This window comes from Antennarius striatus, chromosome 5 (genome assembly GCF_040054535.1).
Source record: "Antennarius striatus isolate MH-2024 chromosome 5, ASM4005453v1, whole genome shotgun sequence".
NCBI lineage: Eukaryota > Metazoa > Chordata > Actinopteri > Lophiiformes > Antennariidae > Antennarius > Antennarius striatus.
Window position 1 is genome coordinate 19,310,827 of NC_090780.1, and position 285,803 is coordinate 19,596,629.

The window sequence follows — 285,803 nt, forward strand, 5'->3', positions numbered from 1 at the left end:
CTGTACTGTGTTTAACAATCCCTTGTAGATATAACATGTGAATGTAACACACGAACAAACACACACACGCACACGCACACACACACACACACACACACACACACACACACACACACACTATGACCTACATTGTTAAAATAACAAGCCATCCCCACCAATAACAAAAATTGAAGGCGTCACTCCTTCTTGTGGAGACCAATCCCTGTCTGTATCCATGGTGAAAATAAATAAATAAATAAATAAATAAAATTTGAAAAGAAATAAATAAACAAACAAATTTCTATCACGCAACTAAGAAACGCTGGGAGGATTCGGGTTTTTCCGGACGGTGTCGGAAACGGAGCGAAGAGCCGCACAAGGCGCGACAAACGCATCAAAACGGGTCCTGGTTTGCAGATTTGAGAGTGTTTACATTTATAAACGAGTGAGAAATAAAGTGGCTCGCCGCTCAAATGGACACCGCTGATCAAGTGAGTAGAGCATCAAATAATAAGATCATGCAGACTCAAACGTGAGTTATTATCTTTTAAAACTGGCCAGTGTGTCAATTAATTGGGGATTTAGGTGAGAAAGCTTTCATCCTTCCTCTGTTCTCCTGCAGCTTGCGTCTGTTGGAACGTTTCAAGTGTTAAAATTACCTCTGGGATTCATTCGTGTTTTGGAATGGGTGAGTTTAATTAAACTTTATTTGTTAATGCAACTTATGTAATGTAAATAAAGCAATGAGATATGTACATAACATTTGGAACGTAATGCGCCGTGTGTTGCTATGAGTGAACATCTGGTTTTGACCACATAATTCTTATCTTTTGTGCAACTTAAAGTCATCTGTTGGTTTTGAGTGCCTGAATACTGTTTGCACCACAGTGAACCACAATCCGCCTCGGCTATCATTTATTTTAGTGTGACTGAAAGGTTTAAGTCTGTAGGTCTAAAAATCGACGTGAGAACTATTTGACAGGGGTAGCTGCTGCATTGCTTTTTAATGCGTATTTTGGATGCGTTATGCCCAGAGTGCGTTTCCCGGAGGTCCGCAAAAAATGCCCCATTTTACTTCAAGTGCAATGATGTGGGAGTCAACAACAGCGTGATGTCCTACCGCTGTGTGAATCAATGCTGTCGTACCTCTCAGTCTGGACATGTTTGAAGCCTCTCAAGCCTAAAGGCGCAAAGAGATAAGTGATTTTCTTTGATGTGAGTTTGGAGAAATGATTGGGATATTCAGCTCCCGCACAAATATCACATGAGGGTCTTTATATGTGTGTGTGAGGTGGTCTTTTGCCACCAATTGTGCAGAGAATTCTCAATGGAGAGCACTGCTGCTCCATAGAAATAATCATAATAATTTTTTTTTTTAAAAGAACAACAACAACTGCAACACACACACACTCACAAAGGTGTGAGCTTCGCTTTCAACAGAAACACGAGACTTCAGTTGAAATAGGGCAGATGTCAATCAGCGAGGTGAGTTCCGGATGGAATCCCTCTGGGGTGTTTGTGTGTGCCCAAATTCACTGTGATGTTTGGGAGCCGGAGCCAAATAAGAAGCAGATGATCCAAATCACCATCTGCATGATGAAGATAACGCTCTGCAATAGCTCCCGATGTTTGTCTCATTGATGATCGTTCTCTGTCTCTCGTCTGTCCGTCTCTGTCTGTCTCTTTCTCTCTCTCTCTGTTTGTGCACAAGAGAGTTTGAGGGCAACATGTGAGCATGACTGCACACTGTCCTGTAACATCCCACTACATCACCTTCATGGCACTTTTAGAAAAGTGACCTTTTCCTTGCTGTTTCCAGTGGGCTTGTAAAAAATGCAAACAATTCAAATTGAGATCCAAGTATTCTGATTTATTCTGCAGCACCAACAGTAGTGGGAATGGTCTGGACTGTTTTTCTGGGACGCCAGAGAGGGGAAACATTTTCATTAGTGCTCACATTTTCTGACTCCGTAAAGCGATGGAACGTATTTGTATTCGATATTTTTTTATTACAATTTATGTGATCCCCCCATCCATCCATACATCCATCCATCCATCCATGTCTCGTCTACAGCCACTTATCTGCCTTGCAGGTCACGGGTCTGCTCGAGCCCATCTCAGCTGGCTACAGGCAAGAGGTGGGGTACACCCCAGATGAGATGCCAGCTCATCGTGGGGCCACACAGGAGACAAACAACCACACATGCTCACGCTCACATCTACGAACAATTTGGTGTCACCTAAGATGCTTGTTTTTGACGTGGGAGGAAGCAGGGAACCTGGAGTGAAGGCAAGCAGACACAGGGAGAACGCACAAACTCAGCACAGAAACAGATCAAACCTGAAACCTACCTGGTGTGGGGCAACAGCGCCATCATGGAGCCCTTAACCCAAATTAAATGTTGTTGAGTTTTAGTTTAGTTTCGTTTTTATTCATATGCCAACGTTTGGCTCTGTTCTAATTTGACTCCTTTTCGATATGGTTGACGCAACTCACATGGAAGCCGATACAGGTTTATTTATTGTAATGTGACAATGACTTATGACAAGAGTCTCTGACAGAAGTTCAATACAGAAGATGTCTTCATTGTTCCACAAAAATTTCAAAAGAAATTTGAGTGGTTTTATTGACAAATACTTTTACACAGGAATCAGATTTGCTTGCATGGAAAGCAAAAAAAAAAAAAAATCTACAGTTATGAAAGAATGCACAAAATATATTGCTTTTGAAAAGAATATTCAACCAAAGAGTGTGTTCCTGGTGGGCGACGGTAGACAGGAAGAGGCTGTTGTTGTTGTGGTGTGAGTTTCTGGTCCTAATGAACTGCAGTTTTCTGTTTGTGTCCGGGGTGAGAGAGGTTGACTGCTTCAGAGTCCTGGGGGTGCATAGACCCTAAACCACTGATGTAATGCAGTTTACTATTAAAAGATTTTTTTATCATCCACTCTCAGTTGAGCTCCTCAGTCAAACTGTAACCACTGACATCAGCGGCCTTCGTGTTCAGGCTGCTGTTGTGCATGTGACATCTTCATTACTGTTCCCTTGTAATGCAGGTTGGTTCAGGACCACTTCACTCAAGAATCTGTCAATTAATGTGAATCTTCAGACAAATAAAAACCAGATTTGTGCAAAAATGTGTGCTGAAACTTGCAGTGTGAATGTCACTGACATTGTGTAGTTCTGCAGCTGATCAATGGTGAACCTTCCCAGAACTGGCTTACGTTCTAAAATTTCCTTCCAAAAGGTGAGATCATATTTGTCAGGTGCTCCTTGTCTGTGCAAATCCAGACTGCAGGTGAGACCATCATTGAGGCAGTCCAGCAGATGTCTCTCTCCACAAGCTTCATACATTCTTAATGTCTATAAACAGGCTTGCCAGACAAGAATATTGATACAGGATAAAAGATGATAACAGTGTGTGGAACTGTGACTTTTTTCAACTGTTAATTCATTTGGCGCTGCAATCACTCATCACCATGAAAACAATGTCAGCCAATGTATTTGACAACCATGCTTCATAATCAGAAGCCTTGCAGTACATTTCTGCTCACATTATTTCACTGGTAGAAACACGTCTGGCAGTTTGGTTTGTTTACACGCCCTCAGGCTACAGAGGCTGTGGTTTAGGCAGCAATTGACATTTATGTTGCTAATGATAGTGAAACCTTGACTGTATGGCTGACTGGTCACGTGGACAGAGAGAAGGTTGTTTAAAGGTTGTTTTGGACTGGGTAGTAGTTAGAAGTCTTCTGCATCTTCACTCAGTACTGGGTCTGCAAGAAGTTAAGGCAAATTCATAATCAGCCATGTGTGCATCCGATTCTAGAGGATGGTTTTAGAGCTGTGTGTGTGTATGTGTGTGTGTGTGTGTGTGTGTGTTAATGCAGGCTCTTGGCCTTTTTGGCACACTGTCAGTGGCTGGCATATTCTGCTCCAAACAGCTGTAAGGTCTCCTCCACTCCACCATTGACCAACTCATGCAGAAGCTGTCCTTTGAGATGTGCCCTGACTCTTCACTGCATGTGTTGGAATGTGTATGCGTGCGTGTGTGTGTGTGTGTGTGTGTGTGTGTGTGTGTGTGTGTGTTTTTATGAGTGTGTATAGAGGGGTTGAGAGAAAGATGGAGAGAAAAAGAAAAAAAAATTGCACGGCTGATTGAGCACATAATGCAAATGATATACATGCTTTTTATGCACTAGTGCATTGTTGCACCATCACACAGGCCAATTTTAGAATCACTGTATCAAGTCAGTGGCTTCCTGGACCGCAGCAAATCTCTGGCTGATGAGTCACAAAGAATGAGTCCATCAGTAATTTATGAGTAACGGTCCTCCTCTCATCCAAAACCCAGGAGTGACCCACTGTCCAGTGATGTCACCCTCACTACTTTACTGTACACCAGTTCAGTTGCTTCAGGGGGTCAGAACATGTCAGCGTATGTTTGAGGACGTGCAAACAAAACTGTACCACAAAAGAAGGATGTTTATCAAGATAGTTTAATTTCTTGCTTGCACCTGACTAGAGAATTCATGTATTACAATTTATAACATATATATTGAACAGCACGGTGGTGCATTGGGTAGCTCTCACAGCAAGGATTGGGTTCAAATCCTCGGTACTTTTCTGGGTGCTGTCTCTATGTTGTCACTGTGTTTGTGTAAGTGAATTGGTGACTCTACAATGATGTGAGTGAAACTGATGTGGTTCCGGAGTCAGCTGGGGTTGGCTCTTACCTCCTCCTCCTTGAACAGATCCACTTCAAATTGTAATGTGTTCTTTCATACAGCATCTACAAGCCAAGTAGATATCCTCAGCAAAAGTGGGCCAGTTTCAAGTAGATATTTTCGATTGATTTTGGGAGTGCAAGTATGAAATCAAATATTTTTCTTAATGCAGAGAACTTTTGCATTGTATAGAATTTGTACCTTCAGAGTGGTACCCACCAGAAACCAAGCAAAATGAAAAGAATTTTGTTTCAGTGAAACTAAGTGGGATGGACCAGTTTTACTCTGTGGTTCTGCAAATACAAGAAACATGTATAAAAACACAACTAATTTCATGAAGTCAAAAAGAATCATTTGCTGGAAAATGCAGTTTGGGATTCTTCTCATACTTTCCATCTTTCCCTTTCTCTATTTCTCTATTTGTCTTTTTATTTGTCACATTTGGTATTATTTCTACATTGGCCTTTTACATTGATATTGACTCATAGTGTAGACTCTGGAAATGTGTGCAGTGACACAAATGCACCAAAGGAATGCAAATGAAAGGAGGGCAATGCAGACAGATTGGCGACAGCTGCTGACATATCACAAGAGACTTGTCCAGGTCAAAGATTTTATTCAGTAATGAAATTACCCTTTGACAGCAGGTCTCAAAGCAGCAAACATCCTGTTGTCATGACATCTGATAACACTTCAATTAGATTCAGTTAACACCTAAAAAATAAAAAAGTATTAAAACAGTTTATTCATATGTTTGTGACCTAAAATAACCTACACATCCATCTCCTGTGATCTTACCCTACTTTTTACAACAATCACTCCTCCATTCTGCATAGTGTGTACTGAATGTAGGTCTATTGTCCTGTTTAACTGCAGGGCCACCAATGTTGTTGTATGATGCGTCCACTTGTACCAGGTTGAGGCTGATGGCATTCACATTCAGTGTTTTGATTATTTGCTTTCTCTGCATAAAGCTCATCTGTAGTTCTGGAAGGGAGTCACAGCTGTCTGAATGTGTGACAGTGTTTTTTTAAGTGAACTACAATCTTCCCGCGGGGGTGCAAAATCACAAAAATAATAATTTTGCATGTTTTTTAAAGGCAGAATGAGTAGGTTGAGTTCCTGAAAAAAGGATTGATGGAACAAACATCACTTTTGACGTGTGGCCATGTGTCTATTAGTGATGTAATTTTGGGCAGAGAAAACAAAATTACATCAAAATTGTTTGTTTTGTAATAATATAAGAAGAAGAAAATAGGAAGAAGGATATGTGATGTGTGTTGCTTGTGGGTTGTGGTTGCCAATAAGCTCCTGCAGCCACCAGGTCAGAGTTGGACCTCTGTCTCTCTCCCTCAACCCTGAGACGATGATCCACCATCTGTGACTCAGGCAAGTGAAAGGTTAGTCTGTCTTCTCATGTAAGTGGACAACGATACTTGAACAAGACATCCCACGCACACAATACATGAACAGCACAGATGAGAAATACAATACGCATAGAGAAATACAAAGGGCTCAGATTTGCACCAAATTTATATTTCAGGACTTGCTGAGTTAAAATGACATAAAATGAAGGTTAATTTTTTTTTTAAATTTTCCTTAGGAAATTAATTAATTTAAAGCCACTGCGTATTTGATCTTTTTCCATACATGCCACATCAAATGATTTGAATTTCAATGAAAAATTGGATGGATGAATGCATGGATGGATGGATGGATGGATGGATGAATGGATGGATGGATGGATGGATGGATGGATGGATGGATGGACGGACGGACGGATGGATGCAAAGAGTGGAACTGACTAAAAACTTTGTGTGACTTCCTCAGTCACAGCTACCCAATAAAGGTTTTTAGTAAACCTTTTAGTAAATAAACAGTTTAAATACAGTGAACTGGTCCTGAACTTGCGCCTATAATATTTCATTTTTGGGGGGAAAACCCAGGAACTGACTTTGTATTATTTGCTCCATTCTTAGATTCTTGGAATGATATTCCCTACTCACATGTAGCCAGTAAATCCAGCACCATGTACAAATGCAGACACACACATTCATGTACACACAGTGTGTTGTCTTATATTTACAATTCGATGTCCCTTGCTACATAAGTGCACTGACTGTCCCCACAAGGCATAGGAGATGGTTTGTAGCTCCATCAGCTGAATAAGTAGCTTGGAAACCCCACAGAGCAAAGAGGAGCACCAAAAAGAGACAGTGTTACGCAAATAAATAGAGATTCTCTGCCTGCCTGTGGTCAGCCAAGCTTACAGAGAGGGGGTGGGGGGGCAGATAGATAGAGGGAGAGATTAATCTGGCCTGTGCAGGGCATCAAGTACTCCCTCTGCAGAAAATGATCAGCGCCAGCAAAGCCAGCAACCGTATTTGTTCTGCATTGATGCAAAAATTAGATAGCTTTATGTATAAAGGCTTGCTGAAGATATTTTGTGCCACCTTGTAGTCAGTATGCAGTCAGAGTTCAGCTGTGACAGTAAGAACGTCATCAACCTATTATAATCGTCTTTTCTTTCATGCATACATTCTGTCCTACCGAAATGTGAAGTATCGCAAACATCCAGGGAAAGCAACAAATGAAATGATCATTTACATTTTTAAGTGAACTGAAAACAAACAGCGGTATGTCGGGTAGGGTGTTGTTCATTCACTGTCTTCTGTCTCTTATCTCCCTTTGTTTTATTCATTCTTTTGTTTATGCTTAACAAGTTGGCGTGGAACTGCTCATGTTTGCACACTAGTGGACCACAGCAGTGACAGCAAGTGAGACTGTGTGTGTGTGCGTGCGTGTGTGTGTGTCTGCATTTGTGCATCATTGTGGACTGTGGAGATAATGCTTTTGCCTGACTGGAGACGGTGAGATATTTTTACTCTGGGTTCACATGCACACACACACACACACACACACACACACACACACGCACACACACATTGCATGCTCACATCGAAATTCAATACTTAGATAAGCAAACACATGCACAAACACTAAGGCACACGTATAGCCATGCTCACATAAACATGAATGTATAAATGAATAGAAATGCTGCACGAATACACATACATGAATATGCATGTTAAGTGTAAAACATGTGCCTAGAACCCAAAGTTGGTGCCCAGGCTGCAGAGACACGCTACAGGAATTAAGATCATGAAATGAACCAAAGCAGAACAGAAACAACAATAATTAAACAATGAAATTTATTTGACTTGCTTGAGTTTGTTTTGAATAAAACTTGGAATTTGGAGTTTTGGCTCACATGTACACAGTTTTAGTGCAAACATCACACCTGACATTTTTCATCAAAAGCCTCTTTAAGAAATGAAAGGTTAATTAGAAATGGACACAGGAAACATTTGACAGTTATAACAACAAGTCTACTTGTTACTTTCTAAATTAAAATTGCTTTTTTTGGCTCGCTCCTACAGTTTCCACTAGTATGCACGTTGTGTAGCTGCTGTGAGTCTGCAGACAGACCTACTGTTAGTGTCGGTCAGTAAACTTTCAATCACTGACACTAGACTAAAGACAAATGAATCCATTGTTAAGGGTCGACTTGCACTGATTTATAAATAACCTTCGACAGTTGTCAAAATCACTTCAGTTTCCAGCTGTGCGGAAGATGTGTGTTAGCGGTCATTATTACACCAAGTCACTGGATGTGATGCTGACGCACTTCCTGTTGAGACTGAAGGACCAAGATAGCAACAGAGGCAAGATGGGTGGTAGACCTGACAATCCCTTCCTCGCGTCTCCATGCGGCCTTGAAATAAACTGATGCACGGATTGATGAAGAGCTGATTGATAACAGTGTGTTTTCAGGTACAGGACAGATGGGATCGAATCAAAATGACAGTAAAGTATTTCACATCCCTTTTGTAACCCTAACCCTAACACCTGACAAATGTTGTCAGTTTGCATTCATTTAAACTTATTTCTTCTACCCAGACAAGTAAAACCTACTCAACAGTCCCTCTCAGTCAGAAGGGGGAAGGGGCTGAACATCTGAAGTGATTTCTGCCTGAGGATTCAATGATTTTCCTCCACTTGGATAGAGCATTTGGACGATTGTGAGTGTGTGTGTGTGTGTGTGTGTGTGTGTGTGTGCGTGCGTGCGTGCGTGCGTGCGTGTGTGTGTGTGTGACATCTGTGAGTTTGCAAAAAAATGTCAAGCACTGCTCATCAGTGAATGCATTTTTTAATTTCGTGTGAAATGTCCCTTAACGTGATCTTCACCTCTCCACCCGACGCCGCCTCCATCGCTTCCTCCGTCATTCGTATTGTGTCCTCTCCTTTAAGCAGCTTCTCTATTTTCTCCTATCATCCCTTTTATTTGTTTCTTTGTTTTTATTGTATTAACGCGCCACTCCATCCCTCTTTGGCCCACTTCACTTTTCTAATTGTCTCATCATCTGGTAAATCTCTACACCATACCATGTTTGCTTTCCGTGTGTTCACAATAAAGCCAGTGTGTGTTGAACAGTAGCTCTGATTGCTGGCTGTATACCCTGAAGCTTGTGGATCAGTTTCATAATCCCTAACCAGCCTCCACTCTTCCACAGTGTACATTCACATTTTGCACTTGTGGCCCTGCTGGAGCTACTCTTTATTCCACTCACAGAGAAACCTTGTCATTTCAGCCACATCAACTTCCATACATACACAACTTCACCATGTTTTTCGCGTTTTAAAGTCAAACTGAACATATAACATTAAATTTAAAAGAATATTACGGTCTTTACATTTGTACTGTGGTACCTATTGCCATATAGGTCGATGAAGAGGAGGATGAGCAGGAAGGTGCTTCAGAGATTTGTTTGCTCTGCTGATGGTTTAACATTCCTGCACCATGGCTTCTCTTTCTTCCTGTCTCTGTATGTTGCCCCCCCACCCCCACCCCCTCGTCTCTCTCTTTTCTCTCTCTCTCTCCCTTATCTCTTGTTTCCCTAAGGAGCCCAGCTGGGAGAAGCAGATAAACACATGGGGGCACAGGGCTTAGCACCCACCCTCCTTCCACAATGCTACGCTCTCCTGTTCAAAGGCCCCAGCCTGAAATGAGAAGGGCTAAACCCAACCCGAAAATCATAGGGAGGGGAGGCAGCTGCTGTAGAGAGAGAGAGAGAAAGGGGGGGGGGGTTAGGGGAGAGATGTTCATTTGTGGACGTCTCTGATAATTAAGAGGAAGTATTTATTCTTTTGCTCTTCTGGTCACTCTTTTCTCTTTACCATTTGTTTGTTCGGATAAGCACATTTGACAGGACGTTTAGCGAATCTGTGTGTTTCCAGACGTATGAGCACATCATGTGGGCTCAAAGCCAACCAAAGCTAAAGGAGGTAAATCACTCCTGTTGAGGGGGTTCCCTGCAGAGGTTCCGCTTATTGTACGTCATGACAGACAGGTAAGTAGCGTTCAGCTTCCAACTGAGACCTGAAGTTGGAGGTGGAACAAATGGAATTATGAGGCCTCTCGGTTAATCCAACAGCATTTGGCCTCGATCTGGGTCGACCTAACCTGCCAAACTGAGCTCAGTCTTTTGTAGCTCAGATAAGCCTTACAAAGCATCACCTAGTATTGTGTTGCAATGCCCTCACTAATAAGTCAATCAGTTAGGAAGACGAAGGAAGACAAGCCCTATAGAGTAATGTATGTCGTACTGCCACACATAAGGCCACGATGAAGCTATGGTGTATTTGCGGTGTTATATTGTGTACATTTTTCCATTGTGATCTTTTGATACTTGATCGCAGAGGAAGTGACCATTTTTAAACGACTGATGTATACAACTAGTATTAGTGTAGAATTGTGAGGACTGTGTTGTCATGGCATTGTGGTGGATATGCTGACCGAGTGCAAGTTCTGACATGCACAAAGACCATACCATTGAGAAGAATAAGACACAGCAGGCTCAAGGGTCTCACACTCACTGTCCTGCCTCCTCCATACTCAATCACTGTCAATGCAAAAGTGCAACAAACACAGTAATCTCTGTGGACTTCAAAAACATGCTTGCAGACTTTGTTAGAATATGTGGCTTGGAGGACTGAATGATTTTTGAAATTGCTGAAGCTTACCAAATATCGCCCTCCAGAGGCTGAGGGGTGTCCAAACTAAAGAGGCGTCTCCCCAGCTACTGGCAAGCTGCTCACCCAGCTGCCTGTGATATGGGCGAGGGGAGGCTCATGCTAACCAGGCGTCAGCTCTGATTATGGTGATTACAGCTGTGAGAACTCTCGAGGCTATCAAAGCTCTATATGGAAAACAGAGCCGAGAGACAGAGCGAGTATAATAAATGGAGAGGTTGTGTTGTGTTAGAGGGTTGGATGTATGTTGATTATAACTTGTGGCCTGTTTTTGTTTCTGATGCTTGCTTTTGTTCCAGGACGTCAGTTCTAACTCTTATTTCATTGAATCCTGTTGACCAGGTTTTGTCTGCCTTTTCAGCAGTGGAGTCAAGGTCATTTGAGTTTTTATTTAGTCTTATATCACTCACCTGGCCTCACCAGTCTCATTATTATTGACTGGATTGCTTTATACAGACAGTTACTGCATGAATCAAAAGAGTATATTTCTTGGAAAAACACCTTGAAAGAGGACGAAAGAGGAGGACGAAGAGCTGAAAATGTGAAAATCTGGGGTATGACTTTCCTCCTGTAGAGAAACTTCACATCACAAATCAGCTTTGTGTTCATTCTTGTACAGCCTTTGATTCAACTAACTGCCCCTGTTGTATTTACAAAGTAATTTAGACTTATACTGTATATAGAATACTTACTGCATACAGGTTGTTGTGGGTTCACCATAGTGAGGGCTATCGTAGCCTTTAGCTCAAAATACTTGCATCCATCAATTTAATGTAGGCCTACTTCAATCAGTATTGTTGTTGCCAGTCATTTGTAATCACTCTCAGATGACAATGATCACCGATCACAATGTGGTGTCCTTATGCTCTGAGTAGCCTGGCAGTGATTTTAACCATAACAGCAGGAGGGGATGTGTTCTGCTTGTGGTCAGTGCTCCGGTCAGTTTGTGAGAAGCTAAGTGATGGTCTGTTCATCCTTAGGCATTTCCTGTCATCCCTTCTGTTTGTGCCCTGCAGCACACTGTGGTCTGATTGGCCTTTACAAAAATTATTTAGGATGATTATTGGCTGATAACTGGATATGGGTATGATTGATCAGCAGGTCATGAAACTACATTTTTTAAATGATATTTAACTCAAGTCACACAATAACAGACACAGAACTAGTCAGCATTTTGTCAGTGTTACCAACCACTTACACAAAAATCTATGATATTCCTCTTCTTCTTTTCGTTTTGACTTGTCCTGTTGTCATTTGCACAATAAACACTTTTTTAAGGGTCGCCACAGCACAGTGTGCCATCTTTTTCCATGTCAGCCTGTCTTCTGCCTCCTCCTCTCTAACACCAGCTGCCCTCATGTCTTCTCTCACTACATCCGTCCACCTTCTCCTTGTTCTTCCTCTTGCCTGATAGCTCCATCCCAACACCCTTTTACCAATATACTCATGATCTGTCCTGTGGCCATGTCCGTTTCCACAGATCTGTTTCCACTTGGATCTGTTCCTTCACCTCCTTACCACACTCACAATTGCTCCTGACCCCAAAAATTTGAAGTCCACAAAGCCTCACTCTTCCTACTCCACTCCTTTCATTTTTGTACAAATATTCTATTTTACTTTAGTTAGTCCTCATTCCTCTCCTCTTCAACACATGCCGCTACCTGTCTAAATGTTTCTCCACCTGCTGCAGTGAAATTAGTGAAATCAGGGACCACTGGTCAATTGCCAAAGTTAGGTTTATTCAACCTGGGAAACCCAATGGTATCACAGGTACTGTATGTATATTGGACAACTGGTTCTGACTCTGTCTTGTGCGTGTACATGTAAACGTACTCATCATGTGCCAGTTTCCACAATGGGAATCTAATTTTTTTTTTCATCATTTTCTTATTTTATGCAGCTCTTTGCCATTTTTGCATTTGCAACATGTGGCGGCTACTCCGGGCAGCTACGTGTCAGCGTCGACTGCATGGAGAAGGCCAGCAGCAACCTCAGCATCGGCATTGACTTTGGGTATCCTTTCAGGTGAGTGTGCTTCATTCATCATCTCATGGTTATGGCAGGATGCTGATGCTAATGCTTGTGCTGGTGCATGATGGTACCATCCCTATTGGGACAAATGAATCATCTTTTTGCTAAATAGTTCATCATTTTTAACAAATATATACAGGCAGAAGCGGATAAATTGAATGAATGAATGAAAGAAAATATGCCATAGACATTATTTTAAGTTTCATTATATTCTCTGTGTGTAACAGGTTGCACCAGGTGTCTTTTGAAGCGCCTGTATGTGAGGGCATCAGGAGGGAGTCTGTGTTCCTCACTGGAGACTATTCTTCCTCGGCAGAGTTCTTTGTCACTATTGCGGTCTTTGCCTTCCTGTATTCCCTCTTTGCCACGGTTGTGTACATCTTCTTTCAGAACAAGTACCGTGAAAACAGCCGAGGACCGCTCATTGTAAGTAGAGTGAATTCTGTCGTTCAGCCACTGCTCAAGCAGTGTTAACGTAATGTTGTGGTGTCTTTACTTTTTACTTCCTGTCCTCTCCCTGCATGTGCCACCAGGACTTTGTGGTGACAGTCGTGTTCTCCTTCATGTGGTTGGTCAGTTCCTCTGCTTGGGCCAAAGCTCTGTCTGATGTGAAAGTGGCCACTGATCCAGATGAAGTACAGCTCCTCATTTCTGCCTGTAAAGTCCAGACCAACAAGTGTGGCTCGGTGCATGGACCACGCTGGTCCGGACTCAACACCTCAGTGGTGGGTACAACCCTAAAACGCTAGGAAGAGATAAATGTGCTGCAGACAAAATTCATCTGAAGAAAATATTGAACTCACTGGTTGATCCTGATTGTAATGTGGCCTTGTAATCTGTATGCACCCCCCACAAGACTGCATGCAATTCTGTCATCTGAGCCCAGTCCAAGGCATAAAACCAGTTACATTTCCAGTTGATCGGTAACCACTGAAAGCAGAAGAATGGACATGTGAAGTGGTGAAAAATGGAAACAGATTATATTTTTAAAATAAGGCAAAATGGAAGTATATTGAAATTTTTGAATTTGAGCATGAACAGGAAACAGGAAATTAAAAAGATCATTTTGTGCATTGCTGTTCATTATTACTTTGTCTCTTCTTTCTCCTCAGGTTTTTGGGTACCTCAACTTTGTTCTGTGGGCCGGAAACATCTGGTTTGTCTTTAAGGAGACCATTTGGCACAAAGGTGCTTCAAAATTGGCGGGAGCGTCATCTGAGAAACAAACCAGCACATTTAGCCAGCAGCCATACAATCAGGGTAGCTTTGACCAGTCAGGGAGCTACAATACCCAGGGAACCCTCAGTCAGCCATCTGAGTACAGCCAGGTGGGGGGGCCCATTTCCTACTCCAATCAAATGTAGCCGATGCTTCTTGCTTTCTGATTGGCACATCTGCATATCAAATTAGGGCAGTGAGTGGGTGGTTTGAGGAAGAGGAAAGGATTAATGTTCCTCCTCAACTCAGTTAATCATTAGTTTGTGCAAAAAAATATATATAATATGAAATGGCATAGGTGTCAAAGTACACCAATTGTAGATATAATTATTGGATATAGTCTTTTACTCTCTCAGAGATGTTGTTTGCTGAATGTTGTATTTCTTGATGTTTGAAAATCAGAAGTGACACTTTATCCCTGTGCTCCGTTATTGACTGCTGAGACTGGGTGTCTTTTTCAAGCTGGTTTGCACAGCAGAAGAAATAAGTTATTTGTAAAAATTTCAAATTCCTATTATGGTGAAAATGCATGATGTTGTGTGTGTGCTACTGAGCTTTGTAAAATTATAAGACAACAAAATTCATTTTATCTCTTGACAAAAGCTGACACAGCCCGGACTCCTCCATGAAATAGTATTCGGATTGGATTTACTATGTTTATTTTTTATTCTAACAGGAACTGCAATATATTTTGATAATGGCTGTTTTCAATTTATATACAAACTCAAAAAATAAGGAAGTGATATGTCTGTGACATATTTATTGGTATTAAGCATTCCATCTCATGCTTAAAACGTCTTAAAACAGCAATAACTGTGTACTACAGAATTCACTACTTGGGGTATGTGCAAGAAAGCATACCATATGCAACCAATACAACTTGTTTTGTTTTTTTTACTGAAAGTTTTCCACTTCTAGTTGCTTTAAGAAAGCTATTACAGTTTTACTTTAATCACTAAAGAGGAGTGGCTCTTCTATCCGCATATTACTGTGACTGTTTTCTATGCTATCCTTACCACAAAAGTTCATCACTGCAAAGTTACAATACATGAGTAGTTTGATAGGTCACTCATCTGTATAAAACTAATGCTGAACTCATGTAAAGCTGTAGGGATCAAGTAATATTCCTCGGTTGCTGTTTGTTTACATTAATATGACTTGTGCAACCCTGTTTCTTGAGCTCCTACGCATGTGGCTTGCATCCGTGTCGTAAAGCAGATTGATCATCCTTGTGGCTGTAATAGTCTGACATTCATGATAAATGTTTTATGGGTCCATATGATGGCACTTTGTTCATTATTGTGGATATTTTACAGCCATTCTTGCTAAATAAAGCACAGATTTGACCATAAATTATTGGTTTTTGTGTATCTGTTCACATCTGTTTAACTGATCTGTGTAAAAATTTGTATAAAAGTATGCAAGCTGGAAAAATCATTTAATGGTTGACTCCTGACCTGTTGTATTGGTTTCCATGGAAACAGAGGTAGGAATATTTGTCTAAAAACAAGAATGTCCGATTATGTGCTGCAACCTTCACCAGCCCCCATTGGCAGAGTTACTGACGTTACATAGACATCAGTGCAGTGACGTTTTTTCCCTTGCTCCCTGTTTTCTGTATGCTCATTGTGGTATGCAGATATGCAGATTAGCGTGTGCTATCGCCCGACGATGGTTGGGGGAGCGCACCTGTTCGCTCTTTTGATTGGCTGCGCCAAGGCCTTATATGAGGATCGAAGACGACAGTCGTTTGGTGGCAGTAGGGTGTCAGGCAGCAGATTCTCATCCTCTCCATCTTCCAACCAGCCACATGCCGTTTTGTATGAACTACTGAGTCTGGGTTGAGAACTAGGGTTGGACTACCAGTTTATTTGGTGATTCTTTTCTCCTGTTTAATTTAGTTTGGGAGGTTAGAGCCTGTCATTTGTTTTTTCTGTTATGTTAATTATCATTCTTTTACAGAAAGGATCGTTTTGTTTGTTACTTTGGCATTAGTCCAACCTGAAGTGAGATCAACATGTTTTTTGATATTTCTTCTTCTTTTCCTTTTAGGCTTTTTCCCTTCAGGGGTCGCCACAGCGAATCAGTTGCCTCCATCTAACCCTGTCTTCTGCATCCTCTTCTCTCAAACTAACTACCTTCATGTCCTCTTTCACTACATCCATAAACCTCCTGTTTGGTCTTCCTCTAGGCCTCCTGCCTGGCAGTTCAAAACTCACTGGCAGTTCAAAACTCTGTATTTTTTTATCTTTAGTTTTTGTAAATAAAAACTCTGATTTTCCCTATATACTTCAACAATTCTTCCTGGTGGCTCCTTCTTGGGACTTGGGGAAGATAGGGCCTTTCCGTGTTATGGCTCAAGCACTCCTAGACTGGGCGACGCTCTCAGGCCCCGTCCACACGGTGACGGATTTTTTTAAAAATGCGACTTTTTAAAAACTCATCAAAAACGATTTGCATTCACGCGACACCGCTTTCAAAAAAAATCTCCGTCCACACGTAAACGCACCAGTGCGTTCAATCAATCGGTGAATCAATTGGTGAATCAATCGATGATTCAATCGGTGTCAATCGATGATTCAATTGGTGAATCAATGGATGTCGGTCGCGAAAGCAAGGGCTCTGAGAGCCGGCTCTTTGAAGTGAACGACGGGAACCGGCTCCTCTATGCCTCGGTTTCTGCACTTAGTGCGCTCACTGCGCTGAGCAGAGGAGGGAGGGGCAGTCTTCATTTTTTAGTTTTAGTTTATTTATTGTTGCACTGAAGAGTAAATATTTTTAATTTATATTTTTTGTGTTGCATGTTTTTAAGGGATTCTGTGTTGCTTGACTTTATCTTTTGAGAAATACTGATCATTTCCAGTAAAAGGATGAACAACTCAGTCAAATAATAATAATTACAATGATGAGAATTAATGGTTGGTGACCGCTGATCTAGGGGTAACGTGTAGTGATGTCGTTTGCGAAAGTAATGGCTCTGAGAGCCGGCTCTTTGAAATGAACAACAGGAACCGGCTCATCTGTGCCTCGCTGTCTGCGCTTAGTGCACTCACGTTTTTAAGGGACTCTATCTTGCTTGACTTTAACTACGGATGTTTGTAAATCTAATTATGAACCTCACCACACGTCACTGCATCAGTGTTAGTATCAGAGTCACTTTATGTAATAAATCATGTAGAAACACAGGGAACCTGAGGCAAATCAATAAAAACCAATTAAAGTCCTGGTCATTTTTTACTAGTGATCACAGTAATAGTGCACCTAGCAGAAAGCAGAAATAAAATAAGGACATCTTGTAGCAGCAATGCTAAAAGTGCCACAAAAACTGAACATCTAGAGATAGTTTCCCAGATACTATATGATGTAAAGCTACTATAGTAACACTACAGGTGCTAGCAATTATCCCTGGGAAACCTACTCCAAGCATGGACGTTTTGTGTATCAGTATTCATCCAAAGGTTTTAAACACAAATGGTTCAGAGCACAATGCTGGAACGTTATGAGTCGTCCGTGAATTTATACATTAATTTCAATTGGCCTATTAAATTTATTGTCATTATATTCACTTAATGCCAAAGAATGCTTTTAAAATTTTAAAAAATGATCCACAATCTGCACCTGTTGCCTGAATCTCCTCAACATGTCAATAACGCCTTTTTATTTTTTTTATTTTTTTTTACAGAAAAAGCACTCCTATTAAAAAATCGTCTAAATCCTTTGTCAATATTTCGTGATATTTCTCGGATAAACAAACTATAGGGTGAAACTGGTGAACATGGAAGCTGAGTCTGAAAAAAAAGACGCTCGTACTCTGAACGACCAGCAGAGGGCGACAGCGGTTTTGTTGTTTTGTTTTTTTCCTTCCGGTGTGCTTTAAAAAAAAAAAAAGCACGGAAACGGTTCACAACAAGGAAGTCAAACAGTCGCATGGAGACAGGGTCCGGGGAGAATGTCTCTACAACACCTAAACAAGTTCATCTGTGAGCGGCTGACGGCGGCGGCTGTGGACATTTTTGGGGCGGTGCAGAAAGCGTTGACAGAGTACCAGGAGGAGGTGACCCGAACCCAGAAGGAGATCGATCACCTCCGGACACTGATCAGTCCTGCAGTCAGTCAATATCGATCAGGTGATTCAACACGTGGGCTCAGATTCACAGTTTATTTCTAAGTAGAACAGAACACTGTTTATTTTACGGAGCCTCTTTGGGGACATGGAGAGAGAAAAATTAAGCTCCAAAGTTTTGCAGGATCTCGTAAAGCTACAGGTGTGTATATATATATATATATATATATATATATATATATATATATATATATATATATATATATATATATATATAATTTTGAGAGATCTCGCAAAGATGGACCTTTATTTTCTTTCTCTCCATGTCCCCTGGGGGCTCCGTATCAGATGATTAGTTGTAGATCTATATTGTATCTATACTCATCCAATTGACCACATCGTTGCTAAGGTAACCCACCTGTCTAAAAAAGTGTTTTTATGTTATTAAGATTGGCCTATACTGGCCACAGAATGACGTCGTCCAGTCCATGAAGAGAAGGAGGCTTACAGTTGTGATCAATGCTTATAGGGAACAAACCTTATTGATTGTGTGGAAACCAAACAACATTTTAGATTATATTTAAATCTCCACTTTTACACTCCTTTTGGTCAGCAGCTCAGCAGCTCACTGCTCGCTGCTGTGATAAGGGAGTTTCTTCTGGGTGCTGCCATGCAGAGGAACGTGTCCCACATGATAGCCAGGACCACGTCAGCGTCCTGCTTATTAAAGAGGAGGATAACCAGGGGGATGACTGGCCGGGAGCGTCCAGTGTTCGGAGCGATGAGACCATCTCTCCTCAGTCTATGAAACCAGAAGGTCGGGAGACGCCCTCACAGCTGTGCATTATGTCTGGCCTCGAACAGGCGGCAAATCTCACAGCAAGACTTAATGTGGATGACTTAAAATCCACGTCAACCAAGGAGGCTGAGTTGCAGGAAACCCTTACAGGTGAGGAGAGGAGTAGATGAGGCCACACCAACAATTGAACTTGGCTATCAATAGATATTTTATTATTTCACTTTAAATGTTTGTCTGATTTTTTTTTAATTGCACCTAAAGCTTGTTATTTATTGAAAACTGATCAAAGGTTGTAAATAATATATATTTGCTTTTTTTTTTTTTTTTTTTTTTACACTCTGTCTTGCTAGAGAGGGTGGAGAATCCTCGGTATAAAGATGAGCCTGATGAGAATCAACAGGCTGAACAAAACTGGAGCCCCGGTCAGGAGGACAGGGGTCAGAATCTCTCTCAGATGAAAGTGGAAAATTCAATATGTCTGGGAAGGAAAAACAACCGTGAAGATCATTTTAAGCCGGAGAGAAACGTTCATTCCTTAATTCTGACCAATCAAAGGCTTTTTAAGGCAAGTAGGAAAACGATGGATGCTGGAGGAGATGGCTGCTATCCATCTGGACTGACTTTAGTCTCTGAGAGTGCTAAGGCTGTAATAAAAACAGCAAGAAGGACTCCAAAGAAAAGTCAAAACTCCAACTTGTGTATCTCCAGAAGGGACAACATCAGAGTAGCAGTGAGAAGATACAATTGTCCGGTCTGTGCAAAACGTTTTAAAAAGTCCAGTCACTTGAAAGATCACATGAGGATCCACACAGGCGAGAAGCCCTACCGGTGTGAGCAGTGTGGCTTGAACTTCAGGCAGAAGGGTGCTTTGACTTTTCACAGGAGAATCCACACAGGGGAGCGGCCGTTCCAGTGCTCCGACTGTGGCCGGAGCTTCCGTCGGAAAGGTGACTTGGAGACTCACGAAGTGACGCACAAATTGGAAAGACCGTATATGTGCAGGTTGTGTGGGAAAGGCTTCAAAAGGAAGAGCATCTTAAGCGCACATCTGAAGACTCACGCAGATTACACAAAACCACTGTGAGCTTTTCAAACAAAACTCTGACTCTTTATTTTTATTCAATCTTGGATTGCCAAGATGGCAAAAAACGGTGATGATCAGGGTGAGTGTATTTTTTTCCTAATATGTATATAAGCAGCTCTGTGGTGCACTGGTGTCACCCCCAAAGTGTACCCTACCTCACCACCGCAGTCTTTATTCAATGTCAGAGGGAGAAATGTCAACATAACAAACAAAACAAACTCTAAATTATCTTTTAACTTCCCAAGTATGAAAAAATAGCGAACCTACCTCCTATACCAATGTAAACAGGAAAAATCAGGTTAGGATAAAAAGACTCCTCCCACTACATACAGCTCTAATTGTATAACTTATTATTCACTTTCTTTTCCAAAGTTTACATTTATTTAGCAGACAAACTGGCTGCCTCTCATTTGTGCAAGTAAATCAAAAAGATTTAAAGGTTAGATCTTTGCATACACATCTATATAATATTACAGAAGTACATTTTGAAACACTGAGTAAATGCAAACATATTTGCAATTTGATTTAAATTGACATAGATGGAGGTTTTCATGTTTATTTTAAGTGAAGCATGAAGATGCTTTTACATGAAACAGATCATGTGACTGTAGGTTGTCCTCGAGGGCGACTGGTCGGCAGACGAGGCTCCACAGAGGATAGTTCCACAGTAGTAGTATTTACTAAGTGGTACAAGCATTAAAGGAATTGAGTAAATTTTCTATTTGTGAACCAATAAATATTTGATATCGACAATGAGAGAGTGTTGTGTTGTGCTTAAATTGACAATACACCCAGATTCACCTGCAAATTAAGCAGCTATGTCTGTTTGTTACTCTCTGCTGTTGTCAACTTTATTCTGGTTACAGCATGGCCACCAGAGGTCGCCCTAGTACAGGATTTGAGCGAGTAGCACTGAAAGACAAATTGAAGAAACAGGTGTTGATTGTTTTCCCTTACCGACAACAACACACAGTTCACACATTTTAAGTAAGCATCTGTTTCCAGGGAGCAAATGATCTCTAATGTGTTGGGATGCGCTCCTGTTGATCTTCATGACGTCACTGGTATGCTCTGTTTAAAAGTATTATTACAAAACAGACATGCAAACGCATGAGCTCATTGTTTAGTGTTGGCTCTTTACTAAAAAGGTCACATGATGCCGTTGAACTATTGGTTTAGGTTGACTTCATTGCCTTGACATCCACTAAATACAGAAAAAATGCTGATTGATTTTAACTTTTAATGCATGTAAATAAAACTGGGTTGAAAAAGATTGTGTATGCAGCAAACAAATGATTTATATCACATCCATTCTGACAGTAATTGCTGTACTTATTCAAGAAAAAGAAAATGAAGGCATACGTATACGAAGGCATATTATTATCTAAAACCAATGTTGTAAACATCCATAAACAAGTTAGTTTATCAAAAACAAGGTTTGGACCCATCATAGATGCAGCGCGCCTTGCAGATGTTGGGCAGAGGACAGATAATATCACTTTCCCATGAGGGACATATGCTTCGGACAATGGTGTACCCAACAGCTCTCCAGCTTGAGACAGAAGAAGCAAAGAACACACAATTTATTGTGTCAATTTTCATGACAAGAGTGTTGCTTTGCAAAGCTCCGAGGGTTCACATCAGCAGTGGTCAAATGTCTCTGCGGCTGTAAGGCATCATGTGAGCTTCTAAAGAACAACATGGTCATGTGCTGTTTGCACGCTGTTTGTCCTCATGTGAGGCAGTAGGTGGTCCTGCTGCCCTTCCTCACATCATGAGCAAACATCTTTCAGCTTTGAAATCGATTGGATGTCATGAAAGCAACACAGGAGGAGGACCACTGTTAAAGTCAATGCAATAAGCAGGTAGCATCTGGTCCTTAAATGTAACAACACACTGGGGTGTATCTAAAGCTATTTATGGTGTATTCACACAGTTCACTCAGCTGTGAAAATGTAACTTATAGAAAAAAGAATGTTAAGTATAAATTTGAACAAAAAAACCAACAGAATTGATAAAATTGAGCGTTTATTTCCTATGAATTTACAGGATCAGCGATCATATCTGCATGTTTTTTTTTCACGTCCTTCTTTTTTTGTTTGTCTATGAACAGATACTTTTTGCTTGAGTGTTTTGTTTTGTTTTTTGTTTTTTTACCTGGTCCACCACTTCTTTTAAAACTACAATCTGTTTTTAAAGAGATCACATAAAGTTCTGTGGTACATCTCAACATGCCTCATCACTGATATGACCAAATTGCGCTGCCGATTCAGTGGTCTTGGTCAGTTCCTTATATGTCCTTACTACAGCTTCATTTCTACGCATGGTAATCTCAGTCTTTATGAAATAAAATGCTTTCATGTGAAATGCTTTCGACTAAATCGAGTCTAAAATGCATTGAAAATCTAAAGTGATAATTTGCCTTTGTTTTAATAGTTGCTGATGCTTTTTAAAGGTTATTGTCACCTCATCAGTTGCAGGGAAAATTGGACAGAACATCTCAGAGATATGCGAGGTGCAGTAAAATAAAGATTGAACAATACTTAAATAAACACATATAAACACAGAGTATCTTTCTGACCATGCGCCCACGGTCAGGTCAGGTAGACCCATCAGGCCGTGGGCTGCGGCAATGAACAGTCTTGTGGTTTCTGTTCTGATAGGCTGCAGAGAGCAGATCCTAACATTAAGTGTGAAGTTGTCATGTAAGGAGAACATCAGTTTCCTTGACTACCTCCTAAGAGATGATACTGCCGAACCCCGGTTTGGAACCAGTAATAATCGAACTCTCACAATTTCACAAGGAATCCAGACACTTCCACCCCACCCACTTCCAATTGAACGGATCGATCTAAATGTAATGTTATTATTAATTTTTTTTTAAAAAAGTCAAACTACTGATTTAATCTAAAGTTTGTGGCGATGGTCGGATTATTATTTATTTATTTGTACTAGTTTTATGCCTTACGGGCTTCATCCCACGTAGATGACCTTTTTTTCCCATCCTGCAGGGGTCCGCAGCACCTCCCTCCAACGCGGAGGAAAACCCACGCAAAGTTTTCCTGCAGCGCGCTGGCAGCCTTTCAACCAGTGCGTCCACGCCACAGAATAACCCGCGGGGATTAGCGCAATGTGAACGCTTCCAGGGGTGTAGGTGCTCGGTGCCCACTGAGGGCACCCACACTGACCGTGGATGTACCCACTTGAAGCAGGAACGTGGGGTTTCTCATCAGGAAGTGGAGTTTGATTTTTGGGCTACCATGTCAACAGTAACAAGAAAAAGTTAAAATTAACACCACCCACTCACCGTGTTATTGGCTGCGCGCTAAGTCACAGTCTGTTCAACACTGGCCACAATAAATAATCATCAACGTGTTTTTTTTTATTGTTTATTGTGTGGTTGAAGAGGATTTGTTCTTGAGATGCAGAGGGGAGCTTGTTGTCACGTGGTCTGGGTGGACAGAGATGCACATTGTAGTCATGCAGTTCATCTCAGCCTTTATCAGAAGTCAAATTCCTCATGAGGAAAAATGGTAGGGGTATCAGCTCCACCCGAGGATTTATAGCCCACTAAAGCCCAGGAAGCCGCAGCCTCAGGCGCTTTGTGTTGTTTATTTAGTGTTTGTCAAAACCTCTGGCATTTAACAAGCTCACAGCAGACGCTTCCATCACCACACACACATGCATGAGCACACACAAAGGCAGCAAATACGGACCTCAGTATTTCACATTTATTGATATAATTCAAGGTTTCATGGCAATACATTCACATGAAAACAACATCATGAAGAAAGCCTGTAAAGATAGCATGTTCTCAGTGTACATAAAGTACATGTTCATCTTTCTCATGTGTTTACATTCAACGATGCATCAATTGCATGTAGTGTGAGTGTGTGTGTGTGTGTGTGTGTGAGAGAGAGAGAGAAATGACATGGCCTTTGCATGGAGTCCCACTGTGAGTACAGCATCAGAGCAGTGAACACACAAGTCTGTGGAACAATGGCAGCTTTCACTGGTCCCATAGATAATCCCACTGATGTGTCCGTGGGAGAGGGTCAGACACTCGGTTTCTAAGTGGAACACTCCTAAAAGTCAGCCTACAGTATAATCACACACACACACACACACACACACACACACACACACACACACACACACACACACACACACACACACACACACACACACACACACACACACACACACACACACACACACACACACACCGAGAGACGTAAAGTGTAGATTTCCCATGTCATCAATTTAAATCCGTCATTATTTACAGAATATACATGATCTTTATTTCAAAAGAGAACCAAAATCCCATACGGAACCACAGGGACACCTTAGATATAAAGAAATTCAAAATAAAAACTTTGTAATTAATACTTTTTTTTTTTAAAATGAGGCTGTAGTTTTTCCTGAAAATGTGTGAGATTGTTGATTAACTCCACAGTTATTAGCTTATGTCACCCATGTTCGTTTGATTGCATATGTCACAGGGTGGTCAAAAGGGGAAGAATTTATGTGTAGGTGTTGAATTTGAGCTGAGCGAGAATTGACCGTGTTTTTTTCTACTTTTCTCAGGATTATTATTTAATTTGAAGAAGGTCTGGGTAGAGTCACAACATCTGGGCATCATCACTATAGCTGCAATACCACAATAATTAATGATTACAGCTGTCATTGTCACAAAATGAATTATTTTTAACTTTATGGAGCTGTTTCAGTTACATCTGCTCTCATGTCTAGATGGTGACGACACCGGCCAGTTAGCTTATCTTTGCACAAAGAGCTGAAATAAAAGGGATAGCTAGCCTGGCAACAACATGTTACCCTTCTCCTAGAGGTAAAATATATGAAAAAAAACCCCCAACATTTTACACCACTTTATACAATCCCAGGGAGAAAAAGCAGCATTTATAGAAAGGAACTTTATAATATTCTAAAAAAAAACATTGTAACCATGTTTATGTTTAAAATTAAATTAAATTAAATATTTCTCACCAGCTTTTATCATTCTTTGACTAAACCCGGACACGTTCTCACCTTGACTTCACATTTGTGTCGTGTCACATAAATAATAAATCAATTACCACTGAAGTTAAGAAAACATAGCATATCTTCAGGTCAAATGTTCAAAATAGATCTTAGGTGAGACGGTATTAAATAAGTCCATTAGTTTTATGAGTTTTTATCTGTTCACGTGTTTCAAAACTCTTTCGAAGCTGCCTTGGAGCGTTGGAGTTGCACAGTTCATCTGCTGGATGAACACATTCTTTGGAGGAGGAAGGTAAGCACCACTGAAGCAATGCGTTGAACTCCAAAGGTAAACCAACTGTATGACTTTACAGATTGGAAGTTATATACAATTATGTACAATGGTGTGGTGATTATTCCGCGGTTTCCTTCAGCTACAGATGCTGTGTGCACCACAGCAACAACAGCTTCCTGCTCCTGCTCCCGCCGCCGCCTGAGGTGAATGTTGGCCGTGTTTGGCCTCGGTTTGTTCTGTTGATTACATTAAAATATCTCCCTGGGGTGGAAATATGTTTTGTTTTTTTACATTTCTTAGGCTAGCTTCATGCACTAGTGAGTTTCATAATGGAACACACCTGTGACTGTACTCTGCTTTTAATTAGACTAAGCCCATCCGTGTCAGTCTCACAGGACCTCTGCAAGGCAGCGGTCAGTACCCTCACTTGCCTCCAGTCTCACTTGTCGGGTAGTTTTTCTGTTCTCCACCCAGGAGTTGTGTATGACTGTGCCCCCTGGTGATGGGTCCACCTGAAGCAGGGACACAACTCTCTTTTTAACCTTGGCACGGAGGGCTCGTCGCAACTTCTGTCGGGTAAAAGCGTATAGCAGAGGGTGGGTGACGGTGGTGCCATAAGCCAGGGCTAAGAACCAAAGGCGTGAGCTGACGAGGGCATCACTGGGGCCTACGCTCAGGATGAGCATGTTGGTCACCGAGAGTGGAGCCCAACAACCGAGGAAGGTGGTGATAATAATGAGGGACATCCTGAACACCCGCCTCTGTCTCTCTCGTCTATCCCGGTGTCGTCGAACGGCCCGCCTCAAGGCAATGATGGCCGACACAGAGGCCTGGACGCCCATGGTGGTCGGTATGTGAGTCGCAGCGCCCCTGTCAGGTGTGACAAGCGGGGCAGAGGAGGACATGGCAGGAGGAGAGGCAGCTGTTGGAGTTGGGGAGGGAGAAGGGATGAGGGGAGGGTGGCTGTGCTGTTTGGTACCATCTGCGGTGCACTGCTCCCTGCCTGCCTCCCAGCCATCGTTCATTCGAATGCTTGCCTTCTTTTTTTTCTGTTTCTTATGGAGTCCCCTGCAAGAGGGGCCCCTGAACCGCTGACTCTTCTTCATGTGAGAGCCGATGCGGATGTTCAAAGCCCTCAGTATTCTGGAGTAGGTGAACAGCATGACGGCCACGGTGGCAAAGAAAATGGGTACTTGCAGGAGGAGATGGTAATACATGCGCACGCCTGTGTGGTAGCCCTGCCCTCCAACACACAGCAGTGTCCGGTTATGCCAAGCTGGAACCGCTGCTGCACCGGTGTCACGCGGTGACATCGACGATGGAGTACCCTGCCCTCTCTTCTCAGTTTCCGCACCGCTGTACCACTGAACCTCCAAGAACGGGATAAAAAACACAGCTATCGAGGCAACCCACACCGCAGTCAGTAGCCCAGATGCTCTCCGTGTTGTCAGCAGTCTGTTCGCTGGTCGAACTGAGATGTCGTATCGGTCCAAGCTGATAACCAGGATGTTGATGGCTGTAGCTATGCTGGCGAAGGTGACCGAGGCCTCATGGAAGCAGCAAAGCAGCGCCAGGTTTGGTCCTGGAGGCAGCAGCACCACCACCAGAGTGAGGGGCAGGCAGAGAACACAGACCACTACGTCCAGGACATGCAAATTGACAGTCACCATGTTGCTCACTGAGTCCACCAAATTGGATTGAGAGCAGTAGAGGACCAACACTGTCAGGTTGCTGCTAAAACCTAACACCAGCTCCAGCATGAGGAACGCAGTGAGCGGCACCTGGAAACCCAGTGAGTATGGCATGTACCAGGACACGGGGCTGCTGGACGAACCTCCTCCTCCTCCCTGTTCCTGAAGGAGTCCCATTCCCTCCAAGCTGGCGACGGTCCCAACCAAGTCAGTGGTGTGTGGGCCCGAGGTGTAGCTGTCAGTCTCCATGACGACCTCTCAGCTCTCGTATATTGCATCTGCCACACAGTTGATGAGCTCCCAGGATGCACCAGGCTGAGCCTCCATGATGCAGGGATGAAAAACAGCTTGGTGACAGCGCTGGGGAGACAGAAGCACAATCCAGACAGGTGAGAAATTAAGTCTGGCGACGAAGATCAAAGGACATTTTTCGCTCTCATAGCATGTCAGACAACTCAACATAACATTTATCTGTCTCATCGAGCTATATGAATATATCTACCAATATATATGTCAACCCCAGCATCTGCAGAGAGGACAGGTACGGCATCATGCATCTATCCAGCCCTTAATCTGTTTATGTTTAAAATCTCTGAGTGCAATATTGGCTCAGCTATCGTCTGGGAAGAAGAAGAGTGGAGAGCCACAGGTGGCTGTGATGGTCTAGCATTTAAGTGTACTGGAGCGCAAGATAATGGGCAAATTGGAACAGCTGAGACAAAAAAAAACCAACACATTCAGCAACTTTCCCAAAATGGGTTCTGATCTCTACTCCCTCTTTAGTAACACACCGATTTCTTTAGAGCATCTCTAATGCTCCACTGGACTCTCGTAGTGGTATATTTAGTGAGTGTTGGCATGTTATGGCTGGACCAACAATTAATCACTTAAAGAGTGAATTTCCTACAATTATACAAAAGAAAGACTTCACATTTCACATTAAGAATCGCTTGATAATATAATTTTTCGTTCACTTGTTCGTTTTCCGTAATATCTTATCCTGTTTGGTTTAACAAAGGAGCTCAAGCACATCCCAGCTGACTTTGGGGTGGAAGACTGGGTCCACCCTGCGCAAGTCGCCAGTTAATCAGGGGGCCACATAGAAAGACAAGCCACCATTCTCACTCACATTCACACCTACAGTCAGTTTAGCTTCACCAGTCGTCCTGTATTGTATGGTCTCTGGTGGCGGAAAAAGAAACCGGAGAACTTGGCTGAGCCCCAGCATCACCAGGATGAGCAGGACCAAGTCCAATCCATGGAGGCCGTATTTTGCAACCCACAGGACCAAATCCCCACATTCATATTTAGAGGTGTGAGTACTTTTCACCAGATTTCAAGATATTTGATGTAAAAGACTTCAGCGCCCACAGTCCTCTGTGTCTTGCAATTTTTGGTATTTTTGTATGGATAGAAATAGATGGTGTTTGGCCATTATTCTGAGATTTATTTTTACTGAATGATCTCAGACTTAACAAAAAAAACAAGTACGTTGCAGCACTGCCTAAGAGACAAAGTGCCTCACAAATGGAGATTAGCGGTTCAGTTTAAAGCTACATCTTTCACATATGTAAAAAGAATCTGGGATTAAGCAAAACATCTAGTGACAAATGGAGGGTGTGGATGGGTAAATCCCTGCAGCTGCTTAGCTTGACTCACGTCGAAGGTTTCCAGTTGTGCAGATGAAGAGAGGACAGTTTAAGAGCAGCAGATTTTGTACAAGATGTTTGAAAAATGACATGCATCACCTGTGATAGACATGTCAGAGGAAAGTAGGAAAAAAGGGCAAGCCAGCAGTCGTGGTAAACAAGGCGTCCCAGGGACCTTTTTTTAGGCTTACATCAGCCACCGGCTACCTGCTGCTTGTTTCCGGCTTACTGCCATTCCTCAATGGACCAATTTAGTCCCAAAAGACTTGGCTCATGATTGCCAGAGTGAAAAGATGTACAATGGAAAGGCTAGATGCTCAGAAGGTGGACAGGTATTGCCACTCTCCAAATTGCACAGGAAAAGCAATTTTATTGTGGAATGGCACTGCAGCTGATAGAGAATGGAGCCCTAGATGATACATATGTTCTTATGTCGACTCATATTAATGGTTTTGTAGTGCCGAGATGGAATCTTTTCCATCTTTTAAAGGTGAATTTTTTTGTGACTGCAATAAGGTTATATTTTCAAATTTTTCGGTCTTTTTAAAGGCTGAATTGCAAAGGACAATCCTGTGAAACAGAAGTGTGAAAAATCAATCAATACGACCCCCCTATGACACCTAGTTCCTCGTGTTCTAATCTGAGGCTTGTCACACTTCTCTTATGTTCTTTATCCACTCACAGATTGTAACGTTTCCCCATATTGAACAACTTGAATCTGTTGATTTAGTGTAGTTTCAAAACTGTAAGGCATATAGTGCAATAACATAACAATGAAGACTTTTGTTTGTTTTAATTTATTTACACTCCCAGAATTGTGGTTTTGCACGAGCAGAAAGCATGAAATACAGCAGGGTCACGTGTGATGGTTTACATGCACTGTGAAACCTTTTGCTGTAAATTTACGATGGTTAAATGTGTGATTCAGTGCTGCTGCTACATACACCACCGCCTCAGATGCAGAACACGACACACACTCCATTTCACCTTGGTCACATATGGGATGTTGAGGCGCAAGAGGCAGCAGGACGACTCCTCACAGCTGTGAGTCAGAGGCAGGCAAGTGTGAAGCCAAGAGAATTTCTTTAGGTTTCTTAATTAAGTCGTCTGTGTGTGGAAGATACACACCAGGGACTCCAGGTGACTCAGTGGGAGATCATGTTCTGATGTTGGAGAAGGCAATAACGTCCTTTGACCCCCGACATACGAGAGCCAGGAAAATGTCTCATCAAAGTGATACATTTAATCAGCGGTAATAGTATCTCAGCAACACGCTGTCCCCGTCCCATCATACAACGTAAGGAAGTCAAAACTGGGAGCGAGGACTATTCATCTTGCAGGTTATGAATAACCCACGAATGTTTGGTAGTAAAACAAATAATAATAATAAAATCAAAGTTTGTAGTTTTGATGCACAGCCTTGCTAACAAAGTGGGTTGGTTCATTAAATACACCAAGGTTGCAGGAATCCCAAAGGGAATACGAGCTTGTTCATGCAAATGAACAAGTTAAACCTAGATTCTAATTTTCCTGCTTGAATCATTATCTCACGGCCGTCTGTGAGCCTGATATTAACTAAATGCTCCAGCAAAGAGTTTGTCATCTTAGCTTAATATAAAGATTGAAAATGCTGTAAAACAAGTACCTCTTGAGATTTACTATCGATTACACAACTAGGATATAATGCCATGCTTTTTAACCGGTGGGTGAATTTTCTAACCTGTGGAACATCAACCCTGACAAACACTTACAGAACCTATATATGCTAAACCTATCATGTCTGGGCAGAGCTTGACATTTAATAATAAAATGATGTTATTCCGACATACCCAATCATAGCCGATGTCTGATTTTCTCGCAGTGCAAAATGCAAAGCCACACGCCATATGCAAATTTATTCATCTAATTCTGCACAGCACTTGACATCGCAGCTGGGTCCTAATCCAAATCCTTTGTTTTTGAATCCACCCGGAGGAGTGTCTCTGTCTTGTTTGATCTCATTTTGCTCAATTTGCAGGTTGTCTAATAGGTTATTTCTAATTCCACTTTCTGTATGTGGATGAGTGCGGGGGGGGGGGGTTTGTGTGTGTGATGTTGTTAAATGTCAGTGTTCTCCAGGATAATGGAGATGAGATTTAAAACTTTTCAGCAATACAGAAAATAAATATGAAATATAACGTTTCGCTAACAGACTCAAAAAGTAAGGTCTACTCAGTAATTATTCTAGAATTTCTATTCACATTTCTATTCAATTTCTATTCAATATCCTCATGGGGAACGCCAATTTAAAAAGTTACTCAACACTATATTGATTTTTTTTCACCAAAACAGCCAGACTTGAATACAACAATTTAAGCCTGCTCCCTGAGGGATATGGGGTGAGGAGGAAAGTGATAATGGGTATTGCAAAAAACAAAATGAAAAAATCAATGCAGGTTCAAGGAAAGTACAACAAAAATCACTTTATAACAAAATAAACTAGGACACCAAAGACCGAGCTGATAACATAATGGAATCCTTTTAATTTTTTATACTTAACAGAGCATCAAGACTTCAACAAGGAGGTTAATTCACAAACTGGTACCACACTCCCAAAGCTACCATTTTCCCCTCACACAGATCTAAATGATGCTCCGCAACCTTTTCCCTTCTCACTTAAGAAGCGACAGAATATGCTGTAAGAGAATGTGTGGCATATATAATTGAACAGCTACGGTCACGTGAACATTTCCCAGAAGCAGTAGCACAAAGATTAAAAAGATGAATGGCAGTCAAGACGATCTTGCTATTCCCACGAGAGGAGCTGATGTAACAGGTTGTCAAAATGACATATGGTAAGAAGACAGGGTAGCAGAATAAAACGACACGAATAGTACCACAGAATATATTTTAATGCAGGGAATATGGTAGTAAATTACAGTTCTACAAGTTACAGCATAAAAAGACCACAACTGAAGTCCAGGTTTTGTATTCTTTTGAAACAGGGTGGGTAGACAGGTAAACTTGGGAGAATTTTTATGGGTGTCTCAAAAAAACATTTACTGTAACTATGAATCTTAGCTCTGAGTTGGAGACTGATTATTGAATGGATGACATTAGTGGCTGAAAGTGGATCAAACCTGCATGCGCCAATTTTTTTTCTTCTGTTTTTTTATAGTGAAAAAAGAAGATAGGGAAAGAAGCCTGCCTTATTCAGATCTCTCCCGGTGTGATGTTTGTGTTAGGACTGAGACTCAGGAGGAGAGCTGGTCCTGGAAGTCCTGAAGGAATAAACAAGATTCCGCTCTGATCCGTATGCATTTACCAGCCGCTGAGGAGCTGACAGCTCATTTTTTTTAAACTAAAAAGTGAATTTATCTTCAATCTTGTTTCTGGACCTGTCTGCAGCAGTGAGCCACAGCATAATGTACTGTAATTAGTGACTCTTCTTCCTTGTTGATTGCTGACTGGGGAGGAAGTGTTAATGAACATGCAGAGAGAGAAGAGGGGAAAAAGAACAGACTGGAGGGAAATAAGCAGAGTCTCCAGTGAGCGATGAGTTTAGCTGGGGCCTGAAACGAGTACAAACAACGACACACACACACACATGACCTGTGTCTGTCGTTTCTTAGCTTACGGCTAACAGGCACTAAGGTTTTCTGGGTGTTTTGGGCAGATAAATACAAATGATCTCTCGGTCAAACTTGTTCATAACACAAAATCAAAATTCCTTTCGCTGCTCTCTGAATAAAGGAAGATACAGTTTACATTGTTTGGTTAAGCATGACATTAATCACTAACATGTTATTGGAATTGTTTCCCAGATTTTGAAATCTTGCAGGCCACAGAAAACCAAAAACACAATATAAAAATTATTTTCCTATCCTGGAAGAAATCATGATTTGCTCTTAATATATGCAAACAAGAACTTTTTTGTTTGTTTTGTTTACATTACTGTTAAATAGGAGCATAATATTCCCTCAGAGATGTGATCTAACGGGGTTAAAAATGCATATTTCACTTCCTCAAAGTAGTGCAGTACATGTTAAAAACACAAATGGCCAATTAGTAAGACAGTAGTACTGATTGCAGCTTTCTCAAGAACCTCTCCAAATTACCTCACAGTCACGATCGACTGCTTAGGGTTGTCGCAATGTTAAAATTAAAAGCCAAATTAGCTGAAGCCTCATTAGAAGATAACAGCTAAAGGAGAGAGTGGTGCGGTTTATATTCTAACAATTGTTTTTTTGTTTTTTGATGATCCGATGAATCTAAAGACGGCTATTCGTGAGTTTAGTAATAAACGGTTATAACATTAACGTAACCTCAATAAATATCACAGTTTGCTGTGCTGAAACCTCATTGAAATCTTATCATCAATGTATCATCACTGTATTATAATTTCAGAAATAACCTAATATATTAAGCCTTTATCTTCTCTCGATAAAAAGTATTTACTTACATTATCACCACACAGTGTCACAGTGTCTCATTTATTTGTGCTCAGTACAATAGATAGAAAATATAAAACAAAAGACTAATAAAATTAGAAGAAACCTGGTGATACTTAACATTTCATCAGCAGCACTTCTCAAATCACTTTGAGCACGTAAGTCAGAAATACGTCATCAGCGTTGATAATTCTAGTTGTGTAACACCAATGTAGGAACACAACCTTAAAACTTCTGTCTTGTACTCACTTAAAAAGCTACAAAGTACTCTGGGAGGCTTTTACTTGAAGTGTACGCACACTGCAGCGATAAGACATTCCAATTAACGGCTCTTACGGAGCAACACACTGTTGTGTCTCTGTCTAGAATACTCCCACACTTCAGATGATTGTGAACATGGCTTTTATGCTCCAGCTTATCCATATTCTGACCAGGTGCAGCCATTTCTGCTCTCAGACTAAACACATTTAATAGACTCAGTAGCGTCACATGAGATGATTTACAACATGTGAAGTTGAGAAAAACTCAACTGTTATAGTTTTAAGTCACAAATTAGTTTTGAAATTGCTTTATAGTACAGTAAGATCAAACAAAACAGGTACACGTATGAAGGATTCATGTAGGAAGACTAACAAGTACCCAGGAGTACTTTGGGGTACTCGAATTCTGTGTATAAAATGCTGAACATGTTCAAAACATAAGTTTAGTATTGTCATACTAACATTTGCTCATGAGCCCAAAACTATATTAAATAAGTATCATTAAGATACTATCAAACAGGTATGCATAACCATTTACATAACACAAGTGTAGACATGAATTTCTACAATCCATCAAATCTAATCAGACTCCACTGAAAGATACGGTACGACTGACGCAAAACGAAATTCCACTATCAGTACTGTCACTAAAAACAGAAAATCAGCAAATAGTTACAATCCTGTAATCTTGTATCGCTGTCATGCATTTTGCATCTTTAAGAGAAAATAGCTGGTGTTACATCATTGACATTGCTTTACTAGATCCGTCACAACAAATTAGCCCAACCAAATCTCTTTACAATGGAAATGTATTCCTAACTCTTGAAATAATGAGTTACGAAAAAAATTTCTCTAACAGTGGCTCCAAATCTGCCTTTTATCTAGTTGTAACTACAGTAGACGGACGCAGATTTGGCAGATTTCTGACATTCCTTTGAATGACTGAATCTTCATGCTCTTTATATCGGTGCTAGAGTCTCTGTCCTCCAGTGCTGTACTGTGACCCAATACATACTACCCCCCCTCCCCCCCTCAATGTATAATCTAATCTCCCACAAAAGAAAAAACAGCAGTCAGACCTGGGAGTCTCAGAATGAGGACAGAAAGACTGGAGTCACCATCAGAACACAGACCATCTATACTCTACTCCTCTATACACTAACCACCAGCATGTGTGTGTGTGTGTGTGTGTGCGCACGAGTGTAAATAGACTTCCCATCGAGACATCAAGCTGTAATTTGAGCTCTCTTATCAGTCACCACACCGTGATGGAGACGAAATGTCATGTCAAAGCAAAATACTCAGGCTATGGATCATTCCCAGCCCAGCTGGGCTGGGAGAGCCAGACAAACACATCTATCTACATTAGTACACAAACCAACACTCACATGGTTGTACAACAGGACACCTGCTGAGTCTGAGTGGTCTATCTAGATGAATACAGGGAGAATCACAGTTTTATCAAAAAGCAGCACTTTAGTTTCAGGTTAATTTCTCTTCCAGAACATGAAATGTAAAACAAATATGAAATACACAAAATGACAACACTGTGCTATAACAAGTCAACTGTTGAGACACGACTTTGACCTTTAAATATGCTGACTTTAACATGAGTGCATTTTGCAGCAATGTTATTATATACCCTACTCTAATGTACATTTCCACACATTCCCGTTGTACAAGTTGATCAGTGACAGACACAACAACATACAGAATGTTCACAGTACCTGTGCTTGTGTAAATAGATAGATAGAAACACTACCAGCTATATTCAGTGAGACGCATTCCCTGGAAATAACCCTGGAAATTCATTAAACATCTTGCAAGTCGGAGTGAGAAAATTTCCATTAGACTAAATAGGTGCCACCTTTGGTTCAAGGCTGTAGTTCTAAACAACACATCAATGGTATCAATGGGATAAACGTGAAATGATGCATGAATGGATAATGATGTAGGTGTCTGCCTCAAGAAAATATGTCATTTAAAACAAATATGCTTTTCTACTCAGGTTGTCTCTCACCTCACTCTATGTAACAGCCGCCTGCGCAACAGGTCTTCATTCGTGACATAAACGGTGCTATGAAAACAAAGAATAAAAGAATACATTAAAAAAGTAGAACTGGGTTAATTAGCAGAGGAAATTTATTCTTACCAGAAAAACCTCTGTCAAATTCGATTGCATAGCATTAAGTGGCGTTATGTTGCAAGCTATTTTATTTTTGCTCTTAGTCAGCAGGGAATTGTTTGTAGGGGAGACCGGAACGACAAATTAGGCTGAGATAGTAACAGATTATTAAAGGTCCACTAGCAAAACCAGTGGGAGAGAAATAGACTGAATTGCATTTATTATCAACTAGTTTGTTTTGCGTCCTTTGTGAATGCCCCATCTCCACAGCTGAATCCTGTTTCAACAGTGAATTAGTGTTCGGAGGGGTGTGTCAGCAAAGATAGCTAACGTTAATCCACAAAACTGCCTTTTCAAAATAAAGGCTGGCTGGCAAAATAACCACGCTGGCTACTTCCATGTCTCCATGATACACGACACCAGACATAAACTAAATGCCTTCCATGCATCCAGTGACATCCTGTGATCCATTTAGTGTCAGGATTAGACTTGTTGTCTTACAAACTTAAAACCTCTGTTAACCACACCCAGGTTGTGTGTAACCTTTGGGCGTGTCCAGCCGCGTTGAGTGTGAATAAAAAAGGGTTCAAGCCTGAGATTTAACAAGACTTGCAAAACAGTGAGATTGACGACATTTGCAAGACGTAATTTTGTTGTTTTGTGAATACAAATGTAAAGTGTGTTTAAACAAGTACATCACCAGCATGGCTGTGAATGCGATAGTGTAAAGAAACATGCAGAAAGTATTTCTATACAAGATTTCACATGGATTTCTTTAGTTGCGATTGGTATTTGAAGAAGTCCACACTGTGTCCAGATACTGTCTCAACAGTTAAGACTCATTCTGATTGGTTTATTGACTCTCCGTCTGTTTCTTTCTTCTTTTTTTACAGCTCTTAATTACAGCTGTTGTTAAAGTTACATGTTTCTGTCCGAGGCACTACAAACATAATTTTTAAGCTCATTTTGGAAAGGTTCACTGCATGAAATATGGAAAAATATGCCAAGAGAGTGTTCAGGGAAAATATGACAGAGGATAAGATCAAGCAAATACACTTCATGAGATTCTTTCTTGACGTGCGTTTATCTTTTAATAGCATCCTAAGAGAAATCTGAGAGATAATTTACACTTAAGTGAGTGACTGTATTGCCAGCACATCCACTACAAAGACACACGTTTCAAATAGAAGATGAGCAATTCAGGTTTGAGCAAAGTATCTAGGGCCTTTGTGTTGTCCTGTTACGTGAATTATTTATTGCTGAGAAAAAATACAGACCTGAAATAGCCAGTCATTGGAAACCGAAGCTTTGTAAAGAAGCAGAGAAAAGAGGGGAAACGACAGCGACCAGAGAGAAGGTGTGTGCTGATAATGATGTTGAACAAAAAAGCCGTTTGATCAAAAATGACAGTGAGTTAACTACAGAATGAGACAATTGTAAGACAGTTTCTACATCTGTGGGTTAGCAGGTGGCAGCAAGACACCTGTGATGATGTATTGACACAGTCTGACAGAGACAGTCCTCACATGGATGGTAGGATCTGGCTTCCCTCCTTCGTGCTCACAATCAAAGCCTTCCACAGCACAACATGGGGATGGTGTGGCGAAGACGCAGCTCAGACCCAAACGCTTTCATCAAGACTTCTCCCTTTTTCTCTTTGCTTTCTTCCACCTCCACACTCTCGCATCCAACTACTCCTCCTATCACCTGCTATGCCTCACAAGATTCAGTTTTACGTAATTGTCACTCTGCAAATCTCTTTTTTTCCCCATTTTGTTCTTCAGCATGAACATGTTGCCAGCAATGAAAGTCCCTGTATGATGTGGAATGTGGATTGTATGGTGGAATACGTCTGAGTGATTTAGATTTATAAGTACAGGTTGTTCTTAAAGGCTGGATATGACCGCAAATTGTTCCATTTGATAAAACAGGTAATACTTTTTGCCTCCCTAGCTTGTCTAATCCTAAAAGGTCAACAAAAACACTAACTCCGGCACACATCACATATGTGACACAACTCACAGATTTATCTGGAACCTGTTTTCTAGTGAATTTGTGTTGTGTAAAAACACAATAAAAAAAAGAGTATTTAAAAAAAAAGGATCACATGGTGATAAACCATACCAGTGTAAAACTGAAAGTGATCCTTAAAATGCAACCGCAAAGAGCAAAGAAATACATTACATAATCAATTTATAAAACAATAGAGAGAAAGATATTCTAGATTCATATCCAAAAATTTTGCTCATTCATTTGCTCATATCACAATGGCTACAGATAGTGATTGACTTTATTATAACAAACACACCTACACATATCAGTCTTAAAAGTATACATCTAAATTATCTATCCAGCCATAAACTACGGATATGACATGACTTAAATGTCACTAATAAAACCCAAATGGCACTTCCATGATGGGAAGCTGAGGTTTTTTATTTAAATGCAATCTTATTTTTCCTATTTGAAGACAAACAAAACATGGCAGGCGCACAACATCCACACTGACAACCACGCTTTGATGCATGAGATGTTTCCAACGGACTGCAGAGAGAACTCCCACAGGAGCGTGGGAGAAATACACAGCCTCAGAGCTCGTAACTGTGTCAAGCACCGACTCCCACATGCAGCTCGTTTGTTTTGGGTTTTTGTTTTTTTTTTTTCTTATAAAACCCGGATTCTTCTTCTAAATCGATATTTCCAAGCAGCACATACATCGGTGCGCGTCACTGCACGGACGGAATGCGAGCACCCATCCCCATGTCAGGATAAACGTATCAAAAGTTAAATAATAATGATTTTAACATTAAAAAAAAACATTTAAAACACAACGTTTCCTTTTCCAATAATGTCGTTACGCATCCACGCGAAGGGTTACAATTGGATGGGAAAAACACACCGCGCAAAAGTTCGACTAAGGCATTTACAAAGTTAAACGAGCGTTTTGAATTTGCGCAATTGAAGGACATTTTCCTGTAAAACAACAAGAAAAGAAAAGCCGGTCTGGATTGATGGAGGTCACCTACACGCCAACTGATTTCCAAGCGGCTGCATAATCCTACACTAAAATGTTTTGATCCGATAAATGTCGCGTAAATAATGAGAGTTAGCACAGATGGGGAAAAAAAAAAAAACAACAACACGTTTTCTTTGGAGACAACAAGCTTACCGTTTGGGTCAGAGATGCGCGCTCAGCCATTCATGTCCGCAACCTGCGCGTTCCTGGATGCGTCTCCCGCCGTGGAGCAGCGCACGCAGCGGCGGGACGGACAGAGACGGACGGACGGACGGCTTCACCGTCCGCGGGCTGGGACCGCAGGAAGAGGGAGGTGCTAGATCTGCAAGCAAAGTCATTCACGCCAAAGGGTTTGCAAATTTTGCCAGAACTCTAAAGCGACCTTATGGTGCTAGTTTATATTCAAATAAGCTTCAAAATCATTTTCGGATGATACCCTGATTTCTAAGGTCTTGTCCATAATGCATCCCGAACACTTTGTCTTGCACTGGACGGATTTGATCATCCCATCAGTGGCAATTCAAAATTCTGTGGAACCAGAGATGGGGGGAGGGGGGGTTAATAAACTTCAGGCTTCAAAACTTTTTTCTTTTTTTTTTCAGATTTAGACACCCAGGCTCCTGACGTCATCCAGAGTTAATTCAGTGTCAGTTCCTCTTCTTTTTAAAAAAAAAAAAAAAAAAAAAAGTATAAGTTGTACATGTCTTTGAAAACCTGTTGACACTGCTACATTGCCAGTGGGAGTAGCTGCATACGTCACGCAAATCATGCAACAGCCCCTCAAAGATGCTGTTGTGTGTTTACACCAAGAATGACGTCTAACCCAGCAGTTTTGGGATCAAGCTGTGTTTTGTAATTAATGGACTGACAAGGCCATAAATACATAAGTAAGTGAGTGAGTGAGTGAGTTAGTAAATAAGTAAATAAATATAAATACATAAATATACCTTTGCTATGTCTTGACTGTTGATCTGACCCTCTAAACAGGTGATGAGGAGCTCCAAGATGTTTCCCGTCTCCCTAATTTTAATTCCTTGGTTGTTGGTTGTTTTCCTCATTACTGTTTGCTGCTACCTGGTACCGGCTGCTGGAATGTGCTGTGTGTGATCTACAAAACATAAGACTGGATTTAAAATGAAGCCAGTGTCATTCAGCAAGTAACACAGATGAAGAAAACCAACTGAAAATGACTTTAAATTGGGAAAACAGCGGAAGGACTGGGATCCTTGCCATCCAAGCACAGGAGGTATAGGACAGAAAGTCTCATGTAGAGATTGCAAAAAACAAAAAAAAAACCCCATTGGATTAAGAAAGCAGATAGATAACCAGACTGTAGCTGTTCACCTGTGCGTGATGCAAGTGCCTGAAAAATATTAAAAACAACGCATTTAAATTGTGGAAAATTCTGGGGAAAAAAGATAAAACACAGGAAATATTGTTCATCACTATTTTTATTGAAGTGTAAAATTCTCGTATGCTCTATGAGGGGAAGAATAATGCCTCATAGATAGACAGACAGACAGACAGACAGACAGACAGATAAATATTTTAAATACTTCATTGATTCAAGGGAAATTCCGTTATCATCTGCTTACAATAAATAAATAAGTGCATACAACAGTTGCACAATAACAACAGACCAAAGAAAAACACAGCAAAAACGATTGCACTTTAGGGACAAGACTAAGTAGACATATAATTTATATTTGATATGAAAGTACCAGGAAAAGCAGCAGAAGCAGAAAGTATAAAAACCAGAATGTAAACTGAGAGTGTGGGTAAGGCACATCCATCACCATCACCACCACCATCATCATCATCATCATCATCATCATCATCATCATCATCATCATCATCATCATCATCATCATCCATCACAGGTGTTTGACACGTACACCAGAGTATCGTCGCCCTTCTCCCCCCGAGAATCATTGTACCCCCCCTGATGGCACGGGTCACAGGAGGTCTGAGTCTCTCTGTGGAGGAGCTCAGTGACAGCAGTGCTGCTGAAGGTGCTCCTCTGCTGGGGTGGCTGGTGTTCCCTCTGAACTTCCAGACAGTCCAGGCTCTGACCAATCACAGAACCAGCCCTCCGGATGAGTCCATCCAGGTGGTCAGTGTCACTTTTCCTGGCACCACCACGCCAACACAGAATGGCGTATGACAGCATACATCTTGACGTGACCTCTTGCTAACTGAAGAAAACAATTGATGATCAGAAAGTAATAATTAATGACAGTGGATTTGAACCTCATGGTGTCTTTTTAATGCCATGGAGGTTCTGACATTATTAGAAAACATTTTAAGTAGACTCGTTTGTACACGTTGGCTTGTTGCCAGTTTAGACTGATACCGGTTTCTGACTAAAATTCATTACACTAGGAAATGCCATTTAGGATCACCGGTACTGTGAACCACCACGATTGCGGTGAAAACACAAGATGGGCAGCAGGAACCTCATGACTCATTCCATTGCAGACAAAGAAATGTCACAATGACCTGTCTTCATTTTTATTGATGTTTGCATGTGTGTGTGTTATGAGAATTTGTCCTTTTATTAGATGTAACTGATGAAATGCCAAAGGAAAATTATTGTTTGGGGTGTTTATGGTTCACGTAAATATAGATTGACACGAGGGCCACATAGAGACGGTATTTCCTCCCTGGACTTACATGAAAACTCTTTGTTAATAAGTCAGGCATAAATATCAAAATTTTGAAAATAAGACAATTCACATCCTTCCTGATATGCATGTACAATTTGTCATGGAAAATGCAGTTTATAAGATGTGCTGAATAGGTATGAGTTGTTGCCATGGAAATAAAGGGGGTTTTTTTTACAAGGCAAAAGACATCACTAGAGTGACGTATTCACAATTTGCTGTTTTTAAAATTCTGAGGCATTCAACAGTAAAATATATATATTTCATCCAAATTAGTAAAATGGATGTTAAAAATGCGAAAATAATCCATTTTTATATTTTTGCTGAAACATACAGTATCACGAAAATTTACATTTTTTTAGTTATGCCCAACAAATGTTTATAGACAGAACAGTAGCTATCACTGTATAGAAGGAGAGGACGAAGAAGAAGCAGTAGTAGTACAATGTATTGATCATCTTGGGGATATTGTTATTTTATACATACCCTTCCTTACATTATATTCCAGCGCGATAAGGACGACTACCTCTAACCGCGGTCTCTTCTCCTTTTGGTCAAACATAAAATCAGGAGGAATAGGAGAAGAAGCCGTTAGATGAAACAATCCTACTGCTGACCTACTGGCTCTAGCATCCTTCAGGAGCTATCAGACGACCAATTTGGATCAAATCTGTCTGCATATGTTTGCTGCTTCCTTCCAGAGAAGATGGTAAAAGTAGTACATCTGCCACCAGCTGAAGCCTCGTCTCTCTTCACAGTGTAATGGTTTGCTTCCGTCCCCGCTCCCAAGCAGCTGCTTGATCTTCCTTCATTCTTTTCCTCTGGTTTTCTATTGCAGATTACTTGACAGCGCAGGCCAGGGGGCAATTAAGGAAGTGTGGGGGAGACAGCTGGACCTGTTGCCAATTAACCGAGAACCCACACACACACACACATATGTAATAATGGCCAACACTGCACATCTCAAACCACTTGTAGTTTGTTGAACTATTGAACATAGACTTAAAAGGACTTTCTGAAACGGGAAAGTTAAATATTTGTTTTATTTATTAATCACCAGAGGAAAATGTTACACAGTGGGTAGGTCAACTAATCAGAGCTAGAGTAAAAAATTTAAAAAAATAAAAATTACCGATATGAATTCTGACAGACTGGATTTTAATTAAACCGCTCGGCGTCAAGTCACTTCATTTGAACCCAAGAATGGCAAAGAAGCTGCATTCCATCAATACGTCTGTTGCTCGCTGAGATTTTATTCCTCATAACTATCCAACCTTTCTTCCTCTGTGGTGCCGAGCTGATCAGACGTCCAGGAGACGCTGTTGACTCCCAGAACTAAGGCTAGTACTATTTCAAGTGTTCTGCATGAAATTTAACTGGTTTAAACTGGTACAATGGACCAGAAAGGATGGAAGTCTACCCAACCATGACAAGTGAGTCAAAGTGCTTGTGTGGCTTTGGTATTTCGGATCATGTAACAGAGAAAAGGACTGTGACAAGAAACCCTGTAACATGTCTATCAACTGCACAGGAATCTGACATCTGGATTATTATATCCTAAATCTAAGTGTAAATGTGATCTAGTCCCTTATGAGTACGATATCTTTCCCAGCAGCATGTTTTGTAGCTGCCTGACCCGGCTTTCCTGTGGAAGCATCAGGCTCTTCTCCACTTGCTCCTCTTCCTCCAGCAGATGCTCAATGTAGCAGGAGGAGCCCAGCAGGATGTGTCCTGTGGCCTGCATGGAGAAAATGGTCCATCGCAGAGCCTCCCTTGGAAGCAAAGCACAGAGATGTGGTAGTCAGTCACAAATAATAAGGAAGTATGAGAGGAACCGTGAGGACAATAGGGTATTAATATGAATTAGAATATTACGTGTCAAGTCTGGCTTAACCCTCTTAAGATGAAGTGGACAAAAGTGATAGACCAACATCAGCTGAGGAGAAAATGAGTAACGGAATATTTACAACAGAAACCTTCTCAAATCCAGCGCATCTCATAAAACTAGCAGGACAATGGCCTGATGCACCGCGAGTGCCGAAACCCCATATCTGAAAAGTCTACAAAATTTAATCCTCTCACAGAAGCTCTGTGCCAAAGCTGAAAACCGGCAGATCTCAGCAGCGATGACATAACGCCTTCCAAAACTAATCTCAATAAATCTATCTTTGTTTTTTTCTCAATTTGGAGCATTTAAACACAGGTAAACAGACAAAAAATATGAATTTATATTTTGTCAGGGATTGTGTGCAGACTTATGTAACTGGTGTTAGAGTAGGAAAATCAATAACCTAATTGGTGGGTGAATGTATTACAGAGGTGATGATCTGCTTGGTAATTTATTGAGTAAAATGTCATTCAGATGCCTGAATTTGATATCTGAATGGTTTAGTCTATTAAAAAGAATATAAACAGTGTCTCACAGTCACCATAAAAATGCTCTGACATGATGTAAAATATTATGCAACGGTTCTAATATCAGAAGCTTTCAGGTGTTTTTCAGGCTCTTACTTCAGCATCCTTTTGGCAGCGTAACAGCGCAGGTCATAGGACACAGAGTAAACACCATACAGGGTTGCTTTCACATTCAGGCAGCCAATGAAATCCTCAGGGTTGTTCTTGTAGAGGTCTAAAGTCAGCTTGGCCACATCTGTCCGCTGCTGCGCCATGCACACACTAAGTTCGTCTCTGGAGGGGCTAATCTGCGAGGCAACCGGATGACAAACATAAGTTGGACCAAAAGGGTGTAGAACCATTTCACTGGTGCAACTGCAGCAGCCAAACTGGGCCAAATGAGATCACCCAGCTCCACCAGGAGACAGCTGAGTAACAGACTGATGGTGCTCCTGCCCAAGAGGATGTGTGAGGAGAATGACAATGAAGAAAGGTCATTCTGAGGTCACGAAAGTAAATATTTAGTGGTGGGTGAGTTTATACAAAATCTCTGGATGCATCAATTTCTATAGAAATTAATTGTGTGCTGCTTGACACCATTCTACTGTGATGGCAACTGTCTCTGATTAAAATTCAATGTAGATCCTTTGATTTTTCTCTACAAATGAAGACAGAAGAAACTAATCTCTGGTGTTCACCCTGCTTTCTACCGGTGAACAATAACTGACACATTATTCCTCTTCTCAGGGTGAAGGATCAAATATTTGCCGATTAAAATTCAATGAATAGTCAGCAGATTATTCCCATTTTCAGACTCTTGTTGCATCCATATTCATGGCCGCTGCATTAAAGAAGGAGATATTTTCCTGTCTGCTCCATCGTTACATCAAAGAATCACTGGCAGAATAATTTCTGAATCTAGGACGCTGACCAGGCTGTGTATTTTGACAAAGGGAGTTTAAGATCAACACTGTCACCTAGTGGTTGATTTGTGAAGGGTCAGACAATGTCATACCGGATGAGGGGTCCACTTCTGACCCTTTTCCAGGACCATGAAGACAGTATTTTCAGGCAGCGTCTGGAAGAATTCCTCCACATCCACCACTGTGCCATCTTCATCCAGCACCAGGGCGCTGACACACGGCACACTCAATGAGTCGCTGACCTGAGAGTGCACATACACCCAACATTACTGATCAGGAAATGACTTAGATATGCTCCATTTCACCTAGATGGAACATTATCACACTCAGATACACCTCATTCTCATTAACTTTTGCCAGCGTGAGCATAAAAATATGCGCAATCCTCACAGATGGTGAAGGAAGAAGTGAGACAGAGGCTTGTCTGTCTGTGGTCACTTTAATCACTTTAGTCTTGATGTCACAGTCTGATTTTTATCCACCCTCAGCTGTGCCACAATTCCTCTTCACATCCTCCTCTTACCTTGTTAATCAAGTCACCAAGTGCGTCTGCCATGATACCCTTCTTCACACTGCGGTCAGCGTTTGTGACTCTGAAGGGCCTCGGTCGAGGAGCTCGACCGGACAGAAGCTGCTGGGTCATGGACGCACTGGCTGTTACGCATCTGAAAGATGACATGACGCAGGACATTGGTTGTCGAGTGGCAGCGTGGAGGACCAGAATCTGACTCACACGGCGGAACTCTTACTTGGAGAGGGAGGCCGGCGTCAGGAGGTTGAGTGACTTCAGAGCGTAATCCATTTGAGAGCACCTCCACCAGCAGCTGGAAGAAAGCATTTAAGACTCCATCAGTAGCAAGGAGTTATATCACAGGTTTCTCTAACTTCTTATATTTGAATAAATCCACCAATAAACAAACTCTTGGATATTGATATCGGCTGTTGTACTGACCGTTTGTAGATTTTGTGGCTGTTGCACTCTTGAAGTCGCTGTTACTGTTTTCACCACCAAACAACTTTGATAATGTACACCCACTGTCTGTGTTGCTGCTTCTTGCACCACGTGATCAGTGAACTTTGTGCTGATGACTGGTGCAAGTTGGAAACCTGATTGTGCAATTCTTCACCGACACTCACACTGACCTTCCACTCAGAAAGTCCAAGATCCAAGTTTGTTTCGTACAGACAATCATGAGTTGAACTCAGAGTTCAGGTGTCACATTACAACTTATGGATATCACATTTGTTATGTTTTCCCCTTTTGGATAATGCAAAAATAAATCTGTTTTGCTGTTGTTAAAATTTCAAATTCCCATTAGATTAAATGCGGGCATTTAATTTTTTAGTATTTAAAGTATGAAATATATGTACAGTACAGTCCCTAAATGAGGTCATCAATCAATGTTCACCATATGTCCTCCCACACATTGGTGCGTCAGCACATGCAGACAAGCAGGATCCAGACGGCTGAGTGTTATCACCACGTTTTACACAACAGAAGGTAGAGGTAGTGATATTGCCTAAGCGCATAGCATTTAAAACTTGGGTATTTAAGTGAATTTAATGTGACAGAGGCCTTGCCCAGGTAGAATTTTAGATATGCAGTTTTTACAAGATGAGGTAGAGATGCAATTATTATGATGTACAAGAGCCAAAAAGCTTATTTAGTCAAAACCACCTAAACTTATATTAACGTTTTCATTGATGTTCCTTGAATGGTTTAACAAGTATATGTCTCCTGAAATAATAGTCACTCTCTGGATTCTCACCATGTTAAAAACAGTGCAAAAATCCAGATTTACTCCAAAATCCATTGCTTCCATTTCAAATGTTCCATGTTTCCTCTTTATTTTATGGAAATATGTGAAGCATTTTATGCATAATTGGGAAAAAACACCTAAATATGACAAATGTTTATAAAGGCATTATGTTTCTACCCCTTAAAAAACATATAATGGGTTCTTTCTTGCTACATGTTAATTTAAAAATCAGACAGGAAGTTCAAACATAACGGAACAAATTCAACCAATGAGGAGGATTTCTACAGGAAACAGGAAACACACAGAACAGTGGGCCCACAAACCCTGTTACATCCACAATTACAAGAACATTATGTTTCCCACTAAAAGTGAACACCACCTGATCAAAGGATGTTAAAAAAACCGTCCAGTGTAACCAAATGTTGAGCAGCAAAGCGTTTGGACTGACTTCTCCCTGTGTCTCTGCTGTAAACTCGCCTTCACTTCAGCTCCATCTTTAACACCTTCGTCACAAGTCAGACATTTTGGCTCCTTGTTCTTCTTCCGTTTTCATCGTCTCTCATCTAAATAAAATACTATCAGACGAAAACGTGTGCATCGTTTACATTCTAAGTGATAAATATGCCTTTAATAAATAGAATAAAATGACCAAGTTTAATTTCATAGAGTAACAATGACGCCACCATGTGGGGACACGACCAACTGCAGTTTGGACCCAACAGGTGAGAAAAACTGTTTTAGAATTACTAAAACACTGGAACTATTAGTAAGGTTATGAAATTGATGACAAATTAAATCCCATTGTGTTTCTTTAAACACTAGCTGTTAGAGAAATTGAGTCATTTAAATTGTGAAAAAATGTAATATAGTAGAGTCCAAACATATAGTTGAATAAAAAATTTTTTATAGAATTTGAATAAAACATTGGAAATAACTCGGAAACAAGTTTTCCTGTTTTTTTTTTTAATGCAAATTTGCATTTTCAGTGGCATCTCAGGCTGGAATGCAGTTGTCAAGGAGAATATGTGAAACTACTTCAAACCCAAACAGAAGGCTAAATAAAGACTGTGGTTTGTCACTGCGCTGTTACATAAAACAGATTAGCCTCCAGTTACATGTTTTTGTGATAACTGTGATACGTACTTCTCTTTCCAGAGGTCCACAGCTGCATTGTGGGAAACAAGGGGAAGACAAGGCCTTACAAGTGGATTTTGAATATGTAGCATGAATTCCTGTGTTTAGTTTGCGTGATTCTGTGATTGCCATACAAAGGAAACTGTTCAGCCGCAAAACATAATTGTTACAATATTTTCCTGACAATGTTGGCATCTTTATGAACATATGCTAGCTAGTTAACAAAAAAATACTAATATCTGAACAGCTGGAGAGCATTTGTGACTCATGATTAATCTTAATTATCAGCCTTATTGCCTTTAAACTGTGACAGAACTGAAGTTTCTGCAGCTTGTAGTGCATTTCGCGTCATGATTGTCGTAAAACAGAACAAACACATACGCAAATCGGATTAGCAGTTTATTTTACTCTGCTGCCTCACATTTCATGCTCATTGCAGGAGAGCAGATGAATCATACGTCAGATGTTAGTCTAATGTAGAGGAGATAATGCATCAGACTCTAACTAGTTATGGCCTTTTATCAACCATATCAACGATCTGCCTATGTGTTTGTGTACTGAAAGGGTCTCCTTTTCTTTTCAGGGGTCAATATCCTGCCTATGTTATTGTCCTGTTATCACACATCAAACCTTGCTTTGGTGACGCAGGCTTCTTCTACTCAGACGCATTCATTTGTGCTTTATGGGTTGCTGATGCTTGAAATCTTGTATCATCACTAAGCTTCATAATACTGCAGAATGAAATTAATTACACTTGGAGAAACACGAGTATCTTATTGGATTTAATTGAACATTTTCTTTGACTTCAATAATAGACATGCAGATACAGGACACAGATTTCAGAACCTTATCACAGTTTCTGACCCATGGATGAAGAACCTTCCAGACAAAAGATCAATTTGCAATTTTGCATTTCTGTTTTACGTTATTCTGTGTAATTACATTTGTTACTCCATTGAATTGAAGAGTTTGAGTGTAATCATTTGAAACAGCTGTAAAAATAAAGCATTTCTAAACTCTAAGGGACAGATGATGAACACAATGGTTGTTTTCATCTGAATTAACATTATTCCTAAGCAGGTGCAAGTGCTACAATGTAAGAGGAGAACCCCTCTTTGAGCTTTTGTCCATTGGAGCCCTGAGGGCCCCCAGGGGTCTTGACTCCTATTTCCTCTTGCCTATTCGTGCCATCAGTTCTGCATTGGCTGCTGCTTTGGTCCTCATGTCCTGGTTCTTTGCCAGGTCTATGAGGACACTGAGGATGCTGGTGGGAACATCGAGGGACAGGGCGAAACGGGATCCATGCTGGCCTCTTTTTGGCACCTGCGCTCGCCGTAGGACAGTGTGATACTCCGATTTGAGTAACGAGTTCAACGCACCAGTTCGCTTTAGTATGTCGATAACCATTACGTTTCTTTGTGCTTCTTCATCAAGTTTAGCCAGGGCAGGACTGGACCTCTGGCTCTGGACACACCAAGGCAGCAGCAGAGCCAGGAAGAAACACAAACGCACACTTCTCATGGTGGTGAGTGTCTGCTGGGAGAGAAATACACATTACCCAATGGGTTTAAATTATCTAAATGGGAATGGTCATCTCGGAATGCATCCGCAATTTTTTTCTTTGCAATAATAGGACAGAAGAAACCATAATCAGTCATTCAGTCCCTCTGTTGTCATGAATTAATGAAAAATACGAGACAGAGAAAATATATGGTTCATTGCAGCAGTGAAATTAAAATCAAATCATTTTGTACATTGAATGTAATATCAATCACCTGGAGCATTCAAGTATAATTTACATTTAAGGAGCTCCTGCCAATGCAAAAGATATTTTAGAAACTTTTTCTACACATAATTATCTACAAGATTTTGCCAACTCTTCCTAGAAATAATCAAAATAATCAAACAATGTTGTCTAACACCTGTCTGAAAACCCTGGACAATAATCAAGTGCCATAAACACCCCAGTCATACTTACTCTGTCACCACTGCAAGTAGTTGGTAACTTGACAAAAGGCACACTACCTCTGGCTGACAGCAGGCTTCAAATCTCTCGTCTTTGACGCTTAAATATCCTGTGATGGCGTATCAACCGTATCCCACGCAGCTACCAGAGGAGCGACCTTTGCAGCATGCAGTTAAATGTTGAACTGGACTTGTGCCTCCTCTTACAAGACTTCGTCTTCATCCACGTCAGTCCTCCCCTCTCTGTCTCTTGCATCTCTATTCCCCATCACCCTCCCCTCATTTCATCTCATTTCCTCTACGCTCATTGCCGTCCTCCTCATTCTAAAAATAACACCATGGTAATCACAATAGTTTGCCTTTGAATTGGATGGTTGCTCTAGTCTGCAGGCAAAACAGGACTAATAACCACAAAAAGTGAAGAACTATTTGCTAACAATGTATTAGGAGTGCTGTTTCAATCACCCATGCAGACTGTGTGACCAGAGTAGTTCCATGACTAACGAGACATTGATGAGACCGTCAGCAAAGGGGAAATAGTTGTGGCTAACTTAGACCATTCCAGACCAAAACAGCAAAGGCAAGGGCAGTTCTTCATGAACGAGCAGGTCCACATTCTTCCTCATTACTGCAATAGTGATCAAGATCCACACCAAAACCAACCACCATATCTGTATTAACAACACTGCCCTAGAAGAGGTAGAAGCTTTACCTACCTAGGCAATGTGGTGGACACAACCGGAGGTACCGATGCTGACATAGGCAGCAGAATTAACAAGGTTAAAGTGGTGTTTAACATGCTCAGAAAGATCTGGAGCTCAAAGAACATCTCCATCAACACCAGATTGCATATCTTTAACTCTAATGTGAAACAGGTCCCTGTGACCCGCTACGGCGGATACAGTGGCGGTACATGAAAATGAATGAATGAATGAATGAATGAATGAATGAATGAATGAATGAATGAATGAATGAATGAATGAATGAATGAATGAAACAGGTGATGCTGTTTGGATCAGAGATATGGAATACCATTAAACTCACAACGCAAAGGATGCTAACTTTTATCAACCCGTGCCTAAGAAGAATCCTTCACATCTGGTGGAAAGACAAAGTAACCAATGGGACCTGTGGAAAAGAACAAACCAGGATCCCATTGGCATACAAATCCGAAAGAGAAAGTGAAGTTGGATCAGCCATACCCTCAGAAAACCTGCAACAAACATTGCCCTCTGAAATGGAACCCCCGAGAGAAAAGGAGTTGAGGTTGCCCCAGGAACAGTTGGAGAAGAAGTGTTGAAGCAGAAATGGCAGAGAGTGGGCTCAATCTTGGGAGACTTTGAAAGGACAGCTACAAACTGAGTGAAATGGAGAGCGTTTGTCAACGGCCTTTGCACCCTAGAGGAGCAAAGGGCTTAAGTTAGTAAGTCACTGCAATAGTGAGGAAATTATACAGAGAGCAACCCAACTAAATGTGGTGGCATCAGTTAGAGTTTAGGGAAGCAATTGTTTGTTTGTTTTTAAATTGTTTTTACGTGTTCCTTGATTACTGAAATAGAGTAAAAGGGACTGCAAATTTGTTCTGTGGCTTGGAAGCAGCGTTATCCAATAATCATTATGGGCTCTTTCAATGTCATTTACTTCAATAAGATTTTGAGTAGTGACAGCGATCACAGCTATCTACACCTCTTGTGTGGCATCTTGTGTTTCCATGTGCTGGACAGCGTCTATTACTATTGATAAAGAGAACTAACTGTATGGGTATGTAATCTTTCTATTTACAGAACACAGTGGAGGGGAATGGTAGAAAGATGAGCAATCATAACAAAAAGGTCTCTGGAGAACAACAAAGAGTAAAAGGCTGCCAGGCACAAGAGATAGGGTCTACCTTGTTTCCTGAATCACCTCCGGTCCAGCCCATCAAGGAATAATCCTCATCTGAATAATGAATATTACTAGCAGCCTGTTTACAATAGTTGTTCCCTCGAGGGCCCTCAAGACAATGAGTCATCTCAGTTAAATTCAGATAAACAAACACAGGTCACACAGATGTCATCAAGATCAAATAAAGATATCCGGGGTTGTATACCAGTACCATAATAATCTCACATAAAGCATGACGCAGGACCACATATGACTCTTAAGATGATGTCATCTCTTTGATTCAAGATACAACATGTTCATCACAACAGGTCCTGTTTTTTCATCCTACTGATGTGGATGCTTGATTCAAGAAACTCAGTCAGAGCATCTCAACACAATTACTGTAATAAGTGGCATTAATCTGATTGGTCTGCACACTGAGGTTTGCAATACAGCTCAATTGTAATTCTAATTAATCACGTAGAAATTATTTGTATACTGTACTTTAAGAACAAATAGCATGTGACTCAGTAGGTGACTGTCAGGGAAATTCTTCCCGCTAATTCTTGAAGAACGTCCAGTTGCTAATTCTCTGAAGAATTACGGATGATAGATCATTTATGTTTGGTACATATACAATAATAATACAAAAACACAGTACACTTCTGACAATACTCTGACAAATATAACAGCATCTGATCTGATACACTGTAGCCATTCAAACCCATCCCAACAACAGATTTTCAATGCATTGTCAATGCATTGAAACTTGCTGTATAAGCAACCCTCCACCGATAAAATACATTTGTAAACACACTTTCTTCCCCCATAGGCGCACTGTTCCCCATAACTTTAGCACAAACTTTTTCTCACATGACTCACGTGCATAAAACAGAGACTACTCATTCAATTCAATATATACGGTAATTAGAATACAACTGAGATGCACCTGAACATAAAACCAAATTAAGGTTATTATTGTGCTTACATGATGGATTTTCTTAAACCTGTGTTTGTTTGGTCATTTTCACTAGCCTGTCAGATCACCCATTGACCACTAAAACTGTGTCACCTGCTGAATGGAGCGCTTGGGTGCCAAACGTCATCAGTCACGTGGTTTCTCCACGTTTGAAGCAGGATCTGGAGCAGTGCTTCACATGGGAACATTAAAAAAAACTTTTAGTGATGGGACAGTTGTGAAGAAGTGCTTAAACGCTGTTTTTGAGACATTAACTTAGGGAAAACAAAGATGAGGTGTGAAAAAATCAATCAAATCCCGATGTACACTTCAACAGCAACCAGAAAATCAGAAATATCAACAGCTTGATGCAGCTTTTCAGAGAGCACCATGCATATCTGCGGCCATTGATGAGTCTACAGATGTTACTGGTAATGTCCAGCTTTTGTGTGTGTCAGGTCCCTTCACAAAGACAAGGAGCTCTTTGCTGGGTGTAAACACCACTAACACACACAAGAGGAGAGGACATGTATGCAGCAATAACATGCTGACAAAGAGGGGCATAGATCTGAAGCGGGTGGTCTCTGTCACCACAGATGACAGAGACCACCACCATCTCTTTTTCCACCACCTTGTCACGGTGGGATAAGAGAGGGAGGCTGTGCCAAATAGTGGGAGCTTTCCAAAACTGTCAAGGTGTGCTCTGTGCGCACCTTGTGTACAAGTATGCACAAGTGATTTACTGGCAGGCCATATCCCTCTTTCTCTCATGTTTACATTTTTCCCCTGAAAGAGCCAGTTTTTATTTATGCTTTCTGAAGATATTAATGTTTTTTTACTTGAAGTGTAGGCCTTCAGTTCTTTGGGCCGGGATGTCTTTAATTTACGAGAAAAAAGATTATTCAGCTGTTTTTGCACTTTATTTTTGATTGTGAGGTTTGTGTGTTCTTCAATCTAACATAAAGGCTTGAAATTTATTTGCCTGGTTCTACTTTTATTTATGGTGAGGTAAAAGAGAGAGCTGTGCACTCACTTTAACATATCCTGCATTGAAAATTGATAATAAATGATAATGTGGACATAGGGGCCGGCTATAAGACACAAACTCGACTTGGGTTCGGACCCTTTACTAAGAGGAAATTTTTATAACCAGACCTCCATGACTTTTAATTGAATACCCCTGAACTAGAGTGTGCTCTCAATTTCCCTTCAGGGATCATAGAAGAAAAAAAATCAAATGAAGTGCATCCTTGCATCTAAGATTACACAGAACTACAACAGGAAACATTGACTGCTGATTGAGGATAGACAATAACCTCTCATTAAACACAAGGGCCTCATGTATTTCCCATCATAGAATAAAAATGACCTTAGTTCATGTGTACCTTAAGTTAGAGAAAACATTTGAACAAAGTAATGAAAATGGGAATGTCCCTTAAAAAGTAAAATTAAGAAAAAGTGGGGAATGAGAAATGTCTATTATTTGAAATTTCATTGAATTCTGTCAATCCTTCTTTTCAGATGTGGATAGACCATTCCAACCATCACAGAAACTACAGATAAGCGGCTGAAGATTAATGAGGATGAATACAAATTTAAACACCTCTAAAATTTTCTCATTTAGACAATTAACAGTATTAATTTGAAACAAAATTGGTAGAAATCTACTGAGGCGTGGAAAATTCCCATCTAAACACGAAAGTGAGACAAACACAGGATCTGTGTCTTACAGTTCTTTATTTCAATCAGGATGAGGACTTCTATTATGTACAATAGAGGACAAAAACAAATTATAAATATACTCTTGATTTTTATTTGCTTTTATTCAGCACTGGCTCTATCCTGTCCAAAAGAGGATGTTTTCTTTTTTTTTCCACCTGCCCTCTTCTCGCTTGTACCCGATGGTGAGGATGAGCTGTGTATAATGAAGTGGCAACAGATTTATCATTTCAACAGACTTGATTCCTTCTTTACAGCTAAACATGAGTACTGGGTGGATTAAACAAAGCAGCCAGAAAAAAGAAAGATACTGGATGGATGCCTGTGCTGTTGAGTAAATGTGAGGACAGACCCATTTCTTGTAATCATACTGACATGAAACAGCAGCAATAACATGCCCTAAATCAGAATATGTCTAGTGAGCCGCCATGTAAAACAGCAGCACACCAGCTGAATAAGACCTAATATCAGTTATATCAGAGATAAGACCTATTTAATCTGCTATTTCATCTCAAAATGACTGCTCTGAAAAAAACATCTGTCTTTAGGTGTTTGTGGTCAAAGGTAAGGATCAAACATGGAACGCTTCCAGCAACACATTCTAAATTAAAACCTCAGCCAGTACATGGCACTGCGCAGTCTGTTGTAGTCAGGGAGCTGTTCAATGGGACCTGTTGGACAGATGCAGGAAGAATAGATTAGAGAAAATGACTTCTACTAGGCCAGGACCAAAACCACAAAAAATAAAACAAAAAAAAACCTACCGACAGCTGCCACAGCAGGACACTTGTCATACAAATATTTGGAGCACACATCATGCACCATCTTGGGAGTCACAGCCTGAAAGGAGGGATTGAGGTACGTCAGAACAAACTCAAAGGCTTCGGAGTTTTAGCAGCCCAGCTTTCCACAATTCATCTCTGTATGTTCATCTGTATAAACAGTCTAGAGCAGAATTCTTTGAGTGAACTCACATTGATTCGAGCGTCCCACTCTGACAGAGGAATACGCCGGCCGTAGCTCAGGATGTGTCTGCCTATGTCATCACAAATTGGTGTTGTTCCTGAAAGAATCACGTGAAAACAAAAGTTTCATTTCAGTCACTATCTTATGTGGTCCTCAATGTAATTGAAATACAAAAATGGATTAGAATAATGTGGTTTATATGAACACAACATATGTGTGTAATAACAGACATGTACCATTGAGCTGGCCACACAGGCTGGCCTTGAGAATATTCTTGCCCCTGGTTACATCGCTCTCTGTGACTGTAGTACACAGGTTCATCCTGCCACGAGCAGAAAGAGGAGGAAATTAGATGACAAAACACACTCGCTCGCTCGCGCACGCACGCGCGCACACACACACACACGTCCAATAACTAAAGATGACATAATACTGCATATGTGTCCCTGTCCTGGAGCAGTTACTGACCAGGCATTCTGGGACCAGTGCATCATGTCTTCAATGTTGTTCCCGTCAGTCACGAAGTGGATGCCCAAAAGGCCAGTGTCACTGTAGGAGGAGTGAAAGGCCTGGAAGCTGTGGCACAGGTTCTCCTCTGCTGCCCGGCGAGCCAGGGGGCTGCTTAGATTCTACAGGACAGAATGGATGCTGATTGTCTTAAGGTCACAATGAAGGCCATGTCACTATTACGCCAACACTTGTAATGGAGTAAGGCTAACCTGCTACAAGAGCATAACAATAAAGCAACACTATATACTAAAAAAATATGATAAACTACAATCTCTTTTTTCACTATTGTTTTCAAAATTTCAATTTAATTTCTTCTTTTTCTTTTCAGGAACACAAACTCCAAGACTAAACCTATTTCGGTAGGTGCTTGCTATGTATTTCAGGTCTTGTTCCTCCCGACAGGTCCAGGGTCAGGTGTAAGATCTCTGACACAGGTTTTCAGTTGAGGTTGCTAATCTACCCCTCAGTAATTACCAAGTCTTGAACTACCACAACTGGGCAAAACTCTGCTAACAGTGAAACTGCAAATACAAACTGACATTAAAAGACACTGGTTGCACCTTTTCCATCATTGGCTATTTTTATTTCACATTTCACCAACCTTTCCACCACCATAGGTGAGGTCAAAGCTGCCGATGATGGAGTTGGCTACCATGAGTGGAACAATGTCTGGACTGGAAACACTAGCACCCTCTACTGCAATGGCAATGTGTGCCAGAGGTAAATCATCGTCACGCACACAGACCTGAAGACAGGCAGAAAAAGACAAGAACAAAAAATTGTTTATCATATGGGTGAAAATAATTTGTTATGTGGGAGATACACTGGATAGTTAATGCTGCTTTGCCTCCAGCACCAAAAACTCTTGTTTATTATATACTTCTGATAAGTGGATGATGCTCTCACAACCTATGCCACAACCCCCAAAGGTGCAGTACTGAACCATACAGCTTTAATTGTGCTCTATCACAACATGGACCCTGGTTTTTATGTTGGAGATAAGAAAAAAAACTTCTGCAGTAGAATTAGACATCATGTTGATAAAAAGCTGACAAAACAAAGAAAAATACACCTATAAAATATTCTCAGAACAACTCACCTCACTGCCTGTAAATCTGCAAGGTGGCAGCAAGGGGACAGCATCTCCCTCATACTCATTAGACAAGCCAGCGAAGTGAGTGTGGGCCAAACTGACCAGCTCCTCGTGGTTCACACCTACAAAGGCAACATGTCAAATTTAACCCAAGACAGTCTAGAAAAAGTAGAACAGGTAACCAGTGTGTCTCCTCAGTATGATGGGGCCTACCTCCAGCAGCAGCCAGCACCATACGGGTAGCTTTGTAGTGGCTGCTGATGTATTCCACCAGGTCCTGGCGAGTCAGAGTCCTGTGACAGTTAGACTGAATTAATAACTTAAACGGTGGATCGGATAATGATGTGTTATTACACCAATGTGACATCAGTTTCATTAAAACAATTATGCAATTGTAACTAAAATATTTTAATGTGTATGAGCATGCACTTCCTCCTGCCTGGCATTGTCGGAGGGTCCCAGGACACTGTGTCCCAGAGATGTGCCCTGGAAGGCTGTGGCATGCAGCAGATCCAGGCAGACATCCTGGAGGTTGCCCTGGACTTCCTCCAGCTCACGCAGCACCACATGCCTCTGCTGCTCAATCTCTGCCTCATTCAGAGAGCAGCTGTGCACCACCTCTGACAGCAACTCCACAGCTAGCAACACAACAGGAACAGGTACAGATTGTCTATCAGATATGTTAACATATTAATGACTTAGATTCATCTCATAGATAGATCTGTCTTTACTAATCCATTGGAGGATATGCCTTTGTCAACGCAACTTGCATACATAAATTACAGCCGACTAACACAGGTATATGCAGATGTGAGTATTTGTAATAATATAAGTGCATACACATACAGTACATACATATGAAATGGGTCTTTTTTTCACAACACAGTTCCTTAAAACTGATGTTAATTTAAGATATTTAGGAGAGTCATTAGTTTCTACTGGTTGTAAAAAGGTCATTTTACCTTTGGGGACATCTTTGGCCAGGGTCTTCATGTAGTATGCGGTATGCTCCCTGGAGGTGTATGCACTCAGGTGAGCACCCATAGATTCCACTTGTTCCTCCAGGGCTGTCTGAGGATGCTTCTTGGTTCCCTGAGGGGGGGTTAAGAGGAAATAAACAGCAGAAATTGTGTAATGGAATGGTTTACCTCACAGGGGTTAAGGGCATTGGAGAATTGTGTAAACACATTTGGTTCAAATATAGGTTTTTTTAGTTACACCACAGTAAATGAATAACTACCAATTCCAAATACCTTAAACCTTCTTTGATTTAATGTTTTAATTTAAGTTTATTACTTTCTTCCATGTGTTCCTACAGTATTGTGCCATCCTGTTTTATATTCAAGTTTATTTCTTAGACCTCAAGGATACATGCAGACTGAATCACATCTTTTAGTTGTTAAGAGGAAAACACATTAAATCTAGTCATGTCTACCTTGAAAGCCATGTGCTCCAGAAGGAAACTTGCTCCATTGTTCTTGTCACTCTCATGGCGACTGCCAGCACCAATCCACACTCCAACCTAGGAAAGAAAATACCTAAAACTAAAAGTATCTGCTTGAACTAAAAATAATTTATCACTGGATGAGAATGAAATGACAATTCTGTTGAACAATAACACAATGGTTTATAAACAGACCCTCTATTAATGTGCTCTTACAGTGCATGTGGCATGTCCGGTATCCTCAGATGCAATCCTCAATCCATTTTCCAGGGAAGAGAGACGAGTTTCTGGGGCTCCCGCCAGGCTCTGGGCATAGCTGACTGAGGCCTGTCCACGTCTCAGAGACAGCAGGATGGGCTACAGAAACACCAACAAAAAGTAGAACACACATTAAAAATTGTAGAAAAAAAGGATGTTCTCTTCAAGACATGCAAATAATAGAAAAATTATCAAGTGATGGTCGAGCAATGAGCAGCCATGAAGCAGCACCCTAAGAACAGTTTGCGGGGTTCAGTGCCTTGCTGAAAGACACCTCAGCAGTGCTCAATGGGTGAACTGCCACCTCTGCAGTTACCACTCCATATACTCCGATCCCCAAGACAAGTCCTTGTGCACCAAACTACTGCCACTAATTGTCAGCAATTTCCATTTTTAGATCATAACATCTCATTCATGGCATACTTCAAAGTTATATTTTTAATAGTTTTACATTTTTACACAGATTATATATACACATACAATTTAAGATGGTGCCTGATTATAACAAATGCATACAGATCACGGTGTGTGTTTATTCAAGGGTTTTTACGTTTTTCCAGCCTTGTTTCACGCGTTATCATAAATGATTTGTCTATATGAGGTTGTGATAGTCATAAAGCACACATCATGACAATGGTACTGCAAGTAAAACCTCAACTGAAAAATATTTTCTTGGCAATATCAAAGTAAATCTTCACTACCATGATTGCATTGTTTACTTCAGATCTGCCACTTCAATACCATTTAAATCTTTTTAACTATTTCAATTATTTAGAAACATGTTTATTACAAGTAGAGTCGTCAATAAATCTGTTTCCTCATGGCGGTGGATCTGGATCCACTTTTCATCGACATAAATCTTCATACCTTTCGCAGTGAAATGCATGAAATCCATTGAAGTGCTTCTGAGTCTATCATCTCAGCGACACATTAACGGAAGCACCATGTCATAACATACCTTAATGTCTCCCCACACGCAAAGATCATGCTTGATAGTGCAGCATAACAACTTGTACATGACAATGGAATCATACTCATACACGCTTCTTGTCGTCCCGCTGAAGGAAACGACCTGCATTCGAACCGATGATTGTCAAAATCACAGGATTGTCGGCGTCTTTCAAAAAGGAACCGGGCTAGCGCTGCTAGCTTAAAGTCCTAGCTGGGGCAAGTAAGGGCAAATGACGACCAACCATACAGCTGCTGACCTTGTGACTGGCCATACATAACCAAAACGATTACCTACTCAGTGTATATCATGCGTATATAAAGTTATCTTTGTGCATCTTTGGTTGTTAGAAGCGGTGTTTCCTTGTTTGATAGGTGACCTTGCGTTCCCGGTTAGCAAATAAATGCTAAACGTCTTCTTCTCCTTGTGCGGACTTCGCTAGCTATCAAGTGATATCATGCGTAGATGTCTTATTTTACATAAAGCTCTTTGTATATACACAACGTTCTGCTTAGCATCCATTCATTAGACTCATTAACTACACTTACACTTCGGTTTTTAACAAGGGCTCGACCCACGGAGCTCCCGACTCGACAAACGGACGCCGCCATTTCTCACTGCAGTTGCAGGACTAAAGGGAGTCGATGCTGGTCACGTGGCTCTCTTCTTCTTCGTGTGGAGTGTGGAGGCACCATGCTAAACTGGGTATCATCGCCATCTAGTGTTCATTTTCTGTAATTGAGCATTTTTACCGTTACCAAAATATCAAATGTAAATTGGAAATCTACACATTTTGACGCTCATTGGACAACAAACACTGCATACAAGTAAATAGGGACTAAGCAAAATGCTGAAATTTTTTTATTATTTTTTGATTTTAAAATTACTAAACAAAAAACATAAGTGTTGCTTGGGTAAGTGATTCTCTTCTTTCTTCACCATAGCTACTGCGTTATGTCCAGAAGGTGGAGAAAGGAAAGAACATAAATTAATCAAAAAACCACAAACCACAGCAATCCTGTTTTAAATTAGATAAGATTAAACTAAATTAAATTAAATTAAATTAAATTAAATTAAATTAAATTGATTCGATTCGATTCGATTCGATTCGATTCGATTCGATTCGATTAGGATTAGATTAAGAAAGAACCCATTAAATGTTGGAGTGGATATGGATTAAGAAACAGACTTTAACTCTGAACAATAGGAACTTTTTCAACATTTCTATTATACATATCTACCTGACAGATTCTGATGAAATTTGTTAGAAGGGTCAGACCTGAAGCTTGAAAGCGCCCTTTATATGGAGAGAATAAAGGGGTGAATTCAGGAATTTATTTAACTAATGCGAACAATGTCATAGAAGTCTTTTTGACCAACTTTGTGGGTGACCCTGGTATTTATAGTTCTCAATTTCTTAGACATTGCTGAGCTCAGAGGGCAGCATTCTCATGGTGCATCCATTTGTCTATTATTATATTGTAACAAGTTTTTTTTTTCCCATTCATTCATTCATCGTCTAGCAGCTTTTATTCGCTGTAGTGGGTTGAGGGAGCTGGAGTTTATCCCAGCCGGATTGGGGCTTGAAGCGGGTTGAACTCCGGGTGCGACACCAATGCACCGCGGAGCCACACAGAGACCAAGCACGCACGCACACATGCGTAAGTGTTTGACAGCGCTACCCACTGCGCCACTATGCCGCCACTATTATTTTGTAATATGTAAATCTTGTCTCTAAGGTGTAACTTCCTGTAACATGATGGTGGTCTCCCTAATTATAATAAAATATTTCCACAAGAAATACTTCTTTCAATCAAACAAATAGCACCTACATCAACGGATAATATTCTGGTCTAAGGAATGTCCAAAAGATGAGAGGCGCGCGCTGTTGCATAAAATCAAATTAACATCAAATAATGAAAATAATAATGAACTGTAGTCTGACATAGAACTTAGCAATCATGTTGAGTGTAATATGAAACAGGTAATTAAATTCGTTCATAGACTTTCAGACTGAAGGGGCATAAGATCTTCCACAGCTTTACTTTTGAAAGTTCTTTGGGCCTGTAGCCACTGTTCTGTAACATGTCACACTTAATCTGATATTGAGCAGATTTTCAAACAACTCTGGTCTTCTCTTCTATAAAAAGTTAATGAGACTCTGTCCCAAAGGTCAGAAGAATGGATTCCAGGGTCATTGGCTGGCATGTCTAACACTTTCAATTGGCACAGACACTATACGAGGAAGAAGAGGAGGTGATCGGACTCCACAGACGGTGTTTTCAGGATGAGTTGTCTGCAGTAGATGCTGCATTTCATTAAGAACCATTTCTTTCTCCTTGGCGAGGCCGTGGTGTCTTGGTGCTGAATAGTTGGAGAACTTCAGAGGAAATGGTAGGGAGGAACTTTTAATATTGAGGCCCTGAACAGGTAGATAGACTCGTATATACAGCACTACTGCTGCTAAAAGTGGCATCTATATGGGGGACATCTCCATTACAATCTTCTTTTCCTTTCGGCTTTTCCCTTCAGGGGTCGCCACATCGAATCGATCTTCTGCATCCTCTTCTCTCACACCAACTACCTTCATGTCCTCTTTCACTACATCCATAAACCTCCTGTTTGGTCTTCCTCTAGGCCTCCTGCCTGGCAGTTCAAAACTCAGCATCCTTCTACCAATATATTCACTATCTCTCCTCTGGACATGTCCAAACCATCTCAGTCTGGCCTCTCTGACTTTATCTCCAAAACCTCTAACATGTTCAGTCTCTGATGTACTCATTCCTGATCCTATCTATCCTGGTCACTCCCAAAGGGATCCTCAGCATTTCTGCTGCCTCCAGCTCTGTCTCCTCTCTTTTCCTCATTGCCACTGTCTCTAAACCAAACAACATCGCTGGTCTCACCACGGTTTTGTACACCTACATCTCCATCACAATGACTTTTTTATTATACACTATAACCTGGAGACGTAGGAAAGCATTTTTAAACCATGTGATGCATGACCTGAAAGCAAATTCTCTTCATATAGCACTTTAAGACAATGTGGGCACCATAGCCATTCATAATTACATAGCTTTGAAGTTTAATGTCTATATGTCCACACCTTATTGTTTAGTAAAGAAGTTCACTGCAGCCGCGGCAGGGCGGGAAATAGCGACACCCACGTGACCCAGATACAGGAAGTGACTGAGCAGCTCTGTTTACATGCGGGCTGAGGAGAGCTGCCCAGGCAAATGTCCCACATCGTGACGACATCCATACTTACAAGTCCTACCGACACAGTCTTCACCTGAGTAGCAACCAACAACAGGTAAAAAACGTTTATAATCATTTCCTTTATATTCAATGAAGAAAAAAACGTTTTGCTTATATAACTTCAGCTACTATGCTAACATAGTTTAAGTTTCTACGTACAGTAACCTAGCTTAAACCACCTACCTCGAAGGTCTCATGTGTGGAAGAACTGCGTGTACTCTCGCTCCTGACGAGGTAAGCCGAGCCTGCTCGTACAGAAACCGTGGAGGTCAACGGAGGCAGCCCCGGTGGAGGGATGGAGATGCTAACAAATATCAACCCTCTTACAACAAGAGCCCCCAGACAATGAGTCCCGTCTTGGTGTCTCAGAGACATTTTGATAAGGTAAGAATAAGTGTACTTTTATGTATTTACAATATTACATAAACAACTATCACTAGACACTATTTGTAATATTTTGTCACTATTCCACTTGATTACATGCTGTTTAGGTGCTCATGCTTGTCTGTTTGATCCTTGTTTGTTTGCAGAATGCACCAATGGATGACTGTGTGTTGGCATCAATGCGTTGGGGTCTGGTGCCTTCCTGGTTCAAGGAAAGTGACCCAAAAAAGATGCAATACAGCACCAGCAACTGCCGCAGTGACAACATTTTGGAGAAGAAAACTTACAAGGTGCGTATGCTTTGAAGGAAAGGGTTGGCTAGGGTGCTGCGTATATACTGTATAGTTTACTTTGACCTCTGTTAATGGTGTTTCATTTGTTTCCCTAAAGGACCCACTGGCTAAAGGACAGCGTTGTGTCATCCTGGCTGAAGGTTTTTATGAGTGGAAGAGGCAAGGCAAAGACAAACAGCCCTTCTTCATATACTTCCCCCAGACTCAGGCACCAAGTCATGAGAAAACAGAGGATCAAGATGATCCCAAAACCTCAGCTGGTAATAAAGTGACTTCAGAGGCTGCGTGCCTTCAAGAAGAGGCCCATCCTGACTCAACAGCGGTTTGTATTGGGTTTCTGTACCATTTTCAGCACCATTCTTTCATTCAGATCTGAGGGAGAGGATACTGGATATTTACAATACATCTGGCGGAAATTACCACAGCTGAAAATATTCTTGGTGGGAGAGGCGCCAAAACAAAACTGTGCATGTGTACACCTGGTGACCGTCTGCAGTTTTCATACCACGTACAAATTCACTTTTTGAGTGCCAAGCAATGAAGCACATATTTAAAATCATACTCCCAAAATCAGAAAATGCGAAAATGTTGCCGTTGCCCATTATTCGTGTTTAAATACTGTATATTCAACATTCCATTTCAAGGAAGGAGGGGAACCTGAGGAGTGGACTGGATGGAGGTTGCTGACTATAGCTGGACTGTTTGACTGCTGGACACCTCCAGGCGGTGGAGAAACCCTTTATACGTACAGCGTAATCACGGTTAACGCCTCCTCCAAACTGCAAAGCATTCACGATAGGTGAGGATAATTTAAGTAGTTTTAAGTTTGTGCCAATATAAAACTGTAAATTAGTGTCATGGTGTCTTAGGATGCCTGCGATCCTGGATGGTGAGGAAGAAGTGAGAAGATGGCTTAATTTTGGCGAGGTAAAGTCTCAAGATGCCTTGAAATTGCTCCAGCCCAAAGACATTTTGACTTTTCATCCAGTCTCTTCACTTGTGAACAACTCACGCAACAACTCTCCAGAATGTCTTCAGCCAGTGGATCCTAGCGTCAAAAAGGTATCAGATTTACTGGAGTATTGTAATGGGCATAGTAGCAAAAAAAAATTTATTTAGTGGAAAATAATGTTTAAGCTGACAAATGTGGCCCTTGATCCCTAGGAACCAAAGACCACCGCCAGCAGTAAGATGATGATGAACTGGCTGAATAGCGGTGTAGCATCAAAGAGGAAGGAGCCAGACACTTGTGAAACTGAAAAGCAGCAGTGCAAGTCCACAGGAGCGCTTCAGCAGTGGCTGGAGGGAGCTCACAAAAAACAGAAAACCACCTGAACATATGACCTGGGAATGAAAAGTCTGGATGGGCTTTGAAGACCATTTAGATCTTGTTTCACTTTACTTGGATATAAGGATGGTTTTTTTTTCTTGTATTAGCAACTGTTACCTGTAAAATATATTTCATATTAATAAATGTAATAACCACAGTGTGCTTTATTCAAGAATTTTAATACCCATATTACTTGAAAATACACGTTGAAACCATGTAGATGTTATGCATTTAACATAATATGCCAATTATTACCCAACATTTTTCTTCTTTCAAGGTTACAGTATTTATGCTATCTTTTAATCTATAATGCATTTCAGAGTTTTAACATAATATGAACAGTTAAAGATCTGATCGGTTTAAAGAAATGTCAAGCACTTAAATCGTTTGCCAACATGAGCAACTGTCAGATATGGAGATTTACAACACATCTATTTGCAGTCCCCATACAATGACAGTGAATTGCAAATATTTAAGGTGTTGTGATAGTTGACAGTAAAAAGATATGTACTAACTAATAGTACATTTTAAACTTACATCTATCCTCTCCAGGGACTATCAAGTAGGATGACATTTCTTGATTTGGTTCATTCCCACATCAAATGTACCACAGAGAAGTGATTACAAGAGGAATCTTCTCCACATTAAAGAAAAAAAATTAAGTTAGGTACAGCATTACCATCAAGGAGCCTTGTCCGGATTCACACAATGTCCTCAACATGATCTAAGATTGCTTTTAGTGTGGCTCCAAAATGAAATGTCTGAACAAGTCTTGTTATTGTGGATGATGCTAAGTGCTCCCCCTAAGAAAAACCTTTGTACACACTTGTTGACTTGTTGAACTGGATTTCCAATTTTGTGCCAATTAACAAGAATCAGCAGGCAGCATATTAACCCACACATGCACGTTCACACAACTGACTGCATGAGATAAAGTGAACCCATGAAAGTTGTTTAAGAGTGAAACAAACTTCAGCTACAATGAAATTTGGTAAAAATAGAGGGGCAGAGCTTCCTCTTTTCATGCAGCAGTGGTGGGCCGTAAAAGGGATAAGACAACCTACACTGCCAAAGAGAGAGATTAAAAAAAGGTCTTTTTTTTTTTAAACTTATCAACACAAACATGTATAGAGATAATGCTGTGAATTACCACCTAAAGTATCCAAATGAAAGCAACTTGAACCAAAACTGGGTGGGAATGCAGCAACACAGATGAAACAAAAAAACTAGTTTAGCCCGAACCACCACCACCATGAAGAAGCACATGGGTGGGGGGTGGGGGGGAGAAACACTGAAGTAATAAGAATACAGGCAAATTTCATATTTCTTTATGGTGTTCTTTGGGCTAGGACATTCGTTTTATAGAAAATTTGTGTTTTGTTTTATACATAGGGATGTGAGTGCAGCGTGTATGTGTGTGTGTGTGTGTGTGTGTAGTAGAATACTCTCTGAGTGGGATGCTGCTTATATGTTGGGCATTAAGGATTAACACAGTGGGCCATGGGGATGGGGATATATAGACAAGGCAAGACAGAGTAGTGAGGGTGTTGACAACCCCCCGAAGATCCTCAGCATCCTCAGCAGCTACAGGTCTCCGCTGACGGCTTGGCTCGCTCGTTCCTGTCGAGCTTAATTGGCTCTGGGAACTCATTGTACAGCTCCACTTCGGTCTCCTGAAACCAGAGAGTACAGATGGGTAAGAGCCTACGTCCCTCAGGTTTCACGGAAATAAGAGAAATAAACAGCACAGCCTCAGAGAATGAGTCAGATTTTCGGACGAGCATTTTTCAGTCGAGTCTGTTACTTGTTTAAGGGCGTTGCGTGCAATAGTCTGGAAGGCCTGCTCCACATTGATTGCCTCCTTGGCACTGGTTTCAAAATATGGGATGTTGTTCTTGCTCTGACACCAAGCCTGTGCTCGTTTGGTTGTTACCTGAATCATAAAGGTGTGGATTTTTAAACGTCATGTAAATACAACTTCAGATTTCATCAATCACAAAAAAAGAAAGAAAAAAAAGATCATCTGAACTCACTTGTCTGTTCTCCAGGTCAATCTTGTTGCCCAGCACCACAAAAGGGAAATTTTCTGGGTCTCGTGGGCTGGCCTGGATCAAAAACTCGTCCCTCCAGCTGTCTAGAGTCTTGAAGGTGTTGGGTGCTGTCACATCAAACACCAGGACACAGCAATCTGCTCCGCGATAGAATGCTACTCCTAACGACTGGAACCTCTCCTGACCTGCTGTGTCCCAAATCTGAGAAGCAGAGAAATTTGATTACTGAATTCACTAACATCAAAGTGATTCTGTAACTATATTAGTTAAATGGATCAAATCGTGAGATCTTTTGAATGTATCAGTTTGAATGTTAATGTGAACCACAGAATTATCTGAACAGCTGTTCTTGAATTTTGAAAGAAAATGACTACACTAATTAGCAGATGTGTTAACCATTAGTTGTTTTCCAACTTGCCTGTTTCAAATGTTAACAGAACAGCACTAGCCAGCACTTTGAAGGAAAATACAGCATCAAAGTCAAGTCATACTGGCCCCGTTCAGACTGCAGGCATATCACATTTTCTTCCATATCTGATTTTTAGGGATGACTGTTCACACGGTTTTTACCAAATGTCCAAATGCATTCTGGATTTGTTTAGACTGTGCCACATTATCATTCGATCTGACTGGTTGCCGTAGCAACAACTTAGGGGCGAAGTCATCTTTCAGTGAGCATAATGTCTGAGGTCATATAGTTGCGATGGCGGCAAAAACGACGACGACAACAACGACGAATATGAAGTTTTGTTACCCTCGTGTATTGGTGGTATCACTGTCTGGTAGAGGTGGGGAAAACACACACACATCAGACACTGTCAACTTCTTCCATTTTTAGCGCTCCGTATTGTGCGACACTCTTCCTTATGGTGCCTTGCTCTCGCGTCGCGGATATGCTGTCACGGTCCGCCATATCTTATCTAAGTGTTTGGATTGGAGCTGTTCAAACTGAAGATGCATCTGTCCCTATCCGACACCAAACTACCTCCCGAATGTAGTTTCAGTCCGTCCCGTAAAAATCATGTGGAATGGGACATTTCAGACTATAAACGAGATTTGCGATATCAATCTGGACGGGCTAAAAATCAGATATAGGCGACTAGTCTGAACAAGGCCTCTGTCTCCCTGCCATACATGTGTCGACAAAAAAATAACTGAAATCAAAGGAAGCCAAGCTGACCAGCTTCTCAACCTTGTGAAGTCACGTAGTTCTGGTTTCTAAACTCAACCATAACATTATATATACCTTAAAACAGTAGCTTATGACTAAATTTAAATACACTTCCACATCCTCCAAAGCTTAGTAATAAAAAAAAAAATTGCCTGTACTGATCCTTAAAGATTATTAAAATTAAATGAAATATGTAACTGAGTGACTGGCTATTAACATACATTTGAAGTTTAGTTTTCAGTGGATACATTTTTAGACAGGCATTGGTTCTATACTGTAAACAGTAAAAATGTGCGCAACAAGGGCAAGAAGATCAACTTTCTTTTTTGTCTATTTTTATGTGATTGAAGGACAAGTTGTTTTGTTTTTAAAAATGACCATATTCTCTTATGCCATTCCTGTTCTCTACATTTTTATTCAATACATTGAGTGCAGCTTTCGTTGAAAATCAAATAGGCACATATTATTCATGAAAAGAGACAGAACTGCAATGAAGCTCTGCAGTTCTCTCTTGCCAAAATGTGCCTGGTGGAATTACAAGCACAGTCTATAATATCCATAATCAGCCTTTAAATGCGAGGTAGCTTTGCAAATTAGAGTCAAGATGATTTTCCTTCCTCAACACCTTTGACAACTGCTGCTCCACAGAATACACTTCCATCTATACCTCAAATTGAAGGCAGCAACTCTGTTCCCAGATTTGTGTTCACCGTGTTGATTGACAGCTAATGTTTTCTTTTTTTGTATCACCTCCATGGGAAAAAATTAAACAGTCATGGATTGACAGTACTAATCAAACGATATGCAGGACAATTGTGTAAGAAGTAAGTTGTTTCCATGGAAAAATTTATAAAGCTTTGGTGGAAGTATAAATTGAAAAAGACACTTCACAGGTCAATGTGACATTCTGGTATTATTTTCTCAAGTACCTGCATTGTGACAAGTCTGTCATCCACCATGACTTCTTTCGTCAGGAAATCCGCACCTATTGTGGCTTTGTACTGGTTACTGAACTTCTTATTCACATACTGGTTCATCAGTGAGGTCTTGCCAACTCTAGGATATATATCATAAGACAACATTTAAGGTCAGAAAGCCAACAATGAATTGATCAGAAAACACAAAACCGGCATCTTTAGAAGACCAAATGTGTTTTGATCAGACAGAATTCATTATTCTAAAGTTTTTTTTTTTTGTAATGAAGTTATTACCCATAGCTGGATCAACAATCACTCACCCAGAGTCTCCAAGAATGATGACTTTGAGTAGTACTTTCTTCCTTGAAGTCATTATTCCTCAGCTGTAGAGATGATAATGTAGATTAGAAAGGAGAAGAAAAGTCCAACTGGAAGCACACCAAAGACGGAAATGCTCAAACAACACAGGTACAGCTAAGCCCCAATGATGAATCCTTGATGTGGGTAAAAACGCTTTATTGGAAGATGATATTAAAGCTGTGTGTCTAGGAATTAAAGGTTTTGACCAGGTGGAGGAATTTGTGCATGAGCACAAGTGTGCGCCCGTATACACACGTAAATACACATGTACAGACACATACACACGCAGAGACACAGTGTTATCTTCATTACATGTTTGTCACCATAGCTGGTTGTTTATAATTCACTGTAAGATAGAGAATGTGATATAGATGATGGTGAGACACTTCATACAAATAATTCAATAAAGAGGAAGAGAAATTAACACAAATTCACGTTCAAAAGTCATAACCACAAATAAAGTCTATCAATATGCATCCATATTGCAGTACTAGTTAAAGTTGGATCACATGCCAGGTATAATTACTACTAAAATCCAGGGGTTATCAAACCCATTCATTTTAAAACCTGTGCAAGCCATCATCAAGCATGTCGAACCCTGACTGAGCGTGCTTTGTAATAGTACCACTGTCATGAACAAAGTCCAAACCAGTGGGCTTTAAAACCATTAGTCCTTACGAGTCACACCATGGAGAACTGAAAAAGATGTGAGGATATGGCATAGGTTTTCACAACACATCGTTGTAAATTATACTTAATGTAAATGAATCAATGCTATCGCAAAAAAAAAAAATCTGGCATACAGTTATTGGTGCGGCTCTCATAATCTGCACCCCATGACACTGTGTCAGGGACTGGTCACATGGTTTAAAACACAGGACTAACGGAACCATGACTTGGCACGCATGATTAGCACAGTACATTATGTATTTGGATTCAATATATATACACCAGTACACTACATTGTTTCTTTCTATTTAGGTATCAATATTAACATTTTATTAAACGTAACACAACAATATCAGTTTGCTGTCGTGAACGACTAAAATTGAGTGAAACACATTGCAAAAGGTTAGCAAAGGTAGAATAAACAATACGTTAACCGATATAACATAAGCAAATGAAACAAAATAATGTAAAAAACGGTTGAGAAGCTGTTTCAATCTACAACATAGAGCCCCTTTACAATAACCTCAAGACTGACGTTTGGCAAGTCGCGTTCAACAAGCAATTACCAAGTGAGTAGCACTTCTTCATTTAAGCTAACGTTTAGATAGCTAAGCAACATTTTAATAAGACTTGGAATGCAGTCAACTACAGCTTTATTATTAACATATATTGTACAAAATATAATAATTAAAGTTACCAAAAACCAACCTGGACGTTGATCTTGTGGTATTAAATATTAAAAGTGGACTTTTCCTCCGCCTCGTCTGGAAGCGCTAGCTAACGCGCAGGCTAGCTAACAGGCTAAGCTCGTATAAATGTCTGTCGAAGAGAAAACAAAATGTTTGAAGGGACGACAGCTAAATTGTCTCCGTTAGCTAGCCTCGCAGCTAACTCTACTTAACAATATCAGCACTGCCACTGTTGACGTATATCTCCCTTTACAAAATACAAGCGATTTGGTACAATACACGGTCTCGTCTTCTTCCCTTTGACGCTCGCTTTTCCGACAAACAACCGTGCTAGCTGCTAGCCGTGCTACGCTCACTTCCTCCAAAACAAGCTGTGTCGGTGAAGGCACACGTCACGCGCTGGACACGCCCTGTTCCACGGGACCTGAGCTATGTCACAACAACACAGATGTCCCAAATTACATTAGGATTTAGAGTCCATTCAGAGGGTTATATCACAGAGCATGCACTGCATATGCTAAACAATTATGACTTTCTATCCGAATTACTACTCTATCCGAATTACTACTCTTCTGAATTACTATTCAGAAGAGTAGTAATTCGGATAGAAAGAATGGTGTAATTTCACACCATTCTTTCTGGTGTGAAATTAAAAACAAATATACATATACAGTGTACAACAACAACAACAACAACAAAAACAATAATAATAATAATAATAATAATAATAATAATAATAATAATAATAATAATAATGGAATTCTTTATTCATCCCCGTAGGGAAAATTCGTTTTCCACTCTAGTTAATTTTCAGACACGTACTAGTACACGTGCACACACACATACACATGGGCGTGTGTGTGTGTGTGTGTGTGTGTGTGTGTGTGTGTGTGTGTGTGTGTGTGTGTGTGTATGTGTGTGTGTGTGTGTGTGTGTGTGTATACAGTATATGTACGTGTGTGAAAATTAAATATACTGTATGTGTGTGTGTGTGTGTGTGTGTGTGTGTGTGTGTGTGTGTGTGTGTGTGTGTGTGTGTGTGTGTGTGTGTGTGTGTGTGTGTGTGTGTGTGTGTGTGTGTGTGTGTGTGTGGACCACACATGCATATGCTTGAACAATTGAATAACCACTGTATTATTGTGGACCGTTTCAAAATATCTCTTCATATACAGTCTATATTGGGAGATCATATGATTATGGCATAAGAAACACATTTTACGTCCATCATAAAGGGCAAGTCCAACTTATATTTCATTTAATATGTTATTGGTACTAAAATTTGTCCATGACTTAATTCACATGGCATAATTACCGTTACATATAGGACAATTGTCCTTTATCAAATGAGAATTTGACCTCATAAAGTAAAGAGACATGAGGTATGGCACACACTAACTTTCATAGAACATTATGAAATTTAAATTGAAAATGTTTTTCTTCCCATCCCAAATACTCCAAGTGTGTTGCGGTGGTATGTGGCACCAGGTTTTGTTTTGTTTTGGTTTTTACAAATGGTGAGCCTTGCTTTGTAAAGAAAAAAAAAAAGTGCATAAATCAAAGGAGTGGAGAAGGAAGGATAAGGCTAAAGGGAGTAGAAATTGTGAATGTGGAAAACTTTAAATATTTGGGGTCAACGGTCCAAATCAATAGTGAGTGTGGTAAGGAGGTGATGGATGCAAGCAGGCTGGAATCAGTGAAGGAATGTAACAAGTGTCTTATGTGTCACAAGAGTCTCTGCTAGAATGAAGAGCAAAGTTTATAAGACAGTGGTAAGGCCAGCCATGATGGACGGATTAGAGACAGCACTACTGTGAGTACATTGGTAAAAGGGTGTTGAGGATGGAGCTACCTGGCAAGAGCAAGACCAAAGAGAAGGTCGGATGTAATGAGGGAAGACATGAAATCAAAGTTGTGATTCAACGTCAATTGAGACTGGTAACATAAAAGGGAAGACATGAGGGCAGTTGGTGTTAGGAGGATGCAGAAGGTAGGTTGACATGGAAAAGGATGACATGCTGTGGTGACCCTTAACAGGACAAGTCAAAAGGATAAGGAGACAGGAATCAGATCATCAGGTAGAAAAGAAAAATTTACAAAACTTATAAATCTGTCCTGATAGTTAGTGATATAGCGTCATGGGGCAGTTGTTGAGTCTTTCACTCCCCATGTGTATTAAAGTGGAATTACCTCAGCAATTGATGCGTAAGGGATTTGCATATTGAGTAACCTTTGTGTATTTGTATAATAGATCTCAGGCTGCTGCCATCAGGTAGGAGACTGCAGAGTCTGCGGGCCAGAACCAGCAGGCTCAAGGACAGTTTCGGTCAGGAGGCTCAACTCCCTCCCTGCTCTGCCCCTGCCACAGCTCTGAACTCTACCCACACCCTGCTCTGCCCCCTCCCCAGCACCTGACTACCTATCTCTCCCTCCCTCCGTAACTCAGGGACTGTGCACACGTCACTTCCCCTATGAGATTAGAGTGTATAGAGATGTTAACCATCCCTTGTGTTTCGTGTTATACTTTGTGCTGTACTGTCTGATGTACTGTCTGTGTTATACTGCTTGTTGTTCTGCCTGTGTTGTACTGCCTGTGTTGTACTGCCTGTGTTGTACTGCCTGTGTTGTACTGCCTGTGTTGTACTGCCTGTTATACTGTCTACCGTGGATCAGAGAGGACTGCAATTTCATCTGTGCTGTATGCCGTGCATATATGGTACATTTGACAATAAAGCTGACTTTGACTTGACTTAGAATCCTTAGAATCTCTAGAATCTTCCATGAAGTTTAATTCATACATTTTGATATTTCCTTACCTGTTTTATTAACCAGTTAGCAGAAACATTACAGTTTGGGGGTCATTTGGGTCATTAACTGGATCCAGATTTTTAGAGATTTGTTCCCATTCTGGAATGCTATGGATATTGTGGCTTGGACAAATATGTCTGCTTGGATAAATACTGTACTATACATTAGACTATTTCCCATTATGACTAATGAAATATAAAGCTGGTTGGTATGTTGGTATTTTAAAGCTGGAAAAAAAGCAGTTTAAAGAATGAAGCATCTGTGCATCCATAGTTTGATTTGAGATTATGGTGATATGATTTACTTTCTCGGTACAGACGATTCCGATTGAACGAAATCTTAAACAGAAGTACTAACAAGAACCAGTAACACCGTTTTGTCTCAGAAAAAGAAAGCCCACTTTGCCGAAACCCGGGATCGAACCAGGGACCTTTAGATCTTCAGTCTAACGCTCTCCCAACTGAGCTATTTCGGCGCGTGTTATTATGCTAGCACATACATCTGTATTAAACTAATACTATCAAAGGTGGCGAAGATCGATAAAAATGTATATTTTTTAACCGAGAAAGACCAATATTTCCAGGTCAAATCCTTGTTACTCCAACATTAATCTTGATACAGTCGTACATTTACGTGATTTTCACAAAGTTTGACTCTCACGTCTGGCGCGTTTTCATGACGTCATGACGTTACTTTGAAGGAAGCGTCATTCTTTCTGGTGTAGAGCGGCACGGCGGCCTTTCTTCGCTGCTCTACATTTCCCATAATTTTCCACTCTTATCCCGCTATTTCATCCCCTTAATTGCTTTAACCATGATGCGCAAGTCGCCACTTCTGACCGCTTGCCTGATGCTCCTGGCTGCTCTGAGCTCGGAGGTGTCAGCGGACGGGTTAGTGAATGAGGACGTGAAGAGAACGGTGGACTTGAGCACTCATCTAGCAAAGATCACCACGGAGATAGTGCTGTCCAACAAGGGACGTTCTCCCGTTCAGAGCTTCATATTAGCGGTAGAAGCTGACTTGGCCCCACACCTTGCATACATCGGAGCCTCGGTAAGTCAAGGCTTTTATCTACGGAACGGCAACAACTTGACTGCGCGACACGGAATGCTAGATTTAGCCTGTTAGCCACCCCTTGATGTTTCAGGTATATGTGTGCATACATATATTACTTTTGCAAAAAATATGACTGCGATTAAGTATGGAGTTGTGAGAAATTAACTGGTGTTATCAGCACACCACAATGTAATGCATGAAGAGCGTATCTCAGCGTGTGTTTCTGAAGTGATTCATTGTGGTCCTCCGTGCTCAAACAACCACCGTTAACGTCAGCAAGAGATAGCGATTATAGCAATATTTAAATTGTAACGTACCAATATATATTAATAAATCACTTATACTGCGAGCAGAAATTTATTTAAAAGCTCATTTTGAATTTTTTTTTTTTAAATTCATTTTGAGTTGAAAAGGATGCGAGTAAAGTTAACTTCCGCAGCGCTGCACACGCTGTCAGTGTCTGACTGACACGTAAGCTCTGCGCTGCTCACTTCCGCGTGTGACTGCGCAGGTCTCCCTTTGCACAATGAATTAACCAGGAATGATCTTCTTTTAAATTGAAGAATATGTTCCCATCATTCATATAACAAACCCGTCACTCGTTCCACATTATGCCTCTGCCCTGTTCTTTTGTGACGCGGAGGGAATTAAACCACCATGTTCCCACAGGTGAAGGGTGAGGAGGAGGAGGATGGCACACTTGAACTACAACAGACGACCATTGGGGGCCAAAGGCAAGAAGATGAGATTTATACATTTTGATTTGCAAAAATCTCAACGGATCAAAACTTGCACTGGGGTGGCAATTTTGGATTGCCTTGAAATAGCTTTGGCTGGCTTTTTTTGTATTTACAAGGGATAACAGTGTTTAGCAAGTCTCAATCTCAACTTTGTGAATTGTTAAAATTCTGGGAAGGACACTTAAATTTGTTAATCTGCCCAGTAAACAAGACACCAGTGTTGTCGTTCTCCAGTCCAGACACAATACAAGATCTCCTGTTGAACTGATGATATCTCTCATGCTAGGCTGTTAAGAAATCAAATGTTTAATGTGTTTTCGATAACTTGTTTGGTGACTAAAATGAACTACAAAGCACTTTGAAACTGCCAGCACCACAGATACAAAAAGCTGAATGATTGATAAAATGATTTCCAGACTACAGTGTCTGAAAACAAAATCCTGTAACAGTTGCTTATTAGAAGTGCTTCACCGTAACGTAATGGTCAGTTTTCTTCATTAGTTGTTCCCTAATAAAACGATCAATTAAACGGTTTTAATTGATCATGCATTTACTGTAACTGTGTGTACAGGACCAAGTCAGTGTTGGATCATGAGAAAATAGTCTTGACAAATGCGGGTTAAATTTTTTTAAAAGTTGTTTTCCGTATTATGCTATGTTAAAATCATATTTTTATGAAATTTAACATGTAAAAGACATATTCATTAAAAAGATTAAAAATCCACCTAAAATAGTAAAAGCCAAGTTCTTGCTACATTTTTTTTTTTTTGCTCAGAGGTATTTAACATCATTATTCAGATGTATTTGACACGTGATCATCTCCATCATGTCTCTCTTCTCTCAACAGTGGGCAGTTTTACAAAGTGCAGCTGCCCTCCAGCCTGGCAGCGGGCGCTCAGCTGAAAGCAAAGATAGAGACAACCTTTAGTCACGTCTTGAAGCCCTTCCCCTCTGACATCACCCAGGCAGAGCGCCAGCTGGTGGTCTTTCAAGGGAACCACTACCTCTACTCCCCGTACCCCACCCGCAGCCAATCCACACGTGTCCGCCTCGCCTCCAAAACCGTGGAGAGCTACACCAAGCTGGGAAACCCCAGCAAGAATGATGAGATCATCGAGTACGGACCCTTCCGTGATGTGGCTCCATTCAGCGAGGTACAGCTCAGACCCAGATTGATGAACGTCCAGTTGAGCTGGAAGAAGTTGCTAAAACACTCTTTTCACTGCTCTCCAGGATACAATGAAGATCCATTACGAGAACAACACACCGTTTCTAACCATCAGCACCATCACTCGGAGCATTGAGGTCTCCCACTGGGGTAACATCGCTGTGGAGGAGACCATTGACCTGAGGCACACCGGAGCCACCTTGAAGGGGCCTTTCTCACGATACGATTATCAGCGTCAGTCAGACAGCGGCATCTCATCTGTCAAATCGTTCAAGGTGTGGGGTTGAATTCAAAGCAGCTGCTGTCGAACTGATTTCAACATTAACAGTGATTTGACGATGTTGTTTTCTCATCTACAGACTATCCTTCCTGCCTCAGCCCAGGACGTGTACTACAGAGATGAGATTGGAAACATTTCCACCTCCCATCTGCAGGTTCTGGATGATTCCGTAGAGGTGGAAATCAGGCCTCGCTTCCCGTTGTTCGGAGGCTGGAAGACCCACTATATCATCGGCTACAACCTGCCCAGCTATGAGTACCTGTACACTCTGGGTCAGTTGAAGACTGATAATATTAATTCTTACCGTCATCTTGCTGTAAACCCAGTCGTCTTATTCACTTTGCTCCTAATTGCAAAGCTCCAGTATGTTTGACTTGACATGTTGCATCATTTTATCATCCAGGTGACCAGTATGCACTGAAGATGAGACTAGTTGATCATGTGTATGATGACCAAGTCATTGACCTACTGACTGTGAAAATCATTCTACCAGAGGGAGCAAGGTCAGTGCTTTGTGAAGCAGATTTCCTGTATTAATGGTTGAGTAGAGGATTTGTTGTCCTTGATGTGGATTTTTCATATATTCACCTTCACGCCCCATCAGAAACATCCATGTGGATACGCCTTACAAGATCGACCGCATGCCTAACCAGCTGCACTACACTTATCTGGACACTTTTGGCCGACCAGTGCTGGTCGCCACAAAGAACAACCTGGTGGAGCATCACATTCAGGACGTAGTGGTAAGACGATTTCTTGAGATGCATTCTGAAGATAGCTTTGTCGAACATAACATGTGACTGTAGCATTTTAAACTGGAGCCAATCAACCCGGAGTGAAGACAGGATTTTTAGCTTCAGAAAATGTTACAGGAAGCTTTTGTGCGAAATTTTTCTCAGCAAATATCTGCTGATTTTCATTCTTTTAATTATTTGACTGTTGGGAATGGACATTTATATTCTTGTGTCACCCTCAGGCAAGGGGGGCCCGAGGCCCCCTGATGAATCAGGAAAAAAAACACCTCACTTTAAAGACGAAGTTGTTAAAATGTAATATGAGCTGTAAATAAAAAGGCCTCTTTTTGTTTTTACCAGGTTCACTATAACTTCAATAAGATCCTGATGCTGCAGGAGCCTCTTTTGGTTGTAGGAGCCTTCTACATACTTTTCTTCACTGTCATCATCTATGTCCGCCTGGACTTCGCCATCACAAAGGTATGACAGCGTTTTATGTGTTTCTCTTAAGGCAGTGGTTCTTAACCTTGTTGGAGATACCGAATCCTGCCGGTCTCATATGCTCACTCACTTTAGTAAAAAAAAATTTTTTTTCCCCAAATTTAAGACATAAGTATATATTTTACTGGTGTATTTAATGAATTGCACATTAATGTCACCTTTTTCAAAGAACAAAACCAAGACAGTGCATGAACTCACATAAAATTACCTAAATTAAATTACGATTGAACCCAGGTTAAGAACCACTGTCTTAAGGGGTCCTGGTTTTTTTTTGGCCTAATTTAATATACCCTCCTTTAATCGTTATCCAATTCGTTTCACTTCACACGTGTTTGGAATCAGCTTTTATGTCTTCCGCCTCCTCTCTTTCAGGATCCGGCAGCTGAAGTGCGCATGAAGGTCGCCTCCATAACGGAGCAGGTGCTGACTCTCGTCAATAAGCGTCTGGGTCTGTACCGGCACATGGACGAGGTGGTCAACCGCTACAAGCAGTCTCGCGACACCGGGGCACTCAACAGCGGTCGGAAGACCTTGGAGGCCGACCACCGCGCTCTCACCAACGAGATCAGCTCCCTGCAGGCCCGCCTCAAAGCCGAGGGCTCCGAGTTGGCCGATAAGGTGAGGGCTGTGAATGTACATGTTTATGAACTGACCAGCATGTTGCGAGTTAGGCTGACGCTCCTCCCTGTGCTCCCAGGTTGGGGAGGTGCAGAAACTGGATGGTCAGGTGAAGGATCTGGTGTGTCGCTCCTGCCAGGAGGCGGAGCGGTTGGTCGCTGGGAAGGTGAAGAAGGAGGCTTACATCGAGAGCGACAAGATTCTAACCGGGAAGAGGCAGGAGTTCGTCAGCCGCATCGACAGTCTGCTGGACGCCCTCTAAACCGCTCCCGCCACACGAGCTCAAGGAAACAGGCACGCAACATCTGCTAAAATAAAGAATGATCAACTTGTATGTATGGGAATTGAATAAATGAGAAACAAGGTTACGCGTTTCTAACATCCGTGACGGTAGACATGGACTGTTGACATCTCGTCTTACAGTGGTGATGGGTTTATCTTGTGCCTTGTGATAAACTTCTAATCACTCTGCTCAGCCCCCCCCCCCCCATTCAGCAGTTTTTGTTTATTTCTTCATCTGTTCATGAGTTTGTTGAGCCACATGTAAACTTTGTCAAGCCTCGCTCAGACTTGGTTTCATTTTCTTGTTTAAATCTGGACTTTTGTACGCCGAATATGGCAGGGAGAATTTAAAGGGCCCAAGTGTTATGTGTCTCATGTCTTTTCTCACATATGCTGTATTCACACATTGAAAGCGTCTCTAGTTCATCAGTAAAAAGGTGGAAGTATTTTTCAATCTCTTTTGCACTCAAAACTTTTTTCTGTTCTATTGAACAAATATGCTCTGAATGTGCACCATCCCAAATGCTCTTTTTTTGATGTCCGTCAGTCATATTTTCTACATTCTGACAAGGCTGTTTGTAATGTAAATGGTGGTTTGGTTGTTTTGTTTTTTGGACCATCACATTGTTGAATACATGAGATTAGTTGGTATGTGAGGAAAGACGTCGGAGATGGGACAAACATCTTTGTGAAATGGGCAATGACATGAAAAGCTGGCAAATTTGAAATAAAGTTTTGAGAAACACAAAAAGTGTCATCTGAGAAGTTCTTTGAGTGCATTTAGATTTGGATAAGCACCTACCATAGGCAATCAAAAGGGGGCGCCATTGCGTCGAGAATGTCATTCTATCATTCAGGTTGTTTTTTCCATTGAAATTGTCACATTTTTAACTCATTTGTGCCACTGAATACTTTGATAAATTATAGATAAAAGTAAAATCCCAAAAATAAAGAATCTACTTTGGATTATGAAAGGTGACCCCTTTTAAATAGAGGGACTTTCCACCTCATTGTTGGCGTTCCTTGTTTCAGCGAAACCCCACCTATCACCCTGGCAGAGTGGCTGACCTGCCTCCATCACAATCACAGCCCAGCAAAAACATAAGGGTCACATAGAGGTCATGGCTTTCCCTCTGAGGTCACCAGAGGTCTAGGCAGGTCATTTCCTGCTGTATAGTACCAGACCTCCTTCTACTCACAATGATAATGCTAACATATTGTATGTGCCATACAATAATCATTCTGAAAATACACGGCAGAGGGAAAACAAAGATTGTCTGTTAGTGCTGATGTTCAATGCTGCTGAAAGGTCACACAAAAGGTTTCTTTTTTTTTTTTTTTAACTTGAGGGAATATTTGGAGCAGTGAGAAGGGTGCTGTAGACCCCACTCCCACAGTGAAACTCAGAAGTTGCTCACCTCGACAACATCCCTGTGACCTTACATCTGCTTGTTCTGAAAAATGTAAAAGGGCATTCAAAGTACTTACAAAGTGCAAACATTTTGCAGGATCAGCACCTTGATCTAGTTCAACCTAAAAACTGTTGTGTTGTGTTCCCCATCCTAAAGTCCATTTCTCAAATTTCAGGTGAAAACCATGAAGATATTCACAAATGGAATGTGAATATTCATTTCTTGTCTTGTTAGAAAGACAAGACAAACCATGATGGAGGAATGAAGACAAAATATGGTATGATGTAATGTTACTATAATCTTTTAACATTTATTTCTAAATTTTTGACGGACACAACCATAAGGTCCTGGTTTCCAATCCATCTGAGGAAGGGGGACTTCACTGTGTGGAGTTTGCATGTTGTTCCTGTGTCACCATGGGTTCAGCTCCCTCTCACAGTCCTCCTTTCCAATGTCAGCTGGGATTGGCTCCAGGTCTCCACAACCTGTGAGAAAATGGACGATTGTATTCCTGAGGATCACATTCCTCATGAAAGGTCATCACGAAACATGGCTTGGAGCTTAAGCCTCATGTCATCAGAAAGCATTTTGTTGATGCTTTTGCTTCTTCAGTTGGATGTTGTCTCACTGTCTGGTGTAGGGTTGGTGTTTGGTTGATTGGCCCTTTGGTCTTTTCAGTTCTGGCTCTCGCTCTCGGTCCAGGATGTGATTACCGGTCGCAGAAGAGCTGCGGTTTATCTGTTGATGTGAGCTAAGCAGAATACTGTTTAAACCGGAATTCATGTGCAGCACTGTATCCTGATTTGGTAAACTGTGTGTGTGAGTGTCTGTTTGAGGTGGATGAGGGGGTTTGTGCAGGGTGCTGGATTGATTGGGCCATGTGGTTGAGCTGTCACACTCCTCTCTCAGGCATGAAGTTGATTATTATCTTCCTTTGTTCAAGTATAGTACAGATGCAGTGTTTTCTCTCTTTATCTGCCAGAATAATTATGAATATCCAAAAACAATGTGGTTAAACTAGGAATCAACTAAAGAAGAAGTAATCCACCAACTCTTGTGACAATGAGGTGATTGATTACATAGAGGGCTCACCTGCAGTGCTCTAATCTTTCTCACTCTAAAACACACACACACACACACACACACACACACACACAAACACACACACACACACACACACACACACACACACAAGGAGAGAGTTAGAAGTCACCAGTCAGGGAACAATATCCTGCTCAGAAGACCCTTCACAGCACACTCTCATAAATCACCGAGACAGAGCCACCACCCTCACTGTCACCATGTTATTATGCACACACACACACACACACACACACACACACACACACACACACACACACACACACACACGCACACACAAACACTCAGGTACATTTTTTTTTACTGCAGCAGACATTTGATTCAGTCAATCCTGATACTTGGGCATAAAAAGCACATCATCAAAAAGAGGGAATATGACTCAAATGAAGCCTCAAATTCGCCCTCAAACACACCTCACCTGTGTTGATTCCCTCTGGCCTTGCTTTAAACACAGATCCTCACAACAGCCGCTCTGTGGTCGTCTTTACCGGCCATTCCTCAGTGACAGGGTGCTGGGATAAGGGGATGAGGAGCTCTGAAGGGCAAGGTGAAGGATGGATGAAAGCCCCTACGACTAAGGTCCCGGGGCCATGCATCCTGTGCAGGTGGCAGGTGTGATGTGGCTGGGTGCAGAAGCGCGATGCTGAGGAAGAGGAGGACAATGAAAGTGTCTGTGGGCCTCAACGCAGCTGCAGTAGGCGGGGAGAAGCAAGGCTGACAGATGAGTTGGTCAGAAAGAAAGATGGAGGAAGGGAAAGACAGTGCAGGGAGAGCAAAAGATGGGCACGGAACTTCAAACAGAGGATTGGGCCCAGGGTGCAGAGAGACACATTCTTGTCTGACACACAGGAGGTGGGGACAGACAGAGGACAGGATGGATGGACGATGTAAATAAGGCCAGCTTTAAAGTCCTCAGTCATACTCCTCTCGTGTAGATGTTTACACGGTGTTCACTTTTGCTCAAAGCCTCCCTGCTCTGCCTGTATCAGCGCATATTGATGTCAACCTCCCTCTCTGAATGGATTTGTATCTATATGAGACAGTAATCCTCTTCCCCTGCTGCCCTTGTGTGCAACTGTCCACAGCTTCCACTAAGACCCAGTGATCTCTGCCACATGGCGATCCATCAAAGCACCGATGGTCATGCCTCTCAGGGCAAGATTTGCCAAAAAACGCACCCGTGTGGCTCATATGCGTCCCTCAGTGCAGCGGATAAGAGGCAGATGAAGGTCTGACGCTACTTTAGACTTTGTATCATCTTGGATCACATGAAGGCGGGTGAAACAAAGCTGCTCTCTGTTAGAAAACACTCCTGTCTGGCTGCACACGCGCGCACGCACGCACGCACACACACACACACACACACACACACACACACACACACACACACACACACACACACACTTCCTTCTCTCTGTATTGGACCTGATTAGAGTGACAGGGGCACTTCCCATTGGCTGTGAGAGTGGCCCTCTCCTTCCCAGGGCAGCCAATTTCCCCTACTCCAGAGCTGATAGGAAACTTTGATTGTCTACTGAGCTCATGAGAGACAAAGAGACTTTTCCTCTTGCAATCCACATATCGCACTAGCACATCTCCACTTACAATCTTTCTCCCCACTTGCTCCCTTTTCTTCTCCTCTGCCATGTCTCCTGCTTGAATGTTCATCCCTTCTTTCAGTGTTCTGCTGCGTGCTGCTGAATGCGAGTCCATTAAACGCTGGCACGGACTGCTTTGATGGGCAGGAAGTTTCACTTCATGTAGTGACATCTGCATCCTGTAACAAATTCCTAGCTTGTGCACAACATCTACTGTTTTGGCTTAACACTGCCTTGTGATAGCAACGCTGTTATTTAACACTGTGGGCACAAGCTGGGTGCAGCTTGTCGCATATGCAAACCGCTATGTGCATTCTGTTGGGTGTGAAGTGCAATGAGAAAAGAGAGGGAGGGCAGAATAATCCAGGAATCTAAAACGCGGAGAAAGCCAACAGGAAACATCACCCTCTCTCAAATGTCTGTACCTGCACTGGCCCTTCATGAGAGCACACTTCCTGTCAGAGCTCCCATAACTTCCTGCACTGCCACTGGGAATCCAAGCTGGAACAGTTCAGCTTTGCACAAGTCTTCCCTCCCCCCCCACCCTTTCTGGTTTGCTTGGTTTTCAGCAATTTATTACTTGCTCAATTCCTCAGATTCATTCGACAATTGTTAAAATATGGAATTCATCAGCTGCTTCTCAAAAACAAATCAAACAAGTGTTGTTCACAATTTAGTGAAACACATTTTCAGGCTTTTTTAAAAAAAAATCCACATTCAACACAAAATACTACTTTTCAGCACTACTGCTGTCTCAAAAACCTTCAACATCCTACATAACATTACTTATCAGAGCACAAATGATTAAACCAGATGTTGTTGGGCAGCACAGTGGTACACTGGGTAACGCAGTTCGTTGTCCTGCTTCCTCCCACCTCCAAAAACATGCAGCTTAGGTGAACTGGTCACACCAAATTGTCCATAGGTGTGTGTGTGTGTGTGTGTGTGTGTGTGTGTGTGTGTGTGTGTGTGTGTGTGTGTGTGTGTGTGTGTGTGTGTGTGTGTGTGTGTGTGTGTGTGTGTGTGTGTGTGTGTGTGTGTGAATGGTTGTTTGTCTTTCATGAGGCTCCTGCAATGAGCAGGGATCTCATCCGGGGAGATGAGACTGTTGTCTCATCTACGAGAAAATGGATGGATGGATGTTGTTAAAACTTTGTGTCAACCATCATCAACTTATTTTAACAGCAGAGATGCAAAGTTGTAACTTTTAAAGGATCAATAATATGTGAGGTGGAAAACGTAAGCTAATGCAGCAACGGTATCAATTCTGATTCTTCGCTGATCCTTGCATGTACAAGTGTAGCTGTGCAATAGGGTACTATGGATTCCATCATGGTTCAAGAAATCTTGGTGGGATTAGTCCCACCAACCCCCCCCCCCCCCCCCCCCCCCACACACACACACACACACAAGGGGGATTGGTGGGACTATACTCGTGCAGTGCCACTACATCCTCTCCTCGCCAGGGGTCGCTGCCTAACAGACCATTTCCTCCTGCGTGCCTCGAACGCCCCTCCCGCAGTGAGCAGCCTCTCGCTGAGGATACTTACCTCCTCCATCAATGCAGGAGCCTCTCATTTATATTACAAGTTTTTGGTTCAGGAGCAAAGCACTATGCCATTAGTATAATGACATCAATGAAATGGCACATGCATGTTTTATAAATGCGTTTTGATGTGGGGGGGCCACACTGGGTGGAAAAAACAGCCGGTTTGGTGACTTTGTGTATGACCTTTTCGGAAAAAGAGCTAATCCCGAGCCATAATAGACTCCGGGACCAATATGGAAAACTGCTGCACCGTTATCTCGGTTGTCAAGGAGACCATCAGAGCACCGGGGCGGTGGAGATGCAACGGTATTAAAAGGGGAGTGTGTGTATGTGTTTATGTGCGCATTAGAAAATGTTTTAGTCACAAGTGTCACTCATAAATACTGTATTATGGATTTACAAACAGTTTGCGTAACTATAGTTTTAAAGCATTTTTTTTTCTGCGTGGTAAAAACGTAAATTTAGTTATGAAAACATTAGGATAACAGTCATGTGGAAAGTGAATGAGAAGGCCACGCTTGATGGATTTTTCGTTCCATTAAAGCACGCATCAAATAAATTGTTTGCAATTAGGTACATACTAATTATTGGTAAACACAGAGTGTTGACTAAATGCCACAGCGGTTTGTTTGAACAAAATCAGGACAGACACCAGGCCCGTTTCCCTTGGAGACTGAAAGTAGAACAAATCAGAGAAAAATCACGGAGCTTGTTGTTAAACTGACGACGACGCGATCGTGATCCGTTGTGTGGATTAGGAGGGGGTCGTTCCCACAAGTATAGTTAGACTTGTGGGAAGTTAAAAAAAAAAATTAAAAAAAAAATTGTCTATAGCTTCATCGATATGTTTGTAAATATGTGAAGATACTGGCGAATTTTACTAAATGAATGAATGAATGAATGAATGAATGAATGAATGAATGAATGAATAAATAAATAGATAAATAAGTAAGTAAGCAAATAAATAAATAAATAAATAAATAAATAAATAAATAAATAAATGGCTGTGCAATTATAGAGAATGCATGGTGTGTTTAAAAGAATCTATAAAGATGTAATGTGACTAACTGACGTCACTTCCCGCTGATGCACGTTTAACAAAGCTTGTATTCATATGTTAAAATTGTTTACTAATAGTCTGGCCGGTAAATTGCCAAATACAGCCCATTGGTGGTACCGCTGCAGCGCGTAACGTGTAAATATTTCTCATTCCCCTTGCCTATCTGTCTCTATCAACCTGCGGGATCCCCCCTCCTCTATACACATGATGCATTAGATGCATTGAATGTATTTGTTGTGCAAGTTTGAAAAGACGGCGATAATCTGGGAGCGAGAGATAAGGAACACCAATTTATTCAGCAGCACTTTGGACCCCGCTTCCAGCCTCGGTCGGTGCTGACACCCCCAGCAGTTTGCTGATAACGATTAGGCCATTTATTATCTTCACAGAGAACAAAGATTGCGTGGTGCCGATGAAATATTACCCCCTGGTAATAATCAGAAGGAGAAGCGCCCTGGCATCTAATGCAGTGTGCATATAGCCTAATCGCTCCCAGAGAAAACCGTGCGCGCACACACACACACACACACACACACACAAATCCTTCCGCAGAACGTGCAGACAATTTATTATCAGTAGTGCAAGAAGATAATAATAATAATAATAATAATAATAATAATAATAATAATAATAATAATAATAATAATAATAATAATAATAATAATAATAATAATAATACAATTATTATTCCACAACACTAAATAACAGAGGTTTTCTGTCGTTGGAGTGCATTTTCTTATTTTCTTACTTTATTTTAAATTTATAGCTGGTGAATTGATTGTCATAAAGACACCATCAAGTGATTATATTCCAATTAACATGTTTTAGGAGACAGAGACGTGGACTCTAGAGTACAGACCAGCCCACATACTGCAACTATAAGAATAGACCAAATAGAATCCTAGTGAGCTGTTTAAAAATAATACAGACTACTGGGCAAACTTTGAAAGTGAAAAGCTTCCACTTGTAGGCCTCATGAGTCAGACATCCACGAACACGTGGAGCTCTCACATCTTTGCTCTGGTGATTTTAAACATTGAAGATAATGTTATTAATCCAGTCCAAATTCGACTTTTTGTCTCCTCTTTTTGTTTCTCTCCTCTTTGTGTGCGTGTGCACTCCAGGGAGCACGAGCCCCGGTGTGCAGAGGGTCTCGCGCCTCTTGCACCTGCCCGATTCCCGCGCTGAGCACGAGCCCCGCGGTCGCGTGCAGGAGATTTTCGCGGCTTTGCATTTTTTACAAAGTTGTTGCGACTGTGTGGGATATAAAGCACCAAAAGGAGGGGAGGGGGACGTATCTGTCTTGTCTCAGACATTTAACACAGACGGAGGGTGGTGTGGGTGGTTGGTGGGTGTAAAAAGGCAAAACTCCATTAGTCAATTAAGACCGATGCTGTCAATCTTTTTCAAAAATTTAGTGGAAAAAAGAAGAAGAAAAGAAACATATATGGGCTAAGAAATACTTGAGAAACTGCGCTGTGTTCTTTCTTTGGATTTTTTTTTTAAAAAAGTGGCACTTCTCCACTTCATTTCCTACACACCGCTCAGAGATCGTTTTTTTTTTTTTTTTTTTGTATCTTAAAGCTGAAACAAAAGGATTCCAGGACATCCATTGTCCATTGAAGCACATCTCCAAAGTTTTCAATCCAATGCAATTATTCATCATTTTATGCGTAAAAGATGCGCGTAAAATGTCCGTAATTCATCTTTAGGGACTTCGTTTATATATGAATGTAGACATGGATTCTTTGTTGTAATAAAATCCTGGGTGCCAAATAAGACGTAAGTTATTGATCACCTCTCGGGAACAGGTAGGCCTTATCAATGGCTGCCAATGTGTGTCCGTGTGACCGGGACCCGGAAGAAAGGCTGACGTGCCGTTACGTTGCTATGTTGCTGCAGCTGCTCGTACGGCCGCTGAAGTTTTTGCTCATATTCAGAGAGGTTTGGATAAAGCGAGAGGGGAAGGGCGCACTCAGCGCAGACACACGCACACACACACACGCACACACACTCATACACACACACACACACCGCTCTCTGGGAGAGATCACCGGTATCGTCTAGACAGCATCTTCTAAGAACGAGGATCGACACCTTTTCATCATCGGTCGTGTATTCCGCACCGTTATTTTGCAGAGAAACGTCGCGGAGAACCGGAGAACCGGAGAACCGGAGAACCGGAGAACCGGAGAGAGGCACTTTCTCTGGTCTTATAAGCGCAGTCTCTTCGCTCTCATTTAAGACGCAGGTTAGTAAACTATCGATGATTTCACGGTATCTGATATTTTTAAAAACCCCTTTGGATTTTAAATATATATATAATAGCTTTTTACGGGAACAATTAGAACGATGTTTAGCCCGTTTTGTTTTAAAATGATCTGATCATCGGTTATTGGCAAAAGAAGGCCACGTTGTTTTTCCTCAACCTTTTTTTGATAAATATCTTTTTTTTTTTAGACCTTTAAAATAATATTGATTACAGGTGTTAAGTCTTATCTCAATTTTGTTTGTTTCAGCTATTTAATATCAGCGGAAGAAATAATCTGACAGGCGGCACTGAATTAAACGTGTAGGTCACGTCATAATAGATCAATAAGTGTAAAAATGCTAAATTCACTGTTTTTTCCCCCCATAGTTTAATTATTAGATCAAACGACATGTTATATTTGTAACAGAAAGAACAATAACCAAAAAAAATGCAAAATATATATTGAGCAATGTTGGACTTAGAATAATTATTCTTTTTAACAACAAAAAAACAACAACAAAAATGTATGCAAAATAAATGTCAGGTTTTATGTGGCATGCTTATTTCTCCATGGACAGAAAGAAAAAAACACACTCAGCCGTCAAGGGGTTTTATATCAGTGACAACAACAGTATTCCAGTTGTCACGGTTTAAAAGGCATAAAAATCAGAAAGAGCCATCACATCAGTACAATAGTGCAGTCAGGGCCAGGCTGGGGTCTCTGCATCTGTAACACCAGCCCCTCTCTCTCTCTCCCTCTCTCTCTCTCTCTCTCTCTCTCTCTCTCTCTCTCTCTCTCTCTCTCTCTCTCTCTGATGAAGTGTTACACAGGCTGGAGTGTGTAAAATTTGTAGGTTAAAGGAATGAGACAAAAGGCAAAACATGACGTATTTTTTTGAATGAGCAGACTTTTATACCGACTATTGATGCTGACCTTTTATTGCATCTTCTAGACACTTCTGATCACGAGTTGGTAGACAATTTTTGTGTAAAGAACTTTTTTCAAATGTGCTCTGTACTTAATGGGGTTTGATTATATAAAACCTTTTCTCCTCCATAATCTCTTCCTCTCATATTCTCATATGACCTCCTCCATTATAAAATGTTATTATTCTGAGCTCAAAATGCTTTAATGGAAGTGAGTGTTACTCTCCCAGCAGCATGCAGACTCCTCTTCCAGCGGTTATATGGTCTTATGTCTGGGTGCTTGTGTCTATAAAGCCCCTAGTGCCCTGGCTCATCTAATTAGCTGTGAGTAAAGGGGACAATAATGCTTCAGCTGGTTTGTGTCATTCTCTTCTCTGGCTCTGCTTATCTTCACAAGCCCCACTGTGGCTCTTCACTCCCCATCAACGCAACACACACCCACACACACACACACACACACACACACTTTCAGGCACACATTTGCACAGTAATACACCTCCACCCTGGATAATGATGGATGACCGGGCCCAATGGGAACAAACAGGTAGATAGGCCTCCAGCCAATCCCATTTAATAACAGCATGGATCGGAATGATAATCTTGTTGTTCATTAGCCGCTGTGGCTGCACAGTAATACAGTTGTTGCACACAAATCTCACCCAGCATAGAAGGTACTGTTAGAGGGGTATAGTGTTCTCCAGCCTCGCATCGCTGCGTGAAACAATACTGCTGTGTCCTTGAGAAAGAGGGAAAGCAACAGCACCCCCCACTAACCCCTCCGTCATCCTCTACCATCTTTTGTTCCACGGCAAATTCAAATGGGATTAATGAAAGTATAAATTACAGAGGATTAAATCCTGCTGAGCAATCCATTTGACAAACATGTAAACAAACAATGCATGCAGCAGTTAGCCTGGGCCCAGTGGTGAGCAGTCAGATTACAAGACAAATCCACAGGCTGACCACTGCAGGCTAGAGACGTGAAAGAATACAGCAAATACATACAGTAATGTTAGATGTGCTGGTGAACCCTCTGAGGACCCTCTGCTGCCCCACAACCACTGATTTGTTGGATTTAAGATCTGACAAAATCAAAAACCTGAATTCATCAACTCACCACCCCTGGCAATGTGCCAGAGGTTTAATGACTGATGACTGACACGCACGCACGCACGCACACACACACACACACACACACACACACACACACACACACACACACACACACACACACACCTTTATTATCAAAATGAAGAGAGGTATTTTACCTGAGAGAATTTCTCCAGGTATCAAACTCAGACACACCCTGGAGAGGGCCAACAACTTTGATCATGTGACGTCACCACCAGGCGTCAGCGTGGCGGCCAGAAGAGACCCGACAAGCGAACGCCCAATTATTCTCTCTCTCTCACACACACACACACACACACACACACACACACACACACGCTCAGACATACACGCACATACATACACGCACGAACGCACACCCACAAACATACTCACACACACACACACAGACACACACACCCTTACGCGCAACGAAACGCACACAGTCCGGTATCTTATAATAACTTTTCTAACGAATAACAAAAATAAAGATTGAAAAATGTATTTGTCACAGGCTAAATGTTTTTTTTTGTGTAAAGCATTCTTTAATAGAAACAAAAATATTTTTTTAAAATGTCCACTGATATAACATTTTTAAGTTTACACTGACAGGAATAAGACAAAAATAAATATAATCATTAAAACAAATAAATTCCTTTTGTTCGACATTTTGATTTGTGTTCAAAGACGTTCCAGTGTTGACCGACTGGTTCTCACTGGGGCCTTACGGCCAGCCCTTGTGGTCTAAGAGGGGCAGAGGCGCCATTAGGATGCAAACTTCTTTGATTGCTCGGTCCTCCAGACAAAACCACTGTTTTTACGAAAAGAATGCGCTGGTACTAATTAAAGACAATTAGCCGCTCCCAACAATAGGGACAGTTTCGGGGCCATAAATCGACTCCTCCTCTGTTTATTTTAGAGGTGACGACGGCGTTGTTTATTTACATAACAACAGTATGCAAAAAACAACACAGAATTATCAGTGGTAATGTATGCATCATCTACAACTTTAACACGTATAGAAAAAAAGAACTTTTTTTTGCATATTTATGCGACATTGTATTCTATGAAATGCGTGACACTCATTCACATGGCTTCTTAAAATAATTTTTAGGGAGAAAAAAAAAACGTGAAGGCGACTCATACAAAAGATATTAAAAGAATTATAGTATTAATTTCCTTATATGCTAGATGCATGTCTCTAGGCTTCCATCTGTGAATCGGCTTATGAGCGCTTATTCAGTGTGAGCATTAGGGAAGAGAAAGACTCCAAGAAATTAAATTGTTGATTGATAAGTTTTACGCAGCAGGGACATAAAAATTGAAAGAAGGAGAGAAGGGATGCAGGGGAGCCAATAGTGGCAGGGCTGGCTGTGATTGGGTCAAGTCGAAGCCCCGCCTCCTGGGGTTGATATGGGAATTTACTGGCGCCAACCGCATCAGTCTGCGCCACATCTCATTAATGAGTCTGAAGACTGCATGGATCAGGGGGTTTACACATCCGAGCCGCATTTGCCGTCAGCTGATCGAAACCGCAACAGGTATCCAGCAGAGATATTTATGCTTTCCTTCTTCGGCGGTCAGACGGGAACTATCATGTTGATCACTGAAAAAGAAGAAGTTTTTTTTTTTAAATTTTTTTTTATGCTATTACAAAACGCTTGACGTCCGTAATATATAGTTCTTGTGTCAACTTTTATGATTAGATGAAAATATAACTTGCAAGTTGTATTTCACCGGTGGCGCGGCAACGGTGTTTAACATTTAACATTTGTTTCATTGCAGGTAAAAGGAGAAAGGAAACCCGGCGTTTGAGGATTATTTATGAAGTAAATAAACACTGACCAGACAGCTCGGGAACTATATTGCAAGGAGGATTTAACTCCCTTTACCTCGGAGGTGATCATACACACAAAAAAAAAGTAGCCAACGCACAGAAGAGACGCCTTCGGAGCACAGGACGCATCCAGCCCTGCCATGGAGGTCGCAGCGGCCGATCAGTCTCGGTGGATGGCGCACCATCATGCTGTGCTGAACGGCCAGCACCCGGACTCTCACCACCACAGTCTGAGCCACAACTACATGGAGCCCATGGCGCCTTTACTGCCCCAGGACGAAGTTGACATGTTTCTGAACCACTTGGACTCTCAAGGGAACCCCTACTACACCAACTCTCGCGCAAGAGTCACGTACAGCCAAGCCCACGGTAAGGTCCACGATTACCATCAGAGAGCAGTGATGAGATATGGGGGACACGTTTGAGTGTATGTACGCATGTGTTTTAATAATTAATAATTGTTTAAATATATGGTCATTAGTCCCTGACAAAATACTTAAATCATATTATAGTTTATGTTTTATGTTAGAAAATAGAATCTAAATTCGGCAATGCATTCTGTAAACCCGTCTTAACTTTTCTGGGACAATTCACCAACATAAAAGGAATTTCTAGCAAATGACAGCGAGAGGAAAGGGAAGTATGTCATTTAACCCCTCTCTGTTGGGGCAGGGGGTTCTGAACGGAGAGAGAGAGAGGCACTTCCCGGATATAAAATAAAAACCGCAAATGTACTAATAAGAATCTTTAGTTCGGGGACTGCAGTCGATGAAAACATACTGACAAGAGAATGACTTTCTTCTTCTGAATTTTTTTTTTAATTCTATGAATATATATTTTCCCAAATACGACACTGGGAAAACGTTTGATAACCGGCTGTTAGAAAAAAAAAATCTGTATTTGGAATTCTAAATGTCGGACTCTAATAGTTCTGAGTATTTAACAGGTAAGGACTTAAATGATCTTGATCTAGTTGCTTCACCAAGTAGTGACAAGTTTGACAAGAGCAAGGCTATAATAAAAAGGCCTACGTTGTTTTGGATTTCAGCTCGGCTCACTGGGAACCAGGTTTGCCGACCACACCTCATCCACAGTCCCGGTATTCCATGGCTGGACCCCGGTAAAGCGGCCCTGTCCGCTGCCCACCACCATAACGCATGGGCGGTCAGCCACTTCAGCAAGCCCAGCCTGCACACCACCGGCTCCGGCTACCCCTGCAGCAGCAGCACGGGCACGGCTCCGGTGTCGTCGCTCACTCCGGCGTCCCATTCCAGCCCGCACCTCTACAGTTTCCCCCCTACTCCTCCGAAGGACGTGTCCCCTGACCCCGGCCCTACCTCTCCGACCTCCACCTCGACCAGGATGGACGAGAAGGAGTCGATCAAGTACCAAGTGCCGTTGACTGATGGGATGAAAATGGAGAGCTGTAGCCCGCTGCGCAGCGGCCTGGCCTCGATGAACAGCCAGGGCCCCGCCACACATCACCCCATCCCGACCTACCCGGCCTACTCTCTGCCTCCACACGAGTACGGCGGCAGTCTCTTCCATCCCGGCAGCTTACTCGGCGGATCCTCCTCCAGCTTTACGCCCAAATGCAGAAGCAAAGCCAGATCGAGCTCAGGTGAGTCCCATGCGTGTTTAAAGTTTCCTTCTGATGGGATGGAAGAAAAAAAACCACACAGATGAGTCCTGATGAAATGGTTTTGGTTTATACAGCTGAGTCCAATCCATCATTGATGGTTTAATGTTTCCGTTATGGCTGGATGTGCTCAGGACACGCTTCTTTTATTTTGGCGCTAAGGCAGAAATTCACCCACATCTTTGTTTTTTAAAATTATGTAAATTGTCAGCTTTATTTAAAACCTGACGCCACTTTCTTTCTTATTGCTCTGATAGGTCATTCACATAGGTGAGAATTTTTTCACCTATAGACAAAAAGAACCCTGTCGTGACAACTCTTTGTTCCGCGTCACTTGTCGACACTTGGGTTCCTCCACTTGAAAGCAATCAGCCTTAAATGAAACTCATCAAACTAATCGGGGTCAGACATTTCTAACCTACTTAATGTCCAGCTATAGGGCCATTATGCTCATGGTTAAACGAAATTGAGAAGAAAGGAAAGGAGGATTAGACTAATTATACTAATCAATTATTCATACGTGACATCTTTATTTGTTTGTAGCTTTGGCCAAAAACCGCACTAGTTGGTCAAAGGATTAAAAGGATTTTGTGAAAGGAGAATTTTTTTTTTAGGTTTACTTAAATCATCAGTATTGTGTTAAACGACCTCCTTCGTGCGATGGGCTTGTTTTCTTTTTAAACGTGGCCTTTATTGCACTTAAAATGAAGGAGTCACGACGCCCTGGCTCCTGCCATATCCTGTATACCTCCAAGTGAACAAATCACGACCTCCACCCCGCCCACAGCTCCCCCTCAGTACTAACAAAGACAGGCGACAGAGCCCTGCTGTTCGTGTTCTTAAGCATGGCCTTGGCCAGAATGCAGATGGAGTGAGGTGTACTAAATAACAATGTTACTTACATTACAGTGTGGAGACTAAAACACATCGCTTCGACTCTCAGGGCCTTGAAATGATTTCTAATAAAATACAGTTTATTATCTGACTGTTTAAATGAACACTTGGTTCAATAGACTGCATGTGTTGAATTAGACTTCGTGCCCGCCTGACATTAATGAGCAGACATTTGAAAAACAACCCAGACTGGTAATGGGTTTGTAATTTCCCCACATTGTTCCAGTTCTACTTGAATAACCGGACCAAAAAAACAAACAAAAAAATCTAAGGACATTGTAGACCATCTGCAAGTCTACTCCAACTGTACTTGTGAAATTGCCATCCACTGGCCTTGTGTTTTTTATCTAATACACTATAAGGGAAATCCAATTATCTTATCATCTGAGTGAATATGAGCTTTTCTAGCAAAGAAATGTTATATAGTGACATTTAAAAGAAGCCAGTCAATCTGTGCCAGAATACAAAATACAAATATATCAACTGCGACATTAAAATGGCTCTTATCTGTCAACGTCGGTGTCCAGTGCCCGTAATGGTAATTGATTGTTGTACAAAATGCCACAATGACATTTAAGCTGTCAGCACATACCTTCTAGTATAGTGGAGCTTCCTGCTGTAGCCTCAAACCAGAGCTCCTCCTCTTTAACCTACATCTTACATGAAGCTTACCATTCTTTCTTTATTATATATTCAGAAACTGCTTTAGTGTGGTGTCTGGATTGCAAAGTACTTAAAAGGAAGATAAGGGAGGAGAGAATGAAAGCAGCAAGATGCATTTCAAAAGGAACGCTGCTTTTTTTTTTTTTTTTTACTCAGGTCAGATTCCATTGTGGAGTGAGGGTGGGACTGTGGGTGTCGCTGGCTTTATAACCAGAATAATGAGGTGATGCTCTTGGGAGAGATGGATACTTGAATTAAATGAGTCGGTCGGTTTAGCAACAGGTTGTTTGAAGTCAATCAGACTTGAATGGGCGAGGAGAGCACATGGGAATAAGCAAAAAAGCATGTTTTTGTATAGAAGAACTAAAGAAGGAACAAAAGGTCGATTTCGGAGTCGGTCGCAGCCGAAGGATAACTCAAACATCAACGACACGATTCTGGATTGAAAGCCATCTCTATATTATTAATTGCAGCCAACTGGCATCCAAGCTTTTCATCAAAGCCTGCAACACTGTCCGACACATTTAATACCACCACACACTTATGTTTCCTCTCATGGATGCCCACTAGGTCGATTAATAATGTAGCCCTAATTTGATGGTGTGTCCCATTCTTCTTGTTTGACACCTCTGGACATGTTCTGGCTGTTTCTGGCCTCCCCACTATGGATCAGTTTACATTTCGGTGTCTGTGTCCATGACAGCCTACACACTTGGTAAACCCGCACTCTGATATGAGACAGATTTTGACTTATATTACAGGGCCACCTGGGGTCATCCTGTGCTTATTGTCCCCATTGGGCCGGACAGCTGTTGTGTGTGTGTGTGCGTTGCCTCAGATAGTGGGTGAATTTTTTAATTATATAAATTTTCTTGTCTTTTCCTTCTCCTGAATTATATGCAGAGGGTCGTGAATGTGTGAACTGTGGCGCCACCTCAACTCCTCTGTGGCGACGGGACGGTACCGGCCACTACCTTTGCAATGCCTGTGGACTGTACCACAAGATGAACGGCCAGAACCGACCGCTTATCAAACCAAAACGCAGACTGGTGAGTCCTACTTCTTAACTCTCTCTTTTCACTCTGAGAGCAGGCACCCAAATATGAGCACAAAGCAGATGCCTGCAGCACAATTCCAGGAAAGTTATATTTTCCCTATGATCTTCCTGGAATTGTTGCCCCTCTCACCCCCCAATGATCTGCCTTCACAGCCTGTTACAATACTGCTACTATTGCCATTGTTCCTGCTATCATTATTGCTGGTACTTCTGATACTGTTACTGATACCAATGCCCATGCTGCTTTAGTTAACACCATGCTTGAGTAAATGAAAAGAAGCACAGACACGTAACCTAACTTTCCCTTCTTTGCTATTTTAGAACGCCTCCTGAATCCTTAAGTTTCAGAAGTAAAAAAAATAAAAATAAAATTTGTACACAAGTTGTTAATTTTGTCAAATTAAAAAAGGAAAAAAGTCCTGAAATTCACATTGAGCCATCAGAATATTAGTATAATTTTAATGAACTATTCTCTGCCAGTGATAATGGGTTAGAAGAAATAAAAGTAAACTTTATGAACGCAACACACATAATATAAAAGCTACTCGTAGGGATAATTTATATTCTTACCTCTCATATTAATAATAACAGTGGTTAAATATCAGCATATTTAAAACGTGATTCAGCACAAAATATCTTTCAATTATTATTAAATGTATGTAGTGATTGAAGTGCTGGAATAAAACTGTCACTTAAATAAAAACGGTGTCTTTGCTTTGCAATCAGTAAAGAGAAATCTATTAAACACTGAAATCTACAATAATATTTTCTGATCCTCCTACTTTGTGCTTCTTGAGCACCTCGTTGTTCCTTATGAAAAGTCCATTACATTTTCCACTGCGTCGGCCCATGTGGCTGTAGCTTTTGCATTTTCAACTCAAGTGTTTTTCAGAGTTGTGTTCAAAGGGGCATCCAGTTGTTTCCTATCCGGATATCTGCCCGGCCCAGATAAGGAAGTCAGGCTCCCGGCTGTTTCCGCCTTCAACCAGCGCGCAGCATTCTCTCTGGCCAGACTGACATATACTGTAAAGAGATTATCACAACACTGGAGGAGCCGCTTATGTGTGAAGAGACAGACCGCGAGGGCGGGGATTGGAAAATAAATGGATTTATGCTCTTGTTTGTCATTCTCTGTGGCCAGTAGTAGAACCTAAACGCACAGCGCTCTTTTTTTAAAATTTTTTTATTATCTTTATTTCGCATAAAAGCGTCCAAGTTTCTTGTTGCTCTCTAGTTCAACAGCAAGGATCCCACCTGAGATTAATAAAAGCTAAAATAAAAAAAAAGATGCTTCCAGAGAGCTGGAGGGTTCTTCCATGTAAACCTAATGTTTCTTATTATGTGTGAAGAATTCATCCGCAATGGTCACAGGAGCGCACTGCCAGGCAGGACATCGGGTCTATTGTGGCTTTGTGCAGCCCTTTTTCCGTGTCAGGATGAGGGTTCAAACGAGGCCCCCGTATTGTAACCTGGTAATACCAAACTACCAATCTGATGGACTAATTGTGGTAATTGACGCAAGAGGTATACATAATTGCCTATTATTGCTCAGATTAAAATACGATCGTATTTGTAGCGACCTGTTCACGTGGAATTAATTGAGGGGAATTACGATAATTTTTCCCATCTTTTTTTGAGAGTTTTCTCCATATGATTTGCGATATATATAAAAAAAGAAAACCTCAAATTTAACCTAAGGAAAAAAAAAATCCTCCATTTGTTTCATGAAGTTTTGGAGTTGTGGCTTTACAGCTATACCTGTTCAACTGTGAGACTTGCGTGTGTTTTTTTTTTTTAACCTGTCCGCCACGACTCGTCTGTAACACGTGAAATGATCCCGTTACTCACGACGCGCTTTCTCTCCGTCCTCCAGTCCGCTGCTCGACGCGCCGGCACCTGCTGCGCAAACTGCCAGACCACCACCACCACCCTGTGGAGGCGCAACGGGAACGGAGACCCGGTGTGTAACGCCTGCGGCCTTTACTTTAAACTGCATAATGTAAGTAGTCTGACAAACAAAACTCTTCTCAAGTGCGGGGTGCAAGCGGGGAGAGGGGTCGTTAACTGGTTTAAGTGGGCGGACAGCTTGTATCGATTTAGGAGCGGAGGAGCTGTTGAGTGTCGACGCAAAGCAAACCTGCTCACCCTGTGGAGCAGAACCCACCGCCCGTTTTTTTTTTTTTTTTTTTAAATACTTATTTATTAATCCATCGTTGTTTCAATGGGGGGCGTTACTCCCCGGAGAGGCTGCAGGGTGGGTCTGTCATTCAGTGTTACAGCGTCGGTTACACTGATGAGGATCCGTCTGAGGCCGTTCCTTTCAGCTGCAGCCAGCGCTCATCCTCATGTATTCATATCGACCAGGAAGGTTCGGTTTGGTTTTAAAACCAAACAAAAGCGCCTCTTGACTGGTCTTATAATGGAGATTTATATGCAAAACAGCTGCTGATTATTTATAGCGTTCATTTTAACACCGCTGTAACTTAACTCATAATGCTGGCCCACCGTGATGTCTGTGTAAATCCTAATTACATCGACAGTATGCGTTAGTTTATCAAGAGCAGGGTATTTTAGGTTATTTTCAATGGATTTCTCAACAATTTTGCACATAGTTGAATATTGAGCAAAAGAAGACTGATATGGACAACTCATGATGTGTCCACATTATGCACAATTGGATCCAGATCGAAATGATAATTCATAAAAATAAATCTGAATCTACCTCAATGGAAAATCATATCCGAAATGATGACAAACACATGATTCCACTCTCAAGAGGTTTGTAGGATTATTAATTAGACGGTAATACTGAATTTTGCTATGCATATAAATTGTCTCCATCATGGTTATGCCATTCTAGTCTGTGTTATGCTCTAGTGCAATTGAACACTTGTGACACATCGTCACAAAAGATGACAGGAATTTTGTTTTGATATAGTCTGGGTTCAGGATTTGAGCTACGTATGCGGAGTTCTTTCCCGTTCATCATATGATGCATTTTCGGTGGCAAACTGGAGCAAAATAAAGTACAAAAATGATCTGTCAGAGAAGTTGACTTGCCTTGAGCTAATGTTCTGTTCTCCACAGGTCAACAGGCCCCTGACCATGAAAAAAGAAGGCATCCAGACACGCAACCGCAAGATGTCCAGCAAGTCCAAGAGGAACAAACGAGCAGGGGACGGCTTCGAAGAGCTATCGAAGTGCATGCAGGACAAGGCGTCTCCTTTCAGCGGAGCATCCAGCCTCACCAGCCACATGGCCCACATGGGTCACCTTCCCCCCTTCAGTCACTCTGGACACATGCTGCCTACTCCCACACCCATTCACCCTTCATTCGGTCACCCACACCACTCCAATCGTTCACCCGTCTGGGCTGAGCCTCACTGAGCCTCTTCCGCACCCAGAGCCCTCAGAGCCACCATGTCACCATTAACACTAAATGACTCTTTTGCATCGAAGGCAGAGTAGAAATGTTGCGTCATGTACAATGGTTGGAGGGGAGAGGTTTTCAGCTGGACTTAATGATCGAAGGTCACGTCATGCCTGACCTCACCGGTGGGAGAGCCGGACTTTAGCAGCTCTTCTCTGTGAAGAGTTAATGTGACGAGGCTTGCAGGAATGAACAAAGACGCTGGTCATTCTTTTTGCTTGTTTTTAACTAAGTCACTTTGGTACCCACCTCTCCTTGACCCCGTAACGACATCTTCAAAAAAGAGACGCTGTTTTCACCTTCATCCACCTCATTGAGATTTATGCGACCTCTCCATTCACAGGCTGTCGTCCACAAACTGCTGTGGGCAGACGGTCCAACTCCTCATCCATGGAAGTCTGCAGCTAGAGCACCTCTGTCATGAACCAGTCGGACACAGCCTACAGTACCCATAAGCCAGTGCTCTCTCCTCACATGCTGGATTGGACACCGTCACAATATTCACCTGATTTTAATAATGGACTTAAACAAACAAAAAAAACCCCAACACAGTAAATAGAGTGTTTATAAATGCTTGATTGCTATTATTGTTGTTATATTTGATGTTATAATTATTGCTACAATAATTTATTTTCACTCTTTAAGCTTTTGTCAAAGACACATAGAAACTGTTATGATTTGAATTTCATGGTTATTATGTAAAGAAAAAAAACCCACTGACCTGTGTTAGAGAAGAAGTCCCCGAGCTGTACGTTTTTATCATATTTCCATCTCACAAAAGTAAAGGAAATAAACTTTAATACTTAAGTAAAACCTGTCACTGCCTTAGATTATTTTGTTTGCCTTTTTCATCCTTTCATACAATAAATAGCACTGGACTATATATATATATTTTTTAATGAAGAGCACTTGATTATTAAACTCATAAATGATATCAGATGCATCAAGGGAATCTCTGTGATCCCTTAAGCGTGGTAATGCTTTGGTCAGGCTCCTCCTCTATCTGTGATGGCGTGTTTTTAAGAGAAGGCCTCTTTGTGGAGCTGAGGCCCCAGGCTGGACCATTGTACCCAGACAACAGGCTCCAGCGAAGGGCTCCAGAGTCACACACAGTCATACATATGCACATACCCACATGCTCAAGAAAACACTGAGGAAAAACAAACAAACAAAAACTGATACACGCCCTTATTTAACCAAGTAACTCGTGCAAAAAAAATCTCCATTTTACACCCTGGCAAGAAAATGTTTTATACGTTTACAGGTGGTTATTACTGAGTCACGACTGCGGTTCAGCGAGGTCACTTAACGCTGTGTGCCTTGTGGAACTGGCCCTCTCTCGGCCACGGTGATTGGTGAGAGGAAGGACACCAGGTCTTTAATAGGAGAGAGAAGAGGAAGGAAAGGCAATCAGGCGACCTGAGCAAACACATGGGGGTCTGCTCAGACCCTTCGCTCGCAGATGTGAGTGCAGCTGAGACGGCCAGGAAGCAGCCATCATCACGGTCGCTCCCTCATCTCATCCTCTTTTTCCTTCGCTTTGTTGCGTTTTTCTTTTTCACTCTTGTTCTGTTTATTCTGTTGGCATTTTTTCCTTCTTCTCTCCTCTCTCTGTTTAACCAGTCGGTCTGTCTCCACTTCCACATTTGGACGATTACACCGATATAAAGAGTCTGAAAAGGAACTCTGCGTAGAGCCAGCCACTAATGAGTCTGCTCGATTAGGGCCAATTTGCGGTCATCGTCGCTGAGTTCAACATACCCTCACACGCCCACGGTCCAAACCATCCGATTAAACAGCCCAAGCTAAAAGTAGATGACGACTACCCCTCCCTGAACCCTCCACCCACTCACATCTGCTGTACTGCTGTAAAGGTCGATCGCTGGGGTTTCCCAGAGGCACGATCAGTTCAATTTGGAACTAATATTTATCAAGAGGATCATATCGGTGTTGTCAGCTTATGCTACACATCACAGCACCTCCAGCGCTAAGTTCACACGTGAACACAGGCCTCGTTGAGAAAGGGCAAGATCCCCTGATCCACTTGCTGAACTCCAGTCAAACTAACACTCTCATGCCAACAAGCAGTCTAGCCATCTGTGTGGAGGATAGTTCTGTGGGTGCTGGGCCGTGCACAGGCGACAGCTTCACTGGGTTATATGCTGCTACTGCAGCCAGCGAGCCTGCTCGGGCGGGCTTGGCTAGACTCCCGGAGGCTGAGAGGGAGAGACGGAGCGAGCCAGTTCTCCTCAATGAGGCCCTCCAGAGGGAAGGGACAGCCCTCCCAAAAATAATACAGCAGGCTGCCAGACCGGCGATTCCCAGAGCTGCCTCCCGCCTGAACGCACACATAGACAACAACATGCGTGTGTACATACAAACAAGGAAGTGTGCGACGAGGCTTCATATGATGCAGATTTTAGACGTTTTATGACTGTTTGAAGAAATATTTTAGTGGTTAGGGTTGGCCACCATGTCACCTACAGATTCTATACCATGAGGGTTTGGTGTCTTAAAACGCAGTGTGCCTCATTAGACCAGCTGCACCGTCCAACAAGACATCGCCTTCTTACTCACACTGTGAATTATTTGACACAAAAATGCCATAATATAGGATGTTACTTATCTTCACCATCAAAGTGGCATTCCATAGACGTGATGAAGAGGGGAGATCTCGGATGCGTCGGCGGGGTGAACATGGTGGCCACCTAGATCAGAGCACCGAGAGGTTTACGACTTCAACCTGGAACTGGATGTCTCAACTCATCCTGACTCCCTTCCTCCTCTTCTTTCTCCTCTCCACTCTTCCGTTTGTCCTCACCGACCCCTCCCCCCCCAGCAGTCACCTCCGCCAACGGTCATTCCCTCTCCAAGTTCCATGTAGCTCATTTACTCCCACTCTTTTCTCGTCTCCGACTCCCCCAGTGTATTTGTTTTTCTATCAAATTGAATTAGTGGAATCAAAAGGTATCCCGACCATCCCCTCGCAAAGTTGAGTTAGGGAGAGAGAGTTGCAGAAGATGAAAGGAAGTGGAGCGCAGTTCAGATGCAGGTCTCTTAGACGGTGTGTGTTGGAATGGGGGTTGACCTTTGCCTGGGCCTACCTAAGAAGAATCCCTCCATCTCCAGACCACTAGAAGGATATTAAAGCTGTAAGATGGGACAGCATTTAGATCATAAAACATGTAACCCTGCCTTTATTTGAAATACAATTCAATCGCTCATGTTTCTGCTTGTTTGTTGACTTTGAGCAAAGACAACATCTTTTATAACCTGCCACATTAAAACTTTGAATCAGCGGATTATTTAGAATTGTAATGACTAGAGAATCATAAGTGTGTTACGACGAGACCTGTTTGTGAACTTCCTCTTTTCATGGATCATGAGAAATTCATAGATGCAAAAGGTGGGAGCATTCAGTGAATCATCTGGTGAGCACTATTCTTAGAAACCATTTGACACTCAAGCAACTCTTTGCACTTCTAAAATGAATCAACTATACCAGGTAGAGTTGATGCAATCGGAAAAGCTTTGACGGTAATAACCGTCAGTCAGAGAAGCAGAGCTGACAGCAGATAATCACTGATGACCTCTGTTGACAAGAAACAACCGCATCCTGACCTGCCAGAATGCCAAATCTCACCACTCATCTCTTCAAAAGTCACAAATTATAGTTGAAAAAAAAATCAAAAATCAAAACTGTCATCAGCTTACTTCATTTTTGTCACCCCCCCCCCCATGAACTGTATGGTCCTTCATGGTTTTTCTCCCCCCCCCCCACAAACCTGAACGGTTATTGTGGCAGTAACAGCTGAACCAAGTTTGACTGAGGACATGGTCTTTCAAAGCAGTGGGAATAAAAAAAAAGAAAAACAGGAAGTGAGAAGTTTAAAAAGGAAATACTTGTCTTGAACTAATAGGACCAATTAAAGCCATATATGTCTGACAGAGACAGTAAAAAAAGATTGATTGTGGGGGGTGTTGACGCATCATATAGTATGTAAGTGCAGGTCTGTGTGGGTTGAATATCTTCTATGTAGCAAGAACAACCAATCAGGTATTAGCCATAAGACAAAGCAAACTGTTAGTAATCAATACTTCTTCAGGCTTACTTTGGATAAATCCTATTTTTTTGTGTGCCTCCGGTTGTCTTACGTTTTAAGTGAGGCATCCAAAAATTTTGATATTTAAAGGTAGAACCTTTAGGTCATATAAATAAATGACATAAGAGATGAATTCCATTTTAAAATGGGAGACAGTGTTCACCATTAGAGAAAATACTCTCTGAATATGTCACCAGCATCATGGGATAACATGTGAAAGGACTATTTGAAAGTAGAGAAGTGAAATAGGGAATGATGCAGTCATGTCAGTCATTGGTGGGTTGAGATAGACTGTTACCACACTGTTTGTGGTTATAAAAGGGTTTCTGAGTAGAGTGTAGTAATAATGAAAGTGTTGTCCACAGGATTTTGTGGCTGCTATGTTGTCCTTCCAGATGATCCTCCTTTCTTTGAAATGTTTTTTTACTCACACAGGACACCACTTGGAATAAAGTGAATTAAAACCCCCGACACCACTACACTCCCCAACGGAAACTGTTTTATTCAAAATAAGACCATTATAAATCAGCTTCAGACAAATCAGGTGATGAATAATAGAAAATAACTGGATAAAATATGAAGGAAGAGGAAGGGACACGCACTGCACCCTTCCCTCATCACAAGCCGAAAATGAGGTCATTCTCCTCTCACCTGGGACTGCAAGCTTTGAAGATGTTCACCTGGGACGGGTAGTATTCAGCTTTCATTCACGCCATGTTCTGCTGTGCCGAGGCCCTCCTGCTCACCTGCTCTAACAGACAAATTCATCGCCACTGTCTGGAGACAAATGAGCCTATTCATCTGGAAGCCACCATTGACAAACCATTGGGAGCGGGTACAGTACTAATGCCTGGAATGGCTCAGGGGAGAGGGCGTCTGGACCTGCCATCCTCTTCCGCACCCATATAATGTCCCTGGCCATTCTCAGCCCCCACCCCGCTCCACTTGCTTTCAGCTGCAGGTAACAGTAGAAAGGCATGAGTGGGGGAGTCAAGGGTACTTTGGACCCTGGCCAGGAGCGAGAGGATAGAACCCAGGTGCCTGTTCCTGGATGAATCCTCTGGACCCTCCCACAGGGACTGATGACCAGACAGCGAACAGGAGGACGATGGAGGAGAGCAAAAGTCTGCTGAGACCGACTGCGAGCCGCTCAGAATCACAAGCTGTTCAGCTCACTATTATAGATTAACAATGTTTGCTTGTGTGGTGGATTAAGTGACAGGGCTGTCCTGAATTCACTTTGAAACATCCTGGTTCTTGTTGACCAAGCTGGTCTCACAATAAAACGCAGCTCCCTAGGTATTCAGATTCAGACGGCGTAGTCTGCAGAATACATTTCTTGTAACATGTTTGTTTGGATGCAGAGGAACTGATTAGAAATGTGGAGTATCTCCTGTACATCTTGTCAGTCATGAAGAACACCGCATGAGGTGGGGGCATTCCAAGGCTGTTTTTCTTTAGTTTATCTTCATATGTTGTGACTGTGGGTGGACAAACACACACGCGCATGCACGCACGCACGCACGCACGCAAGCACGCACACACACACACACACACACACACACACGGTAGTTTTATAATAAGTGAAAAATAAAAAAGAATCATAATGTGCTTGATTTAAAAAAAAGAATAATATTATAAGAACAAAGATAACTAAGTGTAAAAGGAATCAGTGACTTATTCTTTGTTGGATGTATTTGACTTCATTTTCTTCATATAAACCAGCATTAAATATAGATTTTTCTAGTAGCTACATTGGATATAATAACTTCATACCCTTAACGTGCACAAACCGGACAATTAACACGTAATTTTATTTACTTCTGTTTCACTTTTAAACAGAGGATCCTTTTTTTTTTTTTTTTGAAATCCTTGCCCATAGGATGCCAAAATACAGTGGAGACAGAAATTATCAGGGACATCACTGCAGGTCTATCTAATGAGGATCGGTATGAAACAGACGTGCTCAGTCATTGGTGCAGAGGGATGTTGCAACCCCAGAGTCTAACTGGTCCTTATCTCTCCCGAACAGCCTGCACAGTTTGATATGCATCTGTCACGTTTGTCGGAAAGAAAAGACACTGCAATGAGAGCATGATGAGTCAAAAAAAAAAATGGAGCAGCCATATCAACTCACATCCTCGCGGTTTCAGCGTGACTGTGATCATTTGCTTGTCTGTGCCTTTTCAACCAGAAAGTACACACAAATATCCAGCAGTTACATACCATGTTACCCGTCATTTGCAGTTCTCTCGCATGTTGATTCCACCATGATTATTTTGTCCTCACATGCCTGGACAGGTTTACATTTTTGCAGTCATGCAGTTGTACCAAAAAAAAAATACAACGCCAGATTGTCATCATTCCATCATGATGATAGATAAAGACCTGTCCTCTTGTCATCATAGCAGTCTAGCATCAGCTTCATCAGCTGCTGTAGCTAGTTGAGCCTGTGATTGTGTGAGTAGGAGTGTCCATCTGAGGACTATCTGTCCCGATAAGAGCTGAGAAAGAGACAGCAGAGCCACACATGAACTATCAAGTTTCACATAGAAAGCAATGAACAGAAAGTGGTGGCAGCCATGTGTTCACACCTGGTGGTGTGTGTTGTTACGGTGCAAATGATTAAAAGAACAGGAGTTGTTCCCTTAAAAATTTAACTTGTTTGCCGTAAGTGAACACAACAACGTAATTGTAATATGGACCAAAAAATTCATGCCAGGATGCCAAGACAGGCTAGTTTCAAATTAACCACACCGACACAATTCAGTATTAAAAGTGCAGATTTAATAATATTTTATAAAACTAATTTATAAATTTCCGCATGATTTTGCCATCATTGAGTTTTGCAATTTATCATCATAGATATTTTATTTAATGCCAGCTTGTGACCACGGTAACTCCCCCAGAGCCCTTGATGCCTTCACCCCATTTGTAAACCGATTACTGTAAGTATTTGTGTCTTGTTGTCTTCATTTAATATCTTGTTCCTTTGTCTTTCTGCACAATCACCTGCCTGTCCGTGACCAATAAAACTCAACTTGAAATTGATTCATTTGCGGTGTGAAAGAAATCCAAGTCACCGCTGGATCTTATGATTAATATGTCACTGTTACAAAACACCACCAGACAAATTATGAGCTGGTAATTGCAGAAACTGTCCAGTAACCAATCTTAAAATTGCACATCAGAGCAGGAATTTGCCGTGAATTGTAGATTAAAAGTTGTTAAAACTGGTACCGCTGTGTGCTAATCAGAATAATTTGTCGTCTCACATCTATTTGAAAGTGTGCGATGATGCTTTTAAAGAAATATGAATCCTAAGTGTACAACACCTGATAACAATTATTCCTAACAGATAAACAATATATAGTTTGATAATGTTGAAAGTTCATTGTTAGTAGTTCAAAAAATATCTCATTATTTTTTTGTGACACAAATAGGCTCAAAAATACACTTATAAAGCATTAACAACACAAACGTTCATCGGTCACTTGAATTTGATTTCCCCACGTTTCCTGACATCATCCTGATGACCCACGATGACTATTGCCAATAACATGTAAAATAGAACATTTGATCCATCCTAATCTTCTGTTCCGTTCAAACATCCCTAAAAATGTCTAAACAAGCAAATTCATTCATTCATCTTCTTGAAGACGAGACGATCGTAATCACCTCGTCGCCTTGGTGAGAGGCGGGTCCACTCTGGAAGATTGTCAGCTGATTTCAAAGCAACACAGAAAACCCTTAGTGCTCACACTCACAGACAATTTAGAGTGACCAAGTCACCTAAATTGTATTTTTTTAATGGTGAGAGGAAATGTAACCCTAACTCTAACATGGAGAGAAACCACGCTGACACAAGTAGAACAAACTCCACACAGAAAGGCCACAGGTAGAATCAAACCAAGGACCTTCCTGCTTCCAGTCAACAGCGCTACCCAATCATCAATTTTTTCCTAGATTTGGACCGAATTAACCAAAGTAAAACTTCCTTTCGGTTTGTTCCATAATGGATTGCCAGAGCGTGTCTTCCTTTTTCCATTTTAGATGAACACTCACGTTTTTTTGTCAAAGTGTTTTACACCAGATGTCCTTTCTGCCCCAACCCTCTGCATTTATCCGGGCTTGGGACCGGCCTACAGTTGACACTGGCTTGTGCCCCTGCAGGGCTTCAGACGCTGGGAATTGCATACATGTGAAGCATGTGCTCTTCCACTGAACTACATCCCCCGGCATCAAGTTAACCAAAGTACAAATGAAAAAAGATACCAGATCTCATATGCAGCTTGTCCATATAGATGAATGAGCAGATCAACAATAACAAGTTCTCAGAATGATCCTCTCCATTGACTCCTCCTGGTTGTTTGGGTTTCTAAAGAGGTCAAAGTGCATGTGGAGTAAGATCAACTTACTCTGATCTATTTCTCTGCTTAAGTTTAATGCTTCTCTTTTCTACTTACCCTTTAAAACCATTATTAATTGGCAGAACACACACACACACACACACACACACACACACACACACACACACACACACGCACAAAGAAAACATCTAATCCACGCTAATCCATCCTGCCAGTTGAACAACTAGTAACATGGTTAATCAGCCATGAAAAAAAATAAAGACCACATTGACAGATAAAATTATTCCATTTACTTGTCTGAGTAAAACATCTCAACACTGCCATGGTTCACTGAAGATCATCTGAAAAAAAAAGAGAAAAAAAAGAACGCAACACGCAAATTAATTAAAAGTCAGTGATGTAATAACTTCTGTCAATTATTGGTAGAAATAACAGCTCTGTAACACAATAATCACACCAGATTTGAAGAAAAATAGCGAATCACTCAGCCACTTTGAAACCCTTTAAAAGGGCAGGACAGACTTCTTGAAACAGGAGACACTTTCTCCAAACAAGGGAAGCACTCTCCTGAAAGGGAAGAATGAGCAGTTTACAACACACAGAAATGCTCACTGGACACGAGCTCGATCGACCTTGGGTCGCTTTCTAACGGCCTTTGCTCCAGTGTGACATCATAGGCCTGGAGTGCCAATGAAATCGAGTGGACAGAGGCAGAGAAAGGCAGTGCAAGACAAAGGAAAAGTGTGGTGGCTGAGAGAGGGCTTTCTGATTTGTTCCTTTGGCAGGATGACAAAACTGTGTGGAATGCAACAGAGAGGGGAAAGAGAAGTGATCAAGAGCTCAAGAAAGAAAGGAGGGGGAAGAAATAGACGAAAGACAAGGGGAGAGAGGCCTGCTGAATAAGCCGGGATTGCAGGGCCTTCCATTGATTCATTTCCCCTTTCCCACCCGATTACCATTCCCCCTGTCTCTCTCTCTCTCTCTCCTCTGTAACCTGTACACAATTAGTCACACATCCACTGTTCCTTTCATGAATTATCACTTTTAGTGTACTGACACATAAAGATCATTTCACATACAAAACTATAAGACAATTCACTGTGGGATTTTAAATAGTGTGACATAACACAGTGGCTACGTGTCTCATATAATTGTCCAGTGGCGCTTTTTATATGATAGAACAACAGGAAAAACAATTACCTGGTGGTAATGAGCTTGTGCTGTCACCTTAGCTGTCACCTTTTCCATTCTTTGTTAGCTTTGTTAGATAAAAACTGCTACTAGCTGATTTTTAAACTTTAGATTATGGGCTGTACAAATACTATGTCACCCAAAAGTCACACATCCTCTGCTGCTGTCATAGAAGGTGAACAACACGGATTCCCCATTATGGCTTCAACACGTTACATAAAAACCTGTGAGACTAAAAATAGTCTCGCCTGTGTGAAGGCAACAGGCAATCTACATTATTCTATAATTGAGAATTATACTTGGAAACAAATAACACACACGCACGCACGCACACACACATGCACATATGTAAAAAACAACTGCACTAAAGAAGGCAACAGGCTGCTATTGTCAGCTTCATTTCACAGTGGCCTATCATGCCCCAGCCTACCAGGCCTGCGGCCAATCACTGATTATTCTCTGGGTAAACAGTATCACCTCGACTACATGAGTTCTCACACAGGCTCACAGAGTTCTGTCCAGCCCCCACACACATGCAGGCTGTCTGATTAATGGACTGTGCGCATTAAATATGACAGCATTAATAAACATTTGTGATAAAAAAGTCACTTTGTTTGCTTTTGCTGTTTTTCGCGCTCATCGCTCCATCTATCCTTTGTCCACTGACTCTGGACGGCCGTCAGAGCACTAAGGCATTTTATTCAGAAGAAAACACTGTGCCATAATGCTTCATTTTTAATTTGACAGTGATGAAACCCTCCGCCTTCCAAAAATATCTTTAATAACCTTCATTAAACTTTACAGGCTATATTGAAGACTGGCAGCAAATCCAAGTTTCTGGGATGTACAGTACATGCACACCCAAGAACATCAAAGGATAAGCCTAAAATCTGTGTAAAAAATTCCCATCGTTGACTTGATTTTTGTGCGGACCATATTATTTTGGTCCGCATCAGAATATTTTACTATACTCAGCAGCACCAGAAGTCTTGTGCGCCCCTTGGATGGATCCGTTTGCTCAGGAAATGTAACTTCAGCTCTGTTTGCACAGTGCTAAGTCAGGTCATGAGTCATTTGTGCAGTTATTCAACAGCCTGAATGCAGTTTGGCTTCATTATATGCCCATCATGTGACAGCAGTCAGCCAGAGTGCCCCCCCGCCACGTCTCCATAGCTCCTCTTCCCTGTTCTGCGTCTTCTCATGCCCGTCTCTTACCCTCATCCCCCCACCTTCCACTGGCGCCTGTATGGTTAGTTAGGGATCGCCACAGGACATCATGTGACAAACAAACAAACACATACAAACACACTGCGCAGTGTGCGCACACACCACCAGACACACAAGCACGTAAACGAACAGCACCAGCACATCAATTCGTCATTCTCCCTTCCATTAACTTTCATGTGGGCTCAGTTGAATGAGCAGTAGAGCGATCCGACAATAGGAGCCATTGTGCCGGCTGTGCAGAGGCTCTATATCCATGTGTTCCTCTCAGTAGTGTCCAGACACACCGTGAGGCAAAATGTTATCACTCATTCACTGTAGTTGCCGCTTCGCAAAACCTACCATTCCTCACTTGTTTTTTATGAGAGTTAATTTATGATAGTTATGAATAAGTGCTACTAAAAGTATTTATATAGTTTCATTGTCCCCTTGCAACGCTGCTGCTATTAATACTTCTGACAAATAAGGCAGTTTAGGCTTCAAACACTTTGATTCATAAGGGGGATTTCTTCAGTTTGTGACATATGGATGTCGGAGCGACAGGAAATAATAAAGTTTTGAAAAGAAACCATTACGAGGACAACACCCTGCTGATCCCCACACTCGTTCGTCAACCTCTGTACCTGCGTTATCCCACCAGGCCTTGGACCGCGCCAATCACCCCCCATCCCCCCCCCACCGCCCCTCTTCATTTTCCCTCATCGTCTGGCAGACCTCCAGCATCTGAAACTCTAGAAGGCACTGGTTCTGGCCTTTCTACAAAATTTAGGAAGCCATTAGCAACATCAAATCATTACTTGAGGAAAGAGAGACAGTGATGCGTGGGTGGGTGGGGGCGATGTTGGCGGGGCGACGATGAAAGAGAGAAAAAGAACAAGAAACACACAGAAACAGGGAGGATATCAGATTTCTCCTGCTCAGTCACTCCATTACAATAATGTGCAGGTGCCCATTTTAAATATATAATGCTATAATATCCATAATTAAGAGAATATGGATTCTTTGACCAAGAGGGTTAATGTACTGAATACAACAAATTACACCCCCTGTATGGAGACCTTGCGCTGCACACAAGCACAGATGAATAGAAAACATGAGATATCAGGAGATGACATATCCGCCCCCCACGCCCATGTGTGTCTGAAAAGAAAATTCAGTCTTCAAACAAATGAGGCTCTGGAGAAAACCAAAGGTCATATCACTGAAATCTCACCATGGGCATCCCAAGAAGGTAAATACATATATGATTTGGATTTAATGTTGACTTTACAGTAAATTGAATAATTTGTCACTTTCTACTTCAAAACCTGAAAATTTTGTGAATTTCCTAAAAATTGTTCTTGGATTCAGAAAAAAACAAAACAAAACTATAGCTGATTTGGACAACGTTGGATCATCCTAAGAAATTTTTTATCAATTATGCTCTATAAAAGTTTGAAACTTTAAAGAACGACTGGGGAATTATGGGACAAAGTTTCTCACTTTGCTTTTAAAAAAAAGTTTTTTAAAAAGGTGAAAATCTGGGTATTTTAACCATTTTCTAAATATTTTTGAATTTGAAAATTCCAAACTACGAAAAAAATCAGTCAGAAAAGGAACCACTTCAATAAATGGTTGTTGAGTTATCATGAAAAAATGACTGATACTTTATGAGTTATGCCAGACAAAATAAAGTTATAGACAGACAGACGAGAGCTACAGTCCTCAGAATTAAATGCCGGGGGGGATAAAAATAGTTGCATACCACAAAAATCTTCTTTTCATAGACAAACTGTAGGAGCATGAACTAATTCCAGAAACATCCTTCTCTGGACCAAATCTAAGGAACTCTACACAACAATGGCAGAATAATTGAAAAAGATGCCACAAACTCCACGGTAACACAAAGCGACACGACCACTTTGCCCTGTCAGAATAGAGGCCATTGACTTATTTTAGTCCAGTAGAATTTCTGCGTTCTCTGACCCTCACTTTCTTGCTCTCGTTATTGCACTGTCACCCCAACACTAATCCAGTTCAAATGTAAACAGGCTTAGGTCTTCATTCCTCACTTAAACCGTATCAAATGTATCAAAGCTGAGGCTCAGTGGTGTCCTTGGCTACAGAGGGGTCAGACCTGGGCCACGCAAGGCCACACACTCTACTCGATTAGCTGCAGAGCCAGTTAGTCTGACTGACCAACACCGTGTGTTTCCACGAAGCCACTCAGTCCACTATGAGTGTGTTCATATGTTAGCGTGTGACTGGATTTAGATGGCGCTATATATTGGGTTAATAGGTCAGTTCATGGTTATAAGAGGCATGACGGTGTGTATAGAACTGTGCATGTGTTTGTCTGTGTGTTGAGCAGAGACACGGAGTCCTAAAGTGGCATCAACCAAAAGGGAAAATATGTGAAAGGTTATATGCAGGCTAAGAACAATAATACAGATTGTTTCTGCAGCTAGATTATTTCTGTGGTAAAGTCAGCAACCATGGAGGAGTCTTTGATGGCTTTGAGAGCGTACTGTCTTTTTCCAGCAATGTTGACTGTCTTTTTTTTTATCATTTCAAATTAAAAGGACAATAATCCCCTTTATGACAAGATATGCAGGGATGTTACAAGCTACTTTTGCCTTCAAATTACAATCTAAATCAAGGAAGGGCTTTAAAACAAAGTGCTGAACACAAGCAGAGAATTACTAAACCACAAGGGGTTATGAGTAAATGTATTTAAAGCCCTACTAAAAATATTCACTCGTTTCCACTTACAATATACCAATGATGTCTTAAAAGATAATTTAACCCATTTTATGGCTGCCTGGAGGCGATTCTAACTTGCCACATGGGAGATAAAATCATTGGATGTGCCGTTTGGCTGTTCCTATACCACCTTGGTGTAAACGCGGATGAACCAAATGTGGGAAAGTGTTTGTTATCTAGTTCTATTATGAAAACCAGAAGGAGAATAAGGGTCCCAGGAGGATTTCAATCACTTCCCTTGTCAAGCTACACCTCATCAGCTACAAATATCTGACTGTTCACACTGACGTTCTTGAGCTAACTGGATACAATAAAACTATTTAGAAGAGCGAAGTCACAGTTCTGCTCCACATTAAGACCCAGGCTCCCTGAAAACATTTGTATAAAAGCAAAAATAGAATCACAATATTCGCTATTTTTTTTTGCACAATTGTCATCACAGTGATCGCCCTGCCCCCCTCCCTCGTCAAAATAATTTGCTTTATTACACTCAACATATTTTGCAGGCTCTGGAGGTCCCCCCCCGAGGGGCCCACTGGTATAAGAGATACTCCACCCATCTCAATCCCTCAACCATCAGTCTTCCTCAGATGTTCAACTGTCAATCTGGCCCTGATCTGGGAACCCAGTCTTATCTGATCCCCCAGTCCTCCCTGGGGAGGTGTAGAAGTAGAAGCAGGGCGTCCCAGCCAAGCCAAGCCAAGCCAAGCCATGTCTACATAACTCGCCAAAACCAGACATCACCAAACTTTCACACTGAGAGCTGCCACCTAACTGTGAGAATCCATCGCCCACAGCGTCTGGAATATGTTGTAAAAATTGATTTAACTTGTATTAAAAATAGATTTTTCATAGATTTAGGACTCCAATTTAAGTGGTTAAATCTAGGAATATTCACTAACAAGTCCTGATTGACAGAAATGTATCATAAAAATTCACTCATGAAGCATAAAAACATCTGCCAGTGTGAACTTTTTGTTTCATTGGTAGGTTATTACTGGTGTGTGAGCATGTGTCATTGTTTTTGAATAATGGTCAGACTGAATACAATATATATGGAAAATATTTATGTAGAGCACAAAAAGTTGAATGAAACCTACGTTACTGCAGTTGTGAACTAAATGTGCATTTCATAAGGTCAAACAGATCTCCTTTTCTTTGGTTTAACATCAGATGCATATTTGATTTGTTGCTTTATCAACTACGCAGAGAACCGGTGTTTATCAGTTGCTTCAAAACTAGAAAGCACTTTTTTCACTGATGAGTAACCTTCTGAGTCTGTTTCTTGTCAAGGAAATTATAAATGAACATGACATTCAGATTACATTCTGAAACAGGTACTGATACTTCAATGCATCAGTGGCTTCAGATGTGTGCCATTATCAAGACGTTGACACTCAGATCTAAAATGTGAATTTGGGTTGTGATCATGTTCAGTTTTTATGGAGTTTTACCAAAATAAAAATGACGTACTAAAATATAAAATCACATATTTAGCATCAACAAAACAACAGCAACAGCAAAAAAAAAAAAAAAAAATCACTCCTGCTTGCTGAAATGTTACATACAGATTAAATGACATTTTTTGATGTGGCTTTTTTCTGTACAAACCATGAAAATATTTTGAAACAAAATAGAAACACCCAGAAAACCAAAGTTGTCATTTTGCTCGTTTCCTTTCCCATCTATCTCTACAATCAACTCTTGCGTAACTCACATCTGAGGTACAAATGAAAATAACAAAATTTCCTCATTCTTTATGTGACACTGACAGTTCTGATGTTTATGTATCACTAGAGTTTGTGTTTGACATCATATCAGTGTTCACTTGTCTCCTTTCCTCTATCAACCGACTCCATCATTCAGAAATAAGCCATATCCTGCTAATCGTCCTAAAGCTCGTCCATCAGACAGATTCAATTGGAGCCTTTTAATTAATATTGCTGTTTATCTGACTGGGGAGGGGGGAGGGGGTTCGCCTTTGCAAATGGGATACCTCATTAGGCTTTGGAGGAAGCTTTTAACCCAGCAAGGTTATCTGTGCCCCTCCCTCTGCCTCTCATCATCGCCTTAGAGTGGGCTTCCGTTTCCCTTCACTTGCATTTCATGACTTTTATCATCTTCCAGCCTGAGCTGGACCGTCTGTCCTATTTAAATCGTCTATGCTGTTGTCTGCCGTTCAGTGTACAACATTGTATTTTTAAATGAATACACGCTAGCAGACATCGTTTTAGCTCCACGGAGTCAGAGCCCGAGTGTGACTGAGGCTCAGCCGTAAGAGAACAGGATGGCTCCTGTCCAGCATGATGTTGATGGAGACTTATTGATCCCAGCAGGCTGAGGTTTGGGGGACCGTAATGCATTTACACTCCCTACACACATTCTGTTAGCCTATCTTAATTATAGCTCAACCATAACAGATCCATACAACTCCCCCGATACTCAATGACTTTCTCTGTGCTCTTGTTTTCCCCCACTCATCCTCTTCTCCACTATTTCTCCCTTTTCCCTCCTTTTACTCCCCCGCCCTTTGCCATTCTGTCCTCTGGGATCCCCGGGGTATTATGTCTAACGGCATTGTTTGTGAGACCCGTCTGTTGGTGGCATGGCTGATTTCTTGTGTAATGATGCATTCTTTCAAATTGATTCAAATTGTCCAATAATGCTTGTCGACAATGAAGGAATACCACTACGCCCCCAACTGTCAACTAACCGAGGCCCCATGTTGTTGTGGGCTGAATTGCTTTTCCTAGGTAATAAAGTAACATTAGATTATTTGACTAATAAAACAAAATCATATTCTGAGACATCTGATCACTGATTCTAATAAAGAACCACCATGTTACAGTAAAATAAATTAGTTTAGTAACTTGTAGCATTAATTCTGTTAAATGAATTTACAATGATTTAAATAAACCTCTCTGGTCTGATCAGCCACAATAACGCTACGGGATACGGGCCGACATTAATCCATACATTGATGGCAGAAACAACCTGTTATCCTCGATGTCCCATCCCGTTATTCATGCGACAATTACTAATAGTCACGTACAAACTTTGGCAGGAAAGAGCTTTTAGCTTTGCTTGACTCAGAAAGGCTCCATGACCATACTCACCAGGAATGATAAATGTTCAAACAAGCACTGCAAGAGAAATCTGAAGCCTCAAATTAAAGTACATAAAATTAATTGGCTGTTGACTTGTGAAAGAATATCAGAGTGAAAGATTTATTTTGTTATCAGAATAAATAAGCAATAAGAATAGAGATGAGACAGTGGTAAATCATCAATCAGCTCTTATAGCGTCGTAGTGTAGGTCCACAAGTGTTTCCTGGCTTCATCTCAAATTTCCACTAATTTCCCTGCGGGGATTATAATCAGTACATAAAATGTAAATTAAATAAAAAAACAACAACCCACTTTTACCCTCTAAAAATGTAGTTTATGTCTTGATTTCTAATATTTCTATACTGCCATGACCTTTTTTAATTCCTGCCCCCACACCCCACAGTGACTGCATCTAGGGTGCGTTGTCATACTTTCACGGGATAGCACACTGAACAAATAAGCCGGATTGATTTAGTCCCTCTGAAACCAACAGCACACTTTCAGATGACTACTCGCAATATCAAATGAGTAATTGTTGTTAAAAGTTTCTATCCATGCAATAAAAAAACTTAAATGTCCCATGTGAGTAATATCTAAGAGAGAGATAATGGTGTTGGGGTTGTTCTGGGGAGATCTGTGATCGTTATCTGCCTGTTTAAAGAAGATGTGTAAATCATCAGAGAATAGTCTTAAAATGTGACACAAAAGACAAGCCAGATAAGAGCTGGAGGGAGGGATGGGATGATGAGAGAAGAGCTTACATACCGGTCTAGTTATGACGGTAATCATTCCAGCGCTTAACCTGGTGCTTTCAAATGGCTTTATTCTTGGTTAATACACATCTTGCATTGTATAAAACTTACAAATGTGATAAAAGTCCTGGTAATAAGTACTAATCTTGTCTTTCAATAGATTATGATACAAAACTATTATGTTCTTACTTGTTTTACCACATTCCAAATTGAGAGAACTATTCTGGTAACACTGAAATATGAACAACTTTGAATGTGAACTAGTGTATAGACTCTTTGTTGGTTTAAATGTTACATTTGCAGCCTTGTTTGAATGATAACATCTTTTTTAATTACCTTTAGAATGTTTTTATGAGTAAGAACAGCAGCAAGAAAAAAAAAACTGACTGGTAAAGTTAGGGTGAGTGAAGTTATCACTCAAAATGATCATTTCCTTATTGTCGCTGTTGAACTACATTTCCCAGAAATCACTTGTAAATCAGTTAATACACTGATTACTTCCTTTATCCTTCCGGTAAGATGATCACTCAATCATACCAGTAGTGATTTTATTTCTTTGTGCTGATCGGATTGTCTGAAATGGGGTGTGACACCATGAATGACATCACATGCCTGTGCACCAATCAGGATTTAGCAACATTCAAATCAGGACCTGATGAATGATTGTTGTGGGGCTCGTCTGGTGCCGTCCAATCAAATGTGATAAAATGACACCAATACAGTCAGGATGAAGCACTTAAGACGTGTAGATGAGTTTTAGTAATAAAGTTTACTTTCCAACATTATCATTGGAATTGTTGCAAATGTTGAGTATCTCAGTTAATGGTGTAAAGTTTTCTCCATTATGTATCATGCTTAATCAGATACACGGGCTTTCTGTCTATTTTTCATTAAATATGATCACAAAAACAATTGTAAATTGGAAAACAGATAAAATAGTCTGTTTGCCAACATACAGGAAGAATCTTACCAAGAATTCAAGGAGATTAGACATTTCTTTGTGTTGCAGGTAATTTATGAGTTGGCAGTAAGTCATAGCAGTCATGGTACCACAAAAAATGGACTCACATTTTTACAAAAATCAATTACCATTCCAAGCCATTATGTGAGCTTGTGGTGCGGTCATTAGCGGACGGGCCAGGGAGCTGTGTCCCACGGCCCATCCGTTGGCTGGCTCTTAATACAGTTACAGCTGTGGGGGTCTGGCGTTTCCCGTCTTGGCTTAGCAGGCTACGATAAATGAAGTTTTTACTTACCCTGGAGGAATCCGACTTTAATGGACCCTGGTAAATAGAAGAGAGGCGGACCAGTTCAGGGAAGGCCACCAGAAGAGAAGGAAGGAGAGTGACAGTAATTAACAGGTAAAATAATCAGTCGATGCACTGATCAATCAAATGTGATTGATCTGTGACAAAGCTGTATCTTAAAGACAGAGCAAACGAAATGCACTGACGTCTACCAGCAGCTCTGGTTATTAAATCACTTAAATAAGGATGTGGTAATGCTCTTTAAGCTATTGGTGGCTCAAAATGGAGGCAGCAGAAGTCTATACACTGCTCAGAGCACTTCCTCTCTCCTACTACTAAAAAAACTATTGTGTATGAATGTATTTATAAACTGTGACCGCTGTTCAGGCTGCTCAGAGCCCTTTGGTACAGTTAGCAAATAGCTCCATCTATATGCCTATTCTCCCTCACACACACACACACACACACACACACACACACACACACACACACACACACACACACACACACACACACACACACACACACACTGATTCACAAACAAACAGCCCTCCACCCTGTCCCACTGCGCCCATGGGATGGGCAGAGCACTCAGGGGAAATGAGGTAACACACACACACACACACACACACACACACACACACACACACAAACACACACACACACACACACACACACACACACACACACACACACACACACACACACACACACACACACACACACACACACACACACACACACACACACACACACACAATGCAGTGGTAGTGTTGTGCCATTCAGGCCCCTGTTCGGCTCTGTCTATCAAAGCTGTCAATCTCAGGGCGTCCCCCCCGCCCCCCTTCTCCTCCCCCCTCGCAAACCAGACCTCGGCCCACCTTTTAAGGCCGAGAATATTTGGTCCTGTCGGTTGCCATGGGAACCACCCAGATGTTGGACTCTGATTAGCTGGTGACCGTCAAATGAAATCAGAAGAGGTGTGATAAGATCACACGGCGACAGAAACTGGGAGAAAGGTGGCCGCGAGCGGGAGGCGGGTGGGGGTTGTGGGTGGGTGGTGGGGGGGCAAAGGAAGTCATAGAAAGCGGGGGAGAGGTGGGTATTGGCGAGGGCTTTTGCAAACACAGTCACAAACTTTGACGCTTCACTGGCGAGTGCTATTTTTTATTCCCCCAAACATTTCCATTTTCGGTCTGTGTAATCTTGGCGACGTGTAAAAATGGCAGCAGCTTTCGCTCACTCAAAACCAAACAATCAAGCTCTGTTTGTTTTCTGAATGAGAACGTGTCGAGACCGTTTTTTCCTGAGCAGCAACAGAACACCTTTGGGTCTTCTCCTTCCTCCTGAGAGAATCAAAATAGAAATAAACAGATGATGCAGAGCCAACCGTCAATCGTGCGGTGAACCGTCGCGACGGGACTTTCTCTCCGATCGGGGCGATTCTGCGAGCGATAGGAAGGGACGCAAGCTGCACAATCAAATGGCTTTTAAACAAACTCCAAACAGCAGTTCTCTTCTCCCCTACCTGTCCCGCAAGTAGCTAATCGCATCCAAAGTCCCATTTCCTGTCAATGAAATTACATTAAACATCTCCCTTTAGGTCATTGTCCAAAGTGACCCCCAACTCGCAGAGGCTGATAAGGGTGCTAACTAGGTAAAGGCTGAAGCACTTCCCAGTGTTCGGTCAGTGAAAAGAGCTTCGGAGGAGGGAATGCGGGGGCAGGCTGGCCCTGCTCGCTCCATTTTCCAATAAACTCCAGCAATCAGATCAGCTCTGCTTTAAATGGACGACTTGATGGCAGCAGGCCGCATTAGCCGCTGGTGTCCTCCCAATCCGATTAGGAAGAGACAGTGACAGTTCCCAGCCAAAGGAGGCAGGTACAACACACACAAAGACAACACTTTCTGCTATTTAAATTCAGAGATGCTCGCACAAATATATGCACACACACACACACACACACACACACAACCCTGTGCTTCCATTAAAAAGAGTTGGTGTTTGAACAACAATGAGCATCACACAGACACAGACAGTGGCACAAACAGCTGGCACCTCTTACGGCTATTTGTGGCGCTAACTGGATGACAGTATGGCAGATGTCATTATTATTGAGCAGTCAGCCACTTCCAAGTTGTTGGGCAGTCATTTGGGGGTATTAGCAGCTCCTCCGGCGAAGAGGTCAAGCCCCTCAAGGCTGGTTTGCATGTCTGAGTGTGTGCTACAAGTGTGTATGCTTCTTTGACTGCGAGTGATTTATGGCTGTCAAAAAAAGTGACTCTCTCTGTCTCCCTAATGGCTCTGCTGCTTTGAGGATCTGCCTTTTACGGTCACATAATTACCCCAGATTGTTTTTGTGAACACAACGGGATACTTTTACGCCGTGCGCGTGGCTGACATGAGGACCTCGCAACAAGCTGTTAAGTGCAACAGGCAGCGTCATAAAGATGTTTGTCATACCTGAGATAGCTAAAACCTCGTTCAGGCTTACAGTGGAGAGAATGGTTCCTTTAGTGCGCTTATCAGTTGGAATAAACCTCAGTAATGTAAATTAATGGCTGGGTTATTTGAGATGCTCGTGTGAGGTACAGAGGCTCGAAGCTGTTCTTTATCACAGAACTGGACGGAGAGGAGAGAGGTTGTATTTAATAGATTTAGAAGGATGGTGAAGCCCAGCACCTGGATGGACAGAAGGAAGGGAGGGGAATCACATCTCATCTTACATTACAAATTTTCTGTCCAACCTAAAGCGGGTGAAACAGAAGAAAACCAGGATCCATCATGAATGATCGACTTTTTGAAAAGCAGGCTGATTCAGACGCTTTCTACATTCTCTTCACAAACCCCAACTCCAGCAGAAGAAACCCCTTGTGCAGCGTTTTGTGCACTATATATATATATATATATATATATATATATATATATATATATATATATATATATATATATATATATATATATATATATATAATTATTAAAAAAAAGTAGATGTAGATGCAAAGATTTAATAAGTTTACCCGTGCCTGACTGATAAAAGAGACCACCGGCTGATTTTTTAGTGTTTTATGTTGGAAAGGTATTTGTGCAGCGCTGCATTACCTGATGCCTTCTGATCCCGTGGCTGATGATGGACTGCGAATCAGCTAGTTAATTTAGGCCAGATAAAAGCCTCTCATCTCTGCCGAGGTAGATTACTGTAATAGCAGCCTTTCTCATCTTTTGATCTTTTTTTTTTTTTTATTTAAACTGCTGCGTTGATTCATTTGCATGTGTCAGAGATACAGCTTTATTTAGGGTGCTTATTAATGGGGACAGGAGGGATTCTTGCTACTAAAATCTGAGGAAGATTAGCGCTGACCCCCTCCCCCCCTCCCCCAATCTCACATGCCATTTCATCACATTTATGAACATATCATGTCCATGCATCCATGCAGGCAGGTGCACACATTATATACTACTGTAACACTGTAAATACATAAGGACTCATAAGTAATGAGTGCAAAAACATATAAACTTAACTTTATGTGTACACAAGAACACAACTGCATACACACAGTTTATTTAGTGACACACAACATGCCTGCCCTTCAATGACGGCATCATGGACTGCCAGGCGAAGCGTCTCGGGCCTCGGTCTGTCATCCTCCTGTCTCTCCCCGGCTGCTTCGCCCTGGCAGATGCGGCCGATGTGGACGTGTACTTTGTCCAGATCATCCGTGAGATGAGATGAGAGGAAGTGGGAGGTATTGTTCTTCCTGTGGCGCTAAGCCCCTGGGCGATTACCCTGTCAGGAGGGAGAACTCAGCGCCGGCGCCAACTGCCACAAACCAATGCTAAATCCCAACTGATCGCAAAAGAGGCTGATTTTACACTTTAGATTCCTCCCATCTCTTAATGCGGCCGATGAGGCAGAGGATCTTCGCCTCTCCCTCATCTTATCCGCTGCTGCTATCCTCCTCAGTTGGTGGCGTCAACCGCTAAGCTTGCGCTGCAGGGATAAGACTCAACGCCTTGTCAGGCCAGATCAATGTGATTTTACAATGCAGTCCGAGAGAGGGGCCCGTGTAGCCAAGCCTGGCAAAACAACAGCACACAGCCTCTTCCACACGCTTAAGCACGGCTCAGAAGTGACTCTTACCACCTCTGAGTATCTAGCTTGTTCAAATAAGATACCCTAATCTAACAACAATGTTGTACACAAAACCTGCCAAATACATTTCCTAAATCTGACTACCTCACACATACCTGCACTATCTGTCCCGCTTTCCTCTCCCTATCTTTTGGTTTATCAGCGAGGTTGATCTCTCTGAATGCCTCATTGAATTCCTGCATTGGTTTTTATCTTATCTGTTTTCTCAGAAGCACTCCATGGAACTGTTCTTCAGATTCCTCCTCGAGTCATCAGAGCATTTTTCTTTCTCTTTTTGTCCAATCCCCAATGGCAATTCTCCCCGAAAATGACACTATCATGTCACAGAGGATGATTAGAAGAAGAAACTTTATTGTCGTTATGCAATTTTACAATCATACAACAAATTTGCGAAGTCAGATTCAGTTGGTCGGGCCGCTGCACACTGAGCACGCTTGCCACTGTTGGCCAGCATGACCTAAGAGGTCCTTACATGCATAGTTTTCATGATTTTGGGGGGAAAGTGGAGTACCTGGACAAAACCTTCAAACTCTACACAGAAAACCATGATGGAAATGCTGGGGATTTGAACCCATGACCTTCTTGCTTGAGGCAACAGTGCTAACCATTACGCCACCGTGCCGCTTATATTAGAGAAGTGTTAATAAGGATGCAGCAATTGTGGTAGTGTGTGACAAAGCCGAGGATGAAGTCATTACAATTGTAATGACGTTTTTTTTTATTGCATTTCCTTCTGTGAAAGGCCAACGAACAAAAGAGGCCGACTGAACGAAGGCAAAATGAGAACTTGCAGAAAAATTGTTCCCCATCAGAGCATCCAGCTGCATGATGACATCCTCCTCTTTGCCAAGTACTTCAACTGATTTCCTGTTTGGGTTTGATTATCATATTGGACCGCACTAATATATCATCCCCTCCCTCATGTCTCCTCTCCTCTCTTTTACTTTTACGAGTGACAGTTGGGAATAAAGTAGAGCGTAAATCTCTGGCAGTAATAAAGCTGCTCAGGCCAATGTTCCTTATGCTGGTTCATCTCTCCCTCATCACAAATTTGTACTTTTTACAAGATAAGCCCTCCTGCCTTTCATTGCTCCCACTAAGTCATACTCAAGTGTCAGATCTCCATCCATTTTTAAGAATATCGGGGGAACTGCTGTCTAACGCCAGAGCATGCACAACATAATCGTATAAATGCTAAAAGCAAACACAGAGAAAAGGTTTCCTTTGCCTGACCACATTCCTCAAAAGGGCGATCATGAATCTTGTCCAGGAATCTGAGTCCTGTGCTGGTAAAGCAACCAGCGGCAGCACTCCTCCTATCCCCAATAAAGTCTTCCCTGGGTGGGCAGGAGAGCCCCACACATCCCTGACCTCCATCCATCAGCCAGGAGGGAGTCCTCACCAACAAGAATAAATCCATCCACCCAGCTCTCTCTCTCTCTCTCTCTCTCTCTCTCTCTCTCTCTCTCTCTCTCTCTCTCTCTCTCTCTCTCTCACACACACACACACACACACACACATACGCACGCACGCACACACACGCAAACCCGCTCATACACACACCCTCAAGCAGCATCTAACCGGTCAAAGGCCTACAGGTGTCAAAACAAGTCTCAGCAGCTCCAAACACAGCCAACAACTATCTAATCAGTCAGTTGTTAGATTATGCTGTCAAGTGGTCGGCTACTCAACTCCTGACTTATCACTTACAAATCCCCTTTATGCTACATGAGAAGGACAGATTGCTATTCATTCAGGGCAAACTTGAGAAGGATCACAAGAGCAGGATGTGGATCTTCTCATAAATCAAGCACAAAACACACATTTGTCTCAAATGCTCTGTTTTTGGCCTGAGATGCCCTGGTATTCAAAAACAGTATCTTATGCTGGATAAACAAAAATATGATTGTCTGTTAGTTGTTACTTTCAAAAATCATGCATCTAGTTTCTTTGAGTGCTTGTTTCCACAGTGACATTTTCAATTTTTCTACAAATGAGAAATGTGCATAAAAGGGACACAAAGAATGATGCTTATGCAACACAAATCTTAGAGTGCTTTTTCAAAGACTATGTTGGGAGTCGTGTGAAAAGACAATACAACTTTGGTTGTGTATGTGTTTGTGTGGACAGAAAAAAATTCCACACTGGCTGTTTGAGCTGACTGTTACTCACCAAAGAGACTTAAATCAATCAGGTGTTTGTTCACAGAGATCTAAAATGTTCCATATGGTGATACGTTAAAACAACATGCATTTCAAACTTTGTTAAAATATATCCTAATTTCACTGAATGAAGCTTTAGGGTAAGTTAAGTCTTGGGGATGAATGTCAAACCGCATTTTTCTTTTTAACCTTGGCGCTTGTCTTCCAGTGTCCTTCACTTTTTGTCTTGACCTTCAAAAAAAGATTTTTTAGAGATAAAGTAGTTCAAATCAGTAATCTAGGAAATGGGATGCCACTCTTCACGTCATTGGAAGATAAGTTACGTTAACTTTAAGATAATTATCACACGTTGGCACACACAGACCAGCCTCTCATAGCAGTTTGGCATTAGATTTCCTTCTTGTTGGAAATTGGATTAGACGCTCTTTGATGAGGTTTTGCTCATGCGTCCCTTTTCTAAATTACGCATTTCAACAATCCAATTACATATTAATTTACATCTACATTAATCAAATATTCATGCAGTTGTTTAAACACTTTTTGCATGGTTATTTGTGAAGATATATAACATTTACATCTTGATGCTTCTTTAAAGCTTCCAACAACACTTTCCTGACAATAAACTGTTCAACAGCGGCTGCTGGTCATAAAACCCTTTAGAATTTTCTAGAATTTAGACTTACACTAAATTACTCAAATGTCCTTTAGAACCCCCAACCACTACTGCTGACACTGAGATCACACAATTTCATAGATGAGTCTCAAAACTATTTGTATCCTTCTAAAACCTGATAAAATCAATGCAGGTCTTGATAAGATTCTTTTCTAACAGACTCTCTGGAATGAAAACTTAACAACATGACTCAGAGTCAGAAGGTCATTTGTCCACTTAGGGCATGCTGGGTCAGACAAATACGAACACAGAGGTTGCCATGATGTCAGAGGCCAAAGTCTCAGAGCCTCAATGGTGCAGGGAAACGGCCTGTAATCAACATAGTTCAGTAACATGGGTGTTTGATCCATATGAAACCACATGGACACCTAACAAATCCCCAAAGACAAATGTCAGCCTTCCACAAGTTCATTTTGAATCTGTTTCTCAGAGGGATGGGACTGTGGGAACGATGCTGTCACTTCCTGTGCCCGTGGGCCTGGGCCAATCATCATCTGATAAGATCCGTGGCTTTGCCAATCAGAGCTTGGCCTCAGCTTCACATGACGGGGTAGAGGATGCGATAAGAACGAAACTTGCCAGGGAAAATGTCTTGATCTCAAATTGTGCCTCCTTCAACCCGACCCTCTCCCCCTCTTCCCACCAAAATAGTTGTTTGGAGACAAGGTTTCTTTTTGTCTTTTGCCCATAATTACGCTCCCTTTCATCTGCCCCCTGTTCCCCTTGACCTCTACTCTGGGGTCAGTGGCCAGGATATCCCACTCTCCTTTGGCCAATAATGTGCCTTTTAGGGTGGATGAAGAGGGGCATTCATGCCAGGGCAGACAGGAGAGCAGCGAGGAGCGTAATCACTCCATCACACTCTGCCCCCGTCTGTCTCAGCTCCTGCCCAAGCACCCAAACGCGCCTCCTTGCTCCTCACATCAAAGACCTGGACCCCGAGCTGCAGCCTCGGCTACAGTTTAGCACAGCACAGAGGGCAACAGTGTCACCAGCCAGGGGAAAGCACAGTCGGTCGGCAACATGGTTGTCATCACCGCGGAAACCCCCGTGAGATGTTTCACCATCGTGTTTGTTGATACAGTGAAGACGACTGTTGAGATTAAAAGTGTAGTGATCGTACTCGTTTATGTGGAATTGCAAACGCACGGATTTAACACAGAGTTTTAATAAAGAAGATTATGAACAGCTTGAGACCTGCATGATGAGTCATTAGGGAAGCGTATGAATCTCGGGGAATTTTCCATTAGCCTTGGGCAGTCAGACCTTAAATTAGCATTGTTCCTGATCAGAGGAGGTGGTCTGCCTTATGAACTAGTCCCTGGACACTCCGTTGAGCTGCTCTAGTCAAGTTATGTCAACATTACAGATGTACACGGATGCAGTGAATGCCAAAAAAGTGTCACAGCATGTGTACAGCATGTCTGTAAGTATCTATCTGGTTTTACTTTACTGTAAGATGTTGGCCGGGCCGTCTGGACGTCAAACTTAAAGAATAATAAGCAAAGTGTGTGGCAGTATCTTCAAACATTCATTAAGAATGACTGGACGTAGACCAAAAGCTTCCTCTATCATAAAGCACTCCACCTTCAATGTTACATGGACCAACTGTGCTGAAATAAAATCACAAGAAAAGTAGCTTCATTAGTTTTTTTTAATGCTTTTTAAAAAGTACTTTTGCTATATTGTAAATCAGAAATTAACATAATCAATACAGAATTTAATAAAATATCTCTAAACACCCAGACGGTGATGCTCCGGCGTCTCTGGTAGTATAAAACTACACCCAGTCTACCAACCTTTACAATTTCACTGTGATCAATAGCTGGATTAATTGCTGAAAGGGCGGGGGGGGGGAGGAGGAGAGAGAGGAGAAAAAGGAGGAGGTCATCAGAGCCTCGGGTAGGGGAGGTTTTCAGAAGGTGGGGGTTAAGATGTTGCTGACAGGCAGGGAAAGCTGAGGGGAATTAAAAGGCAGAGGGGAGCTGGGGTTGGAGGAGTAGGAGCTGGAGAGGAAGCTTCAATCCTCCTCTGCTCTACCCCACCCCAGGTCACCTGGCAGTGTGCAGGGCGGCGGGCAGTCAGATTAGGATCTGAAAGGGGGAGATAACGAGTTTACTGCCCTCTGGACGGGGCTGTTGGAGCCAGGCAAGGAGGAGGGCAGGCCAAGCAGGCTGTGGATGGGTGGTGTTGGGTGTTTGTGTTTGTTTTAACCTGGGGAGACAGATGCGGCTAGGCAGGGTGTGCATGAAAGAGCACCCCAGCAGGGCAGTAAAACACATAAGCAGGATGGTTAGAATACCAGCAACGGCACTCAAAACAACAGCTAAAGCAGCTCATCCCTCACAGCCATCACACAAACACACACTTTCATATGCGCATCTGCTCCAAAGCGCACACACACACACACACACACACACACACAAATACCTCGTGTCTGCATTTTTCTGCGGCTATAGTTGCACAAATTGCTTGTTAAGTTCTCAGTCAATAGCAGATAATTGCTAATAATTAGATTTTTTGTTATGTCCGCCGATGTCCTTATTTGTTTGTGTTATAAAAATGAATATCCAAAGGCCTGTTAGGAATTCCACATTCTCATTGATCAACAATGTGTACTTTCATGTTATCTCCACAGTTACTAGAAATTGGATAAGGCGGATCCCATTACAAGCAAACACAGAATAACGTATGAAATCTATATGTATTTCACACCGCTGTGATCTTTGATCACTGAATTCTGCGCACGTATAGGGAGGCTGTATTAGCTTTGCGTGTCTGGCCCAGGCACTGGAGGAGAGATAAGGCGAGCGGATATGAGAAATATGAAAAATAGCTCTGTGATAGGATGATCAGTGAGAATGAGCAATACCGGCTGCGGTGACAAATGGGACAGGGAGCCAAAGAGTAGAGGGATGCAAAATGACATGAAAGCCAAGGACAGAAGGATTTTCCAACAGGAGTGGAGAAGAAACATACGTTCTTAGAAGGAAGAGGTCAATAATAACCTGCTGATATCAGTCATTTAGTTGTATTCTATTTCACATTTTTTGCGTTTCAAGGTATCTTTGAGAGTCTTTTTAAAACTGAAACTGAAACACGTTTAGCAAAGGTGCTGCAAGTTTATTAATAGATAAAATAATAAAATAGACTTCTCTAAAAGAAATGAATGTAAGCAAAATTTTTTTTATTTTTTTAAAATCCAGCAACAGAAAAACCCTGTGGTAACTCTAGTCTCTTACTAATCTTGTTTTTACACAGATGAGATCATGTTACGTGGTACATTTGGGTGTTTTCCTAGAACAATCCAGCCAACAATTGAAACTGGACAGACATTCAGAGCATCAAGAGACCCAGGATAAATAGTGCAGATCCTCAAACACACAAACCCCCACTCTCTCCTTAACACTCACTTTCATACGCACACTCAAAGGGATTTTGGGGCCCTGTGGAACGGCACGAGACCGGCCCTCTGTCAGCTGTGTTTGCAGTGAGGCAGGCAAGGGGCACCCTGCGCCTCCAAAAGACAGTCGTGAACCGGGCAAATGGGAGAAAGGAGGGGTGCCTTGTGGAAAGGCCAAGGCCCTGAGTGGAGAGAAAAGAGCGGCCACAAAACAGCTTTCCTCCAGAGAGCGAGAAAGAGGAGGGTGGGGGCTGTTGGAACAATGCCCCTTCAGCTGCAGGTGCAATGGCTGAGGCTGTGTGTTTGTGCAGACTAGTTTCTTTTTTGTGTTAATTGAGCTGATCTGTTGTCTTTTCTCTGCTGCAAGTTTAACTCACAGCTGATTAACATGTGGCCTTTGCAGCTCCCGTGTGTGTGTGTTTGTGTGTGTGTGTGTGTGTGTGTGTGTGTGTGTGTGTGTGTGTGTGTGTGTATGTGCAGAATTACAAACCGAGCTCGGTTGCCAGCGTGAGCAGAGTAATGACACACGCACAGGGTGTGTAGACACAGGCGGAGGGAGAATGTTAACTTGATTTGCACTTGTATGAAGCGCAGAGCACTGGTTAACACATCTGAATAAAAGATTTATGTGCTACATGTCGCACAATTGGAAGCGCAGAGGCGTCACTCAGCCACTAGATTAAATAGCATACTCAGAGGATTAAAGGCTTTATACCTAAGAAAAGTAAAGCAGTATAACAGCGGGGCATTCAACTCAACTACTGTATTTATTACTGGAGTCATATCACTGTTATAACACTGCATCACTTACAAAATGGCAATAAGGTCTTGACGCAGTGACTTTGTGCACACATTGGCTGAACAAAGAACAACTGAACATATTTGAAGTTGACATCAAAACACGACTGAATGTAATGAGGTTCGGCGAGCTTTGACGCCAAGGATCCGTCCCTGACAGCCGGCCCCATGGTGAGAGATCCTGATATTCAGACCCCTGCAGACTGGACAGCCCTGTTTGGACAACTGTTTCGTATCCCAGAAACTCATGAAACATCGCCACCACAGAGTTGACAGCCCCGGCCTGCCCTCGGGCTGCTGGGCCCCAACGTTTTCCAGTTTGGTGGAGAGGTGTCCGTGCACCAACCACAGCTTTGGAGGAAGTTCTCACCTGCAGGAGGAGAATCTGAGTGCGAAAACAGCAGATATGCACACGCTGGTTTTAAGTCGTGCATAAGTGAACTTAACTCTCCTCAAAGTGAGAGCCTCAGGGCGGTCAGCAGGACGCTCAGTCAGCACCAGGGAGGCAGAAACACGGAAACATGTGTAACGCCTCAAAGAAAGACAGCAACTTCACAGAAGAGCGTGCTCCCCCGTTCCTCCCCCATCCCACACCTCAGCCCATCCTTTTCATAGGAGATTATTGGGAAAGAGAGAGGAGCAGAGGGTAAAGATGGGGAACCGTGATATCGGAGAGAGTGAGGGAGAAAGATGAAGACACAGACAGGGAGATTTGCTCTCCACCCCTCTCTGCAGATATTACTGCTTAATTAAAAGGGCAGCATGTGCTAAGTATTATTCCAGCTGAGATCTGTATCTTCAGCCTATGTAATAATATCTTCAGCAGGCTTACAGCTAAATTTTCAAGCAAATTTCCTTCCTATTCTTTGCCCTTATTTCCTCTTGGCCTATGTCTGTGTTTGTGCTGTCGCTGCAATCTTTTTTTTCTCTGCCTGCATTACATCTGTGTGTGTGTGTGTGTATGTGTGTGTGTGTGTGCGCGCATGTGTGTGAGCGTGCGTTTGAACCAAGCAGGACTGTTTTGCATGTTAATTAATGTAATATTTTGTACACCACTCGGGATTGCCTAAGTGTTCTTTTGAATGTATTCCAATTAAGAAACATGCCTAAGGCACAAAACGATTTGAACATACAGAAAATGCTCTCTCTCTCTCTCTCTCTCTCTCTCCCTTTTTTTTTTTTTTTACATATTTGGAAGACCACGAAGGACGTGAGTGAAATGCAGAGTTTACATGCCTTACAGGAGTAGAAAGGATGTTTGATTTGTGGAGTCCTACAGAGCATCCAACTTCTCGCTCACAAACAAGTCACCTCTCTGCGGCTCCATCTGCTCAATATTTTGGTGATGATTCACATCTGCAGCTAATGCGGCAAAATCCAGACATGTGACCCGGGTACCAAGCTGCCTGCCTCAAAACAATCATCCCCAGAACCTTAGTGGTGCAGCAACAATTTGAAGCCTTATTAATGGTCTGTACTTAACACCGCAGGGATATGAATATATACTGGAGTCTAAAGTATATTGATGTCTGTTCAGAAATCGGCTTTAGATCAGTTCTTGTTTTGAACACAAGACTGAATTAATATAAATTACACATACAAACACACACACGCACACACACACAGTTGCCATGATTGTGAAGTCATTCATGCATCGTGTCTTTTGGAGGGGTGGGCTGTGAACCCCTCATGCATTTCTCTCTCTCAAAGAGTGGCTTTGGACCCACATTCAATCACCTGGTAAATTAGTTTAATCCTGCAGAAAATCTGTCCCTCTCCTGGGACATATTCAGAGGTGTCAATCGGAGATAAGGCCTGCGTGACAATAAAGCCACCAAACCACAGGGGGACGGTAGCAACGCTCCTTAACTCGTCCATACATTTGAAGCTATTTGATTTGTGGGAGCAGAGAAAAAGGCTGCCATTTCCTTTTTCATTAAACTGTCAAAATGAAAGAAATTGCACTATTTTGACACAAGTGTTACCTCCAACAAATTAGCTTCTGCATTTCAGAAAAGCTATTCCTGAAACCAAGAAGAAACCCTTCACTTAAACTTACTATATACTAGCAGCATATAGCTTTGGAAATATTTACGGCATTTCTAAGAGTTTTATGATTAGTTTTTAAAGATCTTAAGGTGCCTTTGTATTTGTCTGTTTGTATACGTATATCATATAGAATTTTATTTTAATTTATAATATTTTGTTGTCCTATTTCTCATAGATATTGATGGGTTTTGTTTGTGTCTCTAAACTTTACCATTCAGCTGGACTGATATAAAACAGTCATTAAGGCACAAATGAGAATACCAACCAGGTGGATAGACATGCATACACACATCCACACACACACCTTTACATACACAATGCGCAGCTCCTGTATGTCTCTACAAAACATAAAGCCAAGCCCCTGCAGACCACTTCTGCCCTCTATTGACTACGAATGGGATTGCAGTTGCAGAGTGCATTTTAGAGCTAAATATGTGAGGTTTAATTCTGGGTTCAGTTATTTACAAGACCCAGTATCTCTCTCTCTCTCTCTCTCTCTCTCTCTCTCTCTCTCTCTCTCTCTCTCTCTCTCTCTCTCTCTCTCTCTCTCTCTCTCTCTCACTCTCTCTCTCTCTCTCTTTTCTTTAAAAGAAAATAAGTCAAATCCTCTGTTTGAAAGTCAAACAATAACTTATAGCATTTAAATTAATTAGAGGAAAATTATGATATTTAAAGCTAATGATTGCCATATTTTGACGTATCAAAACCGATTCAACCAGATTAAAATGGGAAGAAATTCTAAAATAAAATAAAAAAAAAGCTCAAGCTTGAACTAGAGTGGCAGTCTGTAGAGTGCATACCTTCACCAAAACCCAACAGTCGCCTTTAATTTAATCAGTCTTGTCCAAAATCAAATTCACATCCCTGTATCCATAATTCACAGGAAAGATAACTCCTGCTGAAAATATATTTAAGCCTGATTGGTAGGGATACAAATAAAGATACAGATCTTTATTTGGAACACTCATAGATGCTGGCACCCTAACGATGTCTGATTTTTTTTTTCATCAAGGTTCATGCAATATTTTATGAATGAAAATGGCCTTATTGTGTAATCCAAAAGGCAGTGGGAAAATATTATGCATCTACTTCTTTACCCAGATCCAGATTTAATGAAGTCCATCCTGTCCCAGGACCCATTTGTCCATAAAGTTTAATGGAAATCTGTTCAATAATTTTTACCTAATAGTACAGAGAATCCAAATAAACACACATGAATACATTAGTAGAAGAAATAATGTAATAATCTAATACACCCAAATTTATTCCAAATGTTATTTCTCACAAATTCCACTTTAATTTTTCGTAAAAACCAAACCAACTTTAAAGTGATTTAAATAAGGGACAAATAATAAATTTATGAATTGGATTTTTTTTTATCGTGACTGATGCCAAATGATTAAAACAAGCCAAAAAACGTAACAGGCATGCGTGCACATTTAATTAACAAGACACATTCTCTTCAAATCTGATACGTATTTACATCTATAGAAGTTTCCACAGACAGTGAGCAGAGAACTAAAACTTTGCTGAATCAGTGAGAATGATGTGAACAGAGTGGAGCAGAGCCGGGTGACATAATGGGAGTCATTTTAACATTAAATGAAGTGGGACACAGAGGAAGCAAAAAGAGCAAAAGTGGAAAGGAAACTTCAAAATGTACTTTGAGAAGAATGAGATCACAGGCTGCAATTATATAAATCTTGTCAAGTGATGGTGGTGATTGACTAAGAGGAATGTGCGCACACACACACATACATACACACACAACTGAACTCCACAGGGAGAATAGCCTCCTTGACTCAATTTTTTAAATGTTAGAATGTTCTGAGGGTCACATGCGGGTCATTTAGAGGAAGAGATTGTTTGCGTGTGTCAGACCCTGAACACTGGGCCCCTGATAAAAGCACTTCTTCTGATTTCCCCCTTTGGTTTTTAGTTTTGTCCATTTGCTCTCTTTCTAGTTATGATGAAAGTCGAAAAGCCAAACGTTCCCAAGTGGTCCCTGATGTCAAATGCAGATTTTGACTTCTGGTAAGTGTTGAATGTGTGTGTGTCTGTGTGTGTGTGTGTTTGTGTGTGTGTGTTTCTGTGTGTGTGAAACAAATCTTGACTTTGTCAAAATCTACAACAACACAACGAGTAAACAAACACATATATTAAATAGTAATAGTAATTCATGTTGTTGCATGGATACAACACATCTTCTAGTTTATAAAACTAGTGTACAACCTCGAGACTGGAACACAAAGGTCCCAGTCTGAGCCCCCGTCTTTCACCCACACACAACAGACTCATAGTGGGGCCAGGGGGTCTGCTGCTCGGTTCCCAGGGAGCCTCACTGGTCTGATGGAGGTACTTTGTCTGAAGCCAGGGCAGACTACAGCAGACTCCAGAGGAGATGCCTATCAGCTACTGGCTATGCTACGGCCTGGAGGAGAGAGGGAGGGAGAGGGATAGAGCAAAAGACAGGGAGAGGGAGAACTACAATACCAGCTGCCGAATGAAGGAATTGCAAGCATCAACATACAAATCAAAAATATAAAATTGCTCGTTGAAGGCAGAAATAAAAAATTCCAGTTTGTGTGAGGTTGAGACAACTCACTGAAAGCTAACATTTCCTTTTAGATTCGTACATCAGAAATTGACATCAATCTTTTGCTGCGACGGTCAAGACGATGGAGATAATTCCCTCAACGGATGAATCAAGTTAAGTAGCCCAACCGCTCCCCGTAGCAGATAACGGAAGCAGTGGCAGCCATATGCAAGTGTTGACAGGCTGAGTGATGTATAGAGAAACCGAGAGTGAGTCAGGTCGGTGACACTGAAGGTCAACAAGGAGCACGACCTCTCCAGGTGTGGCCTCCTCACTCAGACCAGACCGAGCACGCTCCCTTCACACATTCTTTACGCCTCCTTTTTTTTGTTGTTGTTCAACCTCCAAAATGATCTTGCACATGTTTAAATTTAGACGCAATATACAGTCCATCTTTCACGCCGACAGGGACGCTGACAGGTATTCTAAGGTGGTGAGCGTTGATATGAGAAACAAAAAGCAGATACAGGGACGAATGCAATTCCTCTCTGTTGTCTTTTTCTTTAATCTTCCTCTGTGATTACTGAGGCAGCACAGGGTTATGGATCGGGTGTGTTTGCCGGCATAGCGCTAGACAGATCTAATGTGTGCTGTCTGTTGCATGGCGACTTCTTAGTTAGAGCGTGAGGGTGCAGGGCAGGGGGGCTGGAGGGACCCGCACCGTGACCCAAGGATCTCCACGGTCTCTGTCAGCGGAAAATTAGATTACAACAGTTGGACCGGGGGGGGAGGACCTGAGGAGGGGGCGTCAAGAAGTCTAAATATGGAGGCCTCAGTATGCCTGTAATCACTTTACACAAGTTAGATGACCCAACAGACTTATCTCCTCCTCGCTGTCCAGATTGCAGATGCTGGTGTTAAGTAGATGTGTGTTCACAAATCCTCTGGCCTCACCGTAACACTGTGGCGTCTCTTCAAGCGAATACAAAAACAAACACAAGCATTACAAAGGAGTGTAAAAGCGAGTAATATGTGTGAATGGATATTTTTGAAGCTAATAAAATAGATCAAATAAAATGGTGGCATTCATGGGATAAAGATAAAGACTGAATTCCACTGTCTTAAAAAAAAGCATCACCAAGTTTGTTTCATTAGACGTAAAATTGTGCGGCTGCTTACGTCAAGAACATTTTTTTGGGATTTTTGCGAATGATGCGTTTTGATGTACGCTGAGTCGGGATTTTTAGAGAGACAGAAAATGTGAAAAAACAAAACAAAACAGGAGACAGGAAGGAGAAGTCTGGCGGACGGACGGGGGTACAGACTGATGTCAGCAGTTGCAAGCAACGGAAGAAAAAGAGCGAGAGGTGGATGATGGACAGAGACAGAGCAGAAAATTGAAGTACATGTAACATGACACAAATGGACAAAAGTATTTAGCTAATGATTTATCATTAAACAGAGCAGGCAGCCCTCCCCAGCCTGATCCCCCAGCATTGCCCAGGCCCCGGCCCTATTGTAAGGAGATGGAGAGGCAGATAAGCGGGGCTGTAATGGTAGTCAGATGGCAGGTGGGCCGGCCGAATCCGGGGTTAATCACTGCTAAGTGCTGTGGGGAGGGGAGGACATGGGGCCAGGGATGAAACACTGTATCCTGGGGGGCATTAGGAGGACAGGTAAGTCAGGCCAGGTAACTCTCCTCGGAGACAGCTGGACTCTCGCACTGGTTGGATAATGGTGTTAACTCAGTAGAGTCGCCACGGCGATACGCAGCACCAACACAGTCGTCCCCGTCTCCAAGCGCGCTCCTCCTAACCATGTTAGGTTCTTTTGTGCAAGATCCTCCCGACGCTATCGCCCCGGAGCGTTTCTGAGTAAACCAAGTGACCTAATCTGTCTGACAGAAAACGCTAACATAGTAACCAAACAGAGGAATCTGTTGACCTTTAAAGATGAGATTTTCTGAGAAAACAAAATGTATTTCTCACAAGATTTTTTTTTAATTTCACACACGGGGTGAAATAAACAGCTTACATAAATCACATTAAACTTGGATTTAAGACAAGATGAAGCTCTGAGATTACAAACCCCGTGGACAAACTAAAAACCACCACCATCGCCACGACTATGAAAACCATTCCTTTTTGTCCCTCTCTGGGTTCACTAGTTTTCCCTGAGAGCGGGCCCCTATTGGTTGCCATCCGCGCACTCTGAGCCACTTTCGCCTCCAGCTGACAAGACTGGATGAAAAAAGCTGCCTCTCCTGCCATAGCATGAAAAGCAAGGCGGCCCTGTGTCTAAACAGCGGATGACAAACGCATAATGAAGGCAGTAATTGGAACAACATTTTTCCGTTCACCGTGAACGTTGCGCTCTGGTATCCCTGTCGCCATCAGGCCCTTCTCTCCAAATCATTCCCAAACGTCCGACAAATCAAAACAAAACACGGTGAAGGGAAACACAACTTTACACGGCAGTAACTTCTGATGGGCCGTTTCTGCTGGAGACTCCAGTCTGCGTGGATGAGGGCCTTCCTCGGGGGCCCTTAACGCAAAACAGGCTGCAACTTTTGGGGGCCATCGGAGGCAACCGGCGCACCGCGCCAACGAGCTGCTGTTGTGTTTGCAAATAAAAAAAAACAACACAAATGGCATTTATCCACACACGCACGCACACGCACACGCACACGCACGCACACACCTTAATCTCACAACACAGGCATCAACAGCTAGGCTCATTCCTTCTCCTGCGCCCATAAAATGAAGTTGTCGTAAACAACAGATGAAGTCATCTTGTTTTAGAAGAAGAAAAGACGAGAGGTCGAGTCAACAGAGAGCCTTAGTTAAATCATCTGCTTGTAGTAAACAGTTGAGAGGAACATCTATCAGCCGGGCACGTGTGGCTGACAGTATAATAATAAGGTGGAGGGAGCCGGGGCGTGCTGGGGAAGCAGATGAAGAGAGACAGAGAGCGAATGAAGAGAGAACAAATAGAGCGAGGAAAGCAGCTCATCACCTCCTCCATCAGCGTGGCGGGTGGCGCAGCCGCTGCAGAGCGCATGTAACACTGCGCGCCCTGTTCGGAACCACAAGGTTACTGTTCATTGTTCAAAGTGACCCGGCAGACATGAGTGACAAGGTGGGCAGCCGGGCTCTGCGCTGCTGTACGGATAATTACCTCATGACGACAAAGTGAACTTTGATGCGCCGTCTCTCCTCCGTGCGCCTTTAATGACCTTTTTGCGCAAAAAAAAAAACAAAAAACGCGCGCAGACGCGCAAGGAGCAGACACATACACGCTCTCTCTCTCTCTATCTTACACACACACACACACACACGCACACACACGCACGCGCACTTGGCTTCAGCCGACCAGTGGGCTCAATGTCAATCAAGCGGGTGTCTAATTAAAAGTAACAGGAGGAAGCTGCTGGGGACAGCAATCGCTATCAGACTCACATTTTCATATGAATGGGCCGTTTTAATTAAACTGAACAGCTAATAAGCCTCAGTATACAGACCATGTAAAAGTTTAACAGACAAAGCCACAAAGAAAAAACACACACACACACACACACACGCACACACGGACAAATGGGAAAGAATGGGGATGAGAGGTGAAGACAGAGGGATGAATAATGACAAGTCACAAGCGGAGTGATGCGTTGCCTTAGAACCTGTTTGCTCTCCTTTGTTTTTTTTGTTTGTTTTTTTTTTTGGAGGCGGCTTTGCCAGCAGCTATTGTCGCCGGTAGAGTTTATTCAGCATTGATGGTATTAAAGAACACAGTCCAAAAGAATTTCTCTTTGCATGGAGACAGGGGAGAAATGAAAGAGTGGCATGAGAGAGAAAGAGAGAGAGGAAGAGGAGAGACCACAGAGCACTATCTCTGCCTCAGACGAAGAGAAAGAGAGGCTACAAACAATTTAACACGTGTGTGTCGGCTATGCTTCCTCACAGCTCAAGGGTAATTCTAAATGTATTTCAGTCACTGGATCAAACATGAAACTGCAATAGGAGTAAACCAACGGATGACTGTCTGTGAGCCAAGAAAGGCAAAACAAAAGCAGTATTTTACCAATGATTTGGGGTATCATAAATGAAATAGCACAAAAAGTAAAAGTATGTCAAATCCAATCGATGGATTTAACAGCTTTTGAAATAAAAAATCCTGCCAGCATAATTAATCGACATAAATTTAACGCTTAGCAGCCCGGTTATATGATGTTTGGCTGTGCTGCCAAGCTCCAACAATAACACGTAGAGCCTCCAAAAGATGCTTTGTTAATGAGCCAGACATAATTAATTTGTTTATCATCTTCGGTGTGAAATTAGCAAGCCACTCAAATCAGGATTTTCTGAAAAAAAAGGAAAGAAAAAAAGAAAAGAAAAAAGGAGACAGATTTCTTTCTTCACCATTCCCACCCCCCCCACCTGCTCATATCAACCAAACGTCAGCAAACATCCATAATCACACCGGGTCGCTGCAAATGTGTGAGGAGAGAGAAGGGGGACAAAAGGCTAAATGAATGAGTCGTGCAATTCCCATACTGCTAAGATTTCTCAGTGGAAGAGATTATGGTTCCGTTCTAACAAACACGACAAATCTCTATTTTCTCAACCTTTTACGGCAGATAAAGGGCCCTGGATCCCTTTTCCACACTAAATCCCAGATCAGCTTTTCCTCAGCTATTCAAACCACCCAGCAGGTTGGGTCTGAAAGGCTTGAAAGTGAGCCCTGAGATAGCCGGCTCTGCCATCTCAAATGAGCGCTCCACCATACGCTCGACTCTCAACTTCCCCTCCTTCCTTCCTCACTCTCTACAAAAACTTTTAACATCATGACCCGAAGAAACATTTGCAAACTATAACAATAAAATTAACTTGTAATGAGCAAAATAATTGCACATCAAAAGCCGCTCAATGGTGGAGCTCGAGCTTAGAAGAAAGAGCCCAATTTGCAGATTACATGGCTCATGACGACTAAAGTTCAAAACGCACAGAAATTGGTTGTGAAGTGAGAAAAAAGGGCCCTTCCAAAACGACTCAGAAGCATCCTTTAAACTTGTGTAATGGATACGCTGCGGGCAACTGGGCAAATTTACCATGCAAAGAATCTCCATTCTGCACGCAACACTTCAAAGGAGAAAGGAACTAAGTTTCAGGCAGCCAGTGGGCACAGGGAGAGGGGGGAATGAACTCGAGATGCACATTTGTCTCCTGGAATGGCAGAAATTGGCAGGGGGGGTGTTCAAAATGAGAGATTTAGCTGATCTAGGGCAGAGAAGTGGTTTGGTTAGCTTTCCCAATTTAAAAAAAAAAAAAAAGAAGAAGAGAGGAACATCGTAATGGGTACCGGATGAATGCTGAGAAAGTTAAAACTGAAGGCTAGAAGAAGAGAGTTTTATCTCTCCTGTGCTGAAAGAGTGTCAGAAAAGAGAGAAAGAAGATAGGAAGATTTATGATGACAAGGTAGAGTTGTTTTATTTTGCTCTATCAGGTCCCAGTCTTTATGCTTGAGACAAATGATAAGAAGTCCAATGTCATGCAGTGCCTATATATATATATATATATATATATATATATATATATATATATATATATATATATATATATATATATATATATATATATATATATATATATATATATATATATACACACACATTCACACACACACACACACACACACACACACATACACACGCACACATATATGCGTAAATGTTCATTTAATTGTCGCAAAATGCTAAAAAAAAAGAAGACATTTTCTTGGCCATGAAGTTTCCTGCCCATTTCTCAAGTTGCCTCCACATTCACCCCTCTCTCATTTGGTCTCTCCTCCGTCTCTTTCTCTCTCTCTCTCTCCAGCACAAGGCACTCTCCTTCTCCTGTTCTGGATCCTTATCTGATGGGAGCGCCGCCACTGTTTGCATAAAACACTGTTTATAAGGAGTTGCATATGTTAAAACATTAAAAAACACATTAGAATGCACACACACACACACACACACACACACGCCAACGCTGCACACAAATGCACACACAGATAAGTTGAGCTGTTCTGACGCCGTTGAAACTGTGATGTGGATTTGTTTAAAAAAGGATTTTACATTGAAAATATGAAGGAAAAGGAAAACACACACACACATACGCACATGCAGAAACACACACACGCACGCAGCATGCACGCACACGCACACACACACACACACACACACACACACACACACACACACACACACACACACACACACACACACACAGTTTAGTTCTAACACACAAATTAGTCTATCATGTTTCATTCTGATATGTATTATTAATACATTATGGTTATAACATATTATAAGTACGGCATTTTGAATAAAACAGGACTAACAGGTTTTTATAATAAATAAAAAAAACCCCAAATATGTTTTTGTTTCATCTGAAAGTAAAAGTTTTTTTTTAAAGTGAGTGCTGATAATCTGATAAATTCACTTCCTGCTCGTTTTATTTACTTTCTTCAGGAAACAGCAGCAGTTACAGAAATCCTAATTCCCGTGAATTACATGCTAATGATTTTCTTTTTTCCAAATGATAAGTTTGTTGGAGATCTAGATACATGTGTGTGTAACTACTTTCCACGGCCGCATTTTAAACAAGGCAGTCAGAGACTACAACATCACGCCTGAAGTCAACATTTTACCCTGACCTACACGTTTTTGTGCCTCTGGCTTCCTGAAAATTTTGCTTTTTGTTTTCTGATTACAAGTCATCAGGTTTCTGAGATGTGTACCTAAAAAGGCATACAGTGCGCCGCCGTTACTCGCGGTTAATGTGTTCCAGGAACCACATTCGATTAACAAATTCCACCATAAAGTGACGAACTATTTATCTTATTATTTATTTCATTTATTTATGTTATCCCCATACTGATATTAAACACCTTCTATCTGTATTACCTTTTCCCGCACTCTTATCGACTGTTTAAAGCACTTTTGTGTCTCACGGAATTACGACACTCACAGAACGTAGTGCACTTCCAGATGCCGTCGGCCTATAGAATTGCGCGTACGATGTCACGTGACTGCCTACCAAAAATCCGCGATGAGTATAAAAGTTGACATTTGACCCATTCTGGACTCACAGCACTGGAAACAAAAACTTGAGCAGCTCGGTGTCATCCCTGGGTGTTAAAACACACACTTACATATCAAAGACCATTTGATTGAGTTTGCTCTGCCTTTGTAACTAAAGTGGAAGGTGGGGATCTTTGCTGCCAACACAAACCATCAGTTCCTCCTTCATTCTCGCCTCATTTCTCTCGTCCTGCCTTGTGAGTTCATCACGCTCAATTAAATTTCACCATTTGTTTTCTCAGGAAATTAAGTTACTTCTCCAAATTTACACTAATTTACTTAACTTATGAAAACCTCAGGATCTAGCCGTTCAAAAGAAAAAGAAAGAAAAAGAAGCGTGTTGTTTGTTTAACATGCAACTTGAACTCTGCGACTTTCACTTCAACCCTGTCTCCACCCGTGGGCCTCTGTCTCGCACCCTTTATATACTTAGACCCACAAACATTCATCAGTGGTTCGACTGGACCATGTCAAGTTGGGGGTGGGGTAAGGGTGGGAACACCTTTCACTTTCTGGGATTAAAACTCCACCACAGGAGATTTGGATGACTGAGACAAATCAAGCTGTAGTTTTATCAAGACCACCTCAGCACTTCCTGGGGGAAGTTTTCCTCTCCGCTCACACCCAACGAAAATCTCTCCTTGATTTTTTAACTGCCAACAATGGTCGTCTATGCTTTGGTCACGTCAGCATGGTTCTTCCTGTGCGGACAGAGGCCTTTAATCTGAGTGAACAGGGACTGTGGTTCCCAGGAGACTGAGGAGTGAGAGTTGTGTATAGATTAGAAGGGTGCTGTCAACAGAGACAAGCCTTTGGCCCCGACACATGACCCGACTACTTCCGGGTCGTGCCACGATAGCCTTCCTGAAGGTCATTTGGGGTGCCAGCGGTGATTCACATGACCTCCAATACATCACATTCCTCCATAGTAATATCATGAAGTTGTTTTTCTTCCTCTCTCTGACACCATCACTCATTTTTAGCTCACTCATGCTGATTTCATGTTCAGACTAACCACACGGAATGAGCGTTTGAGTCATATCTGTTTTATGTGTCACCTCTAGACTGGGGATGGGGTTTGATGAAGATTGTCTTAAAGGTCTTAAACGCAGCATGCTCTTTTTCTGACTGCATGACTGAAGATCATCATCATTACAGCCAGTGGTACCCAGTGATGAGCTCATCACGGAGAAATAATGGTCGCTTGTCATATCAGGAAGAATGCATCATTTGCAACAGAAAAGTATCTGAAAGGCTGGGAAACATCAGGCTGTCAACGCATTTTGTCGTTTTGTTCAACAGAAAATAATTACCTCTTGTATTTTGTTAGATATTCAAAGAGTTCTTTTTTCAGTACAGTGCGTCCTCACTACTCACGGTTAATGCATTCCAGGAACCATACGTGAATAAAGAATTCCGCGATATAGCGACAAACTATTTATCTTATTATTTGCAGTAATTTAAACATTTATGAACCCTCCCCATACTGATATTAAACCACCTTCTATCATTATTACCTTTTCCTACACTCTTATCGACTGTTTATAGGACTTTTGTGTCTCATGGAAGTCGGAGATTCAAGGAACGTAGCGCACTTCCGGATGCCGTCAGCCAATAGAATGCACGTACGGTATCACATGACTGCCTACCAACCATCCGCGATGAGGTGAAGTCGCGAGTGTTAATGCGCGAATGCGCGAGAACGCACTGTATTTTACAGATTTATGTTTGGACATCATGGATTAGATCTTTTGTCAGGTATATATAATTCTGAATTACAAATGAAATGCAATTAATTCCTTCTCAATAAAGAAACCAATGTGAATACCGTCATCACATACGGTACAGTTCTTGGTCTGATGCTTACTGACTTTCAACTTAATGGAAATAAAACTTGAGTAATCAAGCATAAAGTGACGTGTCGGACTTTTGATGACCAGGAAGTAAATCAGGGCGTCATTCATGTAAGTGCAGTGGGACACCTCAGTGGCTTAAAGCTTGGCTAAACCTCTACACCCCTGAGGACAAAATTAATTAGAATGCAAAAGTTACATGACAGTACTACTGTATTTTCTTTCATTTATGTGCTTTTTTTATGTCCTGTTATTGTTTCTGGGAATAGTCTTAGGTAATTGTAGTACTTGTAGTCATGACATCTAAATGACCTCAAATGACAATTATAGATTGACATGTTAAAGACTTACAAAAAGAATTCAACTTACAAACAACCTATTGGAGCAAATTATCTTTGGATGTTGAGGACTACCTGCAATCTTCAATTGTCATTTTTTTTGTACATTGTCTAAAGATTTGTTGGATGTACCTAAAAAAAAACTGGTCGAGAGATCCTTGAAGGGTTTTCTTCTTCTCCTTAAGGATTAAATTATAAGGAGCAAAGGTTTACCATGTGTAAATTAATCTGAATTCAAAACAAATAATGAGTGACGCTTGAAATTGGAACTATACATACTTACTGTATTTAATAAGATGACATGTTTTTATCCGTATGTATTATACAGTAATATGATTTTATGCGCTTTTAACAGTTTCTTGGTTACTTTAAGAGTCCAATATTTGTGGAGGACAGACGTTAAGTACTCTGACTTGCTGTTTATTCTTGAAATGGTGGGGCATGTCATTCTGGAGCAAACTGAAAAGGTTCCTCCGGATTAGGAAATACAGAAAATACTTTCTTATGCATGTTCTCTGCAGGTCTCTTATAGTTTGCATCATCTTGCGTATTCGCTGGACGTTGCATTCAGACTTGAAACTTCCGGATGAACCCTGACTCAGCGCTCAACTCCCAGCGGACACACAGGCAGTTGTGTCTGGGCCCAAAAGGGCAAGATGGGGGTATTCAAAGGGAGCACCGAGGTCACGTGACGGGTTCCCACAGCTCAGAACCTCCGCTTCCCTAGAGCTACAACAGGAAGCAACGTTTTACGGACAGACTAATGGACAGTCATTACGCTTTCTGGCTCCGTTCACTCTCATTTGTTGGAGCAGTGTGAGAACATAGAGCCTCTAGCCCTCTGGCAGACAAAGGCAGTGATATCTGCACTTTGTTCATTATTTCTGCACAAGTGATAGCCCATTTTCCCATTTCTTGGCTTTATTCATTTTAATTCATCCTGTAGTTGAGCCATTTCCCTGACCCTCCCACTCTGCTCAGTCTCCGGGTCTCTGGTCTATCTCTTAATTCCCTTCTGATTGGTGGAACTGAATAAAAAACTGAACTGCATCAACAAAGTTTTCTCCAAACTATACATAATTTCAGTCTTTGATGCAAAAATCTTAATTCATTCTGCGTTGCTGCAATCACAGGCGCCTGTCTTTCCTATTTTTACCATGTGATATATATATAGGAGGCACTGATGCAGGGAACATGCTTTCCTCAAACACAAGACAACTTTTCCTTGTGCTGTTCTCATCCAGAGTTAGATATTGTTTGTTACAATAGCTGACAGTCTTCCTGTCACACACCTGTCCAGTCTGACTCAAATGGGCCAGAATGGATAGAAGAAAGGATGGGGCGCAGGCAATATAGCTTCAATTGTTTAAGTGTGCTTGAGAGACAGCCAAAAGAGACAGAGCCACCAATCCGGGCCAAAAAGGAGCTCGCTGAATGGTGTGTGCATGATTTGTGTGTATTTAGGGGGCAGCAAGGATGGGAGATGTCAACATTTTTTCTTTAGTCCACCCATCTCCATTTGCATATTTTCCATTCCCCACATGTAACAAAGAAAGAAAGGAGATGCTCATGCAAAAACCAAATTGATGAGGGAACAATGGTGGCCTGAAGGGTCATTTTCAGGGGCTAAAATTTCCAAAATCACAGTTACATACTTTGTCAGGATAGTTTTTGGAAAACTATTTTCAAAACGCTCAGTCAGAACCCTGCTTTGTGTGATTTGATGAGGAAAATACATCAAACCTGAATAGTTCACATAATAAAAAAAAAACAATGCCTTTTATTTCACTTGTCAGCATCGTCTGTCGACACCGCGAGCCAAAAAACGAGCAAGCAGGAGATACGGGGAGGATGGTGGACGTATCAATGATTAATGCTCATCCTTTCAAAGTTTGAGCTTGAAATGCATAATTCACCAGAAGAACATAACCTTTAAGGTCACATGGAAAGAGCTGACAAACAGCTAACAATGCAAAGAGCCACGGCTTTAAACGATCACGGCAAAACCAAAGATGGCTGCTAGCTAACTGGACACAAGTTAGGTCAACGCATAACGGAGGTCATTCGGAGGTGTAGTGCAAGTTTTGTAGAAGCGGTGACGGGTGGAGGCGCCCACGCAGATGGCTGAGGGGCAGGTGTAGGGAGTCAGGGGCCTGAAATGAGGGCGGATGAGCGGATGAGCAGGCAAAGATGAATGATGGATGATGTTGATACAAGAGCAGCAGCCCTGCTTTATCTAGGCAGCACAAGCCAGACCTGCCAAGGTGATGGGTTGGCTGTCAGCCCTTTGTTTATGGACCACCACCCATCTCCCATCTCCTATTTGCTTCCAAAAGCTAAGATCGCACAAAAAATAGCCACTTTCTCACAACTCCTCGTCTTCCAATCTTTTACGTTCTTCCGTTTTTCATTTTCTTTCCAAAAAAAAATAAAAAATAAAAAAATGGTAACATGTCGTCCAAAGTTTGTTTCAAACGTACAGGAGTAAATGAAGAAGTGCCCATTAAAATTCTCCCACTGGTTGGCAAAAGTATATTAATTGTTAATTTTAACTGATGATTAGATGTTCTTCCAGACATATGAGTCCACAGAAGAGGAAGGAGAAGAAAGAGAGCAGAGGGAAGAAGTGAACCTAATCCAGCCATATCCCCACGAGTTGCACGCTTCCAATTAACGACTGGTTGGTTTATCAGTCTCCGACGGGTGATTGCTGTTTTTAATCATTTTCTTTCTCTACACGGTTTCTTCCCCTCTATCAGTTCTTCCCGCTCTTATCATCTAACACCCCCCCCCCCCCCTTTGCAGTCTTGCTTCCCGCCCCCCCTCTCTGTTAAGCACTGCCTCCATTTAATCATGTTTCTCATGGAGCTGCGCTCTCGTGCTGAGTCCGGCCTTACAGCCCAGGCTGTGCGTTAAATAAAGGCGCCGATTCTCCGAGTTTAAAATCCGTCATTCAGCCGCTGACGCAGCACATTCCACATCGGATTATCCACCGCCACGCACCAATCTAGATTAAAACACCAAACAACAACGTCATGAAGTCAGACTAAATAACAGCAGGACGATCCATGCATTGAGCTGCAACCCTGGGAGTCAGATAAAGGTTGTGTTTGGGCTCGAGATGACAGAGGGAATATTTAAGCCTTTTCTCCTGACTCATCCACAGCTGAAAAACAACAACAACAACAACAACAACAACAACCTTTTTCACCTGCCTTTCTTGGGCGGGATTGATTCGGAGACCTGAAATGTGCCTGTCACGTTGATTGATCTGTCCATGTGAAGCGGATGGGGAGGGGGGGGGGTCCCTCTGTTAGTGTGGTAATAAATGGAAGATGATGGCTGGCTGATGGAGGAGAGAAAGAACCGGGGCACAGAGGTGTGTGATGTGTGTGGATTTTCAGGTTGGTGTGGCATCAGCCTCGGTGTGTGTAGAGGCTCATTGATTCGATGTTCTCCTCCCTCTGGTCAAGGTGTTACTGAAAGCGAGGCTGTTATCTCCGTCCGCGAGGTCACCCACCGCCTCGCTAATGGCAGCACACCTCCCTAACCAATCTAGCAAGCTGAGCAGCGAGTCTGGGTGGGTTGTTGCTAGCCACATCCTCCTGGGTGGGCTATAATTCATCTCCAGACGGGGATACGGCCTTATCTCGTCGTCCCCCCCCACCCCCACCTCCACAGGCTTGCCCCTCGCATGCTCCGTCTTAGGGAAAAGATTTTCTGGTGCCCTCGGTTGTGAGTTATAGTCGGGGTTAAGGTGACTGAATAGGCCTGTCTGTTCGGGTTGTCTTAGTGAATTATGTCTTTATGAGGAATGTGAAATTGTATGTGTGCACGTTTATATAACATGTGTGTCTTTGTGTCACATTTATTTATCATGCAAACAAGCTGCGTGTCGTCTCATTAAAGTGTTTTCGTACCATGAGGTGAAACATTATTGTCGTGAGTTATTTTATCATCTGTATGGCATCGTTATACTTGCATTTGAGGGCTAACCCCCCCCCCCTACCCCCCTCCTCAATATGCTTCCATACACACATACACACTCTCCTCCACGCCGCCTCTCTCTGTCATCTTGGTCTATCAATCAAAAATGTATTAAGTCCGGAGTCGGGGCCGATCAAAGGCAGAATTCCTGGGAGGAGAGCAGATAAGGCCTATCTCATTAATAAGTGCTTTACCATCGTAGGGGCCTGCACGCCTCGCCACACCCTGCCAGCCTCCCTTTGATATCTAATTATCCATCCGTTTCATTCTGTCAGAGAGCGAGTAGAGGGATGACTCATAGTATCATCACAACCAAACACTGTTGCTTGCGAGTGTGTGTGTGTTTGTGTTGGGATCCGAGCGAGGGGCTACGCTGAAGCATCGTGACATGCGGCAAATCCAAACCTGCAGCGAGTGGCAAATGTAAACAAATGCAAATCAGATGTTCCTGCGAAGGCGAGTGGTTTTACATTTGTAAGACACTCGTTTGGAAAAGATGTCACGTGTGCAGCTTGAGCCTGAGATGGAGAGGAGGATGTACTTTATGTAATGCTAACATCAGGCTGTTCCTGAGACTCGCTAGCGGCTTACAAATCTACCTTTTCACACAATTTGTGAGGGCAGTAAGAGACGGATATATTAGCGGTGGGCGAGGAAAGAAACAAGATATTAAAACATCAAGGAACCATATGGAGGAAAAGGGACAATGGAGGAGCGAAGGGTTAAGAGGATTTTTAGGAAATGCTGAGTAAAGACTGATGGACAAAAGAAGAAGAAATGAAGGAGGAAGGGAGAAGCAGACAGGAGAAATGAGAGAATGGGAAGTAGGAGGGAGAGAAAGAGCAAGGCATTCTTTTCCCTTCTCTCCTTGGTTTTCTGTAAGAGTAGCTTGCGAAGATAAGGCTAAAAGGTCCATCAGTCTGTTGCGGAACAATCCATTCTGTGTCTCCCTCCTTTTTCTCTCGCTCAAGATACTGCCTTTCTCTCTGTCTAATGGCACAACTCAGATTTCTAGTGATGCCTCTTGTGATACGGCTCATCTCTTGTGGCATGGTTTACTGACATCACTTATCCACTACACTCATCCCATAAAGAGCAAACCAGCGCCAAGTCCATTGCAAAGGCAAAAAAGGTTTTTTTTACTGGCGCTTTTTGAAATTTTCCTTTCAAAAACAAAACTTCAATGCAGCTAATATTCAAGCCAGTGTCGTTTATTGATATGAAGAAAGACGACAACAAAAAGATGGATTCGCGTCTTCATTTAAAGACCGACGGGCCTAATCGCTAAAAGCAGAGCTAAGAGACAAACATAAACCACGGAGGATTTAGAAGAACAAAACCCGACACAAAACACAGGCCCACGTGTCTAACAAAGACTCACAAGTCTGCCACCCCATCCAGTGTTGTTCCTTTAAAAGGAGACCTTCATGTCTTTGTGCTCCCGCTATGAAGAGACTTTCTTCGAGAGGAGAAAGGAGGTGTGTCAAAGACATGGGTCACAATGTTTACCGAGACTGTTAATCCAATCACAGCACCCCTCTGCTTTCGTTTCCTGTTTCATGGGATTAAAATTACAATAAAACAAAACAAAAATTAATTTATGCCTGAATAGTTTTCTGTTTTAAAAGCGTGAGTTTAAAGGCTGAGAGAGAATCTATAGAAGTAATAATTAAAGTCAGAAAAGCTAATTAGGTTTTGGGACTTTATATTTTATTTTGTATTTTTGTATTCCTAAAAAAAAATTTTGATGTTAAGTCAAGCAAACAATACGGACATTCATTAAATCGGCATTTCTATTACGTCGGCATTTCTATCTCCCTCTCTCCCTCTCTCCCTCTGTGTCTGTCTGTCTGTCTGTCTGTCTGTCTGTCTGTCTGTCTGTCTGTCTGTCTGTCTGTCTGTCTGTCTGTCTCTCTTTGTGTGACCTGTGGTGAAGCTGCCTGAGGGTTTGAATAACTGTCTGGTGCCAGGCTGCCTCACCCCAAGGCCTTGTGGGAGATGAAGTAGGGGTCAGCAGCAGTGGTGTGTGTGTGTGTGTGTGTGTGTGTGTGTGTGTGTGTGTGTGTGTGTGTGTGTGTGTTGCACACTTTTTTCCATCAAGCCCATAAAGACAGATAGAAGGGAAAGGCTGAAAAACGGTTCTAGGTGCGGAGAGATGAGTCTATTGCAGTCATGGGATTCAGGAAGTTACACAACAGAGGACAAACAGGAGCAGAATCCAGAGAAAAGAGCAACAAACTGGTGATTTGTTCTGATACATTTGGATATACGTTCACACAAACACGGGTAGAAAATAACTTCAGTTAAATTTGGCCTCCATTGTACCGGATGTCTATTTTACACCTAAAAAAAAAAAGAAAAAGTGTTTCTCATGGCACAAACACGAGAAATGTTTTCAATCCCAGCACCCTCACACGCCGGTCCTGCAGTCATTCTGGATCTGAACGTCAGAACCACAAGCAGATGAAAGCGTGGTCGACCCGCTGGGAGGAACTTCATCTCAAGCTGACCAGGGGCTGGAGGGGCTGGTTGCGTGGGTGGCATCACCTACACCCCTGGATGAGCGAGTCTGGTTGTGATTTGGTGCTTGGAGAGCAAAGACACAGCAGAGTCTTCCCTCATTTTCTTTTCTTTTTTTTTTTTTTTTTTGCTTTTACTTACAGAATCTCTTGGCTAACGTGGTTTTTAGGAAGAGGTGACACAGAGGTCAGGGGGGCTCCAGTCGACCGTGCCCTGAGGGTGAATCCTGGGAAGGGATAGCAGATTGGTGGTTGTTCGAGGAGGGGTGTTGGTTGGGGGGTAGGGGGGGTATCCATCAGGAGTCTTGCCCTTCCCAAATCAAAACAAACAAACAGAGAGGTCTTCTGATCTAATCTAAACTGAACTAAAGCCCTCCAACCGGACCACCAGGTGCAGCTATCGCTACCTGGAAGAAGAAGTACTGCAGCGGCAATAACTTCATTTTATGGGATTGTTTCTTCACTTTGCTTTTATTTTCTCTGCTTTAAACTGGAGACAAAAACTGAGTTATAAAACAGGAAGCTCCATATTTTGTACATTTATATTCATGGCTAAGAGCCAGTGCAGAGAACTACTATGGACGTAGAGATTTAATAAAACAAAGTCAAATTGCTTTAACAGAACAGCATCTATCTCCATCGTGAACTGCTGTAGGTGGCTGCTTGCATCCGCCCATAAAAACTACAGGAAAAAGAACAATCTACGCTGTTATGGTCGCCATGACTCATATCACGCTCATGCCAAACTCATGTACCTTGTTAGAGCAGCACAATACAGCCCAGAGAGCCAAACACGTTGTTCCAGGGTGTCGACACTATTCATAGTTTCCATTCAAGCCAAGGTTCAGACAGGACGGAAGAAGTCTAGAGTTCTAAACACATCCATCTGATCGATCACCCATCGATCGTCCCTGGATGATGCTCGTTTTAAAGTATTTGTCGTTATATTGCTTTGGTACGCTGCAGGGCTCGACAAGAGGACGACACAAATGTTTCTGGCTCATCCCATGCTGTCACTGCAGCTGCTGTCGCCGGCGGACGACTCAGACTGGACAAGATGTTTCTGTTCACAACAATCTATAATTAAAAATTAGGTGCAGGACATAAATTTCAAAAGTATTTCTCCGTAATACAGTTTGGAGGTTATATAGTTTAAGTTTTACCAATCCAGACAGCGACAGTTACCGAATTCTGTCAAGTCAATTTTTTTTTCATTCTGTTCACTCATATCTTTATTTTTCATTTTCCTCCAAAAGCTGCAAAATATGTTTCAATATATTTTATTTCCTCAGTATTCAAATTGTATATTTATTATACTAAATAATAATGTAATGTTAAAGTAATATTATATAAAACTGACTCAGCTATTTGTAATAATCAGTTATTAATGGTTAGCATGGCTCAAACTGCTTCCAGCCGTCAGCGGTCAGACTGAAAAATCTTGATTGGAGCATCCTTAAACACAACCAGCATGAAATATTCAGGATCTCCCGTTTCAGATACATATTTTTATGTTTCAGCTCATGGATGAACTGATGAAGGCCACAAGCTGAAACACTAATTTTACTGATATCAACAAGTGTTGCTGAATTTTTACCTCCTTAGATCTTGTTTCCCTTCCTCCTCCCTTTATCAGAAGGTGAAGTTTAGTCAGACGCTTCTTCTAAAATACAAAAATATGAAACGATCTGTTATCTTATTAGTATCTGCAATAAAAATCTGCAAATTATTGCTATTAGGATCGCAAATAAATGCACAATGTACATCCCCATGATGAATATATATTTACAATAGCAGATATTGGTATTTGCTGACATCCACCGGAGGATGTGAGCTCAGAAATCAGTGGAACGACATCTGATTGGCTGCTCCCTGGGAAAGCCAGCATGTTTGCCTCTTTGAATTCTCACCATAAACATTCCTTCTGTTTCTGTTTTGAAGCTTTGCTGTGATTTAGACAGTAGACTAAACTTCTCGCTGGCTAGCTGTTGCCCCAACACAATGCTAAACAAATTCTTCTTCCTCAGTGGCGAACCCACCAATAGTACCTTAGCATTCTGTCAGCTGACCAGCAACAAAAGATGAGGGTGAGATTAGCCCAATCAGGGGTCAGGCTGAGGTTATCACAACCGCTCTGAAACTAAAACAGATGGAGAACGGAGCGCGGCGCGACTCAACATCTACCGTCGGGCTTGTATCTGCAGTCGCTGTATTTTCCCGCTCCAGTGGACTCCAAGAGAAACTAGAAATTCTGGCTCATGTTGTGTTGACAGATTAGAATGTGGATTAGCAAGTCATCCTTTAACATGATGTGTGAAAAGACATAACTCCTACGCAGTGATTCAAGTTCTCCATCTGTCACAGGGCGAAGAAACGATGGCAAGTAGAACACTTGAACGCCTCTTCGTGATCATCTAAATATATTTTATTCTAGAGTCTCAAACACAAGTTTGCTTCCCTTCTGTGACGAAGATCATCTACGATTTAGTCTTGATATCAACGTTAGATGTCAACACCAAATCTTGCAATGTTTCTGTCCTTTGTTTAAACAGGCTTCTTGAGGGAGAATGCAAATTCTAACTGAAGAGGTTGTGAAGATATTCACCTTTTTGCACACCAGCAGGACACAAACGAGCACTTTTGACTTTCTCTTGCTTTCTACCACCACTGCAAACCAACATGAACCCAAACTCGGGGGAGTACAAATGAAAACCTGTCTAGACTTCCCCGAACATCATTCCTGCCGTCTGTCAGTCTGCTCTCCCTTTTTTTTTTCCTGCTCTGTCTATTTTTTGCATAATTGTTTGCTTGTTTTCCTCATTATCTCTCCATCTGGAATTCAATTCCCTGACGTGATAAACATAAGGCCCCTCGCAGTCTCCATCTCCTTCTGCCTCCCTCTGAGTCCTCGCACCGAGATGAGATGTAATTGTGAACGATGCGGCGGCGAGACGACACAAGGCTCAAGCCACGAAGGAAAAAAAAAACCAAACAAACAAAATCAATGAGATAAAATGATGGAAATATGTACAACAACTTATCGCAGATGCTAATTGTTTCCGTGTGAGAAGGGAGGGTGGATGGGGGGGACGGGGGACGGCACAAGCGAGGGGTTGGGGAAAGGAACTTGAGAATATCCTCCCTGTGCGTTTGGCCTGCGTCTGACTTCAGAGCTAAGCCCTCTCTCAAGAGAAGGTCAACACCAGGTTCAACTTTTCACCTCGGCAGCCTGAGAGAACACATCGAATACCAAGGATTACGCCACAGGATGCTGCAATATCATTTCTGATCGCCTATTTCTCGGAACGGCTGCAGATATGTAACAGCTGCAATAAAAATACATTTTTCCTTTTTGTTGTTTTACAAACTGTATTTGCCAACTAGATTTTACAGGATGGCAAAAACTTTACTTACAAAGTCAGCACAACGTAGAAGTGCTATGTCAACTTCCTGTATTAAGGGGATGAGTGGAACAGCTACAGCGGCGGGGGGGTGGATGACCCTTGGTGTGAATTTGGGCATGTTTTCCAGCGCTGCAGTGCACACTGAAAAACATAAATGTTTAATTTACTTACATTTATTTTGTGAAATGGTTGCACAAAATGATTTAATCTACATTTAGGTATATACTAATTTGAATTTAGTTTTTTTCTGGACATTTTAATCTATATCTATAACATTAGTTTCTTTTAGAGTCACCATTGCATCACTGATAAATAAAAATAAACTACAGTTTATCATTTAGGTCAGAATCAGGTTTTTAAGTGTGTGTGTGTGTGTGTGTGTGTGTGTGTGTGTGTGTGTGTGTGTGTGTGTGTGTGTGTGTGTGTGTGTGTGTGTGTGTGTGTGTGTGTGTGGAGGTGTGTGTATGTGCCTCCCTGTGTGGGTACAACGATGTCACCGCCGGTCAGGTGTAACGGCACAGACAGACAGGCAGGCGACCGGCTGGCGTCAGCGGCCGCACGCCTGTCACGACACACCACACGCCAGGGAGCTACATACCGCAGCACCCACACTGCAAAGGCACAATGATTGCTCAGTCCGCTGTATCACGCACCAGCAGCAGCAGCAATGTGAAATATTCAAACAGGGACAAAAGGTAGAGAGACTAAAGGTGATGGGGGGGAAGGGATGGGGGGGAGACCTGGGAGGTGAGGGAAGAAGGAAGGGGTTCAATGCAGTGGGATTCCGTGTATGGAAGAGGCAATATGCCAAAGTTGAGCGTTCAGACAACCGGTCTCATCACTCAGCGGTTTGAGAAAAGTTATTTTCTGAGAAAAACAAGTTAAAAAAAAGTTATTCCTGGATATTTATTTGTTTTTGCTGCATTTATTTTGCTAATTATAAACAGAAAATCTGTGAAAGCGCTGAGCAATGAAGATGGTGACATTATAGTAATAAGCAGGCTTTATTTTACACTGATTATAAAGCTACTTTCAATTCATGTCATCTGTTGCTTAATTTTGATTATTATTGCTTATTTTTGAAGTCATTTATGAAGACAGCATCGTCATTTCTCGGGTGTGAAGATTTTCTGCTCTTGTGCCTTTTGTATGATCGTAAATTAAACTTCATAAGATTGCAATGACTTTTTTTTGGTCTAAATTCTGCTATTTTGTAAGATAAATAATACATCCATAAAAAAATAAGAATTAAATAAAATATATATGTCTAGTTTGAAAATAAGCTTGTTTTTTGAGAACTGTTCGTAACTTTATTTTAGTTATTATCTTAATAGTTACTATTATATCTCTAAATAAAGTATTCGTATAGAAAATATGAGCTCGGCAAATAAGAAATACAAACGTGAAATGTTTCTGTCCTTAGTATGAACCGAACTGGAGTAATCTGTGGAAAGAAAAATTACCAAGAGTGGCCCAAGTGTGGGATGGCACCTCGACGTGGAGACGCTGCAGACATTCCGCAGCTCTATCGCGCCCTCTGCTGGAGAAAATGGAGACCTGCATAGACTGGCTGCCATCCACGATCTTATTGAAACTTTCTTTAGCTCTTTTAGCCCTGATGTTCCTCACCACCACGTGACGATCCGGGAGATGAACAATGCAGATAACACGTGTTGAAGGAGCAGTTCGAGCGTTGTGTGCACCCGGCGCTGATCGGGGTTCAGTGGGGGCCCCTGGAGTTGTTGCCGACACTATGAGCCCCCCACATCTGGTGCTAATCAGCCAAGCTATGAGAACACATACAAAGATGCAGACACACAAGGGCAAACACTTTTGCATGGATCCCCTTAAGAAAATTCCTCTCAACTCCTGAACTTCCGACAACACGCTTGGCCTGGATGTATACACACAGAGCACACGTGATTAGAGCCGCTGAGTTGTTAGAAATAGTTCACACACACTCATACTACTACACAAAAAATATACTAACTAAAAAGGGGCAACAGCACTCACAAAAATGTGCTTTCAAATTAGGGGTATAAAATGTTTCCCTCTTAGTTCCTATTAACTGGTGGGTAATAAGGATGGGGGTAAATCTGGCCTGTTCCGGGGGCTGCTGGGGACACTCTTCCAGTTTTGGGGTCCAGATGCCGGTGGCGCGACTACCATGGGGATCACATCGGGTTTGACCTTCCTTATTTGTTCCAGCTGGTCTTTCAGTCACATGCTTGTTGATCTTTTCGTTCATCTGCTGCTGTCCAAAAAGAGGACGAGCCAGCCAGGAGTCGAACCTAGAATCTTCTGATCCGTAGTCAGACGCGTTATCCATTGCGCCACTGGCCCGCATGTCCACCCATCCTTCCTGACATATACTGATCCATCAGGAAATTTGTTCTCCAACCTGTTTGAAGAAAAGGTTGGTCCAGTGAGCACCTGCCATAACATGTCACAAAAAAAAAAAAAAATTAACTAAGCATTTAGACGCTTAAATAAGTCTAAGTTGGATTTACAGGAGATGCAAGTTAGTTATGACCGTATTACCGAAATTGCAATGTTATATTACACTTCAACATTCGTTCCCAGTAGTTAGAATCTAAATTGGGATAAAATAGCTTCAGTGTGACGTTTTTATCTTGGGATGTTTGCCTCCGAGCTGAGTAACCTTACCCGAGGTACAGTTCCCAAACAAGTCTGCTAGTGTTCCTGGAATGTTCAAACATTAATAAAAGTTAAATGAAAAACTAAAATATTCTGTCAAAACACAGAAGTCCCCTTTGTATGGCCCCTCGTATGCTTTCGAGAGAAGCATCTTCTTTAATGGTGTGATAAAACGTAAAGACGCACTGCCGCCCCCTGGTGGCCACCAAACTGAACAATTTACCATCTACTTCAACTCCACTCCAAGTTTTTATTTTGGTTTTTTAAGGTAAGGAACCCCTGTGACTACATTTCAGCCAGTGATTTGAAGTTCTTTACAATATATATATACTCTACTTTATTTCAAATTTAAAAATTAAAAGAGGCATGTCCACAGGATGGTGATATTTATCTCAGGTATTCCATAGCTTGTTGTATGTCCATGATAAATGTCTTTAGTTGTGGTAGTTGGGTGAGATTTATTTAATCAAGTGCACATTTTAGGAGAATTTTTTTCTACCTTTTTGTGAGACTTATTTCATGTACACACCATCAATTCATTTTTGAATGAGAGAGAAGAAAATCAGTGACAATCATGTAGGCTCCAGTGTGATAATGTTTTATTAAATAAAATAGATTTTACGAAGTGTAAAATATGAATACAGGAACACATTAAGTATGGGTTCAGCTTAACTTTATGTAAGCCTCTGACTATGGCAAACACAGTGAATGACTATCAAAAAATGCAAGAATAGAAGGGCTGACCGAACACAAGTTGAATTTACCTCAGTTTCTCTTTAGAAGGGGATCCATATAGACATAAAAACTCCTACAGAAGGCTGTGGAATTTGTGTTTTAAGGCTTTTTAATTGTGTACTACAAGAGTTTTCATGTGATTTACAGTGAATGTCTACAGTTGAAAGTTTGAAAAGGCCTATATGTGATATTTAACAATGAGTTATGCTGTCTTTAGTGAATAATTACTGAACATCGAATCAAACTCAATCCATCTGACCAAAGATCATTCTGCTCAGGGATTTATCATCAGGTTTTGCACACGTTTATCCAGTACCGTTCCTGCACCGACAGGAAGGAATTTTTTTTTTTTTACAGCATACATTTATGTGATTTTAGTGCAAGAAAATCATTATATTGTGTAAAATATGAAAAATGAAATATGTTAAAGCATTAAAAGTTATTCATATCGTCAGTAAATGCACACACTTTACCTTGTGTTCCAACTTTCACAGACTGCATAGAGTTATCTAAAAAAACAAATGTAATCTTTACGGTTGTTTCTGTATTTATATATCTTTTGTATATAGGTTGATATATATTTTAATTGTCTTTCACCTTAAAATATTCTCATACAATGCCGTGGCCCCAGTGCAATGTAACTTTTATATGTTCACAAGTAAAAAGTCGGTCTAGAAAAGCCCTGACACAATGTAGTCTGAGGCTCTCCCATCGATCAGACCTGTTCCATTATTACTGACAAACCAGCACTGAGTATTTTCCCCGTCTGTCACATTTCTGCTGAAGTCCTTCTGCCATTGTCTGGAAATAGAGGAAAGAAAAGACAGCGTTCAGGTGTGCATGTGCAAAGAAAAACTTCATGCAGCATCAACCATCGTGTGTCTGTCTAAACGTCATGTGTCATGCACACCTGGTCACATTGAGAGTCTGTTGCTTCACATACATCACGGCATTCAAGTCCTTCTGATCCGTTACCTCAAACTCAACCCCATGGTAGAACTGACCTGGAGGGAAGCAGCTCACTTCATATCGCTGTAAATGATCAACGTATCATGATATGAAACCTGTTCCGGTTCCCTACCGAGCAAACCATGAACTGAAGCAGACAGATGGTGGCTGTCCAGGGTGTAGAATCCCAGGTAGTCCTGATGGATCTGGTGTTTCTTCCAAACCTTTGTGTGTCTAATGACCTCAAATTTAACGGAGTGTCTCAGTGTCACTGTCAGGCTGCAGTTTCTAGCCAGCGTTAATTCCAGGCTGGAGGAGAGGCAAAGAAATTATGATCATTTATCTGAAATTTCCTGAGTTAGGCTCATTACTGAAATTTGGATTTGGGGTAAAATGTTATTAAAATAGATTTTGAGGCTTCATCACGGATGTGTGTGCTCTGTTTTTTTTAGTGTAATTCAGGTATAGTTTAACTTTAAACTTGGTTTTTATTTTAGATTTTGTAGGTATTTACTGAATCTATTTGTTTAACCTTTTACTCAAATAACTCTTTGGCTTATTTTGGGTATACGGTGCATTTATTTGATTTTCTAAACAAACGCTACCAAAATAATAAAATCTTTCATTACTAAAATATGTGGTGTTACCCAAAGCTTAATTTAATATATTAAAAACCTGTTACTTACTTTGTCTCTTTAATAGACGTAATGTCTGACCACAGCAGATTGACGTTCTTGCCATCATGAAAGACAGTGATTTCCTGAGTGCTGACCTCCAGCCTCAGCCCCAGCTTTTTGTGGCTGATCCCAAAACGGCCGAAATAAGTGTTGACCTTAGCATCTGGATGAATTTTTTCCTTGCCGATAATTTGGCCATTGACCACAAATCCTGAAAATATGACAGCTTTGAGTTTGTCTTTTCTACTTAAATATTTCATACAAAAGAAGTTGTGCGTTCTGATTGAGTGAGTAGGAATGAGGCTGACCTGATTTTGGGTCTCTGACCAGATTGAAAATGGTTCCAGGTTCATCATTGATGTTGAAACACAGAGCGTCGTGTCTTTCTGGCAGCTCTATGATGAAATGAGGATCTCCGTCCACTGAGGATGCATCAACGCAACATCAAGTTAGGGAGGAAACATACGTACTGGCAAAGTACAAATATAAAAATAACATAGTGTGCAAGAAACTGATAAAAATTAAAAGTAGAAGATTGAGATAGAAGTTTCATAAACAATTACAGTGCAACTGCGAGACGGTTGTGTAACAGTTTAATTAACAATTAATAAAAAGCTTTACCGTCTGCTACACTTTTGAACATGGGAGCCCTTTGCTTCGGGGAACCTCGTGACACACCTAACGAAAGAATACATGAAGTTAAGTCAAGTCAACATGTATTCATATGGCACATTTTAAAACGAACAAAACTTAGTCAGTGTTGAACGTACTTAATATACCAAATAAAATATGTAAGTGTACAATTTAGAATTAAGGAAAATTTTAATATTGCAATGAAAAAAATAAAAAATACGATCAATGTATGAAAGAAATGTAGTTCAATAGAGGATAAAATCAAAATGTTTATGACACTTTGAATTAAAAACCAATAAGAAGAGATGGGTCCTCAGCTGTGACTTAAAATATGTCTGTCATGAATCAGACAGGAAACCAGTTAACTGGTTGGCTGGTTGGTTAACTGATGGCTCCAAATATTTCTAATTATCCGACAACATACAACTAAAATTTGAAATGAATGGATTCTTGTTTACGCTCAGTTTAGGAATTTGGGATTAATCATTTTCTGTTCTTAGAACTGCTAAAAAAATCAATTAACTGGTAACAAAATAACCCTCAGACGACAATGTGCCTGATGAACCCATTTCTTTATTGTTGTAATTGCAGAAAATTAATCCTTTAGTTTGGTGAGTATGGCCTCAATAAAAAGAAAAATACGTAAAACAACCAAAATATATACAGTAATAAAAGTATTTTAATATGAAAAAAAGCTTACTATGCAATTTGGATTGTGCACGGGGAGCACCGGCTCTGGAGATACCTGTGATGATGAATAAGGAAATTTTTCAGGTTGTTTAGCCACCCCACCCCCCTCCAAAAAAAAATCTGAATTTTTCATGAGTTAAAAGAGTTTGTCGTACCGCCTTGCTTCTCAGCTTTCTGTCGCTGGTCTGAGAAACAAAGCAGAGGTTAGCTGGTCTGTGATGAATACTGTTCACACACTGGTGTTTCTGAAAACAATGTGTTATACAGTAATGAATCCTGGGCTTTATTAGCAAACACTTCTGGATTTCCATTCTTGTACCTTCAGTCAGTTTATCTGCGATGAGAGGGCTGCCTGATCCCTCCTCAGTTTCAGGTTTTGTGACCACCATGGAGGTGACGGGGGTGACGAAGCTGTAACGCAGGGACATGTCCAGGGCCTTGGCTGTCCTGGCGTCTTTCTCTTCCTGAGTGCCAACATCACTAAATGAGTCAAAAATAAATAGGAGCTGGTTATCCGTTCTGTAATGACATACAGCCCCACCATGAACAAGATGTGTTGTAAAGCTGAAAGACACAGGTCAGGTGACCAGACCTGTTCTCCAGTAGTTGTTGGATAGTGAGGTAGGCCCACAGACGCTCTGAGAAATCACCAAAGATGTAATTCTTTTCTGGAAAGGTGACATCCATGTTCATTACGTGAGCCTTTCCTTGTACCTCAAAGTCCTTTTCAGGCTAAAGGAAGAGGACAGGTTAAATTACATGCATTAATAACAGAGGTATTATTTCAAAACAACACTACAGTACTTAATAGCTCTGTGAGTCGGAACTAATCTTGATGACATAAATAAGCTAGCATGCTCACAATGACAAAGCTGACCTACTAAAGTTATGCCAGTCATATTATTTTTTGTATCAGAATGTGTAGTTCATTTTAATGTCAGGATATGAGCAGTTAAGATGTTTAAAAGGCATATTTAAACATGTATAAACACCATTCAAGATGTTCAAAAATGAATTGTTCACATTAATTAAAATCCTTATTGTCTAAAAGGACAGAGTTTATGTTTCGTGAATGATATTTGGCAGCATAGATGTCAATCATTATCTTTAGTTTGTTTTGATTGGCATGACCTTTGATCAACAACCAATCAGATTTAAGCTCCATAGTCATGGTGTGTCCGAGCTACAGGAAAAAGAACACCCAATGTCAACGGTCGAGAGAGTGGTAATATTATAGAAGTCCAAAAAGCCCATTGTTCAAAACTTTGGGAAAGATGGACAGTTCATGGACTTATGAGACCTTCAAGAGGAAAATATGAGCTTGTATATTGTTTACTGTACTGTGATGAAGGGTTCTAGTACATAAAGTGTTATAGATAACTGTGATTAGCCACTAATGTCCATTTCTCACCCCTTTGGCAAACACTTCCACCAAGAAGTGTTCAGGGTCGTTGTTTGTCACTTGGCCCGCCACCACTATCTCAGAGCCATTAAACAACTGGGTGTACTGGTTTTTGGTCAAGAAGTCCACTGCGTTGTCAGGATAACGCAGGTCCACCTCCAAGAGTAGAGGGCTGGACACCTCATCATAGAAACCCTTGAACAAAGACACTCCAAATCATGTAATATTAATCTCCCCAAATGTCCCTTGAGGTTAAAGGAAAAATATATACCAGATTTGAATAGGTATTATTTTCTGATCTACCTGAAGCTGAAGTGATGCATCTGAACCCACAAAAATCCTGCGGGCCAGTCCTTTGTTTTGCTTACTCATCACATCCAGGAAGGAGTAATCCACATCATTTCCAAATCCAAGACAGAACACTGACATCTTCCCTCCGACAGCCGATCGCACATTCTCCTGGATTGTCTTAACATTCGACTCACCTTTAATTTTAAATTTGAAAGTTACTGAACACAAATACCAACATTATTCAAAAGGTTATAAAACCTTTACATGAATTCATTAATTAATTAGATTGTATTACATTTTTGCATTCACTAATACTGACACACTGACAGATTCCAAAACATACATCATTTTTCTTAACTGTGTCAAAAAGAAACCTGAAAGGACTACTTCATGAATACAATTAATAACAATCTTGCAAATTTCAATGACCCACCTTGGTTTGGCATTCCATCAGTCAGTAAAATAATCATATCTGCACTCCTCTCTGGAAGGCTGCCATTTTTTCTTTCTTTCACCAGCATTCTTACTCCCCTCAATACAGCACCATTAATATCAGTAGCTGAGAGGCAATAGTAGAAAATACAATATTTGTAATAATCATGAGACATAACATCAACAGTGTGCTCCACAGAGCAAGAGTTCAGCCCTCATTTTGTTTTGAACACTATGAGTCCAGTAAAATATATTGATACAGCCGCTAGGTTATTAACTTAGTTTGGGATAAAGGGAAGGAGGTTGAAAATGCGAGCCTGCTTCTGCCCAAACCTCTAAAACTCTACCTATATCAAAACCTGCGTGAAGAAAACGATTTTCATGCAGGTTTTTGATTTCTTGACAAGGACAATGACTTGTTTGGGTCCTTACAAAGGCATGTTCATGATGGCAGCTGAATATAACATTTGACAAAAAAAACCAAATTGGTAGCACTTGTTTTCCTCTCACCTCCATTGTCTCTTATTGTCCTGACATAGGAAATGGCTTGAGATACATTTTTCTCTGTTGCTTTGACAAGAGAGTTCCTCCAGGTTACAATTTCGTCATCAAATATAACAAGAGCAAAGTGGTCTTCCTGATGCAGGTCTTTCAGAATGGCTTTTAGTGCTTCACGGGTCTGTAAAAGGTTTGAGATTCACATACGAAGATGGAAAGTGATGGACACAGTTGACACTGGCCTACAGACAAAATCTCTTACCTGTGCCATCTTTGTTCCTGACATTGATCCACTTCTGTCAATCACAAACACGACATTCTTTGGGATTCTGGGTAGGTCCGGTGGTGCAAAGAAGTGCACAAAATACCCATTCACAATCTGAATGGAAACACATATACCGTATGACTAATGGACATAGATGAAAGGTCACTGGTTTGCAGGCTCTCAAAACACAAAAAGAACAAGCGCCGTTCGAGACAAACCATGACCGCTGTTCAGTTTAAAGTTCATTCTAAAAGGCTGTAAGCTGTTTATCAAAGAGCCAATTTGAGTTTGGTCATCTATACTATCAGCTGAAGAAAATAGTGTTTTCTTTATTTGGATGCCCATTTTGGATTTATTTTTGCAATTGAAGCATTTACAGTATTTTCCGTACTTTAAAGTGCACTGGATTATAAGGCGCACCTTTGATGAATGGTCTATTTAAAAAACAAACAAACACACAACAACAAAAACAAAAACAAAACATAAGGCGCACTGGATTATAAAACGCATCTGAGAACTCATCTTCAATGAATGGCCTATGTTAAAACTTTTTTCATATACAAGGCACATTGGATTATAAATTTTTTTAGAAAAGTAAAGGCTTTTATGTGCGCTGTACAGTATAGTGTGGAAAATGGTGTAAATAATTCCATGATAGATAACTGAGGCTTTGAGCACTGCTTACAACATACATAACAACATAACTGCGTCAAGGAAAGAGTAGAAGCTGTATGAGCTTGGAGATCAGCTCCATCTCTAGGTTACCAAGGACATGCTTGATGCCACTCAACACCATATTTCATTTCCCAATACCGTTTTGTAAACTATATTTACAAGTATCGTGAAAATATCAATGTGTACAGAGGATGTTACAGAAGTGAACATATCGTCTGGTTATAGGTGAAGGTTGTGATTCACTGACCTGAACTTCGCCCAGGGTCTCTTTTCGCTTCACATCGTACTTAATGATGAAATCTCCATCGATAATGGTGGATTCACATCCTGGACATTTTCTCTGTTGCTCCAAAGTTGGTGAGAAAGAGATGTGTGCCTGAAAAACAAATGGATTACATTCAAGTGATGTTACAGGACACTTCAAAAAAGTAATCCTGAAGTTCTTATCAGTCTTGAAAGAGTAGGAGAGTACTCTGTCAAACCCTACACCTTTGTGTCTGTGACAGTTTTCTCCACCAGGGAGAGCAGCTCATTGGTGAGGAAAGTCGCTGTGGCTTCAATAAAAGCAATGCCTTGGGGCTCGTAGATGTCTGCAACAATCTGCATCCAAACACACATGCATATATGCACATGACTTCACCACGGCAGATCAGATCATAAATCATTGCAACACAGAATACTATTTATCACCTGTAATGCTACCGAGTTTTGAGCTTCATCCTGATCAAAAGTTCACTATTAACAAAAATAAAAAAGAGGAGTATATCCAACCTCAAAATCCTGCACAGGCTGTTCAGGTTTTATTCTTGTCAGAATCTCATAATGGCCCTTTTTCCTCTTAAGGAGCTCCTCGTAGGTCAGAATGAAAGTCACGCTACCCTTGGCTTCAATGTTAACAGACACAGAAAACTTCTCCATCGTTCTTCCGGATGCCCTGTAAAGAAGGACAGGTACTGTAACGCTCTCATCACCACCACACCTTCAACATTTTTCAATCCAGCATACTTGACCAATCCAGCAGTTTGTCCAGAGGAAACAGCCTTCTCATAGTCTTTCTTGGCTTTCTCTTTCCCCTTCACCTGCCCGGCGTACGCCTGACCCGCAATTACCCTATGAGACACAAAGACATGCTTGACACATGGAAAGACAAGGTTATGATGTGGAGAAAGACAAGGTGAGTTCTGACTGACATCGTGAAGTTACTGATAAATGCAGTCTTGGGCAGATCCACTTCAAAGAAGATTTCCTGGGATGTATTTGCTTTGTTCAGAGCCTTGGAGGTTATGACCGTTTTGGCGAAACGATACGTCACTGTGCAGTCCACTTTCACGCTGTACACTTCAACCATCTGCAAGGAAAGGCAGAGAGAGAGAAAGCTGCAATTTTGTTGAATAAAATGCTTTTCTTTAGGGCTTGAGTACCAAGAAAACATAGCAGTAATCATAAAGTAGTAACAGAACAAGAATAGAGGCCTTGTAGGACTGGCAGCCTGCTGTCTCTCGACTGAATTCTGGGTCCCACGTCTGAGGAATGCCCCTAAGTGAGAGGTCTCTGCTCTGTAAACACAATATTGGCTAGGATGAAATTTTGATGGTTGTCATACTGGCAGTAGAGGGGAATAAACTGCAGATGGACAAATGACTTCCATTGTACTTCCTGTTTATTGTATCCAATAAAGCCAGAGAAAATAATATGCATGCCAGTGGACATCAGGGAAGAAAGAGCGAACGGTGCCATCTGGAAGCAATGAAGTCACATTTTGCAAAGAGAAACAATACTGCTATTGTGAGATAGTTACCAGTCCTCTTGATCCTGAAATGAACCATGATCAAACCTCCTTTAAAGAATTTCAGGTCAACAAAATCTTTTTCCTTACGTTTGCAGAGCTTGTGCTTCTTTTCTGCGAAAGAAAAAGAGACAGAAATATGCATTTATTATCACAGTAGAAATTGTTTTTCTTGTATTTGGAAACAGGATGTAAGAAAAAATAGTCACAGAATGGAAAGTGAATGATGCGTACCTTCAGTGACCTGTTTGTCACGGCGTTCCTGGTCTCCTGCAAACAAATCATAGTATTTATTTGGAAAATCCATAATGAGGAAATGATGTCCATTACTGCAGTTCAGATTTCCTTTCAAATCTTTTTATACTGATGATGCATATTTTTTTCTGATACCTCTTGTCACCTTTGTTAAATCTTGCAGACTTTGCTAGCAAGAACACAGCTGACATATTTGTGTGTGTGTGTGTGTGTCTTTGAAATGCACATTAGTGTAGTTTAATAGTGCAGCTAATCAATATTCTTTATGTGTGTGTGATCAACAATGAAGCACAGAGGAATATATCCAACAATGGCTGCACAAACAAAAAATCATGACTGGGACTGTACAGTTATTAAGATGACCTCTTTTGTTGTGTAAATTAACATATGGGTTAATCTGTCAATAATCAATGTGATGGTCTTTCATATATTTAATTTCCTTCAGCTCTGGAATAATAAGATAAAAAGGTTGTACAAAAACAAGATGACAGGAAAAAACATGCAGCAGCCAGCAGGCAGGGTGAGTATCATTAAATCTGGCATGCTGTTGTGGTGAACGATGCTTTTCACACTGAATCCCCACCAGGTGTAACAAATGAAGGTGTGCATTATGACATCTGAAATAACAGGCCATGGGCGGGTGGGAGACTATAAGAGAAGAGGAGGAATACAAGGCTACTGCTACCTCCAGTCAGAACTACACTTCCTTTAACTGTGGAATTGTGATCTGTCCAAAATTTGATGTCCAACAATATTATTGTGATATATCTGCACCAACAGAGAAATTTAATACCATAATCAGTGTGAAAAACAAATCAAGAGAATAAACAAATCAAGAGAATAAAAAGAGTATTTTTCAATAATTTTATAGGAGTTATCTTTGCAGCCGAGGGCCAGTGGCGCAATGGATAACGCGTCTGACTACGGATCAGAAGATTCTAGGTTCAACTCCTGGCTGGCTCGTGTGCTTCCTTTGTGGGTTTGCTACTTTTTGTCTGGTTCTTGGACTACATACCATCAAAATACTGACCTCAATGTGCTCTAGGTGATCAATGAAGTAAAAAGAAAAAAAAAAGAACCTACAAGATGGTCAGAAAGAAGATCTGTATATCTTCAAGAAATCAGATGATGTCCTGAAGGTTAGACTTGATCTCAAAAGAAAATGCTTTGAGGTAAAATGAAAAAAGGAAAGGAGAGAAATAAGTAAATGATCGCTGCACGGCTTGAATTATTTAATTTGGTTTTGCTGGTACATTGAGTTAATTGTGTTCCTTCAAGGTACAAATGACGAATTGAAACTTAGTTTGGATTTGCATCAGAAGACTTCAGATTGAGTCCCATCTCAACACCCATCTACTGCTCTTAGCATGTTGATAATCTTTTTCTCTTTGTAAATGAAGGTAATCTTGTAATCACTTCCTACAAATAGAAAGAGATATCATACATCTTAACATTAATATAGGCTGAGAAATGCAAGCTATAACATTGTAGTCTGTTTTTAACAACTTTAAAAAACCATTCAACCATCACTGTGATCCAAGATTAAACACATTCAGTGGTCTGTTTCTGTTTCTCTGTCCACCTTTGGTATTTATGCTCTAAACAAACTTTCTTTCATTTACTTTTTTTTTTCACAGAAAAACAGTTGCTACTGTCACACAGCAGTCACATCCCATCCTTTATGCATAGAAGGTTTTCTTTTATGGGGAAGATGAACACTCACTGTGGAGCCTGATCATTGATGAAATGTCGGCTCAGTTTATAAAATAATTACATTTGTTTGCAGGAATTACTCAGCAATTTCCCCTGGAAAACAGGAAATTGTAGTGCGCACCATCAAGAGCATTTAAACTGGGAACATCACTTCTTGGCATGGAATTAGCACTGGACGGGACCATGAGGGCCTGCAAAGAATGCTCTGCACAGCTAAACATAGAATATTAAAGAGTCCTGTGGGATATTTCAGCCAGATCCTGGAAGAATAAGGTGACGGCATTCACTGAGGATCCCAACCACATGGATAACCTTTCCCTTCTTGCTGCAGTTGGGAAGTGCGTACTTCCTAATTGCCCACGACAAAATGAGGTTTTTAAATACCTGTGTGAGAGCATCTCTGTTGGAAACGACCAGAGCTCCTTGGACCTGAGCTTGAAGCCAGATGCAGATGCATATCCACAGCAGCATGACTCTCAGCGCTGCTGCCATGCCTGGGAAACTGAAGTGTCCCTCCTGCAGCATTGGTTGAAAACAAGAGTAGAGGGAATTCGAGGCATGTGGGAATCCAATCTTCTCAAAAGAGTTATACTCCGCCTCCGCTATGTGCGCAGGAGGAGGGACTCTGTCCAACTGTTGTGTCATGTTTGTGTGAGCCAGTGTGCGTGTTTTCCTGTAAACTGGTACTCTAGCCTGGGAGGGGGCATTATTTCCAGCTAGTCCCAACTTGCCCACCTCAAATTGTACTTATGCATGTGTGTCTGTGCATGTGTGTGTATTTATGTCATGCAACTGTATGCTTTAAGGTTATATAAGGTTTTAGACCAGAGGGTGGCCGGTTCAAGGCCCATTTAGGCCAAAAAATTTCAGTATGAACTGGCAGTGGAGAGGTACCAGTTCACCTTCCGAGCACTGCTGAGGTGCCCTTGAGTAAGACCTCCTTTCCAAGTAGCTCATTGGGAGTGCACCATGAATGAGCTTTATGTCACTTTAACCTCACATCTGTATGCTTAGAGGCCCTGTGTGTGTGTGTATGTGTGTGTGTGTGTGTGTGTGTGTGTGTGTGTGTGTGTGTGTGTGTGTGTGTGTGTGTGTGTGTGTGTGTGTGTATGTGTGTGTGTGTGTTACAAGCCTTTACACATATGAATGTGTGATTAACAACATTAAGACAACACTATAGTGGACAAATAATTTCCCTACAGGGATCAATAAAAGTTGATTTTTTTCTTCTTCTTATTGGATCTCAGTGAGGCAAAAGAAAAAGGGGGTAGAGACATAGCGCCACCAACAATATGTAGCTAAGGCAAAGCAGATGAACTAATCCTCCATATGGATTAGTTAGTTAGTTAGTTAGTTAGTTAGTTAGTTAGTTAGTTAGTTAGTTAGTTAGTTAGTTAGTTAGTTAGTTAGTTAGTTAGGTAGTTAGGTAGTTAGTTAGGTATGAAATGAGTGCACAAATCCATCTTTGATCAACACATCTTCTTTATTTCCACACCAGTGATCAGTGACACAACTCTTGAGATGGAACTTTCATTTTTCTTTTAATGGAATTGTCAGTGCGATGCTGTGGCTGAAGGCTGATTCATTATTTTTTTTGCTGTACAGTTTTGATTTGGAAGATTTCCATGTTAATACTGACATACAATGGTGTTTTTTTTACACAGTTTTGAAAAGGCCAGACACAATGTAGTCTGTTGCATCTCCGTCAACGAGGCCTGTTCCGTTGTTGTGAACAAACCAGCAGGGAATCTTTTCTCCGTTCTTCCAGTCCCTCCTGAAGTCTCTCTGCCAGCCTCTGAGGACAGAGATGGGGTGTGTAAAAAGGGCATATTCATTTGTTTCTGTGTAACAGGAAAGATCTGGATTGAGCTGTTGGGTACCTGGTCACATTGAGCTCCAGTCCCTTCACAAACATGGTGGCATCTGGTTTCTCTGGGGTTTCACCTTCACGGAGGTCTGTCACCTCGTATTCAATCCCATGGTAGAACTGACCTGGAAAACAACTTGTCATTCTTCGATCCTTTAAGAATCATCACATCTGCATTTGTGGCTTTTGCAAAATATTGTGAATTTTATTATGGCTACTCTAATAAAATGAAAAGATAATGATTTGTTAATACAATATGAAAATGAGTTATTAATTCAGATTTATTAATATATAAGTAATATTAAGTATAATCACTGCAGCTTTAAATAATGATGTTAATAATAATAATAATAATAATAATAATAATAATAATAATAATAATAATAATAATAATAATAATAATAATAATAATAATAATAATAATAATAATAATAATAAGTGCTTTGTAGTGATTTTTTCTTCTGGACTTATGTATTTTGCAGTTTTCAAAGTTTTAGCTTTATGGAATTAGCTTCAGAGCCATGGGCCAGTGGCACAATGGATAACGCGTCTGACTACGGATCAGAAGATTCTAGGTTCAACTCCTGGCTGGCTCGTGTACTTCTTTTGCTTGATGACTGTTTTATTAGATGTCCCAAGATCCAGTTCTCTCAGTCTACATGAGTCTGCCTGTTGCTCCTCAGGGGTGGGGCAAATGCAGGGAAAAGCTCTCTTCCAGGTGACCAACAAAGTAAAATAAATTTAGTAAAAAAAAAATAAAACAAAGAATGAACCACTAAGGTCATTTAGAAAGCAGATCAGAAACATGATTCATTCAGCCCTGCTGAGTATAAATATAGTGTTCTGAAACAGAATCAATAATAATTTCTCTAACTTTAAGCATAAACCCAGATCACTGTTTGATTCGTGTCATGTTGTACCTAGGAGGCCATGGACAGAAGGTGACAGGAGGTGGGTATCCAGGGTGTAGAAGCCCAAGTAGTCCCGGTGATATGGGTGCTTCTCCCACACTTTGTGTAGCAGGATGACAAACTTGACTGAATCCTTTAGTGTTACCTTTAAGCTACGATCCTTGTGCAAGACAAGATCCACACTGGGGGGAAAAGACATTGATAATTGAGTCGGAGCTGGATTTGATATTCACATTACTCGTGTGGATTTGTGATGATAATGCAGACACTCACTTCTTCCCTTTGACAGATGCTGCATCCGACCACAGGAACTTCATCCAATTGTTATCCTGGTAGACTGAAATGGTTGTAGTGGTCACCTCCAGCTTCACCCCCAGAATGTTGTGGACGATACCAAAACGCCCTAAGTAGGTGTTAATTGTGCCATCGGGTGGAATCATCTTGTCTCCAATGGTCTGGCCATTAACTAAAATTCCTGCAGAATCCATTCATTCACAACAAGAATTTAGGGTTTTATTTATACTCAAATATTATATTTTACTTGTAAAAGGTGTCAGAATGTCATGATGATAACCTGTGCTGACCAAGAGTTGTGTCTTTGACCAGGTTGTAAATGGTTCCTGGTTTGTCGTTGACGTTGAAGCACAGGGCGTCGTTTTTGTCTGGGAGCTCTATCATGAAATGTGGATCTCCATCCACTGCAGGAGACATCAGAGTATAATGACAGAAATACATGAACGGGTTTTTAGCACTGGCAAAACTTGCTGATGAGGTTTCGACAACATTCTTCCAAGTAGTCACTCGCTGGTGTTTTGCTGGTTATGATATGGTTTTGTCTCTGCTTTAATTACATTCTAATGGTACATGACAGGTGACGCAAAAACATTCTCAGCTTCAATAAGCCCCTGTATTAAAAAGATTACATTTTGCTGCTATTTGTCTCTTTTTTTTCAAATTTTTTTTATTTTTGATACACACATTGTCATTGATGCTTTAAACCAAAACTGGTGGAAGTGGGTTTTTTTTTTTTTAGCAAATATCGTCCAAACATTTGGATACAGAACTGCCTGAAATTCTAGAAGCAGTCCTGCTAAAGTGAACCTATAGAGGGCCGTGCAATTATGTATGTCTCGTACAGTAATTGGTGGCACAGAATTAAATGGCATTTGGTTCACAGTCTGGTTTTGTGACTCCAGCTGTGTATTTGGCAAAGACAAAGTAAAAAACATCCTCTACTTAATACAGCTGATTTCTTTCATCACTTGTTAACAGATTGACCAACCAACAGACTGACAGGATTGCATTGGTAAGTGCTAGTTCATTTGCAAAAAGCTACTTACCAAAGTACGTGGGGGAGGAATAACTAGGAGTACTGGGAGGATATGATCCATGACGACTTGCTACACATAGAATATGCAGTTAGTACAATCAGTTATTCAAGTGAAAAACAATACAAAAATGATTTGTGTAGTTTTAAACTACTTGGTGAGAAAACATTTTCATACCATGTCTTTCTGCCTCTTGTCTTTCCGCTGTCAAAAAACAGATTAAAAACATGTTTACTCTAAAATTTAGATGCTTATAGATGGATTATTGTAAGGTTTACTACTGCATGGGGAAAACGTTGGCAGTGTTCTGCAACAGTGGACTGTCCAATGTCACTTTTCAACCTCTTCATTCCTCATTTACCTTCAGTCAACTTGTCAGCAATGAGAGGATCGTCTCCATGTTCCTTATCTTCAGGCTTTGTCACCACCATGGAAGTGAGAGGAGTGACGAAGCTATAACGTAGAGACATGTCCAGGGCATCGGCTGTGGCGTTGCCTTTTTCTTCTGGAGTGCCACTTTTACTGCAAAAAACAAAATGTAGTGAAGAAGATTGTTATGAGAAATGAATATTCCATCAAAGACAAGGTGTGGAAATAAACTATTTCACATATTGGCATCATACGACCTTACTGGTTGAGATTTAAAATGTAATTTTAATGCCAGAGGAACTTAAAAAATGACATTAAACTGACCTCTTCTCTAGGAGTTGTTGGATACTGAGGTAGGCCCATAGACGCTCCATGAATTTCCCAAAGATGTAAGACTCATCAGGGTATAACACATTCCAGTCAAGTGTAGTGGCCTGGCCCTGCACCTGGAAATCTTGCTCAAACTACAAGGGAGAGAAAAATAGGAGGATTTCTAAAATGCAGAGAAGAGATAAACACAAGTATGATCTCCATCCAATCCATGCATCAGCCTTAAATTACACCAGTATTTCCTTCATCTCACCCCTCGTCCGTATACTTCTGCCAAGAAGCTGTCGAGGTTATTGTCCAAAAGATGACCGGCCACCACGATCTCTGAGCCATTAAATAATTGGTCGAAGTGGGTGGTGGTGACGGACTCCACTGCGTTGTCAGGGTAGCGCAACTCCACCTCAGAGAGCAGAGGGCTGGAAACTTCTTGATAGAACCCCTGCAATAAATGCATACATGTGATTGGATAGGGTTCTCCGGCCTCCTCCCACCTCCAAAAACACCCCAGGTTAATTGGCCATTCCCAATTGCCCATAGGAGTGAGAGCGTGAGTGCGTGTTTGTCTGTCTCTGTGTGGGTCCAGGGTACACCGGCGTAGCGCCCGGAGTTTTCCCCCACCTCACGCCCTTAGTCAGCTGGGATAGGCTCCAGCTCACTACAGCGGATCAAGTGGTATGAAGATGAATGAAAGAATGAATGTCTGGATAGGTGTGGAAGAATGCAGCTTAGAGCTTCTATAAAATTCTGACTTTTTTCCATTTTTCTTCACCTTCAGTTGAAGCGCTGCATCTGAACCTTCAAATATTCTGCGGGCTAATCCTTTGTTTTGCCTGCTCATCGTATCAAGGAAGTAGTAATCCACATCATTCCCAAATCCAAGACAGAACAGTGACATGTTTCCTCCAGTAGCGTTACGCACATTCTCCTGGATCTTCGGGAGGCGGTATTCTCCTTTAATGGTACAATTACAATATAGAAAATTTCAGTGCACAAAATTACAAAAATTCAATGTGTGCTCAAACAGTATACACAGTGCAGTATATCCTCCAGTGTGTGTACACACTCACCAGAATTTGGCATTCCGTCTGTCAGTAATATAATCATATCGATGCTTCTTTCTGGGATCAAACCACTCGCCCTGTCTGACGCCAGCATCTCCACGGCCCTCAACACTCCACCATTGATATCGGTTCCTTGATGAAAATCACACATTAAATTGTAAAATGTACGCTTTGCGCATGCAATTATATTATAGAGAGAGTAAATATGGTATTTTATATAACAAGTAGTGTCACATCTCTTTCTATTAACCTCCATTGTCCCTTATGTTTCGTGCGTAGATCTTGGCATCAGTCACATTGCCCGTGGTTGCTCTAGTGAGAGACGGTTTCCACACATCAATGTTGTGATCAAACTGGACGATTGAGAAGGAGTCATCCTCGTTGAGGTCATCGAGGATGAGTAACATCGCCTCGCGTGTCTGTGAAGAAACACAGTCAGGGCTGAAAATGTGGACATGGCAATTCAATTCAATTCAGTTCAATTCAATTCAATTCAATTCAATTCAATTCAATTCAATACAATTCAACCACATGAACAGTCTATGCAGTGTGACTACCTGCTCAATCTTTCTTCCATACATTGATCCACTCCTGTCAATAACAAATACCACATTCTTGGGGACTCTTGGCAGGTTGGGTGGAGCAAAAAAGTGTACAAAGTATCCATTCACAACCTGAAGGGAAGAGAATCACAAACAGAAGTAAAGTACATGACAGAACAATGAGCCAAAATGACAACTCAAAGAATGAATGTTGATTCATGTTGATTTGATGTTGGGTAATCTAATCATAAATCCATGGATTTTATACAAAATATCATCACTAAAGCAAATCTGCATAGTCTCACATGTTATTTAAATGCACTGACCTGAATTTCTCCAAGGTCAGCTGATCGTTTTACGTCATACTCGATGATAAAATCTCCATCAATGATTGTTCCATCGCAATCCGGACACTTCCTCTGCTGCTCCATAGTTGGTGAGAAAGAGATGTGTGCCTGACAGAGGGATACAATACAATCATAAATAAATCGCTTTAGTGAAGTCTTGAATTCCTAGGTCCTCTCATTGGTAGTAAGAGGATTCATCATTTACAAAGCAGGCTAAATAAAATGAGACAGTTTTTTTGCATGCATGCATTTCTTTTTTTGATGAGGACTTAATACGTACCTCTTTTTCAGAGACAGTTTTCTCCACCAGAGGGAGCAGATCATTGGTCAGGAAGGTTGAATGGGTATTGACATAAGCAATGCCCTGAGGTTCATAGATGTTTGCCACAATCTTTCCAGGCACATGACAAACACACACACACCCACCCACACCCGCACGCACACACACACACACACACACACACACACACACACACACACACACACACACACACACACACACACACACACACACACACACACACACACAGCAAAATCATTTGTAATATTTAATTTCGATAGTCTTAAATCACTGAGGGCCTGGATTTGACCAAGAACAAGAACTCACCTGGAACTTGTTCACTACTTGTTTGGGTTTGACTCGAACCAGAATCTCATACTGGCCCAGTTTTCTGCGGAGGAGCTCCTCGTAGGTCAGACTGAAGATTACACCACTTTTGCCTGCGATGTTGACAGACACTGAGAACTTCTCCATCTTCCTTCCAGAAACCCTGCAACACAGCAGAGACACAAGTGAAAACTGTTCTTCTACTTGAATGTGTATTTCACTATTTTTATATATTTGTCATCCTCTCCAAGGAACCATCACCTTATCGTGGTGGAGAGGTTTGTGTGCCCTAAGGATCCTGGGAGCTATGCTGTCGGGAGTCTTGTACTCCTGGTAGGGTCACCCAGGGCAAACAGGTCTCAGGTGAAGGGCCAGACAAAGAGTGGTTCAGAAGATCCCATGAAAGAATGAGAGGGGAAACAAGTGACCCTGCCCAGAGGAAGCCTGGGGCCCACGCCTGGATGCAGGGCCCATCAGCGAACGCCTGGTGGCTGGATGTGCCACAGGGCCCGGCCTGGCTCAGCCCGAAAAGGCATAGTGGACTCTTCCCACCCCTGTGGACCCACCACCCGCAGGGCAGATGGATTGGGTTGGGTCTGCTGCCACATGGGTGGCAGTGATGACAGGGGGTCACGATGGACCAGACCCGGCCGGCAAAAGCTGGCTTTGGGGATGTGGAATGTCACCTCACTGGCGGGGAGCCGGAGCTTGTGTTAGAGGTGGAGCATTACCAGTTGGATCTGGTGGGGCTTACCTCTACACATAGCCTTGGTTCTGGACCTAAATTCTTGGACAGGGGTTGGACGTTGTTTTATTTCGGAGTTGCGTCAGGCTTGAAGCGCAGCACGGGTATGGGGATACTCACAAGCCCCCGGCTGAGTGCTGCTGTGTTGGAGTTTACTCCGGTGGATGAGAGGGTCGCCTCCCTACGCCTTAAAGCTGTGGGAGGGAAAACTCTGACTGTTATTTGTGCGTACGCACCAAATATCAGCTCAGAGTATCCGGCCTTCTTGGGGTCCCTAAATGGGGTCCTTGATGGGATCCCTGTAGGGGACTGAATTGTTCTCCTGGGGGACTTCAATGCACACATCGGCAATGATGGACACAATTGGAGGGGCGTGATTGGGAGGAATGGCCTCCCTGATCTAAACCTGAGCGGCGTTATGTTGTTGGACTTCTGTGCTAGTCACGGATTGTTCATAACTAACACCATGTTCGAACACAAGGATGCTCATAAGTGTACCTGGTACCAGAGCACCCTGGGTCGGAGGTCAATGATTGATCTTGTGATCGTATCATTTGATCTTCGACCGTGTGTTTTGGACACTTGGGTGAAGAAAGGGGCAGAGCTGTCAACTGATCACCACCTGGTGGTGAGTTGGGTCCGTTGGCGGAGGAAACCTTTGGATAGACGTGGTAAGCCCAAATGAGTAGTGCGGGTAAACTGGGAACGTCTGGAGGAGGACTCTGTCCGCGAGGCCTTCAATTCACACCTCCGAAGGAGATTCTCATGCATCCCTGTGGAGGCTGGGGGCATTGAACCGGAATGGTCAATGTTCAAAGCTTCAATGCCGAAACTGCAGCTGAGAGCTGTGGTCTCAAGGTCTTAGGTGCCTCGAGGGGCGGTAACCCTCGAACACCATGGTGGATCCCAGTGGTCAGGGAAGCCGTCCAACTGAAGAAGGAGGCCTTCAGGGGCATGCTGTCCCTGGGGACTCCTGAAGCAGTTGCAGGGTACCGACAGGCCAAGAGGACTGCAGCCTCGGCTGTGATGGAGGCAAAACAGAAGGTGTGGGAGAAGTTCGGACAGGCCATGGAGAAGGACTATCGGAGGGCACCAAAGTTGTTCTGGAGGACTGTCTGACACCTCAGGAGGGGGAAACGGGGGACCATCCAAGCTGTATACAGCAAGGATGGGACACTGTTGACCTCGACTGAGGAGGTTTTCGGTCGGTGGAAGGAACACTTTGAGGAACTCCTGAATCCAACTACTCGAACTGACCCGTCCTCTGTTGCAGAGGCAGAGCTGGAGGATGATGAGGGATTCGAATCAATCTCTCTGGGCGAACTCACCGAGGTAGTTAAACAACTTCACGGTGGCAAAGCCCCAGGTGTTGATGAGATTTGCCCGGAAATGCTGAAGGCTCTGGGTGTTGTGGGGCTGTCATGGATGACATGCCTCTTTAACATTGCGTGGAAGGTTGGGACAGTGCCGAAACAGTGGAAGACGGGTGGTGATTCCTCCTTTTAAAAAGGGGGACCAGAGGGTGTGTGCCAACTACAGGGACATCACACTCCTCAGCCTCCCTGGGAAAGTTTACTCCAAGGTGCTGGAAATGAGGGTCCGGCCGATTGTCGAACCTCAGATTGAGGAGGAACAATGTGGCTTCCGTCCTGGTCGTGGAACAACGGACCAGCTTTTTACTCTCACAGGGATCCTAGAGGGGGCTTGGGAGTATGCCCATCCACTCTGGAACGATCTCCCAGCTTCGGTCCGGGGGTCAGACTCCCTTAGCTTATTTAAGAGTAAACTAAAAACCCTACTCTTTGATAGAGCCTACAATTAAAATAACATATACCCCACTAGATATGCTGATATAGGCCTAGGCTGCTGAGGGTATTTTTCTCCGTCTCTCCCATTAAAGGGAGATACTCTGGAGTTTCTGTCACTTCTTTCTTAATCTTTCTATGCTCCTAGAATTTATTATTATTGTCAAATTACACTCTTTGTCTGCACAATACTGCCGCTCTCTTTGTGCCTCTGTTCCACAGGTGGAGAACGCGGATGGAAGACAGGATATCGAAAGGCTTGAAAAACCTGCCCCCAATTCAGCGACAGCGCACTATGGCCATTAAACTCAAACTGGCCTATCTGCCACTCTCTCACTCTCTCTCTCTCTCTCTCTCTCTGTCACTTTTACTTGACCTATCTCTTTCCCCAATGTATTTCTCTTTCCCAACCAACAGGTCAAGGCGGATGACCGCCCTCCAGAGCCTGGGTCCTGCCTGGAGTTTCTTCCTAAATGAGGGAGTTTTTCCCCGTTACTGTCGCTTATGCTTGCTCTGGAGGGCATTGTTGTACGATCGAGTCCCCAGACATACACTGTGGGAGGTACTGCGGGAGTATGGGGTGAGGGGGGCTCTCCTCATGGCCATCCAATCCCTCTACATCCAAAGTGAGAGCTGCATTCGTGTTCGTGTAAGTCGGACTTGTTCTGAGTAGCTTTTGGCCTTCACCAGGGCTGTGCTTTATCACCAATTTTGTTTGTGATTTTCATGGACAGGATATCGAGGTGTAGTCGTGATGAGAAGGGGTTACAGTATGGTGGCCTTGAGGATTGCATCGCTGCTTTTTGCATATGATGTGGTCCTGTTTGCGTCATCGGACTGTGACCTACAGCACTCACTGGTCCAGTTTGCAGCCGAGTGTGAAGCGGCGAGAATGATGATCAGCACCTCCAAACCTGAGGCCATGGTCCTCAGCAGGAAACTGGTGGACTGCCTTCTCTGAGTGGGGAATAAGGTCCTTCCACAAGTGAAGGAGTTTAAGTCTCTTGGGGTCCTGTTCACGAGTGAGGGAACAATGGAGAATGAGATTGGACGGAGAATTGGGGCAGCAGGAGTGGTACTGCAATTGCTTTACCGCACTGTTGTCACAAAGAGGGAGCTAAGCCGAGAGGCAAAGCTCTCAATCTACCGTTCAATCTTCGTTCCTACCCTCACCTATGGTCATTAGCGATGGGTCATGACCGAAAGAACGAGGTTGCGGATACAAGTGGCGGAATGGCCATTCTCAGGCAGACAGCTGGTGTCTCCCTTAGAAATAAGGTGAGAAAAATGGTTGTTCGCGAGGGGCTCAGATTAGAGCCACTTCTCCTTCGCGTGGAAAGGAGTCAGCTGAGGTGGTTTGGGCATCTGGTGCGGATGCCTCTGGGACACCTCCCTAGGGAGGTGTTTCTGGCATGTCCAGCTGGGAAGAAACCTCTTGGGTAGACCCAGGACCAGGTGGAGGGATTATATCTCAACAATGGCCTGGGGACACCCCTTGGGATCCCCCAGTCAGAGCTGGTGGACGTGGACGGGGAAAGAGAACTTCGGGGCTTATCCGGACCCGATTCCGGATAAGCGGTGGAAGATGGATGGATGGATGGATGGATGGATATATTTGTCATTTTGACTTACTTGACCAGCCCTGCAGTTTGCCCGGAGGAAACAGCCTTTTCATATTCCTTCTTGGCTGCCTTTTTTTCCTTCACGTCTCCGACATACACATGACCTTCAATTTCCCTGTGAGGACAGATGAAGAAGGACAAGTCATTTAAAAAGATAGCAGCCAAACAGAATGTTCATCAGACTCAATGTTGTCAGAACCAGACTAACATGCTGAAGTTGCTGATGAATGCAGTTTTGGGCAGATCCACTTCAAAGAAGATTTCCTGGGAGACATTTGCTAGATTCAGAGCCTCGGTGGTCATAACCGAGTGAGCAAAACGAGACGTCACTGTGCAGTCCACCACCACGCTCTGCACCTCCACCTGAGGCACAGACACAGAGAACTTTCAGAATGGAATGCGTCCTATCAGAAGCAGTCACAGAAGTATTTATATACAGCAAACTCAGTAAGGTCTGCTGTTTTTTGACATTTCAGACAGAAATGGGTTTGGTTTACTGCTCAATGCATCAATGTTTGGACAGAATATTTCTCCAGTGTCTTTCTCATTAATAGGAGCAAACAGAATTTCTTACCAAATTGCTTGTACTTCTTTTCTGAAAAAAATAAAATGAAATAAAATAAACAACAGATTTTTTAAATTTGTATCTATTTTATTTTCACTTCAGGTTTGAAACAAGTAGAGTTGAGCAAACTTTGTACTTTCAACTGCAACAGTTGCCTTGTGTCATTTCATAATGTGTTCCTTGTAAAATAAACAAGCTGCTTTATCATCACATTGTTTGTCCACTTGATAGGATTATGCACCAGCTATTTCACTTATTTTCATAAAGTTTTAAAAAAGTGTCAGTAATGAGGGAAATTAAATCTCATTACATTTTAGATTAAAGCACTTATATAGTTGTTGTTTTTTTTTTTAAATTTTTGCCACAGAAACTACTCTGTGGATTATTATGAAAATAGAGTGCAGTGATTTTGATGTGGATCTAATGAAGACGCATACATCATGAACAAGATTGTTATTCACCTGCTTTAAGCAGGTTGCATTCTAACCAAGTCCATTTCTTGTGCTCAGGCTGTTTGCAGGGTTATGCAAAAATGACTAAATAATATAAATCAGTAAATCTTTGAGGAGGATCATAAGTCATGGGGCTCAACAAATGTGCAAGATTATTCTGCCTTGATGGAGGTGATGCATGTCACTGAGTGCCATTATAATTTATTTCACTTTAACAGCCAAGCTATCTTGTAACTACAAAATAGAAATCAGCAGCTGTCGAGGGTTTTGTGAACAAGACACAAATAATTATAATAATAATAATTAATTAATAATAATTATAATACCTGCCGCATTGACTGTGATCCACTTTTCTCCTGAAATACAAAGAGAGGACAGTGAATCAACATGCAGCAGAAATATTAGGATAAAAAAAATTAACCAGGAAGTAAACTGTAATAATCTGATCTGAAGATATATTTGTTGGTGTTCTTTATATCTAACAAATCAAGGGAAAACACTCAATTCAACTCTAAAACCATGTCATTTTAGTATACATTAATACCAGAGTAAAAAAATATCCATTTAAAATTACCTGGAAGCTGTTACTGGGTCCAGAGATGACCAGAGCCCCTTGGGCCAGGTAGGGCAGCCAGAGGCAGGCACTGCCCCACAGCAGCAGCAATCGAAGGTGCCGCAGTCCAGACATGACCAAACCTCAACTGAGCACTGACTGAGGTCAAGCTTGAGAAAATATAAGTCCCTGTCCAGGGGGAGGGCCAAAAACTGTCAGAATATTTGTCAGAACATGGGTTTGTGTGTGTGGGTGGATGTGTTTGCTTGTGTGAGAGAGAGCGCCGTGCAAATAAACCTGAGCTCAATGTGCATGAGGCCCTAAAGTAGTGATGTCAGTGGCTTTCAAATCTCAAAAAAAGTTAAACGTCCAGAATGTCGAGTCAACTACAAATATGCATGACACAAGTTTTTTGTTTGGTGTATGAAGTAAAACCTAATAGAAAAACATAAGAATATGCCACAACCGCCTGTTAATGTGTCACCTATATGTGTATCACTTCATCACTCAATATAGTAGGTGGATATGCACATCAAAATGTGTTTAACGTTGGTCAACATCAATGCATAAACATGATTTGTGAACTTTGCTTAATTTTCTGCATGCCTCATGCTTTTCCCTCTCATAGTGGACTGTTTTTACTCCATAGCCAGTTCTGTTTCACTCAATGTGAGCATTTATGTGATTTCTGACTTACTTGGAGAGGAAACAGTAGCGCACTGTAGGAAAACTGTAAATATTCCTGTTAAATCATTTAAAAAATGTCTTGAGTTGAAGCAGATTGTTACGGTGCGATACTGGGACTTAACTCAACTACACTCTTAGTAACTATGCACAGATAGCAACCTTCAATACTTCCACAAATATAGATCTGTCATCTAACTTTCTGCTGCTTGTGTGTTTTTCTGCTGCTCTTAACCCTGTGAGTAAACAGTATCCTACTTGGATAAACTGGACTCTAGCATCCTCGTCATTCTTCAGTGATTGGATCCAAAAGTTGGACAAGTCATTTGTGGATTGGTTAAAGTTTCTTTTAGTTTTACATTTTGTGGTGTTATTTCCAGCTAGTCCCAACTTGCCCACTTCAAATTGCGTATGTGTGTCTGCGCATGTGTATGTATTTATGCCATGCAACTGTATGATTTAAGCTTGTATGATGTTGAAGTATTTTTTTTACCTCTCTGAATGAGGCTGATCATGTCAAACTGTCTGAACCACCAATTAAACAGAAATGAAATGTTGTTAGGTGTTGATATTTCCTGTTGTCAGTATGACTTTTGGAGGTACAGGAGTGTATACAAAGAAAGAGGTTAGCTAAGAAGAAGTGGGACACTGAGAGGACTGAGGAGAGTAGACAGGAGTACAGGGAGATGCAGCGTAAGGTGAAGGTAGAGGTAGCAAAGGCGAAACAAGGGGCTTATGATGACTTGTATGCTAGGTTGGACAGTAAGGAGAGAGAGACTGATCTATACAGGTTGGCAAGACTGAGAGACAGAGATGGGAAGGACGTGCAGCAGGTTAGGGTGATTAAGGATAGGGATGGAAGTCTATTGACAGGTGCCAGTAGTGTGATGGGAAGATGGAAAGAGTACTTTGAAGAGTTGATGAATGTGGAAAATGAGAGAGAACAAAGACTAGAAGAGGTGACTGTTGTAGACCAGGAAGTAGCAAAGATTAGTCAGGATGAAGTGAGGAGGGCATTGAAGAGGAAGAAGAGTGGAAAGGCAGTTGGTCCTGATGATATACCTGTGGAGATTTGGAAGTGTCTCGTAGAGGTGGTAGTAGAGTTTCTGACTGGGTTGTTCAGTCCACTAAGTCCTGAACTGGGGACCAGAGAGCAGCTGGTTCAAGACCCACTTACGTCAAAAAATTTCAGTGTGAACTACAACAGAGAGGTGCCAGTTCATCTCCTGAGCACCGCTGAGGTGTCCTTTAGCAAGGCACCGTCCCCTTTCCATGAAGCTCACTGGGGTGTACCAGGAAGGAGATGCCTGTCACCTTAACCTCTGATCTGCATTGTTACAGGCCCTGTGTGTGTGTGTATTGTTGTGTGTATGTGTCACTGGCCTGTATACATATGTATCCCCACCTATATATTTGAATGAGCTCACTTGAAAACTTCACGCTGTCGCGCTTCCGTCGTCTACCAGGAAGTTCGGGCCGCTAGCTGAGTTAGCTCCAGTCTTCACATTTGTCCATGTCTCTCACTTACAGAGCCTTAGTCAAACATGGCGTTTTTTATACTTTGATTGTGACGGACCTCACGTTGTCGTGTGGGGAACCCCGATGCTTTATTTACCAGGACCAAACTCACGAAGCCAGCGTCCACCCAGATGGCTGGACCGTGACGCCGAAGCGGCCTTGGTCTTCACGTTCGTCCGTCCCACACACACAGAGCCAAGAAAAAAAAGAAAACAAACAAAGTCTGATATTACTGCTTTATCGTGGAATTTCCACGGGTTCCAGCTAGTGTGTGATTAACAAAATTAAGTCACTAGAGTGCACAGATAAATTCCCTACAGGGATCAATAAAAGTAGATTTCTATCTTCTTCTTATTGGATCCCAGTGAGATAAAAGAAGAAGGGGGTAGACTCATGGCGCTACCACCAATATGTAGGTGAGACACTGCAGACTAACTAATCCTTCACGTGGATTAGTTAGTTAGCTGATTAATTAGTTAGGTATTCTGAAATGAGTGCACAAATCCATCTTTGATCAACACATCTTCTTTATTTCCACACCAGTGATCAGTGACACAACTCTTGAGATGGAACTTTCATTTTTCTTTTAATGGAATTGTCAGTGCGATGCTGTGGCTGAAGGCTGATTAATTTATTTATTTATTGCTGTACAATTTTGATTTGGAAGATTTCCGTGGTAATACTGATATACAATGTTTTTTTACACAGTTTTGAAAAGGCCAGACACAATGTAGTCTGTTGCATCTCCGTCAACGAGGCCTGTTCCGTTGTTGTGAACAAACCAGCAGGCAATCTTTTCTCCGTTCTTCCAGTCCCTCCTGAAGTCTCTCTGCCAGCCTCTGAGGACAGAGATGGGGTGTGTAAAGAGCACGTATTCATTTGTTTCTGTGTAACAGGAAAGATCTGGATTGAGCTGTTGGGTACCTGGTCACATTGAGCTCCAGTCCCTTCACAAACATGGTGGCATCTGGTTTCTCTGGGGTTTCACCTTCACGGAGGTCTGTCACCTCGTATTCAATCCCATGGTAGAACTGACCTGGAAAACAACTTGTCATTCTTCGATCCTTTAAGAATCATCACATCTGCATTTGTGGCTTTTGCAAAATATTGTGAATTTTATTATGGCTACTCTAATAAAATGAAAAGATAATGATTTGTTAATACAATATGAAAATGAGTTATTAATTCAGATTTATTAAGATACAAATAATATTAAGTACAATCACTGCAGTTTTACATAATGATGTTAACAACAACAACAACAACAACAACAACAATAATAATAATAATAATAATAATAATAATAATAATAATAATAATAATAATAATAATAATAATAATAATAATAATAATAAGTGCTTTGTAGTGATTTTTTCTTCTGGACTTATGTATTTTGCAGTTTTCAAAGTTTTACCTTTATGGAATTAGCTTCAGAGCCATGGGCCAGTGGCGCAATGGATAACGCGTCTGACTACGGATCAGAAGATTCTAGGTTCAACTCCTGGCTGGCTCGTGTACTTCTTTTGCATGATGACTGTTTTATTAGATGTCCCAAGACCCAGTTCTCTCAGTCTACATGAGAAATATAAGGGCTGCCTGTTGCTCCTCAGGGGTGGGGCAAATTCAGGGAATGCTCTCTTCCAGGTGACCAATAAAGTACAATAAATTTAGTAAAAAAACTAAAACGAAGAATGAACCACTAAGGTCATTTAGAAAGCAGATCAGAAACATGATTCATTCAGCCCTGCTGAGTATAAATATAGTGTTCTGAAACAGAATCAATAATAATTTCTCTAACTTTAAGCATAAACCCAGATCACTGTTTGATTCGTGTCATGTTGTACCTAGGAGGCCATGGACAGAAGGTGACAGGAGGTGGGTATCCAGGGTGTAGAAGCCCAAGTAGTCCCGGTGATATGGGTGCTTCTCCCACACTTTGTGTAGCAGGATGACAAACTTGACTGAATCCTTTAGAGTTACCTTTAAGCTATGGTCCTTGTGCAAGACAAGATCCACACTGGGGGGAAAAGACATTGATAATTGAGTCGGAGCTGGATTTGATATTCACATTACTCGTGTGGATTTGTGATGATAATGCAGACACTCACTTCTTCCCTTTGACAGATGCTGCATCCGACCACAGGAACTTCATCCAATTTTTATCCTGGTAGACTGAAATGGTTGTAGTGGTCACCTCCAGCTTCACCCCCAGAATGTTGTGGACGATACCAAAACGCCCTAAGTAGGTGTTAATTGTGCCATCGGGTGGAATCATCTTGTCTCCAATGGTCTGGCCATTAACTAAAATTCCTGCAGAATCCATTCATTCACAACAAGAATTTAGGGTTTTATTTATACTCGAATATTATATTTTACTTGTAAAAGGTGTCAGAATGTCATGATGATAACCAGTGCTGACCAAGAGTTGTGTCTTTGACCAGGTTGTAAATGGTTCCTGGTTTGTCGTTGACGTTGAAGCACAGGGCGTCGTTTTTGTCTGGGAGCTCTATCATGAAATGAGGATCGCTATCCACTGCAGGAGACATCAGAGTATAATGACAGAAATACATTAGGTTTCAACAACTTTCTTCCAAGTAATCACTCTCTGATGTTTAATGTTAGTTTTGCTGGTTTTGTCTCTGCTTTGATTACATTCTAATGGTAGATGATAGGTGACACTCAAAAACATTCTCAGCTTCAATAAGTCCCTGCATTAAAAACATCACAATTTGCTTCTATGTCTCTAATTTTTTCCTTATTTTCAAATTTTTTATTTTTGAGACACACATTGTCATTGATACTTTTAAATCAAAACTAGCAGAAGTGTTTTTATTAGCAACCATCGTCCACACCTTTAGATTCAGAACTGCCTGAAATTCTAGCAGTCCTGCAACAGTATGGGGCACTGCAATTATTTACATCTCATAAAGTAATTGATTGCACAGATTTAAATGACATTTGGTTCACAGTCTGGTTTTGTGACTCCAGCTGTGTATTTGGCAAAGACAAAGTGAAAAAAAAATCTCCTACTTAATACAGCTGATTTCTTTCATCACTTGTGAACAGAGTGGCCAACCAACAGACTGAGAGAATGACAATTGGTAAATGCTAGTTCATTTTGCAAAAAAGTACTTACCAAAGTATGTGGGGGAGGGAGAACCAGAAGAACTGGGAGGATATGATCCATGAATACTTGCTACACATAGAATATTTTTTTAGTACAATTACAGTCATTCAAGTGAAAAACAATACAAAAATGATTTGTGTTATTTTAAACTACTTGGTGAGAAAACATTTTCATACCATGTCTTTCTGCCTCTTGTCTTTCCTCTGTCAAAAAACAGATTAAAAACATGTTCACTAAATTTAAATGCTTGTAGATAGATTACTGTAAGGTACTGTAAGGGGAAAACATTGGCAGCATTCTGCAACAGTGGACTGTCCAATGTCACTTTTCAACTTCTTCATTCCTCATTTACCTTCAGTCAACTTGTCAGCAATGAGAGGATCGTCTCCATGTTCCTTATCTTCAGGCTTTGTCACCACCATGGAAGTGAGAGGAGTGACGAAGCTATAACGTAGAGACATGTCAAGGGCATCGGCTTTGGCATTGGCTTTTTCTTCTGGAGTGCCACTTTTACTGCAAAAAACAAAATGTAGTGAAGAAGATTGTTATGAGAAATGAATATTCCATCAAAGACGAGGTGTGGAAATAAACTATTTCACTCTGCACTGCTAAGAAATGCTGAGGCAAGAATGTCAATTATTAAACCTTTCTTACTGCTACAGTCCAAAATTACATATTGACATCATCCTACCTTACTGGTTGAGATTTAAAATGTAATTTTAATGCCAGAGGAACTTAAAAAATGACATTAAACTGACCTCTTCTCTAGGAGTTGTTGGATACTGAGGTAGGCCCATAGACGCTCCATAAATTTCCCAAAGATGTAAGACTCATCAGGGTATAACACATTCCAGTCAAGTGTAGTGGCCTGGCCCTGGACCTGGAAATCTTGCACAGACTACAAGGGAGAGAAAAATAGGAGAATGTCTAAAATGCATAGAAGAGATAAACACAACTACAATCTCAATCCATGCATCAGCCTTAAATTACACCAGTATTTCCTTCATCTCACCCCTCGTCCGTATACTTCTGCCAAGAAGCTGTCTAGGTTACTGTCCAAAAGATGACCGGCCACCACGATCTCTGAGCCGTCAAATAATTTGTCAAAGCGGGTGGTGGTGACGGACTCCACTGCGTTGTCAGGGTAGCGCAACTCCACCTCAGAGAGCAGAGGGCTGGAAACCTCTTGATAGAACCCCTGCAATAAATGCATGCATCTGACTGGATAAGTGTGGAAGAATGCAGCTTAGAGCTTCTACAAAATTCTGAATTTTTTTTAACGTTTGTCTTCACCTTCAGTTGAAGCGCTGCATCTGAACCTTCAAATATTCTGCGGGCTAATCCTTTGTTTTGCCTACTCATCGTATCCAGGAAGGAGTAATCCACATCATTCCCAAATCCAAGACAGAACAGTGACATGTTTCCTCCGATAGCGTTACGCACATTCTCCTGGATCTTCGGGAGGTGCCACACTCCTTTAATGGTACAATTACAATATAGAAAAGTTCAGTGTGCAAAATTACAACAATCCAACGTGTGGTCAAACAGTATACATAGTGCAGTATATCCTCCAGTGTGTGTACACACTCACCAGAATTTGGCATTCCGTCTGTCAGTAATATAATCATATCGATGCTTCTATCTTGGAGCAAGCCACTCTTCCTGTCTGACGCCAGCATCTCCACGGCCCTCAACACTCCACCATTGATATCGGTTCCTTGACGAAAATCACACATTAGATTGTAAAATATACAGTTTGCGTATGCAATTATATTATAAAGGGAGAGAAGCTGACATTTAGTCAGCTTCTCTAGTGTCACATGTCTTTCTATTAACCTCCATTGTCCCTTATGTTTCGTACGTAGATCTTGGCATCAGCCACATTGCCCGTGGTTGCTCTAGTGAGAGACGGTTTCCACACATCAATGTTGTGATCAAACTGGACGATTGAGAAGGAGTCATCCTCGTTGAGGTCATCGAGGATGAGTAACATCGCCTCGCGTGTCTGTGAAGAAACACAGTCAGGGCTGAAAATGTGGACATGGCAATTCAATTCAATTCAATTCAATTCAATTCAATTCAATACAATTCAACCACATGAACAGTCTATGCAGTGTGACTACCTGCTCAATCTTTCTTCCATACATTGATCCACTCCTGTCAATAACAAATACCACATTCTTGGGGACTCTTGGCAGGTTGGGTGGAGCAAAAAAGTGTACAAAGTATCCATTCACAACCTGAAGGGAAGAGAATCACAAACAGAAGTAAAGTACATGACAGAACAATGAGCCAAAATGACAACTCAAAGAATGAATGCTGATTCATGTTGATTTGATGTTGGGTAATCTAATCATAAATCCATGGATTTTATACAAAATATCATCACTAAAGCAAATCCGTATAGTTTCAAATGTGATTTAAATGCACTGACCTGAATTTCTCCAAGGTCAGCTGATCGTTTTACGTCATACTTGATGATAAAATCTCCATCAATGATTGTTCCATCGCAATCCGGACACTTCTTCTGCTGCTCCATAGTTGGTGAGAAAGAGATGTGTGCCTGACAGAGGGATACAATACAATCATAAATAAATCACTTTAGTGAGGTCTTGAATTACTGAGTCAATAATTCGTAAGAGTATTCATCATTTGCAATACAGGCTAAATAAAATGAGATATTTTTTTTGCATGCATGCATTTCTTTTTTCGATGAGGACTTAATACGTACCTCTTTTTCAGAGACAGTTTTCTGCACCAGAAGGAGCAGGTCATTGGTCAGGAAGGTTGACTGGATATTGACATAAGCAATGCCCTGAGGTTCATAGATGTTTGCCAGAATCTGTCGACGTACATAACAAACACCCACACCCACACCCACACCCACACACACACACACACACACACACACACACACACACACACACACACACACACACACACACACACACACACACACACACACACACACACAGCAAAGTCATTTGTAAAGTCACCATTTTGTTACCATTACCATCACTGAGGGCCCGGATCTTGACCAAGAACTCACCTGGAACTTGTTCACTACTTGTTTGGGTTTGACTCGAACCAGAATCTCATACTGGCCCAGTTTCCTCTCGAGGAGCTCCTCGTAGGTCAGACTGAAGATTACGCCACTATTACCTGCGATGTTGACAGACACTGAAAACTTCTCCATCTTCCTCCCAGAAACCCTGAAACACAGCAGAGACACAAATGAAACAGTCTTCTTCTACTTGAAGGTGTACTTTACTATTTTTATATCTTTGTAATCTTCACTTACTTGACCAGCCCTGCAGTCTGCCCGGAGGAAACAGCCGTTTCATATTCCTTCTTGGCTGTCTCTTTTTCCTTCACCTCTCCGACATACACCTGACCTTCAATTTCCCTGTGAGAACAGATGAAGAAGGACATGATCATTTAAAAAGATAGCTGCCAAACAGAATGTTCATCAGACTCAATGTTGTCAGAACCAGACTAACATGCTGAAGTTGCTGATGAATGCAGTTTTGGGCAAATCCACTTCAAAGAAGATTTCCTGGGAGACAGTTGCTAGATTCAGAGCCTCGGTGGTCATAACCGAGTGAGCAAAACGAGACGTCACTGTGCAGTCCACCACCACGCTCTGCACCTCCACCTGAGGCACAGACACAGAGAACATTCAGAATGGAATGCGTCCTATCAGAAGCAGTCATAGAAGTATTTATATACAGCAAACTAAGTAAGGTCTGCTGTTTTGATGACATTTCAGACAGAAATGGATCCAGTTTGCTGCTTGGTGCCTTAATGTTTGGACAGCATATTTCTCCAGTGTCTTTATCATTAATTGGAGCAAACAGAATTTCTTACCAAATTGCTTGTACTTCTTTTCTGAAAGAAAGGAAACAACAGATTTTTTTGTATATTCAGTATTCAGATTTGAAACAAGTAAAGTTGAGCAAACTTTGTACTTTTAACTGCAACTGTTGCCTTATGCCATTTCACAATACAGTATGTTCCTTGTAAAAAAACAACAACAACAAGCTGCCTTATCACCACAATGTTTGTTTGTCTAGTTTGTAGGATTATGCATAAGTTATTTAACCAATTTGTAAATTTTAAAAAGGTGTCAGGAATGAGGGAAATTACATTCATTAGATTTTAGATTAAAGCATGTATTTAGTCTTTTTTTTAAACAATTTTTGCCACACAACTACCATGTGGATTATTGTAAAGTGCAGTGATGTATAGCATAGAAAAAAAAGCTCACATTTTGATGTGTGTCTAAAGTTATGGGAAAGAGTAGTTGAAGCTAGACTAAGGGGAGAAGTGAGCATTTGTGAGCGGCAGTATGGTTTCATTCCAAAAAAGAGTACTACAGATGCAGTATTTGCTTTGAGGATGTTGATAGAGAAGTACAGAGAAAAGCCGAAAGGAAAAGAAGAAGATTTTTATGTGGGTCTAAAGAAGAGGCATGAATAATGAATCAGGATTTTAATTCACCTCCTTTAAGGAGGTTTTATTCTAATCAAGGCAATTTCTTGTTGCTCCGGCTGTTTGCAGGGTTATTCAAAAATGACAGCCTATTAATCAGTGACTCTTTGAGGAGAATCATAAGTTATCAAGCTAAACAAATGTGCAAGATTATTCTGCCTTCATGAAGGTGATGCATGTCATTGGGTGCAATTCTAATTTATTTCACTTTAATAGCCAAGCTATTTTGTAACTAAAAAAAATAATTTAGCATCCGTCGAAGGTTTCATGACCAAGACCCAAATAGAAATGTGAAATTTATTTCTGAATAATAATTTTATTACCTGCCGCATTGACTGTGATCCACTTTTCTCCTGAAATACAAAGAGAGGACAGTGAATCAACATGCAGCAGAAATATTAGGATAAAAAAAAATTAACCAGGAAGTAAAACATAATAATCTGATCTGAAGATATATTTGTTGGTGTTCTTTATATCTAACAAATCAAGGGAAAACACTCAATTCAACCCAAAAAACATTTGATTGAAATATGAATTAATGCCAGAGTAAAAGAAAAAGATCCATTTAAAATTACCTGGAAGCTGTTTCTGGGTCCAGAGATGACCAGAGCCCCTTGGGCCAGGTAGGGTAGCCAGAGGCAGGCACTGCCCCACAGCAGCAGCAATCGAAGGTGCTGTAGTCCAGACATGACCAAACCTCAACTGAGCACTGACTGAGGTCACGCTTGAGAAGATATAACTCCCTGTCCAGGGGGAGGGCCAAAAACTGTCAAGTGTCAGAACATGGATTTGTGTGTGTGGGAGGGTGTCTTTACTTGTGTGTGAGAGAGCGCTGTACCAATAAACGTGAGCTCAATGGGCATGACGCCCTTAAGTAGAGATGTCAGTAGCTTTCAAGTCTCATACAGTTGGAAGTTCAGATTGTCGAGTCCAACTACAAATATGCATGACACAAGCTTTTTGTTAGGTGTATGAAGTAAAAACTAACAGAAAATCATAACAAAGTGCCTCACCATCCTGTTAATGTGTCACCTATATGTGTGTGTGTGCTCTTTAATTGCAATTTAGAGTTATCACTTCATCGCTCAATACAGTAGGTGGATATGCACATCAAAATGTGTTGGTCAACATCAATGCATAAACATGATTTGTGAACTTTGCTTAATTTTTCTGCATGCCTCATGCTTTTCCCTCTCATAGTGGACTGTTTTTACTCCATAGCCAGTTCTGTTTCACTCAATATAAGCATTTATGTCATTTCTGATTTACTTGGAGAGGAAACAGTAGCGCATTGTGGGAAAGCTGTAAATATTCCTCTTAAATAATTTAAAAAATGCCTGGAGCTGAAGCAGATCATTAGGGTCCGATACTGGGACCTAACTACACTAGACTCTAAGTAACTATGGACAGAAAGCAACAGTCAATACTACCAGAAAGGTAGGTCTAACTTACTGCTCGATGTGTGTTTTTCTGCTGCTCTTAACTTTGTGAGTGTACTCTGCTACCCTTGTCATTCTTCGCTGATTGGAACCAAAAGTAGAACAAGTCATTTGTGGATTTGTTAAAGTTTCTTTTATTTTTACATTTGATGGTTCAAATTTATTCTCCTGCCAGGGCTGGGATAACGTTCAAAGTGTCTTAGGATAATTATATGTGAGGTTTCTGCCCTGATGCAGAGAAAATGTGTATTACCTATGTAGGAATCTTGTGTTAAATGTTCATGATTATATTTGTTATTAGAATTATAATTAATACTTCTTTAGAAACTGAAAGTCACTTGTGTCGTATTGTGCAAATTATAAAATGTACACTGAAACAATAAAGGGCTGAAATGAGCTTTTAATATATTGATCTGATTAATTCAGAGGTAATTTAAAATGACAAACTGCCAGAATAAGACTTAGAGCGCTCATCACATGGTTGAAACCAATTTTTTCCTTCACTCAACCTACATATTATATTGATCATCATTTTTGCCAAAGACCACGCTGTTGACGTAAAGTAGACCACATTGCTTTCTTAGGATACTTGTTACAATTACACTTAAACTACATTTCATATGCCAAATGTATTTAACAAGTTCAGTCAAAATAAAACTATGCTTACTTTTTTACATTTAAAACAAACAAAAAATAATTAAAAACTAATTAATAATCATTAAATGAAAGAAAAACATACCTATGAAAAGCTATCAAGAATTTATCAGCATTGGAAAAGAAAATCATTTGCATTTTATTTGCATTTCATGAGTCCCAATAATCCAAACCTAACATGAATCTTTGATGTAAATATCGTGAACATTGTAAAGTAGAAAGCAGATATGTCGACGTGTACAGCCAGCACACACACACACACACACACACACACACACCACCCATTTATATATTGTGAATGCCACATCATGCAAAAACATTTATTTTGCAACCCATCCATGAATCATAAGCCATATCGTGTGTTTCTTTAATGAGATTGCTTGATCCTGTCGTAGGGCTATTTGCTGAAGACGCTAGCACCGGGGGCTTTGGCAGGTACGGGCTTGTCCAGGGAAGTTTCTGTCCCCGTCCTGACCCCGCTGAAGACAGATGGAGCCACTTTACCAGCGCGCTCTGAATGCAAACATAAATACATGTCATTAGAAAAATAGATGCTTAAAAACAGGTGGCTGCTTATCCTCTACAATTGGTAGGAATTTCACTTTGGGGGTTTCCCCCGCCTCATGCCCCCTAAGCCAGCCGGGATATGCTCCAGCTACCCGTCACAGTGGATAAAGCGGTTCGATGGATGGATGGATGGATGGATGGATGGATGGATGGATGGATGTATTTTAAGTATGGAAGAGGGGGGAAAAGTTGACTGCAACAAGTGAACTGTACTGCTTCATCTTTATGCGTAAAATGCATTCCTTTTAGAAGATGACTCTAGTTAGATTGACGACATTTGAAGAACTGAGATGTCAGCTTATTTCCTTAATTCCAAAATGTTTTTAATTGCATGCTTTAAACTTTATCTTAGATGGGGTCAGATCATTTCTGTGTGGGAGAGTTGTGCACGTGTTGCACAGCACACAGTATTCCAGCAATTAACCAGGTTAATTAGTTTAATATATTGAAATATGAACAATCAAAACAAGGCTCTCATACAGGAGCAGCAGGAACACCAATCCAAGGTCACAGCGTACCTGACTGCCGTACAGCACGACAGGTCGACCACAATTTCCTTGCCTGCTTGTGGAAGATAAGGAGTTTGGATGGTACATTTGCAAATGAGTTCAATGTTTTACAGCAGGTGTCCCAAACCCCGGTCCGCGGACCGGTACCGGTCCGCAGCTCGGGGGTTGGGGTTCCTTCCGTTTATTTATTTCCGAGTCTGAAAGATGTTTTATTTTGAAATATTACCTGATTGTCTGTTACATCCGTCTATGTCAGTGGTCCCCAAACACCGGGTCGTGACCCGGTACAGAAAGTTTGAATTTCTTTTATTTTTATTGGTTACAGGACTCACACCAGGAGACAGTCTTCCAGTCCGAAATGAAATCTCCTCACAATGCACTGTTTCTAACCAAAGTCCAGCACACTAAATCGTTGTTCAGACTAGTTTCATTCATCCAATTTTTAGCCAATCAAGATTGATGTCGCATATCTCGTCTGCAGTCTGAACAGTCACAATCAGATTTTTGTGGGACAGATTGAAACCACATTTAGGAGGTAGTTTCATGTCGGATAGGGACAGAGGCGTCTTCAGTCTGGACAACTCCCAACAATCCGATCGGATACGGCATATTCGCGATGCGAGAGTAAGGCACCAGAAGGAAGAGTGTTGCGCATTAAGGAGCGGTAAAAAAATAAGAAAGAAGAAATTGACGATGTCTGGTGTGTGTGAGATTTTCTCCACCTCTACCAGACAGAATTATCGCCAATACAATAAGGTAACAAAACGTCATATTTGGTGTTGTTGTTGTTGTTGCCGCCGTCATGATTATATGACCTCGCACATTATACGCACTGAATGATGACTTCATCCCGACGTCGTTGCTATGGCAACCTGTCAGATCGGCTGCAGTCTGAACGGGGCCTAATAATTCACGGCCAATGGAAAGAAAGAATGCAAGGTTTAGTGAACATCATTGCCATGAACCACGATGTAACATGATGTCCTTTTTCACTGAACAAGGAGTAGTCGTAAATACATGCGAAAATTGCCCGGAAAGAGAGTGAGTCAAAGGATGACGAGATGGAAAAGGCAACATTGTGGAAGACCAAGCCCCTATTTGACTATATTAGTGGCAGACAGATGACATAGAAAGTGTACCAGTGGCTGGAAAAAAACAGCCTGAAGGAAGGAGGTTCTGATCATAGCAACACAACATCGACTATAGCAGAAAGGACCTATGGATGCAAGATGTTGCAGAAATAGGAACAGTGTACACTGAGGGCTGAATATGATTAAATATTCCCCAAAACTCGACTCTTTAAGAAGAACAACGTCATGATCCTGTGTCACCAGCAGTTGATGTGTCGGACTATGTCAGTGGTTTACAAGCAGTGGAAGATAGTGGTTGTGTAGAGGTAGCAATCAGAGCTGACAGCAAGATAAAAAGGAGAAGGTGAAGTTTGAGATGTACCAGCTGAAGGAACAGCTGGAACAGACGAGGGAGGTGAAGGTCAAAGTTGTCCCAGTGGTAATGGTATGGAGAGGTTCCATCAGATTCCAGGTACAACACCTGAAGCCTGTGCACAGAAGAATGCAGTCCTAGGAACATCTAAGGTACGGCCTCTGGTCAGGACCCCAAGCTTGAGAAAGACACAACACTCCCATCTTGGGGTGATTTATTTTTGAAGCACACTATATTCTATACTTAATGCAGTTTGTGACTTTGCTGAATATCTCCAGGAGTAAAAGTAGCTAAAGTTGCTAGTTTATAAGTGGATGACAACGCAAATTTTAGTTTTCCTGCACCAGCCTTCCAATGTCTTGAGTGTTAAGATTCCCATGCAGGAGTGACCAATAAATCCCCGGTAACATGTTGGTTATTGTTCATAGCCCCTCTCAAATTGATACCAAATTCTATGCTGTCAGCACAATGATTTCACAGGGGCTGCTTCTTTTGGAGGCTGATGTGTGTACTTGTTTTCCAGCACACTATGCTGCTAAACAAATTTCAAAAGCAGAACAGACTCCATGCTTGTAAAGGTTTACTCACCACACTCAGCCATGACCTCATAGGTTTTACTCTTGACTTCACCCTTCAGTCCAAGTTTACTGCGGGCTCCCTTTAGGTCCTCTTCCTTCATTGGGGGACGTTTCTTCTTTTTCACTTCGCCTGGCTGAAGGATAGAAAAATAGAAGGCCAGTTATTAATGTAAAGGATAAGAAGGACAGTAAAAGGGTGCTATCACAATTAAAGCACTTACTTGTGACATGCTGCTTAAAATTGGTGTTTTAATTCAACCCACACCTCTTTTCTCTGGCAGTGACAAGTTTGCTGGCTGTTTTTCCAGTGGATCTCTTTGTCTCCCGGCGAGCATGAAGGTATATATAGTCCTAGATCAGACAAAGTTAGCCAGTCGGACCCCCCTACCCACCGCCACACTCTGTTGTCAGAGTGTATAATTAGTTGTGATGTGAAGGGTGGGGCAGCTGGAATGGGTCTCCCAAGTTTTATGATAAGCTTCCTGCGCGACAGCTGATATTTCTGGGCACAACGCAAGGTCTGTCCCCTCCTCCTTCTCTGTGTACCCTTGTCTTGTTTTTAATGTTGTTGAGAGACTTGATGCTAAAACGGGTATCAGGATTGTCCACTCATTGCTCAAACATAATTTAGGCCTGATTCAGTGTTCCCAAACTGTGACATAAACACAGTTTTCTAGTAGAACCAATAAAATGAGAGCTGAACAAAGAACTCAAACATTTACTGATTACAATGATTTACTATGACTGACTACTATGCAATTTCCCCCTTGGAGATCAATAAAGTGTTCCGATCTGACTTAAGATTTAGTGTTTTTTTCATATGAATCACAGACCATCAACAGCAGATTTAGGTCATATGTGGGCCCCACAAAGCGCAACATGAAATAGACCCTCTATTATTGGGTGGCAAATGGAAGCCAAGGCTTCCAGTCTTGTAAAATGAGTTGAAGGTAACAACAATCATCTCAGTGTTTATAGATCAAATCTCATCCTCCTCTAACAACAAACTATGGATTGTGATCAGTGACGTGCCGTCAAGGGAGGCAGGTAAGGCACGGCCTCACCTGCCATAATGAGAGAAAAAAAATTAAAAAATGGGAGAAATAAATTGAATGGTTATATTTATCCAATGATGAGTATTATAAAGTTATTTTATATTCAACATTGCCAATTTTAGATTATTTTGACTCAAAATTGCTGAATTTTTACATTTAACGCTAAAATACTGAGAAGAGACCTCCGGTGAGACACCAGCTAGTCGAGCCTCACCATGGGTTTCGTAATGGCTCGGCTAGCTGTGCTGGTATGCTATACAGTGAGACCGTAAAGCTATCTCTCTATATGTCGCTATTAAAATGTTCAAACACGTTTGCTCTATGACCTAGATTTCCATAATTTAGGTAATGTATATAATGCACAGTGTTTTTTGTCAACAACTGCATGAGTGTAACGTCTTTCTCGAGTTGAACGTTCCTGAAACCGCTGGGACAAGGTACTACGTGAGACACGATGATGTCGTGCCTCATTGGTGGGGGGCGCTGGTGATCCATCCCAGGGATTCGACCGAGGAGTCTTCTTCCTCGACCATAGAAGAAGAGACAGCACACTACAGCCATTCATTTGTTTTCCACTCGCCCTGCCTTACTTTATAATTTTTTAACTGCTTTTGTTCAGAAGGAGCGGTGCATGGACTTCATTTATAAGTAAACGTAACATACAAACAAATAGGTAACAACCTAACAATTTTTTAATCAAATGTGCTTATTTGTGTGTTACAGTTTGTACGTGTAAATAATTCTAATAATTCTGCTCTGAGACTTTAAAAATAACCCACTCTTTGTCTTTGTGTGTGGCTCCACGGTGCACTGGCGTCGTGCCCGGAGTGTCCCCCGCCTCACGCCCTTCTGCGCATGCGCGAGCAGGCTGCAGTTTCCTCTGCTCAGAGCGAGTTTGTCTGTCATGTACCTCCTCCACCGCACACTCTCCTACCTGGACGCCGGGGGCTGTGCCGTCAGAGTGCTCTTCTTCGACTTTTCGAGTGCCTTCAACACCATCCAGCCCCAGCTCCTGCAGGATAAACTGACCTCCATGGCTGTGGACCCCTACCTCGTGAGCTGGATTACGGACTACCTAACGGACAGACCCCAGTACGTCCGTATGGGGGACTGCTTGTCTTCTATGGTGACCAGCAGCACGGGGGCGCCACAGGGGACCGTTCTATCCCCCATTCTCTTCACCCTCTACACATTAGACTTCAAGCACAACTCGGATACATGCCACATACAGAAGTACTCCGATGACACCGCGATAGTGGCATGTATCCGGGAGGGTGATGAGGGGGGGTACAGGGCATTGGTGGCTGACTTCGTGGAGTGGTGCCAACAGAACCAGCTCCAGCTCAACGTCTCCAAGACAAAGGAGATGGTTCTGGATTTCCGGCGGGCACCTCCCTCTCCACAGCCGGTGATCATCAATGGCAGTGAGGTGGAGGTGGTAGAAAACTATAAGTACCTGGGACTGCAGCTAGACAGCAGACTGGACTGGTCACTCAACTCCAACTGTGTGTACAAGAAGGGGCAGAGCAGGATGTACTTCCTAAGGAGGCTGGCCTCCTTCAACATCTGTCCTAAGCTCCTTTTCATGTTCTATCAGTCCGTAGTCTCCAGTGTGCTGTCATACGCCATTGTGTGTTGGGGTGGGGGGGCCAGGAAAAGAGATATGGACCGTCTGAACAGACTCATCCGCAGAGCAGGCTCAGTGGTCGGGCTGAGCCTGGACTCTGTGGATATGCTTCTGGAGAGCAGGACCATGTCTAAAATTAAGGCCATCATGAACAACACCAGGCACCCCCTACACACCACCTTCTCCCAGCAGAGAAGCACCTTCAGCGGCAGACTGCTTTCACACAGCGCCTCCACAGAGAGGCTGAGGTCCTCCTTCGTGCCCCGTGCCATCAGGGGGTACAATGACTCTCTCAGGAGGAGCGGGGGGGAGGTGGCGAGGTCAGCACGGGGTTGAAAATGGATTTAATTTAATTTAAATTTAATTTTATACTGTTGTATATATATATATATATAAAATTTATTTATTTACTTTTTATACTGTTTTTATATTTTTAATTCAATTTTATACTGTTTAGATTTTATTTTATACTGTTTATATTTTAATACTGTAATATTTTTAAATTTTATACTGTTTATATTTTTAGTTATAGTTTAGTATATAAGTCCTGTTAGTGCTGCATGTGCCTGTCTGTTAGTGTAATGTATGTCTTGTGGTATGTCCTGTGATGTCAGTGTTTCCTTTTCTCCTGGTGTTTATCCAGTATTATTTGTTAAGTAATGCCTGAGCAGTGGATATATGCAATTTCCTCCGGGATTAATAAAGTATCTATCTATCTATCTATCTATCTATCTATCTATCTATCTATCTATCTATCTATCTATCTATCTATCTATCTATCTATCTATCTATCTATCTATCTATCTATCTATCTATCTATCTATCTATCTATCTATCTATCTATCTATCTATCTATCTATCTATCTATCTATCTATCTATCTATCTATCTATCTATCTATCTATCTATCTATCTATCTATCTATCTATGCCACCCGCTCCGGATCCCCGTGATCCGCTGCGGGGGATATAGCGGTTGTAATCTGAAGATGACTGACTGATGACTGACGGTGCCTCACCATCCATGAACCTCACAGCACGTCACTGACACATACCTACAGTCCATTTGGGAGTGGCCAAGTAACCTGAAGCTTATGTTTTTGGAGGTGGGCGGAAGGCTGAGAACCTGGAGAGAACCCACGCAGATACGGAGAGAACATGCAAACTCCTGTGACGACTAGCGTTGCATGTGTTGGGTTTGTTCCCTTGCTCCCTGTTTTCTGTATGCTCATCCTTTCGGCTTTTCCCTTCAGGGGTCGCCTCAGCGAATCAATTTCCTCCATCTAGCCCTGTCCTTTGCATCCTCTTCTCTCACACCAACTACCTTCATGTCTTCCCTCATTACATCCATAAACCTCCTCTTTGGTCTTCCTCTCTGCCTCCTGCCTGGCAGTTCAAAACTCAGCATCCTTCTACCAATATATTCACTATCTCTCCTCTGGACATGTCCAAACCATCTCAGTCTGGTCTTTCTGTATGCTCATTGTGGTATGCAGATATGCAAATGAGCTTGTGCCATCGCCCGACGATGATTGGAGGAGCTCACCTGTTCCCTCTTTTGATTGGCTGCGCCAAGGCCTTACCGGGTATATGAGGATCGAAGACGCCAGTCCTTCGGTGGCAGTTAGGGGTGGTCGATACCGGGAGTTTTGGTATCGATCCGATACCAAGTAAATACAGGGTAGTATCGGCCGATACCGATCATTGAATAATTGAGGCGGGGCGTCTATCGGAGAGCCGGAACAAATCAGACATCACTACTAGGAAGCCGAGCTGTCCATCTGGCAGACCTTCATTGTGGCCCAGGCTGCAACAAACATGACCATCGATCAGTGAATCAATTGGTGAATCAATCGATGAATCAATCAGTGAATCAATCGATGTCGGTCGCGAAAGTAAGGGCTCTGAGAGCCGTCTCTCTGAAGTGAACGACGGGAACCGACTCCTCTGTGCCTCATTTCTGCGCTTAGTGCGCTGAGGAGGGAGGGGCAGTTCTTATATTAGTTTTAGTTTATTTTATTGTTGCACGGATGAGTAAATATTTTTAATTACATTTTTTTTGTGTTGCGTGTTTTTAACGGATTCTGTGTTGCTTGATTTTAACTATGTTTGTAAATCTTAATTATGATGAGATCAGTGACTCCAGGATTAATAAAGTATCTATCTATCTATCTATCTATCTATCTGTCTATCTGTCTATCTGAAGATCTGAAGCAACACTCTCTGCATGATGGACATGAACAGACAAGACATGAGCGGATTACAATGACCTGGATGAACAGATTTTAAAAGCATGTAACTGTGGATCCTGATACAAAATGTGCCTCCCTTTGGGTGTTGGTAGCATTACACCTATTTCTAGACTCATGCTCATGACTGGAGTGGGTTTGATTACGTCTGCACCGTCACCCAAATCTGTGGTTTGTTTTCCCAATCATACGGTCGTATCAACTGTAATCAACTGTGTGCAATTTCTGACACATCTCTAAAATGTTTGTGTGTCTAGTGGTCACAATACAACTCAATTCAATACAACTGTTACGAGTTTCATTTCTGCTCAGGGAATGTTTCTAAAATCCAATCACACAATGCAGAAAAAACACAAACTATAAAAGGAAAATGAATGAGCTTAACAAAAGAGTGTTTCACATCCTTTATTGGAAAAGCATTTATTATTATACTTTACCTCCACCACTTCCCTTTGCAGTCATCTAGTAATTTTACTTTGTAAAACAAGAACCTCCTTCCTTGTCCAGGTTGAGCTGTGCTTTACCGCGACTGTTGGGACACTTTTCTACTTTGAAATGCACAGTCCTAACCAGCAGACACAAACATCATAATGAAAACATGACCATTGCCGTAGTCATCACAGTCACAGTTTATGTCACTCTCTTTAAAGAGGACCAGCAGTCACACCAATGACGCACGCTTCAACACACGTATCCAGCAGATGCTTGTACATACATGTGTACTGTATACACACACACTGGCATACACACAAAATCTCTTTTACTCACACCCTTTCTCCTGACTGTCTGGTCCACAGTCACCGAACAGTTTCGAGGTCTATGAATGTCACATTCTTAAAGTTAGAGAGCCAGTGGAGTGCTGCTTCATGTCTGAAGAGCTGGATAAAATAATAACTAAAAAAAAAGAAAAGAAAAGAAAACACCTGCTGGTCATTACACTCAGGCACATAACTGTTCAAAAACAAAATGAAACAAAGCACCCAAACAGAAAAGTAAAGACAACCTATACGAATGAAAAAAATGTGCAAAAGAACTGGTCTCATATCTGATCTCCCCACTGGAGTGAAGGAATACAGTTTGGAACAAGCATAGTTTCCATTTTGGCCCAAAAATAAGACAAAATACACATATTGAAAAAAAAATAATCACAACTTCAAATAAGACAAAAAACATTGAAAGACACAATGTCACACAGCCAGGGCATCATTTAAAGGGACAGACACAGACTACAGCTTTGAGTCTACAAAACGCTGCTGACAGGAGGATGGGGCTGTGTTGTTTGCCTTCCTACTGCTTTTCAGCTTAACGAGAAGAATAAAAAAATGGAAGCCAGGAATAATTAACTCCGTTGACACAAGTCACATTACGTACAAGATATACAGTGGTTAAGAGAGTAACGCTTCTTAAGAGTTTCCTCAACACAGTGATTTAAACATTCTGACGTAAAATTCCTCCTTTCCAGGCATGTCTAATAATATACACCTCCTCTCACACACACACACACACACACACACACACACACACACACACACACACACACACACACACACACACACACACACACACACACACACACACACAAACTCAGGCTATGTCGGTACAGCTGCATCAGAAAAGAAAGCACATGGAAAGTTCACATGGAATCGACATCAGGAGTACAATCAATTCAGACAAGTTATTAATCAAAACCATTTCCTTTAACAGTTTTACTTGGATGGTGTTTGGTTTGGTGGTGTCTCTTGAAATTTGTCCATCCACTCTCATCCTGAACAATTGCACCAATCCTCATTGCCACTGAAATCCAAACAGTATTAAATGTTACCCCCATTACACATGCAAAAAGGACGTAACAATGTTTGCTCATATAGTGGGACTCTTATTCCCAAACAGTAACAGTAATGGATGATACTCAAACCAGGAGTGTCATCTAAATGCAACAGTGACCTGAAAACCCTGCCCGACTGCAGAAACTATCTCCCAGTGCATCAAATTAAATCCCTGGTTAGACACAGTTTAGTCCTTCCGTTGTCAATGATGAAGAGAAGTCAGTGACTTTAGGGCTGTCTTCTGACATCAAAGGACATCCTATGTTTCAAATTATTCATCAACTCTTATGGCTGATAAAAAATCTGTGGGGGTTTGAGGAATGTCTTTGCTAGCCTGTGAGCGACCAGATGGCAATGAAGCTAACCACACAGGTCAAACAGGGATCCCCATGCGGAGCTTCTTCTTCTTTACTGTCTTCAGACCAGTGAGCCGACGGACGTCATCCTCCTCGGACTCGTCCATTTCATCATCTGCTGAGAAAAGGATCTAAAAAAACATAACGAAACAAAAAACAAACAAACATATCTTCAGGATTACATGATAAAGTTTTATATTCTGTCCGATGAGTAGATCACAATAAGCTTGTGTAGTTTGTGCACACAAACTAGGAATGTGACTCCAGTTTAACTTACTCACAAGATATAAAGATTTTCTGCAAAACTAGAAAAAAGTGATACTTGGATTATGGATTATTAGCCATTTAGTGATTCATCTTCATATTAAATCGGACAAGAGAAACTGCTAGACAGAAATATAGCATTACGGTGTGTGCTGGCACTGCTGTGGCTTTGGTCCAAATCTTGGTTTGTTGTAATTTACACTGATAGTGTACTGTACACACATTTCCACTTCAATCTTTAGGGTCCTGCAAACAAAAATGGAGCATCACTCCAATGATTATTATGGTGATATTTGAGTCTAAAGTGTAAGGCAATAAAAGGGGAAAAAATTAAGAAAAAAATTCATCATGGCTTGAATGTTTCAAACCTCGCACTCAAGCATAGAAGACACAATTAGTATATAATATTTTGTCTTTAACAAAAATATTACATCTGTGTACTCCATGGAATCCTTGGAAGTAAACTACATTACAGGAGCATTTCAGTTAAGAAAATCCTTTTTTTCCAGCTGTAAAAAATCCCATTGTTTGTAAAACAAACAAATTGTGATGTACACACTGCTATTTTTTACTTCAGATATTAAAGAATAATATTTTGTTATGAAAAAAACAGAAAGAAGAAAAAATATAAAACTAGATTTAAAACAAACGAAAAAAAACCCCAACTTCCTGAAAAAGTTTCGAGCCAGCCAGGAGTCGAACCTAGAATCTTCTGATCCGTAGTCAGACGCGTTATCCATTGCGCCACTGGCCCGCCACGCAAACTATAGGCAGTTGCTCACAATAAAGACTGGTACGTAAACGGCGTACGCCAAATGCCCCAACTCCGCCCCCTTTGTGGAAGGCGCAGGAGGGAGGAGGGAGGAGGGAAACGACGCGGGCCACTGTCGTCGCTGATTCAGCCTTTCACACGTTAAGGAAGGAAGGACACGTAGCGACAACAATATGTGCAATGCCTTTGTTACAGCTACGTAAAAGCACTTTCCATATCGCTATAGAAATGAGTACGGTCGCTTTATTAACACGGTCTTCTTCTCCTTTTGGCTTCTCTCAAACTAACTATCCTCATGTCCTCTTTCACCTCATCCATAAACCTCCTCTTTGGTCTTCCTCTAGGCCTCCTGCCTGGTACTTCACAACTCAGCATCCTTCTACCAATAAACCAAACCAAACCAAACCGCGGAGTAGAGCAGACACATGGTACACACTTCAGGTGTCATCGTCTCCCGTTACCCCTAGATCAGCGGTCCCCATCCACTAGTTCTCATTATTGTAATTATTATTATTTGATTGACTTGTTCACCTTTCTATTGGAAATGATCAATATTTCTCCTGCGTTGAATGCACCGATTGTAAGTCGCGTCATTTCAAAATAAACCTCATTAGTGCAGTCACTTGAATCGAGTTTTTAATGTAATTATTTCTTATAATTATTTCGTTTGCAGAGACGAAATAGAGATGTTGATTATCAATTTATGGAAAAAAGTTTGTTTATTGTCTGTTGATGTCTACATTTTACATAAAACCACTGCGGACGATTTATTATTAGACTACAGCTGTCCTGGCGTCAGTAACAATTATCGAGCAAATGAAGACCGGTCCGTGAAAATATTATCTTATTAGAGACCGGTCCGTGGTGCAAAAAAAGGTTGGGGACAGCTGGTCTACTGGATAAGACTCGGCGCTCTCAACGCCGCGGCCCGGGTTCGTTCCCGGTCAGCGACCCTTTACTTCTGTTTTTCTCGTTTCTATGTGATCATTACACAATTATCACAAACATACAAAACAAATATTAAAAGTCAATCCATATTTGCAATAGTAGTTCAAGCAAGGTTATAAAAAAATGGAGTCTAGACCCAGAAAACAGGTGCTGAAGCAGGGGGGGGGCATATTTTTAAAGCATAAGAGCTACTTAGAAAACAACCAACTTAAAAATATCTACCTACTACAAAATGCAAAACATATTTATAAATATATTGAGATTGTACAGTGTGTACAATGTACATTGATGTACCTTGCAAAAAACCACGAGCCCATATTGCACAACACAACACAATTAACTACTGTATGTGCATTTTTTGTCAACTCTTGAGTTTATTCTGATGACTTGTACTGAATGGAATCAGCCAGAGATGCATAGTACGGACAGTAGCTGCTAACAGCCAGCCTCAAGCACACCTCCAAATGATCATCAGTCATGGTGGAACAGTACCTGTCTTGACTTGGTTTTCAAGAAGGGAAATAAATACCGTATTGGCCTGAATATAAGACGGTGTTTTTTGCATTGAAATAAGACTGAAAAAGTGGGGGTCGTCTTACATTCGGGGTCTAGACATTATACCCATTCACAACGCTAGATGGAGGCCAAATATCTTTAAAGCGAATGCTGAACTTAACTCCCCAGGCAAAAGCAAACCCCTGTCACGAAGAAGAAAAATAAAAATAGCGGTAGCACAAATCAGAAAAATAAAAAATAGCGGTAAGAAAGAAAACAGAAGAAAATAAGAAGAGATAAACAGAAAATGGAGAAACGTAGCGACTATCTGGAGAGAAGTGGGTCGAAGATCGGCCAGGTTACCCGGCAGATGAGGAGAAGTTATGATGCAAACTTTAAGATGATGGTGATAAATGAGGCAGTCTTCAAACAATTGCAAAGCGGCTGTGAAATATGGTGTCACAGTGTGTTGTGCGGAGATGTACTGTAATTATTTTCTGTATAAAAATTAAATTTGGTGTTCAAAAAGTCTTTTTCAAATTTGAGTCTTGAAAAGAGGGGTCGTCTTATAATCAGGGTTGTCTTATATTTGGGCCAATATGGTAGTTGTTTGCATAAAGAGTCCTAAGTTTTTTCAACTTTCTATATCACTGCTGAGATTGTGATATTTCTTATTTGATTAATCATCAGATTAATTGATTTCATGGTGACCGCTGACAGTTTGGTTATCTAACGTACAAGTAATTACATCACATTTTATGCTATATTAAATTTTTTTCATAATTAGAAAATATTTTCCTAACTTCCAGAAAAAATGTATTTATTGAGCTAAGAGTGACCTCGACCTGTGATAATTAACTTCTAATTGTTTCCCTCTTCATCCGTTGACATCATTAGTGATTGTTTCTGTGAATTGCCTGAAAGCAGCATCACTCCGGTTAAACTGACCTCTGATTCGGAGTCATCATGGGACATCGCTCGTCTGTAGCGCACTTTACTGTTTCCCCGTGAATTCTCCTCTCTCTCCTCCAGCTTTGCTTTGGTCTTGTGCTTTTTCATTAGGAAATTATCAACCACCCAGAACATGAGGGCCTGAAGAGAAAAAAACCCCAAAACTACAGCAGTGAATGATCATTTCCTGCACAGATAATTTAAAGAATTTAAAAAAAAAACGATACTGAGCAGACTTACATTGACAAAGAATGGAACAATGAGCATCACAATAGCCAGTTCCAGGTCAGGATTCTTTATGGGGTTGAGAAGGGCTAGCTGTAACGCACGCATACAAGAACGCACATACACACACACACACACACAGCAACACAGATCACTAGCTTTACATGAGGAAGTCCATGCAGTAAAATCAGTAGGGGCATTAATAGCTTGAATCTATTAAAATGGGAGACAGACTTGAGAGCAAACAAAATGGAGACAAACAATTAGGAAACATATAACTGCATATGTATCTGTAATCTAAAGAGTTTTCAGTAAGTGAATTGGAAGAAGCATTATCCATAGACAGTATGTCCTAAATAAATATAGGACATTAAACGAGTGCTTAATCTCACAATAAAAGCTATCAAGGATACACACTGATTATGTTGCAGTCTAAAACACAGAATAAAGAATTCTGAACAATGATTATTAAGCATCAACACGTGCTATTTACAAAAATGCGATCATAATGTTTTTTCTGACCTTTTTCCACTGGGGGATGAGGAGGATCAGCATGATCAAGACCTTCTCAAACATCATGATGAGAATGTAGAGGATGCACTGACCTAACCATGCTGTGCACTGCACTGGCTCTCCTACACAAACACAGACACACACACACACATAGAAACAAAGGGAAGTGAGATGGATTACTGGGAAACACTTGGCTGAGGTATTCAGTTGTGTGGCACAGAGCATTGATAAATTTCACTGTTTCAGAGTTAAAGTTAGGGGGCAAACGAAAACACTGGCAAAGTTTGGAGTGACATTGCAGCGCTGCAGGACAGAGACACTGCCCTCCATTGGGCATTAAGAACAGTCTGGTCGCACAACTGATACAAAGTCCTCACCGTATTCTCCAAAACGCAGAGAATCCCACTGCCTCCATTCTACGATAGCACTGACAGCTCTCACTCCAGCATAGATCAGCAACATGCCCAAAGAAGCATCCAATAGGAAGTTAATGAGGTATCTGGGAAGGACAGAAGAGTGATTAGAGTTCATCACTGCATTAAGAACGTGCAGGGATATCTCTCAAGAATAGTCAACACGACTAACTCACAGTGAGCAGGGATCTTCCTCTGTGAGGCCTGACAAGTAGACGTTTGCAAAGTGGATAAACAGCATCCCGATGGCCTGTTTTGAAGTGTCTAGGAACCTGCAGGGAGGTAGGATTGTTGATGTTTCCAAGACACTCCAGCAGTGTTCATTTGATGCCCTTGCAGAGAAATGAATACAAGCCAGCTCTGCTGTCTTACCAGATCCTCCAGGGTCTCCTCTCGTGTTTCGGCTCCCTGAAGCGTTTCACTGTGAACGAAAGAGGGTGTCACAGTGGAAGATGGAGTTTACAACATATCACTGATACAAACACGAAGCAATAAAGAATTCATTGGAAATAATCTCCTTCAATTTTCTTTTAATCAAGTTACAACCCTCCTGTGAGTTGTCAAAGATCCAACTAGCATTTGTTTAGTCTTATCTTGTAATGACCTATTTGGGATTTAGAAATTAGTGTTTGAGCAGTTAAACCATAACCCAAGATGCCTCACAAATTAAATATAAACTGATCAGTTGACAAAGCACCGAAATAGAGTGAGGCCAATATCACGTTAGTCACAGAGGAATAAGAACTTGTGATGAAGAGCATGACCTAAATGTGTTAATCACACATGTAGCAGCTGGAAAGTGATGAATCCAACTCCCCTGGTTTCAGCTCATTGTCACAAATACTACAAATAGTGGATTGTGTGTGCACTTCTTTGCTATTCTGGTTTGTCTACTTATGTTCACTTTAGAAGACTTTTAAAATTTAACTCATATAATTGGAAGAGACAGGAACCTTAAAACATTATATGATAGAATGTCTTTGCTACCATCAGAAGAACTCTAAATCCTTTGCTCTAGTTCAAAGCTGTGCTGCCATGTGGCTTGTGTTATTACCATGCAAATGTCAGGAAACGTAAGACAAATGCATGGAACTATCTAAAACACATATGCCAAAGTCAAGATCCGTGGGCCCATTGTTCTCTCTGATGAAGCTGAATAAAACATCACACAGAAACCATCTGACTGATAAACACCTTCACTCCATCCTAAGGATTTCCTCAGCTCAGAGCCTGACCCCGAACATTGATGAACTTGTATGAAAGATAAGACACCATCAAATATCAGGGTCAGCCTCTGACAAGTGAGCGTCACAGAGCAGTAACGTATTTTCAGTTTTAAATTCAGTTAAATTTTTACATTTGTTTCCACAAGATGAAGGAAACATTGTTTTGTCTGTGTGCCATAGATTTTTGTATTTTTGTTTTGTATTTATATTTATTTTTCCATTGAATGAACTCAGGGAAAATTGCAGATGAGAGCCACGAGAAAGAATACTACTGATTTGAGTTTTCTTTTTTATTTTACTACTGTATTTGAAAGCAGTGATTGGTAGGATAGTAAAGCAGCACAATAATACATTTTTAGTTTATAATGCATAGTTTCATTTATGCATTTATCTTGATATTAAGGAACATATTTTGTTTTTGAAGGACATTTACTTTTTTTGATGTTTGCCTGTTGAAAATGTTTCCACTTGAAGTTACTGACAGAGTCATAACAAAATATTGCTTTATTCATTTAATATTTAAATTATACACTGTTTTAGCTCTCGGTTCACTAGGGTATGTTCATTTCAATATATTTAAATAAACATTGAACCAGTCCAGCCCTCGGCTTGTAGCAAATTTGTCTTTTAGGCCCTCTGTGTATTTGACTTTTGACACCCCTGGTCTAAAATAACTGATTACACTTCCTTTTCCTTAAAAAGCAATTAGAATGTGGAAGCCAGGACTTTAAAAGATGACACATTATGTTGAGAAAAAGAAAAAAAAGACAAATTGATTTTACTTAGAATAAATGATTTATATTTATTCATTTTTATTTATTTTAAATTTTATATACTATATTAATCCCCAAAGGGGAATTAGTTAGTTGCACAATCTTCAAACTGTTAGTCATGCATTTAAAAGCATAGTAAATCACTCAGAGACTGATGCAGAAAAGCAGAAAAAAATTTTTTTTTGAAAAAATGTTTCTTTAAAAATCATCTTTTAAAAAAAAAAAACAAGTGTTAAAAATAATTAAAACTAAATGATGTGAAATGACTCTGTGACTAAGTATTACTTCTCACAAATAAAGCTCATGCTGTTCTTCACAACAGCGACTTGTTTTCCATGACACCCCCTAACCCAGTTTTTTTTCAGCAATGACACAAAGCTGCATGACCACATAATACCACTCATTTACTTCTCCAACATCAGACACAGTCTTTAAATACATTGCTCCAAAGTGGCTATTACCTTCAATGCCTGCCCCTAAATGTAGTAAACGTGTCAAACAATCTAATTTCACAACATTTGCAACATATGTATTTTGTCCAATACTGTTATTATTACAGTTTACTATATTTTTTTCTTCCATTGTGATCTGCAGTGAGAGCAGGGAACAGGCGGAGGAGAAGCTAGAGAGGTGGAGGTCTGTCCTAGAAAGGAGAGGAATGAAGGTTAGCCGCAGTAAGACAGAGTACATATGGGACCCAAGTGGAAAAGTGAGGTTACAGGGAGAAGAGATGAGGATTTCAAGTCTTAGGGTCAACAGTCCAGAGCAATGGAGAGTGTGGAAAAGAGTTGAAGAAGCGTATACAGGCAGGATGGAACGGGTGGAGAAAAGTGTCAGGTGTGATGTGTGATAGAAGAGTTTCAGCTAAAATGAAAGGAAAGGTGTACAAAACTGTGGTGAGACCAGTGATGTTGTTTGGTCTAGAGACAGTGTCACTGAGGAAAAGACAGGAGACAGAGCTGGAGGTAGCAGAGATGAAGATGCTGAGGTTCTCTCTGGGAGTGACCATGAAGGATAGGATGAGGAATGAGTACATCAGAGGGACAGCACATGTTAGAGGTTTTGGAAATAAAGTCAGAGAGACCAGACTGAGATGGTTTGGACATGTCCAGAGGAGAGATAGTGAATATATTGGTAGAAAGATGCTGAGTTTTGAACTGCCAGGCAGGAGGCCTAGAGGAAGACCAAAGAGGAGGTTTATGGATGTAGTGAAAGAGAACATGAAGGTAGTTGGTGTGAGAGGACAGGATGCAGAAGACAGGGTTAGATGGAGGCAATTGATTCACTGTGGCGACCTCTGAAGGGAAAAGCCAAAAGGAAAAGAAGAAGAAGACTATATTTTTCTTCATTTTGTATCACTATATTTTCTTCATTTTGTGAAGATCGATTTTAATTCCATTCTGTTGCGTTCTCGTCTGGTGAATTTTTCAAATGAGAACAAAGTCAAAGTTGAAAGCTTCTAGTGCTGGCAGAATACATACTCAAGGCTTTTGTGTTTTCATTTGGGAAGTTGTACCACAAGGAGTCGATTCAGGTTTTACTCGCCTCTGACTACAAGAGAGACCTCAGATGACAGGCCCTGCATGCAGCTGGATGATCTGAATGGAACTGAAGGACTGATTCTCCTGCCTCAGGCAACAACAACAACAACAACAAAAAAGCGCCAAAATGTTGATCATTCCTCAATGCTACAAAGCTGCTGACACAACCAAAGCTGCTCTCATGAAGTCATGTAATTGTCAACGTGCGCAAGTCCTGTTGCCTTACTCCAACATAAAGCCACCTGAAATGGGAACATCCCACAGCAGATGATCCATGAGCCCAGGGAGTATGATGTAAAATCCAGTTTGACATTGTCATATGAGTTTGAGCTTCCTGCATACAAGCTCCTGGAGGAAACTATTCCACTTTCTATGCCCCTAAATTTACATTTTTATTCATCTCTGACAGCAATCTGGAAAAACAAACATTCTCTGAAAACCATACTTTAGGTTTTGCCACCACTGAGCATGAACTTCAGATGTGCAGAATCGACTTCTCGCAGCTGGACCGGTCTGGTTTGCTGGTAGCACCATTACATCTGCTAATAAGCTGTTGCAAACGAACATCTGTGCTATCATATTGGCCGAAACAACAAGCTCAGAAAGAAAGAGAATGCCATCCAACTCAATTACTTTTGCCTTTGATTATTACACCCTGAGATCAATACTATGTTTGATTAGCCGACAGTTCCGGTTCCATCAGCAGGTGGAATCAAAAATCAGACACATACTCACACATCAGCGTGCTGAATGCCACCATAGCGAGAAGTCCTTGCAGAAAAATTCCGAAAGAGTCCATCAAGGCGCCATTCTCGCACCCCCGGTTGTCAGTACCTGTCGTCGAGCTGGAGGACGCCGACGTGTTGAAGGACACAGCGGGCAACCTCGCCAGAGCTGCTTCTCCCAGCTGTGAGAGCATGTTGACACCACTGACAGCATTCATGGGACAGAACAGCTGGGTAAGGCAAATGAATAAAGCAGCTCGTTGTACGGAATCTACGTGCTTCTCAGTCCTCTCCCAGAGTTGTTGGGTCAGCTAATCGAGATGCTAAGCCGGACAGTCTTCTGTGAACGACGGTGACATCCTCGCCTTTCCAAGCGGTCACTCATTCTCCTTCAAGCATCCATAGAGTAAATCCCTATTTGTCCTTAGAAAATTATATCGTGAATAAAAGTTGCAATAATTTGCTACGTATGTAGAATTAACTCGTTCACACACAGAAACCGAGAATTGAAAGTATAAATCCAAGTGGGAAAATATTTCCTAGCTTGAGCTAATATGAGTAATTGATCATTCAACTACCACTTTGTCATGTAGATATTGAAAACGGAAGAAGTACTATAAAAGTTTACATCTGTGGCAAAATGTAGTCGAAGCGGGTTAGCAAAATTGTGTCACTAGCCGAATGTCCAGTTAAAAGGAGCGGCTGAATGCTAACACTACCCACCTAGCCTCTAAGCTAGCAGGTCAATTCCTTTTAGCCAATGCTAGGCTAACAGACCTATATTTTTCTTCTTTAGCGTCGGAAACAAGGGCACTAGTTACGCCCGACCTCGACGCCTGTGAAAGCATCCCGTCTGTTGGAAAATCGAGCAATTGCAGACCACATCTTTCGTTCTGCGTACATCCAGCGGCTTCCTTTCCAAACAGTGCCCACTCATGTTGACAGACGCTTTGTCACGTGACCTACGCAGCCATGAAATGCATGCTGGGAAATAGGACAAACTCCAAGACGCATGTTATAATCCATTTCTTCGATTTTAATTGCAGCCTTCACTTTTCAATACTTTGTCAGATTGTTAAAAAAAAATCTGTTCGATTGCGTGAGTATAGCGGAAACTATAGCCAATTGAGTAAACACAGAACCCACATATTTTACTTACAAAATGAAGCACATTACAGTAAATCACCACAATAGGAACTGATGTTAAAAAAGGAATTTTATCCCACAAAAATAATTCGCGAACACCATTCTATAAGACTACCCTTGTTGAGAAAAAAAAGGCCAATTAAATTATATAAAATGACAAACTGTTAATTAGATTGTAAAACATACACCTCAAATGAGAATTTAGACCCATTCTGTGCAAATATATTGTGTATTTATGGCATTCACACAATGCCAACTCAGAAAGTTAATTGCTCAATAGATTTCTTTCACCCTGTTGGCACTAGAAGAAATTTCATTATTTACATTATGAACAAACATGTAATTGCATACCAACTTACAGTGCATGGTTTTGCTTGTGCTTATACAATCATTGCACTGCAAGTGGCTCTTGGTTATTATATAAGCTTGGAAAAAGTCATTTGATCATTTGAGACTGCACTTGACATCTTAAGAGCAGATTGTACTAAATTCAGCTGGATAAAAATTGCAAATGGTCTTAGGAAAATCATATTAGTCATCTTTACTAAACTTAACCAAATCAACTGTGACTGGTATTCTACAACTAATGCCTTTGGCCTTTGTGATTTATTGGAATGAACTAATTGTTTCTCTGCTTATTTAATGGGCCAAATGTTGTCTTTAAGAAAGTCTCAAAAAACAATCAGTTGGAAAATGCCTACTATTCTGGTACTCAAAGACGTACTAGAAATTAAATGCTTAATTGCTAGTGGGCAGACACGTATAACAAAAGTGTTGAAAAATTTGCAGTGAAATTAGACTTAAGTGTGAAATGAATAGATTAGCAGACAAGGTCGCCCCATTTCTTCTGATCATGGAAAATGCTGTCAAGCAGATACTAAATGTTACAGTATGACAAGTAAAAGCTGTGATCCAGTGGAGTTCCCTTTTTGATACATCGATGCATTGATCATTCTTCTTGTAGAACAAAGCAGAAGAGGGAAGAATGCAATGCACGCTAAAGCCACAAATAAGTTTAAAAGTCTGCATTAGAACATAGCTACCCTAGAACCCAAACTGCTCCAAAAAAGCAACTTGTTTAAAAAAGCTTTTTGTTATCACAAAATGCTGGAGTCAATAGAGGCTTTTGAACTCATTTGTGGCATTAGAATCTCCTGAATTAATAAATTTTTCAGTCCCTCGCTGTGCAATCCTAAGGAGTACCTGAAGTGTTTTGGACCCTATAGTACCTCCTCCTTTTTGAAAATTTTCTGCGATAGGAACGTGGTCTTTTCTGGCTCATGTCCATGCTTGTATGCTTTATGATAGATGTCCAGTGTAAAGACGAATCAAAATCAGAAAAATCAATACATAGAGCAGTATGTAATCATGTCCATGTTCATTCCCCAAGAGCTACGTGGCAAACTGTTGATAAAACGCTAGCTTGACCCTCTCAATGTGGTGACACAGCTTGATGGCTGGCCCCAGCTTCAGGTCCATACACTCTTGCACTGTTGGGAGGTTCAGAAGTAGCAGCGCTTGTCCATCAATCTCCTATTAAGACAAATACAAGGTGCAGATAGTAAAATTAGTCTGGGCTAAAATATTTTGTGCATTGATAATTTATGTTTCTGAGTTTGGTCTGAGCATTTCTTACCTGATCCAGAAAAATCCGTGCAAGAGGAGCGCAGTCGGTGGTCCTGATGAAGCGAACCACATCAGTAACACTCCACTCCAGTGGGCTGGTGTCCAAACACAACTTCTGAGGAGGCTCATTCTTTGAAGTCTATAAATACAGACAAGGTGACTCAGATGATTCTCCCAGCTGAAGTGGAAAGACTCACAGGTTATTTAAACCCTTACAATGAAAGATGGGAGGACAGGGTTGTCAGTTCTAGTCCTGCTAATATTCCCTGAAGATTCACATTACAGTGAAATGATTCAAAACATCATTTGTGATTAGCGGAGGAAAAAAAGATGCATTTTGTGGAGGGAACACAGGTGTGGCATCTATAAAATGGTTAAGTCATTAATGGGTAAACACAAAATAATAAAGATTTGTTGAACAAAAATATTTCCTACATGTTATTATCTATTTAAAACCTCATGACTTTCACTACCTTTGGTGAGGGAGGGCGGTTCTCATCGTCCGAGAACGACGGTGAGTGGGGTTTCCGGCGCCGGCGAGTGGGTCTCGGGGTTGCTGGAGGGGAGGGAGATGGCGTGGTGGGCTGAGATTTCCCAAATGATTGCTCAGAATCATCTTGGAGATCATCCTGCAGCTCTGAGCCAGAATCTTCACTTAGGGAGTCATCTTCATCCAGATCTTCTTCTTCTCCACTTCCCTGGGAGCCAAAGATGACAAAAGCCAAACAATCCATCAGCACAGATTCAAGCAAACGGTGAGGAGGAGTCAAACGTAACCATGTTGTGCAACGACAATACAAATGACAAATTGTTCAAGACAGTGATCCCTCGTTAATCGCAGTTAATACGTTCCAGGAACCACCCGCAAATACAAATTTCTGCAATGTAGCAACATGCTACTTATTTTATTATTTACGATAATTTAAACATTTATGAATCCTCCTCATACGGATATTAAACCACCTCCTATCTGTTTAAAGCAATTTTGTGTCTCACAGAAGTGCTCTGCGTTCTGAGACTCACAGAACGTAGTGCACTTCCGGATGCTGTCAGCCAATAGAATGCTCGTAAGGTATCACGTGACTACCTACTAAAAATTCGCGATGAGGTGAAGCCTCGCGTGTTGATGCACAAATGCACGAGGGATTACTGTATTTTGCTTCATGAAGAAAACAAGTGTCTCACCTGTGGAGACCCTGCGGGTGTGTTGTCCACTGAGGCTGAGGAGCGTCGTTTCTTGTGGACAAAGAGCTGCTTCCTCCTCTTCCTCTTCCTCCCTCTTCTTTTCACTCCACCTTCAAGGTTAGAGTGGCCCCCAGGAGGACGACCAACACGTTTACTCTTTTTCTTTCCATAGTAATATGCTGGTGAAAAGATAACTTATTGTTTTTAGTTGCATCTGAAGTCTGAGATTACATCACGTCATGTTGAATCAAACCCTTTTTAGTACTTAATGCATTCTCCATTGGAAAAGCACATCTGTACAGAATATCTGTGTGAAAGTGTAAACGTCTAGTTATTGGTCTGCTGCTTTCAAATAGCATATTTCTTAACTCTAACAATGTAGTGCAGCAGCAATTCCACATAAATATGAGACAAAGAGAGGCCAATTCTTACATACTCAACAGATTGCACCCACTCACTTGCTGCCAGTGGAACAATATTGGAGTTTCAAAATCACAAACGATCCCTGCTGCTTCACAGAATTTCTGAATTCATTATGGAGAATTTATATACTTGATGCTTTCTATTCAAGAAACAGGAAAGCATTGAAGGTTTCCATAAGGACAAATGAATGATTTTTTTGTTGAAACTAAACCTGAGTAATGTTTGGAATTAAGGTCACAACTGCAGAGTGAAAATAAAAATAAAATATCTGAGCAGCTGCAATTTATTGCAGGGATGTGAGTTTAACTATATTGTCTCCTGTGGAAAGACTTTAGTGACTCTTGATGTGCGAACCACTTACTATATTTAGTCTTTGTGAGGACAGAGCAGTTCTCCGAGCAGCGGTCTAAAACCATGCGTGGTCCAAACAGGTTGGGGCAGCACTCTAGCTTGATGCAGGTTTTCCTGCAGAAATCCGCCACGCGGTCAGCTGTGCGAACTATTTCCACGGTGGCTCGGTAACTCTTTCCCTTGTATCTAAAAATATAAAGAACAGCAAGGTCAAACAGTAAATTAAAAAGATAAATTGTTCATACCTTCACACAATATTACATTGATTGGATTTTCAAAAATAAAAGACAAAACACATCTCACTCTTACTGCTGATTAAAACTTCTATTATGTGGATGTTTGACCTACTTGACGGGGAGCAGCAGCATCTCCTAAATGTAACAACCCACATGCTGTCAGTTAAATAATTGTTTTAACTACAAAGAGAAGGAGCCTGGTTTTGGTGTGCATATAACTATTTCCATTTGGGTGTTCAAGTGCACATTTAATCAAGGATGTCTTAAAGCAGGCCAGCTGCGAACACTTCTAATACTCCAGCAGGTTTTCTACAGAGCAGAATACTTGGCGCTGAGGATTTAACAGTGTTTTTGCCGTACTTTGCTTTAAGAGTCTCTCCATGGCCTTGCCAGCGGCTCTCCTGGTCCAGCTGCAGCTCTCTCAGCACACGGCTAGGCTTGTATGCAGAGTTTATCAGCAGAGTCAATACCTGAATATGACACGAGAAAGACATGAGTTGCAACACTTTAAAGGTTATCTGCAGGTTAGAAGGTTGGGTCATTTCTTATTTTGAGAGTGTATGTGTACATCAGTAACCATATTTGCTTTGAGACAGCTTGTACACTATATTTATCTGTTTACCATTGATTTAATACAGAACGCAAACAATAAGTACTGAAACAGTTATCTGCAACAAGTTCAGTTATTCTGAACCGTTGCAGTGTGGAAGTTCATAAAAGCTGTTCGTGTGCAAAAGAAATGTCACAATTGTGCAACTATTGAATTTTTTAGGCATGTCAGCACTCTGTATTGTATTACAAAGGGCACAATTTATAAACATAATTCAACCAACATGATTTAGGATGAGTAATGATGCTTACTCCCAACTAGATGGATTTAACAACTGGTGACTGATGTGTGTGATCTTCAAATCAATTGAAATTCAGATACAAGAAGTACACTGGAGTTGTTGGACTGTTGTCATTCTGTGTTTCCACATACTGTATCAATACCTGTTAATAGACTGAATAGACTGCAATTTCCTCTGGGATTAAAAAAGTATCTATCTATCTATCTGAACCACCAGACTGGTGGCTGAGACAAACGTCAAACTCTCTGCTTTACTGCCAACTGGTCAGACTTTTTTATGGAATGCCTTTCTGCCTCGTATATCTAGATTGCGTGCAAAACATATATCAGCCAGTTTTGTCTTGTTCTTTATTGTATAAAAGGCCTTGAAAGAGTGACTGTTGTTTAGTAAAAGATTAGCTGTCATCAGTGGCCTCAACACTATGTACCAGAGGTGATTGATTTACGGTAGACACACTGCTTGACCACACAAAGCAAGGAAAAGAAAAATGCTTTCACTGCAAAGGAACCCAAAAATGCAAATTGATTAGATCATTGATTTACTCAAAGACTGCGTGATCTTCTTCCTGTTCATATGATAGGGCTAAAGGGAAATACAACAAAGAAGTCTACGTCTCATTCAGACAGCCATAAATTTAGCTCATTGGTTCATTGAGCCGAATTCTAACTTAAGCCTGCAAACATGCTCAAAATGAAAATTATAACATGCAACAGTTTATCAAGTGTTGGCTCACCGTGTTGGCCATCTCATTCGTTAGTTAGCTCTGAAGGCAAAGTTCAGGTGGAGCTCAACACAGTAATGTTGTTCATTTTGCACAATTTTGGTCAAAAAATAGCTAACAAATGAAGAATTGATGAGGACAGTTTCTTCAAGCCTCCAATTTATCCTCTTTAAATCATGAATATTTGCACCGTTATTATGGCCATAAAAAGATGAAACCCTCACAACAGACTTTACTGCTGGAGATTAAAGCGTTAGTATGAAACATTTCTGCTTTAAAATGTCTAAAAACAACTGGATGTAAATATTAAGTTATCCTCAATGTTTCCAGATTGCAAGTGAGCTCACATCCCTTTTAGCTCATCTACATGTCAGAACCCCTGCGGTCAACAAAGACAACAGAGGTGTGGGTTCCATTTAGCGGAGGACCAACTTGAAACTCCTTTGTTTACTCGCTTTTATTGCTCTCTCACAATAGAGCACACCATTTATTTTTATCTGCGATGGTGGTTAGTTTAACAATGTAAACACGGAACTCCCGAGATCCACGCTCCTTCATTATGTCATCAAACTCTGTCTTGAGTTATTGTTTTGACCCCTAGCTACAGAGAGCTCATAATGTGTTCTTAAGGCTTGAGGGATGATACCGGTTCTTGGTGTTATTCGTATACAGTAGTAAACAAGTGTTCCAGCCTCACCTCTTTGAGCACAAGGACACAATTTCCAGGCCCAATGAACTGAGGCAGCTCTGCAATGCGTCCCTTGTTCAGGTACGGCCCAGAGAAGCATCGGTGGTTGAAGTAGATTTTGGGACAGCAGTATTTCCCGTTCCCCTGGCCTGCACATGGACATAAAATAAGATGCATAAGAACAGTTCGCAGATGGAACAGAGTATAACTGGAATTACTCAAATGAGATCAGAGACATTCCGCTCACCCGTCTCCGACTGGCTGGCCATCTGCTGCCTGACGGTGTCAGGTGACAATGACTTGGGTGGAGTTCGGCTGCAAAGAGATGAAAACTGAATTAGAGGTTTGAAGAAAATCAAGCCCGATTCATTCAAACAAACAATATTTAAATAAATAAGTCAACACCCCAACCTTAGTCTTATACTCACTGTTTCTCAGGCTGCACCACAGCGATTTTCTTGTCTTTTTCAACTAAAAAAAAACGAAAAACCAACAAAGAGAAGAATGTATATCATCTATCATTAGTGACACTCTTTATAAGACTGATGTGTCAATGGAGCACTGAGCCCAATCAGATGCTGATGATGCCGCTTACCTGAGGGTTTGATGGGGTAGACCAGCGGATAGCCATTTGTCTCGCACCAACTAACAGGGAAGATGTCCAGGGAATCCACGTGAACTATCAGCTCTGGCATGGGCTGCTTCAGTCCTGCATGTACAACACACATGAGAAAGCCGCCCACGACGCTAACGGCTGATTCCTCTAAAGCAGCCGTAAGTCTCATTTGATCAACTGATCAAACTTCCCCCAGTAGTAAAGCTTACTTTCAGTTTCTTACTTCCTCATTTGAATGAATACTGGTTTGTACACAGACTTTTCTGTGTAGAGAAACAGCTACACTTGCATTTTATCATAAATTATGTTACATCCACATATAGTTAACAAATGTTTAGAATCCCAGAAGGTGTCACTGTCAATCAATTTGAGAGTTATTTTTACGACCACTTTTATGGAGATTTAGGTGCAAGTAGCAGAGTATCGAAAAAGACTGACATCTGCCTCTCTTAACTTCCAAACAAACATTCTCCTCTCCTACATAGAATATAAAACTTAAAACTTAAAAACATAAGGGGAGTTAAACAAGATCCACACACTGTAGATCTACCAGATTGTGGGACATTTTTATGTTTCAGAAAAGAAACAGTCTTTCAAGCACCCAGTCTCACCTTCCAGACTGAGCCAAAGGTATTGCCCTTTGACCCTGGTGACAGTTGCCACGTGAATGTTCTCAGGAGACAGCGGGTTGACGGCTTCCAGTTTCATGGCCACTTTAAAGCTGTGGTCACACTGCTCCTGATAGGTTTACAAAGATGGGAGAAAACTTAAGCTCCATGGAAAACAATTGCCTAATTTTACAGTATATATAAACTTGACACAAGTAGGGTGAAAAGAAACAGCAACATGTCACTGACATTTTACAATGTAGTCAACGAAACCAGTAAAACATTAAGATACCAGGAGATGTAGAAGGTAGCACACTTTAACAGGGTGGTTGTATTCACCACAGTAGAATAAATCATTCACTTTTTTCTAGATTTTGCTAGATGTCTAGACCCAACTGCATCAGTGACATTCAATTACACACTAAAGCGAAACCTGAATGCAGTGAAAGGTTTATTTTACTTCACTTAAAAAAAGAATCTCTTCAGTATCTGGAATTACTGGATAATATAACAACTTTTAGAAAGGAGGCTTCAGCTCTGACAGCTTGCTAATGGTGATTAAAGTTTTATTAATTCACAAAGGCACAGCGCCACGGCAGCAATATAATAATACGAGCCTACAACAGAATTCCAATTTAAATATCACTTTGACAAGGACTAATGGAGAGCAGTGGGAGTTGCTTGAGAGCTCAACTCACACTGATTCTTTAACTGTGAGCAACCAGTGTTACAATTTTGGATTTGACTTAGCATCTGAAGCCTGACTAGGGTGACTTACAGTTGGGAAGCAGTGTTGAGGAGCCGCCTCAGCTTCACACTGTTTCAGATAATCTGCCCAGTCAAAGTCTGGACCCTGGTATCCTGTACATGAAGAAATCAAAGATATAACAGACAACAAAAAAATATTTTAAACGAAGGCAATGAGAGGTGATGAAATCTGGTTCTAAAAGGAACATTTCCCAGACAAAATACCTGGTGGGGGGCTGAGAGGGAGGCCATTTTTGAGGCTCCACTGAGTAGGGAATATTCCAGGACTGTCCTTGTGGCATAGAAAGGATCTCCCGCCACTCTCCGACTCCTCTATACCGCAAAGGTCATCCATCGTCACCAGGAAGTACTGCTCGTTGAACACCTGGACAGGAAAGGAAGGGATTTTGGAAAACCTGCAGACAAGTTTGTTCTAAAAATTCTCACAACGACTGCATGATTAAATATACAAATTTGAAATTGCAAAGGAACCAGATTCAGTGATGTCTGTCATCCCCACGAGATTTTTGGGAAATAATTTTTCGGCTACAGAATTAATTAAGCAAAGGCATGGTAATGAACTTCGACAACTAAGGCCAATGAATAGCAAACAGGAGAAAAACATTGCCACACAGGAGAATCGGTTAATAAAGTATGTTACCTTGGTGACAGTTGCAGCCCTGATGGAAATAGGAGCAGCAGGGTCAACAGCCTCCAGTTTCATCCCTTCCTTGAAACAATGAGCAGAGACGGCTGGCTGATCCTGAGAGAAACACACGCGACTGTTTCAGCAGGCAGACTAGAGGAGGATGTCACAACTTCTAGCTTTCTGCAATCCATCATCAAGATAATATCAGTAATAAGAGTGTGGATGGCAGTACCTTATTGAACTCTGCAGTCAAACTTTCATCCTGAGGTAAGTCGCTGATCCTCTGTCTCACCTCCTCCCACTCCTCCTCCGTCCGTAGGGTCAACAGATCTGAAACAGATGGAATAAAAACAGCTGTTAGAGCTAAACCCGACATCCCGATCACTGGCATATGACCTCCTTATTTTAATAATTAATGGAAAACTAAGATCTTACATTTGATGTAATTCAAATGCACACTCTCAGTTTTTTAACACCTGAACTTGGATGCTTTGACTTGGAAAAAGTGTGTTAACGTGTTCTTTGTACCGGATCCCGAAAAAAACCGACTTAAACAGAATAAGCAAAATAAATAAATGTCTAATATAGGGAATTTCTTATTAGAGGGCATTCATTTCCAGAGTTCTACATGAGATAATATCCATAAATAATAATCCTGACATTCAGTATTATATTTCCCATTGATTAAAAAAGAAAAAAGAAAAAAGAGATGCTTACAAATAATATGAAAGACAATGATGATAATCAGTTTAAGGCAGCAATACTTCTTGCATTTCAGTTTGTAGAATGACTTATTCTGTCACAAGTTTATCCAAATACAAGACGTTAAGCCTTTGACTGTATTGGTACCAGCAGTTCGATCAGCTGTGTCAAAACAGACGTGGCTCTTCTTGCATATTATCTGGCTATGTTCACTTAAAGGACCTAAGCTGACCTGAGACCTGAAAACACTGATCTTTCACATTAAAATCAATTTGAGATCTTCAGAGATACCTTCACATTATAGATGTTTATGGCTAGTAAATATTTATAAGGCTTTAGACCTGACGAATGACTGGACATGCGCGTCCATCATTGACCTGTGAATTCTTCATCTGTCCCGCCATCTGAAATGATTAGTCATGCATGCTTTGGCTGTAAAACTCAACATCAAGACATCATCTCCACCTTCCTTCTATTGTTTCAAAAATATACAAATCTGACCTGTGTCAGAACAACTGACCTGCGGGAGGCCTGAGGGTGCAGCCGTGCTCTTTTGCCCAGCCGGGTGGGTGGAGGCGTGGGTTGAGGTAAAAGAGCCAGAGGGTTGCGGGTGTATCTGGGAGGCCCTCTGTGCCCAACAGTCGGAGCTTCAGCCTTCCTCCAACATTCTCCTCCACCTCTGCGGCCCAGGCCACGTCCAGGTCAACGCCGTCCTGGAGCTCCACGTAGCAGCCGGCGCACAGGAGCTCCACCGGGTCTCTCCCATGTTGGGGCTGCAGGGGTAAAGTTGAGTGGAATTGAGGGATAAATGGGAAGGAGAAAGCACAAACACACATTCACATTCACAAAGGCAAATCAGCACACGCTATACCAAAGAGAGGAATTTAGACTCAGACAGAATTCACTGCATGACTAAGTGACAGAGCTTGAGCACAAGCGCTGAAAGCAAATGGCTCAGAGGAATTTCACAAGCTGCTCCTACATCTAATTTGCTTTTGGCAGTGGAGTATTTTTGCCGTAAACAAATGCAAAGCCTTGCCTTTAGAAGGCCTGGGGCTTCAAGTCAGGTATGCATGCAAAACTTCATTATAAATGTAAAATATAAAAGTCAAAATGTGATTAACAAACGTACTAAAGCTTTGAACACTTAAATCAAAAATACTAAAAATAAAAGAAAACATAACGCTGTGCATGTTTGAGCACTTCCGAGTCAATGTCGAAATTCACCAACTACCTGAGGGCATAAACTGTCATTTTGTTTTTATAATGTCAGTCATATTGACTAAGTGTTGGCTGTTCTCCACACAAACAGTAGCGAGGAACAGTCTGACTTTATTATAACAACCTTAACGGTTTTCTTTACAGCTTTATATATTGTTAAAATTGTAAAATGAATCTGTCTGTGCTGATAGAGGGATTGCTCCTGAGACTGGAGAAAAAGATAAAAAGGCAGCACCTCGCCATGACGGTGATGACTTTCTGTTTTTTCGTCTTACCAATTCCAGAAGGCTGGCAGGTGCACCGCAGTCCTCGGCCAATGCTTTTTCCAGAAGCGCTTCCCAGTCTCGATGCTTCTCACGCACACCTGAGTGTGATCATGAATGCATGTTAATGGATTAATGACACAATGACGGGTGCTCTCAGGATCAAACGAAACAGGGGAAACGGGTGCGGATGATGAAATGTTAGGAAGACTCGGCCAGCGAGTGTTTTTAACCCTTCAGCGAGAGTTGGAGGGTCGGGTCTTAGCTAACGTTAACCAAAAGTTGGTGGATTCATCTCTTACTCCAGCATCATATCCTGTGGCGTGTGTGAGATTAAAGAGAATATGACCCATAGAGAGACTTGTTATGTGTGTGATGAAACAAGATGTCCCACTCTGTAAGGGTTTTAAAACTCCTGTGTGTGGTTGGCCTTCGTCGACCTCACGTCATCAGGCCAAAATATAAAAGCAACTGGAATGAAAAGGTTTTTTCTTTTACATCTAGCTAGACTTTCACATTTTGAACTGTCATCTGTGTAAATTCTTTCATACAGCTACCACATTCAGAGCAGCTAAATTTAGTATTTCAAGCTGATTGGGTATTTCATTCCATAAGGAACTTATGGAATGAAATACCATAAGGAATAACAATATATTATATATTTCAATGAGTTACAGACATGTGCTCATGTATACAGGTACCAGGTGCTGATCAGGTCACATACGCAAAAAATAAAACAACAAAAAAAAATACCCACCTTAGCTTTAGCATCCAACATCCAAGAAATGTCCATTTATCATTAAACGAGAGTTCGGAGACTGTGAGGGATCTCTTACGCTATATTCCTTTTAATATGCAACACCCGTGTTTACCACAAAAACACAGATCCAGCTCCTCACCTAACCATTCATAATTTACATCACAGGAATGTAACAGCTGTACCAACATATCCAGTTAAACTGGGAAGATTCTTCCCGAAATTTAATCCAACCATCAGAAAGCATTTAGAGATCGAATACCAGATCTCTGGAGTCTGTCTGTTAAACACACACAGGAAAACCAAATCTGAAGCAATGAGTGGATTAAAAACAAAAAGGCAATTTCAGCAACGACTCACCCTCCGGAGCTCTCATGGTTTTCCCATGCTGGCGACTCCATCCCAGTGGGTGGAGGTCTGCCGTCATTATATCGCACCAGAAGTCTGCGTGCCGGTCGTCCTGGTACCCCTCGTAGCGCAGTAGGAGCAGCTGGCCGCACGTGGTGATGATGTTGGCCACCCAGTAAGGACTGTCAGCCTCCGAACGCATGCAGACCTCCAGCTTCATGCCGGGGGTCAGGCCGGTCTGCAACCCCTGGTCCACCTGGGACAAAGACGGAAGAGAAACCACTGATTGACTCTCGTAGTTAAATGACATTTCATTTTATGATCTGACACCGGTTGCAAAGAAAGCACATAATAATAATAATAATAATAATAATAATAAAAGAAGAAGAAAAAGCCTTTCATTTCCCCTATTGTTTGTTCATGAAAGCTGTGTATTGAAACTTCCCTTGAGAAGCCTTGACACAAAACAATAACCTTACGGTCATTGATGAGCTTCTGTTCTTACGGCTGTTCACGTCGCATTCCTGCACGGTTGAGTCGTGCTTTTATATTTAACAAAAAAGACAAAAATCCTGCTAGCAATAAGCTGAGAATAAAAGGGAGTTTCCAAAGATATTCACTGAATGAATCTGATTATTAGAAGCTGCTGTGTGGAAGCTGTGAAGATTGACGACACCCACGTGTTTGAAGGCGTGATGGGGCACAGACAGGGCTCCAGTCTCCTCCAGGTAGTCATCCCAGTTGAAGTCGGACACATCTTGAGCAGAGTCTCCATCTGGAGACACACACACACACACGCACACGCACACACACATACATTTCTGTCAGAAAGTGCTTTCCAAAACATCTTCTCTTATTCCTTTCACACAGCTGTTCACAGAATATTTCTTACCGAACTCCGGTGACTCCTGACTCATGCTGGTGCCCCCTCAAGGCTAGGACTAGGAGTTCTGAGGATGAACAGAGGAGGAGCATTATGATCCAGCAGGAGTAAACTAATAACCATTGGTCCAACACACGGGAATGCAACGCGATGCTACGTCTGAATCTAATCGCCAACTGTAGACGTCGGCTCAAAATTCTCTGAACTCTTGGCTATTTGAAGCATCTTTGAGACGAATTCAGGTTCTGTTACTTAAGTCCACTCAGCATTTAGAGAGCCAAACTATACTGGTAAAAATGAACACGACAACCAGGAAACAGGGATCAGGATGTCTCCAGCTTGCTAGCATTACAACAGTTCACCATATATTATATTATTATTTATATATATAATATATATATATATATATGTATATATGCAGTATATATATACACACACACACACACACACAGTATATATATATGTATATATAATATAAATATAATATATATATGATATTATTTATTATTATATCATATATTATGACATGACATCCATCAACCACCAGCTACAAAGCAGTCAAATACATTATTATTCTCACAACCATGATGCTACTTTGGTAGAAAAGCTCTGCAGTTTTAAGTTGCAGGCAAACACATTATCTTAAAAACCTTCTTGTCAAGGTCAAATTAAATAAGTTTGCATTTGGATGTTTTTTTCAGTCATCCTAAAATCAAGGATTCCGACCGAGACCTTGATAATAAAATAGTTCAGAAACCCTTGGTATGTGTCTGCAGCAATATCTAAGTGATTCCATCACAAGTGAATCAAGTTCTTTCATACTTGACATTCCTCTGAGCTGGCACCTATGCAACACAGCAGATGGTAGATGAATATGAACCCATGTACTGATCCCATCCAGCTCCACCTATAGTTGTGAAAGTCCTTCAAACATTTCACACAGTGCCTTGACATGAATGTGGACAAAAGTCGAGCTTTGACGCATCAAACTGACCTGCAGAACTGTGGCCGGCATAAGAAGTAAGTTAAAGCAAACAAGAGAAAGAGCGTGAAAGAGAAACTGGGGGACGCAGGGCGTGACGCCAGTGAAACAAGTGGGGTATGGGATGCGGGGTATAGCTGCTCTGTCACGCCGGCTCCATTCAGCTGGCCTGTCAGGTCCGTCTTTGTCACGTCTGACATCTCTATTAAAACCAGGGCCACTACCAGAGAAGACCCCCTCCCATGAACCGGACTGTCGCTGCGACCCCTGTGCTCCGCCGGGATCAGCGGCACCTTTCACCAGCGACCCTGCCTCAGACTCCCTCTGTCTTTCTCCCCCCGCCCTCCCTCAGACGCATATATACACGCCAGAGAGCCTTATTGTCTCAGGGGGGGGTCACCCTGCAAACACAAGAGTGGGGGGAAAAAAATGAGCAGCAAAGGAAAAGTAAAAGCCTCAGCTTCAGAAGCGGGATCCAAACGCCTAAAGCAAGGGTATTAAATCGATTCAGAAATCATGGTGGGATTTTAAGTTGAGGTTTTATTTCTAATAAGTCTGTTCACATATTCCTGTCACCTTCTGAGACTGACAGCGAGGTTTTTCTATCTTTAGAATGTACTTGACTCAATATAGATGAAACAAATAGGCCAGTTATTCTAAAAACAATAAAATAAAACTCACATAACACCTCCAAGATGTATATGGATTAGATTACAACACTTTCGTCAACCATCAGATGAAAGCTCCAAATGCAATGATCAATAATGACTGAGTTTCGGACCGCCTCTGGGTTAAGCACTTAAAACTTGAACAGCATCTGCACGCACAGGCAGACAGGAAGAAACACAACTTCCCCTGTTTCAGATACAGTAAGTGGTCTGCGTGGACCACAGCGAAAGCAGTCTGCCTGAATCCTCCTCCACTAGAGACGTTACTCAATGATATTCTCATCACAATGCCATTGAGTGCTTAAAAAAAAAAAGAAACCCTTTCTGAAATACTGCGGTCCCTGAGCACAAAAATGAATCTCAGAAAACACACATTCACACGCACTGGGCCTGCTCTGGAAAATAAAATCGACATTTACAATCATTAAGGCAGAATTAGCTGCTACATACAGCATTTAATGTCACCAATATAAAAAAAGTAATGCAGCTGGAAGTTGGCAGTAAATTAGTAAATCTTGCTGTTGTGTCTATAGATAAATAAAACTTTATTTAGTTTTACATTTGAAGCAATTTTACATCTGTAGAACTGCAAATTTGCATCACTATGAAAACTTCCGAAGAACAAAAACATTTTTTCACACTTGGCTGTGGTGCTAAGGAATTTAACACATCACGTCTGCCTTCACACCTGTTTTACATGGAACTATTCTGGATAACTGTTAAAACTGTCTGCTAGAAGAAAGATCTTAGTATTGGGAATTGCAGGGCATACTGCAACTGCAGAATTTTTTAAATCTTAATTACAAAAAAGATCATTTTGGGGGTTTGTTGAGCTCAAATTCCATGTCACCGTTTTTGTTTTCCTAGTTTCTTTATTGAGAAACTACAAAAATTAATAATTCCATGACATCCTGAAAATCCTAAAACATAAATGTTATTTCTAGAGAGAAATGGTGAACATTTATTTATTTTTTGCTCCTATTTCTATTGACATGAGGACCAGAAATAAAAAAAATCCTGTCATCATTCTGAATGGAGATGCATAGAGAAATACTGACAGATGTTTCCAGACTCCATTAAACCAAGATTAATATCCCATGGCACTGCAGATAATATAACTTGGCAGTGATATATTTGGGAACCACAATATTCTGCAACCCATAGGAGGTTCTTAGGGTTCTATGATCACTTCCACTGATCAATACAAAAATAACTTTCAATACTTCATTACCACGTTTTATTTGCCAACAAAGAAGCTGCACCAGGCAGGAGGAGTTGGCCTGCTGGGTGCATGACTAGTTCTGTCAAACTAGTTCTGTCAGATGGCGGAGCTGCTCTAACTTCACACTGGGTGCCCAAAAGGCACATCCAAATTATTATTATTTTTTTTCTTCTCCGAAACATCACGCATAAATAACAACGAGATTCTTTTGTCATCCCTCTGAAATAACGCTGCTCGTTGCCACTGCATAGCGGCACGTCAGGCGGAGCGGCGCGGCCAGCCGACCACTTAAGTTGCACAATGGGGAAGTTGAGAACCGGGATGAAGGGGTGGTGGTGGTTGGTGGGGGGGGGGGGATAATAGGTTGCAGTTAGCAAACGTAAATAAGGACAAAACATGACAACCCCCTTTAAACATCGGCCCGTTTGAAAGCAGATTAAAGCGAACCGCATTTATAAACCCGATGACTTAATTTAGGCTAGCTGGTTTGTTGACAAGAGAATTCAGTTGAGGTCGTGCAACCTTCATTATGTAAGAATTCAACATTAAAAATATTTTTTTTAAAAATAAAAAATATATATGCACCGAGAAACTCGAGTGTGAATGATTGTGAATATTCATGTGATCCTTGGGTGGAAACTGGTGTAAAGGTTGCGCTGCTCTCGCAGACGAACCGCAGCAATAACACACATAGATGGGCCATTAACGCAACGGCTTTGCGGAGAGACTACAGCCCCAACGGTCTAACTTTCACTCTGAGGGGAACATGATGAATACCGAGTCCGGAAATTATTAAATTGTTGTTTCAAAATTAAACATGCGGTTGTAGATGACTAGTAACCGTGTGGGACTCGTTGGACACATGGTAAAAATCGCCTGTGTCCGCGTCAAGTTACTGAACGTCACGGCTTGAGCAATAAAAGCAGGCTGACAGGCAATAAGGGCGCTTAACACTCGACCGAACCAGACTCATCTTTTTGAGAGACGGGAAAAAAGACGAAAGCGACACCACAATACACAACACTGCTAGGAAATAGTAACAAACAACACACAGTAAGTGAATATTTAGTCGCAAAATTCGCCCCTTACCTCTAAGTAGTTTTTCCAAGTCGGTTTTTAGATGCTGTTCTCCGCCTGCTCGTTCTCGGTAACGTAAAGCTAGCGCGAATAACATCCAGGAGCCCCGGTTGATCCTTTCAAAATAAAGGTCTTCATACGGGCCACAGCTACAACTGTCGCTAAAGCAGCAGCGGGAGTTTCTCATTGGACCGCCACACTTCCGGAATCTCGTCGGAAGTGTTGTGCTAGCTTGACACGGATTTCTTACACGACCTCATTCCAATATGGCACGAATGGCCATTGCGCATGTACTGCCGCCTATATGCCTCTGAGCCCGGCTACATCACACTGACTTCCATTTCACACACACAATAAAATATCACTCGACCAAAAGCTACAACAAAAGAAAAAGGAAAAAACAAAACAGAATGGTGGCAGTCTGCGCACAACAACAGGGCTACGCGGGCTAAACTGAAACGTCGTAAATGGTTCTATACCGAGCAGGATCAACACTTAGTTACAGACTGAGCCAGTATTAACATAATTACGCGTATAATCGACCTACTTTTGACAAGTGTACTGTTTCTTACGGAAAAGCAATACGCTGAGCAGCGAGTCAGCGCACTGTGTGTTACTGAAGATGGGCTAGAGTTGCTTAGTTTCCTCTCAAAATATCGTTTTTATTTTTAAGTACATAAAGATTATTATTAAGAGGCTGGGCGGGCAATTACTTTTTTAAATAAACCAAATCAATGACGACAATAACGACTGAAGGAAATTCTGTGTCACTGCTGCTGGACTTCTTTCTGCTGCATCAGGAGCTCAAGTCGAATTTTTTTTTTTTTTGTGAGCAGGGTGGGGGAAAACTGCTGGAAATATACCATGGTTGTGTGTGTGTCATGCCTAAAGTACATCTATTCCATGTGGTAAATGTGTTTTTCTTCATGAAATAAGCGTGCTTTTCGTTTTAAAGGACGCTCAGGGAACCTCCAAATCTAATCTGCACACTGAAACAGGCACTGTCGCTCATTTGGAAAGAAAAGAGGCTAGCGCCTCACAAAATCCTTCACAATAGACCAACCCTTTGGATGCCCATTATAACAAAAGAAAAATATATCAGCGTTTTGAAGGCGTTGAGATGAAAAGAGTGCAATACATGAGAGAGAGCGCATCTTGCCCGAAAAAGCGAAACAACCAATGGAAAAAAGGGAACAGGCATTCATTAGTGAAGTGTTGTGGAATTTTAAAGAATTTTGATATTGTAATTGAAAAATACTCCTTTGTTGATTACGTTACCTCTCTTTTAGTTGTTTTTTTAAAATCATGCGTCATAATCCAATTATGAAAGAATATTTCACTGTATTTTTAAAAGTACAACTGTTGGCACAAGATATTTATTCTACAACTTGGACAGCTGAGAAGCCCAGAGCATGACGTTGCTTTAGTTAAATATCTAGCAGGTTATTTGTTGATGTTCTCCTCCGCTAAGAGGCAGCGGATGGCTGCCGGGCGCAGAGGACGAGGACAGGTCATCATGTTCACTGCAGGAATGTGTCCTCTTCATTCACACGTGAGATGCTGGTGCAGTACCAGCACCTGACCGCTAGATGGCACTAAACCAGGACAGGCGTCTCGTTCTGGAAAAACGGGTTTCTTTCTCAATGTTTAGGCATCTGAAACGGATTGAGCGGCCACAGCGAATCAAGGATCATCAGATGACTATCCCATTAAAAACTCGAATGCAAAACGTCACAGAGCTTCAGTCATAAAATGGTGCGACACAATTCAATGTGTTTTACTGATTTAATTATAATTTATGGTTTACATATTATTTATTCATGATCAGATGCATAATATGCGGAGAGTAAAAAAAAAGTACACCCATTACTCAACGACAGGTCAATGTACATATTCATTTTCAATATACACTCTTACTTTCACTTTAAAAATCCTATATTCAAGTAATGCCACACATACAGTATAACACCATGAATTTTCAGCGTGATTCCAATCCCACCTACACAAAACGATGGATAATTCAACCCTTGATATGTACCAGTACTGCAAATTTCAACTAGGTCTGATTAGAAAAATAGGAAGTGTAGAATGATATATATATTTGCATCATGTTTCAGTTTGATGTACAAGAGGATGCCTATCTGCTACCAGATATGGGCATTAGGACACAGAGGCAACAGGATTAATTTAACAACAGTGTCACCAATGTCACCCCAACTGCATAAAAACATCCAGTAAAATAGATTATAAAAACTAACTTGAATTACATCACACCTTTATGGCTGGGGTGACACAAAATGCACACAGGTGGAGTGTCACTGGATACATACATTGGGGAAAGCATACAGGGATGGGGTGAATATGGCATGTAGACTTAAATATTGACTTGATTTTGTAATGCTGGGTTTATAGCGTATGTCTGTACAGCTAAATTTGAGCTTCATGCTTGTCCCCATGATTTTTTTCAGATCCAATGCCATAAATGATATGTCTAGTGGGGTCACAAGCACGAATGACAGCCCAGTTTAAAAAATAGAAAACATCACAGGGCCCCCCATATCCGACCCAGAATCCCTCAGGGTAAGACTGGTTTCTTCTCCCTTAATTTCACAAAGTTTTATACACCTAAACAGTTTAAAAACTGAGACAGCATTTTTGCTCTTCATGCAAGCAAACACTGGACTATTTATGTCTCATCCACCGATGGAGGAACTTAATAAGTCATGGGCCAAATATTTTTTATGTTCCTGTTAACCATCCAATTGAACTTAGACCCTGTGAAGATAAAGGATATAGGATAAGAGCCTAGTTTGAAGTCCTTGGCCAAGAGGAGACATTTTGTTCTTTTCATTTGCTTATTATGTTTTCCAGTTTGGGGTTGATGAAGGAAAACCCAGCAAATGCTGCCTGGTCCATGGACTCGATGAGATTCTTGTCGGTGTGGGAGAGCTTTGGCTTCTCACTCAGGAACTCTCTGTCAAAGTTGCTGCAGTCGCTCGGGGATTTCTGTGGGTGGCAGGTCAGGAGTTCAGTCTCATTAACACAACAAAGCATATTAAAGTAATGTGTATCATGATGCCAGTGTATACAGTCAGATTTCAGGGCCATTTAGCTGGTTCAGAAAGAAAAATCATGGACTCGTACCACTTTTGGCTTGAAGGGAGGCTCTACTTCTCTTTTCTCCAGCGCTGTCCAGTTGATGGACTTGAAGAACGGATGCGCACGGATGTCTCCCACCACTCCCAGCCTGCGACTGGGATCTCGCTCAAACAACTGAATTAATGAAATGTAAAGAAGACAGTGTGTGATTGTAAAAGCAACAGAAAGTGATGCACTATTTTATGATGTTGCGATCAGGACATCTATGTGGGTTATGAAAATGCTATGCCTGCCTACAAGTATGTGTAAGCATGTCATATAGGTATCTTGATCGTTACCAGTTCTATCAAGCTCTTTGAATCCTTGGTAATCGACCGAGGGTAGAGAGGTGTTTCCGTCCTGATGGACTCAAACAACTCATCCTCATCGTCGCCTTGGAATGGTGACTGCCCAATCAACATCTCATACACGAGTACACCAAAAGACCACCAGTCTACAGAGAAAGTGTACTTCTGTCCAAGCAGAATCTGAGGATTCATAAAAAAAGAAGCTAGTAAGGGCACTAGGACATGTATTGTTCATGCAGATGTACTCAGGGTAACTTAAGAACTCATGTGATGTATGCGGACAGTGTAACACCACCTAAAGACCACTAGGTGGTGTATAGACTCAATGAAAGAGGGAATGCATGGCAAGGCAGGACGCAGGATCACGTTAAATAACATATTTGCACAACAAATACTTTTTTAAATGGAAAATTAATAGCATGAAATGTGAGAGCAGTTGTGAAGCTAACCTCTGGTGCAATATAATCTGGTGTCCCACAAAACGTGGTGGCTCTGGCGTCTCCAAACACATTCTCTTTGCACATGCCAAAGTCCGCTATCTTTATGTGTCCGTCCTTGTCCAGCATCACATTGTCAAGCTTCAGGTCTCTAATTAAAGCCACAGGAAGAGATGATATAAAATAATCACAATCTGCACCTGCACACTCTACTGAAGTACACCAGTCCAACAGCAGTACAAACTTGCTTACCTGTATATAATTCCTTTTGAGTGGAGGAACTGTAATCCCACGATTATCTCAGCAGCGTAGAACCTGAAGAATGAAGTGTACAAAATACTCATTACCAGTTTTACTAACAGCTAAAATTACATTTTGGTAAATGACAGTTGCTGTAGTCCTTAGTGTTTTGAAGCTTCTTCCAGGTGTACTTACGTGGCTCTGACGATATCGAAGCGGCCTTTGTCTTGGATGTGGAACATCAAGTCTCCTCCGTTGAGGTACTCCATCACAAAGAAGAGGTGCTCCTGTGCAAAACAACACATCATTGTTAGCTAACTGTCACTAAGCTAACTCTCTTAAGGTCAGTATGTGTCTGCTTACTTTTGACTGGAATGTGGAATAGAGGTGAGTGAGGAAGGGGTTCTCCCAGGCAAGGGACAGGACTCTCTTTTCCACCATGGTGCACTCCACATCATCGTCCATGAGGACCACATCTTTCTTCAGGACCTTCACAGCAAAGAACTGTCCCTTCCCCTTCAGCTCTGCCAGCAGCACCTGAAGCACGAGAGACGGAGTGAGTGCTTTAGTGTAACTGTAAAAACTTCAGATTGCAAGCAATCTGAAGAAACTTGAATAAGAACTCGAGATGTTTGATGAACCAAAAGCAGATTCCCTTTGACCTGGGTATAACATCACTGTCTGCTCCAACCAAAGTTCCATTTGTTTATCAACAAAAATTTCTGCATGTGAACAATGTCAGGATTACCCGATTTTTCCTTACTATAATCAGGAGTAACGTCATCAATATGTCAAAATCGCACAAAGGGTTCAGTTCACACTGTGTTCCATACAATCATTTCCTTTCAGACTCAGGTAAAGATTGACAGACGGGGTCAGTGGGCCTACCTTGCCAAAGCTGCCTTTCCCCAGTACTTTGTGGAACACCAGGTGGTTGACGGTGAGGTGAATACGGGTAACTGTGGGTGCAGCCGGGGTAGGATGTGGTCTCTCAGGTGCCTTGATCTTGCCATTTGCTATGAATACACATTTGGATTTTTGCAGTAATAAGAATTGTTAACGTGGACGCAAAGATATATGCAAACTAACACAGCAAAAGATACAGTTTAGAAAATATAAAACAGCTATAAAATATATTTTGCACAAAAAGAATGAAACCATTTCTCTGGTATCAACTGCAATGCACATATCTTACCACTAGGGTCCGTTGTTGCATTATGGATGTCTTGGTAGATTCCAATATCTGCTGTGTTGGAGTCGTCAGGTTTTTTGATAGATTTCTGGAGATGGAGAAAAACCTTAAACCATCTCAACCTTTTTCATCAATGTTTGTCTTAACGACAACTAACAAAAAAAACAACAACAAGATTATTACTGTGCAAACCTGGGAAACTTGAGATAGAGCCTCTGCTAGTAGTTTTTGGTTGATTCCACACAGATTAGCCACTTTCTTCTCACAGTAGCTGTGGACGTTCATGCCACAGTCTGGCCAGAGGTGATGAGTGGGGTAGAGAAGTACAAATCGACAGAGAAAAATGTCAACACAAGTAAGACAAATATATCATCTCAGACCGCGTGGAAGAAAGAACTCACCTTCACATTTCAGGCCCTGTCGGAAGAGACCCCACAGCAGGCTACCACAGTGATCACAGAATGTGGGGCTCCTGTAGTTGTAGTATTTGAAGCGATGTGGCATATCGATCTTAAATCGCTCTTTCTGGAACTACAAACAGAAGTCAATTGAACCCGCAAGTGTTCATTAAAACACCACTAAATGAGATTATATGTGTTGGCAATTATAGACAGTTTTGAGTGGTAAATCAAGGTCAAAATGCAATTTCACATCCTACTGATTTATATGTAGAAAACAGCTAAATCTACTATTATTGTACAAAGTATGAATTGCTATGAACTTCGATTTTTTGCCCTGGCGGGACTTATAAAGGAATATCTGAAACTCTGTTCATCCTAAAGAGTTTTAAGATTTGGATCAATGAGGGATTACTTTTCTTCAAAGAAAACCTCATTCATGAACCCTGGAAAATCAATAAGGTCTAAACCTGTAAAACTAAAATTCATTGTCAGTTGTGAAATCTGAGGTGAGGCTTTGCATTAATGTTGGCGAAACATTAACTCACCACAGTGTCACGACTGTTGGCTGCAGTTCCAGTGCATCTGCCAATGATCATTTCAATACATTTCTTGTGGATTGCCGCATTGCATTCTGGGGGAAATAAATGAGAAAGAAATATGGTGTTGATACAAGAACTCAAAAGGTTACAATGTGACAAAAAATGCAGTAAGTGAATCTCTCACGTTTGCACTTGTAGCCTTGCTTGTTCAGTCCCCTGCATGGGATAAAAGGGATGTGATTAATCTCTTTTAATTGGCAGCATTAACCAAAAAACATTTTCCTGTGACATAGCAGAGAAAAATGTGGATGCTGACATAAGAAGAGTATATTTAGAATGATTTTTATTACTCTGATTCTGGTTATGATAGAAATCTACCATAGATATAGTTAATTAGCATCATTAAAATAGAATCTGTCTGGATCCTATATTTACATGAGATCAAAAATCTTTTTTCTTCAATTTGAAAGTCTCTCAAGGGGAATTCATCCTATGAAATCTCATGAAAAATGATTTATTGCAGTTGTTTCCTTCTAATTCTAATATTCAGCCATGACTTATAGAATAAACTTTAATGAACAGCTTGTCCAAAACCAATTCAGAGGCTACAGCAACACAATGCCTGCCTGTGAGAGGCAGAAGAGCAGTTTCAGTGCATTTATGGATGACATAATCCCCAGATGTTTATACTGCAGCCTCTGCGGCGTGTCATTGCTGCAGCTGAGACCATCTGCAGCACCAATTCCAAAAATGTGTGTAAAAGCATGACTCACTTACACACTAGAATTTGTTAATATATTTTTCAAATTTAAAAACACTGGAATTCTTTCTGCACATATAAGTCAACTCTGTTCTTTATGTAACAACTACCGATCCACATTTGCACTGTCCTCAAATTTAAAGTTTTGTACAGTTACGGAAAAGTGTGAGAGCGACTGATATGCTCTCCAACAGTCACACGCATATGTATGTCCTAGGATGATAGACATGACTGTAGTTTGTGATGAGAGGAAGAACTCGGTTAACGCTGCTGCTGACACAGTTGGAATGCTACAGAACAGCGCTGTGGGATTTCCCTTTACAGTGACTCATTCTCAAACAGTAAGCCTGCTGTTGTTGTCACTAACCCCCCATGGACATGCCCGTTTAGGCAACTGGAACCATTACTAATTGGTTGGTGTTTGAGAAATCCTCATGGGGGGTGTGCTTTTCTTGTTGGATAGCTGATATTTGTGTCATCTCGTATGAAGTCTTGGAGCTATGAGGATGGAGCTAGCTGGCATCTTAATAAACACAGCTGACTAATAACAATGTAGATTTAAACAAGTAGTTTATTAGATACTTGTATAGGGCAACTCCTTAGTCCTACTCCTTTGATTGAAGATACTCAAAACATATCAAAGGTCGAAGTTATAGTGAAAGATGTATGGTAAAGTATGCACACTTAACGGCTGCATTGCACAACAAAGGCAGAATTAGCATCTCACCACAGGAACTCTCTGCAGACAGAGCAGAAGGTGGGCTGGTTGAAGAAGACGGCTCTGAACTCGTGATTCTTGATGATGTGAATTTTGGGCTGCTTGAATGCTCCTCTCCTCCGGTTGAGAGTCGTAACTCCATCCTCAGGAATCACCCTAACTGATGGTTTACTTGCCACTGTGTTTAAAAAAAGAAAGAAAATCAATTAATGAATGACGCTGCTACTAAATTCCAAATATGTTGTTTGTCTTTAAAAAGAATTATCATCCAAATTCAACTTTATTGATTTAAAACACCAAACAAATATTATGATAGGACTAGTCTAAAATGAAGCAGGATCTTCTTAGTTGTTCATTTAATTTTAGAAGCTTTGCTGCAGTATATCTAATGAGATTTACCGATGCTCCTGAAATTACTGCACATTGGGAATGAATATCAATCAGTCGTCAGCTATAAAGGGCAAGAGCTCTATTATTTAAAAGCATTTCAGCTTCAGAAAAAGGCTACAGTCATTGCTAAAGGCCATCTTGGAAAAGCTGTTCTCACAGACACAAGTCAACAGAGTGGGGTCAAAAGTCACCCAAAGAAGACAAGAGGCATGGGAGAGGTACACAAAGACGGCTGAAACTCTGGAACAGATATAAGGAGGGTAGGTGGGTGGATGGAAGAGGGGGAGGGATGGAGCAAAAAAAGGAGTTGCCTCTGCTAAAGAGACAAGCAATAGAAAGGGAAATGTGGGAGAAGTGATGAGGTGAAGAGGATTAGCTAATTTCCTCTCTGCCAGTCTAGTGATACAAGCTGATGTTCGTACGACGCATCAGTGAGCTCAGCCAAAACAGTGGGAACGAGACGGCGGGTACAAGAAATAAGACAGACAAGGTTAATAAGGCAGACGTGGTGAGGGCTGTTCACACACACCTAAAAATACACTCGGTTGCCTTTCAGGGAACCTGCGGAGTGTGTAGGAGGGAGCTGATGAAGTATAGGGCTCTTTCATAACAGTAGACAAACTCCCTTTCATTACCCTTCCCCCACTGGGAGCAGCAAAACCCCAACTGCTGTGTTACTGTGACACAGAACCCACCCCCCTAAACTGAACAGGTTTGTAGATCTCGCCTGAGTCCTGTGACAGCAGTGCTGCAGGCTGGTACTGCTCTCACTCAGTTCTGCTTCTAACAGCTGAAGTGAAACTAAAATCGTCTTTTCAAAGGTGACAGTGACAGAAAAAACATTTTGAACTTGAGTTCTACTGATGGATCGTTCGACTTGATGATTCTCTGTTGTGTTACAGACCCTAAAGATGGATGGCTCTTCAGTCAAATCCAATACAAAGAATAATAATATACTAATCAACGTGTCACACTGTGGGTGTGTTCAGGAAGTACACGAAAATGAGCATCCTGTCTGACGGGAGAGGGAATTCTAAATCTCTAGCATGAGGAAATTTTTTATGTAGGTCTATATGAGTGTTGTGGGAAAGGGAGAGAGCAAGCTTGAGGCAGGGGTTTTCCCCAACAGCGCTAATTAGCATGCAGAACTACACTTCTAATGCCCCGTGGTTAGCATTTGATGCTCTCATCGCTGCGTCCTAAGCTTGGGTCAGTGAACACTTTTTAAACACCAGTGCTGGGCATGTTGATTTTCCAACATGGGGAATTTCACTCGGTCCAGTCAGCTTTGACCATACTTGGATCCATTAGCATTTACCTATATTTGAGTCTACATCTGATGAAATGGGCGTTCTTTCTAGGACCCAGCTGAAGAACTACAAACACCTGAACCTGACGAAGTGGATTACATTTTTTAACTATGATCAAATAACAGCTATGTTGCTGTTTTCCCTTAATCCTTAAGTTGAAAGATCCCTTTCAGGTGTGTGTAAGCTAAAATTTTGGATGACTTTGACCAGTCATAGAGCTGCTATAGCGATTGCATCACTCACCAGAAGGAGTGTATATTAGTCAAGTGTGGAGTACTGCTTTCTATAGTTGTTAGTTTTCCTTTTTTATATAATGAATTTATTGATTTCCAGCCGTTTTACCTGCATCACTGTCCTCCAGGAAGAACTGCACAGCCATCTGGACCTTCCCTGAAGGATGAAGATCCACCCAGAACTCTGCACGACCGTTGGGTTTGGACTTGCATCGTTCGGCCAGTACAGACACACCAACGGTGGCCTTGGCCAGAGCTTCCTCAGTGTTCTGCATGAGGACCACCTCCAGGACACGGCCCTCATAGATATGAGCATCAAAAGTGGATTTCCAGGCTGGGTACATGGTGGGCTTCCTCTGGATCAAGGTCTTCCCTCGCTCTGTGAAAGGATAATAAGATACAAAATGTTTGCCTTTTACTTGTCTTTTCTGAGGAAGATCACAGTAGATGAAAAACGAATACACAAAGCAAACAGAGTTAGCAGAGTAGCAGTGTGTGTGTGTGTGTGTGTGTCCATACATACCTGTATTGATGGACTCCTTCATCTTGATGGCACAGATGAGACCATCAGACAGAGATGGCAGTGCACCCACGTCATAAGCATTGAAGCTAATACGCAGAAAGGGTGCCATTGTGACGGCTCACCAAAGCCTCCTGCAAGACAGGCACAGATTCAAAGTGAAAACATTTCTCATTCTCTTTCTGTCACTCCCTCACACAGATCTGGGGTTTTGATTGCTTAAGTTCTTCCCTTCAATTGAGAAGGAAGAGGGTCAGTGGCTAACAGCTCTCAGTTGAGCAGTGAAGAGGAAGCAGAAGTTTCCAGCTGACGGCAACTTTAGAAATTACCTGCCAGTAATGAGGAAAGAAGACAGCAGCAGCTGAAAAATTATGCGGAGAAGGAAAGGGGAATGAGACAGAAGGAATTTACAAAGCAATTAAATTTCCTTTATATTACATGTTTCTGTCTGAGCTCATGCTAATGGATTTTTCTATCATTAAAAACTGAAAACACAAATGTTGGTCATGACAAATTCCCATGTAGTACTGCTTTGTGTGAGTCTGAGTCAGTAGTGTTATCTGAAGGCCTCATCTGAAAACTGCAGTGTCAGATCTTTTCATTGTATACAAAGACAGAAAAGGGCATTCATTTGCTTTCGATGTGTTCAAATTCCAAGTGAACATTAAACACTACACATGTCCTTTTAAAGCACAAAGCAAACAGAAAACACTGCTTGCAGAAGTGGTTGCCTGCTTGCTTCATGAACCAGAGTTTCTCCACACTTCAGCTCCGCGAGCGCTGGTTTGCATCACTTTCATACTGTTCCTTCTCTTGAGGGGTCAGACTGTGTTGTGTCTGACTGTATCCACGTAACTCTATTCCACATAATAAAGGATAGAACTCTTCAAACATTGGTCAGTTAAGACTCATATAATAAAAAAGAAAACTTCCTCATTTACTCTTCCTGTTAGAAGCCGTTGAGTCACACATATAAAACACCACAAAACTGAAAGACCTACAAAGCATATTAGCCCACATCCTAATTCCCAAAGCTGCAATAAATTCAACAGAATTCCTCTGTGCAGCACTTTTTATAAGCTTTTAAGTTCCTTTATTTGATCTCTTGTAACTTTACTCTCTGGCCCTGTTGACATAATCTTGACTTTATAGCTGTTTTATAGCACAGGCATTTGTTAAATTTGAGGCAAAAAGCATGTCAAAATGGTTTCAACTCTATGAATTGACGTTTCTTTATGGTATTTGTAAACACATGAATCCTCTGGACAAGAAAAAAATTTCTTCCTTGTTTCTGATTAAATAATGAATCAATCATACAGAGATAAGCGTTGTTTGTGTTCATGTTCATTTTCACATTGCTGAATGTTCCACAGTATGAGCCCTCTGGTGACAGAACTAAATACGTCTACATGCTTGCTGCTCAGTCCGACAAAGGAAGGGCTGAACTGCTGGATTAAGATGTCTGACTGCAGAATTTCAAAGAGATAATTAGGTTATTCTCTTCCTGCAGCTGAAACTATTAGGTAGAACAGGAATCTCCGTCTCTCAAATGTATTCCTCTGCTGCAGTAAACAGGTCTCAGGTTTGAAATGCAAGCATATTAATGTGTTCAACTGAAGATAATCTGTGATAAATTGGCCCATTAAGGGTCTGCAGTGAGCAGGAGGCAGCAGAGCCCCACAGAGGAAGGTGTGATGTAGAAGATGATGCTGGATTGAGATCTCAGACAAGCTGGATGGGGAAGTGAATAACTAACTCTGGCATCCCATTAGCCATTATCAAGGTGCCCTTTAGGAAAATCACTTGACATCCAACTTCTGCAAATGTCAGAAGTTACTCAATAGCCACATATAGGTAACTGAAAGTCAACAGCCCATTTGAATTTAAAATACCAAAACAACATGAGAATAAAGGAAGATGCTTCTTTCAAACATTTGTTTGAGCCTAACTTCAGGCACAAGCTGAGTGTAATGATGCGTAACTTCTTTAAGAATGTAACTTCTTCACTCATTATAATGGATAAATATGACAATGAGTTCACATAAAGCATCTTGGCTAGTAAATACAGTATGTTTTTATTGAAATAAAGTATATTTTACATATAAAATACATGCTGGCTGCATTTTATGATTCTAAAGACTGAGAAATAAGGTGATAGGATTGTTGATACAAAAGTTTTTCAAATCTAATGTTTAATCAAAAGCTGCACAGAAATCATTACAAATGCATTGCTGTATTCAATGCCCTTCGGCTCACAAACCTTACATGTGCTTAAAACTTTAGATAGGGATCTATCTAAAGTTAATAACTGCAGCTGATTTGTCTCGACTAGCTTCCGCCACAATGTGGACAACCCAACGTGACATTACTCGTGTATCTGTGTTGCTTTCCAGTAAATCTTTAGCTATTCACAAATACAAAAAGCACTACCTGCCTGCAGGGCATGCTTTAACTTTACACAACACCAAGTCATCCATAAACTAAGGATCTCACTTTGATAAATACATATACTGTATATCCATCTGGGCTAAGTTATGCTTAGCAGATACAAAAGGACCCAAGTTGTAAAGCATCACCTTTCTGATGGACCTGTTATAGAACAGAGTAGACAGGTATTTCTATTTTCACAGGACAGTTTTAAAATACACCTTTTAAATAAATTGAACCCCCCCCCCACAAAACCTCTTGTGCTGAAATATGACAACAAACAAAACAATAATCTAATGTGAATCTTTTAGAAGTCAGTTTTATTTTCTGTGCACCAATTTAAACATAAACAAGCCAAGAACAGAGGTTTGAAAGAGAAGAAACTAAGACATCATCAAAAAGCAGTAATGGTGGATGATGTATGTCTTTCATTTTGTAACATGTTTAAAACACCATTAACCAATGGAGACACATGTGTGACTGTTCAACAACAATTCTATCATCAGAGTCAAGGCCGACAAGGAACCAGAAATGAGACAGAGGGTTGGTATGTATTCTGTGAAAATGCCATTTAGTAGAAGAGGTGATCAGACAGGTTTAGCAGGTTGGGGAGTGTCTGCATGTCAGGCTTTCATTTGCGGGTCCGGACGAAGATTACAGAGTCAAACAAACAGACAAACTCCCTCCTTCACAGTGACCTGGAATCATCAGGTCATGTTAGCCTTCTGTACTTATGGAGGCTACTGGAACAGTTGCTTCAGAAATTCACAAATAATCAGCATGATTATCACTTTACTGAGAAGCGATTATTATTTATAGGACCAGAAAACAGGAAATAATGATTATGAAAAGTGATCAACACAATCACAACAATAATTTGTTTAAATCAAAGTTAGCGTGGATTATTACAAAAATGTAGAGCTTCTCATCTCACTTCAAACTGCAATTAATCACTTGACTTTCAGATTATCCAGCAGTGCAACAGTGTCAAATATGGCAATAAATGGGAGAAATTGTTTAAAACACTGTCGTCAATCAAGTTTCTTTAGTTCATGTTTGATAGAATTATCCTGTAATTTGGACTCTGTGTATCAAAAGGGCTGCAATTCCAAAACTGCTCATACAATGTGAATGAAAACATCCTAAAATTATAACCTGAGAATGTTTTATAGTCTAAAAAGGAATTGTTTAATTGTGGGCACGAGTGCAAGGCAAACACAACCAGATTGTGTCACTTTGTGTCCACAAAGCATTTTTACACATTTTGTAATGACATACTGACAGAAAGCGAGGAAAGTTTTTTTTGTCTTTTTCATTTTCATAACCTGCGGTAGAATGTATAGCGGATGTAGCAGGTACAGCAAATGAATGTGATGGGAATTATCATGGATGCTAAGGTAAGTTGGTAAATGTTTGATATACGTACACGGTAGCAGGTGCTATAATATAGTCAATAATTAATCATTAATTATTCGTGGACTCTACCTGATTAAAACACTTTTACTTTTCACTTTGTCTTCCACCTTAGTGATCTTTTATCCAAATGAACATCTGCTGGGATCGTGTTTTTCCAGCTTGATATAAGAAATAAAGACAGAACTCATAGATTAAATACTGCACCAATATTAATCTACTCAATTTATTTGTCATCTTCATCTGGATCTTCAAAGATACAAAAAAATCATGAAGATTCTCAAGTTATGCCAGTCCTCTTTCTATGTACAGATGAATTTAAAACAATGTTTTTGCCAAAAAATGTAAAATGGGCTAACTGAAGGAACAAAATTATGAGATGCAAATTTTTTGTTAAATTCCTATGAGGGATGTGTGATTTTTTTAATTGATTTTTTTAAATATTCTGTGCAGAATACTGACTGTAATATATGGATGGACGAGGGTTCTTTGTGTCCCTATGGCGGAGACATAATAACTAACTTAAAGGAAGTTAAAAGTAACAACTTCTAGAATAAGTTATGGAATGCTAACAACAGAGAGGTTGTGAGTGTTTTTATTTTCCTTCACAATTTTAAGTACACAAATCCATGCAGGCTACACAACATAGTTCTCACAAAGTGTTGTTAATCCACAAAGACGACAGTGAGGCATGGAGCCATGTGTTACTACTGCATTAACACTGCATTAGTGTGCACACACACTAATAACCTCCAACAAAGCAGCCTTTAATGAATTCCAGCGGAGACTGGATCGTAAGAATCAAAGCCTTCTTTTCATTCATTCTCCTGAAATATGTGCAAACTCACAAAAACACAAATAGACCTTTATGTATATGCTGGCTAAGTACAGTCTAAATATTTAATTATAGATGCCCAACCAGGTACTAATGCTTTCAGCTAAAAACAAAAACTCATTCGGTTGCCCTCACATTGTGCTAAGTTGTGTCTTTCATTCGTGTGCAAACACAACCAACAATCGGGTCAAAGTACAAGAAGAAGAAAGGTAGGACCTGAAACACAGTGAGACCACAGCTGAGGTCAGATTAAAGGCTGTTGAGTTAAAACATTGATGGATTTCTACCACCAGTGTAGAAAAGTTCACTAAATTTCAAATAAATTCAAACAGTAACACACCCGGGAGTTCAGAGTGACAACGACTGTTGTTATGTGATCCATCTCCAGTTCTCTCCCTTCCTCCACTGAACAGGTTGGGATGGAGTCAAACCTGCCATTCCAGCATGGAATTAATTCTGATCCTCTGAGAGTCACTATTGGTATACATCCTTTATTCTGCCCTGACCTCCTTCTGAATTCATGACAGGTGACGCTGTACTGACATGTGCATGTGTGTGACCCACCCTTAGAGAACAGGAAGTCCATTTTTTATGACTGACAAACTGAGGAGATGGGAAAAAAATCCAAGCTTTAATGCAAGTCGCATTATAACGCTGACATACACTCAACACACGCACACACAGAGACAGTTGGCTACTTCATGACAGATTCACAGAAACATGTGGTATTTAAGTGTAATATCACTCCAAACATTGTCGCCTGTGCCTCGTGTTTATGTCTACTATAGTGTACTATAGAGGGATCAGTGCACAGCCGACTCCTCCTCCCGTCAGCAGATGTCCCAGCCCTATCCTCCACGCAGCACATGAAGCCACAAGCCAATATTGACACACCAGTAACTGCAGGTGTTACCTGCACTAACAATGTTGCACTGCCTCCAGATGAAAAAAGGCAGGATACGGAGTCCTGCCACAAACGAACAACAGTGGGTGTTTGAATGTGAGGCAAGAATGTCATAGGTGGTGAACAGAATATTTCAAAATGGGTTGTTTTCTTATGCACCTGAGGAGCTGACAAGTTGTGTCAGACGCTGGAATTCAAGGTAACATCTAAGGAGGTGTATATTTTGACACATGTCAACTTACTTTGTTACCAGAAATACACCGTGCTCATTGTCCTATAAAGGTAATGAGGGACACTAAGGGAGGTATGTGATTTTAAAAAAAATCCAGTTGTCAAACCTGAATGCAAAGAGGGAAGGCGGAAAGACCTTTGACGGGAAAGTCTCACAGACAAACACAAAGCGGCTCAAGAACACGTTCAACATTTATGAAAACTGTGAAAGAAACCCAAAGGCTGAAACGTGAGATAGTGCAGAGAAGTCAGTGGGTCACTGTTACAGTGAATCATTTTGATTTGACATAGATTTACACAAATCAATATTTACACAGCATCCGTAGGGATAACTAAGGAATGAAGCTACAACTGACTGCTTCAAAGTATTCCAGCTCCAATAACTCCAGGTTGTTGGGGTTTTTTTGTCCAGGTTGTCTTTTTCGTTTGTTTTTGTTGTTATTTGTTGTTACATCTCAGACAGACTCCTGTTCACAGTGGGATTCGAACCCGCTACCTCCTCTTCTATTACGCGTCGCTTTGCCAGTATAAGACCAGAATAAGAGCGGAAGCTCCACTCCAAGAAGTGGCCTTCTAATGTAAGCACTCCAAAACAAATGGCTTAACTTACGTAACTACAACTCGGTGAGACCAGGAGACATTCAGCGACAGCAGCCCCCCCGCTCCTTCCTAACGTCAGACTGCCGTCCGGTTACGGTCGTACTCCCGGTGATGACCGGGGCTACCGGCGAGCTACGACATAAATCAGAGTGGAGGTGCTGCCGGCGACCTTTGACACCAATTTGGCACCGAAACCAAAGATAAACAAGTGCGGCCAACTGTCAAACAACACAAGTTGTCCCCCCCCGTCAACAAACTATGTCTTACCTCTTCAGCAGGACTGGAAATGAAAGTGCCGGTTGGGAAAATGTACCGACTTTTAGCTTCAAACTCTCCAGCGGCGTTTGAGGAAGTGTCCGCGTCGGCTGCTGTTCATTCAACTGAGCGCGCGTCCGGCTCCAAGCTGTCGCCCGACTCGTCCCTCCGCCGCGTCGCGCGCTCCACGGGAGTAAATGTAAATGTGTGACGTCATCCAGGTGAGTTCCCCCCCCCCCACAGACACACACTGACGAAACAAAGACGCATCACACGCACGCAGAGAGAAATGTGACGACATAGTTGTGGTATGACAGAATTTTTATATGTTTTTTGCAATCATTATAATATAATTAACACGCGCACGCGCATTGCACTCTTAAATCATAATTAGCTGTCACACACAGCTTGGACACGCCCCCATTCTCACGTATACTCACTTTTATGTTCTTGTAAATACACAATAATACTGTACTTTATGCAAGATGAAGTGTTATATACAGTGGATATAAAAAGTACACGCTCCTGTTTAAATACCAGATTTTCGTAATGTAAAAAAAAATGACAAGAAGACAAATGATTCCACAAGTTTTTTCCAAATTTAATGTGACCTACAACCTGTACAATGTAATTGAAAAACAAATTCGAACTTTCAAAGGGGAAAAATATATACATATTTTTAAAACCTGGTTGCATAAATATGCACACCTTTTTGTAACTGGGGATGTGGCTATGTTCAGATGTATCCAATTACATTCAAACTTATATTAAATTGGAGCCAACACACATGTCACCAAATAAAGTGCCTCTGATAAAACCCAAGTAAAGTTCAGCTGCTCTAGGAGACTTTTCCTGACATTTTTTGTAGCCACATCTTCCACCACAAGCCATGGTCCAGAGCTTTCTAAGCATCAGAGGGATCTCATTATTCTAGATATGAGTCCGGTGAAGGCTACAAAAGATTTAAAGAGTTAAATATACCATGGAACAGAGTGAAGACCATCATCACCAAGCGAAGAAATATAGCACAGCATTGACAATACCAAGAACAGGATGTCCGTCCAAAATTAATGATAAGACGAGAAGGAAACAGGTTAGGGAGGCTTACACAAGGCGACAGCAATTCTGAAGAAGATGGTTGTGTCATACATGTGAAAACAATCTACCGTCTTCTTCATACGACTGGAATATTTGGCAAGGTGGCAAGACAGAAGCCTTAAAAAAAACATCCAAGCCCGGGTTAATTTTGCAAAAACATATCTGAAATCTCCCCAAAACATGTGGAAAAATGTGTTACGCTCTGATGAAACCAAAGCTGAACTTTTTGGAAATAATTCCAAAAGGTATATTTGGCACAAAAACAACACTGCTCATCACCAAAAGAACACCATATCTACAGTGAAGCTTGGTGGTGGCAGCATCATGCTTTAGGGCTGTTTTAGTTCAGCTGGAACTGGGGCCTCATAAGGATGGAGGGAATAAATAACAGTTCCAAATACCACTCAGTTTTGGCACGAAAGCGTTGGCCTTCTTTGATAAAGTTGAAGAGGAAAGATGAAAAGGAACTTCATTTTTCAGCACGACAATGACCCAAAGCACGCATTTAAATCAACAAAAGAATGGCTTCACCAGAATTAAATTGAGGCCTTGGAATGGCCCGGCCAGAGTCCAGATCTGAGTCCCATTAAACATCTGTGGGCTGATCTGAAGAGGGCTGTGCTCACAAGACATCCTGTCACATTGCCACATCAAGATATGCCATGCTGATGGGCTCCGGCCCAAAAAGACAGTGCTGTAATAAAAGTTAAAGGTGCTGCAACAAGGTATTAGTTTAAGGGTGTGCACATTTATGCAACCAGGTTCAAAGGACATGAAAAAAATCATGGAACAAAGTGATCTGGACTTTATTTGTTCAGTTTGTGCTACTAATTAATAGATTTATGAGGAGACAAAAATGCAGTTATAGGAATTTGATTAATGGCAGTAACTTCAGTAACCATACATCTAACCATCTTTGTTAAAATATACCTGAAGCACCTTAAGAACAAGACACACACAGTTTAATAGTTTATTCCCAGCACAAACAGTTGTCGATAGATTTTCATATGCCGTTAAGATAATGTTTAATGTAATGATTTTGATGCTACTTACCTGATATTAAACTGAGAGTTGTGAAAGCAAATCAAATATCTGAATGTGGAGCTCTTCAAGTTGCAGATGCAACATTAATGTCCCCAAGATAGATTTACATGTAGTAAAGAAGACAAATTTGGCAAAGGGGACCCCATCAAACAAGGAAATCAATTCAATCCGTGTGCTGGAATACACCAAAGGGCTTCACAGAGCAGGTGCAGACAGAAGGAGGTCACTGAGCTGATCCAAACAGCCATGGATTTCAGTAATGGTTCGGCCCGCTGCACCTCCACATTCCTGCTCCTCCTTTTCCACACAAAGTGCAGAGATCCACATGGTGCTGAGTCATTAGCCCCCACCCACCAAAACTCTGTTGTCACAAGCAAGATTGAACCACTAATTTTAGACTCTGTCTCAACCTCCAAAAGAGCTATTTATAGCTCCACGGTGGAAAATACAATGACGCATGGAACAGGTGATCGGGGTGGTATGCTGGTCGAGATTTCTGTGTGAGATGTTAGACCAATAATTATCGTTAAAGATTTCAAGTATGGGACAACAACTCATAGATTTTATGACAAGGTACCTGTACATTTTTAAAAAAAAATGTTTTTCATAGGTTAATGCACTCAGTCACACAAGCAAGTCCTGAAAAACACGACTTGGTCTTTTACTATCACTTCCTGGAAAAATGCCTGCTTCTTTGATCTCATGACATAACAGATATTGCAAAAGGATAAATCCACCTACATAGAACTACAGACCTTTGATCAATCAAGTCTGACTTCTTCCAATAAAAAAAACAAAACAAAACAACTTCTTTTACTTTACTTAAATGTGTCTGTTTTTAAATTATTATTTTGATCAGACCGAAACATAACTATTTTATAGCAGTTTTACGGAGTAAAATGTGTTAACATTTTATTTGTTCTTCAGATATCAGGTTAAAATTGGGAATTTTGTGGTCCTTTTTTTTGAGTCAATTGAAGTAATCAGGTCTGCCTGGAATTCTAGCTTGCTTGTTCAACTTGAAAGGGATAAACCTGTTTCTTAAGTGTGTGTGGGACTTATTCTGCACACCTTTGCTTTAAGAACGCGACTGTTGCGTAGCACAGACGCACACATAGCATGAAGCCAGTGGTTTCCTGAGCGTTAGATTCGTATCAGGGCAGGGGATCGAGCTGGTTCCTATTGTTACAGCCATTCTTGCCATCCCAGCAGTGGTGAAGGGAAAAACATTAGAGCGGATAATGAGAGGAACAGGCATAGGGGGAGGGATGAACAACAATCACTAAATAAGGAGAAAAATGGTCCTTTCATCAGGAGACATGCCACATGCCAGAATAAATCTGCTTCCCTCCATCTGTCCCCATCTCCATCTCCTTTCTGTTTTTCTCTTCATGTTTCTAGGCTAAGAACTGCATGAGGTAAACCAGACCACATTTTTAGACAGAATTCGTCCAAGCATGGCAACATAATGTTTCACTGCATTGTTGGCTGTCTGTAAAATCAGCACAGACCTCACGATTATCAGACACCATCAGAGTGGCTGTAATAATCCTCCATTAGCATCTACAAGTGTTTTATTATGTCTGCTTTTACAGTGCAGAGATCAGCCACATGGTTTGATGCTCTGTTGAGTTTGGTTTGGTGCGTATTCAAAGCAATGCATACCAACAGCATTGCACTGGAAAAATAGTTTGACACCGGCATGGAAAATACATCATGACTGATGTCATGAAGGTGACTCAGCAAGTTATATGTCTTTCTTTGCACTATACTGAGGCAATACTATCTGATCTTATGACACTGACTTTTTAAGTGCCTTATTATCAGCTTGTTGGATGTAGATTATGTATATTTTTAGAGGTCCTTGCACACTGCTATTGATTCAAACAAACAGGTAGTGACATATTTGATCCCCAACTAAATAAATCCCTGGCTGCTGAGAGAAGATTGTGGGCATATTTACAGGAGACGATTTTGGGGGTTATTTGAAGGAAAGGACAACCTTTACTTCCAGTGCTTGTTTCACCGGTCTCTTTTTTCCATTACTTCAAGTATCGGGTCACTGAAACTCCTGGGATCACGTATCTGGAACAATCCTAATCTTCCTATTTTTTGTTCTGCCTACTTTCGAACTGACATTAAGTTACTTTATCTCTACTTTTTTAATTGGAAACGATCTTCTGGGGTTGAGCTCTGTACCCAGTAGCAGTGACTTCAGCACATATTCAATTCCCTCCCTCCTTTCATTTGTGTTAAGATGTATTTTAAAAATAATAATGAAGAAAGTACATGCCAGATTTGAATTATCAGAGGACTGGTCGATGGTAGTAAACCTAAGGCCTGTCCTTTTTCTTTTTTTACAGTCACTAAAACTGCAGATGCTGAAAAATAAATAGACTGAGGTTCTTTGTGCCGTTTCTTTGTCTTTAAATATTTATGGCAGCTACTACTTTCCTGGTTGTGGTCCAATCCTGCCTGACTTGGTTGTTTTTGCCTTCCGCTGAGCTAATTAGCTTGTCTGAGATGACTTGTGCTGTTGCAGCCGGGGATCATGAAGCGTGGAGTAGATTATGGTCTCTACTCTCAGAGGATGGGTGTGCATTTTTTAATTGGTCCAAATAAGACCTTGCAAAAAGACAGCAGTTAACAGTAATGATGTGTAATCCCCCCGAGGGATACAAATATGTCGCCCTAACTTGAATCTTGGATCAATCAGTGTGGTCAAAGTTATCGAATGCACTACTCCTGATTCCTGATTATCCATGATATCTGATTAAATGTTATGAAAGATACACTGTGGAATTGAGACTTCATTCACAGTGGCATGTGGATGATACTTTAAGTGGATATTGTGCACCAAGATATGGCCATTCATGCACAATAATTATTGCTCTATGTAGATCAAGATTTTCTCAGTGCATTTATGACACCTCATTCACTCTCCTGACACATTAGAAATCTCATGACACCGAGAGAAGAACCCCCCCCCACACACACACATTATATTCAGAGTTAATTGATATTAATTGAAATACTATATCATGGTTTAACAGTATAACCTCCTCCATTTCCCCATCCTGTCTTCTGCCTCATCCTATACATAATCAATATGACACTTAATATTGAAGCTTGTATTATCCATTAAAGATAATCGTGAACTCGTTGTACACAGCTAAATTTACCACACGTGAAAGTCGATTTATTACAATAGCATCTTATTAAAGTTGTTGGTTTACAAAAAAAAAATAGATGGAGGGATGGATGAAGCTATTTGAACCATAACACCTAAAATAGATCTGTATTGACAACCAAGCAGAGGCCGTCAGTCAATGGGATGTTTAACGCACTGCTGCCCTCTGCTGGAAGAAAGAGACACTACACCATTAAATGCACCATCGAGTCTTAAGGTTGGAGAATTTGCTTAGGTTGTCTGTATAATTTGAAAATAGCTTCCTATATTCTACTCCTTATTACCATTTGATGATCATCTAAATTTATCAAGCTACAATAATGAAAAAACAACTCAAATTTTTCAACAGTTGACATCCTCAGTGATTGAAAGCAGTACCTGTATTCCTCCTCATGGATCCAGTGACATCTTGTGTTTTCTCCCAAAACATGTATACAGGGACCACTACATTATACAATTCAGTTAATATTTTATAATGCATAGTAAAATTTCTATCTAACAGGCAGCATAGCATTGTGACAGATAAGTTAAACTTTTTAAAAGATTTTATTTTTATATGTATCTATATACAGACACATTTACAATGCACTATATGCGAGAGGTACAATGCATAATAACACTATAAGTATGGCACATAGGAAACAAGTAAAAAAGCTGAAAGGTACATCATGAAGAAATGTCTTAGTTTGACAGGCTGGGAAATCAAATAAGCAACTGCACACTGAATTAAGTGGATGATGCCTTTTGGTGGATTATTTATGAAAACAGTATCGACTTCTGTTTGTGTAAAAACAGTTGAGAGGAGAGAAATTCCAGTTTCCTCCTCCTGCTGAGGACATGAGCGGCTCAGGTTATACATACTGTGATATTTTAAGTAGTTTCCTTTGAATCCAAGTGCGTTTAAAAAGTGTGTAAAGTATTTTATCGATCAGCACATATACATCATTAAAAATACAATAATAAAGACACACAATAATATGTTCTTATATTACTGGACTGTGAGTGAATCATTCAAAAACCTAGAACATAAAGTACAAAAGAGTAGATAAAAAGCAACTGCTATTCATGTCTCTTCTGGAGACACAACGGTACAGTACTGTGATAACAAAAGACAAACAAGGTGTACAATTTAATGTCAGGCACATTCATCATTACTTGCAAAATTGCACTGCATTCTACTGGAAGAAATCAAACGGCGCTTCAGAACAGGGCACATTGATCAAAAACCTACAGATTCAATCACAGAGTGTCTCTCAAAGCATTAATCTCTGTTGACATGCTGCTGAATGGTTGTCATGCTGAAGGTCATTCCATAGCGCTGTAGATTCAATACGACTGTAACACTCCACATGAAACATAATGTATACACACCATGGTGATTAGAAATGACATCCTATATTCAGAACATCAGAACACCATTTCTATACACACAGATATAAGCCACTGCAATTTCTGCAGTGTATACTTCACTTTATATATTGAGGATAGCGAACGTCTCTCTAAGATCAATATATTCCATTTTACTAGCTGTGACTACTACAGGAGCAAAATGGGTGATGCAAGGTGCATCCATCACAAAAACACAAACTCTGTCTCATGTATAGATCTCTTCAGAACCAAGTGAACGGTTTGTAAAATTAAGTGGAACCTCAGAAAGAAAGGCACCAAAATACTGCAAAGTTAAAAATAATTACTCTGAGAATACTTGTGGCTTGGTCCTTGTAAAAAGCTGTAACAGAAGGAGAAAAATGTTTGTTTTGGACGAAGCGTTTCTCTTAAAAAGAGAAGGTTTCCATGACCCTGGATGGATCAGAGCACCGGGAGCCTTCTTATCTTAGATCATTCTCCATATACAGTTGCAGCCACCCTCTGCCTTTCACCTCCCTAACACTGGGTGGCAGCATTACCTATAAGATGCTTTATTAATTAAATTGTCCCGACATATTTCAGGCCCCATGACCTGATGTGACCAAACCCTTACTGATGGTGCAAAGGCAGCAGGCGGTTGTGTTCTGCTCCACAGAAGAGTTCTAGTGGTTCACCGAGCAGGTGCTATAAAACCGTTGCCTCCTCAATGGCGTTGACCCACCTGGAACACAGGAGAAGGAACATGAGACACTTGAAGGTCATAATTCATCACTTGACATACTGAAGGACTGCTATATCAGTTTTACATAACACGGGTCTGGTGGAGCCTATCTCTCCTGGCTACGGGCGAGAGGCAGGGTACACCCTGGATGAAATGCCAGCTCATCTTATTGCACTAAATACACTCACAGCAATCATTTCCCTACTTTTCCAGCCTTTTCCTGTGGTAACACATTTACTATGTAGCATTTACGTGTACTTGTATTCATAATGGGGTGTTTGACAGCAGGCTATTAGTTGTAATGGTTGAGAAAGCAATGGGAACACATTGTCCACAGCTGGAGCTTGACAAGACACCAGAAGTTAGGAAATTTAATTTAAAGTTAATTCTACTGCTGCAGAGCATTAAAAACACTGAGTGCATGGTTTTTCTAAAAGTCATTTATAATACATATTTGTCTTTTTCATGAGTTTTTAATGTGCTGTGTTTTGTACACTTTTTAAAACTCAGATGTCTTTTGATGCCTGATAAATATATCATTCAAGGTAAACAGACTTTGTTATGTTTGTTCAGTCAGCCTACACACCAGTGATGAGATAACAGTTAATATATGAGGGTTTCTGGCTTCTCAGTCTAGGTCTGCTGCTAATAGCATCTTTTTTTGTGTCGAAGAAAACCTCGAGATAAAGAAGCTGACAGCAAAAAACAACCCGATCAAAGTAAATGGCAGATAGCCATTATTATGTCTGCCTTTACACAAAGCAAATGCCCTCTGATAAACATGCTTTGTCCACTTGATTGCTCACCACTGTGATCGACGCGGCATAAAAAAACCACATATTCATCAAACCAATGCGATGCCTGTTATCATCCACCATAAATAACAGCTTTACTGCTGTTAGATTAAGCATTTTTTATGTAGTATATAGAGCCAAAATCAAAGTATTGAAAAAATGGACAAAATGGGCTCAGGGCCCAGAGTGTGAACACAGCCACTCCACAGAAGTCTTTTATCAGTATACAAAAAAACCCACATCTCTGGTTATGTCTTTACAAACTGCTCACCTGCGTGCAGTGTGTTGGTCATCCGCCCTGAAGGTGTAGTACAGGGTTTTCTTGTGGTAGAGGTGAAACACGCTGCTGCCTTCCTCTCCCTCCGGCCTCTCGGTCAGCTTTACCGTGAAACCCTGCAGAGGTAGACTCTCCGAAGCCACTTTATCCTGAAGAAACAGGGGCGAGGACATCAAATGCCAGTTAACAAACCTAATCTTACCGTCAGTGTGACTTATAAGAACTTCATGCCCCGAGAAAGTGGTGCAACACTCAGATGCACACTTGGCCGAAGAAACAGAGAGAGCACAGAGAATCCCTTCATTAGTCACATGAAATGTCCGAGAGGAAAGGTTGACAAGTGGAAAACACTTGCCAAAGGTGAAGAAGAAGGAAGGCAGACACAGGCTGTGAGAAAAAGCCTCTTCCATTAAGCGATTATGAGAGCGTGGGAGAATTTTGGGGCTGGTGTGGGAGACTCTGTGCCCCCTCACCTCACGGGTTGTGAAGGTGTAGAGCACCTTGTCTTTGAGGAGGAACCACAGCCGCTTCCACTTCCTCTTGCTCTTCTTCCGGCGCTGAAGGCTGCCGCTTATGGTGGAGCCCTCCACGGTAAGAGAAACCTGATAAAATCCAGAACACCAAGAAAAAGGATAACAATAAATGATGAAAGGTCAGGCAGGATATAATTTAAAGTGTTTTTGATGGTGGAACTGAGAAACGGGTGATGAAGCGGAGCGCGGTCCACCTGGTTGAGAGGGGAGCTGCTCTTCCTGCTTTTCCACAAACTCGGGGTCTGCAGGCTCTGGAAGACCGCTGACAGAGGCCGGCTGGTCCTGTGAGTCCGTGGACTAGTGTTACCGCACACCCCCGACACGCTGCCACCTGCATACATGCACAGTTAGTGTCCAATCAGAGGGAGAAACACACTAAGATTGCTGTTCAACACAGAAAGCTGAGACTCACCTCTCTTCCTGAGTTCGGCGTAGCAGTGGTCACACACTTTGACCACCCTGTCTTTGAGGTACTTTAGAGGATATCTGTTTCTGGAACAACTGCGACACACCACCTGGTCAAAGAGAAGGAAAAACAAATGACAAACCCCACAGAGACAGCTTCCTGTCATGCTGATTATTTTTCTGATCGGTGTATCCGACCTTTCCACAGGCGTTGCAGTGGTGTCGTCTCAGGGTGAGGCTGAAGTCGGAGGTGCAGTTCATGCACATCATCACGTGGGAAACTGGCACCAACACAGGAGCAGCCTCGCCCAGATCCATCCATAACTTCTCACGGGCCTGTAGCGTAGCAGACAAGGTGAGAATAATTCTCAAGGCGGATGTTACTCACTCAAGGAATTACAAATAATAATAAAAAATACTTTTTGGAATGACAGAACACATTTTTGCAGGAATCGTCGCAGACTTGGATGAACCTTAACTTGCTTACCTCATTGCATGGTCCACCAAATGTACAAAGTCCTGCAGCGTGGTCTGCTATGGCTCGACTCAATGTGTGGAACCAATCCTCCCTCTCTCCAACTGAACTGTTGAGGGAAACACACATGTAATTCCTGGTACTCCTGATAGGGTTAGGACTAATAGCGTGAACAGTTTCTGAGGTTTGGGTGGTCAGATCCTCACCTGGCTGAGAGTGTAATCGTGATATCGGATACTTCGATCCTAAGACAGTTCAGCACGTTGTCGACCACAGCTTTGCTCACCTGTGTGTGTGTTCAGTCAAAAACATTGTGAAAAGTGACGTGAGTTGAGATTTTGCTAGAGAGGGGAGACGCGAATGTACCTTCATCCCAGAGAGAGACAATGTGTTCTTCAGCCTGTATTTTCCATCTTGCTGAGGGTAGGTGTACAGCATGATATCGTTCATCTGATAATGAAAAGGGAGAGAGGAAACATAAGGTCTGTTACGTTGTATTTTCATTTAATTGTTTGTTTCTACAAAAGAGTGAAACAGGATGAATGACAATAATAGTATCAATGCCTTTTCCCACCATGCAATACCCATAGTAACCACAGGGTGGCGATGTTATCTTTCGAGAAACATCTCTGATTGCAGCACACAAATCCTTATTTGTTTGTTCATATTTCTTGAGACAACTTTCAAAGTTTTATAATTAACTTTATAATTAACTTTTTTTACCGAATTTAACTGAATTTTTCTTTAATCAAACGTTGGTACAACCCCTCAAAAAATGGCTGCACACAACAAAATTAGGCATCAAAAGTGTTTATTTGCTTGCCAGACCAAAAGAGAGTCCACACTGAGATTCCATTGTGTTTCTCGAGGTATTTCAATTTTTCCCAGACAAAGGAGGTGACATCATTGGTCACACCTAATGTGTGCTCTAAACATCCGCTGGGGCTGTGAAGGCAGCATCCAGGAATTCTTCACTCTGCTCCAGGCTCCGGGGGCCTCCTTTCACCCTCTCCAGCCTTCTCAGGCTACAATGAGAACCAGAACTGGGTGGAACCGACCACCTCCACCACCACAACAACAACACAAACAGTCACAGTCTTGGGTTGGCCCGACTGAGACAAAAAAGCTAACTGCAGCCAAGTCCGAGCCGTGCCTCCGACCTCTGGGCTGCAGCCACCACAGAGTCTTCTCCACCCAGCTCTGCTCATTCTCAAAGATTTCATCCAAAGAAGCCAAAAGAAGGTAGAAATTAAGGACTTTCCAACAGCAAGGAGATACTTGTCCTCCCAGCACCTGAGACATTTCACTTTTCAATAGAATCATTTGGCCTGACCCACTCATCCTTCATCTCCTCCACCTTTCAGGTACCCTCCCTTCCCTCCAGCAGCATTCTGTCACCTTCCTTCAATCCTCTATCACATCTCTCTTTTTTCTGAACCGTACTGCGCTTCTTCTTTGATCCCAGGCTGGCGTCACGGTCGCAGAACGCCCGTGTCGTTGAGGTGAGTGACGGCTTTCATTTTCACAGCTGTTTGGATTGTCTTTCCTTAAAATCCCACAGATAACAACTGACCTTCTGAAGCCACCCCCTTTCAACGGAGCATACACCTGTGTGACTCTAATATCCAACGAGTATGAACCACGGAACCTTTTCAGTTGTCACTCAGCTGTGATCCTATCTGGACAGCCTTGGATAGTGATGGAAGAGAGCAAAATGAAGACAAACGATAAATAAATCAATACCTTTGTGTTCTATTTGGATCAACCGGTATAAATCAGAGAGCAGCCCCTGCCGAAGCAAAGCTTAAACATAACTCACAACATGAGACAGCACTAATTGCCCTGGAACAATAGAGTGGGCTTCACTATTTCATGTTATGTGTTTGTGTAGCAGCACCACTCCTCCTGCTCCACCAGCGCCCCCCGCCTGCATTATAAAGGGTGTCTGGCTTTCATTTTGCTGTCAGTCTCCTCCCAATACACAGGAAGCCAACATCCAGTGACCCACACCAAACATCCTGTAAGGAAGTGGGGCCCTGGAAAACAAGTCCTGAGCCCGAGAGGGGAGGAGAAGAGCAGGGAGGGAGGACCTGTCTTGATGGGTGTGGTGCCCGAGTGGAGGTCTTACAGCCTTGGCCTTGTGTGGATGAGGGGTAAACAGCTCGGCCGGCTACGTCCAAAAGGAAAAATACCAACACCCATGAAGCTCATTAATTAACACGCCTGTATGATGAATCTATGGAAAAGAAAAGTAAGGACTCCTGATCACTGAGCCCAACCAGTAGTCAAAATATATCAGCCATATGGTTATGTAACAGCAGAGAGACGTATGGAGCCACATAGTAGATTACATTTAGATTAACATTCAAATTAAAACATAGCAGAGACAGCAAATCCCGCCGCACACTTCTGGATGATGACGGCTAATAGAAAGGCAAGAGGTCTCAGGATCATTTATGAAAATGTAATTTGCCCCCTTAACAAAACAAAACTGTCATTTTTATTAAAATTAATGGTTGACCTTCAGAGCTGCTGGAGGGTGGAGGCTGTAATCTTATCTATCAGGGCCGAGTTGGGTTTTTCCGTTCTGCTTCCAGTCTTTATGCAAATATTTTAAAGTGACAAATGTGAGACATAATACTGATCCACACATCCAACTCTGCCCAAAGACATGATGCACAAGAAGGAAGCAAAGGAAGAAAACTTTGGCTTAAACACCAGTAATAAGGAAAGACAAATAAACACACCAGAAACAGGTGGCGGGGCTGCCTGCTTTTCTTGGACACCTTCATCAGCGTTCCCTCTTTGACGAATATCTGCCAGAACACACAACACAGACGCAGAGGAACAGAAGAAAGGCATGTTAGGCTTATAACGTGCGTTACGTGTATAAATATTGTCTTCTATTATTTACAAAGATAGAAGGGGGTTATGTTATCGTCCACATCCGTCTAACTTGTTCTGTAATCTTCTCCTTGCTCTTATTAAACTGTATTTGTTTATTAAATTTTTTAAATGTACACATGATGCTCACCCTTCCAGGCTTCAGGAGGTCCCGTTTGCCCTTCAGGCTGTATTCTATGTGGACCAGACGCAGCACGTTCTCCTGAGGAGGGGGGTAGAGATAGATTGAGCACAGAGATGGAGGGAGATTATCCAGTGATGGACGGAGGAGAAGACAGAATGAAACAATCCCTGTTTGTTTGTGAATGAAAGGGAGGCAGAGAGGGATGTGACACTGAAAACTGAATGAAGGAAACAGAGATAGAGGCAGCCTGTGTTTCCACTGTCTGTCAGCTTGTGTGTGTGTGTGTGTGTGTGTGTGTGTGTGTGTGCATTGAAGAAGAAAAAAAAGGAAGTGTGATAAACAGACTAGGCAAGCAAAAATGAGGCAAAGGGAACCCTGACAGAGAGGCGAGATAGACGGCAGGGAGGAAGCTGAATTCTCTCCATGAACTGCTCCCCTTGTACTTCACACACCTGGGAGTCTCTGATGACATCATCATCGCTCACCCCTGCTGCTGATGAACGAGCTGTGGAGGCAGACACCAAGCGGCGCCTTTCCTTCACTCCAGCGCTTGTCTTATTCAAAAAAAAATTTTCAGCTGTCTAAAATTTCTTCCTGTCTATCTGAAAAATCACTCTTTTGTTGCCAAAGGGAGAAGAAAGACGTGTCTGAACGTTTTAAACACATACAGTGTATCCGGACTAAACTCACCCCCTGTTTCAGATTGTCGTGGGCCTGATCCGCCACTTCGGACACAATCACCAAGGCAGCTGCGAAACAAGAACGAGGAGAAGCATGCAGAATTTACGCACAAAATAAAACTCAGTAAAGACACTGTGATTGTGTCTTGACATCTCGGGCCTGATGTGTGTCGAGCAGCTGCAGCACATGTGTGTGTTTTGTGTGTCTCTGACATTCTAAAGAAGTCATCCACACTCACTGAGCTCCTCTCTCCTTCTTATTCTCTCTGACCTTCTCTGTTGCTCATCCTCCTCTTCGACATCTCTCTATCCTATTGAGATTGATTAATTATTACAGCTCCGTTTTGGAAAATTTACCTTGTGTGTCCTCATATTCTTTGGAGTCAGGCGAAAGATTGTTGAGGTAATCTGAAGGACACAAAACATAGTTAAAACACAAAAATGACAATCAAATTATTGAAATTAAAACAATGCATCTTCTATCTATAAATAGCATTTTCTTTAGGGTGCAAGGTTGATTGACAACATTATGTTAACAGCAGGAGGGCATGGTGTATATTTTAAAATGGGAATACAATTCCACATTGTTGTGCATACATATGGTTGATCCTAAATGTCTTTCTCTGACATTTCTCACCTCACCACTAAAGCTGTCTTTATCAAACGGAGGCAAAAATGTGTCAAAATGAATCTGACTCTCTCTCAAATCAATTTATCCAGTATATTTGATGCTGTCAGAATGAGGTGTCTCATTCGTTCTGCAACATACAGCGTCAGTGATGGGACTGATGCCCCTACTTGTGCATGTGACACAGCAGTCGTGGCTTCACAATAATTCACTTTCATTGCTGCGCAGATCAGCTGCAACACGGTGACTCCAGGTTTATAGTGGAATAAATAATAATACTAAATTAGTGGAACTGCTCTGAATAAAACAGCCCTCAAGGATTAATTCCATCAGAGACACCAATTCCCTTAGGGAAGGTGAGGTGTGTGTGATATATGTAGGCTGATTAAAATTTTGTTGGTATTTTGCAGTAGGACCGTTAGTCACACACATCCTGCACACACAGTTTTGCTGGATGATGCCGGAAGGATTCTCATTTTGCTTATGAAATTAGCCGTTTGTTGTGGTGATAATTCTCACCCCTGCCCTGCTTTGGGCTCACGACTCATGAGCTACATGAATTTGGTGTTTGGAATAAAGCATACACGTTTTTTGAATGTGGAGGGAGGGGCCTGCAGCTCTCCTCGGTTACATATTTGATCCGTTTGCTTTATGAACAGTAACACTGGCCAGTATTTACAAGCCTTATCAATAGTGTACTGGTGTGTAGTCTTGAGATGATATATCGTGTGTGTGTGTGTGTGTGTGTGCATGTGTGTGTGTGTGTGTGGGTGTGTGTGTGTTTGTATCTGTTACCTGTGAGCAGCATTCTGTACTGAAGGATCCTCACTACGACTTGCAGCAGCTGGTGTTTCAACGGCACTTCAGCTTCTTCTGGGCTTCTTGTCTGCAGACACACACACACACGCACGCACGCACGCGCGCGCGCACACACACACACACGCATTACTATTTAAGATTTGAATTTGGCGCAACCTTTGTCACGTGACACATTTTTTAATGAGCTAATAAAGTCATTCCAGGCCTGGCCGACGACCTTCACTGCGTGTTGTACCCGTCTCCCTCTCTCCCACATTCCCTGTCAGCGTTAATCACTTTTAATGTCCAGAAAAGGCAAAAATGACAATAACCATCACTGACGTCTGATAAATCAAATTAAATTTTCAAATAATTTTGTGGCAACACTAGCGGCTGTCGCTGAAGTACAACCCACAAAACCACATCTCATCGCTCAAAGCTCCGAGTCAAGGTCACTGGTTAGCAAAAGGACAAGGTCAGACTGGTGAGACCTTCAGACCTTCATGCATCCTTCCAGCACCCAAACAACTCCCACTCCTCTTCTCTTCTAGTCATTTGCAGGTGAAAGGGGACAGAAATTGGAACAATCAAAGAGAACTTCAGAAAATCAATCAGGATCTAATTGTCTCTGACATTTATTTATGCCCTGAGCTGTAGAGGAGCAACGGGGGGACTGGGTGCGCACACACACACACACACACACACACACACACACACACACACACACACACACACACACATACACACACAAACAGTCATTTCTAATCCAATGAGGCCCTATCCATTATTAGACAGGCACAGATAGCACCCTGCAGGAACACAACATCCTCATTTTATTTACTGTGCTGCACACGAGACCTGAAGAACCGGTGAAGACAAAAAACTTCTTTCACCTCAGACTCATTCACAAATACATACAATACTTTATCAGTGCACCCCTCCACACACCGCCTGATACAAACATGCACATGGACCTTGGGCCTGCGTTGAGACAACACTGATTATTCTAGCAAAGGGGAGGGAAGGGATGAACACACAACTCTTTGTCTTCATTATCACAACCAGGATTCCAGAAGTTTAGAGTTTCTCTGTCTCTTGTGCTGTGAAATCTGCGTCTTCAGATTCAGACTTTCTTTCCTCACACTTTTCTCTCCTGATCGCTGCCCGACGCATCGAGCACCGCAAGAAAGCAGCTTTCCATTATCAGAACATCCGTTCTCCTCAAGTGTTGCTTGCATATTGTCACACAATTGACACTTGTTCTCAAGAAGTCTCTTCCCAGGGATGATAATTAGTATGTGGCTCGATTGGGTGAGCCAAAAAAGAAAGAAAAGTGCACACGCGCTGACACGCATGTACAGACAAACAAACACACCTTTCAGACTCCATCACAGCCAGTTGATGCACACACCCACCCACACACACACACACACACACACACACACACACACACACGACTGATCTAATTGGGGAGTTGTAGAGGAGGCTGCTTCTCTAATTAGCTTGTGTCTGCCTCATTGCCCAGCTGCCTTTACAAGGAATTCACGCCATCGCTCTCTCCCTCTATCGTTTTCTGTCCACCTGCTGCACAGTCTCTTCCTGTCCTCCCGGGCTTCTTCCACCAGAGGAAACACACAGGCGGTACACAAACGCAGGCGATGACATGAATACAAATTCGAGCTGGAGTGCATTGGAAAAAAAAGATCTCACACGATCCCCACAATTTGTGTATGGACATCGACAATCGCGCACACGCAAACCCAATAGAGACTCGCACACAGTGTCGCCACACTGGGTCAGCCAGTGTTCGTAGATGATGTGGTAAACAAGAGACTGGCTGTGGAAAGGAGTTTTTAATCCTGTAAGGATCCAGCTTTGATCTGATCTGGGCTTCTGTGGATACTTCATCACTTGTCATCACCACATCCACAATGAAATTACTACTGCTTGTAATGCTGGAGTTTAGCTTGTAGCAATGGAGGCCGAGGAGCAGGATGGTGGAGGAGGAGAGGGAAGTGCTGGCCAAGAACAGCAGTGACATGGCAGCGATTGGTGAAGAAGATTTAAATGCAGGGAAAACAGATGTAGGAAAGAGCAGTTCCACTTTTATGGGGTATAATCACTTAAAAATGTCACACAGCTAACAGTTAAATGGACGCTGTTACTCTCAGCAGTAGGTAAGGTGGATCTTGTGACTTGTACGATCCACCCTGTTCTCCCTCGGCCCTCCTTCTTCCTCATTACAATGGGGTCAAATACGCCCTGCAATTCCCATGGCAGCGCTCTGTTCCAAAGCAGCATCCATCATATATATATACAATACCCTGGTGTGGGAGTTTAGGGAGGAGAGTCCTCATATTACGGGTCTACATTATGGGAAACATAAATATAATATGCAGTGTGCGTGTGTGTGTGTGTGTGTGTGTGTGTGTGTGTGTGCAGCAGGAGGGAAACTTGCGAGGTACCTGTAATTGCATAAGCCTCTGGGTGTTAATTTTAGGTTGTAAGATGAATCACAGCTTAAAAATGGACACAAGTGTGGAGTAGGAAATAATATACTCGCGTCCTAAGACAATATGAGATTATTTTTTACACTTACCCTTCTTTGAAAATTCAAGATAACGACTACAATGAGAGAATAGGGACTGGTCTTAACTTTATGAGGCCAAAATAAGGTTATAACTTTGAGAAAAAATGTCAAGGGCTCTAAATGATTAGCTGGTTTAGACCAAGAGCGGGAACACGCTGTAAGATGCGAAAGGTCGTGATGGTTTACTGTCTTAATCTCTCACCTCCACTTCTCTTCTGTTTACCTCAACTCCAACAAAGTCTGGCACAGCCAAAGTTTCTCCGTGGAGGTGCAGCTGCTGCTGAATATTCATGAGTGTAGACAGTTGGTGCCTTGTCCGTTCATTTTCTTATCAAAACAGAAACGGCTGTGACCTGTCTCAGTGAACCACAGAACAGCGTGGAACTGCTGATATGTAAATTTGAACGGAGCGGTGTTGAAATGAAAGTGATGAAAAATAGGAAATAATTGTAGACTTTTTTTTTTCAATATCTCTTCCACAATTTGAAACATTCTAATTAAAACAGAACAGATTAAACAAAAAAATAATTATTCCAGCTGACCTTAACCTTGATATCTGCTTTGAAAACCAGGATGAAAACTACAGGGAAAAGAGAAATTTATTGCTGGACGTCTGTGCTCTAATCTATGACATTTCTTAAAATAATGTTACCAGCTAAAGGATATAGAGACCAAGAACATAATCTGTGGTCTGCTGCTGTGGTTTTAGAAAAAAACCTCCACTAGCCCTCGATCTTGTTTCTCAAATCTCACTTTGCAGCTTTCCAGAAGCGAGTAAGGATCTAGGATGATCCGGACAAAAGAAATTAGCTGCTGGAGTTGAGTGTGTTTGAAATATGTGAGCATGACGGTGGAAAGGTCAGTCCCATAGAGAACGCTGTGATAGAGAAGGTTTAGACAGGCATTATCTCCCCGTGCATGCTGGGTGACAAAACCTCAGCTGAAAGGTGCCGACTGGGCGAGGAGGAGAAAAACCAGGTGTGATCGGTGCTGTCTGGAAACACCCACAAGGTTTCACTCTGACTCCTGGAATAAGGGAAGAGAACCTAAGAGCTGTCTTTATCTGAAAACGCTGTAATTGCTTTACTCGGTGGTTTATTACCTCAAATTTCTTGACGATGACGGTGAAAGCCAGATTGTTCCTGCAGCTCTCTTCCAGTAAGGACATGCTGCGATCATACTCTGAGATGTAGGTGTCAAACACCCCGAAGTCCTCCCGCCGGGAGAGGATTACATCCACAATCCTTTGACTCTCCTCCCTACACAAATGTGAAAATTAGTCATGACTTTATTATATATTTTGTGTACAGTATGTGATTTAAAGATAAAAAGAAACATTCTCTCTGACCACTGACTGATGCGTTCTTCCAGCTCAGCGAGGATGCTGCTGTGGAGGCTGTAGACCTGGGGAAGTAGACCCAGTATCTCTCCTAATCTGTGCTCTTCAAGCACGGGCTCCCCTTCCTCACCCACCGCCTCGGTCACTGCTGACCTAAAGTCCTGTATGAGGCACGGGAAGAAAGTTTTGTTTTTTTTTAACAGGGGCGAGTGTGGAAAGGAATGTAGGAAATGGCAGTTAAGATGAAAAGAGGAAGGGAGGGAATGCAGGAGAAATGAAAGGCATACAGGAATTAATGAATGAGAAGAGGGAGGAGGGGGTCCGATCCTCCTTAAACATCCTTCCTGTCACCCTCCCTTCAAATCATCACAACATCGGGCTCAACATCGGGCTCGGTCCAGGCATTTAGGTGAGGCAGCATTGCCTGCACACCAGGCGTTTTTGCATAATGACCTTGGAGCTCAATGACTCGATGCCGCTTTGTGTATCATCCTCACTTTACATGTTTCTGCAAATGAGGACCTAAATTCACTGAATCTGGGCCCATCTGATGCCAGTCAGCAAAAATAAAGTAGAGGAAACATGCATTAATGGTTGCGAGTGTAATAGCTGTTGGATTGATGCATGGAGTCATGGAGTGAAGAAGCAGGAGGGAGTTCATTTATCTACTCAGCAAACTGAACAAAAATAGATGATAAAATAGATAAATCTCTGCTTTCTCTGTGGGCAAAGCTGGCTGGAAAACTAACATCATGAAGCTTTGTCATGTCCGTTAGGGATAAATGTCTGGGGCCCGTCTTCCAGTTCTGTGTCAGTCACACACATAAAACAAACAGAGTTGTCCTAGTTGGCAGTGAGGTAATGGGGTGACACTGGCCACTTCAGAGCATGACAGATCATGCACAATGGACGGCATTTAAGTTAACATTTATCACGTCTGCCGGGGAGGACAGCGGCTACGTTAGCGGTCAGATGCAGACCAGATCTTCCACACACACACACATTCGCGAGTGTAAGGAGTTTCATTTTCCATCTCATCCCTATTTTCCTCGTGTAACGCAGGCCAAGAAGAAAACAAAAGCAGTTGCCGCTCAGAGGTCACGTGTTCCCGGTCAGAATAAATGAGTCTGAACCTAATATTTCAAAAGCTGTTATAGGGAAAAGTCTTTAAGAGGAGGAGCACGGCCTCCCTTCCTATGTGGAGACGGGGTCTGGAAATTCTTTGTGGTCTTGTTATTCCTTATCAAACAATGGAACAATAGCTCATGTGTGTCTCTCGCATAACGCCCCCCCCCTCCCCATTACGTGTTTGTTCATGTTGTGTTACCCGGATGAATTTCTCAGGTCATGCTAATTATGAGTCAGTCAGTATCCAACAGAGGAACACATCAACACATCATTGTTGGAACAATAATAAGCCTTTATAACACTCTACACATACACGACAGCTGATGAATAAGGCCTCAGAGTCACCTCCGAAAGGTGGCAGAGACTCAATTAACAAGTGTAGTAACATTGTTCAGGAGTGAAATATCATTTACATAGAAAAATAGATTTAATAGTTCAGGCTACTTTGTTGTCAAAATGTCATTTCTGAAGCAGCGATGCACGTTTTGACTCGCAGCATATTTTTTCTGTCTGCGATCCGGCAACGCAAGCGCTAATTAGTTCAATAGAGCATCACGATGAGATTTCAGATATCTGGTTATTAGACGGCTCCGCTGTATAATATTTGCATTAGTCGTTGTATAATGGCTTCCAATCATACATTACACAAATCTGATGCTTTTGCTCCAACAGCAGGCATCCATAAATCATGGCGAGGGGGCAAAAACATCAGAAACTCAGGTTATGACCTTATTCAAGGTTAGATGGTGCCGGCTGACTGATGGGCTTCTCTGGGTACAATGAGTCTTCCTGTCACATGCGCACGAGAACTCATCACCTCATTATAGACTTTCACACTGTTCTCTAAAACGTGCGACCGCTCCTCTGACTCAAATTCAAAATGTTTTTTTTTTTTTTTTGTAAACTAGTTGACATTTATGCGGAGTTTGGTGAATATTCTCCCTGACGGTGCAGGGATGCGGTCTGTCATCTGACAGGTAACAAGAGAGAAATGATGGAAATAGATGACAACACTTGGCTGTGATGCATCGTCGACTTTGAGGTACTTTCAGCGACTCACCTTTGAATCTTCTCTTCTCCATTAACTACACTTGCTGCGCTACTGACTGGAAAATGTTTTCGGCTGTGTGCTGCTCATATGGAGCTCAAACATTCTCAAAGTAAATGGCCCAACAGATTTCTGCGTGGCCTTTATTTCCAGTTTATTTGCTCATCTGATTACAAATATCAAACTGAGACAGGGATCGGCAAGAGAACCCGATGGAAGCTCGCTCCATCATGCAGCTGACCACACCAGAGGACAACATGTCAACTATGTCAAGACCAGGAAGTAGATCTGGCTGCAACAACACTGATAAACCTGAACAGATCACTGGAGCAGTGGGGGGGAGGGGGAGGAGGACGAGTAAGAGGAGGAGGAGAGGGAGACAGAGACTGGGGAGCAGACACACAGGATCGCATGATTTTATCAGCAGGTTTTCAAGAATGTTTGACAGGTTTGGAATCAGGAGGCATTCAAAGCTAATGAGACATGTTTACGGCTGCAGCGAAGGTTGTCTTACCTCTTGAAGGGATTTGAGGTTGCTGACATGTCTGGGGAAAGAAGAAAAAAAAGAGATAACATTATATTAAAGTGTTGACTTTACAACCTTCTACACAATAACATCCCGCTGTTTATGAGGCTGACTAAATTACATGACTTACGGTACATCAGACGAATGGTTAACCATGCAGAAGTGCTGGATTTAATACGTTACACAAATGTTTCTATAATTGACAGTTTGTCTGCAACTCAAAAATGAAGGAACTGGAAAGAAACCATAGGAACCAATAGGAGAACAGATATAGGGACACTAAGTGACATCTGGATGCACTGTGTTTTTATGTGATGACATGCAGGGCAAGTGTGAAAATGGGGAAATCCGCCATGCAGATGCTCACAGTCTCTCGGAGTCGACAAGCTCTTTGGCGACGTAGAAGGCTCGCGACCGGCCATCAATCTGGGGGACGGGGAGGGAGAACAGAGTGAGATGAATGAACACAGCAAATGGTGAAAAGCTCTCTGTGGACACTTATTCATTCCAAACAGGGAGCCAGGAACATGTAGGAGCCAAGGATAGTAGCAAAAATAAAAGAAGAAGCAAATTCATGTTGTTGTTTTTTGGGTTAGATTTCTGCTGTCAAAATAAGACTGATTATTTCATTACGACAAAGCGCAGACATGAAGGCTTTCTCAAATAGGGGACTTTTAAATTTGGATGCATTATGTATGAGAGTCTGTGTGTGCGGTGACAACAACGCTGCCCATTGATTTAGAGGCTAATCAAAGGGTCTCAAAACATCAGAGCCAAAACATAACATTCAAGCCATTTAGAGGTTTACCGGCAAAGCCCCTGCGCTTTATCAGGGTTATTTTTTCCTAAGTGGGCATTTTACAAATAAAGAAACGTAAAGAAAGGCTGATCCTCATTTCCTCAAAATAAAAACAAAACACGATTTCATTTGATAAAAGTGTTCCTGGAGCCACTTGGAGTCTCTCTGGTCTTCTTCCTTTATGTTTATTCTTTGTTTTTTCTTTGAAAAACAAAAACTAGGAAACGATGGGAGTAGCAGGCTGATGTAGTAGCAGCAGGGAAGGGTGGGATCCATCACTGATTTGCTGCAACATGGTTCCTTTGTACCGTCCTTTAGTTTGGGGGTACCACTTCAGGTGATAACAGCAGCAAAGCTGTAATAATGTGATTAAATATTGCACTCTTGAGACATTACAGTTGCCTTTGAGACACAGTCAAAGTTGAGTGTCAGGTTCCTTATGGTTGTCATCTGTTGCACCCAATCAGGACTGTGTAGTGACATTTTATCTTACTGTATTGTCTTCACTGTGTCATCTCTTATCGTGCATACATTTCAATTTTTTATTTAAAAAGGCCATCGCAGTGCAACATGGACCTTACCCCTGCATCAATCATCATGTTGTATAACCCAAATCCTGCCCCAGTTGTACAGCACAGTAGAACATTTAACATTCTCCTTGAAGGTATGAAGGTTATGAACAAATTAAGCCCACTGCTGTGAGCAAGAAGAGACGAAGGTTACACTCTGCAAGAGTCCAGGGAGGGACAAGAGTACGAGGAGAGAGCAGCTCTCCAGGCAAGAGGAACAGCACCATGAAGAATCACCCGAAATCAATCACAATGACAAAACACTTAGTGGCGAATGAGTCATACTGAAAAACATGAGATACAATGGATAAAAGCAAACAGAAGATCAGAGGGAAGATCAAGGAGGAAATTACAACCAGATCTCCACGAGTTCAAAGCAAACACGCAAAGCACGCTCATCTTTTGAAAAGACTTGACAAATGTCAGTCTATTTAACACTTAACGTCCTCATCTGCAAGGCTACAGAAGCTAATGTCGCATGCATCTCAAATAAAACTTTTTACATAGTTGAGCTCTCAGGTTGCCCCATAAATTTTGATGTGGTCAATCCAGCATCCTTTTTGTTGTGCGACAATGCAGACGTCGCGTTGAGTGATTCTTTTGTTGGGGCTTTGCTTGAATTTATTATAGCTGAAGGTTATAACAAATGCCACGGCAGCTGCAGGTGGGCTCATCTTTGTGTAGATGCAGCTTACGGTCATTTACTGGTGCTTATGCCAGATACGTGATGATAAAAGGAATGATATTCAGCACCAAAAAAAAAAAAAATCATTCATGAGTTCTGAACATGAAGACCGAATCAAATCTCCAATTGCCGTTTGTGATTTGAGTACAAGATGGAAATTACAGCTACACTCTTAGCTCATATATCTCACAAAATATTGGATTCTGGCTCCTTATTTTATAATCGTATCATGTAATTCTTATTTATTTCATAGATGCACATCTAAAACGGCTTGTTAATGCAACTAAAACAATTGATTAGATCCTTACAGCCTTATCTGCTCATTATGTTGAGCGGGGATGGGCGGCAGCTGAGAATGAACTGCCTTCAGTCGGTCTGTATGTCTCACCTGTCGGTCATACATTTGCTCCCCAGTCCCCTCTTCTTCTTCCGAGGTACGCCCGTGGTCTTCTTCGGTTGACGGCCCGGCAGAGACAGGATTTATTGGGAAAGGCTCCGTGTAAGCACTGTAAAGGGAAAGACAATGCAGAAATATAAATATGTGGTACCATACCAGTATCCACACTGTTGTACGGATAGTTATAATGCCCTCCCACTGACTGTTTTCAAGTGGGAGAGCAGTGAGACTCCTATATCCTCCATATACACTATTTTTGTAGCACCACTTTGTCAAAGCACTTACAAGTCCCTTGTAAATGTACATTTTTTTCTTTTCCTGTGTGCATCACTGAACCTTTTCACTCTTCAAAGTCATCTGTAATCCCCTCACGATTCCTTATTTTCACAGATGGCACAGTTGTGTCCATATACTGGTAATCCTTCTACCTGAGGGGCCACATTTTAGGTCATTTCACATCTAATCCTTTTAAATGCTCTCTGTGGTAATTGCTAATGTTCTCTGGCCCATTAACACCTATAGAGCAAGCTTGACCAAATTCACATCGCCAGAATGATAACAGGTGTTTTCAGTTCAGCTAGATAACAGCTGCGGATGCCTTGTTCTGCCATATGGCTTTTAGGGAATACTTGTTCATATTAACTGTTTCAATTTACATGAAAACAGTTCTTAACTTTTCATTTTCTAGTTGGTTATTCAGAGGAATGTGATTAATGCAAAAAAATTGAAAATTGTTCATAAAAAAACGAATTTGAACAACTTTACAGATCTTCCAATGCAAAAAGGTTATGGAGGTTACGTGATAATCAAATGTCAACTCTTTTCATATTAAATTACATATTTTAAATCTTTTTTTTAAGTTACCGGTCATCACATATTTGTTGTTGTGATAAGAAACCTGTCATATTTGAGTTTTGGCAATTGGGATTTCTTCTCATTTTTTTGTATGCAGGGCAGTAGGTAGTAGAATGCCACTCCATCTCCATTCAGGCATAGTCATATTTAATGAATTTTATGCCAAATCACAATTACACACACGCACGCACGCACGCACGCACGCACGCACACACACACACACACACACACACACACACACACACACACACACACACACACACACACACACACACACAGTATATATCAGAGTGGGCTGAAGACAGTGTCCATGGGCCATTACTCATGGTTGACCTCAAACCTGACAGGTCAGGCTTGTGTGGGCTACTGGGTGATGTTATGGATTAAAGAGAATGGCAGAGCTTCTATGAAAACATTCTTAAGCTTTGATTTATATCAGATGTGAAGGGAATTCCTTCAAAAGTGAGAAACCTCACCTTCACCTTTTTCACCCACCTGTGAAATTACACCAACTGTGCTATGATGGCATGTTGTGTCAAGTGTATTACAGTGTCTCTTTGCAGTTAGAAAGCTAAAAAAAAATAATAATTTTTTAAAAGACTGTAAATAGTTAAAATCCAGTAAATTCTTCCAAAAATTTTACTCACCATCATACCCCACAGCGCAAAATCCCAAATAAAGCTTCATTGAGCTCTGTTCATATGATACTCCTATATGTGCTTTAAATAGATGATATTTTTACATGGTAATATGTACAGACCTTTAACAAGACTATTAAGGTGATGCCATTATGCCAGCAGAATGCAATGTCTTCTTTAACATGGTAAAGTTTAATCTACTGTGTCAAATTTGGAGGAGCGAATGGCTTCATGAAAGACTTGTATCCCACCAATCTCCTCTGAATTTGATGAGGCTTGTAATATGTAATTCAATTGAGCTAAGCTCTGAGTATTAAAATATGCATTAGGTGCAATCTGACAGGCCTTTTTCTACTTGCAGTGGTGCTATTATGGGAAACATAAGCAGGTGAATAGCCTCATTAGCCTGCAAACCATCGAAGATTGGGGGCTGATGAGGGGATTGAGGGAATGGGAGCAGTTTCGGATTGTTTGCTGCTTTTAATGATGATGATTACGTTTAGCCTGTGGCTGTTGTGACAGCTTGTGATGAATTGATTTGAGAAGACACCGGGGTTCCCAACGTCGCTGACTCATATGTGATGTAAAGACGTTTTTAGATTATATAAATGTTAATTCATGCTGATGGGCTGTGTTTCGGAGCCACAGATGAAAGTATGGCGTTATGACCTCTTGTTGTCAGTTGATTTATAATTCCGGAAGTCACGCAAACAGCAGACCAGGCATTTCTGACCAGACCACACCTCACCTTGTTGTTCAAGGGAGAGTCTGGGAACCTCCACCCCGTCACAGTGATCCCCTTCCCCTCCTGTCATCCTATCTGTCCTCTGGTATCTCCACCTCTCAGCCTCCCGCCAGATCCTCGCCCTCATCCTGCATTTCCTGTAAACAGGCTTGTGGGAAGCTCCTAGGCCGTACACTTCCTCCCCGGGGATGACCCGGCAATGAACCTCGAAGCGCCTCGCACCAGACCTGGCGAGCCAACGACACGCCCTGTCCACCACCTCACCACACAGCACACAGCCACCACCCAGTACAACAATGTACTTCAGATGGCTCCCTCATCACTACTAACGCTAACATAACAGTGGGTGGAGGAACTGTTTTAGAGGTCTTGGCAGGGTTTGGTCATCACCGTGAAGAGGTTTATGTTGAACTGCTTGAAGTTAAAATGACCCTAAAGGGGTCACAACTTTGCTGACAGTAGTATGTTGCTGAGCATGGCGTTACAGCTCCATTGCTAAGGTACATGCATGAGGACAATGGCACATCTGAATTACTGCAGGAGTCCATCTGCAGCTGCGTAATGGCCTCTCAGCTGAGCAACATCTCAAATCTTACACTTTTTCTGTATTCATTTGGCAAAAATATCCTTTGAACAGTCATTTATTTCCACACAACTGCTCAGCAAAGACAATTCTGCTGCGACTGCATTCTCAGCAGGATCCTTATTTTTGATAAAGCAGCGCTGGTTTGTAACTTGGTGTTCATATGCATGTGAGCATTCACACTCCTCTAACTTGGTTATTCTTATGATGAATCATTAGCATGGTTTTTGTTTCTCTATTCTACTCTATGGTTGCTTACTAATGAACATCTTTGTTAGCTTAGCCTGAATGTTTGCTGAAGTAGCGTCTGAATGGTGTTATACATTAATCACACAAGTGGAAACAAGCCAAGCATGTGGCACACCAGCTTTGTGAGTACTCCTTAAAATGCATGTCTGCCACTGTCTACACAACCCGTTTGTGTTCCATACTCTGGGAGCCATTCAGTCATTTTCTTCACCACAGAAATCCAGTCTTTTTTTGTGGGTCTGGAGCCACACAGACTGTTGAATTTGTTTGCAATAAATCACCAACATCATCAGCTAGATCAAGTGCATACACAGAAAGTGCAGGGACACCTACGCTGATGGCACATGACTTATTTTGTAAGCATATATGCACACATGTATAGACTGACACCTCAATAAACATAAAGCTGCCCCTCACAGACACACCAAAGAGTGGCCGTGACAACAAAAGCATATCCAGAGGGAATGCGGCAAAGGCGAGCTGACAGGATAGATAGGTTATTTGCATCATTGTGAGTGGTGTGAGACTTCTACCACACAGTGAGCCACATCGACACCATCACTGAGAAAAGAGCTGACACCAAGGGGCCGTTGTCTGGGAAATAGGTACGTTTAAAATGTTGAAAAATGTATGAAAATTAAAGTCTTCTGAAAATAAACCAAGGGGAAATCATGGAATGGTGAGCTATGAGCTTTGTGTTCACAAAGGGTTTGAATAAATTACACGAATTGCAAACTGAATCCTTTTCAAGGTGGACAAACTATCCAGGAAAGCAAATAGCCACACTTAAATTCGAAAGCACGGGCCACGATGAGAGATGAAATGAAGAAGCATGACACAACAAGCTTATCCTGAGCCTTTTAGGAAACTCTTGGTAATGGGCTGTCTCTTTGGCTCCACACAGGTCATCAAACACGACTATTTTATTAGGACTGGGGGAAGCCTGTGGTCCGCAGTGGATGAAACTGTGGCACAGGCAAGTGTAATTTGGTACAGTCTGACCGTGGTGATTTCTCAATGTATCACATGCTGCAGTAAATGCTGTGGCACCTCCAGGGCTCGGTGAAAAAGAAGCACTGGGGAGGGAGCTACTTTAATAAAAGCCCCCCTAAACTTAACCATATACTGTATGTCAGGTACAGGAGAGCAATTACACTTGAGCTGCTTTTACTCCTTTTCTCTTGTTCTCACTTGACCCACCCCCTCCTTGTAATTACTTTATTGTATGCTGTTTTCTTCCTATTCTGCACCTTCTATTAACACATACCCTCCCCCAGTTCTCTCTTCATTTCTTTATTCTTCTCAACTTTCTTTTGTAAGAGGAAGTCTTTCACACTTTTCTCTCTTTAATTGCAGTCAATCCTGACTTGCTATCATGCGAAAAAACTGGGCTGAGTGAGCTAACTAATTGCTATTACCTGTTCTATCACCTCAAACTGGAAGAGGAAGCAGCAGCACCAGATGTGACCTCTAAATCAGTCAAATGAAAAAGAACAGAAAGCCATCCCACAAGCATTGTCCATCTCCCCAACACCAGCGGTGTCTGACATACCGCAGCTCTCATCTCTCACATTACACTTCCCTACATGAGGCTGAGCTGGTTCTGCTCAGCCAGATGCCCTCTGCTCATCTGAGGTACAGTGTATGAATATTTGTCAGCCTTTCAGGGTCTACATTAAAGTTTGGTGCAAGTAGGTTAAGGTTTAAGAACTTATTTTAAGAGGGCAGGTGTAACCACTCACCTGCTTGACTCAAGTTTGTAAACTTTGTGATGCACAAGACAATGACCAATAACATGGTCTATGATCATATATAAGAACATAATATGACTTATAATGTTGAAAATAGGTAATCTAAGACCACAATAAATAATTGCTGTTGGTCATTGATCTGATGATAATCCGGGAGTTGTTTTTTTTTTTTTTTGCTGAAAGACCTTCTCACAGTGAAGTTGTTCAGAGTGAATAGATCTGTGTTTCAAACACAGAGGTCGTTTGAGTGAGTTGGCATTTGAAATTCCAAAAAGATAAAAATGAAAGTATTTGTATACTTAGATATCCCAACTGGCTAGGTAAGATACAGTATGTAATTAGAACATTTCGTAACTTGTGTAAATCAACACCTTCAGGTTTGCTTGAGATACAAAACATGAAAACCATTTTACTTTCAAAAAACTCTAATATTACCTTTCCGGATCTGCTTTTGGTGCCTGTGGTTTACTGTCAATCCCAGGGAAACTATTCATATCCACATAGCCGTCATTCTCATTGGAGGGAACTGAAGTTCGGTTCGGATCTTCAAAAAATCCAGTCACAGTGCGGGATCTGGTGGGTCTGCTTGGAATCTGAATGTTCTCATAGTCTGAGCTCATGGCTGGGATGTTTTCATAGTCTGATGTGTCCGTACTAGGGAAGGAGATGGAGCGAGGTTTGGTCAAGGGCAATGGCATGGCAGAGCGCCGAGAATTCCCCTCAAACGACTCCACTCTGGAAATGCCCCTGCCGTACGATTTACTCCTCTGGTGGTGGACAAAGGGGGATTGAACATCTAAGGGGCGGGGATGGGGATTCACTATGCGGGACTGAGGTTGAGGAGAGCTTCCAGTGCTTCTGCGATCAAGCTCTATGACTCGTGAAGGACCGTGGTGGCTGGACTCGGAGGAAGAACGTGAAGAGCGTACACTAACATCACTAAAACCTTTTGAATCTGACTTTCTCTTGAACTTCAGTGCTAGAAAGCGCTTGAAAGAAGATTTCTTTTTCTTGGGTATATCGCTGGGTTCATGTTGGATCAGGAGAGATGGTGAACTCTTGGTGACCGGTCTTTTAGTAATGTATGCCAGCTCAAATGGTGGTGGGATATCCACCAGAGAGGTTGGTGTGGAAACACCGCTGGATGATTGGTGGCTACGCTGGGAGAAGCTACCAGAAGAGTTTATGATGCATGGGAGAGAGAGTGTATCATCTTTCCTCTTCATCCTAAAGTCATCCTTTAGAGATTGGCCAATTGCTGTGGGATTAGTCAAAGACAATCCTGGACGCTCAGAAGACAGGGAATATAACATAAAGCGGTGAGACTTCATAGATGGGATCGAACAATTTACCCCAGGCTGCTGTGAATGGCTAAGTTGTTCATTAGTCTTATCCAAACCCACTGTACAGTAGTCTTGAGTCTGGCACTCCGTCACTGTCTCCTCTGGTACAGTTTCAGGAACATAACCAGGAATTTTCCCAGAATAAGAACGCGATCGTGTGACTGCGTTCTTCCGATCAAGTGTCACAAAATTCTCACCTTCTGAATCAAAACCTGCCTCTTCGTATATATGTTCTTCACTGTCAGAGTCTGTGTCTTCATAGTACGGCACGATATGACAGTCCAGTTCCTCAATGTCCTCTTCAAAGGCCTCAGTGGTGTGTGCAAACACCACTCTATTGGTGAGCTCTGGGGTGCGACCCAAGTCCAAGCCTGGCGGTACTGTAATGTTGCACAACCTCAGGCGAGGCTGACAGCTTGCTCTCTTGCTCAGGAAGGCCTGGTCTCGTTTAGCTGTCCTCTCTTTGGCACTTTTTCCTTTTACATGTTTCTTTTCCGTTTCTTCTTCTTCGTCGTCATCACCTATCTCGACGTAATCTTCAGATGAGACGCATTGCTCAGAGTCATCTCCTTTAATGCACAGTGAGTCTTCAATGTCTGCATACTCATCTGCAGACTCACCTTCTTTTGCTTTCTCTTTGTGCTGAGCAGATTGCTCAGCGCCCTCCTCAATCTCAACGTGTTTCGAGAAGCCTTGCCCACCCTTTGGTTCATCAACATCATCAGATGAAACATAGAAAGGCTCCTGGTTGGATGCAGCAGCTGTTTGCACCTCATGGAAAGGTTCATCACCGGTATCATCCTGTCTCCACTCTGGGTCAACCGTGTCAGCCATTGTTGGCGGAACGGCTTCAATGACCGAATACGGCCCGAACACATCCTCGCTGCTGGATTTGAATCGAAAACAGCCAGAAACATCTTTGGTTGCCCGTTCTGGTTGCCACACGTCTGCATCCCCTGATTCAGCTGGGTCACATGACTCACATGTATCACTAGCAGTATCTGTGTGGCCAATCACATCGTAGGGATACTCTTCAGTTACAGTTGGAAGCGTGCTGAATCCAAACGCGAATAATCCACCTTCAAACTCTGTCTCACCTGAACGCTGCTCACAGACCTCATTGTCCACTTCATTAAGTCCATTACCACAGTCCTTATCATTCAAGGTTCGAGCAAAGCTTTCCTCCTCATCATGTTCATCTGACTGTATTGTAGAATCACAAAGTAAATCCTTTGTTTCACTACAGCTCTGTTCCTCATCGTCTGCCTCCTCCCCTGTTTCATTGTCTGTTTCAGCAGGAAGTGAGACTACATTCTCATCATCAGTGTGATTACCACCTTCAGGCTGATTCAAGTCATTGTCAGTGTTTTCATCTTCAGTAGTTTCAACGTTCGAGCCATCATCCGCTTTGACTGTGTCCTCTGAGCCAATGCTGTCACCATCACTATCTAATATGTCTATTTCCTTCTCTTGTTTAGGTTCTTCTTCTGCTGCATCCTCTTTGTCATTGTATCCATTGGCATTGACCCCATCACCAGCCTCACTTTTTTCTTCCTTATCCTGACTTTCACTAGCCATTTCACGGAGATCTTCCGTCGCTCCATCTGAGTGAGCCAGGTCTCCGTTGCTCAGGCTCTGTTGGGGGCAGGGCTCCCCACTCACATGTTTGGGCTTCGGAGCGACAGGAGGTTTTGGACTATGAACAGGAAGACACGGCCTGGACATCAGCTTGGACTTCACTTTGATGGTAAGATGGCTGCTGATCTTTGGTCGAGGGACTTGAGGTGTATTTTGAAAACCTGTGTACAGAGAATAAAAATTAATTTAAAAATTGTTAAATTTGCCTTTAAAAACATTTCTTTCATGTGTTATTAGTTTACATAAGGATAAATTTGAAGAAGCCAAGCCCCATAAAAAAGCAAGTGACATGTAGAATGCTGCAGGGAACATTATCAGCAGGAAAAACAACAGAGCCACTGGGTACTTAGAGGAGGAACAATAACATCTCCTCGTCTGGGAAATGACACATGCATTCTGGACATTTATAGAGGAACCAGACTTAACAAATTGATTTTTAAAAACAAATTTAACGATGTACCCAAAAGTGTGCATATGTATCAAAATTATGACATATAAGAATGTTAGCCAGATTTAATCTGTGATGAATTCGCATTCAAAACTAGACTTCACAATTATGTGTGTAAGTTGTTAAATCATTAAAGACAAAGGCAGGCTAACAAACTTTAGAAATGTCATGAAACACACCCATACTTAACAAAGTGTGTACACCCCTTTTCTCTTCCTGTTATTTAGTACCTGACCTGACGCACATCCTATTAAACCCTGTGTGCACTCTGGTTATCTGTGTGTTTTCTCTCACTCTCAGTCATTGTCTCACTCTCACTATCTCAACATCAGTCTGCTATGATTTATTTGAAGTAAGTGCTATGTAATGTCAGTGGTTAAACTTTTTTTTCTCTCTAAGCGCCAGCAGTTTGTCACAAAAGTCTGTCTTTTCAGAAAGTGAGGTTCATGAGCTTCATTAGTCTCAGTGTCTCCCTGAGTTCACACAAGATGTTCACAGGGGAAGGACATCAACAGCATTGCATCCATCACTTCTCTACTAATTCTTACCTGATTCTCACAGCCTCACTGCTTAATGCAGAAATGCATACATAGCCATATACACATGAGTATAAAATATCTTAACTGAAAACATCCCTTGAGTGTGACAAAGAACAATAAAACTGGGAGAGAAAACAGTTCCAAGTGTGACAAAGCACCTAACTGCAAAAAACAGGATATGTATAATGCAAAAAGAATTCAATTAGAACAATTTTTTTTTAAAAAAAAACAAAGGACCCTGGAACCTTGGATGTACAAAACTAACAGGATGTGATTAAAGACTGTGTCCTCATCTTGAAATGCCATGTATCAACCTGTCTGAACTCGAAAGTGACGCCTGCAGAACAAAATTGGACATTGTTTTCACAGGAAAGAATTGATGGATGATAGAAATCCCATTTCAACTTATTTCATGTGATAAATTCATAGAACACAGCACCTGCAAGACATGTTCATCTGTATGGAGCAATGGCTGTTTTCGATCTATTGTCATGAATGATAATTCTGCAATCTATCATTAATCATGGCAGCGAGGATTTGTCATCTTATTTTCATTGAAGCACAACTAGTTGTGCGACTTTTTATGGGAAAAATTCAGGAACTGTTTAGTTCTATTGATGTATAATTTGATCCATCTTTCTAAAATAACGCTTTTCCTTCGCTTCGGCAGGTTAGATGAAGTTGCATTGGATATAAGATCTGCACATAAATACGCGGAAAGTTGCGAGTGACATATTCCATATAGTATAAATAACACATTATAACTGTAGTTTCCGACAAAAACTCGCAGTTGCATGAATAAAAAGTCGATGAAAAAAATCAATATAAACACAACCACCATGTAAAGTTTAGTTAAAGCGACTCATGACATGAATGGAAAGCTTGAACAACCAACCTGCGTTCATCGTGGGACACCATCATCCGCGGGATCCCACCGTTATCCTCATCTTTATCCTCACGTATCCCTCGAAAAGAACACGAAAACTTATTCCAGATATAAACACGTTGAGGGGGATGAACGGAAGAGCGGCGGTTTTCTTTGGTTCTCCACTAGAGAATCCGTGAAGACGTCCGTGCTTTCGAGCGGCTCCTGTGCTGATGCTAGAATAAACTGGTGCGCTCTGGTGTGGAAACGGGAGGTGCCGCCTGGCGCTTCCTGAAGCAGGACAACAGCGAGAGACGCGGTGCGCAGCGCAAACCCGCTGAGACTGTTTAATTTGAGCAACGCACAGCATTATATCTGACTTTCTTTTCTATTTTCATATTAAGGTGTGTCAAGGTGCCGTGTTACAGAGTCAGCAAAGTAATGGAGAATTAAATCCAAGTAAATCCGCTGACATATATTTGGAGTAGAAATGTAAACCGCACTATCTCTTTTTTTCCATTGTATTGATTGACAACTTTCAATCTTAAGTTATTGTATTTGCAACGTTCAATTTTTTTTTACAAATCACATTTACACATTTTTAATGTATGACACCTGTCCCATGGGTTATGTTGACACATGGACAGAAAAGACCCACACAGTTACTTGAGCCGCTTCAGTGAGATTGATTTTCCATGCCATGATTACACATTATTTGTAGGAATCAAGTATACACTGTAGTTATAGTGTTTCCTCTGGTGTGTTTTGCTCATGGACGACTTCCTGGACAAGAACATAGAAAGGTTCCTAAAAACAGTTTCCAAATCCAGTTTCACTAGGACACCAAAGCTTTGCTATTGGCTGGGCTTCCTGGCCCAGCATCTATTGCAAGACTGAATGAATGCAACTCTTTAAAAAAACCTTTCTTCATAACAGGAAACCATTCTCCCTGTTTCCTGCACAACAAGCAACACTTCCTTAGCAACAGATGGGAAAGGTTGGCAATGTTAACCCCTTAGGTAACCTCCAGCAGAGCTGATTGAGTGGTGCTGTGCAGAGCCTGATGGTTTGGGGAACAGATAAACTTGGTCCAGCTCAACGCGTGGGACTCATTATGAAATTTCAAGGACAGAAGCACCTGCACAAAGCAAGGGGAGGCTGAGTTCGTTTTCCATATGGGGTCTTTGATTTGACAGGTCACAATGCTGGGTTTACCCTTACAAAGTGAAGGTCAGGCAATGCAGCATATGTGTGGGAACGTTACAGATTTGAAGTGGATTGAGAAGAACAAGTAATTAGCTGTGCTGCATCGCCACAGGTTTTTGGACCTGGCTGCTGCTGCACCGACCCATACGTTACACACAGCAAAATTCCCATTCCAGATGGTTTGATGCTGGAAGGAATGAGCGCTGTTGCAGTAAAGAACTTTCAGGTTCCAGCGGTGATTAGAAAGTGTAGTCACATTTTGTTATTTTTGCACACGCAATGAGGGTCAGCTTTGATGTTTTGCGATTTAATATTTTAAATAATGACACAAAACAAAGGTTTTGAAAAAGAAATTAAATCCGAAGTAATTTTTGCTGAAACCTGCAAATATTATGTTTGCTGAAGTTATTCTGTTGTTTGCGTCAGTAGGATGCTGACTAATGCATTTTGCAAAATTCTAAAAACAATGAAATTGTTATGAGTCAGTTGGTTTGTATTGTCCTCTTACAATGTGATATCATAAAAGCTATTATGCAGTGTTGAAGCCAAGACCATTTTTAATGTGTTGGTAGGAGCTCATTTATAGCTGCTGTAACCTAACCTTTTGTTTTTTGAACGGGATGACTAAAGATAGCTCCACTCTGGTCTTATGGCTGTGCCAAATTGCCTCTCTCGAGAGTATTCTTCACACAATTGCTACACATGACCTTTTTTGATTTCATTTGTGCAAAATATGTTTTGCCTTTTTAGAGTGTGCAAATAGAACCTGTCAAGAGTATTGTGTCATGTGGCTGCAGGAAAGAATGAGTTTAGTAGTAAATATCCCTCCAGATGTGTCACAGACGGTCAAAACATGTTTTTGGATCGAGGACACAAATTTCCTGGACCGCCTGTGGCTGCGTGCTGCGCTCAGTCACCCCACCTGGAACATGACTTGACTGACAGAGAAAAGGAGAATGTGGATATTGGGAAAAAAACATGCCTTAGTAGCAAAAAAACAAACGGACTCTATCTCACCTCGGCTGCACACACAACGGCAAACAGGAAAGGGATCAGGGAAAGGGGTCGCCAACTTGTTCCCAGAGCGAAGATAATGCATAACACCTGCTTTGCCAGCAACTGGATTTTCTACTGGATGGATGTACTGAGTGTTTTTATTTCATTCTGAGTCCACAGCTCTGTGGCACTATTTGTTATTGCTGGTGATTACAGAACTGGAAAGCACATGCTTTAATTTTTCCCCCATTACCGAACAGTGTTTTTACCTCTCTGGACTATAATTATGTCCTTTTACAATTGAGTTTTGGTGTATTAAATTCAAATTTATGTGGTAACAGCCTAATCAAGCTGACATTTTTCACTTTTTAAAGTGAGCCAAACACTTTTGTGATTGCAAGGCAAAGCATTTGTCTGCTGTAATGGCTTGAATCATTATTGACATGTTTCATTGATTTCCAACTGTGCACAGGCAGCACCGACCAGAGCACTCTTCAGAGATATGTTTATTTACCCCGAGCTTAGATTCTGATTAAGAGACTCCAGAGCAAAGAAACACGACAACGGACTTTATTAAAATGTCAGAAAAATGAGGTGCATCAAAGAGATCATATTAGAATTGTTGGACATTGCGGGTTTTTGACAGAGAATTGTGACTAGATAAATGTATTATTAAACAGAAACATACAAATCACTGGTGAAAAAGAAACTTATGTGTTTTTTGCATAAAAATTGTTTAGGGTTTTGTCTAGTGGGTGAAATCAGAAAATCCCTGTATCAGCAGCATGTATTCCATTCTCCCGACAATAAAGCCTAGACACCAACAACTAACCTCAAGTGACTACATTTGCACACATACACACAAACAGTAAACAAGTGGACCATGAAAGTCAGCACTTCATCAAGGAGCAGAAAATACAGGTTTCAATCCCCACAGGGCTCAGAGCTCCAGAGGAAATCAATACAATTGTCCCATATTATTCTTGTCATTTGAATAAAAAAAAAGACTTATTACATTCTGTGCAATATTACTGTTATGACACTGTACACACCTCAATGTAGATTTCTCTATGCTTAAGCACTTTTTAAAAACAACACATAACTTCTTTAAATAATCAGAGTGGTGTCAGGCCGTCTTGACGTCACTGTGACTTACAACATGTGCTGTTTGTGTCAAATCCAGTCTATTTTATTATGAAGTAACATCATTGCTCCAAAACACATAATAAAGTATTATTAGCTGTGTAGGTGAGGTTGTGAAGGTCATGACTGTAACACAATAGCAGTTAGTTTTCTGTTAATTAGCCCAAAGCCAGAGTATAGGTCAAACTCTGAAAAACACATTGACATGTTTTTTTTATTTGTGGGATTGCTGCACAAAAAAATCATCCAAAAAATAAAATGAAGCACAATAAAATTACAAAAATATTATAGGTTGGCTTTTAGAATTATGGATGAGAGATCAGGTCTCATTTGCAAATATGACATGAATTCCCTGCATGTGTGTTAAGTTTGTTTTGTTTGTTTATGTTTTACTCGCCCACATGTGCATCCACGCAAAGTATGTGTCATCTACTACTGCCATTCTGCTTGTGTAGGGCTCTCAAGATGTAAAACAAACGTACCATAATGATAATGTAGCCTAAAACCAAAGAGGATGAGAGACTGATGCTGGAATGAGGCTGGGATCGACCAAACGTTTAACAAGGACATGTATTTAGTTTGGACCCCATTAGATTGAAGGTGGTATGAATTGTTTGATTGTTAGATGATGTGTAATGTTTAAATACTCACCTCTAGATCTCCTCTCCAGATTGTGTAGGTTAGAAGTATCCCCAGGGCATTTGAGAACAATTAATGGTTCCAGTAGAGACCCTGTGGTAATCAATGCAGAGTCATTAATTAAAGTTCTTGAATCTGCCCGTGCAAACTGTGTAATATTAGTAATAGGATTGAGAGACTTTGGGAGGAGGAGACGTATTGTGCTATGGGTTGAAGTATCAGCCAATAGAAAGCCATCCAGAGATGCCAGAGTGAGCTGACATTTGATGCTCAGGTGAATAACTTTCCATGGTCCATCTTTTCTCAACTGAGACATTCAACTAAGATCAGGTTATTCCTCTCACTCTCTGAATTGGTTAAAGGTCATCCACATTTTCATTTCCTCCGCACTACAATGTGCTTCTCTGGTAATAGCAGATGACACATACAAAGACTATAGCTGAGCTAAAAAGACCTTCAAACTGTTGTAGAACTCTTTGCCTCAGTTGGAAAAACCAAGTAACTCTCTGAAAGTACTATTTCAATTTTTTTACGGTGAGAATGACTTTGTAACCTTGGTCTTGAGAAGTTCTATATAATCAAAGGTATTATTATTGTCCACAAGACCAGAGGCTGACTGTGGTCCACCTTTATATGGAGAAATACAGTATGAGTGTTGTTACCTTTGTCAAAGCGCTATGCTTTCACACATGTCACCCAGAAAAATGTCATCCAACAATTTATTTTGTCCTCTCGACTTGTAGGATTATTTGTCCTTTGTAGAAGTAAACACTCAGTAAACACTGGATGCCATTCCAGTAAACATAAAACCTGGTTGTTCTGCAGGTAACCTCTACTTCATCCTAACACACTGCTATAATGCATAGTAGCGCTAAATAGGGCATCAAAGTCATAAACTATCATAAAATATCACCCTTGAAGGTTTGTCACAGGATTAACTGGAAGGGGGCTGAACAGAACCCACCCCTTCACCAAGGCTCTACAGTTCCTTTGAAATAAATGAAACCTTAATCCAAATTCCAAAAAGAGATGCAGCATCAAGATGTCTTCCTTCAGGGTTCTGTAAAAGCAAGTGGGAAAAAAAGTTATGGATTTTATTCGGATTTACTCCAAAATGTGACAGTTCCAGTTTCATCACTTGCTCCACAGTTTGATTAAAAATCTGTCAGTCAGACTGTGTGTAACTGATAAAAGTGTTGAAAATATAGAATTAAAGTTAAAGGAACCAAAAGATATTCATGGATGCATTCAAACATAACATGCTGTCTTTCCTGACACTTGCTCCATCCTTCCATGGTTTAAAAGACAAAATTGGTCTAAAAGTACTCCCAGTGCGAAACAAAAAAACATTCTGTGTAACACTAGAACAAACCAAAGACCAATATATCTGATAAATCAGTGCTATCCAATTCAGCAACTCACATGTGCATTGTTTCTGGAGTAAAAATAACGATACCCTATGCAAATGCCACAAGAAGGAAAATACATCTGGGGGGTTTCCATCTTCTTTTCACAATGTATCTATTATCATGTGTGCACAGATAGGAGTGAGCAGCCTGATGTTGTGTGCATGTGTGTGGAAGGCTGTCCATGGTTTATATCTCTCCACCAGAGAGTGTGCAAAACACAGATGGTTTCTGCTTTTGTTTCTTCAGACCTATGTGACCTTTCAAACAAAGATAACAGAGCGGTGTCTTATCCCCAGGCCCCCAGCCCAAAAAACAGCCAAGGACCGACGGCTTAGGCAGACCACTTCCTCCCCTCGAGTTGCCTGATAGAGAAATATTAACAATCAGCACCACAACCCCACCCTTTGTGTCACCACCAGGCATTCATTTTGGAATAATTAACTCTATTCTAATAAAGACGAGTCGCTGACAGACAGGAAATGATAGATCTGCATTAAAATAAGATGAGCTCCATGTGGTTCTGTAACAGTGTGAGGCTGACCGTGTGCGCTTTGCTTTCATAAGACACTCTTCATGTCATACGGCACATTGAAGAAACACAGTCGAATCATACATGAGTATTTTTTGAAATTATATAAAATTTATATATAATATTTGATATGTGTCTTTGAAATAAAATTTAATTTCGAATTGCTGTTTAAATTGTTACAAACTGTAAAAGGAATTTTATTAAAAGGAAATGTTCATTTAATTACTGTAATATTTAGAACCTGCAGTTTTCAATAGATGTTTTTTATTAGTAGTACTTTTTTTTTTTTTTAATTTTCATTACCAAGACAGCCTAGATAGTATTGATTGAAAGTTAATTAGGTCTGAGTTGAAAGAAGTGTTGAACATTTTGGTTCATTATCACATTTTAAATAGTGTTTGGACAAATATGTAGCACAAAGGAACCATAACTGTGCTAGATAGAGTTCATATGTTGGCCAAGAATGAAGAATGCTACGTACAGTATGTCTGATGAGCTTGACTGGTTCACATCCTGTTCCTGAAGAAATGTTTATATAAACTAGTTCAGTAGGTTTTATGTAATTAAGAGCATAATTGAAAAAATATTATAAGACTGGGGAAAGTCACATTTTCCATTCATTTTAATGTAATCTTGCACCAACAAACCAACCAACCAACCAATCAGAGACAGACACGTCATAGTTCAGACCCTCGCATCTAGAGCTTCTCTAAAAACGTCTGCCAACTGATTTCTGCTCACTGTGGATTTTTCTTACTCAGGTGTTCCCTTAGACAAGGAGAACCAAAAGAAAAGTGTTCCAACAAGACGTAGATATTTCTTCTACTACGGTATGTTTGACTTCCAGTCGCTTTTTTTCTATCCCACTTTCAGTCTATTAACACCCTCAAACATGTGGTCATTATCCTTTTTTCATTCATCTCACTTAGTCTCTCTCACACACACACACACACA

General features: G+C 41.4%; 17 protein-coding genes, 1 long non-coding RNA gene and 6 other non-coding genes across 42 annotated transcripts; 8 read left to right on the top strand and 16 right to left on the bottom strand.

Moving 5' to 3' along the window:
- The first annotated feature begins 349 nt into the window (after positions 1 to 349).
- synpra (synaptoporin a) lies at positions 350 to 15,388 on the top strand. 2 transcript variants are annotated; one of them, XM_068315455.1, is made up of 6 exons: positions 350 to 470; positions 602 to 667; positions 12,698 to 12,822; positions 13,056 to 13,254; positions 13,362 to 13,553; positions 13,941 to 15,388. In XM_068315455.1, exons 1-6 carry the CDS (start codon positions 453 to 455, stop codon positions 14,190 to 14,192), a joined length of 852 nt encoding a protein of 283 aa, XP_068171556.1. In that variant the 5' UTR covers positions 350 to 452; the 3' UTR covers positions 14,193 to 15,388. The 2 variants fall into 2 exon arrangements, with proteins under 2 accessions (XP_068171556.1, XP_068171557.1); XM_068315456.1 differs by lacking the exons at positions 350 to 470; positions 602 to 667 and adding an exon at positions 8,711 to 8,786.
- Positions 15,389 to 17,956: 2,568 nt separating this feature from the next.
- On the top strand, positions 17,957 to 23,339 carry LOC137595385 (zinc finger and SCAN domain-containing protein 29-like). Of its 4 annotated transcripts, XR_011035430.1 has the most exons (4): positions 17,957 to 18,173; positions 18,723 to 19,058; positions 19,259 to 20,071; positions 23,004 to 23,339. XR_011035430.1 is itself a non-coding variant. In XM_068315453.1 (3 exons), the coding sequence occupies exons 1-3, from the start codon at positions 17,996 to 17,998 to the stop codon at positions 23,102 to 23,104; spliced, it is 615 nt and encodes a 204-aa protein (XP_068171554.1). In that variant the 5' UTR covers positions 17,957 to 17,995; the 3' UTR covers positions 23,105 to 23,339. The 4 variants fall into 4 exon arrangements, 3 of the variants coding, with proteins under 3 accessions (XP_068171554.1, XP_068171552.1, XP_068171553.1); XM_068315453.1 differs by lacking the exon at positions 19,259 to 20,071; XM_068315451.1 differs by lacking the exon at positions 23,004 to 23,339 and having other exon boundaries at positions 19,259 to 22,476.
- A 1,578-nt stretch (positions 23,340 to 24,917) lies between these two features.
- Positions 24,918 to 38,693, bottom strand: LOC137595737 (G-protein coupled receptor 22-like). 2 transcript variants are annotated; one of them, XM_068315991.1, is made up of 3 exons: positions 38,592 to 38,645; positions 35,318 to 35,374; positions 24,918 to 27,318 (listed from the first exon to the last, which is right to left on the bottom strand). In XM_068315991.1, exon 3 carries the CDS (start codon positions 27,205 to 27,207, stop codon positions 25,657 to 25,659), a length of 1,551 nt encoding a protein of 516 aa, XP_068172092.1. In that variant the 5' UTR covers positions 27,208 to 27,318; positions 35,318 to 35,374; positions 38,592 to 38,645; the 3' UTR covers positions 24,918 to 25,656. The 2 variants fall into 2 exon arrangements, with proteins under 2 accessions (XP_068172092.1, XP_068172091.1); XM_068315990.1 differs by lacking the exon at positions 35,318 to 35,374 and having other exon boundaries at positions 38,592 to 38,693.
- Positions 38,694 to 42,113: 3,420 nt separating this feature from the next.
- On the bottom strand, positions 42,114 to 45,472 carry cidec (cell death inducing DFFA like effector c). The gene is made up of 6 exons (XM_068315992.1): positions 45,371 to 45,472; positions 45,168 to 45,242; positions 44,942 to 45,083; positions 44,511 to 44,660; positions 43,613 to 43,803; positions 42,114 to 42,873 (listed from the first exon to the last, which is right to left on the bottom strand). Exons 2-6 carry the CDS (start codon positions 45,218 to 45,220, stop codon positions 42,690 to 42,692), a joined length of 720 nt encoding a protein of 239 aa, XP_068172093.1. The 5' UTR covers positions 45,221 to 45,242; positions 45,371 to 45,472; the 3' UTR covers positions 42,114 to 42,689.
- Positions 45,473 to 47,508: 2,036 nt separating this feature from the next.
- On the bottom strand, positions 47,509 to 49,509 carry LOC137595806 (urocortin-3-like). 3 transcript variants are annotated; one of them, XM_068316123.1, is made up of 2 exons: positions 49,338 to 49,509; positions 47,509 to 48,845 (listed from the first exon to the last, which is right to left on the bottom strand). In XM_068316123.1, exon 2 carries the CDS (start codon positions 48,831 to 48,833, stop codon positions 48,477 to 48,479), a length of 357 nt encoding a protein of 118 aa, XP_068172224.1. In that variant the 5' UTR covers positions 48,834 to 48,845; positions 49,338 to 49,509; the 3' UTR covers positions 47,509 to 48,476. The 3 variants fall into 3 exon arrangements, with proteins under 3 accessions (XP_068172224.1, XP_068172222.1, XP_068172223.1); XM_068316121.1 differs by having other exon boundaries at positions 47,510 to 48,845; positions 49,291 to 49,509; XM_068316122.1 differs by having other exon boundaries at positions 47,510 to 48,848; positions 49,291 to 49,509.
- Positions 49,510 to 53,996: 4,487 nt separating this feature from the next.
- On the bottom strand, positions 53,997 to 59,703 carry uqcrc1 (ubiquinol-cytochrome c reductase core protein 1). The gene is made up of 13 exons (XM_068315217.1): positions 59,586 to 59,703; positions 58,047 to 58,187; positions 57,822 to 57,908; positions 57,349 to 57,478; positions 56,826 to 57,024; positions 56,600 to 56,679; positions 56,393 to 56,508; positions 55,895 to 56,038; positions 55,252 to 55,412; positions 55,020 to 55,105; positions 54,792 to 54,880; positions 54,582 to 54,657; positions 53,997 to 54,488 (listed from the first exon to the last, which is right to left on the bottom strand). The coding sequence occupies exons 1-13, from the start codon at positions 59,646 to 59,648 to the stop codon at positions 54,424 to 54,426; spliced, it is 1,437 nt and encodes a 478-aa protein (XP_068171318.1). The 5' UTR covers positions 59,649 to 59,703; the 3' UTR covers positions 53,997 to 54,423.
- Positions 59,704 to 62,216: 2,513 nt separating this feature from the next.
- hmces (5-hydroxymethylcytosine binding, ES cell specific) lies at positions 62,217 to 64,459 on the top strand. Of its 2 annotated transcripts, none has more exons than XM_068315207.1 (7): positions 62,217 to 62,350; positions 62,486 to 62,679; positions 62,826 to 62,969; positions 63,070 to 63,294; positions 63,617 to 63,771; positions 63,842 to 64,034; positions 64,137 to 64,459. In XM_068315207.1, the coding sequence occupies exons 2-7, from the start codon at positions 62,491 to 62,493 to the stop codon at positions 64,305 to 64,307; spliced, it is 1,077 nt and encodes a 358-aa protein (XP_068171308.1). In that variant the 5' UTR covers positions 62,217 to 62,350; positions 62,486 to 62,490; the 3' UTR covers positions 64,308 to 64,459. The 2 variants fall into 2 exon arrangements, with proteins under 2 accessions (XP_068171308.1, XP_068171309.1); XM_068315208.1 differs by having other exon boundaries at positions 62,225 to 62,350; positions 62,457 to 62,679.
- A 50-nt stretch (positions 64,460 to 64,509) lies between these two features.
- rab7a (RAB7a, member RAS oncogene family) lies at positions 64,510 to 70,531 on the bottom strand. Its single transcript, XM_068315209.1, has 6 exons — positions 70,179 to 70,531; positions 68,762 to 68,824; positions 68,454 to 68,580; positions 66,336 to 66,554; positions 66,107 to 66,235; positions 64,510 to 65,975 (listed from the first exon to the last, which is right to left on the bottom strand). The coding sequence occupies exons 2-6, from the start codon at positions 68,812 to 68,814 to the stop codon at positions 65,880 to 65,882; spliced, it is 624 nt and encodes a 207-aa protein (XP_068171310.1). The 5' UTR covers positions 68,815 to 68,824; positions 70,179 to 70,531; the 3' UTR covers positions 64,510 to 65,879.
- A 2,835-nt stretch (positions 70,532 to 73,366) lies between these two features.
- Positions 73,367 to 73,439, bottom strand: trnaf-gaa (transfer RNA phenylalanine (anticodon GAA)). Its single transcript has one exon. It is a non-coding gene; the product is annotated as a tRNA-Phe (tRNA).
- A 230-nt stretch (positions 73,440 to 73,669) lies between these two features.
- On the top strand, positions 73,670 to 79,094 carry rpn1 (ribophorin I). The gene is made up of 10 exons (XM_068315026.1): positions 73,670 to 74,017; positions 74,690 to 74,754; positions 75,608 to 75,914; positions 75,994 to 76,203; positions 76,288 to 76,480; positions 76,612 to 76,711; positions 76,813 to 76,951; positions 77,303 to 77,422; positions 77,816 to 78,061; positions 78,141 to 79,094. The coding sequence occupies exons 1-10, from the start codon at positions 73,778 to 73,780 to the stop codon at positions 78,321 to 78,323; spliced, it is 1,803 nt and encodes a 600-aa protein (XP_068171127.1). The 5' UTR covers positions 73,670 to 73,777; the 3' UTR covers positions 78,324 to 79,094.
- Positions 79,095 to 80,089: 995 nt separating this feature from the next.
- Positions 80,090 to 148,137, bottom strand: LOC137595401 (uncharacterized). 3 transcript variants are annotated; one of them, XR_011035433.1, is made up of 4 exons: positions 148,062 to 148,137; positions 117,617 to 117,643; positions 81,275 to 81,499; positions 80,090 to 80,240 (listed from the first exon to the last, which is right to left on the bottom strand). It is a non-coding gene; the product is annotated as an uncharacterized lncRNA (long non-coding RNA). The 3 variants fall into 3 exon arrangements; XR_011035431.1 differs by lacking the exon at positions 117,617 to 117,643 and having other exon boundaries at positions 148,062 to 148,136; XR_011035432.1 differs by lacking the exons at positions 117,617 to 117,643; positions 148,062 to 148,137 and adding an exon at positions 92,689 to 92,816.
- On the top strand, positions 87,008 to 99,689 carry gata2a (GATA binding protein 2a). Of its 5 annotated transcripts, none has more exons than XM_068315479.1 (6): positions 87,008 to 87,314; positions 91,137 to 91,557; positions 92,237 to 92,808; positions 95,275 to 95,433; positions 97,315 to 97,440; positions 98,529 to 99,689. In XM_068315479.1, the coding sequence occupies exons 2-6, from the start codon at positions 91,329 to 91,331 to the stop codon at positions 98,826 to 98,828; spliced, it is 1,386 nt and encodes a 461-aa protein (XP_068171580.1). In that variant the 5' UTR covers positions 87,008 to 87,314; positions 91,137 to 91,328; the 3' UTR covers positions 98,829 to 99,689. The 5 variants fall into 5 exon arrangements, with proteins under 5 accessions (XP_068171580.1, XP_068171582.1, XP_068171579.1 ...); XM_068315478.1 differs by lacking the exon at positions 87,008 to 87,314 and adding an exon at positions 90,010 to 90,892; XM_068315480.1 differs by lacking the exon at positions 87,008 to 87,314 and adding an exon at positions 90,011 to 90,892 and having other exon boundaries at positions 92,237 to 92,809; positions 95,288 to 95,433.
- Positions 148,138 to 154,873: 6,736 nt separating the features above from the next.
- Positions 154,874 to 154,946, bottom strand: trnar-acg (transfer RNA arginine (anticodon ACG)). Its single transcript has one exon. It is a non-coding gene; the product is annotated as a tRNA-Arg (tRNA).
- An 892-nt stretch (positions 154,947 to 155,838) lies between these two features.
- LOC137595414 (inter-alpha-trypsin inhibitor heavy chain H3-like) lies at positions 155,839 to 166,843 on the bottom strand. Its single transcript, XM_068315504.1, has 23 exons — positions 166,646 to 166,843; positions 164,528 to 164,563; positions 164,384 to 164,407; positions 163,698 to 163,855; positions 163,513 to 163,617; positions 163,279 to 163,441; positions 162,997 to 163,107; positions 162,755 to 162,883; positions 161,830 to 161,946; positions 161,580 to 161,748; positions 161,071 to 161,196; positions 160,650 to 160,831; positions 160,356 to 160,541; positions 159,537 to 159,676; positions 159,264 to 159,424; positions 159,100 to 159,129; positions 158,955 to 158,999; positions 158,243 to 158,299; positions 157,930 to 158,043; positions 157,631 to 157,832; positions 157,078 to 157,253; positions 156,907 to 157,000; positions 155,839 to 156,797 (listed from the first exon to the last, which is right to left on the bottom strand). The coding sequence occupies exons 1-23, from the start codon at positions 166,784 to 166,786 to the stop codon at positions 156,668 to 156,670; spliced, it is 2,796 nt and encodes a 931-aa protein (XP_068171605.1). The 5' UTR covers positions 166,787 to 166,843; the 3' UTR covers positions 155,839 to 156,667.
- On the top strand, positions 165,439 to 165,511 carry trnar-acg (transfer RNA arginine (anticodon ACG)). The gene has a single exon. It is a non-coding gene; the product is annotated as a tRNA-Arg (tRNA).
- An 882-nt stretch (positions 166,844 to 167,725) lies between the features above and the next one.
- On the bottom strand, positions 167,726 to 179,543 carry LOC137595750 (inter-alpha-trypsin inhibitor heavy chain H3-like). The gene is made up of 22 exons (XM_068316013.1): positions 179,387 to 179,543; positions 179,139 to 179,168; positions 178,370 to 178,390; positions 178,004 to 178,158; positions 177,806 to 177,910; positions 173,624 to 173,786; positions 173,297 to 173,407; positions 172,996 to 173,124; positions 172,685 to 172,801; positions 172,378 to 172,546; positions 172,134 to 172,259; positions 171,836 to 172,017; positions 171,320 to 171,505; positions 171,061 to 171,200; positions 170,729 to 170,889; positions 170,545 to 170,571; positions 170,380 to 170,439; positions 169,624 to 169,737; positions 169,313 to 169,514; positions 169,049 to 169,221; positions 168,142 to 168,253; positions 167,726 to 168,056 (listed from the first exon to the last, which is right to left on the bottom strand). The coding sequence occupies exons 1-22, from the start codon at positions 179,498 to 179,500 to the stop codon at positions 167,918 to 167,920; spliced, it is 2,736 nt and encodes a 911-aa protein (XP_068172114.1). The 5' UTR covers positions 179,501 to 179,543; the 3' UTR covers positions 167,726 to 167,917.
- trnar-acg (transfer RNA arginine (anticodon ACG)) lies at positions 168,652 to 168,724 on the top strand. Its single transcript has one exon. It is a non-coding gene; the product is annotated as a tRNA-Arg (tRNA).
- Positions 179,544 to 182,076: 2,533 nt separating the features above from the next.
- LOC137595179 (inter-alpha-trypsin inhibitor heavy chain H3-like) lies at positions 182,077 to 189,882 on the bottom strand. Its single transcript, XM_068315079.1, has 22 exons — positions 189,761 to 189,882; positions 189,509 to 189,538; positions 188,562 to 188,582; positions 188,195 to 188,349; positions 187,996 to 188,100; positions 187,744 to 187,906; positions 187,426 to 187,536; positions 187,129 to 187,257; positions 186,818 to 186,934; positions 186,531 to 186,699; positions 186,286 to 186,411; positions 185,988 to 186,169; positions 185,707 to 185,892; positions 185,453 to 185,592; positions 185,047 to 185,207; positions 184,871 to 184,897; positions 184,704 to 184,763; positions 183,987 to 184,100; positions 183,676 to 183,877; positions 183,412 to 183,584; positions 182,492 to 182,603; positions 182,077 to 182,406 (listed from the first exon to the last, which is right to left on the bottom strand). The coding sequence occupies exons 1-22, from the start codon at positions 189,872 to 189,874 to the stop codon at positions 182,268 to 182,270; spliced, it is 2,736 nt and encodes a 911-aa protein (XP_068171180.1). The 5' UTR covers positions 189,875 to 189,882; the 3' UTR covers positions 182,077 to 182,267.
- Positions 183,008 to 183,080, top strand: trnar-acg (transfer RNA arginine (anticodon ACG)). The gene has a single exon. It is a non-coding gene; the product is annotated as a tRNA-Arg (tRNA).
- Positions 189,883 to 191,640: 1,758 nt separating the features above from the next.
- Positions 191,641 to 211,274, bottom strand: LOC137595093 (store-operated calcium entry regulator STIMATE-like). Of its 2 annotated transcripts, XM_068314931.1 has the most exons (10): positions 210,343 to 211,274; positions 206,440 to 206,488; positions 206,244 to 206,339; positions 206,032 to 206,153; positions 205,664 to 205,776; positions 205,157 to 205,234; positions 204,914 to 205,057; positions 201,510 to 201,617; positions 194,386 to 194,509; positions 191,641 to 191,791 (listed from the first exon to the last, which is right to left on the bottom strand). In XM_068314931.1, exons 1-10 carry the CDS (start codon positions 210,548 to 210,550, stop codon positions 191,676 to 191,678), a joined length of 1,158 nt encoding a protein of 385 aa, XP_068171032.1. In that variant the 5' UTR covers positions 210,551 to 211,274; the 3' UTR covers positions 191,641 to 191,675. The 2 variants fall into 2 exon arrangements, with proteins under 2 accessions (XP_068171032.1, XP_068171031.1); XM_068314930.1 differs by lacking the exons at positions 201,510 to 201,617; positions 204,914 to 205,057; positions 205,157 to 205,234; ... (3 more) ...; positions 206,440 to 206,488; positions 210,343 to 211,274 and adding an exon at positions 194,597 to 194,845.
- trnar-acg (transfer RNA arginine (anticodon ACG)) lies at positions 202,432 to 202,504 on the bottom strand. Its single transcript has one exon. It is a non-coding gene; the product is annotated as a tRNA-Arg (tRNA).
- Positions 211,275 to 211,353: 79 nt separating the features above from the next.
- sfmbt1 (Scm like with four mbt domains 1) lies at positions 211,354 to 228,372 on the bottom strand. Of its 2 annotated transcripts, none has more exons than XM_068314929.1 (21): positions 228,315 to 228,372; positions 224,363 to 224,420; positions 224,151 to 224,245; positions 223,483 to 223,726; positions 222,378 to 222,466; positions 221,402 to 221,654; positions 220,412 to 220,509; positions 220,192 to 220,293; positions 219,756 to 219,915; positions 219,562 to 219,644; positions 218,787 to 218,913; positions 218,155 to 218,268; positions 217,988 to 218,030; positions 217,807 to 217,874; positions 217,569 to 217,708; positions 215,660 to 215,769; positions 215,074 to 215,249; positions 214,290 to 214,399; positions 213,578 to 213,802; positions 213,115 to 213,243; positions 211,354 to 213,011 (listed from the first exon to the last, which is right to left on the bottom strand). In XM_068314929.1, exons 2-21 carry the CDS (start codon positions 224,385 to 224,387, stop codon positions 212,871 to 212,873), a joined length of 2,532 nt encoding a protein of 843 aa, XP_068171030.1. In that variant the 5' UTR covers positions 224,388 to 224,420; positions 228,315 to 228,372; the 3' UTR covers positions 211,354 to 212,870. The 2 variants fall into 2 exon arrangements, with proteins under 2 accessions (XP_068171030.1, XP_068171029.1); XM_068314928.1 differs by having other exon boundaries at positions 214,290 to 214,468.
- Positions 228,373 to 230,064: 1,692 nt separating this feature from the next.
- LOC137595594 (protein kinase C delta type-like) lies at positions 230,065 to 245,323 on the bottom strand. 2 transcript variants are annotated; one of them, XM_068315804.1, is made up of 17 exons: positions 245,166 to 245,323; positions 238,492 to 238,622; positions 238,078 to 238,347; positions 236,045 to 236,213; positions 234,742 to 234,773; positions 234,564 to 234,649; positions 234,019 to 234,148; positions 233,810 to 233,910; positions 233,621 to 233,705; positions 233,314 to 233,441; positions 232,789 to 232,962; positions 232,621 to 232,712; positions 232,438 to 232,500; positions 232,198 to 232,336; positions 231,740 to 231,928; positions 231,447 to 231,575; positions 230,065 to 231,308 (listed from the first exon to the last, which is right to left on the bottom strand). In XM_068315804.1, exons 2-17 carry the CDS (start codon positions 238,598 to 238,600, stop codon positions 231,150 to 231,152), a joined length of 2,055 nt encoding a protein of 684 aa, XP_068171905.1. In that variant the 5' UTR covers positions 238,601 to 238,622; positions 245,166 to 245,323; the 3' UTR covers positions 230,065 to 231,149. The 2 variants fall into 2 exon arrangements, with proteins under 2 accessions (XP_068171905.1, XP_068171906.1); XM_068315805.1 differs by lacking the exon at positions 245,166 to 245,323 and adding an exon at positions 244,909 to 245,055.
- A 5,677-nt stretch (positions 245,324 to 251,000) lies between these two features.
- fgd5a (FYVE, RhoGEF and PH domain containing 5a) lies at positions 251,001 to 279,150 on the bottom strand. 2 transcript variants are annotated; one of them, XM_068314962.1, is made up of 21 exons: positions 278,958 to 279,150; positions 274,530 to 277,236; positions 269,265 to 269,382; positions 267,191 to 267,249; positions 266,812 to 266,842; positions 264,131 to 264,282; positions 263,885 to 264,041; positions 260,190 to 260,280; positions 259,124 to 259,174; positions 258,777 to 258,835; positions 258,093 to 258,164; positions 257,806 to 257,874; positions 255,425 to 255,508; positions 255,265 to 255,344; positions 255,071 to 255,167; positions 254,782 to 254,919; positions 254,591 to 254,693; positions 254,373 to 254,509; positions 254,146 to 254,247; positions 253,640 to 253,794; positions 251,001 to 252,574 (listed from the first exon to the last, which is right to left on the bottom strand). In XM_068314962.1, the coding sequence occupies exons 1-21, from the start codon at positions 278,965 to 278,967 to the stop codon at positions 252,538 to 252,540; spliced, it is 4,509 nt and encodes a 1,502-aa protein (XP_068171063.1). In that variant the 5' UTR covers positions 278,968 to 279,150; the 3' UTR covers positions 251,001 to 252,537. The 2 variants fall into 2 exon arrangements, with proteins under 2 accessions (XP_068171063.1, XP_068171062.1); XM_068314961.1 differs by having other exon boundaries at positions 254,119 to 254,247.
- Positions 279,151 to 285,803: the final 6,653 nt, after the last annotated feature.

Coding starts and splice junctions, on each gene's coding strand:
- synpra (XM_068315455.1), top strand. Junction 12,823..13,055: donor GACTTTGGGTATCCTTTCAG/GTGAGTGTGCTT, acceptor TGTGTGTAACAG/GTTGCACCAGGTGTCTTTTG. Junction 13,255..13,361: donor ACAGCCGAGGACCGCTCATT/GTAAGTAGAGTG, acceptor ATGTGCCACCAG/GACTTTGTGGTGACAGTCGT.
- rab7a (XM_068315209.1), bottom strand. CDS start 68,814: ATGACTTCAAGGAAGAAAGTACTACTCAAAGTCATCATTCTTGGAGAC. Junction 66,236..66,335: donor TTGACCTGGAGAACAGACAA/GTGAGTTCAGAT, acceptor TTTATGATTCAG/GTAACAACCAAACGAGCACA. Junction 65,976..66,106: donor CACGCAACGCCCTTAAACAA/GTAACAGACTCG, acceptor CTCTGGTTTCAG/GAGACCGAAGTGGAGCTGTA.
- LOC137595093 (XM_068314931.1), bottom strand. CDS start 210,550: ATGAATGCTGTCAGTGGTGTCAACATGCTCTCACAGCTGGGAGAAGCA. Junction 205,777..206,031: donor TCTGCGTTTTGGAGAATACG/GTGAGGACTTTG, acceptor GTGTTTGTGTAG/GAGAGCCAGTGCAGTGCACA. Junction 191,792..194,385: donor TGAGGTCATGGCTGAGTGTG/GTGAGTAAACCT, acceptor GTTTGCATTCAG/AGCGCGCTGGTAAAGTGGCT.
- fgd5a (XM_068314961.1), bottom strand. Junction 267,250..269,264: donor AGCAAATGTATGACCGACAG/GTGAGACATACA, acceptor CCCGTCCCCCAG/ATTGATGGCCGGTCGCGAGC. Junction 257,875..258,092: donor ACCTCCTGAAGCCTGGAAGG/GTGAGCATCATG, acceptor GTGTTCTGGCAG/ATATTCGTCAAAGAGGGAAC.
- sfmbt1 (XM_068314928.1), bottom strand. CDS start 224,387: ATGAGTCAGGAGTCACCGGAGTTCG. Junction 223,727..224,150: donor CCCATCACGCCTTCAAACAC/GTGGGTGTCGTC, acceptor TCTTTGTCCCAG/GTGGACCAGGGGTTGCAGAC. Junction 221,655..222,377: donor CTGCCAGCCTTCTGGAATTG/GTAAGACGAAAA, acceptor TTACCCCTGCAG/CCCCAACATGGGAGAGACCC.
- LOC137595385 (XM_068315451.1), top strand. CDS start 17,996: ATGTCTCTACAACACCTAAACAAGTTCATCTGTGAGCGGCTGACGGCG. Junction 18,174..18,722: donor AGTCAGTCAATATCGATCAG/GTGATTCAACAC, acceptor CCTTTTGGTCAG/CAGCTCAGCAGCTCACTGCT. Junction 19,059..19,258: donor GTTGCAGGAAACCCTTACAG/GTGAGGAGAGGA, acceptor CTGTCTTGCTAG/AGAGGGTGGAGAATCCTCGG.
- LOC137595594 (XM_068315804.1), bottom strand. CDS start 238,600: ATGGCACCCTTTCTGCGTATTAGCTTCAATGCTTATGACGTGGGTGCA. Junction 233,706..233,809: donor CTCTATCTCAAGTTTCCCAG/GTTTGCACAGTA, acceptor CTCCATCTCCAG/AAATCTATCAAAAAACCTGA. Junction 233,442..233,620: donor TGCAACAACGGACCCTAGTG/GTAAGATATGTG, acceptor GTGTATTCATAG/CAAATGGCAAGATCAAGGCA.
- LOC137595414 (XM_068315504.1), bottom strand. CDS start 166,786: ATGCTGCAGGAGGGACACTTCAGTTTCCCAGGCATGGCAGCAGCGCTG. Junction 159,425..159,536: donor CAACAACTACTGGAGAACAG/GTCTGGTCACCT, acceptor TGACTCATTTAG/TGATGTTGGCACTCAGGAAG. Junction 157,254..157,630: donor ACGTCTATTAAAGAGACAAA/GTAAGTAACAGG, acceptor CCTCTCCTCCAG/CCTGGAATTAACGCTGGCTA.
- LOC137595179 (XM_068315079.1), bottom strand. CDS start 189,874: ATGTCTGGACTACAGCACCTTCGATTGCTGCTGCTGTGGGGCAGTGCC. Junction 187,907..187,995: donor CAGACTGCAGGGCTGGTCAA/GTAAGTGAAGAT, acceptor GCTGTGTTTCAG/GGTTTCTGGGAGGAAGATGG. Junction 184,898..185,046: donor TGCTGACAAGTTGACTGAAG/GTAAATGAGGAA, acceptor GTTTTTTGACAG/AGGAAAGACAAGAGGCAGAA.
- uqcrc1 (XM_068315217.1), bottom strand. CDS start 59,648: ATGGCGGCGTCCGTTTGTCGAGTCGGGAGCTCCGTGGGTCGAGCCCTT. Junction 58,188..59,585: donor CCCTTGTTAAAAACCGAAGT/GTAAGTGTAGTT, acceptor GTGTTTCTGTAG/CCCATCCTGCTGTCTCTGAG. Junction 56,680..56,825: donor GGACCCTCCGACAATGCCAG/GCAGGAGGAAGT, acceptor TAACTGTCACAG/GACTCTGACTCGCCAGGACC.
- gata2a (XM_068315479.1), top strand. CDS start 91,329: ATGGAGGTCGCAGCGGCCGATCAGTCTCGGTGGATGGCGCACCATCAT. Junction 95,434..97,314: donor TCAAACCAAAACGCAGACTG/GTGAGTCCTACT, acceptor TCCGTCCTCCAG/TCCGCTGCTCGACGCGCCGG. Junction 97,441..98,528: donor TTTACTTTAAACTGCATAAT/GTAAGTAGTCTG, acceptor TGTTCTCCACAG/GTCAACAGGCCCCTGACCAT.
- rpn1 (XM_068315026.1), top strand. CDS start 73,778: ATGATGCGCAAGTCGCCACTTCTGACCGCTTGCCTGATGCTCCTGGCT. Junction 74,018..74,689: donor TTGCATACATCGGAGCCTCG/GTAAGTCAAGGC, acceptor ATGTTCCCACAG/GTGAAGGGTGAGGAGGAGGA. Junction 75,915..75,993: donor ATGTGGCTCCATTCAGCGAG/GTACAGCTCAGA, acceptor ACTGCTCTCCAG/GATACAATGAAGATCCATTA.
- LOC137595750 (XM_068316013.1), bottom strand. CDS start 179,500: ATGTCTGGACTGCGGCACCTTCGATTGCTGCTGCTGTGGGGCAGTGCC. Junction 178,391..179,138: donor GATCACAGTCAATGCGGCAG/GTATTATAATTA, acceptor TATTTTTTTCAG/AAAAGAAGTACAAGCAATTT. Junction 177,911..178,003: donor TTCATCAGCAACTTCAGCAT/GTTAGTCTGGTT, acceptor CTGTCCTCACAG/GGAAATTGAAGGTCATGTGT.
- cidec (XM_068315992.1), bottom strand. CDS start 45,220: ATGGATTACGCTCTGAAGTCACTCAACCTCCTGACGCCGGCCTCCCTC. Junction 45,084..45,167: donor ACGCCGGCCTCCCTCTCCAA/GTAAGAGTTCCG, acceptor GTCATCTTTCAG/ATGCGTAACAGCCAGTGCGT. Junction 43,804..44,510: donor AGAAGTGGACCCCTCATCCG/GTATGACATTGT, acceptor GTTGCCTCGCAG/ATTAGCCCCTCCAGAGACGA.
- LOC137595737 (XM_068315990.1), bottom strand. CDS start 27,207: ATGGAGACTGACAGCTACACCTCGGGCCCACACACCACTGACTTGGTT.
- LOC137595806 (XM_068316123.1), bottom strand. CDS start 48,833: ATGAGAAGTGTGCGTTTGTGTTTCTTCCTGGCTCTGCTGCTGCCTTGG.
- hmces (XM_068315207.1), top strand. CDS start 62,491: ATGTGTGGAAGAACTGCGTGTACTCTCGCTCCTGACGAGGTAAGCCGA. Junction 62,970..63,069: donor TGGAGAAGAAAACTTACAAG/GTGCGTATGCTT, acceptor GTTTCCCTAAAG/GACCCACTGGCTAAAGGACA. Junction 63,772..63,841: donor CTGCAAAGCATTCACGATAG/GTGAGGATAATT, acceptor ATGGTGTCTTAG/GATGCCTGCGATCCTGGATG.